Genomic DNA, 233936 nt, shown 5'->3' with positions numbered 1-233936 from the left:
CATAAATAGTATTATTACTAATTTCTTGGCATAGTATTTTTTATCTCTCCTGAGCAAATAGTGAAATACTTTTTGTTGGTGAAATGCATGAAATCACATCTTCTCCTGTACTGTGTATGATAGTCATGATACAAAGCTGCATGTGGTCCTCAAATATGCATCAAATCCCTATTTTGAGGTGAATCCAGTGTAAGAGCAATACATTGGAAGTATATGGGAGGAAAAGGAGGAGGTAGTGGGGTGGTTCACTTAGCATCTATTCGTAACATGAATTTTAAAAATAGATTTGATGAAAGCTCTTTTCTCTTTCAGATACAGTGGTACCTCGGGTTAAGCACTTAATTCGTACTGGTGATCCGTTCTTAACCTGAAACTGTTCTTAACCTGAAGCACCACTTTAGCTAATGGGGCCTCCCGCTGCCGCCGCACTGCTACTGCACAATTTCTGTTCTCATTCTGAAGCAAAGTTCTTAACCTGAGGTACTATTTCTGGGTTAGCAGAGTCTTTAACCTGAAGCGTTTGTAACCCGAGGTACCACTGTACTTAAAAGAGAGAGAGCGAGAGCGAGAGAGAGAGGCATATTTAAGTGTGTGATCAGAAGAGTTCAGATAGAGAAACAGGGCCTTTATTTGAGTTTCTACATTACATTCTTACAGCTTGCTCTTACATGACAATTCTGTTTCAGCAGATTTATCACTGAGATACTTCAGGCACCTTAAGTATGACATCCATTGTACTGGAAATCTTAGAGATGAATCTAGCTGTTGCGCGCATGAACTTCTGATTGTTTTATTTAGCAGCCATTTTCAACAAAGGTGCTGAGACCAATAACAGAAGCTTTAAGTTGGCATAGGAGGCTAAAAAAGAGCCTTAGGGTGTGAATTGAAATGATACACAGAACAAAATATTAATGAAGTTCTGCTAATTGACAAGATTTTCTCCTTATTTGGTGCAGAGAGCACTAACACAACCCCCATTTTGTCACCGCACTATTATCTTCCCTGTTCAGGTCTCCACCGCATCTGAAAATGTTGGCTGGTCACCAATTCAGACAGGCTGCATTTGCAGGTTTTGTTGACACCCTCTATTGCAAAGGTGGCTAATCTTATTTGAGGGTTATTTTTCCTCACAGCCAACCCTACGGCGCATGACGGTGGTTACAATTGATGGGAGATGATGTCCAATCACTTCTGGGGGGCCTTCCCCATCTCATCTTTGGGAGCAGCAAGTTCCTGAAGTCAAAAGGTGGAGGAGGCAGCAAGAATCTTATTGCGCAGGTACCATGGAAACTTTTGCACCCACCAGGTCTCACCTTGTGCAGTGTCCAGGGCCGGATTTAGGTTTGATGAGGCCCTAAGCTACTGAAGGTAATGGGGCCCTTTATATGTCCAGCTGTCCTTTGTCAACAACAAATTGTTGCCATTTTTTGTTTTGAATAAATGCTATATGGTAATTTATGGACCTAATAGGTATCTAAAGCCATTTGCACATAACACAATATGTATTTTGTCAAAGTAATTGATATAGAAATGAGCAAACCAGTGATATTTTATGGAGCAGGCTAGCAGGTGGGGCCCATTACTTACATCATAGGAGCCTACACAACACAAAACACTGTTGCTGTATGTAGTTTTATTTTATTTGTTTTTTATCTTATATCTTGGAAATGTTCATCCAGGGGTTTTTTTCTTTTACATTTTTTGGGGGCCCCATGAGAGTGGGGCCCTAAGCTATAGCTTGTTTAGCTTATATGTAAATCTGGCACTGGCCATGTCCACTTTTGCCTATCTTTGTGTTAGCTCATCTAGTCACTGTTGGCTGTAGCTGATGTTCAGGGAGAGAGCCCTGTCTGTGTTATTTCCAGTCTTTGCTCCTTCGTGTGGGAAAAGCCCAGTCAAAGCAACCAGCAGTGTCTGCACTATTGCAGTCCCTTTCATACTCATATCCAAGACTACCCAGCCACAGCTTGCTCTCCATGGATGCAGAAAGGAGCTTGGTGGTGGCGGCAGGAATCGGCACCTGGGGAAATCCACTTCTCCCCGTTAATTTCAAGCAGCCAGAGTGCTGCAAGAATGACAATAAAACATTTGTTGTCTTCTCTCCTGTTGGTGTGCAACTGCATGGGTGCAGCAAGGAACAAAAATAAAACTAATACAATAATAATATAATAATTCATAATATTATTGCTAATAATTAACCCTGTAGCGGAACGAGTCCCACGGGACTGAATGGGACTTGCTTTGGATGAAACAGGATCATGCCTGCAGGCACTGCTAGACTGTTGCAGACCCATATTGAAATATAGCTGCAATAAATGTCGCAGTGCAACCACCGTTTGAATGCCACTTCTGGCCGATTGCAGAAGAGCAGTGCCTCAGCTGTGATAAAGGGCCCTAGAGTACGAACGGCCAATTATTCTGTTTCATGGATGGCTCACGGTGCTACACACTGAATGGAACAGCCATCCAGCACGTCTCAAAGGAATGACTTCACTTCGGTCACTTTTCGGAATATGTATGCGTGTGCCGGAGAAACTTGTGTTATCACTGCGCTGAACATAATTAAACTGGCAAGGAGGAAGGCAGGAACAATTTCCCAGCATTTTCACACCACCTTAAAGGCTACACTCACACAAAAGGCTGTGATCTTTGGAGCCAGCGGTCTGTGGATAATATACCAGGACCATCTGTTTTACACATGATAGTGTTAAAAAAAACATAGCCTTATACTAAAATAAATAACGAAGCCATGTGTTGTTAAAGCTATCGAGGCAGCAGAGTACAAAGTATAAAAGCCTTTCTAGAAGACTCCTCATTATGCATTTCCCAGTTACTTGAATTTACTGTGTCTCTCCTTTGGAGAAACATTTCCGTGTAATCCATTCAACCAAATTTGTGATCCTCTCTCTCTCTCTCTCTCTCTCTCTCTCTCTCTCTCTCTCTCTGCTTTCGATAGGTTAACTTAATGGGAATGCACACTGCCAGCACATGGAGATTGTAATGTACAACCTGCCTTGGCAACAAAAGTGATTTTCCAACAAATAAAGGGTGCCCAATAAAAACCAGACTTCCAAAAGGATTTAACGTCTAGTTGCTGAAACACAGCCTCATGCAGTATTCTTAGAATGAGTTGCCTTGTGAAAATTTCATAAATAAGGGACAATGTAGCATTTGAAGTATCTCAAGGGGACATTGTGATGTTCTGTAATAAGAGGCATCCCTTAAAGTTATTGGATTCTGGTAAAACTATCTTTTGCCCAGTATTTATCATCTTTACCAGGAGTGTCGTGTGTGTGTGTGTGTAGATAAGTCCCACAAAACACCTGAGGATCCTTGTTCCTACTTGATGACAGTGTTTATGTGCCATCATTTCCTCCTTGCTCCCCATTTAAATATTTCTGTTACATTTAAATCAACAAGGAATCATATAGCACCTGAAACACATTTTATTATGGCAATTCTTTTAGTCTCTTCAGATTCACCATAATAAATTGATTTTACTGCAGCAGGTTAACACGGCTTCTCCTCTGGAATTCGCTCTGATTGTATCCCACCCACCTTCAAGAAATTCCATGGCATTCACAATTGAATTCATGCAGGATTTTCACCAGCCTTGAGAAGTAAGTTAAGCTATCAGATGAGTTGCCAAAGTCAACCATGACTGGCTGGAGGGATTGCTCTGGGTGGTTCACCCACTAACTCAACACTTTCTGGGATAACCAGAGACTGATATTTCTATTTGCTGTCTGTAGTCATGTATAGTCTTGCACGCCACCCCAATCTCTGAGTGGTGTGAGTTTCCAGGTGTGTACTCAGGGTTTGTATTTCCTTCGGAAATGAGGCACATCCTATGGTCTTTATTATATATGGCTTGTTTACATATACATAAAATGTGAGCCTGTGATGGAGGAGTTCACAGTGTCAACCCTAAGAAGGCCTTGATTCTCTCATAGCCACAGCCTTGGATTCCTGCAGAAATCAAGCATGGCTCTCTCTCTCTCTTTGCCTTTCCAGCCTACAGCTTTTTGCATATCATTTTTATTAGTTTTACATTAATACTTTCCATTACAATATCTCCTCATATGATATTATATTATACATTTTGGCTTTTTAGGGCCCTGACTTCCTTCAAACCTTCCTTATGATTTTCTATCTTTCATTTCAAATTTCTGCATTTTCACTATCTAACCATTGCTTTAAAATCAAAAACATTTTTCTTATTCTTAACAGCAGTGGTTTTTGTACCTTTCCTTACAAAGCTTCTTGCAATCCTACCAACGTATTTAATTGAATACAATTGTCTTTCAAATAATCTCCAAATTTAGTCCAGTCCTCGATGAACTTTTGGTCCCACTGTTCTCAGATTCTTCCCAGTTCCGCATACTCAATTGCCATTCTTCCTTTGTCGGTAATTCCTCTTGTTTCCACTTCTCAGCCTACAGCTTTTTGCATCCAGCCTCTAGCTCACATCTCTTCAAAAACTCAACTCTGCCTCTGTCTTTCTAACTTACCTGCAAGTGTCCCTGTATAGGGAAGCTTTTTAAGGTTTAAGTTTTTACTATGCTTTTATATTTTCCCAGTAGTGATATATGGAAGTGAGAGCTGGACCATAAAGAAGGCTGATCGCCGAAGAATTGATGCTTTTGAATTATGGTGCTGGAGGAGACTCTTGAGAGTCCCATGGACTGCAAGAAGATCAAACCTCTCCATTCTGAAGGAAATCAGCCCTGAGTGCTCACTGGAAGGACAGATTGTGAAGCTGAGGCTCCAGTACTTTGGCCACCTCATGAGAAGAGAAGACTCCCTGGAGAAGACCCTGATGTTGGGAAAGATGGAGGGCACAAGGAGAAGGGGGCGACAGAGGACGAGATGGTTGGATAGTGTTTTCGAGGTTACCAGCATGAGTCTGACCAAGCTGCGGGGGGCAGTGGAGGACAGGAGTGCCTGGCGTTCTCTGGTCCATGGGGTCACGAAGAGTCGGACACGACTAAACGACTAAACAACAAATGCTTTTATATGTGATGGAAGCCACCCAGTCAGATGGGTTGGGTACAAATAAATTAATAATAATAATAATAATAATAATAATAATAATAATAATATCCTTAGTGGCTTGTCACCCAGGCTATCACCTCCCCTGGAGGCTAGTCTGGCTCTTTCAGGAGAGGCATTTGGCTTTGTGGAGAATCATGAACATGAATGGTCCCATATAAATAATAACAACAAGATCAGGTTTATTTTACATGAAATAAATGCAGTGCTTTGACACGTTAAGCACGTGAAGTATTTCCACTATGTTGTCATTTGGAGCAATGAAAGCAATGTCTCTGGTTGTGGCTCTCATGTTACTGAGTTCAGCATTCTTTGGGCTGGCCACTTAGTGGCTTAGATTTTTTTTTTTAATTAAAGTGCTGCAAGTCAAGCACTAGAATTAAAAACAAACAGAACCGCACTGGGGTTTGTGGCTCATTTGCATATATACAGAAAACAGGATTAGAAGTGTGCTTTTTGTCAAAAACAAAACAAACAGAGTGCTCTTCACACAGCTAAACCATTGAACAAGTTACTCTGGGGCTGGTGCTTCATTTCAGCTAATAAGCAGAGGACATCATTATTACATGTCCATCTGAAGGTAGCATTTGAAAGATCTAGGGATTATGTTATTGGCCAGAGAAAAGTGATGGGGGGGGGGAGGAAGGAAGATGGAGCTGTATCTGTGGAAACTAGCATAAATAACAAAGAAATGCTGCAGCAGGAGTTACATCTCTCCTATCCATGGCTGCACATTTCTACAAACACTTGAAAGCTCCTCAGCATAATCCTATTGTCTGCCACCGTCATCTTGTATTGCCAGAGAAACAGCTGAAATCATGTTCCAGACATTGGCACAGAACATATGAATCGCAGCTCGGGGAGAATCCCCTGCTCTTGAAAAGACAGTGGTACATTCCTTCAATTGTGAACCTCTACTAAATTGGTTGCTGTGCATTTAATTCTAGTCCCACTGTTCAGTGTTTATAGGTGTTGTACAGCATCTTTCCAGTCGGACAGAATTTTCAGAGGCAGGTGTCTCTGTCTCTCCCCTTCCTTCTTTTTAAAAGGAACTCTTTTCAGCCATTCTTTCGATTAGACAATCGGAGAGACTGCAGGGAGTAGGAGCAAGCTCTCAGCTGCAAAGAATGGATGGTGTCAGTGGCAACAGGACGATGTCTTACAGTCGGTGGAGTTATGACAGGTACTGTGTTTTGCAGCCTTTGACATCACCCCTCCTTACTAGGTAGACAAAATTAGGCAAGACGATTCCTAAACTTACTGTTGCCTTCTCATTAGAAAAGCTTCACAGCCTTTGCCCTATTAAAATCAGTGTTTACTTTTGAGGCGTCAGACTGGCACTTTCCTTCATAACCATTTGGTGTTCGCTTGAACTGACAATGTTATCAACTTGCTGTTTGTTTCCCTCCTTATTCCAAATGACAGCCGGCTTCCCCCCACAAGTCCGCTGTAATGTTGAAGGTGGGAAAGTTCAGAGAAATATGCTCAGTTTCTCGTCTTTTGCAGAAATGGTGTCCCCAGAACTGAGCATAAGGAAAGACCTGTGTGGTTAATTAGTGGCTTAGAAGTGGTGCCATAAAGTTCCATTAGAAATTAGCAGGAGATGTTCTGTAGGTAAATGTGGGGTGATGTGTCAGGTAAAGGGAAAATCGGGGCAGATTTTCTGCTGAGAACTCTGCAAAATGTTCACAAAGCATTTAGATGGAGGGGGGAAAGCTCACTGTGATGCACACCTGCTACATCTTGCAACAAGCAGCTATTTTTCTCCCTCTGTCCTCCTCCCCCTTATTATATTCCCCCAATATAAAATTAGAGAATTAGAATTAGAGAATTGGTGCAATGGCAGCTCTACAAGTAACCAAATGAAAGGTTTAAGTTCCTTTTCTCTAACTGCATCTAGAACATTGGATTCTTATGTTTGTGTTTGTTGTGCTTGTTGTTCCTTAATAACTGTTGACTGATGAATCACAAAAAGGTAATTTCTGAAAAATCTTAAGTACCGCCCACCAGGCCACAGAAATCCTCTTGTGTGTTCAAGCTGCAGTGTGTGCTTCGTAAGGTAAATGATAGTCACACAGCAACAGGAAGAAAACATTGAACTAACATTGTGTGCTGTTAGAAGAGGTGGAGGAGAGTGTATCAGAGCCAACCATCTCAGTCTATGTTTTCCATCATGCCCTGTTCTGTGATGCACTTGGGGCCTTTTGATAGATGGCAGGTGTGTGACAGCTGAAACACACTAAAGGTGACTGAAATAGTTCCTGCCTAGCAATAGAATTTAATTTCACTACTTCATGTCTTCTTGTAATAGGACAGGCTAGTGGGGGAAAGAAAAGAAAAGGATGGATCTTATATGGACAACACTTTTTTCAGCTCCCATGTTTTGGTTCTATAGGATAGGGCCTCCTCTGCTTTGGTTTCCAGGCACATTGTGTGTGTGTGTGTGTGTGTGTGTGTGTGTGTGTGTGTGTTTGACAGGGGTTAAGAAATGTTATGCACGTTCATATATAGCTTCATATATCCTGAATGGCTAATGCTGTTAAGTTGAGAAATGATGCAGAGGTGTCTCTCGCTTATTAAATCTGCCCTCGCACTTCTGTGCTACTTGACAATTGCAAATTAGATGGATTCTTTCTAGTGTTCAAAGTAGCTTTCTGCCAGTGGCTGTAACTATGGAAGTCATAACATGTTGCATCTTGGATGATCTCTTATAGTAAAACGGTTTAACAGAAGATGAATGGCTGCAGGTTCCGTGCTTGGTAAAGCATCACTTGGGCTGGCAATTCATTTTCTCATGGGAGATACTTTAATTTGCTTATATGCAGGGTCACAAGTTAGTTTTCTCCTATTTATTTGTTTACAAAGTCATCAAGCTGGAGAGAATGGTGTATACACCTCAGTATATACCATATGGGGTGGTACAGAGTGGTCTTCAACTAAACAGTTCTGCTAGCTCAAGGACTTGTAGCTATGCAATAGAACTTCACCACCTCCTCCTCTCTCTGCACACCCCCTGCACACCCAGTAAACCTACTCCAGAGCATTGGGGGACCCCCAGATATATTTAGAGATTGCTCAGGCAGAGAATTGGGTAGAGAAATTCCAATGCATAGCTGATTAGCTGGAGACAGCCCACAAGATATAAAATTGATCGTTTATGATCAACAGTACAGTGGTACCTTGGGTTACATATGCTTCAGGTTACAGACTCCGCTAACCCAAAAATAGTAACTCAGGTTAAGAACTTTGCTTCAGTATGAGAACAGAAATTGTGCTCCAGCGGTGCGGTGGCAGCGGGAGGCCCCATTAGCTAAAGTGGTGCTTCAGGTTAAGAACAGTTTCAGGTTAAGAACAGACCTCCGGAACAAATTAAGTACTTAACCCGAGGTACCACTGTATACTGTCTATGTTTGATTTGTGTGCAAGCTTTCCTCCAAACACAACAGTTTCATGCAGATTGTAAATGGTCAACTGAATTAATCTCGTCTAGCCTCTGGTGGCTCTATCAAAAATGTTTTCAAGTGTTAAGAAATAGAGACTATGTACCTTCATGTTCCATGATAATACATAAATGCATGGATTTGTATCTAATGACATGAAACCCTTACTGTTTACTAGGGACAAGTTGATTATGGAGCTTACCACTCCTGGCTTCCCAACCTCTGTCTAGATCAGGGGTGAGCAAACTTTTTCAGCAGGGGGCTGGTCCACTGTCCCTCAGACCTTGTGAGGGGCTGGACTATATTTTGAAAAAAATATATAATAATAATAATAATAATAATAATAATAATAATAATAATAATAATATCTTTATTGTCATTGCCCCCTCTCAGGGACAACGAAAATCACTTGGCTGCTCCATCCACCCAGGTATTCCTATGCCCCACAAATAACCCAGAGGTGCATTTTAAATAAAAGCGCACATTCTACTCATGTAAAAACACACTGATTCCTGGACCATCCACAGGCAGGATTTAGAAGGCAATTGGGCCGGATCCGGCCCCTGGACCTTAGTTTGCTTACCCATGGTCTGGAACATAGAGTAGTACTCAAGTTGCCTGTCTATGATGTGAAGCACGACTGCACAAAACTTTCTCTATTTTTGATACTCTGTTCAAAAGTAGCACATTACGTGAAACCAAATAGATATAGTAATAGTAATAGTAATAATAATAATAATAATAATAATAATAATAATAATAATAATAATTTCCCCAGCTACTCTGGGCAGCTCACAACAGAATATTAAAAATACAATAAAACATCAACCATTAAAAACTTCCCCAAACAGGGCTGCCTTCAGATGTCTTCTAAAAGCCAGAGAGTTGTTTATTCCCTTGACATCTGAGGGGAGGGTGTTCCACAGGGCGGGTGCTACTACCGAGAAGGCCCTCTCCCTGGTTCCCTGTAACCTCACTTCTTGCAGTGAAGGAACTGCCAGAAGGCCCTTGGCGCTGGACCTCAGTGTCTGGGCTCAGCGATGGGTTGGAGACGCTTCTTCAAGTATATTGGGCCGAGGCCATTTAGGGCTTTAAAGGTCAGTACCAACACTTTGAATTGTGCTTGGGGACATACTGGGAGCCTATGTAGGTCTTTCAGGACCAGTGTTATATGGTTTCGGTGGCCATATAACATAATCAGGAGGTGAGGGTGGGGAGGCTAACAGTCTGTGTGCTAGCAGAACTGTTTAGCTGGATACTGCCCACAAGACCCGAGACTGCCAAGGCCAGAAATTCTACAAGTAGCTTTCCCTTTCCCTGGTAGTTGTAAAACTAGAAAAATAAAATAAAAATTTGCCACCTTGTTGTAAAACCTTAATCTGATGCCTGTGAAGGCTGCCTCACTGTCTAATGGTAGGGATCCATTCAAACTGTCTCAACTTTCACATTGATGGTAAACTTGGCTGAGGCACTAACTTGGACAGCAGCAGCTCCTGAGACTGCTTGCCTCTCTCCCAGTTTGCTAGTGACTTGACACATACCTCTTCACTATTTCTAAGCCTGCCATCCCAATTGCTGGCTAATTTTACTTACTCTGTGCTGGTTTATTCTCCAAGACTCTTTCTAGAACTGCTGGAACTTACTTCTCTGCAAATATGCTGCAGGCTGCCACAGAGATAGTTGAAAACTATGTGGGGTAAGGTGCCTTGGAGGTGATTCAAAATCTTCTCCTCATGACGCCCCAAATCTGAAACAGTTCCTGACTGTTAATAGTTTTGTTTATAATGCTGGTATAAAGGAGATAAAATAACTTACCGTATTTTTCGCTCTATAAGACACACCAGACCACAAGACGCACCTAGTTTTTGGAGGAGGAAAACAAGAAAAAAAATATTCTGAATCTCAGAAGCCAGAACAGCAAGAGGGATCGCTGCACAGTGAAAGCAGCAATCTCTCTTGCTGTTCTGGCTTCCGTGATAGCTGCGCAGCCTGCTTTCGCTCCATAAGATGCACACACATTTCCTCTTACTTTTTAGGAGGGAAAAAGTGAGACTTATAGAGCAAAAAATACGGTATTTCTTGTTTGGACGTTGCTTTTCCTATCAATTTTCTCAACCACCCTTTCCGTTTTTATTTGCATCCTATCACATGTGGTATCCTGAATTTTTTTGGTTTTCTATCAGTAGGTCTAAAGTAAGGCACATTGAAATCAGCTGAAAATGGTTAGAAAGAGAATGGCATAAGCAGTAATAGGGCCAGTGTTTGTGCTCTTCAGAGGCTTGGAATCAGCTTTGCTGATCTGAACAGGAATTGTGATATGATCATAGACTTTGTTAAATCTGTGATTTTCCAACTTGAGGATACCTGCAATGTAAATGACAGCTAATTGCTAAATCAATACAACTGATCAGACTAAATCAGAATGCTGTGAACATTTTTTTCCCTTTAAAAAAGATCACATTTCTTCCTCTACCAGCCAGATGAAATGTAACGTTACCAGTGTCAAATTGATGCTGTTGCATTCCTATCACTTTTCTACTGAATAGCATTTTCATTTGCAATAACCAGGGATGCAATTTTCATTCATATCTTATATCAGTTTCCATCAGATGCTTCCTGTATTCAAAATGTAGTGTTTTGAATTTTTTTAACCAATTAAAATTGGATGGTTTTGTAACGTATTCAAATATGCTGGAACTTTTTTAAAAAAACTATCTTTAGTCACTGTAAATTTATATTTATCAAACACTTTTTGGCTGCAGTTTTTAAATTACATTTTTTGAGAGCCGTGTCACTGAAATCTGTAGGTCTACTTTGTGATTGTGTGCAAGAAGTGAACAAGGCAAGGCTTGAATAACTGGTGCAAAAGTGAAAGCAGCTTTGAAATTTACATTCTCAAAGGCAGAGATATGCTGTTAGCTTCATTCAGTCATGGCCTTTAGAATTCAAGTCATAGCTTTTCATTCACCAGCAGTAGTGTTGAAAAGGTGAACCTCGATTATTGCCAGCTCATGACAACAACATTTTGTTGCCAAGGGTACGGAGAGCAAAGGAACCATTCATTATCAGCTTGATTCAAATACAAGTTAATAAACTATGGATCATTGCCCAGGATTGCTAATTCCAGCAACAGTAATACTGTTGACTGTTTACTGACGCAAACTGATTTCACACATGCCACTTAAAGCACATTGGAGTTGCTCTCCTGCTGTTGGAGTGCTTGTAACTCAGTAGCAGAACACATGCTTTGCGTAAAAAAAGATCCCAGTTTAAACCCCTGGCATCTCCAGGTATAGCTAAGAAAGACTTCTGTTTGAAACTGCAGAGAGTCTCTGCCAGTCAGTGCAAACAATACTGAACTGGATGGATGGACAGGCTTGGCAAAAGGCAACTCCTTATGTGTGAAATGTAGGATAACCAGCCTCATATAACCAACATTCTTAAGTCTAATTAATGCATGAAGGGGTTAATACCACAGAGTAAGCTGTCCTGCCAGGCTTATCTATGTCCACTTCCCTTCACCTTGAGAGGAACCAGGTAATCAAACCTTTGTTCTCCTCCAGATTATGTGAGAAGCTCAGCTTCTGAAGATCTGCAGGTATAGGGTGGTATATAAATTCAATAAATAATGAAATGATAATAATAATTATAGAAGAGGTTTGAGGTGGTTGCTCCAGCTTAGCTGCATAGCTCTCACAAGCCACCCTTGAGTTCCTATACCAATAAATTAGGAACTTGACCACTTCGTAGCTAAGCCCAGGTTTTCTGCCTGTGAAACTTTTCTGAAGCTCATGAGCCTGACCTTTGAAGAGTTTGTAAGTAAACCATTTTTCATCTTACCAAATGTGTGATATTTTCCTACACTGGGGGAAGAGGGAAACTTTGGAAAGAAACCTTTTGAACTCACTTTAAAGGGCACATTTTAATGTTTTACAGCCTATATTTCCATGCTTTACTTCCACATAGCATGTTTTGCGATTTTAAATCTCTGCTGGGGTTCTCTTACTTGCCCCAAACTTGGATCTTGGCACCAAGGAATTCTCCTTTATATATTTTATTTCCTGAAGCAACATGAAAGATAGAAAGAGACTTTCTCTTTAGAAAATAAAACAGATAGGTGGATCTCAGTAGTGGTTGGTGCCACGGTCTGGTTTACGGTGATCGAAATCCCGGCTGGGGATGTTGGGACCGGGGGCAAGATGGCGGGGTGGAATTCCAGAAGCCAGGAGTCAGAAAGCCAAGAGTCCAAGGGTCAGGAAGCAAGGAGTCACGGGTCTGAGGATCAAGAAGCAAGGAGTCAAACACAGCAAGACAGGGAACATGTTGCTGTGGCAAAGAGCTGAAGGGAAATGCTGACCTTATATCCCTTCCCAGCTCTTGCCACCAGGTGCTGTGAGTTTCCAATTGGCCTCACCTGTGAGGCCGTGCCTTGCCTCTTCAGAACAAACTTAGGAAGGCCCCACTCCTGCAAAGTCCTATTGGTCACAGGGCCTGCCTCCTGCACACACACCTGACAGTTGGTGACTGGTGGGTCGGAAGGCAGGAAGGCCAACTGCAGATGGAGCCAGAAACAATGACAGACAGTGCCAATTAATTCTAGTTTTGTCTCCCTCCTCCTCCTCCTCCTCCTTCCTGAGTTCTTCAGGGGCAATGCTAAGACTAAGGAGGAGGAGGAAACTGACTGCTAGGACCACCCTCTGGACTGGTTGTAAGAAAGAAGGCATAGAGGTGGGAGGTAACTGAGTTTGGTGAATTAGTGCCCTATTTGGCCCAGTGGACCAGCCTTCATTGCTAGCCAACCTTGTCCACGACGCAGAGAGATAGAATGAAGTGGTGGAGACAACCATCACACCTATATCTCTGTCACTTCCTTGGCCAGTGCAAGGTAGAAGTCAAGGTACAGGCTTTCACTGAATTTTTGAAGGGCTGGATTGGGTCCCACCCTGGAAGCTAAAATGTAAAAAACACCTGCCTCTTAGATCAGACCAGTAGCCCATCTAGTCCAGCATCCTGTCCTTATTATTATTCCTTTTGAATAATAATGACAACAATATATTTTTTAATCTAGGCGTTTCCCCTTGTTGAATTTCCCTTTGCAACGTCTTTTGCAAGTCCTTAACTCCGCCCTTACTAGTCAATAAGACATGTGCAGATTTGTCCCATGCCTAGAAAGCATGGGTCTGAGTGGTTTCACCTATGCCTACCGCATTCGCCCAGAAAACCCACTCTCTAGCACTATATTGGAATAAACGGCAATTCGCTGAATTGCCATTTGTTCCAATTCAGCGCTAACCTGCAGGTTTTTCCAGGAGAAAGCAGTGTAGCCTTGCACCAGAGTCGGAGCACTATGACCAGCTGCCGTAGCCGTAGAAGTTGCCCAGTATCTAATCAAAATCCTGTGGGAAAAGTACAGAAAGTAAGGCTTTGTTTGCTCACCTGAGAGACTGTTTTGCTACTGAATTAAAAAAGGAAAAGGTAACTCTTGGTACCTTCATGCTATTACTGTGTTAGTCCTTCTGTACCTCTCTCCAGATTCCTCTGTGATATTTTATCCTTCCCCAATTTCCTTCCTTCATTTCCTCACTCATTCGTCTGCCGCTCATTTTCACACAAGAGCCATTTGATCAGCAGCATAATGCTAACAAAATGCAAGAGTAATCACCCACAGCATTTCAGGTAAAGCAATGTCTACACCAGAGGATGGGTTTTTGAATATATGATACATCCTTCTGCAGATTAGCTTGTTTTGTTCAGGTTTCTCCTACACAGGGAGATGGCACTGAGCAACGGATTGTGCTGTCCTCTGAATTAAATGTGTGCTGTTCCCAAAGTATATTAACTGGAAGCAGGCCAAGGAAATACAAAATGTACATGACTGCATAGCCATTTCCTGAAACAATATTCCCTTCTGGCAAGGTACAGATGCTGTCATAGCGAGACACAGAAAGTACCTGCTTGATTTCCATTGCTCTTCATTTCCTCTTTAAAATAGTATACATTTTTAAACTGAAGAATGGCTAAGAAACAATTTTTAACCAGAAATGTTTCAGTGAAGTGCTGCTGTGTTTAAATAATTGCAAACTGTTTCTTCTCACCTTTGATTAATGTGACAATTGTAACATCAAAAATAGTTGCAGTTCATCAAACACAAGAGTCAATGAAAACAGTAATGAAGGTTTGTATAATTCCCACCATCTTCTGAAGTATGGAATGTGGACCAATGCGAGAGGGTCTTTTCAGTGGCTACCCCAGGGCTCTGAAACGTGTTTCCCGAAGGCAGGGGTTGTCAACCTTTTTGGACCTGTGTGCATGTTATGATTTTCTGAGAAAGTGCTGTGGGAACCAGTCACAAAATGGCTGTCATGGCATAAAACAACCTGTTCAACAAGTTTATTGTTTTAGCCAAAGCTCATGACAAACTAGTACTAGGCAATAGTATTAATAAAATAACACAGAGCATACATTCATTGTATAAAAATCCATAATATATATAAAAGACTTTGCCAAGATCCTGAGCATTAAAACAGTTTCCATTGTGCATCTCTGACAACTCTGATTCTAATATCATTTTGCCTTTTTTAAATCCAATTTGCCAGCACCCATGATGTAAGAGAGATGTTGACAAAATCAATAACATACATTAAAAAACCCAAACCAACATATAATTCAATAACACGTTAAAGTAACAAAATAAAGAGGATGAATCTTCTTTTTAAGCAGCTTTTCACTTCCAGGTGTGATTTTTTACTCTACTCTCCCTGCTGTTAAGACAGTGCTTCTAATTTATTTCGTCTATTTTCCTTTGATGTCTTAATGATGATGTTTCTTATTTGCTTTTAACAATCTTCTCTACTCGTTTTACTGAGGAATAGATACTGAAGGCTGCAATCCTATAACACTGTGAGTACATCCCATAGAACTCAGATACAGTGGTACCTTGGGTTACAGACGCTTCAGGTTACATACGCTTCAGGTTACACACTCCGCTAACCCATAAATAGTGCTTCAGGTTAAGAACTTTGCTTCAGGATAAGAACAGAAATCGTGCTCCGGTGGCGCGGTGGCAGCCATTAGCTAAAGTGGTGCTTCAGGTTAAGAACAGTTTCAGGCTAAGAACGGACCTCCAGAACGAATTAAGTACTTAACCTGAGGTACCACTGTACTTGAAATGGAATAAAATAAATAACTTGTGACAACCAGATGGGCTGCTGTGCCACAATGGGAGGAGGCAACTAAATGTCAAAGCAACAAACATCACCAGTACTGGGACATAGACTTGGGCTGGGCATGGCTCAGTGGGGAATGTGCCCTTGCAGCATCTACCACTTCAGGTTGCTGCCTCCCTCTGCCTATTGTCGCTGAGCATAGGAAGTGTATTTTGCTGGACAGCTATGTAGCTTCCATGATACATTTCGCCAAGTTGAGATGGGGCTTGAGGACACCCATAACAGAGAGCAATGCTTGCTGCTCTTATGTATAGTTTGTCTCTAAGATGCATTTTGACTGAGATTGCTATCCTTGGCGAATGGGAGCATCGAGACTTTCTAATGAGCTATGTTGATGAAAATAGATGAGAATCTATCTTGTAACAACAATATAACCCTGAAACTTAATCTCCGTTGTTGGAATTGAATGGCTCGAACAGGAATGGTTTTGTAACTCTCCACCTGTCTGATGTGATCAGGAAATCTCACATGGATTCAGGAGTCACATTTTCTGCTTAGTTATCTATGAAAGCATAAAGCACTGATATGTAAGAGCTGTTAGCGTGCTTCTTCCCCAACAGCATGCTACGAAGCTGCGGTATATGAATTGCAACAAGCTGTGTGTGTTGCAACCCAGAGACACTTAAGCATTTTGCATGCCTGATCATTAGCATTATGAGGCAGCGTGGTGGGGTGTGTGGGTAAACAACCCATCCTTAAAGCTACCACAGGAAGGCAGAATATCTGGACTGTGGATTATGCCCAGTGAATCAAACTATTTTCAGGATTCAAAATTTTAAGATGATGATAAGAATATTTTATTTACTTTCACCACAATTTTATTCAAAACTAAAAATAATGAATGAGAAATGAATTTGCAAAGAAAAACACCTCGGTCCCTGGAATCTGAATCTATATCTATTATTGACTACCAGTGTTGGCAAATGCCAAATTATAAAAATGGTTGCTCCTAGCACACCATATTTTTGTCAAACAAGCACATATATTTTTATTGGAGTTATAATGTAAAATGATTGTTTGAATCAACAAACAGTATTAGAACTGGGAATGCGTTTTCACCTCTTTCAGGTTTCCTTTAATTGTCATTTATTTGATGAATTAATTTATTAGCTTGTTATGCATGCTCGGAGCCTCATTCATACTTCATGGTTACAGTGTTGTATCACTGGAACATAATCTGAAATAAGTGAAAATACTATTTAAAATGGTGATTTGATATGTTGCTGAGCTGACGAATGTGATCCCATATTTAAGTACCTCATTGGAAACATATCGAAAGGCAAAGTCTAACTGGCATAATTAGTTCATACAATTCCCATAATGTACATGTTATTTGCTTGAACATAATATTTGCCATGAAAGCTAATGGATATACATTTTCTGCCCACAAATATAATAAACCTTGCCCGACTTTTACAAAAATTATCAGAGCCTGGAAATAGAGATTTGAAATGCTTTTGTGATATTAAAGCAGTTTTATGATTTATATCTACCTGCGCTTATGAAAGACAGATGATAATGTTCATGAAGATACAGATTATGTTTCCATGACTTTTTACAACAAACACATCAGACTGAGCTCTCCAAAGATCAGAGGCTTTCCATAGCATACTTATCACTGTCCCCCAATATACAACTCCCCAATAATTAGAAAACTCTGTACTTGAAAATGGGTAGAAAGAAAATCTCCTGAATCTGGAAAGAGAAAGACTGCTGAACCAATAGCTGAATAAAAGGTTGATAACAGACACCCCCAATGGCGGCCCTGCTATGGCTCCTCTACTTCAGGGGATAAGGTAGGGGATTAAGAGTTCAATTGCCCTTGGGGCAAGTTCCAGATTACCAGCCAGAAACATTTGTGCAAGGCAGCCTGTTATGCCAGTATCTCTCTGCCTCAAGGATATTGCATCGCTCAGAATCCCTGTTGGAACCCCAGTCTCCCCTGTTTTCATTGGAGGCAACAACTGCTAAAGTAGGCTGGGTTCTTTTAAACAAGGAGGCTCCTTTTGTGAATGTTGGAACTAGGCTCAGTCTAAGGATGACTGTTGCTGAAGCAATATTAGAGCTCTCCTCTTAAGGTGTATCCAGCCTGAACCTACAGGGAGCTGTCCAGGGTACCAGCCTTGCATCTATATTACTGAGATCATTGTTCAAAACAGAACACCTTGGGCCATCTTCTCTAAATCTGGCTCGAGTGGAAGTCTGTGTAAGCTAATAGCTCTTGTATATTTATTTCAAGGCTAGTATTAAATGAGAAGGAAGAAAACAAAGAAGAAAACGAGCAGTCCCTTTACAGCCAGTGTGGTGTAGTTGTTAAGAGCGAGGGACTCGTAATCTGGGGAACCTGGTTCGCGTCTCTGCTCCTCCACATGCAGCTGCTGGGTGACCTTGGGCTAGTCACACTTCTTTGAAGTCTCTCAGCCTCACTTGCCTCACAGAGTGTTTGTTGTGGGGGAGGAAGGGAAAGGAGAATGTTAGCTGCTTTGAGACTCCTTAGGGTAGTGATAAAGAGGGATATCAAATCCAAACTCCTCCTCCTCCTCTTCTTCTTCATCATCATCTTCCTAGAGTCTAGGCCCTAGGTGTAGGGATGCGGGTGGTGCTGTGGTCTAAACCACAGAGCCTAGGGCTTGCCAATCAGAAAGTCAGCAGTGCAATCCCTGTGACAGGGTGAGCTCCCATTGCTCGGTCCCTTCTCCTGCCAACCTAGCAGTTCGAAAGCATGTCAAAGTACAAGTAGATAAATAGGTACCACCCCAGCGGAAAGGTAAACGGCATTTCCATGCACTGCTCTGGTTCTCCAGAAGCAGCATAGTCATGCTGGCCACATGACCCGGAAGCTGTCTGCAGACAAACGGCAGCTCCCTTGGCCAGTAAAGCGAGATGAGCGCCGCAACCCCAGAGTCGTTCACGACTGGACTAAACGGTCAGGGGGTCCTGGCTTTAGGGCCTAGATGTATGTATGGAAGCTAAGAGAGGCTTCATCTTTGGTCTCTTTTGTGCCCACACATCTAGAAGGGATCCTGTGACTTGGGTATAATAACTACTCCTCCTCTGATCTAGATCCACACATATTCCTGCATACGTGATCAGCCTAGCAGCCACTAAGCCACAGCAGATGGCCTAGCCTTGGGGTTTGTGTGTGATAGTTTTGCAAGTCCCTGTTCAAAGAACAGCATAGTTTCAGTCATCTTGTAATTGATGCAACGGATGGAGAGAACGAAGAGACTTCTTGAAAGGGATTAGCTTTTTATAAAACAGTAAAGAACAAGTTAGATGTGTATTCCTGCCCTGGAACGTGGGAGCACATGCACTCAAATTACCAAACAAAGTGGAGATATATGCAAACGGCATATGAAATGAGGCATTGCTAAAGACATCGGTTCCTATATAATTCTTTTTTTATTTAACTTCTTTCCAAATTGAAGACTTTGGTCTGTTACAAATATTGATGATAAGGAGATTTCAGCCATTGGAACAAGGCTTTTTGTATAACACAGTACGAATATCTTTGGCAAAACGGTAATTTGATCCCTCTCTCACAATCAAATCCCCATAGATCGTCCTTAACGAGAACCTTGCTTTATTGGCCCTCAGGGTGCAATTATGTAAGCATTATTTCTTGTACCAGCGTTACTAGATTACTCATAGTCCGGAAAACATATCTTAAATTTCAAACCTGTGCTGACCATTGCATTTATCTGCCAACTCTGAAAAATACTCTCAAATCTTGAGTTGAGAGAGACAAAGAGACAGATCTCAGTCTCTAGTAGAACCTTGGTAATCATCAAGAGGATTGAAATGTTGCCTTAACAGAACAGGGGTATTTCTATATATATAAATAAACTCATTAAACAAATGTCCTCTGTCCCAGTAGGCTGATTATACAGCTCCTATTTATTAGCTGAGTGTTGTTGGATTTTTTTTTACAAGCCTGGCTTTGCATCCCCAATGGCCCTTTGCTTGTTTTCTTTTCTTTCCTTTCCATTATGTGTGTATACACAAGCACATATATGGATCCTCTTGATAACTGGAAAGTGCATATATAGGGAAGGGGAAAACCTCCTTGCTTGGAGTTGCCAGCAAAAAACAAAAACAAAACTCACCTGGAAAATATAATAGTTGTTTTTCTTAACCTCATTGTTTCAGATTAGTGAGAACTTCAGTTCAATAGTGTGTGTGTGTGTGTGTGTGTGTGTGTTGTTTTCAGAAAGCTCAAATAAATTGGATGTCGATCACTGATAAATCATTTTGTTTAATATGAAGCACCACGCTCTTCCCATCCCCACTTCCAATATGTCACCATGAGCACCCCAAAGTGTTTGTTTGTATGGATGTACAATCTGTCTTTGGGACGCGGGTGGCGCTGTGGGTTAAACCACAGAGTCTAGGACTTGCCGATCAGAAGGTTGGAGGTTTGAATCCCCACAACGGGGTGAGCTCCCGTTGCTCAGTCCCTGTTCCTGCCAACCTAGCAGTTCGAAAGCACATCAAAGTGCAAGTAGATAAACAGGCGGGAATGTAAACGGCGTTTCCGAGCACTCCTCTGGTTCGCCAGAAGCGCCTTAGTCATGCTGGCCACATGACCCGGAAGCTGTACGGCGGCTCCCTTGGCCAATAAAGCGAGATGAGAGCCGCAACCCTAGAGTCGGCCACGACTGGACCTAATGGTCAGGGGTCCTTTTACCTTTACCTTTACAAGCTGTCTTTATAATGAGGACCAAACTAGATGTGATGGGAATGGGTATGTTTATTTGTATTTCATACATTTGCCCCATTCACATCTCAGCTAGTATTTGCTAGTCAAATTGGAAACAGTTAAATGTTTCCCTGAAAGGAGGCATACTCTGGGGCATGTTCTTGAGTTCATCTACTCAGTTCACATAGGGCATTGGCCAGATTTGATAGGCTACACTGTTGCCTGGATAAACTGAGAGGCTGCTCAAAAGAGCATGGCCACCACTCCCTTGTGACTACTCATTGCGGGAAAAGCTTAGGTAGTGGTATGCAAGCTGTCACTCAAGAAAGCTGATTCACCATTCCTGATCTTGTTGTCAAGGAACTCCCTGATAAGCTTCCAAGCTACCTCGGGGTTACCCTGGAACAACACTTGAGAATTGCTGGTCTGAATCAGGGATTGGGACCTGAATCCAGTGGGCAGACAGGATCTTTTTCTCCCCACCACCATGGACCATGTTGGGCAGGTGGGTGGAGCCACCAACCTGTCAATCACCTGACATCACAGTGACATCAGATGACCTATTTATTGCACAGTGCTGCGCATGCTGGGCACTCTAAATGGTAAGCAATCTTCAGTGTTCCAATAAGCACATGGGTGCAGCCTTCCAGCAATGCTAGAAACAGAATATCCTGTTTTGTGATGTATTGGCCAAAGGAAGTAGTTTGCTGCTGCTCTTTCAAGTCTTAAGCATGAGCACTTAGTTGATATACACCTAAACTGTGGGGCTCTCTCTCTTCCTAGCATTTTTCCCTGCTTGGGGAAATGAAATAGAGGTGTCGGGGGGGGGGGGAATGGAACTTCATTTTCCAAACTAGTATTAACTGGACTGCCTCCAAAGCATGTCACTCTGACTGGAAAGTGCCTTTTGACAGCATATTTGGCAGGCCTCAGATATGAGCAAGTACTATGGGCTTGATGATTAGTTATTTATGAATCATAGATTTGTTACCAAGGCAACAGCCGTTGGCTCCGACTAGGAAATGTTGATCTTATGCCAGAGCCTTCAAGAAGGATTCAAATGGCTCCCATATACCGCTTCTTAAACCGTAATCTTTGCTCAAGCTGCCAGGGTGCTATAGTGAAAGAATAAAGAAGATAATGGGAAGCAATGAGGGATATATATACACACACACACACACACACACACACACACACACCAGTTTATAACTTGCAGATAAGGGTTGTGAGCATTGTGGAACTATTATTGCAAGAAAATGCTACTCCGAATGCCCTCTAGTGTCCTCCAGGAGAAACTGGAAGCTTCTTGTCATTTCAGAGTTGCTGCTTAGAAGGTTTCTCATAGAGTTTTTACAGAACAACAAATAGCCATGTTTTTAGTGCACCATACACAGATGAGATGTGAGCAAAACAAAAGCTGACTGTCAGGCTCTGATTAGTACACAGTCAAGATAATGTTAGCCTCTTTTGTTTTAGCACTGTGAAACGGTATTTAGAAATAAGAAGGCACTCTAAGCAGGTTAGTTGCTCCATGTGACTAGAATAAGCAGCAGCACTTTCTGTCTGCATTTAGCTTCTCAGCACACACACATGGTAAAACCTCTGTCCTAGAAATGGCTGCATGAAAAACCCAGGTTTCTACATAAGTAGAGATGAGGGGAGAAGCATGTGGCCAGTTACCTCAGGGATGGAAGTCTGTGACCCTTCAGATGTTGTTGGACTACAGCTCACATCAGCAATGACCACTGGCCTTGCTGGTTGGGGCTGATGGGGGTTGGAATCCAGTAACATCTGGTAGGGCCACAGGTTCCTCATTCCTGATCTTTCTAACTGGAGAAGCCAGAGAGTGAACATGGGACCTTCTACATAGCGCAAGAGGGGAATGTGGGTAGTTTTAGATGGCTTTTGTCTGAGCTTTTATCCCTTTGTGCTGGTGAGGGTGCTGAATTGACAGCCACACTGTGTCTGTACACCAGCATGGCCCTGATCTTGCCACACACAAACACCAGCCCTATATCTCAAACATCTTTAGCCTTTATATATATCTTGGAAGCCACCCAGAGTGGCTGGGGCAACCCAGCCAGATGAGCAGGTACCAACAACAACAACAACAACTATTATTATTATTATTATTATTATTATTATTATTATTATTATTCAGACTTTGACACAGATATGGTCAACCACATACTAAATCCTTGCACAGATGACAACACAAAGTTTAGGTCCAGTCTTCACAGTCATTCAAAGACTTCAAAAGGTCTGTCTGCATTTTTCAGCTATCACTGTTCAATAGTACATATGCACTTAGTCACATCACTTAGGTGCCAACTCCCTGGGGCCCTGGGTACCCAAGCACCCACAAAATTCCCCATGAAAGGGCCAGGCATCCACAAATTTTGGTGTGAGGGCTATGCACATTGCATGACACCCACAGCCCTGGACACCCATGTTTGTGTGGGGCCAAGTTGGTACTCCTGCCATGTCACATGTAGAGCACAATGAATGGAAGTGGCTGCAGGTTGGGGGTCAGCCTAAGTAAATGGTATTCCTGTGGTGGAAGGCCCTGGAAGGCTTATACAGCAGTGGTGGAAGTCAGAAGTGAGTGACCAAGGGCTGCCATTTTAATTTCACACAATGCCTCAAAAATATGGTACATTAAGGGCATTGTGGTAAATCACCTATGGACTCTTTGAGAGACTTCAGTCTTTCAATGCTGAGAAGCACAAGAGTTTTAAAGGTTTTTGCTTTCTAATTTTTTATTGTTTTTGTTTTCTCTCTCTTCTCTTTCTCCACTTTTTATTTTCTTTCTTTTATCACTTTATTTCTTTATAAATGAAAATCTTTCAATAAAATATCAGTATCTCTCAAAACAACAACAACAACAACAAGAGCTCTAGAAGTTTATTTGCTTTCTACAAATGAATTTTGAGAATCCAAGGAATCCTTTCTTAAACAACTGGATGAATTGACAATTCTCAAAACTTTATGTAAACCAAAATCTAAATACCATGTCAGAACTGCTTGCAACATTCCTGCAATCTAATCCTTGGCCAAAGAGGAAATTGATGTAGGGGGAAGCCATGCCTGACTAATGCTGCAGAAGGAATGCTTTGAATCTAATAGATTGGAAAATTGTTCCTGACCCATCCATCTTTATGTAATGATTACCTGGGCAATGCTGACAAGGTTACTCTCTTCCTGGGTTATCTGTCAAGCAAATACTGGAACTGTAAACTAATAAGAGCCCTGGGCAGCACCAACTTAATGTACCTGACTTTTAAAGTTTGGCAGAAATGAACTATTGTCATGGGCAATTCAAGGGTTTATTTTCCCTTCATGCCTGCCCCCATCTTCTGTATGTGAGATCGCAAACTGGCTGTTGTGCTTCCAGCAATTCACCTCTAACACGGGATTTTACTAAAGATAAAAGAAAATATGACATCTGTGCTAAACTATAGCTTTCCACACAAAAAAACCAAAACAATGCAAGATTGTTTAGGGACTCAACTTGAAAGGAACATGTGGTTATATCAGAGGGGAAACTTATGGCAAGAATGAAAGGAAGAATGAATCTCATAAGGATTTTTAAAAAAACATATTTTTTATTAAAGATTTCTTGGTTAACAAAAGTATGTGCCATGTCTCTTTTTTCAAGTTACATTTTCTACAGATCAGTTTCATTTGTTGCTGTTGAAGCTGCAACAACACCAGCAATTCTGTATGTATTTGACCCCTGTATCTCTCTGCCTTTCTCTCAAGATTTGCTTTTTGTAGGTATCTTGATCTTATTTTGGTGGTTGAAATTGGATATATAGGCTCAACAGTGATCTAGATTTTCCCCATAAACATCATGCAGCTTAAGGGGTCACTCCCTCTGAATGAGCAGGTGCATAAATTGGGGGTACTCTTAGATGCATGTCTGTCATTAGAGATCCAAATGACCTCTGTGACTAGGAGCACAGTCTTGTCTGGTATGCCAGCTACAACCATATTTGGCATGGAATACCTTGGCCACTGTAGTCCATGCCGAGGTAGCCTTGAGACTGGATTGCTGCAATGCAATCTCTGCGAGGCTGCACTTGGACCTAGTTCCAAAGCTCTAGCTGGTAAAGAATGCAGTGGCTGGACTGCTGATGGGGGAGGATGGCTGACAGCATCTCTGCTGCGAAAACATCTGCAATGATAGTCCATAAGTTACCAAGCCACCTTGAAGGTTCTTGAGTTGATATTCAAGACCAGAACAACTTGGGCTGAAAATACTTTAAGGGCTTTGTGCACCCTTAGATCGCATCCCAATCACTGTGGGATCTGAAGGAGTGCTGTTAGTTGTCCCTGTACTACAGAGAACTGACTAGCCTTAACTGGAAGTTGGTCATTTAGTGTCATTGATCTCCTGCTGTGGCATACTCTTCCAACAGAGATTCAGCAGATATCCTCAGTTTTAACTTTGAGGCATCTCTTGGCAATTCTTTCATGCTGATAGTCCTTAGCAGTTGTTTAATTTTTTATTTGTCTGTTGCCTGAATGATTGTCTGCATTTTTATTTTTTATTTTAAATGGTGTTTTATAGTGCACACCGCCTTGATATACGTATTTTATGATAGGGCAGTATAGAAGTGCTTTTATAAATAAACAATATGTAGACTCCAGCCACCGTATTTTAACATTATCCACATTGTTCATTTGACTGAAGCATTTAATTTTAGATCTGTGGTATCCAGGTGAATCTCTAAAGAATAGCTACAATTAGTGCTACAGATTGGTTTTCTCCTGTGGTGAACATTTTAGGGAAATAACTCAGAAAAGACGGAAGACATGGTGGTGACTATGGAAGCAGGAAAAAAAATGGCCTCTCCTCTCACTCCCCACCCCTCTTTGTGGTGGCAGATCTCTAGATCTCTCCCTGCCTGATGACAGAGCTGGCAATAGAGAGAGAGAGAGAGAGAGAGAGAGAGAGAGAGAGAGAGAGAGAGAGAGAGATGATAGATGATAGATGATAGATGATAGATGATAGATAGATAGATAGATATAGATGATATAGATGATATAGATGATATAGATGATATAGATATAGATATAGATATAGATATAGATATAGATATAGATATAGATATAGATATAGATATAGATATATAGATATAGATAGATAGGCAAATCATTTTGGAGTATTCATGAAAGATGCATGTGATATAGATGATATAGATGATATAGATGATATAGATATAGATATAGATATAGATATAGATATAGATATAGATATATAGATATAGATAGATAGGCAAATCATTTTGGAGTATTCATGAAAGATGCATGTTTTACCCATAGTACCACTTCACATTTCAAATCCCCTTTTTATACACAACAGCGGCGCCCTGTGCATGTTTTCTCAGAGTAGGGTTGGAGAAGAATTTTGTTTGGTAATAATCATAATAATAATAAAAAATTATTATTTATACCCCACCCATCTGGCTTGGCTTCCCCAGCCTCTCTGGGTGGCTTCCCAAAAAATTATTAAAATACTGTAATACATCAAACATTTAAAGCTTCTATAAACAGGGCTGCCTTCAGATGTCTTCTAAAAGTCTGGTAGTTGTTGTTCTCTTTGGCATCTGGTTGGAGGGCATTCCACAGGGCGGGTACCACTACCGAGAAGGCCCTCTGCCTGGTTCCCTGTAACTTATGAGGGAACCGCCAGAAGGCCCTCGGTGCTGGACCTCAGTGTCTGGGTAGAACGATGGGGGTGGAGACGCTCCTTCAGATATACTGGACTGAGGCTGTTTAGGGCTTTAAAGGTCAGCACCAACACTTTGAATTGTGCTCGGAAATGTATTGGGAGCCAATGTAGGTCTTTCAAGACTGGTGTTATGTGATCTTGGCGGCCGCTCCCAGTCACCAGTCTAGCTGCCGTGTTCTGGATTAGTTGTAGTTTCCGAGTCTTGATTTATCAGCAGTCACCTAATTTGCATTCCCTGGACTAAAACACAGACCAGAGCATTATTATCCTTTGGATGTTGCACTTCTCTTAATTTTGTGGTACAGTTCATAGCTATTTTAAAATGCACACTTTTGGATAAAATATGTTTAGAAATGGATGCATGGAGATAAAAGATGTATTACTTTGTGATGAAATATGTGTTAGTGTGTGTATCAGATTAATGCAGAAATGGGTCCTAACAGACTTCAGATAAACCTATGTGAAACTGACATATACTGGAAATAGGCTAAACTTCTCCTCTTGTGAGTCAGAAGCATATCCAATGGAATTTGATGGGGTTTGCCCCCAAGAAAGAGTGCCTGAGATTGCAGCCTTAAAGGTAAAGGTAAAGGTACCCCTGCCCGTACGGGCCAGTCTTGACAGACTCTGGGGTTGTGCGCCCATCTCACTTAAGAGGCCAGGGGCCAGCGCTGTCCAGAGACACTTCCGGGTCACGTGGCCAGCGTGACATCGCTGCTCTGGCGAGCCAGAGCCGCACATGGAAACGCCGTTTACCTTCCCGCTGGTAAGCGGTCCCTATTTATCTACTTGCACCCGGAGGTGCTTTCAAACTGCTAGGTTGGCAGGCGCTGGGACCGAGCAGCGGGAGCGCACCCCGCCGCAGGGATTCGAACCGCCGACCTTTCGATCGGCAAGCCCTAGGCGCTGAGGCTTTAACCCATTGCAGCCTTAGTTACTGTATTTCCCCCTCTGCCTATTTCCCCCTCTGCCTAGTTACTGTAATGCTTTGCAAATTTGTGCTAGTTAAGAGCAGTTTCAGACATATCTGCTTGCAAAGCAAACATTGATATTAATCGGATAACATTTCCCTCATTTTCCTCCCTGGCAGCACTCATTAGTCTTCTGCTACTTGACATTGCTTTAGCAAAAACCTTTGTATGCCAAGCCAGCATCATTTGTTGGAGAGAATGAGATGCATCCCAGGATGTAACAAGACACAGCTTACAGTATATAGTGCAACAGAATATTCTATGAGGAAGGGGAAGGGGGAAAAGATAATTCTTATAGTTGTATCACATTTCAATCAGGGCTTTCCGTGTCTGTGTATTTGGAATTCTCAACAGTCTCGTATTACAGAAATAAGAATGCAAAAGTATTGTTATGAGTTTGTGGGTGCTAGACACTTCTAAATTCCTGGAACCAGTAAATGTTAGAACTTAATCAAGACTCGGAGGGTTAAAACTGGGGCCAGATCTGTGTGTATCAAGTCATGTACTAGACACTTCTAGTTCCCTGAAATCAGGAAGTGCCAAAAGCTAATTAAGCCAGGCTAAGCTGCTTGTGTGAAGTGATAGCATGGGTGATGAGCCATTCAGAAAACAATGGATCAAAGGAACTCAGTGTGAGAAAGCGAATAGGTGGGCCCCTCCCTCAACAAATAAAGGTTTAGAGTAGAGAATTGGCAGCAGTGTGAGTGAGAAGTTTGGGTTAAGGTAAAGGTAAAGGTACCCCTGCCCGTACGGGCCAGTCTTGACAGACTCTGGGGTTGTGCGCCCATCTCACTTAAGAGGCCAGGGGCCAGCGCTGTCCGGAGACACTTCCGGGTCACGTGGCCAGTGTGACAAAGCTGCATCTGGCGAGCCAGAGCCGCACACGGAAACGCCGTTTACCTTCCCACTGGTAAGCGGTCCCTATTTATCTACTTGCACCCGGAGGTGCTTTCGAACTGCTAGGTTGGCAGGCGCTGGGACCGAGCAGCGGGAGCGCACCCCGCCGCAGGGATTTGAACCGCCGACCTTTCGATCGGCAAGTCCTAGGCGCTGAGGCTTTAACCCACAGCGCCACCTGCGTCCCATAAGTTTGGGTTAGGAAGGAGTTATGTGACTGGGAGAAGCAAAGTATCAGGCAAAGCACAATGTCTGATGTCTTTCTGAATCCAGGGCTTCAGCTATGGGAGAAGCAAGACCCTCTTCGGGTGAATATGCTGTGAACCCCTCCATTGTTGGTTCAGGTTGTATATATGTGTAAATAAGCCATATATCATCAAGACATCACAGTCTCTGCTGTGCCTCATTTCCAAAAGGAAACATGGGCCCTGGGTAATCCACCTGGAACGCCTGGAATCTCGCATCACTCGGAGATCAGGGTGTCATCCAACAGTATCATAAAATTTTATATGTGGATGGTGTTTTATTATGGTCTCTACTTATAATGCCTAATAAAGGTTTGGTGAAGTAAGTAAGTAAGTAAGTAAGTAAGCAAGCAAGCAAGCAAGCAAGCAAGCAACAGTATCATTAGGCTGCTAATTCAGTCTTGCCCCAGAAAAAAAAAGAATGCTACATTCAGTATTCTTTTTGTGTCTGTGTTGAGCGCTTTATTGTGGAAGAGCAATGAGAACTGATAACTAATAATAATAATAATAATAATTTATTATTTGTACCCCGCCCATCTGGCTGGGTTTCCCCAGCCACTCTGGGCGGCTTCCATAAATTAAACCATAACTAAAACAAAATTATGCACCTACTGATGTGTGCAGTGATGAGAAACCATATGTGGCTCTGTATATTAATGTTCATAACTTGCTTGATTCCAGAATAGGCTTATTGCCTTCACCAAAGTAGAAGACCCAGCCTGCCAGAACTATTGTCTTCCATTCTCTTCATGTGCTTTGTTGATTTCAAATCTATGAAATTCTGTTAAGGAACTTAGGAACCAAGGAAGCCTCTTTACATTGGCTTATCTAGTTGAGCGGCAATGACTCTCTCCAGCCTTTCAGTCAGGAATCCTTCCCAGCCCTGCCTGGAGATGCTGGATGACCTTACTAGTTCAGTCGGGCAAGGAGTTATCTTCCAAGGCTGGTTTTGTTTTGTTTTTGCACCTTGTTTCTAGGTTGAAGGGATCTATGGTTTCGCTCATCTTTTCAATTGACACCCTATAACCATATTTGATTCAAGTGGGCTCATAACTGTAGCTCAGAGGCACAGGGCCTCTGCATTTGGCCACCTTTTGACAGCCCAAGAGTTTTATTCTTATTACAATCCAGTTTTCACAGTGATTCCTGTGACATCAACCCAACAGATAAGGTAGAAAGTCAGAGAGATAGCCAGTGGCATAGCGTGGGGGGTGCAGGGGGGGCCGGCCGCACCAGCTGCAACATCTGGGAGGGGGGCGTGCTCGCACTCGCAGTGCTAAAATCAGTGCTAAAATCAACGGGTTAGGGGGCGCAAATTACTTGCCTTGCCCCGGGTGCTGACAACCCACGCCACGCCACTGGAGATAGCTACCCCCATATGCAATTCTCTGGTTATGTCAACAGTTAAGAACCAAAGTGAAGGCTTATCATGGTACCAGTTTGCCTGAGTTTCTCTAAGGCAGGTTGCCTCACTCCTTGTGGCCCCCAGACAACAGGAAAGCAAGCAACAGCCAATGCCACTTGCTTCTGTCACTGGCCACAAAAAAGATCAAGAAAACCAAGTTAGATAAAATTGCTATAAACTGTTTTGATGATTCAGAGGTTTAATTTGAAATTAGGCTAGATTTAAGCTCAGTGTCTCTGGTATCCTCTTTGTCTTACACCATGGATGTCAGCTGATATCATGGATGTCTGTTCTGTATTATTTTATTAATATGATTGCTACAAATTTGTTATAGCCTTTGGCTAGGACATTAAACTTACTGATTGATTGATTGATTGATTGATTGATTGATTGATTGCCTGATCCTTCAGACTAGAAATGTCAAGAATTGAGCCTGGGTCAATTTGCAGGCAAAATATATGCACCCCTAGTATGCTGTGGGTTCACACTTGCATGCTCCTCTCTGCTGCCAGGCAGTATACATGTGCCATGTTCGTATGGGGTTTTTTGAGTATGTGTGTTAAAGTATAGTTTTATTATTATTATTATTATTTAATTTTTAATGATTTTTAATGCATGCTTAAGAGTCCCATGGTATGCAAGAAACCACTCCTGACCTCTTCTCCCACTGCCCCTTTCAAATTAATCTAAACATACCTGCTTTATTAATTAGAGGAATAACTAGGAAAAGGGATGAAGATATTGGCAGAACCATGCTCATTAATTTTCAGGGTTAAATCTGAGCACTTACCTTGGTTTTATGGATAACTTATCCAAAGGGTAGGGAAACTACCAGAAGCATCTCAGGGAGAACATCTGAATTCAATTAGAACAGACAATTCATCTAGACAATTAGATGAGCTAGCATTTTAAACGTATCTCTGTTGTAATAATGCATTAAAGATCTCTCCCCACAGGTATCTCTTAAATACTAAAGACAGATAAGGAACTGCTTAGTTGCACTATCTTAGAAACAATAACATTCTTTTAGAAGAGCAGGTATACCAACTGCTGTAAAATTAATGAACATTTTAGATTCAGTTCAGAATCCTTTTTCTTCACTCGTTACAGGTTGGTAGATTTATTGCCCTCTAGTGGTACTCATGCATCATATGGAATTGGTTGTGGGGAGATTTGCTGTGTTCTGCTGCTTTATAATGAAGACATTGACTTTGCTGCTTCCAAGTGTTGTAACAGCGGTTTTCATACCTGTTCCCCTTGCTAGTTGAATAAAATGCCACATAGAGAGGTACATATGTTCTGTTCAGTATAAATGTCAGTGAAAAGAATGGCATTTGCTGGGCAGTACTGGAAGAAAGGGGTGCATGGAATGTTAAGGGAGGGGTAGTACCTCTGGTGGGGGACATGTTGTGTTCCTTCTGGGGAAGTTTGTCCACCTTTGCCCCCCATCCAGCCCTCAGTTCTCCCCTGTGGCTCCCAGAAGGTGTCTGCATGTGATAGTGGCCACACCTTGGGAATGGCTTTGTCTGGCCGGCAAAACCAGGTGAGGGTAACTGATGGGTCTTCAACCCTCAGCGAATTAGGGGCTTTCCCTGCATGTGAAGTCAGACTCTGGTGGATTGAGCAGACAAATCAATAGTGGGTCCAAGGTCAAGAAGGCAGTTTCTGCACATGCTGTCAAGGGAAGTGAGGGGCAGATGGGGCTCGTCACCCTGAGAAGGTAGCTCATCTAGGAGAAGGAATAATTTGATCCTAAACCTTGGATCAAAGGCTTCCTTGCAGAATATCTTCAGGAGAAGAAAAGGCTAAGGAGTCAGGCCTACACAAATCCGGAGTGTAGTCCCTGAGACGGTAGGATGGTGCCTTGTTTACCTCCTCCTGGCAACTCCTGCGGCCACGCTGGTGCCAGACGTATTGCTCTGCTTTCTTTGGACCACATCAGTGATGTCAAGGGGAGGGGGCTTGTTGTCTGGGCAGCCCAGGACCTCCATACACACTGCCCAGGTTTGCACTTTGGTCCTGCTTATGCAGCAGTTTGACTTCACCCCCAGAGGCACACTCCATTGCCTCTTGAGGGAGACAGATGCCAACTGGATCAAAGGAATTATCCTGGGGGCTCATGCCTAAGGCTGTGGGCACATTGAAATGATGTGCAAACAGAATTCACTTTCCTTCCCCATCTCCTGCAGTTCCCCTTCAAAACCTGCTCCTCTGGAGTGGATTTGGAAGCCTGCAGGAACTGCAAAAGGTGAAGTCTAGATGTGCAAGCAGAAGTCCATTCCACCCCCCTATGTAGCCCTTAAATCTGTTCTAGGGGTTTCCCAAACCTCTGGAGCAGATCTGGGGAGAGCATAGGGCTGTGGAGCAGATCTGGGGAGAGCATGCAAGCAGTGGCGGAGCTACCTGCTCCAGCATAGGGAGCAGCGAACATCCAGGGGCGTGGCTGGCGCGTGTCCTGGGGGTGTGGCGTGGCGCCTGCAGGAGGCATGGCATGCGTCAGGGGGTGCACAGCAAGCGGCAAGCGGCCCAGGGTGTGCACAGTAAATGCTGAGCGTCCTGGGGGATGGGGGCGGCCACAATGTCACCCCTTCCTGGGATGGCTCCTGGGGTGCACCACCCCCGCACCCCCACCTTTGTCCACCAGTGCATGCAGGGGAAGGAGAGAAGCAAGATTTGGTGAGGGCACAGGGCGTTTTGCAACCTGAGAACTTTCGAGTTCAGTTTAAGAACACAAATAAACATGTTTTTGGTTTTCAGTTACGCAAAGAAAATGTTGGAACTTCAACACATTTTGGCAATCCTCCGATGTAAACCCTATCACTGGTATATATTATCTATATTTCTGCTGCCAATTCAGCCCTTCCAATGGTGCTGTGCAAGCTACTTTTCCCTAGCAGCTTGCTATACTGCCCAATGATGTTGAGACCCAGGAACCATATGGGTGGTCCTCTACTGCCTGATCAAGTTACTTGATATTAGCTACTTGAATATTAAAGTTACTAAGCTAACCTTAAAGAGATTAAATATCAAAGTTACTAAATGAATGGAGTACATTAAATGAAGCATTTCCATATGCTTGCTTGTTTCAGCATGGGAACTGTGTATTTTTAAGACAAAGGATGACCTAAGTGTAATTCAATACTAGGGCAATAATTCTGTTCGTGAACACATGCTAGCACTATAAAACTAGGCCATTGTCTTCCGCACAGATTTTTCTTAACAAGTTACCATGGGAACATCCTGCTGCAACTATGCCGGCCTTGAGTATTTCCATGGAAACTGGAACCATGGTGCCACCGAGTGGAATTGCCATGTCTTTGCAAGAACCTGCAATTATCCTTTGCACTTCTGAGCAGCATGGAAGCAGGGAGATGTAAGATAATTCAGTCGGCAACATTTCTAAGAAACGCTCTGTCAAAGGTTACATCTTCTCCCTCCCTCTCCACAGTTCCAAATAGGAAAATTATTTCTGTTTTGCACTCTTCCATTTAAACTACAAGTACAGAGTTTCCTCTATTCCGTAAAGGAATAGAAAGAAATGTTGTGGATCAGGATTCTCTTCCACTGCAGTATATTCACAGCAAGGATTCAGATGTTGCTAGATTACGACTCTCATCATTCCTGAACAGTTGGCCTGTTTTGTTGGTTAGTTGGTTTCCCAGAGGTTCTTTATAATTGTAGCTTATAAAGAGTGACACCCGCGTCCCTTTAAAGAGTGACACATTATACAGTAAATAAACAAATAAAATACTGCAAGATGAAAAGAATGTTCTAAAAACAAATCTGCAGATTTAAAAAGAAGTGTGAAGCAGCATAAAACCTTGGCGCAGAAATGTGAAGTGGCATAAAAGCTTGGGAAAACACGAAGTCTGTGGCTGGCACTAAAATGGCATCAAGGCTGGTACCAGGTGAATCTTGCTGGGGACGGCACTGCCCAGTTGGGGTGCCACCCTCGAGGAGGCCATTTCCCCTATAGCTCCTGCTGCACCTCAGATGGCGGGGGGTACTCGAAGAAGAGCCTTTGTATAAATTCTTGACGTATGGGTCCTTCAGGTATCACAGACCAATGCAGAAAAGGGTTTAAAGATCAAAATCAGCACTTTGAATTCAGCCCAGAAATGAACTAGGAGCCAGGTTAGTTGGCAAAGCACAGGTATAAGGTGATTATAATGTTTTGAGGTATTTTTCAACCACTTTGAGAGGTTTTTGTTTTTTGTTTGTTTACAATCAAGCATTACATTAATATTATGCTCACACTGCTAGTTTGGGAAGGTGTACACATGTCTTCAGCTTCAACCCATCTCTATCCTGTATCTATCCTGTTGTTTCTTATGAAACTTTTGATATTTTCCCCAAAACCAGCTTCGATCTGAATTGTGTTCTTTTATATTCTGTTGGAAGCTGCCCAGAGCGGCTGGGGCAAGCCAGTCAGATGGGTGGGGTACAAGAAATAATAATAATAATAATAATAATAATAATAATAATAATAATAATGGCATACCTGTGTTTTAAGCCAGTAATGTGTACACAGTCTATACATATCTGTATTTATATCCATATCTCTATATATGGTCAAATTACTCAAGTGTCTGTTATACAGTGTTTTTATTCCACCCTTCCAAAAAGTTTCCAGGAGAGTTTGCATTCATGGAAATTTTCCATTCATGGAAGGAGCAACTGAGATCAAGGCCAATAAAAATACAACCAAATAGTCAAACAAATTACTTGATAATCTGATAACGCTGATAGTCTTTACATGGACTTTTGTTATTCTACATGCCTATTTTATAGCTTTGTCCTTCCTCTTTTAATTTTCATGTTATGATTATTCTCTCTGTTTTATGTATGCAAAATGAAATGATAATACAACACTTTACCAAAAAAAGTACAACAAAAAAAATCATTTAAAAAACACAACAGAATCTGAAGGCATCTGTTGCTCCCTCTGTCTCCCGCTTTCTCTCTCTCTGTTGCAAAACAAAGACTAAATTAAATTACCAAGCAAAGCTCCTCAAAGTAAGAAACGCTCCCTGTTGCTTCCCTGGCCTTCAGGAAAACACCTGACCATGCTCAGAACCAATGTATGATTCTGATAGGTTGATTTTACCACACAGGGCTGTTTCTGAGGCAGTCCTGACTCCTCCTATATCTGCTATGGTGGCTGTGCTGGGCACGCCTTGTAATGATAGATGGAGCAAGAGCTTTCCTACTGGGGCTGACTTTCCAGCAGTGCAGTCAGTCAGATGGTTTTCCCGTTTAGAGACACATGGAAGGGACCTCTTTGCAGTAGCCATACTTTTGGATTTGGATTGGCTGAGTGGTGCAGAGAGCTGATTGGCCAAAGAACAGGTGATTGACAGAAATGCCTCTTTGAGGAGCTATAAAAAGTGTGTGGGACAGGAAAAAGTATTGAGATGGGGATTTAAAAATAAAAATGTTTGATGTTTTCAGTGCACTGGCTTCCACTGGTGGTAGTTTTCCAGAGATTTGTGAGCCTAACTAACTTCCAGTTTTATAAACTTTAGTAAGAAAGAAACCATTTTGATAACTGGCAGCTTTTATCCCTCAAATTATCCTTGGCCTTGCACATTCATGAACTTGTATAAGACTCTTGGTTGTTTTGTTTTTTGGCCTAGATACTGTTCATTACAAAAAAGCAACCTTTGAGCAAATGACTAGGCATGCTAGGGAGGAGGAAAGGGGCAAGAGTATTTGATGTGATATTTTGAGGGAAATGTAATTACTTTGAAACTGTTTCAGAGTCTCAAAGAATACTTCCCATTAGTCACAAGCTGATGATTTCTTTCTTTCCCTGCATTCTGCCAAGTTTATATAGTTCACACCCGCCAAAGCCAAAACAGCGTCAGTGAGAATGGAGTAGTAACTGGAGTCTCTGAAAGATTGGGAAGACCCAGATTCAAATCCCTGCTCAGCCATGAATGTAAGAAGAGCCTGCTGGATCAGACCAAAGGCCCATCTAGTTCAGCATCCTGTTCTCACAGTGGCTAACCAGGTGCCTATGGGAATCCCACAAGCAGATCGGAGGGCAACCTCATTCTTTCCAGAAACTGGTATTGTCGCCAGCACTGGAGGTAGAAAGTAGCCATTGTGGCTAGTGGCCATTATTGCCTTATCCTACACAAAGATCACTGAGTGACCTTGAATCTCTCTCCTCCTCTCTGAGTTATTGCGAGGCTAAAATGAGTGGGTGGGAGACCATGTCTACTGCTGCCTAAGATGATCCTGGTGAAATGAAATTTAATAGATAGAAGCAAATAGATTTATCATGGCAGGCCCATTTGAGTATTCCAGCCCCCTCTTAGCTATTATCATTTTTCTTTACAGCCCAAAGTGACAGAAGGACCAGTGGGAGTAAAGATGCAATAAAAGGAAAACTATAGTGTGATGTCCAGCAAATATATGGCCATATTTTGTGCCGTGTTGCTGCTTACTAATGGGCACAGTGAGGGTCAACCAGTGTTTCCAGAGTCAGCCGAAATAGATGGCTCTTCACTGGCTTTTAATGACCAGGAGATGTTTTAATGGCCAGGAAGTGAATGGGCATAGATGTTTGATGGATTGTGTCCAAGGCACACCCCACATGCTCAGGTGGGGGCTCAAGAGAAACACTTAGGAGCTGGTGCAGTGAGGTCAACAGAGGAGACGGAATGCTTAGTTTTGCAGCTGGCTGGCGAGAAACAGCACTTGCGGGGAGGGGCTCAAAAGATGTGTCGTTGCTTTGAGGAGAAATAACCCTTGTTCAAAGACTCAAGTAGCCTTATTTATTGAGCATCCATCCTGATTTGCTTGCACAAAGCTTAGGTGGGAGTTAGATTGTGTCTGGTCTTTAGTAAGCGTTCATTCTGATTTGCATAACAAAGAGCATCTGCCCCCATTTGCTTGTGGGGACTTCTTGTTAATCATTGATTCATTCCTCAATGCATATTCCTGTCACTTTCCTAACAATCCCACCAAAAGTCAGTTTCTTTCTTCTTATATTTTAAAGAGGATTTGTTGTGCTAGGCCTCTTTAACTGAACAAACCTACATTTCCTGGGATGTGCTTGAAACCCTCCTGGAGGTGTCTTCAACCCATCCCTTGGCGCTTGCCTGCTTCCCCCTTCTGCTCAGCTTGAATATTTGGAGACAGCAACAAAAAAGCCACAGGAGCTTTCCCTTTCCAGAAAAATGGACTCTGGCTCCTGGAACATTCTACCACTTGGGGAAGCATGCTTTTTATATAGAATTTTCTTATGGGAAGAAGCAGAAGTGTTGTGTCTAATGTGCCTCCAGCCGCTGTATCCTTGCCACATTTGCAGAACACGTCTGACTTTGCAATCAGAGAAAAAGCCATTGATGCAAAACTCTTTATCTGTTGTTTTGTCTGGCATTCCAGCACCCCATATGTTTGGCTTCCTCCTCCTAGAGCAACAACGTGTTATTCTATTTCAATTGTAAAAAAACAACCAAAACCTTTGGACAAATGGCTGAAAAATAGACTCAATTCCCCTCTGAATTGAATGTTTAGAAAAAGTGATGTTGGGCATCTGTCTTTAAGATAGCTGCTCCCTCCCAAGCTCACATGCATTCAGACTTTTACCGTTTTCACCTCTACAATTCCCTCTACAATTAAGCTTCAGGGTGGCAGAGGGGGAGAACACTAGCTTTTTTCAAGCTTGATTGCAGGAGGAAAGTTGATTGTCCTGGAGATTGTAGCTACATTCTCCTCATCAGCGCTCCCCGTGAAGATGACTCTCCTCCCTTGTGCCACTTTGGAAAAAAACATGAGTGAATAGAAGGCTTTTTCCAAACCTAATTGCAGCATGGGATTGTGTGGCGTGGTGTGTTTTCGGCAGGGAAATCACAGTGCATGCGGAGAGGAGAGCTCCCTGAAAATGGGTCCCTACACTGCAATTAGTCTTGAAAAAAGACTCCTACTGGCTTCCATAGAAAGCTTTTCAGCCCAGACTAATTGCTGATGGAGGGGGTGCATCTGGCCCACAAGGCTTCTGGCTCAGTCTCAGTCTCCTGTGAGCTTCTGTGATCTCCCAAGAGCTACTCCTGATGGTGAAGGGATCCTCTGGAATAGTATGGGGGCATGAGGGAAATCAGCAGAATTTAGACGGGTGCTACCTTGCCCAGGCAGAAGTGCCATTCTGCCCATGTAAGTCACTTTTGGATCCAGAATCAGACACACATTACTAAAGTTGTAAGGAGCATTATTTGCTCTACCTTGTTGGGCATAGACCAGGCTTCCTCAACCTCGGCCCTCCAGATGTTTTGAGACTACCATTCCCTGACCACAGGTCCTGCTAGCTAGGAATCATGGGAGTTGTAGGCCAAAAACATCTGAAGGGCCGAGGTTGAGGAAGCCTGGCATAGACTAATCCTTGCCGTTGGTGAGACCAGAAACACCAGAGCACTTGTCTGCTCAAGACACATTGAGCACAGAGGAGTCTGAAACCCTGGTCCAGCAGATTTTGATTCCCTTGGAATGAGCAAGTCAAAGGAGCTATACATTGTTTCATGTGATGGTAAGGAGGAAACATCACTGACTGATGACATCATTTCACTGACCTCTGTCCAACCTCCTGGACTTCAGCAATGATTCATTATGGTTAATTAGCCACCAATCAGTTGATAGGCTATATTGTTGGGGCCCATCATATGGCAACATCTGTGACTCTTAAGTTCGGTACTGAAGTGCACAGCTAGGAGTGTAGAAGGTGGAAGGCAGGTACCTGATGAGTCCTGTCCAGAGGAGGGAAGGCAGGACTGGGCAGATGCAGATACCTTTTCCATTGATGCCTCAGTGAAGGCAGCAAGGCAGTTGTGCAGAATGCATAGCTGCTGCTGGTGCCACGTTAGCAGTGGCGTAGCGTGGGTTGTCAGCACCCGGGGCAAGGCAAGTAATTTGCGCCCCCCCCCTCCGCACCGCACCGCACGCCTGGCACCCCCCCCCCTCCACAGTGGGCGGCGACCTGGCGGCTCGGATCGGATTCGCACAGTCAGCACTGCAGTGAGAGAGAGTGAGTGAGCCAGGTAGGGGCAGAGAACTGTGAGTGCGAGTGCCCCCCCGATGTTGCGCCCGGTGTGGCCGGCCCCCCCTGCACCCCCACGCTATGCCACTGCACGTTAGCAATGGGGCTCCATGCGAGTTTACTGCTAGCTCCCCTGAACGAAGAGCAAGGGCAATGGAAAAACAATTTAGTGTATGTGCGTAACCAATTGGACAAGGCAGACCTCTTATACGGGAATTCAATCTGTCCTGTGCTCAGTGTGTCATCTCTGGTGGACAATGAGGCACCAATTTCAGTGTAGACCCAAAACAATTACATGGTAATATAATAATTGCCATTGTCTTGCTATTCAATTAGGAGCGGAAACACTGTGTAGTCCAATTTGAAGAAACATTAATGTAAACATGATGATAACCGGGAAATTCCTATCTATCCTTTTCAATGTCAAAATGCGAGCTTAAAAATTCATGCCGCACACTGAAACTGGCTTATTATTATAGCTTTGTAAAATAAACCCACACATTCCACTGTTCAAAAGCATGGAAAAATAGTACATATTTTTTCCTTAGGAGGAATTTACTTGCTTTGGTTACATTCATTTACTATGTAAGGGTTTAAAAACAGCCAACTCCTTATATATCACTCTGTCACCTTGGAATTTGACTTTTAGAAGTCAGATAGCATTTGTCATTCTATTTTTTTAATTTTTTTTTGCCTTTTTTGTTGAAAAGATAAGATAGAGACTGAGATTGGGCTTGGTTTATCTGACAACTCCGAGGATTAATTTTGGGTTAGGTTTAGAGTGCTATGTGGGATGTGGGATGTGCCTAAAATACACAATCAGTTTTGAAATTGCAGTAAGACTTCTATCACAAGGTTTGCCAACCTTTCTGAGCACAGAGAAACTGTTGCGGGCATCCAGCAACAACACACGTCTGCCCTATAGCCTATAACCATGCATACGATGCCATGAACTATGGGGAAGGGGAAGGGGAGAGGATCTTGGCGAGGCGTATAGCTGGAACTGGGACATACTGGAGCAAGCTGTGGATGGGGAAGGAGAGGTTGGTGTAGGAAGTAGCTGCAGGGTGATAGAGGGATTGGGGGGGGATTCAGTGCACAGGAACCAGAGTAGCAGGACCCATCACCAGAGCCAGAGGGGCCCCTGTCTCCATGAACATGCAGGGCTCTGAGGCATAGGGAACAGTGGGAGTGGCACTCTAGGAGGCTGAGGCAGACAATGGCCCACAGCCCAGCTCCCTATCTGGCCGTGGGGCCCACTAGTTATGTGATTCCTCAGCTGGAGTAGGCTTGGAGCAGGTGAAGGTCACATGCCTCATCAAGCCCAGGTGCTGCAGTCAGCATGCGAAGTATAAAAGGGAAGCAGAGCTGAGGTGCTGTGTTTGCTCAGCTGCCCATGTTGAAGGATGCTCTAGGATTTCTGTGAGACTGTGCTTCAGGTTGGAATTTGGACACGTGGACTGGAGACTTGGCAAACCAACTTGCTGCCAGGTAGGCCAGGGACACGTGCACACTCACATTCTCCATCCCTACCTCTATCCCTCACCTTCTGCCCCAACCTAATTTGGGTGGTGATCTTCCTGGTGAGTGTTGCTGGGTTAACTTTCCCAAGCCTAATTTCAGCAAGGGGAAGAACTTGTGGTCACCAGTGAAGGTCATTGCAGGTACATGTTCCTCATCAGCAACACATTGGTGGGGAGCATCTCAGTCTACTCAGTCAGACCATAACTTGTTTTACATGGTGTTGTAAGATCAGCCTTATCCTCCACGAATTTGTCTAACCCTCTTTTAAAGCAAACTAAATTGGTGGCCATCCTTGCCTCTTGTGGGAGTGAAATATGTGCTGTGTGAAGAAGTGATTTTTTTAGTCTGTCCATAATATTCGCCTTTTTGAGGGAACTCTGGCCGAGAGCCAATTTCTTTCCCATTCCTCTGATGCTATTCAAATGAGAACAAGCACCTTGGGAAGCCAGCAGATGGGCTATAGCTGTGAACCTGCCAGAAAGCAAGCTTTGCCAGGCTAAAGGTTTCGACTTTGCATCCTGCCTTTGAAGATGAAAGCACCGAAGGAACAGTAGGGACAGAACCTAACACCAGGGGGATGCCATCTTTAAGAGCTGCAGCTTCCAAAATTCCACAGTCAATCACAGCTTCATTATTGGGGTCTTCAGTTACCCAGAGCTGAGCTTTTTAAAGACCAGAGCAATAGGAACTGGCACAAATATAGCTGGGACCAGGGCCGGATTTAGGTTTGACTAGGCCCTAAGCTACTGAAGGTGATGGGGCCCTTTATATGTCCAGCTGCCCTTTGTCAACAACAAATTGTCGCTGTTTTTTGTGTTGAATATATGCTATATGGTAATTTATGGACCTAATGGGTATCTAAAGCCATTTGCACATACAGAATGTAGGCACTCTATATATAGAAATGAGCAAACCAGTGATATTTTAGGGAGCAGGTTAGCAGGTGGGGCCCATTACTTACACCATAGGAGACTACACAACACAAAACACTGTTGCTGTGTGCAGATTTTGTTTTATTTGTTTTTTATCTTATATTTTGAAAATTTACATCCAGGTTTTTCCCCTTTAATTTTTTTTGGGGCCCCCAAGAGAGTGGGGCCCTAAGCTATAGCTTGTTTAGCTTATACGTAAATCCGACACTGCCTGGGACCCATGGAAGGACTAGCAATTCAATATGATAGCAGGGTTCCCACCCCAAAAAATACAGCAACAAAAGCAAATGGTTAGACAGAATATCTTGAATTATATTGATGCTTTAGGTCTCAGTGACATCTCATTCCAAATCTTCCATGGTTCTTTGAGCTCATGGGCAAATGAGGTACCTCAATCTGCAGAAGAACATGATGTTTTTGTTTAGAGGGCAGTTGCCATGGAAGTCTCAGCATGTATGTGCTCTGATCAAGCACTTTTTGAAAGCAGAACTTTTATATTCTCTCTAGACCTTGTGGCTTTCATTATTGGAATTTGCTTTTTCTATTATTTTTAGCTGTGTTATTTTAACAACGGTTGTAAGTGTTGCTTCAAGTGTAAGTTGGGGGGGGGGAAATACAAGTTTTAAGTAAAACAAAAGCCCCCAAAGCCTTCCTACTACTACTCTTGTGCAAAGTGGGACTAGGAGGGTCTTCTTCAAACAGACTCCATTCCCCTGGCCTTCACCACCCAATGTCTGTTGGGAACATAGCTGTCAGCTTTTCCCTTTTCTTGCGAGGAATCCTATTCAGAATAAGGGAATTTCCCTTTAAAAAAGGGAAACGTTGACAGCTATGGTTGGGAATATTGCTTTGTGTTAGTGTGTGTTGGGTTTCAGCACTTGATAGCCTCTTAGGAAAGCCTCAAGTGACTGGTCCCAAAGACTTTTGGCACCCTAAAGCAGCTCAGGAAGTGAAAATGTGGCCTGATGCACCTTTGGAGGGATATCTAAGGGTGTGGGAATCACCTATGTTGAGCCTCTACCTGTTCCAATTCCTCCTTTAATATTTATCCATCAGTCATGTAAAGTGACTCCTAGTGGTCACCCTAGGCTGATGAGGCCCGAGTCCTTGATCCCAGCTGGAAGTATGGTTAATAAAGTTGTGGTCTACTCTTTATTCAGCTCTGTCTGTTGGCTTTCCAGTTTCTTTTCTACTCCCACTGTAGTCATGAAACTCCCCACAGCTTCTCCTAGGTAAATGGAGGCTAAGAAGATACGATTTGCAATGGACACATTTTGAGTGGCATGACATGGAACCCTTTCCAAACCCACCAGTTTCCCCTTTCTGCTTGCTCTGAAGTTCTCAGCTGAAGGCAGGCTTCAGTAGCTTTCAGAGAGGAGTGGGGAAAGGGGAGAAATTCAATTCACATTTAAAGGCAAACCTACCTCATCTGCACTTTTTGAAAGGATATGTGAGCTGAAGCACAACCATCTTTCAATATTTGCACTTTTTGTGGACTTCTTGCATGGCTTTGCCTTTCCTATCTCTCTCTGAATCTCTAGGTTTGCAAATAACAAGGTTGTTCACAAAGTTGCCTGGGGAGCACAGAAGAACTCTGGATTTTTATTTTGAAGCACAGCAACAGAGTATTTCTTTAAAATTAAATGATTCATTGCTTCTTAAAAGATCCTACCCTGCTCTGCTTTAACAACAATAAAAAAGCATCCCAATATTTTGGATACCCAGATGTTTCAAGAGCTATTGGAGGGAACAAGCAAGCATTGACAAGGCTGGTGTGAAGCCACAATGTTTGCAAAAATGTACAAGCAAGAATACACAGTACCGAGCCATCTTTAAATGATTTTAAGGTAAGACAGAACAAGAGTCAATCCCCACAAGTAAGAATTATATAGGGAAGCAATCCCCTTTCCTTCCCCCACAAAAAGCCCCTGGTTCTGTTTGTCTGCCATTTTGCAAGCTTAATCCACTCTGGGGGTGCTCCTGTGCTTGTAAATTTAATTTGCTTTGGTCAAAGGGCTGAAAATTATAACTAGGAAATACGAAAGCTTGTTTCATACAAAGACGCTTGGAGCCTGAAACACAGACAGAAGTGGAGAGAGCACAGAGCAACTCAGAAACAGGTTTGAATTTTTAGAAATATGCAAATACAAAAACCAAGATTCTTCCTGCAAGGCATCTTGAGTGTGGTAATGAGCTGTCTTGAGTCAGCTGGTCCCCCCAGACAGCCATTAATCTTCAGGACAGTTCGTTATTGCTTAATTAAAGAAGTCCTTGTAGGAACATACTTAATGTTTTTAAAAGCCAGCGATCTTTCTCCAGCAAGTAGTTTATTTACTAGGCTGACTGCAATGTAAATAGGGATAGCGCAGCTATCCCAGAAGCCAGAACAGCAAGAGGGATCGCTGCTTTCGCTGCACAGCGATCCTTCTTGCTGTTCTGACTTCTGGGATTCAGAATATATATTTTTTGTTTTCCTCCTCCGAAAACTAGGTGCGTCTTGTGGTCTGGTGCAACTTATAGAGCGAAAAATATGGTATTTATATAGCACCCTCTATATATGTGCCACTTAACAATGAAGTATGGCAGGTCCTGACCCCAAGGGCTTATAGTAAGACACAGGGAGACAACAGAGGCAGTACAGGAATGGAGACATAGGTAGTCTAGGGAAGAATACATGCATGTGTTTTGGTTTATGCAATACCTGCATGGTATGGTGTGGGGACTAGGGGAACTGGAAGGGTAAGTGATGTGGGGGCAGCTTTTCATTCCACCTTCCTATTGATCTCAGTGAGACGGGACTAACTGGCTAGGACACAGTTGCAATGGTTCCTGGGGCATTTCGGGGAAACTAAGCTGCCTGCAATGTGGCTTAATCTGGCTGTTTTTAGATTGCCCATTATAGTGCACAGGGGACACAGAACTGCACTTTATGCAGAGTAACTTGGAACCTGGAGCACAGATCAAAGGGCAGAGAGTTCACACAGCAACTTGGATCAGAATACAGGCCGCGAACATTTAGAGCACATCCAACTGACGTGCGGTTGTGTACATGTTCGTCACTGCCGACCTGGAAGTGGCCCCAAAATAGGGCCAAACAGGGCGGGGCAGGTTTGTGCACACTCCGCCAATGTGTCTGGGGGTCAGGAACAGAACCTCTCCCATGCAAAATGGTTGCCGCCTGTCTTAAAATATGCAGAGAGATAAAGGGAGAATTATGAGGCCATGCACATCCCTAGAACACATAATGGTTTTTCCTTTGATTCTTTCACCAGAAGCAGTCTGTCATCTGAATCACCATGTCAATTTCATTCGACAGGGAGTCAAAACGTTACGATGTAATTCATTGTTTTACCTGAAAATATTACAGGGCTCCGGGGACTTGCCCCTCTGGAGGTGATGGGCACATGATTAAAATGGAATGAAAAGGAAGCTTCATTCATTTGGCTTATTAAAGGGGGGGGGAGGCATAATTGGACACATTTAGAAAATGAATAAGTTGCTCTAATATTTGAGAAGTCAAGGCATTTCTGCTTTAGTCTACTGACCGGCTACACTTGATGGACAGTTTCGTGATTCTTCATACCAACAATGTAATAACCTTTCCAACAGATTTCCTTTGTCCAAAACAAAGCCAATGTAATCTGAACAATGAGCGGGGCTGAAAAAAAACTGACTCCTTTTCAGAATTGTATACAGTGGTACCTTGGTTTACGAACTTAATCCGTTCTGGAAATCCGTTCTTAAACCAAAGCATTCTTAAACCAAGGCATGCTTTCCCATACCAGCGGGGGACTCAATTTACACTCAACAGGAAGCGGAACATGTTCAGCTTCCAAGGCAAAGTTCACAAACCAAAACACCTACTTTGCAGCATTTGCAGCATTCTTAATCCAAGTTGTTCATAAACTAAGCTGTTCTTAAACCAAGGTACCACTGTAATCATATAAGCCTTCTGGGTTTCCTTCATTTATAACTTAATTAGACTCCCATCCTTGCACAAGAAGGTAATGTTGGTATTTTGGGGTTCATATTTTTCTCAAGTGGTGGGTTTTACTAAGTTGTGTTCTCCACACATTGATAACCCTTTTTGAGGTGGTTTATTCCATATCAGCCACTTTCCCTCATGAAACATGCGAGGCCTGTGTGGATTTTGCCTCACGCACTATATCACCTAAAAAGCATTGCAGTTGTGTTTCTTTCCACTTCCTTGTTTAATGGAAGGTAGTTGGTGCTGTGTGTAGGAGCTAATGGAATTACATTTCTCAGAAATACCATGTGATCCATTTTTGCTTCATCCCCCCTTGGGCATTTACAATTGCAGCTGCCACCAAGATTGGTATGAATCGTTTCAGTTTATATAGGGTATGTGTCAAGACACACTTTGTTTTACACTTCAGGCTCCAAAGTCAAAAGTTTACTAAAAGTGAAGTCATTTGTAAAAATAATTTCTTAGGATTTCCTAGATTACCGGCATAAATGTCTGCAAGCATAAATGTCTGCTTGAAGTTCATTGATTTCGTCAGAACTGAATGGCTTTCAGATTTAGGTGTCCACAGGGCAGGCCATTGCTCTGGGGTAGAATGCATTCTTTGCTTGCAAATGGTCCATGGTTCAATTTTCAGCATCTCCAGGTAGGGCTGGCAAAGACTTCTCTCTGAAACCTGGACAGCCACTGTCAGAGTAGACAATACTGATGAAGCAGCAGTCTGACTCGGTATACAGCAGCTTGCTACATTACTGTCTGTTTCGAATGATTAACCTACTTGAAAAATTCCCTGACTTCATGCCATCCTGTGTTTTTCTTAATGTCTGTTCATTAGCAAGAATGTTCAAAATAAGAGATGGTATAATAAATCCAAATAGATAAAGGGCATTTCTCACCACCTCTGCCACATTTCAAATGTTATATCTCTCTTAATTGCATTATATAATCTAGTTTCATACCCTCTCTTCTTTTTACAGCACATTATTGGATGCCCCCCCTTTTAGTAGGGCTGATGTTCATGACTTGCTCCTTATGGATTTTTTTCCCCTGTAAAATGCTGACTTGCTAGAACAGTAAGGAAAGATTCTGTCTGATTGCTCGAACATATTGAACAATCTGAATAACAGTGCAATTATAGCTGTTGGGCACAGTTTGAAATGATTTTCTATGAATGATGTGCAAGCATTTGTCAGTTTGCTATTTGTATGAGCCCTTAAAATGCCACAGTCATTAAATTAATTTTCCAAAATGTACAAATATTAAAAGTCATTGGAGCCAAACCAAGACAGTGGCATTCAGGAATGGTTGCTCATACTTTTTCTTTTGGTACAAGTTACAATGAGCATATGGATGCAGAAATCTATGAAATACTAATGCGACATGCTAAGATTAAGTGATACTTTCTCTGTGGTAATTAGTGTGACCTTTACAATAAAAAACATACCTAGGTAGCGAGGTCTCCCTTGATACCATTGATTTCAAGAATGAGCCACACTAGAACCAGGCACAACAATAGCAACATTTTATATACCTGCAGCACTTCTGAATTTGTTTCAGGTTGGTGTCACTGATGGTTAAAGTTGCCACACCAACATGTGGCTCCATTGTTTTGGTGGCTATTATGTACATCATCACTTAGGAACTGCTCATTGTACATAGACCACCCTGATGGAAAGTCTCCACACAGCTCCAGCTGGTGCTGATCCAGAGATTCACTGTCTGATGGGCAATCCACAAGGTGATGAGTTTGCTGCCAGAGTGGGCTCTGCTATGCCCATAAATTTAACATCTCCATCTGCATCTCTTCCTCCAAGAGGGATAATAGATGTCCCATCATGCCCTTGCTAAGGATCTGTCCAGGGACAGCTTCTCCACATCTGGCACAGATGGGAAACTAGTAGGCCTTTCAATGCAGCTCCCACCCACCCCGAGTGGTAAGGGATTATGGGAGTTGTAATCCAGCAACATGTGGGTGACTGCATGTTCTGCACCCCTAACTTAACTGTATCAGAAGCCAGGCACATCCCACTGGGATCTTTCCAGTTCTTAGCCATAGCTTCTACAATGCTGAGTATTACCTGTGCAGACAGCAAGCCTTGCACAATGGTGCTAAAAGCTAAATCCAAGTCACTCTTCTAGAAGACTTTCAGAAGTTCAGTAAGACCCATCATGCAAAGACTCTGTCTGGAGGCTCCCACGGCAGCTGTAACATTAAAATTGACTCTGCATATACCTGTATATTATTTTTATGTACCAAAGGGAAGGCATGAGATACACACAGAGAAGAAATAATTACTTGATACTACCTAGTGAACAAGAAGATCAAACCTATCCATTCTTAAAGAAATCAGCCCTGAGTGCTCACTGGAAGGACAGATCCTGAACCTGAGGCTCCAATATTTCGGCCACCTCATGAGAAGAGAAGATTCCCTGGAAAAGACCCTGATGTTGGGAAAGATTGAGGGCACAAGGAGAAGGGGACGACAGAGGATGAGATAGTTGGACAGTGTTCTCGAAGCTATGAACATGAGTTTGAAAAGACCAAACTGAGGGAGGCAGTGGAAGACATGAGTGCCTGGCGTGCTTTGGTCCATGGGGTCACGAAGAGTCGGACACGACTAAACGACTAAACAACAACCTAGTGAACATGCAGATCCAACCCCAAAGCAGCCCAAGAGATGCCCAAACACATACATGCTCTCCTTAAGGCTTCCAAGTAAAGTTTATTTTACCAAAGTTGAGGAGATGGTGTCTCACAGAGCTCCATATGTGCACTGGGACCATACAATTCAGTACGGTATGCAGTTACAGTGGTGCCTCGCAAGATGAAATTAATCCATTCCGTGAGGCTCTTCGTATAGCGGTTTTTTCGTCTTGCGATGCAAGCCCATTGACAGCTTAGCGGATTAGCGCTATTAGCAGTTTAGCGGCTTTTAGCGGATCAGCTGATAAGCGGTTTATCAGCGGATCAGCTGATAAGCGGCTTAGGGCTTAGGAAAAGGGGGGGGAGGGAAAAACCCCCGCAGAAACTCACAAGACATTTTCGTCTTGCGAAGCAACCCCATAGGGAAATTCGTTTTGCGAAGCGCCTCCAAAACGGAAAACCCTTTCGTCTAGCGGGTTTTCCGTCTTGCGAGAAGTTCGTCTTGCGGGGCACCACTGTATTCAGCACACATTCGGGTCCTACATCTGGACTTTCCATTGGCATCTGTTTGGCCACTGTGAGAACAGGAAGCTGGATTCGATGAGCCTTTGGCCTAATCTAGCAGGGGGTCTTTATATTCATTGATCTCATCTGCAACCACAGACAAACAATTTGCATTTTGAGCCACATCACAAGGTTTTTATATCACTCCCACCCTACCGCCTGCAGATGCTAACACAATTTCAGACTCTATCAAGCCTATGATCTAACATTGTTAATGCAATCAGTGTGCTTGCGAGTAACTTGTTGTCACCTTGTCATAGTGCGAGCGCTCAGTCTGCATTACCATTCCAAAAGCAAAAACATAATCTGGGCTCAGATCACACATCTGATTTTGCTTCCTAATGGCACTCCTTGAATAGCGAACAATTCATAAACAGGTGTGGGTTTTTTAACTGCCATATCTTTATGGCTAAACTCTGCCCCTGTCTTAAATCCTGAAGGCCATGAAGATGATCTCTTATAGGCAGCCACCATATTGTGCATGTTCAATTGATGTGCACATCGTTTTTTGACCCAAATGGGGGTGGAATGAGGTGGGGGCACAACAGGCTTTGTTGCAGTGTGTGTGAGGCATTGCCACAAATTGGGCAGAGATCTTGCATGAGTGATGTTCTATTTTTGGTAAATATGCACCAATGCAAAGGACAAAGAAGAAGCTTTTGTTTTAAAATGGAATGACTCATTGCACCTCACTACACCATGGGGTTCTTACTTTCAAGGGCTTCATGCACAATGTTTAGTCTTCACTCCCACGAGAACTGGTAAGTAAGGGGCGCAGTGACTCAGCAACCAGTAAACATCCTCTTAGTAAGTCTGGGGAAACAGATAAGAATACCAAGATATCAGCCCAAGTGGAATGTGTCTAAAAGAGGGGTCCTTTCTCTGAGAGTCAAGCATTTTGTGTATAATAAAGTGAGCTTGGATTGTAGAACTCTTCAAAGATTTTGAGGGGAAGAATTAAGGCATAACAAAGGCTATGTCCTTATAAATCAAGAATGGAGAGAGTGTTGTTGTTTGTACTCTGGTCCTGCTTGCAGGCTCCCCAAGGGTATCTGGTTGGTCATTGTGAGAATGGGATGCTGGACTAGACAGGCTCTTTTTATGCTCGTAATTAGACTTTGGCACCTACAAATGTACACATGAAGCTCTTATGTCACACGTTACCTTACATACCTGGTGAAGAGAAGTTGCCATCCATGTTCAACTGTGCACAGAGAATTGATGCTCACGATGGACTGTTCATGTATTGATGAGGGATATTGCCAACTTATCCTGCTCTTTCAGCACAGGTTAGGCTGCCATTATGCATTGCCAAAAAAGTGGAGCTGCATAATTAAAAAAGAGGAAAGAAGATGGGGCATTTTGAGATTTACTTAGATAACACTCCCTGATAGCTATACATTGTCTATTGAACTGAAGGGTCATTTGATATTTTAGAGCAAGCCTTCATTGTTTTGTTTTCTCAAATCATAGCACAGTAGAGTTGGAAAAGACCCCAGGGATCATTTAGCGCAAGCCCCTCTAATGCAGGTATCACTGCTAAAGAATTCTTGACAGATGGCAGATGGCCATCCAAGCTCTGTTTGAAAACCTTCAATGAAGTCCATCACCACTGAAGCAGAAAACACAACTTTCATGGATAGTACATAATACAATCCAAAACCCTCACCATTTATTTAGAACTGGTTCCCATCATCTCCTCTCCTCAATTCTATCTTTCTCTTTCTCTCACTTTCAATATGAATGTAGCTAATGACTTTTAGAAATGAAACCACTGCTTTGGGCTTTGTTCTTTCCACCTCTTCTTATTGTAAAAACGTAAGAAACGAAACAACAATTTCCTTTTGTGGTTTCTTCAGAGGACAGGGTGGGTTTCATTGTTCTTTATGGCTCTTGTGAGAGGGAGATTGGCAGACATGTTGAGACATAAAAAGGCATGTCTCCACGCCGCAAGAACTGGAGTGTGCAAGCAGCTTCTTATTCAGCTTCAGCTTCTAATGCCGTGTTCAAACAATTACTGCATTTCAGAGAACACAGCAGTTCCGACAACGGAAAAGTCTGCCAGTGATAGCAGGCAGGCACTGGAGAGAGGAAGCCGATAAACTGCGTCTACAATGCAACATGAAAGCAGATGCAGTCTAATCCATTTTGTTTAAAAACCAGGATGTCTTTGAAAGACAGATGTGAGCAAATGTGCATTGTGCCCAAGCATATGATACCCTCTACTCAGATGCCTATGGTGATTGCAAATGCTTCCAGTGGATGGGCAGAGATTGGTCTCTTCAGTGTACAGTGGTACCTCTGGTTACGTACTTAATTCGTTCCGGAGGTCCGTTCTTAACCTGAAACTGTTCTTAACCTGAAGCAGCACTTTAGCTAATGCGGCCTCCCGCTGCTGCCACACCGCTGGACCGCGATTTCTGTTCTCATCCTGAAGCAAAGTTCTTAACCCAAGGTACTATTTCTGGGTTAGTAGAGTCTGTAACCTGAAGTGTATGTAACCCGAGGTACCACTGTATGTGTGCTTTCCTTCTGTCAATGTTCACTGGCATTTATATGGATCTAAGGCACTATAAACAGGAAGAAGTTAGATTACCACCTTCTTTCCACCAGCAGTTGAAAAGGTAATCTCTAGATCCCACTAAAGCAGTGGTTCCCAAAGTTTTTTCTCTGGGCCGCACTTTCAGAATGAAGATTTGCTTGCGGGAAAATACATTGGAAAATGAAAAGAAACAATAACTAGCAATGCTTGATTTATAACATAGAACACAACTACTTTATACTGTAATATGATCATGGGACATCCAGAAAGCATATAACGATGCAGCTACATAAGAACATGTATCATTCCCAAAATATCATATTGATTGTCCTTGAATCTTCCTGACACACTTGCCCTCCTTTCTGGCCCCACCAGTATAGCACACTACATCCTTTGAGAACCACTGCACTAAAGGGCGATGGGTTAATAGTCCTTAAACTTTATTGCCTTCTTTTCTGGTTTGTTTGCCCCTTGTGGGAAACCACATTTTTTAAAATTGCAGCCACCACAAGCCAAGATATTTGAAAAGTTCCCAGGTTCAAAGTGAGAAGGGGTTCTTCAGCATGTGCAAGAAAACTTCAAAGGAACCTCTTGTTCTGACAGCATTTTCCGTGTGTGTGTGTGTGTGTGTGTGTGTGACTCTCTGAATATGTAAAAGGGACGACTGATGGCACACATGGTCTAGAAAGATAATCGTTTAATGTACATCCAATTACATCACTCTGTAAATGGCCAAAGGGAAATGGGCTGTATCCAACTAAGTTGTCCTGTTCATGCAAGATCCTCTGCTTTGCAAAGGAACTTTCCCCCAATACACCTTGCAAATCTGTTCTGGGTTTCTGAGCACAGATTTTCAGGGAGTATGGGAGCTGGACAGGGAGAGGGAAGAAAAATTCTCTTCCGTAAATTGAAGTTTTTGCATCAATGGGCCAGCTTCATTAGCTATCAGTGGCTGCTAGCCATGATGACTATGTGCCACCTCCACTGCCAGATACAGTATTCCTCTGAATACCAGTTGCTTGGAATCACAGGTGGGCAGTGTGGTTGTGCTCAGCTCCTGCATCTGTTGGGGCACTGTGAGAACAGGATGCTGGACCAGATGGGTCACTGGTCTGATCCAGGTGGACACTTCTCATGTTCAGAGTTATTACGAATACTTTAAGAAGGGCTCTCTTACCTGTATAACAAGGAGCTTCTTACTGAGGGCACAGTAGATTGCCTCACAGAGTGCTGTGTGCAACAGTATCATGCCAGTGCCATGATGGCATACTGTCACTTACTGTGATCTGAAAAATAGAACCATTCAATTGCATTTGACTGTTAGCTCGCTCTCTTAAGGAGGCAGATGGGACATATCCCCTTTGGGAATGTGCTCTGTGGAAGCTCACATTGCTCAGCAAGGAGAAGGCCCTTGGTCCAAGCCTTGGTATCTCCAGGTAGGGCTGGAAAAGACTCCCTCCTGAAAACCCAGAGAGCTATTGCCAATCAGTGGTGACAGTATTTGGCTAGGATTACTGGACCCAAGCAGCTCTCTATGCTCCATATATTTTCTCTTTGTCGCCACAAAACTCTGTGACATATTATTCACAAATTTATGTGATGGAGAGGGAGAGCAACAGCCATATATGTAGTTGAAGGCTGTGCAGGGAACGTAAATTCAGATCTTACTGCTCCTTATATAACACTATTGACAGTGGTGTGTGTGTGTGTGTGTGTGTGTGTGTGTGTGTGTGTGGTTTCAAATGACATGCTGGAGCATTTGATGGATTCATTATATCAAATTCATTATACGTATTATATCCTGTCTTTGGAAGGGGAAAAAATGAACTCTTTTCTAAAGACAATGGCATTTTAAAATGAAAATATGACTTTGTGAACATCTACAGGTGATCACACCACTTTTTTTTTTTTTTGAAGGAAGTATGTATTGACTGGTGCTTAAATAATTTGACAAAGGGATTTAAAAACAACATCTTCCCTCTTCTTTGCTTTAGGATCAGGCCAATTTTGGAAACGATGTCCTGGGATCTTTAAATGACACTAGAACATGTATTTTGTTTCCTTGTTGGAAAAACCTGCTCAAACTACTGATGCCTAGTGCCTGGTTATAGTGGCTGAGGTTGCAATCCTATGCACTTAGCTGGGAGTGAGCACCATTTTTTTTATTATTATTAATTTTTAAAGAAAATTTTCTTTTACAAATTTAAATAACACATTCGTATCCACTATAATACAAAATTCTTTTGGACTTCCCCCCGCTCCCTCCACAATCCTCATAATTTTAAATTTAGTTCACATTTCCTTTATAATTGTATTGCCAGTTAATAAATCTTTACAGCTCTTTTCCCTCTTACAATACCCTTTCTCCTCACAAAGCCTCTTTAAACCCAACTAGCGTTGTCTGTTCATCACAAATATTTTCCAGATAAATCGTAAACTTTCTCCAGTCCTGTGTGAACTTGTGATCTTTCTGGTATCTAATTTTTCCTGTCAGTTTATCTAATTCAGCAAAATCCATCAGTTTCCGTCTCCATTCTTCCAATGTTGGTAATTCTTCTTGTTTCCATTTTTGAGCCATTAAAATTCTTGCCGCAGTCACTGCATATTGAAAAAGTTTATAGTCACTTCTATTAATTTCTCTTCCTGTTATTCCTAACAGAAAGGCTTCTGGTTTCTTCACAAATGTATATTTAAACATCTTTTTCAACTCATTATATATCATTTCCCAGAAGCCTTTTACTTTCTTACACTCCCACCACATATGATAAAATGTCCCTTCCCTTTCCTTACATTTCCAACATTTGTTACATGTCTTATACATTTTTGCTAATTTAACGGGAGTGATATACCATCTGTATACCATTTTCATAATGTTTTCCTTTATCGTCATACATGCAGTGAATTTCATATTTTCCTTCCATACCTTCTCCCAATCTGCTAACTGTATATTATAACCAAAGTCCCTGGCCCAATGTATCATAACCGATTTAACTTCTTCGTCCTTTGTTTGCCATTCCAATAACATTTTGTACATTTTTGACAATACCTTATAATCATTATTTATTATCTCTTTCTGAAATCTAGACTCTCCTTCAATATATTTCCTCTCTTTGCAATCCTTTTTAAACATTTCATTTGTTTGGAAGTAGTGCAACCAATCATATACATATTTTTTGACTTGTTCATATGGCTTCAATTTCCATTTCCCCCCTTCTTTAATTACAATGTCTCCATAAGTCATCCAATCCTCTCTCATGTTTATCTTTTTGACACTCATGACCTCCAGTGGGGATAACCAATGAGGTACATTTGGTTCCAAAATATTTTGGTACCTATCCCATATTTCTATTAGGGCACCTCTAAAGATATGGTTGGCAAAACGTTTATGAGCTTTCTTCTTTCCCAACCATAAGTAGGCGTGCCAACCAAACCTGTTGTCAAACCCTTCCAAATCCAATAACTTATTGTCTTTTAGTGTTATCCAATCCTTTATCCAACAGAGACAAGATGCTTCATAATAAAGTTTCAGGTCCGGCAGGGCGAAGCCACCTCTTTCTTTCGCATCAGTTAGTAACTTAAATTGTATTCGTGGCTTTTTGCCCTGCCAGATATATTTTGAAATCATTCTTTGCCACTCTCTGAAGATCTTTGTCCCCTTAATTATTGGAATCATTTGAAATAAGAACAACATCTTTGGAAGCACGCTCATCTTGATTGAAGAGATTCTGCCCCAAAAAGATAGTTTCATCCTACTCCACACTTCGAGGTCTCTCTTAATAGTGTTCCAAGTTGTCACATAATTGTTTTGAAATAAGTCAATTTTTTTTGGGTTAACCATATTCCTAAATATTTTACCTTCTTTGCCACTTCCATCTCTGTTTCTCTTTGCACTTCTTCTATCACACTTTGGTCCAAATTCTTCACCATAAGTTTAGTTTTCCTCTTATTTAATACAAATCTGGCCACTCTTCCAAATTGATCAATTTCTTTTATAACTTCTTTTAGACTACATGTCGGATCTTCCACCGTAATTACCAGATCATCGGCAAAGGCTTTAACTTTATATTGGTTTTGACCTACTGTTACCCCCTTTATTAGTTCGTTTTACCTAATAGAACTAAGCAGGACCTCCAGAACCGTAATGAATAACAGTGGTGAGAGAGGGCATCCCTGTCTTGTACCTTTCTTTATATTCACATCTTCTGTGATTACATTATTTACTATCAATTTAGCTCTCTGTTCTGAATATATTGCCTTTATACCGTTATAAAAGTCTTCTCCCACTTCCATCATTTCCAAATTTTTCAACATGAATTCCCATGAAACATTATCAAACGCTTTCTCTGCATCCACAAACATTAGAACGGCTTGTCTCTCATTACTGGCAGTCAAATATTCCAAAATATTTATTATATTTCTTACATTGTCCTTCATATGTCTGCCAGGAAGGAAACCTGCCTGATCTTTATGGATATGTTGTTGCAATATCTTCTTAAATCTTGCTGCCAAAATCCCCGAGAAAATCTTGTAATCTGTGTTTAGCAGAGATATCGGTCTATAGTTCTTCACTTGTGTGAGATCAGAGTCTTGTTTTGGTATGAGTGTTATAAAGGCTTCTTTCCATGTTTCTGGTATGTCCTGTTGTTTCAAAATATTATTCATAACTTCTTTAAGTGGTACCGTCAGGGAGTCCCTCATTTCTTTGTAATAAGTTGCTGTAAATCCATCTGGTCCTGGTGCCTTCCCTTTCTTCATCTGTTTTATAATTTCTACTATCTCCTCATTCTCTATTGGGGCATTCAGTCTGTCTTTCATTTCTGTCGGGATCTTTTGCACCCTTTTTCCTTTCAAAAATTTCTCTATCTTCTTTATATTGTTTTTCTCTCGTTTTGCATATAAATGCTTGTAGAAATCCAAAAATCCTTTTCTGATACCTTTTGGGTTCTCTATTTCCTCGCCATCCACAATGATTTTGTTAATTGTACCTTGCTCATTCTTTTTTTTGATTTGCCATGCAAGCCATTTTCCAGGTTTATTTGCGAATTCAAAGTTCCTTTGTCTCAGTCTTTTAATGTTCCATTCGACTTCTTTATTTATGATCATGGCAAACTGTGTCTGCAAGACTTTAATATTTTGTTTTATCTTGATGTTATTTGGCTTTTTGATTAACTTTTGTTCATTGTCCATTATTTGTTTTAGGATTTCCTTCTTCCCTTTCTCTCTGTTCTTATTTTTAATCGCATTCTGTTGGTTGAAGAATCCCCTCATTACCGCCTTGCTTGCATCCCAAACTGTGCTGATCTTTGTGCCTTTGTTCATATTGTCTGCAAAGTAATCCATCAATTTTTTACGGGCATCTTGAATGATTCTTTCATCTTCCAAAAGGTAATCTTTCAATCTCCATCTGAATGTTCTTTCTTCATACATCTTTATCTCCATTTTTATCGGATTGTGATCCGAAATTACTCTGGGTTGGATTTCTATTTGTTGGATTCTAGTAGTTAGTTCATTTGAGATCCAAATTTGATCTATTCTTGACATGGACTGATTCGGTTCCAAATAAAATGTGAACTCTTTTTCTAATGGGTGTCTAAGTCTCCAAATATCAATTAAATTGAGATTTTGCACCAATTCAAAAAAGGTCTTCGGTAGTTTCCCTTCTTTACTGTCACTTTTTTCTCTTAATCTATCCATTTCCGTTGATACAACTCCGTTCATATCTCCCATTATTATAATTTTTTGATCCATATATTCAAACAGCCTTTCTTCCAATTTCTGGGAGTGAGCACCATTAATCTCACTGTGAATTGCTGATGATTCATGATAGCCATTTTGCCTATAATGCCCAAAGTGCTTGAAAGAGCCTGAGAAAAGTATCACTGTACTTTAGGATAACTCCGTAAGTGCTGCTGTGTATTCTGAGTCAGTGCCCATTGCTGAGTTAGCCCAATTTACCTCATCACAAACCGCTGGATGGAAATGCTAAACATTTCCTGTGATGTCTTTTCAAAGTATGGGAGGAGTTCTGGATTGCTAAAGCAATTTAACTGAGAAGTGAACTGCCAGGTTCAAACATCCTTTATTTGCCTTCCCTCAAATCTGAAATTTTCCTCCGTTGTCTCCACTGAAAGGGCTCCCTTTTTATTTCCTTCAGAGTCTCTGATGGGCAGCTGGAGTGATGAACTAGATGGTTACTCTCTGCTAGGAGTGTTGGGGAACTGCATGTGCTATATATCAACAGCTCCTCGGGGTCTATTTGAAGAATTTTCTGTCCAATTTACCACCTGCTAAAACACTGGACTTGTGCCAGGATCTTGAAGTTAATCTAAGTTAGAGACTTCTAGGAAGCTAAGCTGAAAGTTTTTTTATTGTCACTGTGGTGTACCAAAAATCTTCTTTATTTCCCAATCCAAGGGCTCCCTTGAATCATCACAACCATGCAAAGTCCTAACTACACTCATACAAAGGTTCAATATTACTAAAACTGTTTCCCACTGGTTCATTTGTTTAGAACATTTTGTATATCACCTTTCATCAAAATTGTATTTAGACCGGCCTTTTTTTCCTAGCTGGAACTCACTGGACTCAGTTCTGGTGCCTCTCAGGTGCGTGCCATTGCTATTATAAGAGAATGAGGGTGGTGTTCATGATGAGTTCCAGCACCTCTTTTTCTAGAAAATAGCACTGGATCCATACTTGCAATCAGCACTGTAGGAAAGAGCCGGGGGTTGGGGGAGTCAATTTATCTTTATTCATCTTTCTCCTTGCAGCCCAATGTGCCTCCCCCCAAAGCTGCTGGATAAAGTTGGGGTGGGCCCTGGAATAGCATGGCAGGTGGTGCTGGGGTCTGCAGAGGGAGGAGGGACTTGAGGAAAATTGCCTCCATGCCCCCTTCCACCATGAAGAAGCATGAGTCCAGATCCAACCCAATTAATTATTTTTAAAACAATCAAAGCACGTAATAAAAGCATTGATTAAACAGAGCTATGAGCATTGTAGTGCCAATGTGGTGCCTTCCAGATGCCTTGCAGAAGTGGTTGGACAACAACTCCCGCCATCCCTGTCCATTGGTCATGCTCTTTAGGGCTGATGGGAGTTGTAGTCCCAACAACATATGGAGAATGCCACAATGGTACCCTTGTAATAGCTCTCCCCCCCCCCCGAGTCTATAAGAGAGCAGTGTGTCTCCCTAGGAAGGACATTCCATTTGCCAGATGCCGCAGCCAAAAGGGTCCTCTAACTGGTTTTCACTTGAGAGAACAGAGAGAAGAGCCTCAACTGATGATCTGAAAATATGGATAGGATGATATGGGAGAGGAAACTCCTTCAGGTGCCTAGGTCCCCAGCCATGTAGGGCTTCAAAAGTAAATCTTAGCAGACTGAATTGTCTTCAGAAGTGGACAGACTTTTTAAAGACAGGCAATACACGATCTAAATAAGTTGACACAGTCAAAATCCTGGCACATCAGCTGAAGCTTCAAGACCTTCTTCAGAGGCAGCCCCACACAGAACACATTATACTAATCCAGTTAAAAAAGTTACCAGGGCATGGTCTCATAATATGGTCTGAAGGCACATGAAGCCACTACCGTGCTGCAACTAAGCAGGCCTGGATCTGGTCAGCACCTGAAGCCAGAGCTCTGGCAACTCTAACTAGCCCACACATCACAGTCCCCAGGCAAAGAAACAGTGCAATCCTTCTCATTCCCCACCGTGACCAATGCATCTTTCATTTCTTTTTTGTTAGGTACATGGAGCTTTCTTTTTTAAAAAAAGAAGGAATGAAGGTGGGACATAAATTTGAAGCAATTGCAAATGTATAAATAGCAACAAGATGTGGAGAGCTTCCTTCTTTATGTGATAGATCCCAAGCCACTTACATATTTATTTAGATATCAGTGCCATGATTTCATTAAACTAGCTTCTGCAGGAAATGTAAAAGAACGGAAATCTCAGGAAGATGAATGTTGCCAAGCTTTTCCACTGGATTTGATTACTTTGTTTCAGTTAAGTAATTCTAAAAGGCTGCTGAAAGTGTACAATATCCCTATTTTATGTAAACAGATTGTTGTTAGTACTTCAACATGCAATATTTCAAGTGTAATGAGCCAAATCTGCTAAATAGTGGGTTTAACCATGAAACGGGCTGCATTGTTTTCATTCTTCGAAAAGCAAGTGTAGTGAAAGGATCATCATTCACACATTATTTTATAAGGCCAAGATACTGTAGATTTAAGCTGAAATGAAACCTCATTACATTGTGTACTACACAAACATTTCAAGCAATGTACAGTGTGAATCCATTAAGACAACTGCTCATTAAACAAAAAATATAAACAGAAAAGTTAAAGATCTGACTTCTTAATATAACTCTTTTAAGTATTTGAAGGTATACAAAGGATTTGGTTCAATAGCAGCCCTATCCTGCGCATTCTCCCAGAAGTAGGTGCCATTGAGCTCAGTGGAACTTAGAACACCCCTTTAGGATTGTAACCAGACTGTACACTTACTAGATAGTAAACCTCATTGAACTCAGCTGAGCTTGCTTCAGACTAAACAAATGTAAGCTTTCACTATTTATTGGCTAAAGTCTATATTTTGCCTGAAGTCAGAGCTGGCAAGGGGTGGAGCATGCAGAGGTTACTGCCGCAATGTAGCCAAGTACATAACCTAATTGAGCATTTTAAGATCTAATTGATTTTAATATTCTCATGGATGTTTTGGCTGGATTGAAACTGGTATTAACAACATATGTATATATTACTATTCATTTAAAAAACCGATTTGGTTTAGAGCAATAGCACCTAAAACCACATAGGAAGAACCCTATAAAATGTTCTAATCAAAAATCAGCTAATAATGTTAATAATAATGTGCTGCTGAGATAGATAAGGCAATAGAAAGAAATGAAATGAAATGCTAGTGTTTACCTGCCCTGTGGGAGGAGGAAATGAGGAATGGCCTGTAACTTAGAAGAGGGCCATGGATACTTAGTTCATAGTACTGTGACCAGACTAATTGTAACTACCACACAGAACCTGGTGCCCCTGTAAAGACCAGGAGACAGTGCCTGCTTGTCCAAGGGACTCAAGTCATTTACCAGGACCTTGATGGGGCCAAAATAACTCCTCTTTCCTGTAGACCCTTCTTTTCTAGTCTTCTCCCGAACTTTTTTGTAGTGCAGAAAAATCTCCCCCTGTCTTAGTAGTCCTCAAAGAAGGTTCTTAAGAATAAACATAGCTTACAGGCAAGGGAACAAAGAAGGATAGAGGCAAGGCGGGGGCATAGTTAAAATCTTGTGGAAGAAAAAAATAGGCTGGTACTCATGCTCTGCAATGGGGACAATGTGTCTCGGAGCAAAGTGACATGGATCAGCCCACTGGAAACATCCCCCCGAGCTGATCCAGAGTAGCACAGTCCTTCCACCAAGGACTTAACCTTGTCCTTAGCACCCTTTATCAAAGTTATCTTTTCAGAGATGGTCTAGTCTTGTACGTGAGTGACATTTCATGACAAAGACATGAGTCGAGAAGCTCCTGAGACATCCTGACATGATATAATTAACTGCCATGCCACACTTGAGAGCCCAGCCAAAGTGGTGTTTCCCTTTTTGTGTGATGATCTTGTGCTTTGGGAAGTTCAAAGAAGTTGAACCTGCAAGTGATAAATAAATGCAAAAGGAAACCTACACATCCTAATTATTCATAGTTTATTAGCAAAGTGCTCTCACCCAGCTGAAAGGAGCCAGGCTTGTCATTTCCTCCAAATAGCCAAAGAATTCTTAATTAATTTATGTAGGTTGGAGATGACTGCTCTTTGGGAACCATTTCCCTCGAGAGGTTATAGATGTGGTTTTGCATGCAGTTTGGTACTGAATACTGGAATTAGCTATTTCAGGGGGGCATCACCCTGCTTGTGAGGGGCAGGTGCTGGATTGCCATTAACACATGTATTAAGATGCTCTCTCTCTCCACCATCACAAGCCTCAGTCACCATGGTTCAGAGAAAAGCCAAATCACACACATGGTCTTAGGGCAGGTATAACGTTCCAGCTGCACTGAGCAGTAAGGTAAGCGGTGCAAGTTTGGGGACCAATAGCTGTAGGTGAAACTTCATCCTTTGAGGTGTATCCTTACTCAGAAAGAAGCATTTAAAATAGTCTATCAGTATTGGGTGGAATCCAGTTTGTGGCCTTATACTTTTGATTCAGCAGAAGCCTGTTAATGGAAGAGGAGGGAGAGGATTTTTTTTTGCTTATTCTTCCCCTGTGGTCTTTCCCACCTTGTTCTGGAGGGTTCCCCAACACTAAGGTTACCAGATTTTTTTCAGTGAATCCGGGGACACTTTTCAACTTCAATGGATTTTTGTGATTTGTAAATCCGGGGACTGTCCCTGGTAAACGGGGACGTCTGGTAACCTTACCCAACACCCTGGAGCTGATTTAGGAGGGGGTCATTGGGAAATGCAGAGGGGAGGAAGAATTAGCAAAAAAAGGGGGGGAGCCCTTCCTCCCCCTTTTTCCCTAGAGGCAGCATTTGGTGGATCAAAAGTTATTATAGAATTGCAAAAGCACCAACTGGATTCTACCTAAAGATTTGTTTCATTTTGTTAAGAAAAGTGCATCTGTACACCTCATTGTTTGTGGTTATGGAGACCACATGGGGAGGGGGAAGTGAAGATCAGAAAGGCAGCTAACCCCCAAAAACCCCTGGTACATGTAATTGTCTCATTTAACTTGCAGCAGTGGAGACTGAAGGGCTGGCAGTTCCAAAGATAAGATAGGTACACCACCGACCATCCTTTCAGTGCATTATTCAAGTACTGTACAATATTCAATAGCTTTAATACTTGCCTGCACAGGCCATTTCTATCTAATAGAAAACAACAGTCAATGAACACTATACTAATGAGCCACCCCCATTTGTATAATAATAATAATAATAATAATAATAATAATAATAATAATAAGTGATAAGAAACTATGCTACTGTGCAAGCAAAACACGCTATGAGAAGCAGGCTGACAGATGCCCAATTCTTGTGCCTAAAATGAGATTAAATAGAAGACACACCTTAAGTTTTAGTATGAATTCAACATAATGTAGCTTAACAGATGCAGGGCTCCGTGTCTGTGTCATACACACTTTGGAGTATTTTGGATTTGCTTCATGATCTCACTCTGCTTAAATGTGGGACTGAAATGGAAATAGGGGAAATAATTAGTGCGCATGAGATGGGAATTTTAATTAGGTTGCTCATAAAGCCCCAATTAGCAGAGGACAGGTAAGTTGTATGGAAAATGCTCAAAGCCACAGTGATCAGAGGCTCTTGCAAGCCTTGGCAGATTAGTTGTGCACAATGACATTCATGCTAGCTGAAAAATAACAAAGAAAGCAAAAGGCTGCAGTAAGAGGGAATATGAATGAGAAACAAAAAACACTCTGCTTAACACTTTTGATTTTGGAGTATTAACAGATATTTATTGTCTGCCAGGGAGATTGCTGCGTTACAGGACTAGGCTATTTAATTTTTAATTAAAAGGAAATATATGTCAGCCTTTTATATTAAATCCTTTTAAAATTATTCTGACCGAAGAGACTATCTTCTGATGCTTTCTTGTTAGTTAGGTTCAATTGATAGATGGATTTTGTTTTTAACAAGTGCAGGGGTTTGGCGCATGAAGGGGGGGAGGAGGAGGTATTCATTGTATCAATCATGAAATCTGGACAGTTCACTTTTAATGTAGGAAATGCTAGAAGGCTTAGGCAACCAATTAGCATCCTAATTGAAGCAGCCCTTGATAAAAATGGTTTTCAAGAAGGGTTGGGAATTGGACCCTTAGCTATAAAATTGCTTTTGACCCATTTTTCAAAAGAGTGATTTAAAATAAGGCCACCTACCTGTGCGCTTGACCCTTGCCTGTCTTGACTGCTCAAAGTAGCATAAGGTGGTCTGGAACAATTGGTAAGCAGACTGACTGATATCTCACTAGACGAATGCAAAATTCCAGAAAGCCTTAAGGAGGTTGATACTAGACCTTTATTGATGAATCCTTTAGGATAGTGGTTCCCAATTAGTTAAGTACTGCGGACCACCACCCCCTCCCCCGTTTTTCAAAAGCCAAGCCATGGACCCTCAATTTTTGAAAATTTTGATATTTCTATGGTAGTTATTGTTATGTGAATGCTGCACGGAGCCCCTGGGATCCGCAGACCACCAATTCGGAACCACTGCTTTAGGAAACAAACCACACTTCACCTGCTGCTCATTCTTTTTGTATCTTTAAAGGTTATTAGGCTTGGTTGTTCTTTGTTTTTAAGATGAAACCGTTTGTTTTTTTTAAAAAATTATATTACTGTGTGTACGCCAGTTGTGGTACATGCACATGCCCATTTGATTGAATCCCAAAGTAGTCTGTTGCTGCTAAATAAATGTTATTTGTTTAGCTATTTGTTTATTTAAGCGGTGTCTAAAAAAGGAAGGAAGAAAAAGAAACAATGAACACCCCCCCCCAGGCATACTCAAATTGTTTGTTGTGGAAAAATTAACAAGAATGCTAAGCTAGAAAAGCCTGAGTGAGGGGGGAGAAAAGGGTTTTCAACATATTCTAAAAGCCCACAATTGCAAGAGCCTGGCATAATTCAAGATAAAGTACTGGTGCAGCAACATTGAAGGCCCTGTTGCAGGCAAAAATTTGTGGCAGGCTAGAAATATATGAGTTGTGATGTGGATGCTTATGTTTTAGCTGTTGATTTGCTACATCCTTTGTCTTTTCTCTGCTTTTCATGAGATTATTCTGTCCAGGTGTGAATGATTCTCTTATATTTGGAACAAGAGTTTGGTGCTCTAATGTGCTGGACTGCAGTTGAGAAAACGACACAAAAATGTAAAGAACTGCCTGCATAGTTACCAGCGATCCTGTAGGCAGTGAATTACACATACTTCCTGAATTTGTCAATCGTTGTTGTTGATAGTTACTCCAAGCAATGTGAGAATCAAATCAATGACAAATGAACAAATCTGTGGTTCTGTTATCTGAAGTGAGTACTGTACATTGTTGCACAAAGACATTGTTATTGTGGTGCAGGTCAGGGAGAATTAAATACAACCCAACTTTCTGGGGAGAGGCTATGGAAAACCCACAAAGACTATCACCAGGCTAGTATGCGATGAATCTGAAAGAAAATGATACAAGGGCAGACACATTTAAATGTGTCTACATTGACGTTTGTAGTAACACTGTAAGCTCTTAAGACCAAGATGATAAAGCCTGGCCTCTTTCTAAACTTCCAGATTACAGCCCTGCAACTACTATTTCCTTCTGAATGCTAGGCTGTGACAGACAGAAATAAAATTCTGTGTTGCATTGTCTGTCTTAACCTTGCCCTATTCTGAGAATTATTTGAGGTACCGTGGTACCTCGGGCTATATACACTTCAGGTTACATACGCTTCAGGTTGCAGACTCTGCTAACCCAGAAATAGTACCTCGGGTTAAGAACTTTGCTTCAGGATGAGAACAGAAATTGTGCTCCGGCGGCATGGCAGCAGTGGTAGGCCCCATTAGCTAAAGTGGTACTTCAGGTTAAGAACAGTTTCAGGTTAAGGACAGACCCCAGGACGAATTAAGTTCTTAACCCGAGGTACCACTGTATTTAAAATCCGAAGACCATAGGATCCATGATGGTATCAGTGGGATGTGAAAGTGCCTTAAAATTTAACAGATTGCTTGAAGAATTTGTTTGCAAACATGAAATAAAATCTCTCCCTCTCTCTGAACTTTTGGGCCATTTGAATTGGTGCAAGTGTTTGCATTGTTTTAATACTGGGAGAGTGTTTTATGTACAAAAGGAACAGTAGCACGCAGCCAGGATGAGTGGCTTTTTCTGGCAGCAGAGTTTGTTGTTATAGAGGGACAAGAATCAAAGGTGTTCACAGAACAAAGTGCTAGTTGATAGTGGGAGAGAGAAAGAAGACTGGTATACCTCTTACAGGCATTTCTGGTATGGTAACTATTTAAGTCTGCCTTTTAATCCTCATAAGGGACGCAGGTGGCGCTGTGGGTTAAAGCCTCAGCGCCTAGGGCTTGCTGATCGAAAGGTCGGTGGTTCGAATCCCTGCGGCGGGGTGCGCTCCCGCTGCTCGGTCCCAGCGCCTGCCAACCTAGCAGTTCGAAAGCACCTCCAGGTGCAAGTAGATAAATAGGGACCGCTTACCAGCGGGAAGGTAAACGGCGTTTCCGTGTGCGGCTCTGGCTCGCCAGAGCAGCGATGTCACGCTGGCCACGTGACCCGGAAGTGTCTCCGGACAGCGCTGGCCCCTGGCCTCTTAAGTGAGATGGGCACACAACCCCAGAGTCTGTCAAGACTGGCCCATACGGGCAGGGGTACCTTTACCTTTATCTTTTTAATCCTCATTACCATCTTCTCTTCTTACCCTTTTTGTTATATGGCTGCATTTGGATTCACCGCCACTCCATTTGCACAACAGAACTTCCCCTTTGCCTATTACAGTGTTGCGTATTTCTGTGTTTTTATATCACAAACTGCCCTGTGATCCTCAGATAGTAAAAATAGAAATATCCTCAAAATCTGCTCTAGAAGATGAGTCCCACTACATGAACAGAATGCTGCTCACACAGCAATGTCCAGGTTGTAGCTGCTAAACATGCAGCCATGCCTGTTTTTTCTGACGTTAACTGTAAGAACACCCATGCTGGATAAGTGTGAAAGGAATACAGTATTAGAAAAAGGCACAGAAGCACTAGCATTATAAAAAGGAAAATTAACACAATATTTTCTAAGTCTGAATGCGTTCTTAATGGGGTTGCAAATGTTTTCCCTTTGAAGCAATTAACATGGAAATGAGCAATAAACGTCCACTAGATTTCTGAAAGCGGCTTTGACATGTTGTGAAAGCTCAAAACTAATGCAGAGATTAACAGGAAAAGCAGAACAAACTGTCACGTGAAGGCAGCCATAGTTGATTGGGAACAATCCCCAAAGATCTGACTTTTTGAGATAAGGAAAGGGAGGGGAAATGCACCGGAAAGCATGGGAGAACATTCCTTTTGACACACCACCATCTAACCTCCCTACAAACAAATCAGAATGGATACTCATGAAGCAGCCCATGCCTGCTCTTACTCTGAACGAATCTGGATGAATGTTCACGAAGGAAAGGGTCACACCTCAGCGCTACAGCATGCAGAAGGTCCCTGGTGCAACCCACAGCATCTCCAGGTAGAGACAGGAGAGACCATTCCAGACCCTCCAAGTGTCCCTATTATGCAGGGACGATGACCCTGATTTAAAGAAGCCATCCCGATTTCTGATTTGATCCCAGAATGTCCTGCTTTTCCTTGATATGTCCCTGTTTTCATTGGAGAAATGTTAGAGGGTGTGGAGTTATCCGACCCCCGAGCTGTCTGAAGGCAATCCTGTAAAGGGAAGTTTCTTAAATGTTTAATGTTGTATGGTGTTTTTATAAATGTTGGAGACTGCCCAGAGTGGCTGGGGCAGCTCAGTAAGGTGTGTGGGGTATAAAGATGCTCGGGTTGCGAACGTGATCTGTGCGGAAGGCATGTTTGCAACCCCCACAGCATTCACAACCCGCAGCACCGTGTCTGCGCACACGCGGGTTGTGATTCGGCACTTCTGTGCATGTGCAAAGTATGATTTAGCGCTTCTGTGCATGTGTGAGCACCAAAACCTGGAAGTAACCTGTTCCGGTACTTCCGGGTTTGGCATGGTGCGCAACCTGAAAACGTGCAACTTGAAGCGTCTGTAACCCAGGGTATGACTCTAGTAGAATTATCATTAAGGAATGGGACGTCGCTATTTTCATCAGAGAAATGTTGGAGGGTAATGCTGTTCCTGCGTCTGAAACCCTGGAAATCCACTGCCTGCCAGTGTGGACAATCCTGAACTAGATGGACTCGGCAGAAGCCAGCTTCCTACGTCGTCCTGTGGCGCCTCAAAGATGAACGTGTTCTTGGTTGTGGTGTGTTTGTTTATTTACATAGCTGTCAACTTTTCCCTTTTCTTGCGAGGAATCCTATTCGGAATAAGGGAATTACCCTTAAAAAAAGGGAAACGTTGACAGCTATGGTTTATTTATCTACAGAATTTATTTTGGAGGGGCCTTCTTCAGCTCAGGAGAGCATTGTGAATCTGCAAAACGCCACAACTTCTTTATCCCTTGGCCTCCGCCTCGCGCGCGCCCTTTCCAAGCCCCCACCGCCGGCTCCCCCCATCTCTTCTCCGGCCCGCTCTTCCCACCCCCCACCCCCCCCGCTTCTAAGATGCGCGCGCCTACACTGGCCTCGGAACCCTCCTGGCGACAGGGCGCGCGCGGCGCGCAGGACCCCTTCAGGGCTACGCCGACGGCCGAGGCGGGGAACTCCGGAGGCCGGAGGGAGGGCGCTGGCGATTGGCCGGCGCGAGGGCGAAGGAGGGAGGGAGGGAGGGAGGCGTTTTGGAGGCGGCCGGCCCGGCTGCCGCCGCGTCCAGGGAACATGCAATGCAGTGCAGTGTAGCGCAGTGGCCGCGCCTGGGCGCTGCTGGGGCAAGGCGGGCGTCTCTTTTCGGCTCTGTGTACAAACGCGCGGGCTGACCCTGATTGGCTGAAGGAAGGCAACAACGGCCGGGACGCGGGCTCGGAGGTCGCCAGAGTCGCCGCGGCTTCTCCCGCCTCCTGCTCCTCCTCGCCTCCTTCTCGCGTGTGTCTCGTGAGCGACTAGCCGACCAGCCGCTGCTGAAAGGGACTGTGGCTAGGGGCGCCTCCCGCTCCCTCAGCCGCCGCCGCCGCCGCTGCGCGCGACCCTCGCGCGGAAAATGCTGCCTCCGCTCTTCGGAGCCCCGCTTGGATAATTCCTCCCCATGTACTTGACCTCGCCGCCGCCGCCGCCGCCGCCGCTCCTTAGGCCGGGTAAAGGATGCTGCCCTGGCCGGTGGGGGGCTGTGACCAGGGGATCCGCGCCCGCCCGCTCGCCTCCCGGCCCGGCCCTGGGGACTGCTGCCCCTGCCTCGGCTGCTAGCTCCTTCGGCGAGCGATGACTTCGAAGCACCAGGCGGACTGGATCCCTTACAGGTAGGGCGCCAGGGCGGGGGCTCTGCTGGGGCGCCCCCTTCACCAAAGTGGGCAGGAGAGGGGAAGGAGGTCCAGCAGGGGAGCAGCCTCGTCTGCAGCAAAGTTGTTGCCCTTTCAAAGAAAAGAAAAGGAAGGGAAGGAAATTGAGGGGTGCTCTGCCTTGTTTTCACGAACCAGGTTAGCCCACGATCATTTTGGGGAGTGGAGGACGGCAGATCGTCTTGTTTAGGGAGGTTGCTATGAAGGAAGCGCCTCATTGTACGATAACAGGCTTCCTGAATGAATGAAAGTAGCGCACAGCCATTCTGTTTTACAATCTTGGTATTTTGCAGGCATGAGCGCTGTGCTTGTGAAATCTCTTCCTTTGAAAACATGAGATCCAGATAGGCAAAACTATGTCGAAGGCAATTGCTCACCCCCTTCTTGAATTAAGGGGTGTGCTAATAAAACTTCTTTTTAAGACCAAAACAGGAGGTGAGCTGCATTGCTGTCTTTGTATGATAGCAACACTGATTTTTCTTTTTGGTAGTGTTTCAGGTTTATGATAAGTAACTCAAATTCTAGGGTGGGCAAGGGCATTCCTTCCTCTGTTCTTCTGTTGCCCTGGTTGCTCTCAAGTTATTAACAGGAGTGACTTATGTACTGGGGTAGAGTGATATCTCAGACTTATCCATTGAAATCCACTCTTTATGTTTTGTTCTGGTCTTCAAATTTAGCTGGGCGCTTTAAGGACATATTTATAAATTTTAAACTGTTGCAATATTCCCAACAGCTGTGAAAATGTTTTTTATTTTTCGTAACTCTTCAGTATGAAATCTTATTTGTTTTGGTACACGTGGAACACTTATAGCTATAAAGACAGCCTTGACTTTAATGCAAAATCCTTCATCATTTGCCGTGAAATGCAGGTGCCAGCTCCTGTTTTGTACCTGGAGTTCACTTCTGCTCTGTTAATAGTGCCTTCTTGACGAGATTTCACTAGAGGCTCATTCCTACTCTTAAATCACTTCCATGTGCAATTGCATGAAACCTGTATGTACTTTCACAAGTGATTAATGCACAGGTGCCTTTCGTGCCATGTGTATCATTGGCAGTAAGCCACTGCAATTCATGGCTCTCCACAAATTGCACATGGGTTACATGACATTACCTATTATGTGGAAGTGATCTCTGTTCACTGCAGAGTGGAACTAGCTTCCAAGTACAGTGGTACCTGGGGTTACAGACGCTTCAGGTTACAGACGCTTCAGGTTACAGACTCCGCTAACCCAGAAATAGTACCTCGGGTTAAGAACTTTGCTTCAGGATGAGAACAGAAATTGCACGGCGGCGGCAGCGGGAAGCCCCACTAGCTAAAGTAGTACCTCGGGTTAAGAATACTTTCAGGTTAAGAACGAACCTCCAGAACGAATTAAGTTCTTAACCCGAGGTACCACTGTATAGGGCAAAGAACAAGGAACTTAGCTGTCCACGCAGGGCATTTTGTCTTGTATGAAGCAGCCCTTACTGGATGAATAAAAGCACAGATCATGAACCTATTAAATAAGAAGGTGAAGTTGGAGAAGGAATTGGGGAAATTTTGCTGAGAGATAGGCAGCCAGAGTTTTACATGTTTGCTTGATTTTGTTTTTAAAGTCTGTTTTTGCAACTTCGGTGCATAAATTGATTGGGGGAGGGGATAGTGCGGTAATTTCTTGCATAAGGCATCTCAAATATTTCTCCTCCCCTTCCTCTTGCCCTCCTCTTGTCTATCCATTTCCCCTTACAGAATACACACAGCGTGGACTGTGCAGCAGCTTGGCAGTCAGTGTTAGCTGCTCTCCCATATTCTCCTGCTGCCGCTCTTGCTGCCATGGAGAAGAGCAGGGATCGCCATGGCAGCACCAGCTGCTGTTGCCTGTCATTGGCTCCTTGGTTGCCATAAGCTACCAAAGCCTCTTTCTGGGGAAGTTTGTGCGTCAAACTGTGGGGGGCATTGCCTGTCACTCTGGGCTAGATCCCCTGTTTCTCTTGCCTGCTAATGAAGCAGGGAAAGTAACAGGGCTTTAGGGGAGCTATAGACAAGGAGCAGAGTGGCAAGGGCTTGAAGATCTTTGTTTGTGCCGGGAATCCAGTAGTAGTTTGAAGTTGATAAAAGTTGAGAGTACAGTTTTGATGGACACAGGATTATGTTGATAGCTTAGTTTAGAAGGTTAAGTTTATATTTGCTTCATTGCAGCATTGCATTTGATTTCCTGTGAAGTGGGATTTCTAGGTTTGTCTGAACACTTTGGTTATAGGAGGGACATACACCATTTGTAAACCTCTGCAATATTTTTAATGACTTTGTGGCAGGGGTCAGTAAACTTTTTTCAGCAGGGGGCTGGTCCACTGTCCCTCAGACCTTGTTGGGGGCCGGACTATATTTTGAAAAAATAATAATGAACGAATTCCTATGCCCCACAAATAACCCAGAGATGCATTTTAAATAAAAGCACACATTCTACTCATGTAAAAACACACTGATTCCTGGACTGTCCACGGGCCAGATTTAGAAGGTGATTGGGACACATCCGGCCCCCAGGCTTTTGTTTGCCTACCCATGCTTTGTGGCTTATAAATAAAATGATATTTTGTCTCTCTTTTTTGTAATGAAAGAAAATTTGTAATTAGATAACTCCTTGGGCTGTCGATGTTTGTTTTTAAAACACATACTTGCCAGATGCGTCATGTGGCCATAGTTCTTATGTACTGTTCTGCATGTTCTGATACGTTTTCAATTGGACTACTGTAATGCACTATTTGTAGGGCTGTCCATGAAGGCAGTATAGAAACTTCATTTGGTCCAGAATACAATGGTCAGGTTGGTGATTGGTAATAGCTGACAGGAGCATTGTCCCACCAATGCTGCAGAAGTTCCACTGGTTGCCAGTTTATTTTAAGATTAATGTCTGACTTCTGGATCTTATATAGTTCCGTACAGCCTGGGTCAAGGATTCTCCTCTCATGCTCACACTGAGGCCTGATAATCATAGAATCATGGAATTGTAGAGTTGGAAGGGACATCTGGGATTATCTACTCTAAGCACCTGCAGTGCAGGAATATTTCGCCTAACGTACGGCTTGAACCCACGACCCTGAGATTGAGTCTCATGCTCTGCCAACTGATAAATCTTTGCTGCAGGCATCGCCTCCTTCAGAGGCTTGTCTTCCACAATCCATAGTCAGTTCTCTGCTGACTATGAAATGTTTAATGTAAGGCTGCAAATCACTGCTCACTTACCTATGCATAAGTCCCACTGAACTTAATTTTGCTTACCTTTGTGCAATCATATCTATAGGGCTGCACTTCCTAAACAGCTTTTCCTTTCCAAATGTGGGAATGTGGTTTAGACTATGCTCCCTGCTGTTCAGATAATGCTGTTAATTTATTATGTATTTTCCCCCTTGGGTTTTTTAAAATGGCGTTGCCGTTTATTTGTTATTAAAATTGTTTTTTGTTATGGGAACTCATTAGAGTTGAAGAGCAGATTACAAAGTAACAGAGCCTGCAATCCAGTATACACACTTGAAAGTTAGTCCTACTGAACTCAGTGAAGCTTACTTCAAAGTAATAAGCTTTGTATGAGCAGGCTTGTAATATGAAAACACATTTTTTTGCACCGATGGCAGGAAAACATACTGAAAATTAAAATTGTCCTGAGGATAACTTGTGTGCATTTCTCCATTTTTCTTTGCTATACTAGGTCTTGTGTGTTTCGTTTAACTTTTTTTAAATTAAAAAATACACATTAATGATGTGCATGTTTAATTAAAGGCTGAATCATAACTTTTCTGAACATGCTTTGTATTTCAGTAAAACGTTTCTGTTTGCACAGCAACTTAGAGAAAGTATTTCCCCTCAAGTACTGCACAATTTTATGGGAAACCTTACAGCCATTTTAGTGTTTCCTACAGGGAGAGGATGAACTTTAAATGCATGACAGACAAATTGGTTCACAGCATGTAGTAAAAATAAGCAGGGGGTGGCGAAATCAAAGATTGTAACATGCTATTTGTTGTTGCTTTTTGTGAAAAAGGAAATGCATGTTGATCTAACACACAAGACCCAGGGCATGGGCTGAAGGCTCAGGATGGAACAGCCTTGCTGAAGTGAATGAGGTTTGGGTCTAGGAAACTCTCTCTGTATGCCACCTTGAGCTCCTTGGGGGAAAGGCAGGATGTAAACAAACATTCCTGCTAACTGGTAGTTGAAAAGTTGTTACAGAATGTCTAAGAATGCAACACCACCACTGACTCTTGGAAAGCATTTTTGTGTGTATGCAGATCAGGCAGAGAACAAAGAACTCCAATTGCTTTCTCTCTGTCCTTCTAAAGATTTGCCGAAAGATAAGCAGTTGTGGTGGGAATAACAGCTATTCCATCACTCAGGCAACCTATCAACTGATGCCAAGGTTTTGCAGGGGGCTTTGTAATATTGTGCAAGGGAGGCAGTGCTTCATCTTCATTTCCCCGTGAAAAGTAATCCTTTTGTCTTCTCTGCGCTGTGCACATCAAAGAAATGGAGCCTTAAATGAATGTTCTTATTATTTGCTTCTCTTTGATCTCTGTCACTGTCTCTCCCTTTTAAAATGCACATACCTTACAGCATAGTAGCCTGCAGTGACTTAAAACTAACGCAATGGGTTCGTCTGAGTGCTTATTTTATGTTATTATACTCTCAGTCCCGAACTCCCTTCACCAATGAAACGTTGACTTTCTTTTTTCATTCTAGTGGATTAAAGGCTGAATTATAGCGGATGCAAACTGTTTATAGGTTTTGATGATTAAGTGGTATATAAATCCTGTTAAATATATATACATATATTTAAAAACAGTTGATGCCTTTAGATGGCTGTGATGAAAAGAAATGCACAGTCAGGGATGGAGTAGGGTAGTTGAGGTAGGGTAGTTGAGAGCATCTTCTTCCCTCTCTGTGCCTTACCTGAAGTGGCATTTGAAACTGGGTAATTTCAAAAGTGGTCCAAGATTTGCCATTGGGGTCTGCTGCTCAAAGAAAATCAGTTTCCATTCCCAAGCTTTGCAGATGTGCCTAAACGAGGTTCTTTAACTCTAAACCAACATATGTGCTGCAGTAAGTACTGAAAAGTCAGGATGTGTCCATGGAAGCTCTGTCTTCTGAAATACTTCCTCTGTTAAAAGCCTGCACTGATCCATTAGTGTTGTGGGTGGGCAGGTAACCCACCTGGATAACACTCCCTTAATATATATGGTCTGTGGTGAATGAATGGTTTCTCTAAGACAATTCAGTCCCCAAAATAAGTGCTCTGCTCTTAATACTACATTAGAATTCCTGCTTGCACAGCAGGAATTACTTCATTTAACAGCTCTTCAAAGTGTCTGTTGACTGCTTTTTACTGCTTGTGTGATGTATATTGATACTCATAATCTGAAGTCTTCTGAAGCTTAAAACACTAGCACAAGCTCATTGTAGAGGTTGGCATTCTCTGGAGTTTGCATATTAGCTTTGTTTCGACAGCGCATCAAACATGCCTTGAATGAAGCAGCACGGTTGCAGTGCTGACTGTGCAGAACTCCTGCTACAAGAGCACTGAAGAGATAATTCCCTCTGTGGTATCATCATGTCTCAGTAGATCTGGTGCATTTGATTATTTGTTCACATATGGGAAATGGTTTGCACTGTTGAAAATTAGGCTTATATAAAAGTCGTTGCTGGTGGCAGCTAAGAGCAGAAACGTAAAGTGTCATCCTCTGTGTGCGCACAGTATGGGGAACATAACATGATTTCCTCTCTAAATTTTCAGCAAGGCCTATATAATCTGATTAGCAACATTTAGCACGCTTCATAACAGCAGATGGCGGTGTGTAAAGTAACCTACATATGCAATACCCAAACCATATTATGACGTAGGGGAGGAAAATACTGTACATGGATCCTATCTTCAGTGCTCTAGAATAGCTTTACCTGCTTAAGCAGGACATATTTGATGTAAAAAAGAGCAGCATAGCTCAGAAAGGGACTTACAGCAGTTGTTACCTGTTGGTTTGATGTGGCAATGCTACAACTACATCTGAAATAACACAGAACACGTGTGTGTGTGTGATATGGCTGCACTTTTGCTGAGTAAAATAGTGCTCAAAATGTATCTCTGTCTAACCTCCATCCATTCTGACCTTATGGGGGGTGGGAATCAAATCCACCCAAATCCCTATTGGTGTTGGAATCAGAATCATGCTCCTAATTATGAAACTGAGATTAGAAATATGCATACTGAAATTAACAATATACCTATGCAACTTTTAGACTGAATTCAAAGTCTCTGGTTCAGATCTCGCCTCTGCCATCCACTCATTTTTGTGACTTTAGACAAGGCACTCCCTCTAAAATCCAGCATTTCCCTACCCTACCTGGAATATGGGATAATGGGAGATAATAATATATTATTGCCTTATAGGGTTGTGTAATGACATCAACTAGAAACAACATGTATATGAAGCTTTTGGCAGCTGTCAACAGGAAATTTGAAGTGTGTCAATCTGCAGGTGACACCCAGCTCGATCTCTGTTCCATGTAAATGAGAATAGGCAGTAGAGGTGTAAGATGGGCTGGATGTGGGACCAAAAAATGAAGCCGAATCCTGAGAAGACAGGTATTAGTTGTCCCAAGTTCTCACATCTGGGAGGTGGGAACTGCCCTGAATGGGGTTGCAGTTCCCTGGAAGGAGCAGGTTCTCAGTTTAGGGCTACTCCTAGATTCAACACTGTCACTGAAGGCTTGGGTGGCTTCAGGGGCTAGGAATGCCTTTTCTTAGCTATTGCTGGTTCACCAGCTACGGCCCTTTTTAGCAGAGATGACTTGACCACTGCACTCTAGGTTGTTTAAAACTGTTTATAATACTGTGTTTTAATGTTTTAACCCATTCTGGGACCTTAGGACAAAGGATGGGTTATAATTAATAATAGATAATGCAGCAGCAGCAGCAACAACAAAACAACAACAACAACAATAGATATTGCATATGATGTACATGAGTACTTGGAAATGCTATACAAAATTTTTATTTATTAAAACAGTGACTTAGTATGGAAGGTGAAATTGGAGACAGACACTTTCCCCAATGCCTGGCTGTCCCATGTCTCCCCTCAGCATTCTCCATCTTTCCATCTTGTCACCGCCCCCCCCCCCCATATTACTGCAGACATATATCCTCTTACCCAGATTAAAGCCTGCAAGTAAAGCAGAGTGTTTCCCCAACCTGCAGAGAAAGAGGATTGGAGCTGAAAGTCCAAGCTGAAATGTGGGTGCATGTGAGTGTATTGTGCTCACATGTAAGCAAGCACAATATGTGACAGTGTGGAACATGTTTATTGCTACATGGTTCAGAAGCAAAGATCAGTTGCTGAAACTTTACGGAATGTTATCACAAGAAATGTTATTGGATCTTATTGAATCTTGGGTTGTTTTTTTTAAAAAAAACCCCAAAACAAACACCTGGTCTTCCACCCTGTTTCTCCTATCTTTTAAATTTTATTTCCTGCATCATTCTCCACCCCTCCACTGAATTATCTAATGCTAATTATCCTCAAACAGTGACTGATCCAGTTGGCCTATAGCCATATGCCCTACCATAAGGTTACCAGATTTTTTTCCAATGAATCTGGGGACACTTCATTGAAATCAGTCGGAATGATAGGATTTTGTCAGGGGACTGATTTGTAAATCTGGGGACTGTCCCTGGGAAATGGGGATGTCTGTAACCTTACCCTACTGTCTCATGTAGGGCTGTCCAAAACAGCACATCAGCTGCAAGCTTTTAGGACATCAGATGATGTGGTCAGGACTGTGTGCTCAAAGGAAGATGTGTGGGCAAGCAGAGATTGTCTTCATCTACATGTATGTAGAAGGTTAGCTTGCTTCTGAAAAGATGTGGGCCATCTCTTTTGCAATTGCATACTTAGCTAATATTTAACAGATTTGTATTTTTAATCTGGGATTATATGACATGAATATCTTGCTACCTTCTGGAGAGAGTTTTTTTATAATTGTTGTTGTTGTTTTGAATGCTGTTTGTTTGACACACACAGTGTTTCCGACAGACAACCTAACTTTCCTTGTATGCTGTTTATAGCTTCAGATTACAAATAGGGAAGCCACCTATTGATTGATAGACAAATCAATTGAAAACGTCGGTGCTGGTAATTTATTCCACTGAGTGCAATCCTATTTATTAATGTTGACTTGGAATTAAGTTCCACTGTTTTCAACAGGCAAATCTTCCATTATGTGAGTCTATGAGAGTTATTGGAAATCAAATATTTTTGTCCGCATACTTTACTGAAGATAATTATAATTATAATGATGTAGGGAGCACCTGTTGCTCTCCAGATTTTGCTGAACTGCAGTTACCGCCATCTCTGACCATCAGAGATGCTGGCTAGAGATGATGAGAGTCATGGGTAGAACCACATCTAGAGTGCCACAGCTTTCCCCTTCCCTGGATGAAGAGTTCTGAATTCTGAATTCCCCTGCCCCCACAGGTCAGTGCATAAAACAGGAATTACCTCTGGCTTGACCCTCATGAACACTGTTTTGTAGGATCCAGAGAGGTTTGTGTGCTTTTAAGGGTACTGCTGCTGAAACCCCCAAATTTGCGCTGATCAGAAATATTTATTCCTCTCTGCAGTGATACTGTGTCAGAACTTCAAGCTAGAGTGCAAAAAGAGAAAAGCGCCCTGGTGGAAGAGGCTGTTCAACCATCAGCAGCCGTCAGTCGCTGAATGTGCTTTACTGTTTTAGACTGTCAGTTTAGGAGCCTGTGAAAAGCTGCTAATCTGTCTGGCCTGTTGCCCTCACTAAGTTTCCCAGTGGATGGAGATCAGGCTTTTCATCTCTTGTCATTCCAAAGTGAAAATATGACATTGCATAGCTTTAATGCTATTTTAACAATGAAACATATCACAGATGGGTTTCTGGGCTGCAGCTGGTGCCCAACTTGCCTAGCCATAGTTACTCTCCTTTGTGCTTGGGGACGCTGTTGCATAGCACAGTGGACAGCTCAGTGCCTTGTATGATTTCATTCTGTCCCAGAACAGTAAAACTTAGAAAATCATAATAACAACTGTGACTGTTTGCTGTTACATTCTCTCACCTTTGTACAAGCTGACTGTCCTGGGAAGTGAGAGTGTAACAAAGCAGCCACAACAAGGAAAGCAAAAACAGGGAATAAGGCTGATTACAGTGTCTTGTTAAGTTCATGATGTCTGAATTATCATTTCTGGTACATTCGTAAGCCCAGAACACCCCTTCTGCAGAATGAATAACCTCAACTGACACAGACTTTATGATTATGCCATGCCATTACACCATGTGTGTCATGGCAGGAGCATTTGCCTTATTCATGAAGAAGTCTTGGAATGTGCAGCCATGTGTAATGATTTGCGAAACAGCCAAACAATTAGGCCACAGATTTCAATTACAAATAGCAGGAAATCTTATTTTGGCTACACAAACAGTACAATTTGGGAAAATAAACATAGCATTTAGAGACAGCTTCCCACAGTGCCAAGAACAGCATAATTATATCTGGTGGTATTATAAATAATCTGTGGGGTTCTCTTCTCTTCCATCGCCAGCAAAAATGACACTAAATTATAATTTCCATAAATGTACCGAGTGGCTTCAGTGGCTTCATGAGCTGAAGCATCCTTCCAACTTAAGCTTGCTCAAGCCTGTTTGTTAGGTATCTTCAGAGGTTTACCTGGTGAAGAGGTTCTTCTGTATCTTTGCTATGTGCATTACATATAATGCTGCACGTGATGTGCTCTCACCTACAGGGGTCTGAACACTCCAACTGAGACTTCCTTGTGCTGCAGGATGTGCTCAATGAGGCTGCATTAACTGGCTACAGAGGACTTCCAATAGGATGTTGGTTGGGGAGCCCACCTTATTTCCAGTGTTCAAAACTCCCATCGTTCTAAGTGCATTTTGCGACAGGGAATTTCATTAGCATGAGCAGTTTCTGAGCACTGGGTGCAGTAATGCGCCTAAGATTTTGGATTCAAACTGCAGAGTGGAAGGAAAGGAGGACCTTTTTCTGCCTCCCCACTTCTAGCTACTCTTTGAAGACTGGAGAAGAGACCCTCTTAAGGATATTAGGGGGGTGGGCAGGGGAAGGACTAGACCATGTGAAAAATGAACATAATATTTTAGCTGCAGTTCATTCATTTTCAGCTTTGTATTCTTGTTATAAAAAAGTGCACCTAGACATTCCATTGTTGCACCCATAACCTAGATTTAAGGTGCCATTTAGCACCTAGCTTTCATTTCTCAGTTTCTAACACTGCTTATTTCACAGTCCCCCACCAGCAGATGCCAGGATACCTTTCTAAATGCCATGGCCCAACAGTACCAGAAGTTTCCTCTGTTCAAAGTAGAACTTTCCTGGATCATGGATGAAGGCTTTCCCTTGGCTCTGAGGGCTCCAGATTGTACTTGTATGTGGCTCCAGAAGAGACCTCTTCTGGTCACATGCCATGATCCCTGGGATCATCCATGACTCCCAGGTACTTGAGGCATCAAACTGTCAACCCCAGAAGGCTCCTGGTTGGGGTAGAGACTGAGTAGCTGGGGAATGCCATGAGGTCACTGCTAAACTTTCTGTTTTTTCTTCCTTAGCTGACAGGTGGTGCTCACTGATTATATTCATTGTGACTCCATGTCCACTGACTTTAGATACTTCTTTTGATCTGCTTATGTATAACTTCATGTTTATAGGGCAGGCTCGCAGAATTACTTTTGGTGGGCTTTTGCCACAGAACAAATTAGGATGGATTGCAAAGCAAGGTTTTGTTTTACAGAAAACACTTCTCTATTACTATTGCAACTAAAGACCCATTTTCCTTTCTGTTCTTTTAAAATGGGTTGTAGCTCCAACATTGCACAGGAGAGGGGTTTTAGTTCATAGTTTAAACTGCAAGCTTTCCAAAAACATATAGAACATTTTTGTTTGTTCTACTGCACATTGCCTTTTGCCCTGTCCAGGAAATCAGCAGTCCATGCTACTGCAATTTATGTTTCATTTCCTTCTCCCATATGCTAATTGAAAGCATTCCACATGAATGAGCTATCAAGCTAAGAAGAAGTATGCTTAAATGTAGGATGTATATGTAGTTGCTTTCGTTCCCTGTGATGTTTATTTGACTATAATTGTTCTTTCTTTTGCCTATGGGCATTATGACAGATGAGATGGAATGAGGGCCATTGCATTAATAGATTAATAAAATAGGAAGCTGAGCAAAGGGATTTTTGTTGATCCTTTCAGCACCCTAAGAATAGAGACCACAGTAGAGCAATTTCCAGCCATATTCATCTTTGGTAACAAAAACAGCAAAGACTCTTGAGGCACCTTTAATTCTAACAAATTCATTATGATGCTGTAATCATGCGAAGTGGACTGTGGCCTACAAAAGCCTGTGGTATAATGAATTTATTTGACATTAAAGCGCCACAAGATTTTTTGTTCTTACAATAAACTGAAGTATATATTTTAGATCTCGTATAATAGAATTTAGCAATCATACATTTTCATAGGAATGTAAGAAGCTGATTTACATGGCGTGAACTCATGAATTCAGCTAGCTCTGTGTTGTCTGCACTGCTTGGGAGTGACTCTCCAGGGTTTCAGACACCATCCCCCACCCCAAGCCCCACCTAAAGATGCCAAGGATAGCACATAGGGCCTTTACATGCAAATGAGATGTTCTACCACTGAGTGGTGGCTCCTCCCCTATAGAAAATATTATAATGTTTTTCATGTGTTCAGCCTGGTTCTATAAGGGCTAAGTTACTTGCATCATAAACATCAAGGATAAGTATGTGTAACCTGCAAAGATCTAGCTTTTGAAATTACTAGCAAGTACTTTTTATGAATGAGGGATAACTTAGTAGCCTCCCAGGATTGACAGCTGAGGTTGAGAAGCAACCTTGAGGTGGTTTTATCCTTGAGTCATTTGAATGAACTTGAGCTTTACTGAAAACTGGCAAGATTGCAGCCCCTGCCGCCTGTTGTGCACTCTTTGCAAATGGAATTGAATCAGAAGGTGGAGAGCCATGATTTCCTGGTTGGTTTAGTTTAACCCTGTTTTTTATGGTTGCGTTACATGTGTTGAGATATATTGAATGCTGCTATTCATTCTTGACACTGTTATTGATATCCATAATTGTTTTTGCTATAGTATACTTCAAGTTGTATCTATTATGACTCACATTGTGTAAGCTGCTTTTAGGCATAGTCTGGTGGGGAAATAGTATGTGAATGAATGACTCTTGCATCTGTGAGTGCACTTTCCATACTGCTTCTTTAAACACTAATATCTATTCCTGGTGTAATGCATGCTCATTTGAGAAAATATTGTACAGCGGTTTAAATTGTGAACATCCTTCAAATGACATACACCCTAAATATCATTAAGAACAAACAAACCTCACTTGGCCATGTAAATAGGCATGCTGCAGTAGTGAATCCTGCCCCAGAGTAATTAATGAGAAACACTTAGTTTCACTCCAAGAGGATTGTATTCCTCAATATTCAGAAAGTAGTCTGGGAACAATTGAACTTTCTCTATGTAGTAATTTTAAATGTCTGGCTTAATTGTCTGAAACAAAGGCTGTCCATCTCAGTAACCGGGACAACAGAAACTCTAGGCAATTTTGTTCTATTTGTAGATGTTGAGTCTTGGTTACTTTATTAGATTATATTTCCTTAATTAGCTAGCTCCTATAAATCTTCTGAACATAGCAGTGAGAAGAGCTATCAGTGGTTATTAAACTCATTTACTTCTGTTTTCATTCAAGTGAATTTGCAAAATAGTCTGAAATGGAAACAAAATGACAATTGAATAGGAAGGATGAAGTATATGGTATATTATTACATTGTGGAGTTTTGTCCTTTTTCCTGAATTAAATTTGGATATTTCTAAGAATGGAAGAAAGGTATTTACAGTGGTATCTTGGGTTACAGATGCTTCAGGTTACAGATTCTGCTAACCCAGAAATAGTACCTTAGGTTAAGAACTTTGCTTCAGGATGAGAACAGAAATTGCACGGTGGCCGCGGCGGGAGGCCCCATTAGCTAAAGTGGTATGTCAGGTGAAGAACAGTTTCAGGTTAAGACTGGACCTCCAGAATGAATTAAGTTCTTAACCTGAGGTACCACTGTATTGAGTTGTAGATTATTTGGGGAAACTACTAGGAAAAAACCTGTGTTTTTAGACTCATTGGTGCATGTTTACCAGACTTATATGCTTTAATTTTCAATTTGTGACGTACATGCTCAGCAAACTACAGTGGAGAATAAAATGTGGCTTTGTAGTAAGTTTAATGGAATGATGGCATAAAACTAGTTGAAATGCTCTTTGGGCAATCTAATATCTGGTTAACATGTAGTCTCTAGGGCTGTCACTTGATTTAGAAAAGCTTACCCAATTAATCATCTGAGTTTTAGTCAATTAATGTACCGGTAATTAATCAATTAAACCTGCAGAAAGCATGCATTCTGAGAGTGTGTGTAAATATTCATGAGAAATGATAAATGTAATATTATTTCTCTCCAGTGTTTGTTATTCAGAGATGTCGTACACACCTGCTACAGTGCTAACTTTAAAGTTGCCTGCCGCCCAACTTTTTCCTGCTGCCTCCTCTCTTTACTCCAGTTTCAGGTGTTGAAGAATGGAGATCATGGTGGGAATGGCCTTTGCTACTGATGACACCAGTGATGACTGCCACTCCATTTGTAGATGAGGCATCTGGTATGAGACTGGTGGCAAGCCAGCACTTTTTCCGGTGGCATCTGCCACCACAAATTCCACTAGCTGTATTGAACTCACTCAAAACACTATCCGATTCCAACACAGAACCATGCTAAATTTTGCATACTGCATTACCGGGCGGGGATCACCCATGAAGTCCTGTTCCAGCTCAACGGCAGCACTCTCATGGATATTGAAGAACTATTGTCCTCCACTATGCCAGAGACTAGCTTGGTCAAGGATGCTGTTGGGCAACAGAATGATCAATAGGCCAGCAGCACCCTCAATCTCTCTCTCTCTGGCCCAATACAGGTACGAAGTTTTTTAAGCCCACTCCAAGGATTTCTGGTACATGAGACAGTATTTCAATGGACAACACCCTCCTTCATCCTCCAGTCTAGCCTGGTGCTGTACTGACTACCCAGGTGCACACAGCTGAGATAGGTCAGGCCCACCCAGGTCACTCATCCAATTCTTGGATATATTGACACGAGGTAGGGTTCACTCCTTTTTAATATTATTGTCATCCTGAAAGACACACCTCTTCAAAAAAACACAACACCTGTTTACAAAAAATGGCAGGAATTTCTGAACAAAATACATGTTTCGATAAATAACTTCCAGCTGCCCACAAAGCCATGTAGCATCTCTCCTTTGTTACATCTTTGTATAATTTAAATCATTTCTACTGCCTCCGTTGTAAGCAACCAGAGCAATTATTGTTATCTGCAGGAAAAAATAGATTTAGACAGAACAAAGGAAGTCATGGAAATATGGGAGGGGGAAAAATAGATACTTCATAGAACTAATGATGCTGTTGTGATGCACTGCTAACTCAGGAAGTAAGGAAAGGTGCTGTATTGTTGAATGCTGGCTTCTAGCTCAGGATGTCGAGAGTCTCCAAAGAAAGAAAAAGTGGGTTTGTGTGTGTGTGTGTGTGTGTGTGTGTGTGTGTGTGTGTGTTTGGATCAGTCTCCAAAAATGGCTTCTCATATCCTACCTCATATGTTTGTAAAGTTCTCTGTTCTAGTTTTTTATAATTCAAGGTCAACATCTTGAATATTATTTAGAAGATAATAGGAATCCAGAGCAGACACTAGCTGGTGCCTACCCCTATCATCCAGTGCTTAACAATACAATAAATGGCATAATGGGTTTTTGGAATTCATGTGGTGTGTTTTTTCTTCCTGCACAAAACACTGCTGGAATAATGCTGGCAGGCCTAGTCAGTTCAATTACCTGTTTTAGAAAAGCCATATGGTTACTGTGATTATTTTGTATTGTTTTGCAGTATTTTATGCTGTGCATTGCCTTGATATTTATGCAAGTGGGCAGTATAAAAGAATTAAATGCAAATAAATATGACTACAATGGAATTAACACAATTACTTTTTAAAATACAGGTGTGTGATTACAAATGAATGAATATTATGTACTGTATGTACTAATTAGTATTAAAAAGAAAGCAATGGTGCGTTTGTTTTTCAGCAATACCAAAAGGATTTAGTCTGACAGCAGAACCCCAAATATACCCTGATTTAAATGCAATGTGATGTACAAATTGCAAAGTATTAAACTTCATGCAAATCACAATCCTAATTAAGATTTACACAGTGTTAATACTTCTGGTGGCAAGACAGGGCATGGTTTTTAGAACATTCCACTCTACTTATCACTTCCATATTATTATGGAATTCCACAAACATCAGGCCATCCTTCTGACAATTTGAATTCCCCCCAGATTTGTATTGTGTAAAAGAAACTTGGTGAGATGTGGGCAGGTGCTACCTGGGAGCATAGCACAAATTGGAACTGTATTCCAGAATGGGGTTTTAAAATAGAACATAAAAGATTATTATTAGTTCATAAAATGAATGTATTCTTAAAGTAACAATTGACTTGCAGTTTTAGTGAGATAAAGACCAAAGTTAAAATTAAAGGGGATTTTTTGGTCTTGAAGTCGGATTCCCAGTATATTGATACTGAGAAAGAGCGGCAGTGATATGCGAAGAGGAGCATTTGTGTTGAGTCTGAATTCCATTAATGTGGGAGAGAATTTGGAAGGAAAAGCAAATGTATGTTCTAGTTCAGTGTATGTTTCACAATCACTCTGGAACAAATTTAAAACAAAGCTGATTTAAGCTTTGTGTGTTTATTTCTGGAAGGCTCTATGATTAAAACATTGGTTTTCTGTTTGGATGCTTGCAAAACATATATCTGTAACTTCATGTTTAGATACAGATATATGCTCCTGTCAGAGAGGATGGGATGAGAAAGAGTGTTTCAAGTCTGCCTAAAGCCATGCCATCTGTCCTTGAAGACACATTCCTTAAAGTGTTTGGGGGCAGACTGTGGTCACTCAGTGTAAAGGTTATATCATTCTGAACGTGTTCCGAATTACTTATATGTACAGTATTATTGTTTCATATGTCCTGTGATTTAACTCAAGGATTGAAAAGAGATTTCTTTTGCTGAGCCCTGGCAACCACAAATTAGAACCTGCTCTGAAGACTCAAACAAACAGTGGCTGTTCAAAATAATAATGTTTTTGTCCTTTGCAGGAGAAGCCTCTAAAACTTGACACTGTACATCAGAACCAATGTTGAAAATGCCCCAACTGGGAGTAAAATAAATGAATTCACATTACAGTATATGAAAAAAAAAATAGCTTCCTCCATCTCAGCAATGCACAAACTTTATAGACAGAAGATTTGTGAGACTGTCAAAATATAATATCTTAATCTAGCCCTAAACAGGAAAAAAACATGTATTCTGTTTGAAGCTGTATTCTAAAAGCAGGCTTCAACAAACAGAGTACAATCCTATGATGTATCACTCTACAAATGTGTTGTGGCACTGCTCTAGTCCTTATTGTACTTCCATTGAGCTTTGATCATTTAAGTAGGTTTGGGTATGTATAGTTAGCACATTCGTTCTGTCTTTGTTGTTCTCAGGCTTCGCAACATTATCTGAATAAGAATTGGTGTAACCCAAGAAGCACAGCTGCTTCTATGTGATGTTCATTCACATTACCATTCCCTCACTTCCCTTATATCTGGTTTGTGGGTAACCATGAAGGGCTTTGGGCTATGTAAACTTCAGGCACAACTGTGGTGTACCTAGTTTGTGAAAACTTCTCACTCTTTCCCCATTCTGGTGTCAAGGAATCGCTTCACATTCCTGTCCAGATGTTATGGAATCTTCACAATCCAGATGAGGAGAATCCAGCCCAAAGCAGTTTGATCGATACCTTCTGTTTCTAGCTAAATAGGTGACATTCACTGTAGCATCAGTAGGCACCCACACGTTCAACAGGGCTTTTTTTCTTCTCCCTCTACAGCTTTCCACATACCCTTCATTTGCGCTGGGTGATCCTCTGGGGGGAGGCATGCGGGCGGGGGGGGGGGGGGAAGCTGCAAATGGGAAAAGAGGGGAGATGACAATCCTGAAGCCCCAATTTTCAAGCAGATTTCCATTGTACAAGTGAGCAGACATTACTGAATGCCATCTGGTATCCCCATTTGAGTGGGAATCACTTCCAGGTGTGTTTCTTGCAACATAGAGTTTTGGGATACAATATCTTCCCCCTGTTGAAGAGTTCTGCTATCCAAGTGGCAGCTGTGAAATGTGTGTCATTTTAGCTTGTAGAAGAACCTAGAAAATGGTTTTCTGCCTATAGTATTTTTAAAAAACAGGTGTGTTTTTTTAAAAAAAATATTTACAATCCCCCTCATGGCTTTTTGTATTTTTATTTTTGGGTTTCTAATTTTCTTTTTCATTATTATTAAAAGCATTTCTAGACTGCTCTTTATCCATGCAGATACCAGGCTGGTGCACAATAGGCATGGATGAAATTAAACATTCCACAAAGAATGTTTGTAGTACAGTACAAGTATAATAAAGCGGGGGGGGGGGGCAGTTAGTTGCAACTAAAAATAATTAGACCATTCTAAAATGCCAACTTTAAAATGCCTGGGCAAATAGATAAGTTTTGAGCTGACACGGAAATTCTACATGCTTATGGACCAAACTAGAAGTGATGTTTATAACAATTTACTGATGTATTCTCAGAAAGAAAGGAAAAACAGCCACAGGTGTGCATGTTGTTTTAACACTTAGCCCCTATTTCAAACTGGGTGCCTCTTCTCCTGCTATTTGACTTAGTAGGGAAGCTTCCATGAAGGAAAATAAGGCTGCAACCTTAACTTAACTTGGGCTTCTGAGTAGAGATGGTTAGGACTGCACTTAAGCCTATCCATGACTATTACTCATGATGGGTATATATTACCTCCAAGTGCAGAGGCGACCTGCCTCTGAACATTCCAGTTGCTTGGGATCATGAGTAGGAGAGTTCTGTTGTGCTCATGCCTTACTTGCAGGCATCTGGCTAGACCTCTGGTCTGATCCCAAAGGGTTGTTCCTGTGTTCTGAAGAGCTAAAGCCAGGATGGAAGCAATAACTAAACTCATCTATTCTTTTCATATGCATTTATTGCTGTTGCTTTTTATCCTTGAGAGCTATATTGCCAGCTATGCAAATGGAAAGGATCTGTACTGAAGCTGTTCAATATAGACTAGCCTAGGGAAATCATGGAAAACAATACTTTGGCTCATTTGACCCTGGAGAAAGCACTCAAATGTTCTTTCAGGAATAATCCATTTTCACAGATTTGATAATCCTCCACTTCTTGCTGTGTATATTGGATCGGTCATCTAACTCTTGTCCATGAGCCAAGGATTTAGTTCTTTGTTTTTAGTCTGTTGTATTCCACATGCTCTTAGGAATGCTTTCATTTGTTTTTTGGGTGTACTGCATTCACTTTTTCTTGTGTCCATGGCACTCTCTCTAAATCTGTGGTGGAGACTTGGGGAACTTGCAACCCACATTATCAGGTGTTTTCAGCCTTTGCTGTTTTCCCACCTTCTTTTTGCAGCCGTTGAAACCTGGTTTTAGACCAGCTTGGCAGTGAACCCCTCATGTAGTTCTTCTCCTGCAGGTGAGAGTGGGAAGAAAAAATGTATGCCTTTTCTCTAAGCCCGCAAATGTCCTGTACCCTAGCTTGTGCTATTGCTTTTCTACTCAGTAGTTATGTGTCCCTGCAGGAGCGATTTCCCTTGATGGAAAATGCTAATTACAAATCAATAAATTTATGAGGAAAGGGGCTGGAATAATCGTGTGTATCTTTGGGGGTTTGCCATTAATTTTTGTATCTCCTCAGAATTGATAAAGCAAGTTACTTTGATGCAAGGCCCTTGACGTTGAACAAATCTTTCCATTCATTGGCAGCGCTTTCTGTGAGAAAAGCAAAGATGAGCTGGCATGTTGACATTTCGGTCCTGTTTGCTGCACAGCTCTCAGAAAGGAGTGCTGCTAAAGGCCAGAGTTTTTGCTTGTTCAAATGTTAGTACCAGGAATGGTGAAGGAAGAGAGACAGCTGCTCCCCACTCCTGCTTTACAAGTCCAAAATTCTGTATATTAATCCCAGCTGACAAATGCTGAATACATACCAAACAAGACTTTGGTATTTATAGAATGTATATAACAATTCAAGGAACAGGCCCTGCAGTCAGCATTTCAAGCAGCCAACTAATGAGATCGTTGACAGCTCACTCTGATTTTTTTGAAATTGTTCTGTGTGTATGCTTCTTAGGGAAGTGAACCTCTGTGGAATAAATTGCACTGGCATACTGTGCTCAAATGATAGTGCTCTGCTAAACCATAAAGAAGCATGTAATGCCAGCATTATAACAGTGTTTTGTTTTCTACAGATTGTAGTTCAGTTTTGTCATGACTTGGGCTAGTAAACCGTTAAATCTCATGCTGTCCTATTCCAATCCACTGCACTCTCGACAGATTTTCAGCACACGACTTTTTTCTTCTTCATTATATTTAACCCAGGATGTAGTTACCATGTGTGGCTTTGTTAAACTGTAGTTACTCCTTGGTAGTGGTACCCAGGCTTCCTCAACCTTGGCCCTCCAGATGTTTTTGGCCTACAACTCCCATGATCCCTAGCTAGCAGGACCAGGGGTTTGGCCTGTAACACAATCTGAACATGCCGTATGTCAGCTCAGTTATTGTCTCTTCAGGCTGCTAAGAGTATTTCAAAGTAAAGCACCACAATAAAAAAAAAAGACAGAGAGAAACTGTTTTTCATTTCTTACAGCAATTTCAGGCATCTGTCTGAACCTTACTACAGCAGTATGTTGACATTTGAGTGACCTTGTGTTTCTCTCTAGGAGATGGAAGCCCAAGATGAATAGTTGCCCTTCCAAAGTTATTTCTGTCATATTCAGAATAAACACTTCTAAACAGCTCTTGAGGCTTTCCTTCTAGAAAATACTCTGATTAGAGGATCTGTCAAATAAGCAACTACTATTGCCTGCTTGAGTAGCACCCTCAACATACTCTCAGACAAATTTTGCGAACAAAGAGGAAGCTTCAGGGGGACCATGACAGCTGCTAACATTTATAATAATAATAATAATAATAATAATAATAATAATAATAATAATAATAAAAAAAATAAAAATAATAATTTATTATTTATACCCCGCCCATCTGGCTGGGCCTCCCCAGCCACTCTGGGTGGCTTCCAAAAGAATATTAAAATACTATGATACATCAAACATTAAAAGCATCCCTAAACAGGGCTGCCTTCAGATGTCTTCTAAAAGTCTGGTAGTTGTTGTTCTCTTTGACATCTGGTGGGAGGGCATTCCACAGGGAGGGCGCCACTATCGAGAAGGCCCTCTGCCTGGTTCCCTGTAACTTGGCTTCTCGCAGTGAGGGAACCGCCAGAAGGCCCTCGGTGCTGGACCTCAGTGTCCGGGTAGAACGATGGGGGTGGAGACGCTCCTTCAGGTATACTGGACCGAGGCCGTTTAGGGCTTTAAAGGTCAGCACCAACACTTTGAATTGTGCTCAGAAACGTACTGGGAGCCAATGTAGGTCTTTCAAGACCGGTGTTATATGGTCTCGGCGGCCGCTCCCTGTCACCAGTCTGGCTGCTGCGTTCTGGATTAGTTGTAGTTTCCGGGTCACCTTCAAAGGTAGCCCCACGTAGAGTGCATTGCAGTAGTCCAAGCGGGAGATAACCAGAGCATGCACCACTCTGGTGAGGCAGTCCACAGGCAGATAGGGTCTCAGCCTGCGTACCAGATGGAGCTGGTACACAGCTGCCCTGGACATGGATTTAACCTGTGCCTCCATGGACAGCTGTGAGTCCAAAATGACTCCCAGGCTGCGCTCCTGGTCCTTCAGGGGCACAGTTACCCCATTCAGGACCAGGGAGTCCTCCACACCTGCCCGCCTCCTGTCCCCCAGAAACAGTACTTCTGTCTTGTCAGGATTCAATCTCAATCTGTTAGCCGCCATCCATCCATCCATTTCATTTATTTGTTTGTTTATTGTATTTCATTTTCCTTCAAGGAGCTCAAAGCGCTTCCCCCCTTCTCATTTTATCCTCACTAAGCTCTCCAAGGTAGGTTAGGATTAGACGCAGCAACTGGCCTGCGGTTGCCCAGTGAACTTTTTAGTTTGAGTGGAGATGTGAAGTTTGGCCTTCCAGGTCCTAGTCCAACTCTCTGGCGACTACCTCACACTGCCCCCATGCTGCAATGCACCTCAATATCACATCCAGTTCCCCCCACATGATTGTCTTTTTTGACTGTCCACATTTTGCCTCATGATATTTCTGGGTACCACAGCTTCTTCTGCTTCCATGGCAGGTGGCATTTGTGATCATCCTCCAGCCCTACAAATGATGGGGAAGATCAGTGTTGGGCACTTTGTTCCAAAGGAGCCACTGTCCCTGTCAGTGAGGGCACAGCAGAATCTTCCTTTTATAACTGTACGCAGGTCCGCTCTACTTAATGTGACATTGGTTTGGATTGTATAACAGCTCCTTGTTGTCTTAGCTTCTTTTTACTTGCTGCATGAACTCAGCTGCCATGTGGAATGATCTGAAGCAGCCTCCAGATGGTGTCTGTAGTACGTGCCTTGGTCTCAGTTTCATATATCAGTATGAAATTCACCTGTGGGGGGATTTTAAAATAAGCTCAATACACCATCAGTTCCTCATGTTTTCATAAGGCAGTGGCAGCTGCAGGGCTTTGCAAATGAAAAGGCTCTGTGGGAAACTTGATGAAGGATATGCCTTTGTGTCTCATATATTGAAACGCCACCTACATCTTGAAGTACGAAAATGTTTTTTTTAATTAATTTTTTAATTTAAAAAAAAAAACATTTTTGAAGGGTTTGTTGAACCTTCTTAAGAATGTGAAACTTGGAAAAGTTCAGTGGATTTAGCCTGTAACATACTGGTAGTTTAAACATTTACAGTGGTACCTCGGGTTAAGTACTTAATTCGTTCCAGAGGTCTGTTCTTAACCTGAAACTGTTCTTAACCTGAGGTACCACTTTAGCTAATGGGGCCTCCTGCTGCCACTGCGCCGCTGCTGCACAATTTCTGTTCTCATCCTGAAGCAAAGTTCTTAACCCGAGGTACTATTTCTGGGTTAGCGGAGTCTGTAACCTGAAGCATATGTAACCCGAGGTACCACTGTATTGCCATATTTTTTCTTAAGAGGGAATTCCTGACAAAAAATATTTTGACTGAAGCAAAACCAGCAAGTGTTAACTCATTTACAGTGGTACCTCAGGTTAAGTACTTAATTCGTTCCAGAGGTCTGTTCTTAACCTGAAACTGTTCTTAACCTGAGGTACCACTTTAGCTAATGGGCCATCCCGCTGCCACTGCGCCACCGGAGCACAATTTCTGTTCTCATCCTGAAGCAAAGTTCTTAACCTGAGGTAATATTTCTGGGTTAGCGGAGTCTGTAACCTGAAGCGTATGTAACCTGAAGCATATGCAACCCGAGGTCTCACTGTACTGTGAAAAATGTTAGAAAAACAACATATTTTAAATGTGCACCTAAGAGCCCATTAAAGTTTGTTCTTGATCATTGAAGTTGTGCTGTCAATTCCCATTGATGGTAGTGGGTTTGAATTAGGCATTAAAACCTCAAGGAGGCCGACACTCAGGTTGGCCAACTCTCTTCAGGTGTTCTCTGGAGCTCCATTGGAGTAAAAAAGGGGTTAAGAGATGTCAAAATGAGGTGGCTGCAAGCCTCTGCAATATACTTGCTATAGGTAAAAGTCACTGCTCCCTTTCCATTTATGTGCTTAATGGACATCTCAGGTTGGATTTGAATGTATGTACCTTGAATTGGACCATAAAGAAGGCTGATCGCAGAAGAATTGATGCTTTTGAATTATGGTGCTGGAGGAGACTCTTAAGAATCCCATGGACTGCAAGAAGATCAAACATATCCATTCTTAAGGAAATCAGCCCTGAGTGCTCACTGGAAGGACAGATCGTGAAGCTGAGACTCCAGTACCTGATGCTGGGAAAGATGGAGGGCACAAGGAGAAGGGGACGACAGAGGACGAGAGGACAGTGTTCTCGAAGCTATGAACATGAGTTTGAAAAGACCAAACTGAGGGAGGCAGTGGAAGACAGGAGTGCCTGGCGTGCTCTGGTCCATGGGGTCATGAAGAGTCAGACACGACTAAACGACTAAACAACAACAACACCTTGAATTGTATGTGGTATAAATATAACTTGCACTCCCTTTATATACATAAGCTAGAGGCCCTAGGGGCAAATATTCCATATATTAATGCAACCACCTGGTTCCTAGTCAAGTTAGACATCCACAAGGTAGAATGAAAAACAGGTCCTGCATGTTTGATTCTACATGCAATATTGTGATTTTTAGCAGAATTGTGTTGCAGAATTAGTTCAAGGGATCTTATTTGACATTGCATGCAAAGTGTGTATGTGTAATACATTCATTTTCCTCTACTGGAAGCTATTTGTAGCATCCCTAATATAGCTAAGTAATTTGCATTATGAATAAAATGCCTATTCAGTTAGTGGATTCTTATGACAGAGAAGCATGTAGTAGCCGCAGAAGCTTATTGCATAATGTTCACAACTATCTGCAGCTTCCGACTAACCAGCCAACCCCCAGACTGCAGACCTCCCACAGCTGCTTGGGAAACTGGAGAAGCAAGGAGCTGGTAGCAACAAGCATAATTGTGTGGCCAGGCTCTGGACTGCTGCTTCCCCATGTCATTATGGGCACTACACAGTAAGCTTTTCAGTGGGTACCACATGACTCTGCCTGATCTGCTGAAGAGGACAAAACATGCCTTGCCTGAAGGAAATTTTGACTCGTCGCAGATGATGACCTAATTACAAAGCCATCTTAAATGCCAGTTAACTCACCTTTGAAAAAAAGAAATAGAGATAATCAACGGCACTTTGGGTGAAATGGAAAGGTGAAATCTGAGTTTCAGTGTAAGGAGTTTTAGGTTATACTGACTAAAGACTTTTGGGCTATATCAGTTTGTAAATGGACAGAAAGTGGTTCCTTTTCTTCAGTGGTTTCTGGAAGTTTGTAACGGAAACAACAGCATTGCATAATTTCCATCACTTCTGATGTTACAGTATTATACGTGATGTTAGATGTAGCTCCCAATAAAGCAATGTGATACTGTTTAAAATGTGACCTCAACTGTCTTCTTCACCTTTTACAAGCCACCAGTTGTAGATTATTTGCACTGTTCAGTGTGGGAAGAGAGGGGGCGATAGGGATAGAAATGCATCTCACCAATTTTTGTCCCATTCGTGTCAGGCCTATATTTTGCTGGATGACTCCCTGCAGCCTGGATCATTTCTCAATGTATGTACGTTGCAGTGGCAGACTTTCGGTTTAAAATTTTTAGTGACGCTCTGTGTGACACCAAAATCTGGTGCCTCTTGCTTTTCGCCTTTCATTGTTTGTCATTGTTGGGCACCCCCTGTGGTACCCTCTTGGCTCAGCACCTCCTGCGGGCGAGCCAGTCATCTCCCCTAAATCTGCCTCTGGTAGGTTGCCACATTGCTGAGGGAGGATCTGTGTCAGCTCTATTGACCAGACCCTCACTTCAGCGCTGATAAACTCTCTCTTCTCAGAACTAGCTTTGTGGAGGTTTTCTGAAGATAGAAACCTGTATTTTTAAAATGACAAGCATCCCTTCAGTGACTAATTTGACCCACCAGCCTCTGAATCCCAATCTCTGCATCAAGGAGTCCAGGAAAATGAAATCAAGGGGCCATTAGTCACTAGCTCAAGGCGGAATGGCTGCCCCTTTGACAATAATAGTGGGGTACTGGCTTCCCTGCAGAGAGTGACCTACTAAAATAATAGAAATGTACTTAAGGCCCAGTTCTGACCTCATTTTTGCCACTGTTGCTCCTACAGGATACAAACATTAAGTGAGTCCATAATTTTTTACAGGAAATCGTTTGGGAACTGATCAGCTACTTAGCAGTGGAGATTTGCTGTTTGAGAAATGTAGTATATCAGCACTAAATAAGGTTATCTAAGGTGCTGCAGAAGATCTCTTGTGACCAGGATAGCAATAGCATATAAATCTGGTGGTTGTGTAAATATATCAGAGCCCTCTGGCAGGCAGGTTTGAGGTTAATTCAATTCATTACCGGTCATTCTATCCCTTTGCACTCCCAGCTTGTCATATTGAATGTCAGAGAGAAAGAAGTCCCATTAATCATGCAAACACTGTCTGCAGCAAAGCTTTGCATTGCACAACTGTGGGATGTACCAGCCCTTTCAACAAGATAATGGCTCTCTGGGCCAAACCAGACATGAAGTAGGAGAATCGTGAATAAGATCTCACATGTAGTTAACAGCTGATCTGCCATACAGTTATTTACTCTTGTAAAGTTTGTGATTTGATTTTTCACACCATTCTCTGGATTTAGCTTTGAAATGGCTAGATGGGATTCATTCTCTAAGTAGTGTTATTTCTTACATTTTGTTAAGACTTATCTGTTTCAGAAGGCCTGGCTTTAGCTCTGTGCTAGCACTTTTAATATATTGCTGTTTGGCGTATTCTGGAACACCTTTTCTTTGCTTTGAAATTGCATGTTTTTTAAAAAATGGCTCAGTTTGGACATTCTCTCTGTGTGTATGGTGGGATACGTGTGAAAGTTTGCCCCTTGCAACCATGCGTACAGTGCTATCATTCCCTGACTCTGACACCTTTACACTCACATTTTTATTTATTTATTAAAATTTTGCCCTGCCTCCCCCAAGTTGCTCAGGGTGGCAGATTTTTATACAACTTAAAAACAAAAAAAAGCAAAAACATTTTAAAACAGATCAAACACTTACAATTAAAAACATATTTCCATCCAATGATCTCAGTGTTTCCATAAACGGTATTCTTAAGCCACCGAATGTTTAAAAACAAGAATGTTTTTAATTTCCCTCATAAAGTTAATAATGATGGGAGACAAGCACACCTCACTAGAGAGGGCATTCCACACCTGGGGGAGCACCACTGAAAAGGCCCTGTTTTGCTGTGGTTATTACATTAACTTGATCCAAGTGATCCAAAATATTGCAGAGCAAGGGTTTGCATATATAGTCACCAGGATGTCAATAGTGACCATAAATCTCTTTCCGGCAGCAACCCTCCCCTGGTTGCCCACAATGAAATGAGAGATCCTTCATCTTTCCTGAGTATTCCTTACACTCCAGAGGATTTCGAGATGGGGGGGGGGGGTGCAGGCAGTAGGAATAAGCAACAGAGAGAAGCTCTGGTAGACACACACAGAACTTGGTGGTAGGGAGAGGTCATTTGGCTACTATGTGCCAGGCTTTAGAGACACTTGGATTATTGCTGCTTCTGAGTGTCTTTAGGGAAGGGATGGTCAAAATTTGTGATGGCTACAAAGAATGGTTGTGTAATGCCAACAAAAAATTGTGGAACCCTGTTGCAGAGTGTTGGTACAAAATTCCTGTGAACTACTACAGTGGTACCTTGGTTTATGAATTTAATCTATTCTTAAACCGAAATGGTTCTTAAACTGAGGCGTGCTTTCCCTAACGAGGCCTCCCACCACGGGTGCTTTTCTACCATTTGGATTCTGTTCTTAGACTGAGGTAAAGTTCTCAAACCAAGACACTATTTCCGGTTTTGCAGAATTTGTAAACCAAATCATTCTTAAACTGGACTGTTCTCAAACAGAGGCACCACTGTATAGATAACTATAGAACAGCAAGTTTTTCTTCTGTGGTTAGATGAGTAAATTCTGCTTTTATTTATTTATTTATCTTGGCAGCGTTTTAGATGATGAGAGCAGCAATCTCCGACAACAAAAGCTTGACAGACAGGTGAGTTTGTAAAAATTTCATTGCACTTCATTGGTTATTTCATGTTGATAGCTGGAGCTTGCTTAACTGGATTTCTTAAGTATACAGTGGTGCCCCGCAAGACGAACGCCTCGCAAGATGGAAAACCCGCTAGACGAAAGGGTTTTCCGTTTTGGAGGTGCTTCGCAAAACGAATTTCCCTATGGGCTTGCTTCGCAAGACGAAAATGTCTTGCGAGTTCCTGTGGGGTTTCCCCCCTTCCCCCCCCCTTTTCCTAAGCCGTTAAGCTGCTTAACAGCTGATCGCTAAAAGTCGCTAAACCGCTAATAGCGCTAATCCGCTAAGCTGTCAATGGGCTTGCTTCGCAAGACGAAAAAACCGCTATACGAAGAGCCTCACGGAACGGATTAATTTCGTCTTGCGAGGCACCACTGTAAGACAAACTTCCTCTTACTGATATTCACAACTGGTAACTTTTAGGTTTTTTCCATAGCATAAATCAGTGCTGACCAATAAGCCACCGGGCTCTTTAAAACTAGGTGTGTAGTTTTGCTGTGGATATGGACAAATGACTCATAAATATGCACAATCTACCATCATAATATAAACATGGAAACATCTGGAATGAGAGATCCATACAGCTGGAAAATACACTCCCCTTCTGGTTATAAAATCTGCTAAGGAACTGAGAACTGAAATACGGTAATTGTTTAATGCTCAGCGAAGATCACTGTTACCCTGGGCTGCGATGTTGATACTAGCTTTCAAATTTGTCTTTGATACAAAATAATATTTGAAATCTAAATTGGAAAATCAGATATCCCACCCTCTCATTTTGGGCCCAATCAGCATTTTCACATGTTCCATAATCAGGCCACAGTGCTCCATTCTCCAGGTTAGGGGTGTGATGTATGAAATTACTTTCAGCCACCCCTGAACAAGCATGGGTCACTTACATGGTCTGATGCAAGTAGTTATTAGTATGTTTTCCAGAATCATCACTAGCAATTGGCTGCAGCCCGCTTGCTTTGTGCTTCTCAGGGCTGGGGTGTGTGGATTGATCTGATGGATCATGCAATTGTTGCAGAATCTCTGTGCTAGATTAGTTGTAGCATTGGGAAAGACTTTTATGCATTTCACAGTGCAATTCTCCCTGTGCCTATTCAGACATAAATTCCATTGATTCAGTGGCTAGGGAGTTGCAGCACATAGAGCTTAGATCATAATTATAATCACCATAATACAGCAATAATTTTAGTTCCTATACTTTATTGCTTTCCCAATATTTAGTATAAGCGATTTTAAATCTCAAATCTGACTATCAGTAGAGGAGTCAAATATCTCTGCTCTTATCACCGTAGGTATTTTTGCTTTTTTAAGTTTTAAAAGAGGCTCTCCATAAAGAATTGCTTGCGTATCTCCACTGTACATAATAGTAGCAAAATAAATTGTTTGATACAGAATTGTGGTAGGAGGTTGACGTCCAATTTAATATTGTTTGGTTCAAAGCATCTTGCTGAGACACCCAGAAATCAGTCCATAGGCCCACAGGTTCCTATTTAATTTAATGAGGAGCTCTCTCTGTGTGTCACTGTGTGTTTTCCCAGCGAGCATTACTTGAGCAGAAGCAGAAGAAAAAACGTCAGGAGCCACTGATGGTTCAGTCCAATGTGGACAGCCGGACAAGGGCGCGCAGAATGAAACAGTCAGAAGAACAAGCACCATTGGTTGAATCTTACCTCAACAGCAACAGCAGCACCATTTATAATGGTATGTGTCCTAATTTACTGCAAAATGTCGAGGGCAGGGAAAGGATCAAGAGATGCATTCGAGAATATGCTGACAAGAATTTTAGGGAAAAACGTAATATAAACTGGTCTAAACATAGGCATCAGAATTGAATATTTATTCCTTTTTACACGGCGGCTCGGTCTCCCTATAACTCTTACTTCAATAATCCATCAAATAGTATTTTGATTATTATTCTCCCAATGGAAAGGGTTTGGGGGGCGGTTAGCTCTGTCAATCTCTGTCAGAGATTGACAGAGCTACTGAGCCATCTATCTTCCTTCTGAAATTATTCAATCATTCACCATTTGTGGGAGGTGTTCCATTCACAGTTGCAGAATGCACTGCTGTTGTTTTAGCAATGAATTTCTCATGGTTTTAAGCAAAAACTAAAACTACTACTTTTCATAAAATGGAAGAGGACAACTTGTCAACAGAATGTACATTTCCTTTCCATGTTCTGTAGAAAGTTGACTGCACATAAAACTTTCAGGCTTTTTGTCCACTTTCATAATCACTAACTGTCCTCACTCCCCAGTTAAACTTTTAAATATAAAAATAAAAATGCACCATCAGTAGCTGAATGTCTGACTGAATAAATCTTACTTCTTGGTATACGGTTGCTGTCCTCAGCCTTTCAATCTTGGCAAAGAATGGTAAATATACATATTTTAGTAAACATTATGTGCAACACTGTAATATCATGCAGCCCAAATGACCTTATTAATGTGAGCATACAGTTCCTTTGCTCGCAGATTCATTTTATATGCATGCTCAATACATTTTAGTTTATAATTATGCCATCATTTGCTTCAACTGCAGTAAGTCTGAGACAACCCTTCTCCCCTTCCCACCATATGAAAATCTCAATCCCCTTAAGTATGTATTTCATTGCAAAATATTACAGTGAAAATGTTATTTTTTTACAATAGCCTTTTAGAAAATTGCATTGATGTTCACTTTTCCCCTTTAGCATTCCTCAAAAGTGTTTTTGTTTTTTTAAATTCAAAGTTAAAGAAGCATTTGAATTTCATTAGCCGTTTTTAACAGCAATTTAAATGTACACGGTGTCTGAATATTAAATGCATTTGACTTAGTCTCAGCAGCCTTTTCTTCAGTTACATTTATAAATTGGAAACCACACTGTGAATAGAACTTCTGTTTGGATTAATGATTTGCATTTTGTGGCCCAGCACATGTTGGTATGCATGTGCACAGAGGAGAGAAGCAATAGGTTGCATCCAGCACTGCCATCATTGGCATAACCTCTCCATCCTCTTATCTCTCTTACGGTCGCCTGCACATGCCAAAATATGCTCTGTAATGTTGAGGGACCGGATTTTGGCATTTGGGGGGTTGCAGGCAGAGGAGAGGAAGGTGGAATCCTGTTGCGTGTGTGGTAGTCTGATCATGCAGAGTGGGATGCTACCCATTTTTCCTATGGAAAATGTGTTGGCTCAAAATACATTCAGTTCCTGTCTGCTTCTAAAAAAATATCAAAAAATCAAATGTATTTCAGATGAAAAGTTTTGGCTGTACATTGTTTAATTTTGAGCCCCATTTTACTTTGAGCCATAAATGACGTCAGTTTTCCACCAAGTGGCAAGTTTCAAGTTACCAGTTCAGTGGATGTTTGTGCACCTTCTATTAATGAGCATTAGTTAACACTTAAAATGTTTTAAATGTTTTTATTCACACAAGCAGGGGGAATCTAACAGTTTTTGACATGATATATATATATATGAAACAGTGTTTTAATTTACATTTCAAGATATGAGAAAATTTCAGTTTTGTTAACCTATAATCGAAAGCATCGGTTGATACAGAAAATTAAATGTTTTCTATTAAAGAAAACCTACCTTTTTGTTTCAGTTCATCCTCCTTTTCGTGTTAACAAAAGTACAGTTAAAACTTAATAGCTTTCTACTTTTTCAGTAGAACAAAAGGACCTGGGTACAAATCTAACATGAGATAAAATTATTCCAGAAAAGCTTCACATAGGGAGGAAAAACCTAAGGTTACAGGAGAAAGATAAAGAAAAAAAATGTTCTGTCTTTATCAAAGGACACCAGCATAGGAAAATGTCAAGTTAAAACATTGTTAACAACCAGCCAGGTTTTATCAGTACTGTGGGACGATAATGCTTCAACATTGGTTCTTGGTTCTTGGTACCTTGGTTCTCAAACTTAATCGGTTCTGGAAGTCTGTTCCAAAACCAACGCGTTCCAAAACCAAGGTGCACTTTCCCATAGAAAGTAATACAAAATGGATTACTCTGTTCCAGACTTTTAACAACAACCCCTAAAACAGCAATTTAACATGAATTTTACTATCTAACAAGACCGTTGATCCAATAATCAATGTTCTATACTATAAAATAAATAAGACAGTATAGTAGATGATAAAAAGTAAAAAAAAAAAAATTCTAACCTGCACTGATGATAGTCATTGTTTGAATGGGGGGCTTTTATCTATTTCCACAGTCACACAATCAGTCAATCAATCAATCAATCAATCATAAAACAAGCCAGGGTCACAAAAATGAAAAAGCCACACAAACTAAAACCCCAAAAATAGCAAAAACAAAAGCACCTGCAATCAGAAACGGAAGACTCTAATTACGATTGGGGGGCTTTAATTACGATTGGGAAGGCTTTAATTACGATTGGGGGGGGGCTTAAATTTGCTGGGCAAGGGTAAAACGGGATGAAAAAAGCCTTAGTTACTATGTGGGGGACTCAAATTTGCTGCGCGACAGTGAAAATGGAATCTCAAGAGCATGTTCGACTTCCGAGGCAAAGTTTGAAAACCGGAACACCTACTTCCAGGTTTGCAGCGTTCAGGTGCTGGGTTGTTTGGGAACTAAGCTGTTTGAAAACCGAGGTACCACTGTAGTAAGATTCATCTAAAAATCAGGAAAGGAATCAAGTGAATTAAAATAATATTTCACGCTATTTACCAAAAGGAAAAGAAGCTGCTCTTCCTTGTCATTCAAAGCCTATTTAAATCAGCCTCCCAGACTGATGTTTAGCATGGTACATAGGGCTAGGTATTCTATGTGCCAGCAGAAATCTCTTCAGGGTAAAACACAGGCCTCTCCTTTGCACCTTGTGGTTTCACAAAGGCAGAGCTTCAGTTCCATGACAGTCATTTGTAGCAGGTAAGATTTGGAATGTATGAGTTCACACGTGTAGACTTCTCTTCAGAGAAGGCTAATTGGCTAATTTACACTCTGTATAAATGCCATCTGTATTTCATTTCATTTTGTGTTCTGGATGAAGCGTTCTGTACTCTCTTTTGCTTCCACATTGATAGGTGACTAGAAGCCTCATGCCACCATTGCAGCCATGTGTACACTTGATCTTTGGCCACTTCCTCGACAGAGAAGTGCACCCTGGGACAACCCCAGATGCTGCTCTCCTAACATAATGGAGCCGCAAAGCCAGAGGCATGCAGGGTTGGTTGCAGGCATATATTCCTCGTGGTCTTCTCTTTCAGTAGGCTGATGCAGCACAAGAAGTCCTGCACTCTGTGATTTCCAGAGGGCAGGGTTAGAACTAATGGATGGAAATGGCAAGAAAGCAGATTTCGGCTAACTAGCAGGAGAAACTTCCACAGTATGAGCTATCTGGCAATGGATGAGGCTGCCTTGGGAGATAGTGGGCTGTTCTTTACTGGAGACTTTTAAACAGTGGTGGCCACCTGCCAGGGATGCTGTTGTTGTACCCTACATTGCAAATCTTGCGCTGAGTAGAGGGTTGGTTTAGAAGACCACCTAGCTTCCTTCTAAGCTTGACATTCTACTAAGCATGGCTGAAGCATTCCCAAGAATGAATTGCTGAGGTAGCAAAAAGGAATTGAGCACAAGGTGGGATTGCAGTGAGTTTTTGTGTTTGACTCTTATTACAGGGAAATAAACACAAACATGGAGCAGCCACCTACTATGGTTCTTTCCAGGAGCTCAGGAATTCTGCTCAGTTCTGCCCACCTGTCAAATTTGACCTGTGAGGCTGATCCTAATAAGGAGCAAAAAAGGTTCTCCGTCCCTGCCATAGTTTATTGTTCTACTCTTTTAAGTGTCAATTTATTCTGCTGAAATTATAGGGTAGTCTCTGTTTATCTTTTTGAAAATCTCATTTGGCTGCTTTTATAGCAAATAATTCAGTTTTATGTGGATTCAAGACATCAATATTTGCTGGAGGGACATATGGTGGGGCAGCTTCATGACCCTGCCCCACCTCATGTGGTGCTATGGACAGTATGGATCAGTCCTCAAACCTAAAGTCATATGGATTGCTAAGCTCTGCCTCAACAAAATTCGACATGCGTATTAAAACTGAAATTCAGGCTTTGACAAGTGCAGAGAAAGTGCCACCTTTGGAACTAATTCTCAAGCTGCAGCCCACAGTATTTATTTATTTTGCTTCTGGCTATTCCTAGTTAGTTGAGCAAACTGCTGAAATAAGAAGTGCCAGACAGTTTCTGTGTTTCTTTAAAAATGCAGTTTAGGGACACATGCAAATCAACTCATGCTTTAGACACTTTTAATACACATTTTTATAATTTTTGTGAGGCCTCACCAAAACTCCTCAGTGGAGCACTAACAGAGCCTTCTTGTGAGCACACACAGAGTCCCTTTTCAAAAAAATTGGATAGTCCCAAATGCATTTCAACACAGCTGGACATTGTTGGAGGGATGTCCAGACCAGGCATAGGCAAACTCGGCCCTCCAGATGTTTTGGGACTACAGTTACCATCATCCCGTCCACTCGTCCTGTTAGCTAGGGATGATGGGAGTTGTAGTCCAAAAACAGCTGCAGGGCAATTTGCCTATGCCTGGTCCAGACTATGTGTGTGATTCCAAGAAAGAATTGACGATGATGATGATGATGATGATGATGATATCCGGATGTGAAATGGATCAACTATTGAAAGTCATCTTGCAGGAAACACCAGGCAAAACAATAGATGTGCATACACACAAATCTATGTGTTTGAGTGACCTGAAAACCTAATCATTCATTGTTAATAGATGCTGCAATCCACACCAGATCACCAAGCTTATAGGATGCCATGAACCACCAATGGGGAACCCGTGGTCCTCCAGATGTTGCTCGACTCCAACTCTCATCATCTGACCATTGAGCATGCTGGCAGGGCTGATGGAAGCTGGAACCCAGCCATAGCTGATTGACCACAGCTTCTTCATCCCTGCCATAGAGGAAATCCTGATATGACCATCCTTCACCTTCTTCTTTGTCAAGGAGCAGCGGTTCCTGGAACTCTTCCTGTTACCATTACTGGTCATTGTTGCAGCTTTAGAACTTCCCAAATATAATTAAATGGCTTTATATGAATGCCAAGTCTTTTACTCAAGGCTGCTTGCCATTTGAATCTTATATCTTTAAAAGGACCCTCTTTTGGCAGCTTGAACATCTGAGCACTTATCCTAAACTCTAAAAAAGCAGAATGTTAAATCAAAGATGCAACTAGTGTGGAGTTCGTTTTAATGGTGCGCAGAAGCTCCGACTTATGAAAGGAATATTGCAATTTAGGCTGCCATATTATGCACATTTACTTGGAAGTAAAGCCCCATTGAATTCAGTGGGATTTGCTTCCAAGTGTACGTACTTGTAATTGCATTGTTAGTGAGCTCTGGAGTTACATCACATTGCCACTTTTTTCTTTTCTGTACTTTTATGAAGGTGTGTGCATGGAGTGGGGATTGGAGGATCAGAAGGAGCAGCCTGCCAACTTCTGTTTTTTACTTCGTTGTAGAAATATTTGTTTGTATGTGTTTCAAATAAGTAAACTGACAATATGAAACTACAGTGATTGTTTGCTTCACAGGTTCATGCAGGTCTAATGATTACGCCTGCAATTCTTTGCACATTTACTTAGGAACTAGTTCCATTGAACATAGTGAGATTTGCTTATTAGCAGACATACATAGATTGAATTGCAAAGAAGCTGAATGGGTTATGCCAGCACAAAAGCTTCTGTGCTTAATTTTGTTATATTTTGAGTTGATGGTCTCTCATTTTTTTCTGTTTTCCTCTTTGAGAATTTGCAAAACATGTTTAGATAAAGCAGAGGTGAAGTGAGACAAGAAGACCAGATTCTAGCCAGGAAATTTACTTGCTGCTGGGGACTTTTATTTGATGCTTGAAAGGGCAGGCTGGTGCCCCTACATAAAAATAAGTTGACTTGTAGGTAAATGCTGTTGCTTGCAATTTGAAGTGGCAAATTTGATGGAGACAGTGTCCCTTGCAGCATCCCTCCAGATATTATTAGGAACATTGCAGGAATGTTAGTACATTTTTAATAAGGTGCTGTTTCCCCCCAGAAGAAATCTTAGAAATGGAGCCTTAACTGATGATATCACAGGGGACCATGTGCACATGGCACTCTCAGTTCTTCTGATGTCCTTGGACATAGCAGTCAAGGCTGGTTCACCCAGCAAAATGTAACACAGAAAGGGATTGCCCTTTATTTTACTAGCAGCCTAAAGGTAAAGACGGTAATATACTGTATTTTTAAAATATCATTATAAACCTGCACTCTTCTACCCTATACTGTCTTCTTTCTCTGGAACTGACTTGATATATATATAAATACTTTTACAATCTGCCTGCTTGCTTGCTCACTTCTTGTGGCTTCATAGGTTTCTCATTTCTTCTCTCCTCTGTTTTTCTCTTTATGTTTCTTTTTGGTTGGGGTGTCTGGATTCTCTCAAGCAGTACAGGAGCCTGAGCAAGAGGACGTAAAGGTGGTAGCAGAGTCACAAGCTCCAAAGTCAACTAAAAAAGCCAAGGCAGCCACAGGAGGCTGCCAAACTGGCAACATCAGAAAGGAGAAAAAGGGGAAGCACAAAGGTTAGCTGCATGCTGCTGATTATTAAATAAGAATGAGACAAGTCACCATATGTTTATACAATGGCAAGGGGTGAATTTTTTTTGCGTATTTTTCATTAAAGCTACACATTGTCTGAAACCTCTATTATATATAAGTATAAGCATTCAGTAGATGGAGTTTGCATTGTCCAGTTGAGATATCAAGTGCACCCAAGTACTGATATTTCCACTCCTTTAATTGGTGGTGTTAAGTATGGATTTAATGCTTACCACTTTCCCAGAAAGCCTCAGAGCAAGCTACAACATGTATAAACCAAAGTGCAAGATTCCAGTAACAAAGCAATAATATAACAAGTCCCTGGTGAATGCTGCCCACAAAATCCTAGCTTAACCCCAGTGACTCAAATCCAAATTAGAAATGTTTTCAAGACTTTTGAAAAGATACACATATCCACTCTCTCTGCCGAGTCTCCAAAGACGTTTTAAATTTATTAGCTACTTGCCACATATACAGAGTGTAATTATTCATTATGTATTTTTAATAAAAAAAATTATAGCCTCTCTGGGTGGGAAACAATAAAAGCATATGAAAACAGAGTCCGTTCACAATGAGCAAAATTAACAAAATCCATCAGATGCAGCAGATCAGCCCCAAATCACAGCCACACATTAAAAATTATCAAAAACTTAGGCAAACAATTGTATTTTAAGCTAGTGTCTAAATAATAACAAAGTCAGTGCCTGCTGAATTTCAATAGGGCTGTTCCCCTGGCTTGTTCTAATGGCATTTTTTGCCCATTCCATCTAGCATGGAAAGCCTAGATACAGCTGTATCCAAGCACTTGTATTTACTGATTTATCGATTGCATTTTTGGGAACATATTTTCCTATTCCACATAAGAAAGGTCAGTGTTTCCTAGTAGATATTTGGAATCACCTTTGTGGATATGGGGGTGGACTGTCAAGAGGCTTTCAGACTGGGCTGCTTGACTGCATCGCCATTGTACCTATTTCTCCATGTGCAGCATGTTGTGCATGAAGACATGGACGTGAAGCTCCACTCTGCCAGTCATTGTAGCAGGATTCTACATGTGTCTGTGTGTGAATGAAGAGCAAAGGATCTGCTTGTTTTCTGAGCACAGTTGGCGCTTGTGACAAACAGAACAGGACATGTGACAGACTCCACTGATCTGGGTGATGCTCGTGCCCAGCATTCATTGTCACAACCTTGGCAATCCCAAGATCCAAGTTAGATGTGACATTTGTCACACAGGTAACCCATGCACAGTTGATTTTCAAATAACAGCCTGTGTGGGTAGCAAACTGGATCAGACCTGTGGTGTTGGGAAGAGGTGGGCTTCCCCTCTTTGTCTCTGTTAGAATCCCCCAGCCTCCACAAGGTGAATACTTAGGTGTTGGTTAGTCATTCTTATAGGAACCATGGCAAAGTGTTGGCTCCCACACCTCAAAATACCACAGTCCTGATTTAGCTCTCTCACACACCCTGAGTCAGGGGTCAGCAAACTTTTTCAGCAGGGGGCTGGTCCACTGTCCCTCAGACCTTGTGGGGGGCTGGACTATATTTTGAAGAGAGAAAAAACAAAAACAAATTCCTATGCCCCACAAATAACCCAGAGACACATTTTAAATAAAAGTACACATTCCACTCACATAAAAACACTCTGATTCCCCGACCATCCACAGGCCGGATTTAGAAGGCAATTGGGCCAGATCCAGTCCCTGGGCCTTAGTTTGCTTATCCATGCCCTGAGTTAAAGAAAATTCAACAACAGAAGGGCAAAATGAATGACAAATGCTCTCTACTTTGCCCTTTAGTCAGTGTACACCCAAGGGTCCCATACATCTGGCCCTTTTTTCGGCTGTGCTATCCATGCTGCTCTGCTAGGCCTTTGGTCTGGAACTTGTATCTAGAAAGGGCTGTTTGTACACCTCAGTCTTGAAAAATTGTGCATCAGGAATGCAGACTTGCGAAGTGCTGTCTTCCGTAGTGTGCCAGAAGGCAGAGATACCCTGTATAGGCAGTACACCTGCTTTTCCAAAATCTTCCGATTATCTGGAAATCTACCTAGTTTATGCAGAGGAATAAGATTATACTTGGCATGGTTTAGGAAACAAGCACTCACTTGATTTCTGAATTTGAAAAGGCTATTCATTTTAGCTGAAGCGCTGGTGTATTCTCTAACTCTATATACAATCGTCCATACAAAATGCTGATTGAATGATTTTTGTGTATCTCGGTCATGAAAGGCGCCTCTTACAAATCTCTCGGGACAGAGCCAAGTGCTGCAGGTGCTCTCCAGTGTGGCATTTTCTCTCACTGCAGTGGCAGTTCTGGGTCAAAATGGCTGTAGTCCTAATTAATTAAATCTAGACCCAATTAATTAGCTTTTTTAAAAAAATATGTTGTCTGTGAAAGTAGTGTTTACCTCAACTGGACTGGATTTAAGGTTTTGGTTAAAAAATAATATCACGCTTAATGAGGAAGAACTGTGAATGCCTAGTCTGTATTTCTCAAATAAATTTAGAGACAAATGTTTGTGATTTTTGTTTAAAAACAACAAGCCGTGCTTTTAAGGATGAACAGATTAGAAACTATCTGTTGTTTTGAACATATTTGTTTTTATTAAGCTTACATATTAATACAGTGGTGCCTTGCAAGACGAAAATAATCCGTTCCGCGAGTCTCTTCGTCTAGCGTTTTTTTCGTCTTGCGAAGCATCCCTATTAGTGGCTTAGCGGATTAGCGCTATTAGCGGCTTAGCGGTTATTAGCGGCTTAGCGGCTATTAGCGGCTTAGCGGCTTAGAAAAAGGGGGGGGGGAAAGGGAAAAAACTCGCAAGACTCGCAAGACGTTTTCGTCTTGCGAAGCAAGCCCATAGGGAAATTCGTCTTGCGAAGCGCCTCGAAAAACGGAAAACTCTTTCGTCTAGCGGGTTTTTCGTCTTGCGAGGCATTCGTCTTGCGGGGCACCACTGTATTAATGAATGTATATACTGTAACTAACATTTTTGGTAACTAATATTTTAGGACTTTCCCCCCAACTTGCACTCTGTTTTTTGACAGTGAGATTTACAGGCAACGAGATACTTTTTGGGGGGTGGGGGTGGGGGGAGTAGGATGCAAAGGATTAGGATAGAAAGTTTAATATCCAATACATTTTGGACTTGGCTCCTTGGGCATATTCCTCTGCCAACCCTGACCAATGTTCTTCATCAGAGTAGCACCCATCTGCTCAAGAGCATCAAACCACACATCAGGCTAATTATTCATGTTCCTGGTTTTTAAAATGTCACAGTCTAATATCAGAAAAAGGTGGAGAAGAGAAAAACAACAACTATGCAAACATTTTCTAGAGATTTTTCTTCACACATTTTGGGGATAGGACTAGCATTTTAGTTTTATCATATATCAGTTGCGTGTTAGTGTCTCAGTTGCTCCAGTTGATTGGAGGGCTTCTATCAGCATGGAAGTAGGTCTCTATCCTTAATCAAATGAGGTTGCATGTGCATAGGCAAATAACAACAACAACAACAACAACCACCACCAACAACAAATTTTATTTATACCCCGCCCTCCCTGGCCAGAGCCGGGCTCAGGGCAGCTAACACCAATAAAATCACAGTAAATACATAATAGGAGAGAAGGGGGGGGGGACCAATTTAAAATACAGGTTAAAATGCAATTTAAAATGCAGCCTCATTTTAAAATAGCCAATAAATCAAGACCATAAGGGGAGGGAAACATAAGGGTCAGACCAAGTCCAAACCAAAGGCCAGGCAGAACAGCTCTGTCTTGCAGGCCCTGCGGAAAGATGTCAAGTCCCGCAGGGCCCTAGTCTCTTGTGACAGAGCGTTCCACCATGTCGGGGCCAGTGCTGAAAAGGCCTTGGCCCTAGTTGAAACCAATCTAACCTCCTTGAGGCTCAGGACCTCCAAAGTGTTGTTATTTGTGGACTTTAAGGTCCTCAGTGGGGTCCTCAGCATATAAGGAGAGGCGGTCCCATAGGTACGTGGGTCCTATGCCATGTGTCTTGCATCTTTGTGGACCAGCCAGCATCAGGTGCTCTGTGCAGAGAGCTTATGTTGTGCTGTTAGCTCACTTATTTTTCCCCACCACAATCCTTATTATCCCCACCAGTCACCTGATTTGTAGACTTCATTTGTTTTAAAAGGGCTCTTGTTTGTGCAGCTCCAGACGTGCTATAGTGAGTCCTCCCCACCACAGTTAAAATGTCTCACCCCCACAACTGTTAACTAGGATCTAAGAGAATGGGAATATCCCTTCCACGGTTTTGCTTTTGGTATCCATTTACTTATTTATGGCCACAGTTCACTTTGATAACTTACAGATACAGTAAGAATGCATAGTTTGGGAGTTCAGTAACTGGTAGAATTCTAATGGCTGAGAGTTTGCACAAAAATCACAAAATTTATTTTGTATATCATATGCAGTGTATCCCCTATTGGCGGGACCCTGTGGTGTGCTGTTAGAATTCAGCTGTACTCAGAAACAGCATGTTCCTAAAGGGTTTTCATGCATTTAGATGATGTAAGACTCCCATTTCATAGTAAGGCCAATCTCATTGGGCTAAAAGTAGACCAGGTTTTATGAATGATCAGCTAATTCCGAGCTGTAAACTATTGAATTATACATGAGCAGTACTCAAAGTCTCTCTTGTAATAGCTGAATGCAGAACCTTAAATGTAAAAACCGATGGTTTTCTAAGTGGCTTCATGGCTGATGACATTGCATTCAGGACAATGTGATAAAGATGAACACCAGGGAAATATTAGGCATAATGAAGCTGCACTTTCATAAAATGAGAGAGAAATGGTTGCACCTAATTGTTTGTGCAGGCTGATTGCATTCCCTGTGTACTTACAGGCCAATAAAGAGCTATTGCTTTGGTGCAGTGCATAAAAGCTCTCATTAGAATTAAGGATAGGTTATCCAGCCCTCACAATGCACATTAATAGAAACCCTGCTTTCTTCTTCTATTTTTAAGTCTCCATTTCATAGGCAGGAAAATAATAATTGCAATAATTTTCAAGCACAAACATTACCTTGTCTTAGCTATATGATTATAATGCCATCCTTGCTAGATCACTGATTAAATATATGCTTTGGAGTCCTGTAAATTCAGTTAGTTGTGGCCATGGATGTAAGATGACACATTAAAATTGTCCTTTTGACCTCAGAGCAATTTAGCTGTAGTGATTATGATTTCTGAAATTAGTTCTATTTCAAACTCAGTCGTGAGCATGCTACTTTGGAAAGAACAGGGAATTACAAAATCCAGACAACAAGAAAACTTGTTAACTCCTTAAGCAGCTGTAAACTCCTTAAAATGCACACTTGAAATCCCAAGAGTGGTGTTCCAGAATTGTAACTGAGCAGATTTCAATTCCAGTACAGTAGTTTCCCTCTACTATGGCAAATGGACATGTTCTTATTATTTAAAACAACTAAGATGGGGGCAAGCTTTATGGTACCCCAACTTCAAGGGCACATCCAGACCAGAACAAATTCGTTAATTCCCTCTGACATTTATGCCTTACCTCAGAAACATGCAGAAATGAATTAGAATGACTGTTGCCAGGTTGCCTCCTCAAGGGTGCAAGTTCAGCAACAATGAAATCCTCCTACTTTCAGTCAGGGCAACTATCCAAAAGGGATGAGTGCAAAAGATGTCTTGTGCATGAGTAGACAGCTGAATAGTAGGAAAAGACTACTCTTGTACCAGAAGAGCCATCAAGGCAATTTTCCCTACTAACAGAAGTCTAGTCAATAGTTGAGCCAGATACCAAATCCAAGAAGAAACCAACTTTAAAAAAATAATAATCTAGCAATGATCAAACCCAGACAAGACAATAGAAATCCATGATTGAATCTCTTCACAAATATTTTGGTGTGTTTGTGTGAGAGATCCAGATTGGGACCATGGTGTGGGAGAGAGGGTTAGGTCTCCCTGCCACCACCATTTCCCTGATAAAAATGGTTTACCCAGAACTGCTGCTTGCTGTATGTATGCAAAACTTTATTAAAAATAAACCAAGTGACAGAATTAGGAAGGTATGCATGGGGCAAAGGTAAACATATTAGTAATGGGTAAGAGAGACAGACACACACACAGACACACACACACACACACACACAGAGAGAGAGAGAGAGAGAGAGAGAGAGAGAGAGAGAGAGAGAAATAATAATACAGGAGGTGGTGAACATAAATTGAATAGAGATGGGACAGCAGAAGTCTCCTATCCAAACCAGTTGCAGAAAGCCTTAGGTTTCCACCCTGTACAGGTTTACCTGGGAGTAAGTCCCATTAAGCTAAATGAGTCTTACTTCTGAAAAGACATGAATAGGCTTGCTAGACCCAACCAGTTCTATGCATTCTGAAACTTCTCTATTACCATGCAGTAAGATGCCTCTGGAAACATTAGCTTTGTCCTCAGCATCTGATTGTGGCACCTCCAGACTCAGAGGCAGTATACCTCTGAATATCAGAAGCTCAGGGGATTGTGGTTTAACTGGGAAAGTTAGTAACCATAAATCATTCAATCTGCTATAAGGATTTATCTGCCTTCATTAAGAATAAGGTACAAACTTTTGCCCAACTTCAGTTGCTAAAAAGGGACATTGGATGACAGATCAGATGAAGCAAGGCTAACTGTGCTGTGTTCCTTACACAATTGTCGGTAAGAGTTATCTAAAAATAGGCTCTATTCTCAAAGAAATAGGTGGGGTTTTTTAAACGAGCAAGGAATTCAGATCATTATCTGGCTACTTCTCCTGTTCACTTTTCAAATGTGAATCTCTTGAGAGTCGTGGTTTGGATTAAATGAAAGCCTTTACAGTGTCATTTTGGTTAGCTATACTTCAAAATAAGTTGTCTTTTTTAAAAAAAGAGTTGGTGTCTTCTTTTTACTCCTAACCTCCTATCATTCTTCTTAATTTCAAAGCAGGCCAGTGTTTCTTTGATGTATAGCAGTGCCAACTTTCCAGCAGGGTTGGCGATGATGTGAGCTTTTCAGCAGCACTTCAGAATTCTAATGCGCAGATGTGACTCCGCTGTATACACTGGGCCTTTGAATGTAATAAATATCCCAGGGGAAAGAGCTATGAACTACACATCCGATGAGGCCAATTGGCTTTCTTTGTAGGTTTACATACATTATTTCATTTTGACTTCCAACAGGAAAAAGTACCTTCACTAGGGATGGGGAAGATCTGGCCCAGGGCCTGAATCTGGCCCGCCAGACTCTGGGCCTCTGGATTTGGGCACCTATCCAGTGGCGTAGCGTGGGGGGTGCAGGGGGGGCCGGCCGCACCGGGCACAACATCTGGGGGGTAGGGTTAGGGGGCGCAAATCCACGGGTTAGGGGGCGCAAATTACTTGCCTTGCCCCGGGTGCTGACAACCCATGCTACGCCACTGCCCCTATCCCCTGGCTGAGGCCCTCATTGGCCCTGCTCTGCACCCTCTTCAGGTGCCTTTTCCTGGCTGGAATGTGTTTTGGATCTGTAGTCATGTCTCTTGCTTGTTAGGATGGACAGATAATAATAATAATAATAATAATAATAATAATAATAATAATAATAATAATAATAATTTATTATTTGTACCCCACCCATCTGGCTGGGTTTCCCCAGCCACTCTGGGCGGCTTCCAACAAAGATGAAAGATACACTAAAATGTCACATATTAAAAACTTCCCTGAACAGGGCTGCCTTCAGATGTCTTCTGAATGTCAGGTAGATGTTTATCGCTTTGACATCTGATGGGAGGGCGTTCCACAGGGCGGGCGCCACTACCGAGAAGGCCCTCTGCCTGGTTCCCTGTAACTTGGCCTCTCGCAGTGAGGGAACCGCCAGAGGGCCCTCGGAGCTGGACCTCAGTGTCCGGGCAGAACGATGGGGGAGGAGACGCTCCTTCATATATACTGGACCGAGGCCGTTTAGGGCTTTAAAGGTCAGCACCAACACTTTGAATTGTGCTCGGAAACGTACTGGGAGCCAATGTAGGTCTTTCAAGACCGGTGTTATATGGTCTCGGCGGCCGCCCCCAGTCACCAGTCTAGCTGCCGCATTCTGGATTAGTTGTAGTTTCTGGGTCACCTTCAAAGGTAGCCCCACGTGGAGTGCATTGCAGTAGTCCAGATGCAGTTAGAACCCCCTGACTCCTGTAGTTCTGTGAGGAAAGCTACAGTGGCAGCTGGTTACTGTCAGGGCAGAGGACAGAAAGTGAATGGATGAGAGTCAGCTTTCTCTGCTCTTCTTTCCATCCTCCTTCTGAAAACTCATTGGACACTGCACCCATTATCAAGAGGAGAAAAATTGGAGATGATATTATTATTATTATTATTATTATTATTATTATTATTATTATTACCCTTCCTCTGGTTAACAACAAAAAATTACAAAATGAGAACCCAAAATACATAATAAAAACAAGAACAAAAACGCATTTAAAAGACCATCAAATGTTAATCAGCGAAAGGCCTGGTTATAGAGAAATGTTTTTGCCTGGTGCCTAAAGATATATAATGAAGGCACCAGAGGAGCCTATCTGGGGACAACATTCCACAAACGAGGAGCCACTGCAGAAAAGGCCCATTCTCGTGTTGCCACCCTCTGGACCTCTCGTGGGGGAGGCACACACATATCTAGGAGTCATCATGAAATATCTAACACATAGCTATAATTTTTCAGTTCTGCTTATATCTAGATAGATAGACAGACTGATTGAGCACATGATTCCTTTATGAGGACTGAAATGCAGAGGTGTGCTCCTGTTTGTACAAGACATTGCGTGATCCCTTGCATAAGGTCCCAAGATAAGTGCTAGCCCAGGGTGTTGTACAAACCCTTCTGCAGGGCCTTGTTCGGTGCCACACAATTTCTTTGAGTAGCTCACGTACAACACAGAAGAGCGCCATTGGCAGAATTACTCCTATCTGTAGCTCTAATCCACTGTTTTGTATTGCCTTCTGCTGCAAATATTTTGATTTAATCGCTAGTTTGATGATTGTAATCATTTTCTCCCTGCTTTGCCTTATTTTTGAGTAGCATGTGTGAGTTTGCACTGTTGAGCAATAGAAATGTTTGTTTGTGTAGCCATACTGCCTTTCTACAAAACGTATGTATGTATTTATTTTTAAATATTTTACTTAGGCTGCTTTTCTGTGCAAATGCCCACCCAAAGCAATTAAAAACAATAAAAGAACAATTATACTGTATCGAACTGTATCAAAGCTACAGTTCAGCAGCAGCCCCCATGAAAATAAATATAAATGATATATAAATAAGTGATGCTCACTCTAGAATCCCTCTGGATATTAAATTGTAGATAGCGCTCTTCAGATGAAGGCTATGACATTCTGGATGGGAATCAGCATATTGGTGCATAACTAGTATGTTAATGGGTACAGGTGGCACATTTCTGTGTTTGATGGTATGACCCTTTCCCCTCTTAAGTTGGGCACAAACAGAAACAGATGCACACGTGTGTCCCACCCACCCACACCGCATTTTACATTGTATGCATGTCTGTTCTCTCACCGTGCAGAGAAGATGCCTGGCTTAATGAGTGTGCGAAACCATTGCAATTAATTGCTATGCTAAGTCACACCAGTGGCCCATTCTATGCAGTGCTCTGTCTCGGGTGAATATCCAGTGAAAGGAAAGTGCTTAAAGGGAACTGCAAGGAAAATCTGCCTTGTAAAGTATGAATTAGTTCCCATGGCTACCTTTGCTTCATTAGTTACTTGCAGAATTATTGTGGCTATAGTGCACATAATTGTCTCCCTAAAAAGCTTTTCTGCATACATTTTGCAGGCTTATTCTACCAGTGTAAGCATAAGGCACTTTTGTGCCAATTTAATTCTTTGTTGCCAGTTCTTAAGTGCCAATTTCTAGTGTGCAGAAATTCAACATTAACATTTTTTAATTTACTTTAGATAGTATGTGAGAAATAATAAAGTTGCGTGGTCACAGGAAAGTAAAATGCATGATGCAAATTAATGCTAATAGCCAAGGAGGGAATTAGGCAATGTTTGCCCAGTTCTGATTTGCTCCCCCCCCATCCCCATTTGTGATCATCTTTGCAAGAGACATTATTAAAATATTGACATTTTGAAATAGTAGCCAATTCTGCCTAGTGCTCTGCAGTTTCTGTCTCCGGTAGTTAATTTTGAACCACACAGAACAGGAAGCATGTAAACCATTATGCAAAGAAATTGAAATATTACAGCTTATATCAGTTCAAAAATGATTTTTATAGGGCTGGCAAATAAGTAAACACAAGCACAACATTTTGTACATGCAAGCATAAAATCAGAAGCTGAAATGCATATAATTCTATTTTGTTTTGATTTTCTGTCACTATAGCAAGCTTTTTTCTCAAAGGTACCTTTACATTTTGGTTCTGAGTTTGGTTTGGAGGATTGTCGGAACGCAGCCAGTCCTTGTTTCATGTCGTTCCATATTGTGGTCTTTTAAGCAGCTATGTGGGTAGGGCTAGCCTTCCATATCCAGTGGCTGTGCAGGCAGGTGACACACTCAATCCATTCCTCCCCAGCCTACAGCCAAAGCAGCTTCTGTCTTTGCCTACCATGAACCTGGAACCTCCAAATGTCAGGCAGGAAGCAGTGATAATTCCACATGCCTCTTCCTCATGCCAAGAAAAAAAAGCATGGGCAGCCATTTCCTACCACTGCCTGCCTCTTATCCAGGGTCTCCTGCAGCCCACGCAGGATGTGACCAATCTCTATTGGTTACAGTGGTAGTTTTAGGCCACTTGAGGTGCCATTCTAAAGGCAAGTGCTCTGTGAAAGGACTTCCTATAACATTGCTCTTTCAGTACTCTTCTAGATAACAGTTTTCATGCTAACTGATCTAGAGCCAGACCCCTGGAAGCAACAGGAAGCAAGCACTCTTTTGTACGAAAACTACGTTTCTTATTTAAATATACCTAAAGATGGCTGCCAGGTTTGACTTCTTAGGTATGCCGTGGTCAAAGGTTGAAAAACACATGTTGTCTCTGGATAGTGACACTGTTGTTTGACTTTTTCTGCTTGATAGGAATTGATGGTCCGGCCGCTTTTCAAGATGATGTACAGGAAGTAGGGAGCCAAGTTCAAATACTTACTGTTGGAGAGGCTTGCCAAGATGAGGATGATGGTGAGACAATAGCTACCAGTCAACAACAAGGGACACAGGACCTTAGACTGACAATGCAGAAGAAAGGTAAGGAACCATGAAACTTGCTGATGCTGTTGGCTGTTGGTTCTACTCGGTTTGATTACAGATCACCTAATCCAATGGATTCAGGTTACAATAAAAGAGATTTCAAATAAACATCAGGAGATACTTTCTGATGGCAAGAGCTGTTTGACAATGGAATGGACTCCCTTGGAAGGTGGTGGTGTCTCCATCATTCAAGATTGGATGGCCATCTGTCATGGATGCTTTAGTTGAGATTCCTGCATTACATGTGGTTAGACCAAATGACCCTCAGGGTCCTTTCCAACTCCAGAATACTGTGATCTTTTATTTTTATTTTTACTAAAAACCAATTCATAATATGCTCCCCAAAATAGATGCCAGAGTATGGCTAGTTAATACTACTGAGATAAGGACTAACTTGGTTCTCACTGAGTCAAGATTCCAAGGTAACCCATTCCAGTGCGAAACAGCTTTGCTTTAGAAATGGGTATTACATTTCCAGTGTTTTGACCCACCTTTAGACAACAGGTTTAGGAAGGGGAGAAGATTTCCTTACTGTTTTAGAGGACCTTGCGGCTAAGATTAGTTTGAAGAAGCAGAATTCAAGGCCAGGTGGAAAAGCAGCCTAGGCTCTGCCCTTCCTTTCTGAGGCCAAGGCCTAAATGATAGAAGTGTGGGGAGCAGAGTACTAAAAAAAATGAGGTTGGTTGTGGGAAGGTGAGGGTTTACCTACTTTTCAAATAGGCGGGTCTTCAGCTTGTTTTTCAATAAAATAGCATCCTATTTCCCATCCTATTTTCACAGTGTATCATAATTTGCTCCCCCCCCCCCGAAGTCAAATCTGGGTTTATTATAACTCAGATGCGCTGTATTTTTTATTTTATTTTTTAATGAGTTGGTGTTTTCACTTATTACTTCTTGCTATGCGTTTTCTTGGAGCAAGCCAGTAATCCTGTTAAAATTGACACACTTAGGACCTACTGTGATAAGTTTGTAGGAAAGTGTTACATGAAAACACGAGAGCTTAGCTGCCTCACTTCTCAACGTCAGTGGATAGCGCCGTTTCGTACATAGGACTGAGGCTTAGCTGTGTGACTGTCTTCCCTCTCCCGTGGTGGTGGATTATATTATGTCCTAGAAGGATCAAGCAGCGAGTTTTAATGACTAGGGGACTTGGCATATTTCTATTAAGGAGCATGGCTTGCCAGTCTGATATCCAAGTAAGGCCTTTGAAAGCCAACTAGACTCCCTTGTGGATACTGAGAATTTGTGCAACTCTTTCACTGTATTCCTCCACACCCCTGTCAGTTTAATATTATTGAAAAGCTATAAACAACAGAAGGGGATTACTAAAATACTGTGCAGAAAGCTTGCAACTATTTCTTCACTTGCTTTGCTCCGGTTTGAACTTATCAAATTCTTTGGTGGCAGCATCAGTTAATATTTAGCTCACATAACAAATGCTTGTTTGTTCCCTGTGTGGCATCCAGAAAATGTCCCCTCCCCCACAAACTTGCACTTCCTGAAAATATAAAAATGTACAGGAAATACAAGGCCTGCAAAGAATGTCAACTGTTTTGTTTGATACTCTAATCTGAATATGCCACCAGCAGCTTTAGTTACTGGGAAATATTCTGCCATTTAGATTTCAATTTTCCTTGTTGGTGAACAGAGTCAAAAGGACAGTACAACTGTTTCTTACATTATAGCAAGCATTCTGTTTCTGGGATACTGTCAGTACCGGTTATGTCACTGTAACAATATGAAAATTAGCAGCCTACGGTAGTCCTTAAGCAGCATTAACAGCAATGAATTGATAGGCAGAAGCCACATTGCAACCATTCTGCAGTTTAAAGACCTTGTATACTTGGCACATCTTCTGTTCTGAGAGGGTAAAACACAAGTCTTTAAGATAATTTCCCCCAACCTGGTGCCGCCCCCCCGTGTTTTGGACTACATATTTCCTCATATCTGCCTTCTTGACCACTTTGACCTGCCGAACTGGCATTGGTGGTGCCACTTGGAGGCTTTGTACAATCAAGCAGTAAATAAATGTTAATAAATAAATAAGGCGCCCATCAGCTCCACCCAACACAGTCGTGCTGGGAGATGTATTCCAAAACATCTGGAGGGCACCAGGTTGGGGAAGACTGCTCTAACATCTTCCATGGGTGTGACCCTTATCATTTTTTTGTCATGTACTTGCATCTCCATTTACATATGAAATATAGGATGGTGATGCTATGGAGTATGGGCATAAGAATTGTCCTGCCCTGACCCATGGTTTGGATAAATGTTCTGCTTAAATCAGCCTTCTGTCTATTTGTTAATGTGCAGAAAGATGCTGTAAAAGGGAAAGAAGATAGTTTCCTGCTGCAAAGGACTTTAATGGAAAACAAATGAACAGCTTCTCTTGTTATTCTGTATTAATGTTTATTTGTTGCATTACATGTGTTTCAGATTGCTATACGACAAATAAAAATGATAAATAGTAACAATAAAAAGAAAGTTTCCATATTCTGTTGTAAACACCAGAATCCAGTCACCAGAAGTATGCCGTCTCTGAAAATCAGAGAATTATCATAGCAATTGAGATGTATATTCAAACTGAATATTATAAAAGCCTTTTTTAAATCTGTAAATGTGATGGATGTCCTGTAGGCATTTCAAGTAGCATGAATTTTGATGAAGAGGAAGACGAGGAGGATGAAGACAGCTCAAGTTCATCACAGTTGAATAGTAATACACGACCAGGTTCTGCAACAAGCAAGAAATCAAATAAGGTGAGAACTCTGATATGGTGAGGCCAGGTCATGGTTCAAACATTTGTCAAGAGTCATCTAGTGCAATTGCTAGAAACAGTAGTATTCTTCAGACTATAGTGAAAAGATCCCATACTTCCACTGGGCTGTTGGCTCTCCTGCCCAGCCCGTTTATGGAAGCAAACTTAGCGTTTGTCATATGACAAGAGTGATGAGCACAAACAACATAACAAATATTATGCAATATTGTGGTGGGTAAACATTACTTGTGAGACTTGGAGGATATGCTGTAAAGTCACCTGTCCCATATAGACTGCTCCTGATCATAAGCTGTTGTGTGGCAAACAGATCAAACGGTTAGCTATTGCTGACTAATGCCGCACGTTTCCCACTTTCTCCCCTCCCTTAGTAGCAGTGTAGAGTGACTTTCCTAATTACGGCTGAAGGCACAGGGCCAATGAGAAACTGCGTCAGAGCTATTCTGCCTGGCTGGCTGCCCTCATCAAACTTCTGAGTGGCAGTGCAATCCTAACTACATATAGTCAGGAAGAAGTCCTGCTGAGTACATTGAATATTAACATTTCATCAGAGCTTGCTCACAGGTTGATAGGCTCAGGATTGCAGCGTACACTGGCACCTGGGTTACATCAACCATTTGGAAACCCCAGTTTCCCCAATGTTGTCAATTCAGCACATGGTCTTTGATACATGTGATGTTTGTGGTCCCTTCCAACTCTACAATTCTATGGTTCCATGGTTCAGTGAGGACATATTGCCCCGCATTCTGGCTTTTGCCCAGTTCAGGTGCATCCCCTTTTCCAATGCAGACCCTGCAGGGCCACACTTCTGCTTTTGCTTGCCTTTAGAATGATTGGATCCTGCTGTCTTTTTTCTTTTTAAATGACAAAGTAATAATCACAAATAAAAAATAAAATAAAAATGTGCTCCCCACCACTGAGACCATTCCATTGCAACTATCCAACCTCCCAAAATTTCAATACCTCTTGCGATAGTTTGACCCCTTTCCATTTTAACAGTACAAATTCTACAAACACCTTGCATATCTCCTCAAAATCATTTCTCCTGTATATTCCCCATCTTACCTTAATGGCACATGTTAATTTATCATTCCTAGCTATATCCCATACCTCTTTATACCATTCTTCCATTTTACATTCTGCTTGGCCCTTCCATTTCCTAGCTATAATAATTCGTGCAGCTGTCAATAAATTTGTGAGCAAATTTGTGTCTGTCTTTTAAGCACATGGTCGCTTTTCTTCCTCTCCTAGGAGTCAGCCTCCGGGCCTAGCCCTTCGACAAACAACCCAGTCATAGACGTAGATGACCTGGAGGTGTTTGCTGTGAGACCTGCTCCTCAGGGGGTTACTGTCAAATGCCGAATCACAAGGGACAAGAAGGGAATGGACCGTGGAATGTACCCTACTTACTACCTCCACCTGGAAAGGGAAGATGGGAAAAAGGTCATAAAGCAGATCTTGCTGGTTGCTCTTGCTGGTTGCATATAAAACAGCAAAAGAAAACATGCAGAAACAAGCTTGTACAAGTGGGAAAATCCCTATACCCAGAGTTTGGACCATCCATCCCCAACATATGAATTCTTAGCAAAGTTGAGAGTACATTATAACCTGCAAGCAGAGAGAAAAAATAACATAACAATATGCTTTAATCTTGTACATGCTTTCCTGGGAGTAAGTCCTATTTAATTCTGTGGGGTTACTTCTGAGTAGACCTGTATAGGATTGCTCGGTTAAGAGACCAAACTCCCCTATGTTCTCTGCATTATTTATAATTAGGAATAGTATATATGATTATTGAATAACCACTTGAATGTTAACATTTAATTTCTGAGCTTGGACAGGGTTTGTTTGTTCCGTTAAAATGTTTCATTCAAGTATTTCCCCAGTGCTAAGTGTCATAAGACACACTCTTAAACATGGAAATTTATTGCTTTATTAACTGTATACAAACAGAGACGTTTAGATGCTGTGTCTCATTAGGACATTCCTAGTGAGGCAACCCAATCCTGAGCCATATGCAAATAATCAAAAGTAACCAAGGAGTGGAATGGGGAGCTGCCTCTTAAAACATGCTCTTCTTGCATCAGATATGGATGGTAAACATTTTAGGGTAGTTTCACACATTTCTAATTGCCATGTGGTGGCCATTGAGTATCAGTTCCAAGAGTCCATGCAGCTGACTTGACGTCTGAAATCAGCTTCCTATCGTAGATGGTCAAATTGTACAGAAGTACATGAAGTGTAATCCTATACATATTTATTCAGAAGTAAATTACACTGAAATCAATAGGACTTCGTCCCAGAGAAGGGTCCATAAGATGCAGCCGTAGGTCAACTCATTAGACCTCAGGGAAGTGCAACCCTGGTTTGGGATATTTAACATGCCATCCTGCCGGTCCATGTTGAAAGCCAATGCCACATGCTACAATAGCTCCATGGAGCTGGGAGTATGCAGAAATGATTTTCAGAAAGATGTCAGAGTAGCTTGCATTCTCTTTTCTTTCTGAATGTGTTAGCAACACATGGTACCTCGAGTTACAAACGCTTTGGGTTACAATCGCTTCGGGTTACAAACTCTGCTAACCCAGAAGTAGTTACCTCGGTTGCAAACTTTGCCCCAGGATGAGAATGGAAATTGCGTAGTGCCGGCAGCGGGAGGCCCCATTAGCGAAAGCGCGACTCAGGTTAAGAATAGACCTCAAAAATTAATTAAGTCCGTAACCCGAGGTACCACTGTATTGGGAAATGGGTAATGTAATATTTACTCCCACATAGCTTCAGATAGTTGTCTTTTACTTTATACTTTGTCCTTAGAAGTCATTATGCTTGGAGTCGTCAAGTGATTAGTAGTTGGACTCTCTACCCTTCTGACCTGAACTGGCATCTGTTTTCCTTTTACTTGAAGGAAACTGTTCAAGCTCAAATTAAACATTTAACAAAGTATACTAGGTTTAATTATTTAAACCATAAATAATGGATCGAAGAAAGTAGTTTCCTCTGCTGATTTTTTTTACCCCCCCCCTTTTTTTGCTAACTTTCCCTTTGGCCTTCTACATTTTTGCTGATGATACTAAACCCCAAGAAAATTAGAGTCTGTTTTCTTTTTCTGGTGGTTCTATCAGATTCTGCCTGGAGTGTGACGTTTTGTTCCACTTTCAAATTCCTCAGGTATTTTTGTTAGCTGGAAGAAAGCGAAAGAAGAGCAAAACCTCAAATTACCTCATCTCCATTGACCCTACAGACCTGTCACGAGGAGGAGAGAGTTTCATTGGAAAGCTAAGGTAAAGGTTTAGATTTTTGAGGCAGGGACAGGGAACCTTTGGTCTTCCAGATGTTCTTAGACTCCATCAGCTCCAGCCAGCAAAGCCAGTGATAAAAGATGACAGGAGTTGGAGTCCAGTCACATCTGAAGGGCCACAGTCTCACCATCATTGTTTTTGGGCATATTCTAAGATAATCAGATAAACATTTTGGGATTCAGGATACTGGTGGTAACACTGAAAGCAAACCTTGGATATCAGTCCCTGTTTACATTCCTACCTACCACGTGTTCTTTAGCTCTTGATGGAAAGTCGCAATTGACAGCAATTCACAAAAGAATCAAGCTGTTCCTTATTTTTCATAACGGAGTCAAAAGATTTCCTGTTATTTATTTATTTACTGTCCATTCACACACTGCAGTAACTTCAGAATGCCTGTAGAATAACTTGGTTTAATTATCCCCTTACTTAATTTTAACTACTATTTTTATTTATGCAAGCTGAAGTGATTAAAGGGTGGTAAGGAAACTGGCATTCTATCCTCCCAAGAGCATTGGGAAGAAAGGGGCTAATGAGAGATAGAAGTGCCACTGTAGCAGAGTCAGGAGATGGGGAAGAGCCAAAGTAATACCCTCCCAGGAACAGTGTCGCTGCGCATCCTTCCCTTGCTGCGACCCAGTCCATCACTCCCACCTGTGTGCTCGGCTGGCCTCCTCACCCCCTACCTCTTCTCACTGGGCGAGCCACTCCTGGGCATAGTGGAGGAAGTGGTTGACTTGATCCAGGAAGACCTGAGTTCAAACCCCTTTTCAGCTATGAAGCTTGCTAGCAGCAGACACATCTCTCTCAGCCCAATATACCTCACCAGATTATAGTGAGGATAAACAGGGGAAAGCCATGTACGCTACCCAGAGCTCTTTGAAGGAGAGGGGAGATACAGGTATTAATGATAGTGGTGAGTATTAATGCTGCATGATTTGATTCAGGATAGAAGTATGTTTTTATGAAGGCTTCATAATTGGTTCACATGGGATCATATCTCTAGCCTTGATACATTTCTCTGAGATTTTGTGAAATTCATTTCAGAGTCTTATAGTAACAGTAACTCAATCTGGCATGCCTCATTGTATGCAGCCTTCAGAACCTCTGTACTCTCTGGGATTATGATATCCCAGATACACTGGAGAGAGAGAGAGAGATTCTGAGTGCTTAAGGCTCAAATGATGATAATCAATCAGTAGCAGGCAATGAAGGTAATCCATTGTTTTTCCTCTCTAATAGATCAAATCTTATGGGGACTAAGTTTACAGTGTATGATAATGGAGTAAACCCAATGAAAACAACGTTGAGCTTGGAGGCAAGTAATCTGCGCCAGGAGCTAGCTGCTATTTGCTACGTAAGTACCATTCATAAGCAAACGTTTTGCAGTAAGGTAATTAATAATCAAGCATGCAAAGCTGTATCAACCATTCAACGCATTTATGACCCACACCCATACCTAAATCAGGGACACCCATCAGGGGAAGCCAGAGGGCAGTGATGCCTTTTGCCTGGTTGGTGCTGTGCTCAGACTGTCTTCCCAGCGCATCCTCCTCACCGCTATCACACTTGCTGAAAAATAAGAGGATGTCCAATGATTCCTCTGCCGTCTTGTGTAGTTCTTTTAACTGAGGTGGTCAGATGCTTCCCCATCCAGTTCAAATGAGGAACAGTGGCATCATATCCAAGGGAGGTGCAGTGACCAAGTGCCTCTAGGAAACTATGACTACCTTTAGGAGCAGATTTTTCAGTGAGAAATGGGCACTGGCCTTGATGCTCTTAAATTAAGTCTAGGTAAATAAATTGTGCAAGAGTGGGGTTCATTTCTCTAGGTTTATTATTGGACACCTGGGCCTCTTATGCAAAAACAGATCACAGTGTAAAATCAGAGGTGGTGTAAAACCAGAGTAAATGGGACTGGTGGCTGTGTCCATTGATTGATTCTGGCCATAAGACTGAGAATATCTGCATCCATTTGCTAATGATAGTGAATGTTGTTTGCATGAGTCATTCCAACCCCAGCACAGATGTACTCGGGATTTCTTTACCCTCAAATGACCCATTTCTGCTCAAGTCCTAGACTTCCCTGGAGCAAATGTGACTTGCTGAAATGAGCATCTGATATACAAGATGCAAAATGCTCTTAGCTCACAATGATCACATGCTCCTTTGCTGTGCCTGGGTCAAGCAAACTGCTGGTTCCGCTGTGGGTCTGAGTCATCCAGCCTGCTTTGAGTTGCACAAGCAAAGCCAAAGGTTGGCAGTAGATTCACAACCAATTGCCAGACATTACAGGACTGAAGAGAAACCCTAGTCAGCGTTCAATTTATAAAATGAGAGGTGCTTGGCCTGCCTTCAAATCATTTCCAGTGCATTGGAAACCGTCACCCTTAATTCTAAATGAATAGGACCTGGGTGAAAGAAAGACTCTCTCTGCAAATGATCAAAGTTCTTTCATAAGTTATTAGGTTCAGACCTGATATTTAAAATGGACTCTCAAGGCAAAGGCTTGCATCAGATTAAGCCCTATGCCCCCCCCCATTTACATGGTCCAAGGCACTGCACATTTAAGTGAAATCATGCATGTTTGAAACACCATTGAAAAAGTCTGCAAACACTTTGTTCTGCTCCTTTTTGTGACATTTTTGGATCACTTCCAGGTTCTGTGTGATGTGCTTGTGCACGGTTGCACATATATTGAAAGTGCTTAAATTGGGGGGGGGGGGTTTGCTGTACCTTGTGCAAGCTTCTTTGTATTAAGATCAGCAACATGCTGGAAGCAAGAAAAACTGAGAAACTCAGGAACCACTCATCACAAAAGTTTGTTTGTTTAATATATTGTATTTACACATTGCTTTCCCACCATGCTGGGATTCAAGAGGTATTTGAGTAAAGCACTTCAGATGTCTTTTAAGATCATACACTGCATGGTCATTTTGTATATTATAGCCCACATTTGGGAGCATTCTTGGCTACATATCTGTGGAAGAATGTGTGCATGGTTTTGCAGTCCACCTCACAGGATTATGCGCAAAAAAGTTGCATGAGTGGATAATCAATTCCGACAAAAAAAATTCCCATGCCTGTGTGCATAGGAGATGTCCCCAAAATGCCACATTCTATGCAAATTGCTGAATCGGATCAGAAGTGGCCCCAAAAGGCATATTCACTTAAGTCCTAGGTGTGTACATTTCCAATAGCATTTTCAAACACTCGTGACTTTAGAGAAAACCCAGGATCCTGAATAGCTTTTAAAACAAGGCAGTACTACAGAAATGGCACTGCTGCTGATTAATAAATCTACAGCTGCATCTAATGGTCACAGTTAGAACTGCAGCAAAAGAGAGAGATTCCAGCCAAGTCCTTAGAAATATAAGAATTAGTGAGAAATGGTCGGTTGCTGACCTCTTGACCACTTACGTGCAATTTAGTTTGCATAAAACTGTGACATGGACCTCAGTTATCAAGTTGGGCTGCAGTGCTCCAACCGTTTTTGTACTACTGCCGTTGAAATAAGTGTGTGCAACTGAGTACGCAGTTTTTGCAGTTGTGCACTTAACATTACTCAACTGTGATAATGGGTTAGCATTCACCTGCTTGTGTGTGCTGGGTGCCAGTAGAGCACCAGTTGCCAGCAGATGAATGAGAAGTGACAAAATTATGCAAGAGGAGATACCTCTCCATTGCCTCCCTTCCACGGTGAATTAGGAGGGGCATGTGGTCACATTAGGAGAAGCTGATGCCTACGGACTTAGTCCGACTATGCAGTCCTGTTTAAATCTTACATGTGCCATGAGCTTGATTGGTAGTAGGACAAGTGGCTACATATAGCCTCTGAGATCATCTACTGATTTTGCCTGCGACATGATGGTAGAAAAGAAGGAAACCCAAGCTGTACATAGTGGCCAAAGGAAGAATTCCTCTTCCTACTCCTGCTGCAGCCTCCTCTGTCTCACTGGGTGCAAGTTCATCCCTTTGGTCCTCCTTCATGTCCAGGCCCAAGAAACAAAAGTAGTTGGGAGCTGCGAAGGAGCAATCAGGAGGCACCAGGAAGTCTTTCACTCTGGCCAGAAGCATGGGAGCTATGTCACACTCTCTTCACCCACCCCATTCATTCTCACTGTCTCACCACTCTGAGATCACTGTAGCTTAAAGTGATTTACTGCAAGGGCCTTTGTAAGGGTTACTAAGATATGTAGGCCAAGCACTTTCAACACACGGAAGTACTGTATAAAAGTATTTATTTATTTATCATTACCTGCTCTTCACCCTAAGCTCCCTGGGTGGGTCGCAACATTAAAACACAATATTAAAAACAGTTTAGAACAACTTGCAATCATAAAAATAAGGTGGGTCCTGAAAATATACACTGTCAAAAGCCACTTGTTGCGTTCTTGTTAATGATACTTGTTGTTGGGTAGTGCAGAGCTGTAGCCGGTGCTGAAGTGTCTGCACATTTTTAAACTTTAAAGTATGTTTTATGAAGAGCCTACATTTTCCCTTTCCCCGTGAACTTACAAGGTAAAATTGAATATTGGCCAACAGTGGGGTGGCTTTGTAGCAACACCTTTGTAAGCTAATTACTGTTTTATCATCAGTGATATTTGTTTGGAAAGACTGACTTCCAAAGGAAAGATGTGTGGTATTCAAAACGCTTCTCCTATTCATTTCAAAACAGGAAACAAATGTTTTGGGGTTTAAAGGTCCTCGTAAGATGAGTGTCATCATACCAGGGATGAATATGGACCATGAGAGAGTTTCCATCAGGCCACGCAATGTAAGTCACTCTTCTCAGTAAAACTAGCTCACCTGCAATGACTGTGGGCACATTTGTTTAAGCTAAGGGTTTGCCAGCCTCTTCATAATGAGTCTCAAGTGTGTGTGGGAGGGTGTATACTAAGACAAGTTGTTGTTGATGATGATACATTTAAATATCTAAAATAAAAGTAAATGTCACAGGCTGTGGAGGAGGGATACTGGAGATACAAAAAACCTAGCTGCCATAAAGCAGTGATAGAACAGATGCTTTTCATGCCAAAGGTTCCACATTCAATCACTGGCATTTCCAGATTAGGAGAGATCATTGAACAGAGAGAATACTGAGCTCAAAGTTCTGTCTTAGTACGGTGTGCTAGGTTCCTAATCTGAGTTTCACAGATTACTGCAGGTGAGATTTACCCAAGGTGCTGGTCAATAATATTCTCATGGCTGCAGCTGCCTATGCCAATTTCTTCTTCTAAGTTCCATGTGTAGAAGCAGACATGTTTAGCTCATCTCCAGAGGCAACTACATTCAACTAACTTCTACTCATAGTAGACTCACTGAAATTAAGAAGCATGACTAATCTAGGTCCATTAATTTCAGTGAGTCTACAGTTGAGTGGAAGCTAGTTGACAACAACACTCGGTGCAAGGAATTCAAGGAACTTAAGTGTTGTCATGGACTTTTAACCCCGTGAGCATTGCAAAAAGCTGCTTTCACTGTGGTATGGTAAAATTCAGTGCACAGAGCTCTGTGCTCGCTGTCAGGGTTGCCACTCTTCTGCGCACGGTACTGGTGGCTTCTCACATCTGCATACATAAAAGCTGTCATGCTTGCTGAAGTTGTGAGAATGGGTCATTAACAAGGAGCCTGTGAATGATAGGTGAATTTTCTTTTTTAGCAAATACAGTCTGCACAAGATACTAGTGGCTACAGCTCTGCATACAGAGAAGCTGTCATGTTAGCTTAAATCATGTATCTCAGGAGTTTCCCCGATTCATATTTAATATATGAAATCTTTAAATAAAAAAGCCACTTGTCTCCCTGTCATGGTCTTCCATCTCATCACCAATAAAGGAGACACTTGGAGAATAATTTTGGCACCTGACCTTGAAGTGTGGGCAGACAGATATGGGGGCTGCATGTAAAGACTGTTTTTTGAGAGAGTGATGGCATGGGGGTGGGCACATTCTGATGTTGCATAAACCAAAAGTAAAAAGTGGGCTTTTGCTAAAATGATGTCTTTTCCTTGGCTTTCATAGGAGCATGAAACTCTCCTTGCAAGGTGGCAGAATAAAAACACAGAAAGTGTCATTGAGCTGCACAACAAAACTCCAGTCTGGAACGATGACACCCAGTCTTACGTTTTAAATTTCCATGGTCGCGTGACACAGGCCTCAGTGAAAAATTTTCAAATTATTCACGATAATGATCGTAAGTACAGCTGCTATAGCAAAACTGCCTGGAAATGCTGTTTATTTGTCTGAAATCTGATAAACAGAGGGAGAGGGAGAGAGATTCTGTTTTTGATACACTTTGCTCAGTGTCCAGTCCCCTAACCGTTCTGTGGATATAAAGGCTTGACACAGAAGATGAGGAAGTAGAGCAGCCTGGTCTAACCTGGTGCTTTCTAGATGTCTTAGGGTACAGCTCATACCATCCCTCACCATTGGCCACGCTGGCAGGGGTTGACAGGAGGTATAGTCCTAAACATCTCAAGGCTACTAGACTGGGGATGGCTGAACTATTGATAACTAGTTCACAGAATTAACCAACACCGAGCAATTTGACTTCACCATGGAACTTAGTCTGAGCATGTACTAGTTTTTGAGAAAGTTGGAAGGTTTTATGTTGGGGGGGGGTATAGCTTTTGGTAGTGTACACATTCATTTGCTATTGTCACTGTTGCCGCTAGTTAAATAGGTTTTGCAGGTTGCTTTTTTTTTAAATATGGCCACCAAAAGTGATGAAACCTGAAACAGAGGTAGTGGAATGAACATGCGCACCATGGGGATCAAGGCCTTTGCTACACTGTGATGTGCCCCACAGTTTATGGGGAGAGGAGACTTACACCCCTTAACATTTGCCTGGCTGGCAAGGATTAACAGTGAAGGCAGATAGGGCCCCAGCAAAGGGTGTTGGGAAAGGCTACTATAGAGTGAGTTCAGTCAGGGTAGCAGGCTGGGGAGCTGAGGTGGGGGCAGGGGAGAAGGATGCTTTGCCCCGTCTCTTCCTGATTGCTGCAGCTGCCTTCCGCTTCTCTATTCATCTCATCTGCATCTCTGTATCCTTTTTCTGTTTCCTGGCTCTGCCCTTTATGAGGACATCCTTGGTATGAGAGGAAGCGCCAGGCAATTCACAGCTGGCCAGCATCTCAATCATGCCCCTTTCAATTCTCTAAAGGAAACTGTCTCCCAGGCTGAATTCATTGAATCTGGGTGGTGAAAATGATTTTTCATCTTCCCCTGCTTTATATTTTGGACTGCAAGTTAGTGTGACACACACACACACTCACTCACTCAATACACAGAACCTTATATTGATGTCCTTGTACTGTGTTTCTTTACTCCCCACCCCCACCCTCTTTCAGCTGACTATATTGTGATGCAGTTTGGCCGTGTGGCAGAAGATATTTTCACTATGGACTACAACTACCCAATGTGTGCACTTCAAGCCTTTGCTATTGCCCTGTCCAGTTTTGACAGCAAGCTGGCTTGTGAGTGAACTAGCTTACATCCGAGCCTCACTACCGCCAGGACCACATGCCACCAGAAGGAGGAGGAATAAAGAGATGTTCCAGGTTTTCTCTGGTGTCATCACTGGTTTCATGTTTTAATGGGGCAGGTAACATTTGCTTTTTTGAAGGACCAACCCTTTTGCTGGAGAGAAAATATTTTAAAATTCAGGACTTTCAGGAAATATTTTTTTCCCATCTAGTCTCTATTTTTTTCTGGAAGGGGCATCAGATCTGTAAATAGAAATCGTATCTTATGTCCTCAGTTATGTGATGAAGATGTGCCATGAGGTACGGTATCATGGCTTAAAGTGAAAACACCACTGAGAGTGGTGCTTTTTCTTCTTCTTTCCTAAATCCATGATAGCTACCGCAACACAAATCTGGTTTTAGATTTAAGAAGTATTCAGAGGCTGTAAGCATACCTCAAGATCGCATTAAATTCCTTGAGAGCTTCACATCACCCACTTTAGAAACAAGACCACGGGAAAGATGCACTTTAAAAACACACACACCCAGAGATGAAGGTAGCATTTGGTCTCAAGGCCAAGACCAAACTTAATTTGTTATATTGCTTACATGGGAGGGGCCTGATGAATTTTTAGTCATGATGGGAGATGGGCGAGAGAGAAACAGGAAGCACAAATTAATGTTGCACAAGTCACTTGTAAGCGAAGTTGTCATTTTATAGACGTGTTTTAATTTAAACCTTACTTTCAAATACAAAATCATTGTTATTTTTAAAGGAGAGAAACTGCACTCTTGCAAAATTGCCATATGGATGCTAGAAATTATGTTATCTCATAAGAGCAAGTCATATTTGGGGAACTTCCTGCTGTCATCAAGAGCACGCATTCACTTTGCATGTATGATGCCTTGGGTTCAATCTGTGGCACATTCAGTAAACACAGAGTTGTGGGACCTGTGACCCTCCAGGTTTTGCTTGATTTCACCTCCCAAGCATGGCCAATGCTTGGGGATGAGGGGGTTTGTAGTCCAGCAACACTCAGAGGTCTGCAGGTTCCACTTTTCTGATCTTAAGATTCTGAAGAGCTGGGCTGGAAGACTTGAAGAGCTGCTGCTCATCAACATTGTCAATATTGAGCTGGCTAGATTCAGGTCAGCTCCATATGTTCCATATGGCACTCAGTTCCTTGGACGAAGACCTCTTCAGACAACTGCCTCTGTGGCAGCTGTTTAGAAGATAATGCAGCTATTGCAAAATGTTACGATTACAAAATATGTCCTGCCCTTTTGAGGACAAAATCTAGAATTACCATATGCTAAACCTACAGTGACTGATACTGTCCACGTATCTGTTTTCATAGAAAGGACTATTATGTTGCACATTGATGTGAAAATACCACCTACCGAGACTGAGCCAGTTTGCTGTGCAAGTGTATTTTAGGTTACACGCAAAAGTGAACATGAAAATTTGTGGCGGACATGCAAATTTATTTTTTAAAGTGTCCCAGTTTTAAATATATACTATGCTGCCTTTTAATTACTAGATCAAAATGTTTCAGAAGAGTACAGGCTGTTGAATATCCTAATTTCTTGTTGTCAGAGCTGCCTCCAGGTCCCAGCTCACAGAGGACCAACGCTAGGCTGTAGTTATGTACAAAAGTCTTTATTGAGATTCAGTCTCCATTTTAAAGCCGCAGCGTGCAGCTCTACGTCCCGACCTTAGACCGGCGAAGTCCTGTCTGAGTCTCCTCCCCCTCCACACCAGTTTAAGACTCTCGCTTTGGTCCACCTCTTCCTAAATTCCTTTCTCCTCTGGGCCCTCCTGCCCGCTAGGGTCTCATCCTTCCTGGACTCCTCTGACGCTGACCCTGACGATTCTTGCCCCTCCTTCCGGCGGGCTTTAGGACCTGGTTCCCTATCCGGGCTACCTTCTGTGCCGCTCGCCTGTACCTTTGAACTTGGCGCGCGCGCCCAGCCTGCAACTTTCCTCTTAACCGTTAACTCGCTCTCTGATGGAGGCGTGGTCCACCCTGACTCATCTTCTCTCGCTGGTGGTGCATGTGTGGGCTCTGACGCCTGGAACTCCTCCCCCCCACTACGCTCTGGTGGGGAAGCTGGTCCTGATTTGCAACTGCTGCTCTGGGAGTCCCCGCTGGCCCCTTGCTTCTGGGGTGTCCCCCTTGGGTCGCCCCTTGTCCTGCCCATCGGCGCCCCCTTCTGTGAATCTTCCGATTCGCTGGAGAGGCTCATGGAATCTATCGAGCTGCTGTCATATTCTCCTACGCTGCCCTCGGATTGCTCCCCCTCGCTTTCCATCTCCTCTCCTCCCTGCGCTCCCGCTGAGTCCCTGACACTTGTATTTTAAGTTCAGAAAAAGGTACTACAAATTGAGCTGAAAGGATGGTTTGTCACTTTGGTCCAGATTCAGAGGGAGAATGCAGTAAGGCAAAGCATACAGCTTGGGAGAAACCAAGGTGCCATGCGAGTTGTAGGAAGACACTCTTTCTTGGCCATATCAAGAGAAGGCTGGGAATAAACAGCTTCACCACCAGTACCATACAAGGGTTACCGGGATTCACTTTGGATGTATGCCATTGTGTAGTGGGCAAGATATACTTCAAAATCTCCCCTCCATGCCCCAAGATGTGGAGAAACCCTAATATAATGACAGTTCACACAGCATAAGGATTCACCCAACCCAGTGAATTTCCATTTTCTGTGGGATGATAGACGATTATGAGAGTGGTGAAATACTTTCATGTGGCCATGCAATATGCAAGGAAAGAGATTTATGGGATCTCAGATTATGGATTAGCTAAAAACCCACTGCAAAACTCTGCCAATGAACTCTACATAAAATCTGATAGAAGAGCTTTATGGCAGAATCCAAAAGAGCCTTATTCAACATTATTTTTTTTATTATAAATATTTATATGCCATTCTTCACCATATTTAGGATTTCAGGAGCAATTGTTTCATGATGCATATACAATAATAAAACAGTTAAAAATTGCAATGTTAGAATGCCTAGGTGAAGAATAACACATTTACCTGGCGCCAAAGACTGCAACATAGTTGTCAAGCTAGCCTTTTTTTTAAAGAGAGGACATGGCATGAGAGAGGAAAAACTGCTGGGGAAAAAGCCTTTCTTTTGTTTGTTTTTTTATTTACATGTATTTATAAACCACTTAATATTTAGAAAAAATCCAAAGTGGCATACATAATTTTTTAAAAATACAACCTAATTTCAAAAATCCTCATTGACCAGTGAAATAAAATAACTTCTAATGTTGCTTGTTGGCATCAGTTGTTTAAATAGCATACCTTCACTAATCTTAAAGCAAGAGCAGATTGATATTAGAAGAATTAGACTTAGGTTGATTTCTGTGGACCTGTTCTCCGAGAAAGTGTTGCAGCCTCAGAAACGTGACCATCAGCCCACCAGACATTTCTTCCAATTTACCAAATATTTGTATGATAAGAAAATAAGATCCAAGGACGCGGCTGTGATGAGAGTTTGTATCCATCTGGACTGTGTGATTTTAGATATTCAGATAATTATGTTCTGTGTATTTGCCCCCCCGGAGGAGGTAGATTTTTACAAAGAAGGGAGCAAGTGGATTTCCTTGTTCAAGTGTGCATTGGAATTATTGTTGCTTTTTAATGCCTTTATTTCATAGATTCTTTCAGCAAGGCAAAGGGGCCTCAGAGTGGGATTATCAGTAGCAATTCTTTCCAAAGTGGGTAGCTGGGAAGACTTGAGTGAGAGTTTGTTCAAGTTATCAAAATATTCTAAACAGGGAGAATTGTTGCTCTCTTTTCCCACCATCAGTCATTACAGAAAAAGACATGCATTAAGCACCAAAGAGTTTCAGGTTTTAGATTACTAGAGATTTGGATTCAGGGGCACCTTATCAAAGTGCATGCGAGGGAAGCAAGATTCACAGCAGCAAATTAGGCTTTTTAAAGAATTCCCCCGTGGCTGGAAACCAAAACAACTGTGAAGAGTTTACTTACTCTGCCAAACCTTTATTAGGCATTACAATTCTAGGCCATCATAAAACATCCATATATAAAATTTTAAAATATATACCAATAAACAGCCATGCAAAATATATAATAATGAGGATTTTCATTGGGATTTCTTCCTGCTAAATAGTGCCATTCACCACTCGAAGACATACTGTTGACAAAAACTCAGCCACCCTTGCAGTTACGTCCAGGTTGATGTCAGACAGATAGAATCTGATATTTTCATTGTGCCATGATGTTAAACTACCCAAAAAAGGGGATAGCACACATTTTATGTAACTGGTTGTACAATGGACAGTAGAAAAGAATTTGTTCTACCGTGTCGGGAACATTCAAAGAACATCCACAGTGTCTGTCATTTCTGGGGAACTTTCAAGAGCAAGGCCTTAAGTGCAGTAACCAAATAGTCTAATGGAAATAATCATCATAAAGGATAGCGCTTTGGAGAAAAAGGTGTTTCGATTGGCGAAAGAATCTACATCTCTGTGTTTTAAAGCACCCTTGTTCGTTAGGAGGACTTGAATAGGTCAAGTGTTTGGGCAGCTGGGCTGGGCAAGATGGTTTATAAAGTTATGCATTGAATGGGGGGGGGGGAAGTGGATGCCTCCCCACATTACCAGAACTTAGGGGTCAGCCAGTGAAATTGGTCACGAAGCTATTTGTTCATGATTGTGCATGATTAATAAATGGAATGTTCTGCCATAAGGTGAAGCTTTGGGCACCAGCATGGCACTTTCAGAAAGGAGCAGACATTCTTGGGCTATTAAACACCATAGCTAAAAGGGTATCCAGGTTTAGATGCAGAATGTTACTGAATTGGGGGGTTTTTTTGGGGGGGGGGAGGGTACCGGTTACTTAAGTTCTCAAAGGGGGTGAACCGCTTCCAGGGCTCCCTCCTTCCTGGAAGTTTGACTCTGCTCCAAAAAGCGTTGCTCTAATCCCAGGTGTGTGGAGAGTGGCTGTAGTTTCTCAGTGAAGAGGAAAACAACTTGGTATGCACTCAGGTGGAGTACTGAGGCTGACATTTGGCCCTAGCACCTCTCTCAAATGCCAGCCTCAGTGCTCTACCTGAGTGCAAAGCTAAGTTGTTTTCCTCCTCACTGAGAAACTACAGCCACTCTCCACATACCTGGGATTAGAACAACACTTTTTGGAGCAGAGCATACTAAATGGTAACCATGTTCACAAAGAAAATCAGGATTTATTTTTTATATATATATATACAGGGTGAATCTTTTAAAAGAGGCCCTGTGGAGCATGTGTACTCTGTATCCACAGGCCTCTTTTAAAGGACCCACCCTGTATAATACACACACACACACACACACACTTAAGATATAATATATATATATATATATATATATATATATATATATATATATATATCTTTATATATATACACACACACACACAGTGGTGCCCCGCAAGACGAATGCCTCGCAAGACGAAAAACCCGCTAGACGAAAGGGTTTTCCGTTTTTCGAGGCGCTTCGCAAGACGAATTTCCCTATGGGCTTGCTTTGCAAGACGAAAATGTCTTGCGAGTCTTACGAGTTTTTTCTATCCCCCCCCCCTTTTTCTAAGCCGCTAATAGCCGCTAAGCTGCTAAGCCGCTAATAGGGATGCTTCGCAAGACGAAAAAACCGCTAGACGAAGAGACTCGCGGAACGGACTATTTTCGTCTTGCGAGGCACCACTGTATATTGAATGCTGACTGACTGCTTTTCTAACAAAAGCACCTAAGGCCACAACAAAACCCATATTTCATGCATGTAGCTGGTGTACAGCATCATTCAAGACACAAATGCAATCCTCTGAATATGGAGAAAATGCAATATCCTGCCCATATAAGAACATACCTGTTCTCCGCACAGTGTTATTCTTAGAAATGGCATTATTCTAGCAGCAGAGAAATATCAAGGTGATTGTTGTGTAAATGCCAGAGAAATAAAGGATTAGGGTGAGCAAGGCTCTGTCGCTCATGCAGAATGAAAATGAAAGGCAAATAAACTAAAGCCGACTTATAAAACACTCTAGAAAGTATATTCTATTTCTGCCCCACCTATATTGCGCCAAGGGCTGACATTACTAAAAGTTACGCTGCAACTGCTTGCCTATCCAGAGGCTGCCACCCTAATTATACAAGGGAGTAGGCATGGGGTGCCACTCTTGGCATAGTTGGTTTTCTTCTACAAATCTGACTTATAGGCTACTGAGTTGTGTCCGGTTTCAATCACCTCCAAAAGAAAAGAGGCACTAGTTGAAGGCACTTACATAATACAAACCTAACCATGTTTACACAGAAACAGGTCCCTGCATGTTCATTTGACTTGCATTATTCCGACAGAGTAAAAACTGCAGAAGGCCCAACATATTTGATAGTCCATTTGAGAATTAGGTTGCCCTGCACACAGATCCTAGGCACACTTACTGAAAGGTTCATTCCCACTTGGTTCAATGGCCAAATAGGTGTGCACAGCGTTACAAACTAAAGCAGTCATCTTTGTTAGCAAAGGAAAATAGATTCCATAGCTCACTTTTATGCACATCCCTATCCCTGTGGGGACCCAAGCCTTAGGCTGTAGGTGGACTCCTGTGGGGGTAAAGAAATAAAAGTTCACCTCCTTTTCTGCTATAATTCCTTCTCCAACCCCTCCTGGTTTAACTTTTCACATTCTTCTTTGGAAGCAGCATTCTGTGGAATCGGAAGTAAATGCTAAGTGTCTCTTAAGATGATGCTTGCAATCTGCATTTTTAATAATAATAATAATATTTTTTAATTTATACCCTGCCCAGCTGACTGGGTTGCCCCAGACACTCTGGGTGGCTTCCAAAACATATAAAAATATAATAAAACATCAAACATTAATAGTAACAATCTGATTTGATATAAAAAATGTCACAGTGACCTTAAAACAAACAACTTATATCAAATAAAGCAATATTGAATAAGCCATTAAGATCTAATAGTAAACAGTAAAATTAAACAGCAGCAAATAATAATTAAACAGTTTACATTTATCAATTATTACAACAACAACAACAACAATAATAATAATAAATTTTATTTATATCCCGCCCTCCCCAGCCGAAGCCGGGCTCAGGGCGGCTAACAACAATAAAACAGTACAAAAGTACAACACAAACAACACTCTAAAATCATTCATTATAAAATTAATAAAATTAAAAAAGAATTACTAATCTATAATCAATAAAAATAACAGCGAACCACAATGCATAAAAATACCACAAAAGCATATACAGTGGTACCTCGGGTTAAGTACTTAATTCGTTCTGGAGGTCTGTTCTTAACCTGAAACTGTTCTTAACCTGAAGCACCACTTTAGCTAATGGGGCCTCCTGCTGCCACTGCACCGCCAGAGCCTGATTTCTGTTCTTATCCTGAAGCAAAGTTCTTAACCTGAAGCACTATTTCTGGGTTAGAGGAGTCTGTAACCTGAAGCGTATGTAACCTGAAGCGTATGTAACCCGAGGTACCACTGTACTTATATTTTAAATCTTCTGTCCAGTTTATCAAGAGCACCTTTTAAATTTATGGATAACTTGCTAAAAAGAACCACACTTCTGCTCAATTAAGCTTTGCAACAGCAATTCCTCCCTGCAGGAGAGGGTGACCTCTTTGGGTAGTCTGCCCCGAGAAACTAATTTTATCCAATGGATGCCTGCCTGTGTGCTCTATTGGGGGGTGGGATTTCCCAGTGGCTAGAGCTGGCCATCCAGGTGAGGCCCTTGAGTCACTGATGGCAATGAAACAGGCCAAATGATGTCTAGAGCATGAGTGGCACAAGACCTGCTACGCAGTTGAGTGAACACAACTTAGTGCACATAATGATACGTACTATGAGATGGCGCAGGCGGTGAAGGTCTACTTGGCATCCTGGGTCGCATCCTCAAGTAGCCACCTGGTGAAACTCTTCAGAGGGATCTGCTGACATGAGCTTCAGTGACCCAGCAACAAAGTAGCTCGCCTCTCTGCAGCACACAAGGATAGTGTGGCTTTTATTGCAGATATGTAGAGGTTTGTCAGCAGATGGGTATATGGAAAGGGTTTCTAAAAGCAGAAGTTTGAAAACTAACCCTCTTAACATGTTTGTTACCAGAATGCTTTAGACGGAAGCTATGGCTGGTAGAAAACAGGTACCAGTTTGTAGTGCAGGTCTGCCCTATACTGTCCTGGATTTTACACCAGCCTGTTTCATTGCATCCCAAAACAGCAAAACCCATCAGCCCGCCTATTTAATGTGCCTTATTCATGAGACACTTCATGATTTGCTACATTTTGATACCTAGGCAGCTTTAGTGAAAGCATGAATGGGCAAAGAACAAAAAGCTGTGCACATTGACACACAGACAAATCAGTCAAGCCCCCCTGCCCCCAAATTTGGAAGATTGCATGAATGGTTGAATTATCTAGAGAGATTTCCAAACGGTCAAGAAATAACTTTGGTTATGGTTGTTTCGTTTTTGTAAACACACGGCCTTGGAGGAAAAAGCATTTGTTGACCTCCTGGGTTATTTCCCCACCATTTGAAAGCATTGGCTGCCAGCATGAAATGTACATTGGGTTTCTTTTGAAAGCAGCGTTTGAAACTTCTGCGATACCAACGTATAAATAAAAGTGCCACTATTTTAGGTAATGCAGTAATGTGGTGCAGGGAAAAGTCCTGCAAGGCAAGCATTTTAAAAGCTAGAAAGCTCATTGTCAACAGACTCTGGACAAATGTAGCACACTAAGTGGCAGAGTGCATTCTCTGTCCCTAAAACAACTTGCAAAGAGATTTGGGTTACATGGGTGTGCCTTGAGGCTGTACAACAAAATGTAATTTTGGTGATAATTTGGTATGAAATAAAAGAAACACAAATGTTTGGAGGGCTAGGGCCAATTATTTATCCATTGTAATATGCATTATATATACTTAGCCAAATTCAAAACCTTTAACGCTAAGGACTGCTTTGTGATATTGTGAAAGAATAAGGAGGCTGCTATCCTGTTTGCTCAGTTAGGCCCCTCCAACACAAACAGTCCTGTGACAATATCTAAAGATTTATGTTTGCACAGGAAAATGACTTGGTAAGATGTCTTCAGCAACTGATCAGATCACATCATTGATCTCCCACTAACCTTTCTAGTTCTGTCCTTACTTGGGCATTTAGGAGAGACTGGCTGGAAGTTAATCCATGAATAATCTACCTGCAGCACAGGTAGCATCTAAATTAGGACTCATGGGAGAAACATCACATTAACTTTTCTACCAGGGCAAGCTGTAGGTTTGAGAGGGCCTGGAATTCCTCATTTTTGTGTGTGATTACTTGGTGGCACCTGAGGGTATCAGCAGCACTCTGATATGCTGGATCTAGCTGCTATTGGCATTGTGCCCCCCAACCAATGCTTATATGGGGGAATTAAATGGTGACCCACCTGTGTGGTGCTGGTTGGAGCTCTGGACCAGGAAACAAAGAAGGTGGTCCAGGGCAGGCACCAGCAAGTGGGTCCTGCTATGGATCAAGTGTCCTGACAGTTGCCCATTAATGCCAAGGGGGTGGAGCCAGCCCTGAGTTTTACCTCCAGCTAGGAACCCACAATCAAGCCTGGTGACTTGCCAACCTTAAATCTGGTGATATTCTCTGCCTTCTCCAGAGCGTGAACCTGGCCAAAGACTCTCTTGGATTTTGCTCAGAAAGCAGCAAGCTGTATCGCAGCTTATCAAGCTTCTCTGAAGCTCAGCATGGCTGGGGTGAGCCCCTGCAGGACAGGGGTCCGGCCTCTACAGCAAACACTGGCTGTCCCTGTTCAGAGAGAAGGGAAGTGTCAGTGGCAAGCACATTTTTCAACTGGTGACCAAGGCCAGCCAAAATGTGTGGACTCCTGACCCCAGCCTCCCACTAACTTCTTTGTAGAATCATCCAGCCAGCGTTTGGGGGGCGGGTGGTTCTTATAAAGAATATGGCAAAAAGTATTTCAATCTCTTTCCACTTTACTTACTTTGAACTTCCTTCAGCTTAAAAAATGTCACTGACAGCCTCAGTTTCTTGTGAGTAATTCTAACTCTCTCTCAATGCATGGGCCCTATATTTTAGAATGAGATCAACCCTAATGGGGGGGGGGGACACAGTGCAGTTTGCAAAAAACAGATTTTGCCATTCTGGTTTCTGTGAAAGGCTTATTAAAATGTAATTGTAAGGACAAAACAAGGATGTCCCAGGAAGTTGTGTCACTGAAAGTTGTACTTTTACAGTTTTTTAGACAGCCGGATCATTGTTGTCCTTTGGTTCAATGGCCAGCGAAGAATATGTGAGCCTGAATCGTGAAAAAAAACCATAAATGAGAACCAAACTGGAGACAGAATTGTGTGATGTTATTCTGAAGGATCTGTCCTGTAACTAACCAGGTGGTTGTTTGAGTATAATATATAGAGAGAGCCAGGCATACGTATTTGTATGATTAGGCCCAGATGTTCTGTTTCATCAAAGATGCGTTTTGAAACCCAGCTGACTTTTCAATTGTAAAAAAGCAGAAAACTGGAGATGCTAGGTGAACAAGGTTTGCTAGCAGTGTTGTCTCCCATGGCTAACATTTTCTAATTCATCACTGTGCCTTTCTTAAAACAAACCAATGATCATTCTAGTAGAATTTGACAATGTTCCTGTCTCAATTTGTTTTAAATTGTCTTTGGGTTTTAAACAAAATGTGGGTGGGAATGGGCTAAGAGGAATTAGGACCGAACAAATATTTAATTAGTCATATTTTTGCATAATGCTTAGAATGTGTTCTGTCCATTTGCACAAGACTGTCATGTCCTGTTGGAGCAGTCAGGCATTCTTTCGTTCGTTCGTTTCAAACTATATGGAGTTTTAGATAAATCTGAGGGGGAAATGTGCTTTTATGAAGTCAATTTTTAAAGAAACACTTTGGTATTCTGAAGCAAATGTATTTATTTATCAGTATGTGTACAACTAATTTGGTATTTTCACATAATTACATTGTGTCTGTTGTAGAGAGTACAGTACATGTCAATACAGAAAACTTGTGCAGAAAAAAAATTAAACTTGAATTTGTTTCAAAGAGGTGTGCCTTCCCCCCTCAAAAACATGCTTTTTTAAAATACGTAATCCTTACTCATTTACCATGTGGCTCCAAGATTGCTTTCTCTTCTCACTATAATTACATTCCCCTTCCTCCTTCCTGGCCCATGGGACATCTATGCATTGGACAGATATGAAAACTTTCTCAGCTGAATTTCACCATGACTGCATTCCAAGGAGGGATTCGATTGTGAAATTTCTGCAAGAAAGGTGGCTGTTCAAAATCCAGAAAGAAAAGGTGGAACCACATTCTCTGGATCTCCTGGTAGTAACTGCCACCGAAGATGGGGTAGTGCTCTTTCCAGGATGTCCACAGACCACTGAAGATCTAGTCATCAAATGTTCTCTCTGTCTATCTGCTTTCATCCACTCTTTCTTGGTAAGAATGCCACATCAGCCACCCTGGTTTGATGGCTAAGAGGTTGCATCTCACTGGCATACCCATCTCATAACCTGACTCCTCTGGTCAGGATCAGTGCTGCCCTACACAAAACATGTAGAGCACCCCTCCATCCACCTTAGCTGAGGCAGCCTTTGGTAGGAGAATGCTACAGTTCTCAGTAGCAGCAACACACTGATCCCTCCCTTGAAGGGTCTGTAAGCTCTGGTACGTCTCTATGGTGGCAGCTTCTACCAGGAAATCTCGAGGGAAGACTGTTCTACATACCATGAATGGGATTTCTGGATCTTGTAGAAACTGCCACCAGCCCCACCTGGGCTTAATCTGGCTGCCTCTTAACTACCCAGAACAAATTCTACCTATCCTCTGTAAAGTTATTCTGTTCTTCCCTCTACCAGTGAGCCTCCGTTTCAAGCAACGGTTAGTTTACTCATTGTTCTATAGTAATGTAGTTTTAGTAGCTGTCTCCACTTTGGGGCTTGTCATTAAAAAAACTGATTCCCTTCAGGGCAGGTTAGAGCCATGTATGTATTTCCTAGTTATCTGTTTTGAACTTGCAACGTTGCCAATTGGCTGCTGGAAAGGGAGCATAGCCCTCTCTATGGTAGCAGTTTCTATGAAATCCAGAAATTCCATTCATGGTAAGCTGAATGGTCTTTTCACACTCAGCATTAAAATGGGAAACGTAACTGTCTGCCATTCTTTTTGAAAGTCACATTGCTTGTTCCAGAGAACATACACATAACACACACACGAAATATATACTGGAATGTTGTCCCTCATTTTACTCAGATAAACAAATTTAAAAATAAATACGGATGCAAAAGAGAAATATGCTTACAAAATTTCCTCTGGTATTTTCCATTCACTTAGTGCTGCAAACGATTTTCAAAGCAGGTGTCTGTAATGTCCAACATGGGCCATGAAATAGAGCTGAACTGATTATCAACTTCGCTAAAGCAGATCTTTGCTAAAGGCTTGGAGAACTGGAATGACCCAAGTCCCTTATTCCTGGAACAGAAACTTATAATACAGAAGCATTTCTGCTGACCCGGCATATCTGACATTTCAGCCCCTAGTTATTAAAGCAGGACAGTTGCCAAAAGGCAGGCTTTCTAGCAGCAGAAGCCACAAACGTAAGACAACATACACATACAATCTTTCTTGGTGCAGAATAGGTAGGCAGCAATGAAAACCCAACCAAAATTAACCCTCCCTACATCCCTCCCATTTTAAAAGCGCAGCTGTTGACATTCTCCATGTACCCTACAATATAACCACACTTTGAATTAGCCATAATGGCTCTATGGAGTCACCTTCTTGAGAAGTTCCTAGCAATCTACTGGATAGTTACATCTGCATGATGTTCCAATGGACGGTCTGCCTCCTATACATGGGACAGGAGTCATCTAATGAGCTTTCACTTGCACAGCAGGGCCTTCTCCCCTCTCCTTCCCCTGCACTCCTTGAAACTGGCTTCTTGTGAGAATCCCCAGAACAGCTCATGGGGAAGGAGGAAGAGATCGTTCCTTCTTATAAGCTGATGTGCTTGCACAGATGGTTGTAACAGCACAACACGGAATTCCACTCTAAGGCCACAATCCTATACACATTTCTTCGGAGTTGAGTCTCACGCAATTCACTGGCACTTACTCCTGAGCAGACAATACACAGGACTGCACCCGATTGCCTACAATACTAACCACAATTTCCTGGTAGCAAACCCTGGAGCTGAGCAGTGGTCCCTTGCAGGCGAGTAAGGGAGTGGCCTAATCTTGGCAGCAGGGAGCTCACTGGGATGAAGCAGGGTGGTCATGACCAGGCTGGAGCCGATGGCCCCTTAAGTGTGTGGAGCTCCCCAGCCTCATCGCCACCTTATCCTGCCTCATCCCAATGACTGTACTGCCAGCACTGTGCCCCCTTCCAACTTCCTTCAAGCCTCTGCTGCTTCTCAGTAAACCTGCATGGGATTGGGCTGTGAAAAGCCGACATGGGAGAAAGAGACCCTTCTTGTGCCTTTGGCATCTCTTCTAAACCCAAACTCTTGTAAGGAAAAAGAGCCCTAAAAACAACCCCTGTATGCCAACAAGCATATGCACGTCGTCGTCCCCCCCCCCCCCCGTTTTTTAAAAAATGTTATTGATTGACCAGTCATTTTAGTGATTATTTTGTACAACTTATAGTTGTGTTTTATTGTATTCGGATCGTTGTGATATTTAACAATACAGTGCTGTAGAAATACTTGCAAAATAAATAAATAAATAAATAAATAGTGCTTTCATAAATGATTGCAACATCAAAAGAAATTATAAAACCTTTAGTAGAAAAAGAAAAATAGGGAGACTAACTACTCATGTAATTTTAGGCCTCAGAGAAGGAGTGTTATGCCGCTTGGCATCTTCATCTCTTTGCTTTGATCCCTGGAAATCCCTTTCCTTCTGCGATTTCATTGGGCAAGTGAAGCAGGTTTTCTGAAGATGCTGTTAATTCATCTGTCAAACGACGCATATTGGTCATGGGTTTTGCTCTCCTCCAAAAATCATGCCCTTGCGATTTGCTTGCACACTTCAACTGTGAGTGCATTTTGAAAAAGTTGGCCGTGAAGTTCATGTGGAATCATGTGGTATGTAGGCCTTGAGCCACAGGAAGGGCTGCCATCTTGAGCCACAGGCGAGGTGAAATGGATTGCTCATTCCACAAGTGACCTAGAAAAAGAAACCCTGTTCTTTGTTGATACAACAAAAAAGAGATAATTTGGCACACACCCACACACGCTTGCGCCAGGCTGGGGGGAAGGGTTGGATTGGGCAGAAGCATCCCTCCACCCACCTCTATCACTTAAGTAGGCATCCCACCTGTCTCTGCCAACTTGGTTGCAAGCATCACTCCATCAATACAGACATCACCCTTCTGACTGCCAAAGATCTTGGTGGGCAGAAGTGCCACTGGTGGAATCCCCAGCAGCAACAGCCAGTGGAAGGCTCTGCAACGGGGCATTCCAGGGGCAAAGAGGGGCTGGGCCAACCTGGGATCAGTTGGAACCAGAGCTGGCACCATGTTTGTCCGATAGCAGCATCATGCCAGATCAATGCCTCATCACTGTGCCAGCTCCAGGCTGGCACAGCCATCTGCTTGCCTCCCCCACTTTCCACCCTAGCCACAGTTTGTAGCAGAGCTGCGGATGCAGCACTGGGCCCCCATCTCCACTGAGTCTTGCTAGGCAGTGGGTGGTATTAAGATTTGCCCCTAATTTCCCAGAAATCCCTTGTGCTTATCAGCCAAGAAAATCAACTAACACTTGCACTTAAGGAATGGCATTAAGACAACCCTTTCACCTTACGATTTCCTCATTACAAGAGCATGAAGGATTTTGGTCTGCCACAAGAGACCACCCAAGACAGAGGCAAAAAAATAAAATAAAGCGTCAACTACTTTACGTGAATCAAATATAAAAACTGATTATCTGCTATCCTTTTAAGGGTATCTAAAACAGGCTGCCTCAACCTGACGAATGGTTAACATTGGTGAAGGAGTTAGAAGTACAGTGGGAAAAACCCCTACTGGATTACTTTATGCAGGAGGAGAGGCTGAAAGAAGGCACAATGGGACGCTATCTTGATTTAGACGCCTTGGGAGGCTATAGCAAAGAAGGGTCTGGAAACCAAGCCTTCTGGGGAACAATTGAGGGAGTCAGGTATGCTTAGCTTGAATAAGAGGCGAATGAGAGGAGATACGCATGATAGCCATCTTCAAATATCTAAAGGGTTGTCATATGGAAGATGGAGTAAGCTTGTTTTCTCCTGCTCTGGAGGGTAGGACCCGAACCAATGGCTTCAACTAGAAAGGAGATTCCGACTAAGAACTTTCTGGCGGTGAGAGCTGTTCAACAGTAGGATGGACTCTCTCAGCGGACTCTCCTTCTTGGAAGCTCTAAAGCAGAGGTTGGAGGCCATCTGTAATGGTTGCTTTGGTTGAGATTCCTGCATTGCAGGGGGCTGGACTAGATGATCCTCAGGGTCCCTTCCAGTTATGATTCTGTGATTCCAAGGCAGTTGATGCTGAAGTGGCCAGGCTAATGAACTAGTGGGGGGCTACTCATTTCCCATCCAAATAAGCAGCAAATGCAAAAGATATGCAGCAGCTGGGTACGCAACAACGGAGACAAGCCTTTGTCTTGAAAGCAGCAATTTAGCCCAGTTTCTAGAAGGGGAGATAGCCTTCCGTGCTTGATCCTCAGTGTCCCAGCAAGGCTATGCCCTTCGTGTTTCGCTTCCTCAGAATGCCTATCTCGTCTGGACTTCCCTCGTTCTGCTCTTGGGGCGCTGCATTTTCGAGGTCAGAATCTAGCAGCAGCTCTTCCTGGGCTGCGGCATCTTCCATTTCACCGCAGCTCTCGGGGTAGAAGCCCTCGTTCTCCGCTATCACAGCAGGGTCGTCCTCTTCGAAGTGGCAGCAGTAGCACTTCTCAGGGTCGTGGCCAGCGCCACTCTGGTCGCCGAGCGTGGTGTGCTGGCCCTCCGTCTCGTGGGCTGCTGCAGGGTCACTGTTCACTATGGCGAGAGCAGACAAAACGGTTTCACTACATAAACACTCCTCATCGTCCACAAACGCCATTCTCTCTGCTATCTCTTCAGCCGAAGGCTGGCTGGGGTCAGGGTAATCCACAAGGATTGTGTCCTGTCTGCGCTTGACGCAGTCAGAGTTATCATAGACAGGATAGGTCTCCTCTGGATAACCTTAGAACATAAAATAAACTCGTCTTAGATGGAACAATCATGCCAAGCACTTTGTTCATGGTATCACTGGATCTGTTCAGACATACAAACACCTGAATTCCTGTAGGAAGTGACATTGATTTCAGTGGCACTTTCAAATCAGTGTGCTTGATTTGTGGTTGCAGCCAGAAGAGATCATCTAGTCGCTGAAATGTCATCAATTGCTTATGTGTTTTAGAATGAGATCTGTCCTGCATACATACGGGACTGGTCTAGACATACTAATATGGCTCCTTGCTAACCAGGATTAACAAATTGGGATTTAGTTCTTGAATTGCACACTGCCTTCCTAGAGCAAATCCCCTCTCCCCTGCCATTAACTGTGCTTCACCAACACAGGTATTAACAGAATCAATGTCTTTCTGCAGGATCAGTATTGTTCTTTTTATCTCTACCAGTCTGTGCTTTCACCTGTGCAGCCAAAAAATGAAGCACAGACTGGTAGAGATAAAAAGAACAATACTGATCCTGCAGAAAGACATTGGAGTGGCAATAAGATTCTTTTTAAAGATGCCCAACCCAGGGCACGGTAGTCCTCCCTATGTAGATTGGGGAGCTACTCTTAATCTGAAGAACAGCCTCAGATGTTAGCTGAGGATGTGTGAAAATGGCAATTTTGATTTCGTTCAATTTTCATTTTCCCAGTCTTAAATTCAGTTCTCTACAATTCCCCATCATTGTGTGTGTGTGTGTGTGTGTGTGTGTGTGTTTTTAAAAAATCAGCACTTGAGTCTGAAATTATCCTAACATGTACATTTCTTGTATTGAATTTTGCCCGATACACACGTTTTTGCAAAGCAGTTCCCTACAAATATTATGCATTTCTGTATGTTACGTTCACCACTATATGCATTTTTATGTAAGTGGCACCCTACCTAGCATATGCATTTTTGTTCACATTTACTTGTCTAGAGAACTGCATTGCAAAATTCAGAGAAGTGTGGATGTCAAAGGAAGTGATGTTACAGTTTGTGTATTGTTTTGGTAAGGGCAAATCAGGTAGGTTTGCCTTTAAATACAAAAGGAATAAAGTTTCTCCCCCCCATCCCTAGATAATACCAAGGAGCCCTCCTGTCCCTCAGCTTTGTAGCATAGTGCTATAAGCCCTCATGAACAACAAACTACAGCTGGCTAGTCTGAGATGCTTAAGCAATCAATGGATTCTCTCTTGTTAAGCGAGCCAGGTGCTCAGATGCCTTTGAATACTGAATGGCTTCCTGTGATAAGCTTTTCTTTTAAAGGAAAAGCAGAAACAAACAGCAGCACACTCATGCTCCCTTCATATAAATAGAAAGGTCTTCCTTACCCTCCCAGTCCTGCATATACGGAGCCTCTTCAGCTTCTTTCTCTGGGGAGATTCCATCTATGAGTTTGCCTTCTTTCATGACCTTCGTAATTTCTCGGAGCTGCTGAAGTAGCCTTTTCTCTTGATCAGTCGTGACGTTTTGGGGCCGACTATGGAACAGAATGGATACTTTTGAATTATGGTGCTGGAGGAGACTCTTGAGAGTCCCATGGACTCCAAGAAGATCAAACCTCTCCATTCTTAAGGAAATCAGCCCTGAGTGCTCACTGGAAGGACAGATCCTGAAGCTGAGGCTCCAATACTTTGGCCACCTCATGAGAAGAGAAGACTCCCTGGAAAAGACCCTGATGTTGGGAAAGATTGAGGGCACAAGGAGAAGGGGACAACAGAGGACGAGATGGTTGGACAGTGTTCTTGAAGCTACCAGCATGAGTTTGACCAAACTGCGGGAGGCAGTGGAAGACAGGAGTGCCTGGCGTGCTCTGGTCCATGAGGTCACGAAGAATCAGACACGACTAAACAGCAACATGGAACAGGCATTTTAAAAAATACCCGCAACAACAGCTCAAACCTACTATTGCACATGACTGGCAATATCTGAGTGAGTTTTAGAGGAATGGTTCTCTGTCCTAGTGAACAAGCATGAAAAAAGCAATGTTCAAGCCAATTAAGATGTCCCAATGTCAAATGAAAAAGACTGCTATATGGTCCCATACTTAACCTCACCAACTGCCCTGGGGGATCATAAAAGGCCCTATTTTAAAGTAATTCACTCTACAATGGTACCTCTAGATGCAAACGGGATCCGTTCCGGAGCCCCGTTCGCATCTAGAAGCAAACGTAACCAGCAATGGCACGTCTGCGCACACATGCGTCGCTTTTCGCTGCTTCTGCACATGCGTGTGACATCATTTTGAGCGTCTGCCACGGAGCGCAACTTGAACACATTCATCCCGAAGCACATTCAACCCAAGGTATGACTGTATTGGGTTTTTTTATAGAGGACAGCATACAAGGAGATGAAAGACCTAGTTGAAACAGTGTAAATAATATTCTACTTTCTTGCAAATTAATGATTCACACCATTGTTTAGAAAATAAATGAAGTAGCATCAATGATATAGTATCAGTGATTTAAAATGGCATTTTTTCCTGGCTGATTTACATAATTTGTAAATCAATAATTTAAATCAATCCACCTTCAGGCACAGTTGTGGAATGCCAACTAACATCACAGCTTTTGTGGGCAAAATGAAAGGGTACAGATGCAAGGGAGCTGCGGAAGGAAAGGTACCAAGAAAGCAGGTGGCTACATTTCACATGTTGACCTGAAGTAACTGATTTCTTTGGGGAATTACAGGGACAGAACTATCTAAACTGTATAGAAATGTATTTATGTGGCAAGAATGTTACTTGCCCAAAAATGGAGAGAAGCAGAAGTCCCAGCGAAGGAAGAATGGATACAAAAACTTTTGGAATATGCAGAGATGGCAAAACTTACCGGAAGAATAAGAAGTCACGATAACAAATGTTTTAATAAAAGAATGGAAATGGTTTATTGAATATTTACAGATAAAGTGTAAACCTTCAGTTTTATAAGAGTATATATTTAAAGTAGATTAATTAATGAGCAAATTAAGTTAATTTGGATATGCAGAAGATATTAAAAATAAATTTAAGGAACCGCAGAAAGAGGGGGAAGGAAGTCAAGTTTTGAAATATTAAAATGGTTGTAAAATTAGTGAAATGTATAAAACCTGAAAATCATAAATAATTTTCTTAAAAAACTTTCTTTTTTAAAAAAATTATAAACAAATAAACTGGAAAAAAGGAGAAAGGAAGAAAAATGAAGTAACTGATTAAATCTTTGTCTGAATCACCATTTCTCTCTTTTAAAATTTATTTTATTTTATTTATATCCCACCTTTCTTCCACCATGGAACCCAACGCATATATGTGGTTCCGAGTCCTGCTTAGCTTCAGCAAGTTGGGGGCCTTGTGTGCCTCTAAACCATGCCCTAAGACCATCAAAATACCGTTTGGCGATTTGTTTTATTGCTCACAGTAAAATAAATTCTTGCCACTGTGCAATAATAACACAGAGAGCTTTATATATATAATAGATGAACAGTATTAGTGACTAGGAAATAGATGGAAACAGTGACCTTTTGTGTTATTTTCAACTATTTGAGAAAGATCAAGTGGCTCATAATTTTTATCATCATTTTATCCCATGCTGATTAAATATCACAGAAGAGGAAAGCATTCAAATTACTTATATTTTTTCTCCTAAGTTAAGAAAAGGGACCGTCAGACAGCTATGGAGGGGCAGGGGAAGCATGCCTGGTTCTGATCTTACAAATTTGTAAAGATCCAACCTATTGCTTGTGGAAGCCTTTATCTACCTGGTGCCCTCCAGGTATTTTAGACGACTGCTCCTGTCAGCTCACAACCGGCATTCTAACCAAATAAATAAAACGCATGCATCAAAGTGAGCTGGACTCTGCAACCCAATGGTTCTTCTGTATCTGTTGAGAGGTCGCTTCCAGCTGACCGGTTTATGGAGCAATCATCCCAACTGGTTTGCACAAAATTTGCAGGGAGGCGAGACAACATTGGTTCTCTATGGAGCATCCATTCCTATTTGATTGCTTGCGGGTTCTGTGACAATGCAACAAGCAATTGTTACCCCACACTTTCCAATGCATTTTCTCTTCAACCAGGCCTCTGGCTGCTTAATGTTCTATGGCCTTTTTAATGTGATTGCAGGAAGGGGGTTATTGTTCTGTTTTGTTTTATCTATTCATTTTCTGCTATCTCTTTGATTTTATCTTGTGAACCTCCCTGAGTTCTTCGGATGAAGGGCAAATAAATTATTATTATTATTATTATTATTATTATTATTATTATTATTATTTCCTTACAGCAAAATGGGCCTGGAGGGAGAGCAGGTTTGTTGCACAAGAGTGCCCGATCGACTTTAATTGTCTGAAACCTAAATTTGCCAGTATATCACTGAAATCATCAAAAAAATTAGCAGTAGTTTGGAAGCACCCTGAGTTTTCTAGGTCTCATCTTTAAAACAGTAAAAGGAATAGTACCGTGGCAACTTGGTTGAAACAATTACGCATAAGGCCTCTGGTCCTTTTAACCAGTAGGGATTTTCTCTCATTATTTTTTAGAATGAACACGACCCTAAATGAGGTGCATCATTCTCTAGGAAATATATTTCCTTTTCCATTTGTCATAGCTTTTGCGGGTCTCCTCCCTTCTCCACCTACTTTTCTCCAAGTAAACCTACCTAAGCAGGAATTGAACCCCTATTGAATTTCTTCTGCTTTCAGGATAGTGTCTCCTCTGCCAACCCTGACGTTTATCAAACTAACGTGTGCCTTTTGAAAGACTGTCACCTCCAGACAGGCAGAAAAAAAATCAAAGCCACTTTGTCTTTGCTATGGGTACTGGGTTGCCTAATGAGAGAGACTTTACCTCACAAGAATAGCAAGATATTGTGACGAGGCCTTTTCATATCATGTCATTAGAAAGCAGCAAGACTAGCAAAGTAAGATGCCTCTAAATAAAAGGGAAGATACACAGTGTCGTGGCTCTGGCCTAAGGGCGAATCTTACGAAGCTGGATTGTTTAGGAATCTGCAGAACTGCTTTGCCTAGAGAAACATTGCTGGTCTTATCAGAATTATTTTGGCTCCTGAGCAACATTCCTTCAAAAATCTGCTTTGCTTTGAGTGACGTTTAAGGGCCAATGGCAACTCTAATCCCAGACTTTATTACTGTTATGATTTCTCTATCAGTGACTTGGCTCCTAACTAGGGCATCCAACACTGGCAAGAGGCAAACACAGCGCAGCGTGGCTAACAATTTGCCTTCATGTGTTCTGTTCACTGTATGCGACACAGAAGCCATCTGAAATGTTTTACCGGTACCATTTCAATCAGAACTCCAGTTTTAGCTGAATTTTCCAAATAACTTCAGCAACCTTATCTATGAAGAATCAAATAATAGAGGAAACTGTCTGCATGTGTGCTTATGGACCACCGTTCCATTCTAAAAAACAGGAAGATGTCTTATGCTGAATCAGACCAGGAGCATAATGTTTTTATGACCATTGGTCCATCTACCTTCAGTTTTGTCTACACCGATGGCAGCAGGTCTCTCCAGACTTTCACACTGCAATCGTTCACCCAGACACGCTGGGGGCTGAACCTGTGACCTTCTGCAAGCCAAGCAGATGCTCTTCCACTGAGCTACATCCTTCCCCTTGGTCAGTCTCTTGTGTCAGACTGATTGGAGACTTAGCTTTAGGCGGCAATACTAAACACACTTACTTGAAAGCAAGACCTGCTGAATTCAGTGGGACTTATTTTGGGATAAATATGCACCTATGCTTTTGGTTGCCAAGCATAAGGAAAAGAGCCTTGCGATCTGTGCATTGGATGAGCAGGCAGCTGGAAGATAGGCTACAGATTAATATGATCTGTAGTGAAGGGTAGCAAATAGGCCATTCTCATCAGCATGGTAAAGACTGGGAAGAGTGAGTATCTTTAGTTCTGTATTTATAAATATTCTTAATCTAGTAGGTAGTAAGGGTAGTTCAAACAAACAGTACTCAGACAAATAACTTAATTATAGACCATACAAAAGTGTCTATTTATTGCCTGATCTGGGATATTTTTTCTTTTCTTACTTAACCCATCAAGCCACCCTCTTTTTCATTTCCCATCTACTGTGGACAAATGGAATACTGCCGGAAGTTATAAATATTGGCATTCCTTCTGAAATTCCATAATGGAATTTATAGAGGTTAAGAAGGCATCAATCCATTTATGCAGAACATTGTAACAGAGTTGATGTCATCTCTTTACAATCTCTGGGTGACATCCAACTAAATCATATTCAGATTAGGCCCATTGAAATGAATGGACTTGGAGAGCCATTGTTTTAAATGGTTCTACACAGGAGTATCACCCTCTGTGTTTAATGGATTTATGAAGCTACAAAGCTAGTGAAACACCACACCAGAAATCACGTGCATCCATATTTCTTTTAGTTTAATTCAAAATGCTGAATTTAGTTTAACATAGAACTGGAAGAGGAAAGAGTTGAGTAAAAGTACCTCCAAATTATAAGATGTTTAAGAGATGCAGTTTTTTATTTGACAGCATATTTTTATTTGAAATGTTCTAATTTGCTTTACTGGGAACAGAGAAATACAAAAAGAACCCACCCTTTTTAATCTGCCGGAACAAGAGTCACTGCCACATACCTTTCACAGTTGGGTCCCACTCTATTGATTAATTTCTCCATGGCTTCTTCAGTCTCTCTCAGCTTATCTTGAAGTTGGGCAAGCTCATAGTCAGCTGCAAAATAAATGTGGTCCCAAAAGGCATCAGCGGCAGCTCTGACAATTCACTCCATTCAGTCAGCATGTATTTGTTCTGAATGTGCAGCAAACAAAATGGAACTTGTTCCGAGGGAACCATGAGAGGCGACTAAGAGGGCTTTACCGGTAAACAGAACTAATGAAAATAATCTTTTTATTCTTCCCAGGCAGAATGAAAGGAAAAAGAAAATTTCCCTAAGGCTAGGAGAAGCATATATAATGCACCCAATTGCTCATAAGCAGCTACATGCAGAGTGACTGGCTGATTGTAAATGCCTCAAGACAGGAAAGGCTACGACACAGAAAACCACACAGTCTAATGACATAAGGGATGTTCAGAATAAAAGGAAAGCTAACAATTATTTTTGTTGCAAAGAAGGAGATCAAGGCTGCAACTCTATGCATAGTTTATGTGGGGTAAGCTCAATTTAACAACAGTGGGATTTGCTTCTGCATACACACAAAATCCAACTGTGTCAAAAGTAACAAACTCAATGGGTGATATCCAATTTCTCCCCATGGATTTCATCCCACTGATTTCAATGGGTTTACTCAGTGTGACAAACACTGACTATCACTCACTACTACTAGTAGTAATAATAATCACACTGCCTCATCTATCGTGCTGCTAGATTTATTTTCCAAGTGAGAGCCAATTTTGGATGCCATTTCAATTCAGTCTTGGAAATGCTACTTACTGATTTTCCTGTTTGTGTTTCCAGATGACGTCGGAGGACATTTCCGCTCAACTGTTGTGGTTTTCCCCTTAGAAGAAAGCTATTAATTGGAAAGGGTTATTGTTGTGACAGAAGAGACATAGGTGTTTCTAGAAAGACATTAACAATCTCAGCTAAAACATAAAAGGAAACCAAAGTTATGAAAATGAGCTGAGGCAAGCTATGGCTCACTCTACCACCACACTCCCCCTTTGCATGCCAGGTTTGAAAGCTTCCGCTTTCAATTTTAAACCAACCAAAGTTCCCTAGGAAGTCCTAACTTGAGGAATTACGATTTTGTTCAAACTCTAGTTGCTGAATCTATCAGGATCAGAAACCACAGTTTGCTTTTCGTTTATGCTCACTAAGTAGAGGGTTTTTTGGTTGGTTTTCAAAAGAACCACTAACAAGTTTGATCATTACAGGGAAATACAGTTAGTTTCAAAACAGAAGCTCTTGATCTTCTCCGGCATGTGACCATATGAACTAAGTATTCGTTTCACCCCAATACTAGTGGAGAGAAGCAAAAGAGCCCTTAGATTTACCATGACATCTGAACTAGGTCAATGACTCACTGGTTAAGAAACTGTACTGATGCAACTTTAAGGGTGAAGTGGTATTTCTTACCTTAAAAAGAATGTACAATATGTATAAAAGGATCCCAAATCCATATATTGGGATGACTTGACCCACAAGACCTCTTCCACTGCCGCCGCCACCTCCTCCACCTCCACCGCCGCCTCCACCTCCACCCTTGGCCTTTGCAACTGCTTCCGCAAGATGAGACCTTGGGAAATGGGTAGTGGGTGGTCTGGTTTCTGGAGACATCTGGGGATGCATTGTTGGAGGAAACTGACTGGTCTTTCCTGAAAATCAAGGTTAAAAAGATCCATTCTTAAAGGGATGTGTTGTGTTTTAAGTCCTGTTCTATCCTCTGAATATGAATCTTAGGTGGAATCTAGACACATATAAAAAACCGCTATGAAAATGCCTTTAAAAAAATGCTTTGAAACATGTGTCGAATTTGCCATAGCTTGCCATCGCCATCTAGTGTCACATTTGTATAATGCACTTTACAACAGACTTAAAACGTTCTATTTGCAGCTGTATAGAGGAGTCCTTAATAAGGTGTTCATACACCCATATTTTTTCACACGAGATTGCACATATAGCAACGACTGTTTGACATTTCTATCAATAAGTCCCCATCATCAGAAACCATACGGCAATTTTAACATATGGTAATTGACATATTAATTACTGTCAAGAATCCAATTGAATGAGCACTGGATAACAATGTATGTTGAAAGGCACAAAGTGGGAACACCTAAACAACCGGTTTGAGGAACTAATCCAGCTTCTTAGGCCTGCCTCAGAAACCCATCAGTTTTGGTGGCAGCGGCAAAAAGAAAAAGTAGTCACAGTCTGGGGCAGGGACAGGATGGCAGAGCCCAATGTCTTTATGGGGATGCAAACTGTCATTTGATGGGTGGAGGGGGAGCAATAGCCCCTTTCTCAACTGATCTCCACAAATCAACTAAGGAGGGGAGCAGTGTGTGGTGGTGCACTTTGGGCAAACTTCACCACTTGTATGCCGCTCCTGGAGGGTGAATGCGACTTCAAGCTAAAAGAGATTAATAAAAAATGATGGGAGGTTGCTATGGCACCAAAGTTTGCCAAGATGGAACACTGCCAGCTAAGTTGACATGCATACCTTGCCAGAATGAACCACACCAGTTTGTATTCTATTTTATGCAGATTTTGACAGACACTGTAATTCAAAACTGTATGGGGGCTGCAGAAAAGTCACCTGACATTTAAGGCACTACAGTGTATATACTTAATTCCTTAACCACTGATGAACTACAATTTAGGGAAATCTTGGGGTTCCTCAGAAGCTTACTGAGCTTTTATCAAAATCCAGGAATGTCAAACGAGCACGTTAAGACAGCTGACTCACCACTACCAGTGTCCCTCTGCAATGAGTAGCTGCAGGATAGTTTCCACTGTGCTTTAAACCTTACCTTTCAGTTCAACTGGGGATCAGGGAGGTCCTGACAGGCCTGGCTAATGCTCTAGTCCACATTATGTTGCATACACTACAGAATATTTCCCAGATGCCTCTACAAGACATTGGAGTTCCAAGACAGGTTCATATAAGTTCCTTGGTAGATATCTAAGTCTACCCTCCCACCCCACCGCCATTTTCCTGAATACACCTGGCAACAAAACCATGGCCCTACAGAGCCTGGCCTGCCATAGCTCAGGAGTCACTTTTTGCCAGGAGAACCTCCTGATTCTGCCCCATCAGTCATCAGTAAAATTCTGCTCGTTGTGACTTCAAGAAGATTTATGAAAGTACTGCGTGCTCAGTGATTCCATGATTGATCTGTAAAAGTTCTCCCAACTTGGCCTTCCATTTATTTTGTGGCCCTGCATAATTCAACACCAATACTCTGATACACAGGGGAATGTGCAAAGATTTTAATTGCAGTTGTACACAAACGGCTGCTGCATGTGGCTGTACTAGATGGGTTACTAACCCACTATATGAGGAAGGAGCCAGACAAAACCAGCATCTAGACCTGCTCCATCTAGACAATACCCACCCCATTCCCCACCTCCATGCCCACCAGAGAGGTGTCAGAACTGAGTTTCAGCAAGTTCCAGCTAGGGAAAAAATCACTGCATTTACTGTTCCTGTGTCCCCCCCCCCCAAAAAAAAGATAAAGGTAAAGAACCCCTGGTCAGTTAAGTACAGTCAAAGGCAACTATGGGGGTGCAGCGCTCATCTAGCTTTCAGACTGAGGGAGGTGGTGTTTGTCCACAGGCAGCTTTCTGGGTCATGTGGCCAGCATGACTATATTGCTTCTGGCAGAATAGAACACTGACAGAAGTCAGAGTGCACAGAAATACCTCCCCGCCGCATTGATACCTATTTACTTGCACTGGCGTGCTTTTGAACTGCTAGGTTGACAGAAGCTGGGACAGAGCAACAGGAGCTCACCCCTTGTGTAGATTCGAACCGCTGACCTTCCGATCAGCAAGCCCAAGAAGTTCAGTGGTTTAGACCACAGCGCCACCTGCTCCCTTCTCCTGTGCCAATATATCATGCTTGGTCATGAAACAGGATACACATTCTATACTTTTATCCCTAACTGGGATTTACTTTATTATGCTTAGGGAATGCTACATCCATCTACTTTTATACTATCATGTGAGATATTCAGCCTGACAGAAGCTTTGTTTACTTAACTGAAACAAGAATGCTAAAAACATTATCTTCATTGCTTTAGCTCAAGAACCCTTTTGAGTCCACAGCTCCCTTGACCAACTACACTCTTTCCCTGTGGGGAAACATGCTCTGAGCCTCAGAAGCCCAGTTATGTCACCCCTTGCCTGCAGAGTAAGCAGCCCCATACCTCTTTTTGAACACCAGCCCTTGTGGAGTGTTCCCTCAGCCTCCTCTCATCTCCTTGAAAGTCCTCTGGGCAGCCACCGCAGCCACTTTTGGTCCATGAGACACGCTCACCCCACCCCAAAGAAAGGTGCCTCCTCACACCGACCCACAGGGACCTGGGAAAAAGATGCCCCCAGCCTTAGCAGCCTGATGGTGAATGTGCAGCCACCATCTTACTCACCTTGGGAGGTAGCAGTGGCAACAGCAGGAGTTGCTGGGCCTGCATGGTGGAAAGGCTCCCCTTCGGCTCCAGGCACTAAGCTCCCAGGCATACAGCAAGTACGAGAAAGGCCAGCACAACACCTGTCTGCCTGCCCGACCTCCCACTTGTCTGTCCATTCCCAATAGCAAGGGCTGGCTGGGCTCCGTTACCCACTTGCTTGCTTACTCCAAGGCCACCTCAGCTCTGGGCAACCAGCACCCCCTGGCCAGCCCCAGAGGCACCATTCGCCTGTAGAGCTTGTGGCCAGAGTTGTTGCAATAAACAGCCGCACAGGTCTTTGAGGGGCAGAGACACGAGAGGGCATCAAGGGAGGGAAGGAAAGAGGGACAGAGGCCACTGTTGCCCGTGGCACTATTGACCATCATTCCAGACACCCCAGGGTGCCATGGCACACTGGTTGAAAACCCCTGCTTTAGCTGAATAAAAGGAGTGTGTTACAAACAGCATAATTTGTAACAAAAAACCAGCAGTTTAAAAATGAGCATCCGCACCAAACTTCATGGGACATGGCCACGCCGATACTTCCCCCTTTGAATTCCAGAAAGACAGAGAGGCTTGGTTCCTGCCACAGTGAGACTTGCGACTAAGTGGCAACAAATCCAACTCAGTAAATGCTTTGCACTTCCTGCAGCAATTTAAAAGTACTTAATGAATGGTTTAGAGAGCAAGGCTAACATAGCTGAGATGGGGTACTTCTTTTCTGGCAATTTAAACACACCTGAAATGCTACTTCTACCATTCATTGCCTGCAGCTCTATAGTAAAAGTTCAACTTTAAAAGGTGACATGGGTGGTACGTAATGGCGTGAGAATGAATAAGGGAAGGACGGTAAGCTCTTATCACCCCACATGTACAGTTATGCCTTCAGAAGTAAGATCAGCTACACATTAAGGAAGGCAAGAAGTTGCAGAAATACTGCAGTACTAGTGCAGATTCTTTCTGCACATGAGAAATCCTTGGTCATCGTGTACAATCACAGATATCCATTAGGAAAGACACTTTAAAAATAATGCAAATGGTGACCATTTCTGCCACAAAGGCTGGCAGAAATTGAAAAAAAGAAAAGAAATGGCAGAAAGCAGCAAAAAAATGATACAGACAGTTTAAATTATATTTTATTTCATATAAAATATCCAAAGCAATGTAACAAACATCAAAACAATTGGTGGACATGGAATTTTGAAGTTTATAAAAACAAAAACAATGTGATGACTACAAGATGCTGGCAAACTGATGCTTTCAAGGGATGGCTTTAAAACGAACACAATTTAAAATGCATGTCATCTTGGAAGAAAGTTTCTGTGAATTCAATGGTAAAGGCTGGGTAAGGTAAAGTCGTAATCTTAACTTTGCTAGCCACAGCTAAACCTGGAGGTATAAATAACTGCACGTTTCCTAACACTGAATACAATAACCTGAACCTCCTTCAATCAAGATATCAACTAGTCAAAAGGTGAAGTCTTTCTCTCTCACACACACTTTCTTTTTTATTCAGTCCTAGACTCAAGGGGCAGCTTCAGTAATAGCTTCATTGCTCTGCTGGATCAGACCAAAGGCCCATCTAGTCCAGCATCTTGTTCTCACTGTGGCAACCAAATGCCTCTGGAATGCCTTCAAACAGGACATGAGTGCAACAGCACACTCCTTACTTGTGTTCCTTAGCAACTGATACAGTTGCACAATGGAGGCATTGAACAAATGGTCCTCCATTAATTTGTATTAAACCCCTTTCAAAGCCATCCACGTTGGTGACCATCATTACATTTTGTAGCAGCGAATTCCGTGATTTAACCACGCACTGTGTGAAGAAGCACTTCCCTCTGTCTGTTCTGACGGCATTTAACACTTGGAATGCCCATTCACCCAGCTTCTTAAGCACTTTCAGCACATCGGACAGAACTTCCCAACAGCTTAGTTGTGAGAATGAACGAGGACAAGGCAGTTAGAACTGCGATTTACTTTCTTCAGTGAATGGTCCATTTCATCCCAAATAAGACCGATCTAAATTAAATGAGCAAGGATCACCTTCCCGCTACATGTATCCTGAGCTTCCAGCCACCCCGCTTTCCAAAATTCCTGTGCGGAAAGAGCAGGGGAAAGAAAAAAATCACGTGCAAGAAAGAAAAAAAGCACGTGCAAAAAACAGCACGGGTGAACTCTGCAAAAGGGGTTGGGTGCATTTGTGTGTGCATAGGTTTGCAAATCCCCAGCCACCCACCTTTCCTCTAATCTTGCGTAGTAATATCGAGAAAGCGATTTAATGCGTGGGCATTTTGCACAGCAATCCCACCCAATATTACCCCCCCCCATTTGTGTTTCCAGGAGCTGCTACGTGGGGTGGGGGTGCAGATGTGACCCTGACGTGCACATGACTCAGTCCGGCAGCCCTTGCCGCACGAGGTGGCGGAAGGGGTTCGGGGCGGTCGGGGCCTTCGGGACGGCCTCTTACCCTCGGGCGCGGCGACCAGAGTAGGCGGCGCAGCGCTGGGCTCCGGCTGCCTCCAGCCCCGCGAAAGGAAGACCTTGGGCAGCAGCAGCGACACGCACAGCACCAAGCAAGAGGCCAGGGCCACCTTGCGGAACGTCGAGTACGCCATGGCTGGCCACAAGCGCGCGCCCGCCTGCCGCGGCCCGGAGCCGAACGTCGGCGTCCTTTCCCGCACGACGTCACATCCTCGCTCGCTTCCCTAAGCCGTTTGGAATGTTTTCCGGTTTGGGGGGGGGGGGGCAGGAGAAAGAGAAGGGCTGTGGCGGACATGCGCACTTCTCCCGAAGGCGCCGGCGGACGCCAGGCTGCCCACACTTGGAGGGAAGGCGAAGGGCGAAGAAGAGCAGCAGCCTCTGCCGCTTGCTGCCCTGCATATTTTACTTCAGAATTTAAGGGAGGCATGTTTTAATCTGCTTTCACTTTATCCTTGTTGTTAATTTTTTGAATGCTTTGAAATGGTCAGTTCTTCTTGTTGATCTTTTTTTTAAAAAACTGTTTTCCATCTCTTGCGAACTTTTGAGGTTTGCTTTTTGCTTTTTTATTATATTTTTTACAATCAGCCTGGGTAGCTCAGTTGGTAAGAGCTCGGTGCGGATAATACCAAGGTTGCTGCAGCTTCGATCCCTGTATTGGACAGCCAGTGCCGGGTTTACGTATAAGCTAAACAACTATAGCTTGGAGCCCCACTCCCCCCCCAATATTTCACTATTAATATACTTCTTCTTAATTGTATTTCAGTTCAACAATTGCTTTGATAAAAGACATATTTTGTTATGTGCAAATGGCTTTAGATACCTATTAGGTCCATAAATTACCATATAGCATATATTCAACACAAAAAATAGCAACAATTTGTTGCTGGCAAAGGACAGCTGGACATCTAAAGGGCCCCATTACCTTCAGTAGCTTAGGGCTCATCAACCTAAATCTGGCCCTGGGACAGCTGTGTAGCGGTATTCCTGAATGATCCCTTGCAACACTGTAATTCTAAGTGGTACATATATAGATCTTATTAAATGAATGTGTGGGTAGATGACTTGTGTTGCAAGTAGTCCGTGCAGGAGGAGAAAGGTATCAGTAGCTGGTGGCTGTGATTTATTTTATGTATTTATTGAATTTATATACCGCCCCATACTAAGGTTACTAGGTTTTTCCCAATGAATCCTGGGACACTTTTCAATTTCCTACTAAATAGATGGATTTTGTGAGGGGACTGATTTGTAAATCTGGGGACTGTCCCTGAGGAACAGGGACGTCTGGTAACCTTACCCCATACCCAGGGGTCTCAGGGCAGTTCACAGAATAAAATCAAGATATAAAGCCACAAAATGCATAAAAATAAAAACAACAACCTAATAGCCCCCCCCCCCCCATGATGGCTATATTCTGCTTCTACTGTTGGATGCAGTATGCCTTTGTGAATGCAATTTGCTGCAGAGAGCCCTGTAGCACCTATGTCCTACTTGCAGGCTTCTCCTTGACATCTGGTATTCCAATTCCTGTTTATCTCGGTACATATGGAAATCTGTCTAGAAATCAGCTTTGGCCTTTTAACTGACTTTTCCTTGAACTTCTACCTTTAGAAGTCCATTCTAAAATGGTCACCTAGAACTAAAACTCTTATACTCTCAAGGGTGAAGCTAAATATCTTAAGCGTGCTGTCAAAATTAGTTTAGAAATTCTTGCATTTCGTTCTTCTGTGGTTGACCACACTGAGAACAGGACGCATGGCCTAGTCCAGCAGGGCTCTTCCTACGTTTATTAGTTTTAATTGTTTTATTGAATTGCATAGTTTTTAGTTTTTAATTTGCATTGCAAACCACCAGAGAGATAAAGAATATTATGAGAGCGGTATATAAATGTGAGGTAGCAAGGGGAGGAGGTGGCGGCTGCACAAAGCTGCTTCTGCTCACTCTCTTCCTGGGTTGTGTAGCAGAAAGATATACCCCTTTTGAGAAAGAGCACTCCTGACTGCCGCACCACCTATGAAAGAGCTCAGCCACTGGCTGGAGTGAGTGGTAACAGTGCTGAAAAGGGCCATCTCTGCTCTCTTGTCTGTGCTCTCTCTATCTGGATGCCTTAGTGGTTGATATTAGGTCTGCTGTAGCAGGAAGAGGATGTTGGCAAAAAATCCTACAAAGCCTGGGTTTGGCCCTGCCGTGCAGCAGTTACAGAAGTGCTGTCTTTGAAAATAAAAGGTCAGCAGCATTGCTGGTTGGTGAATGAGGCACGGGTATAATTCCACACATAAAAAGAGGAACACATATCCTTTCAAAATCCATGGCTGGGCAACATCTCTGTTGGGGATGGAGACCAACCAGAATATCACAAATGAACACATTTAACATAGCTTGTAGCTTGGCCCTTAATGTTCATATATATGTATTTTGGATAAGACCAGACGTGGGGAAATTTTTGCCCTCCAGAAATTGCTCATCTACAGCTCCCATCAGCCCTAGCAGGTACGATGGGAGTTGTAGTTTAGCAACATTGCCAAATATTCCCAAACCAGGATAAGACAACACATATTAAACTTTGAGATACAGTGGTACCTCGGGTTACAGACGCTTCAGGTTACAGACACTTCAGATTACAGACTCCACTAATCCAGAAGTAGTACCTCGGGTTAAGAACTTTGCTTGAGTGAGGATGAGAACAGAAATCGCGCAGTGGCAGCACGGCGGCAGCTGGAGGCCCCATTAGCTAAAGTGGTACCTCAGGTTAAGAATAGTTTCAGGTTAAGAACGGACCTCCAGAACGAATTAAGTTCTTAACCCGAGGTACCACTGTTCCAATGAGGAGTAAAACTGAAGAACAGCAAGTCACAGGGCCCCCCTCTGGACACATTTTCTTACTATGAATTCAATTCATCAAAACCATTTCTTACCTGAAATTAGATTTTGTTGGTTTTTGGATACCTACACTAACTATGGACTTATACTGTGCCAGAGCAGGAGGGTGAAAATGAACTCACGTCAGGATGACACTCGGGTAAGTAACCCGACTTACTCTGAGGTAAGTAGGGTTAGGACTGTAGCCTAGGTCTGGATCCCACCCTTTCTTCCCAGCCATGAAGACTTGTCCTATATATTCAGCTTGAACCTGTTCTATGAGGTAGGGCCATGACTATGCAAATGTCCTGCTTAGCAAGAATAGTCCCAATTTGCATGTAGTTTCCAGAACCAGACTTAAGAATCATGTGCCAACTCATAAGTGGGATCTTCACATTTTTTAAAAAAATCATTCTCTTGTGTCTGCATTTCTATGGCAGATCCACAGAAAAGCTGTAGGCGTATACCTCATTTCCATCCATCCCACTGCTCTTCCCCATGAAATAAATCTGCAGTGCTTATTTTCTGAGAAATTATAGGAGCCTCCATCTCCTTCTGTAATATATGTCAGTGTATCTCCAGCCACATTCACACATTACTCTCAGTTGTAGGAGAAGTGAGTTGCTACCGCTGCTCCTGAGGTCCATGCACTGAATTCAGGCATCTGAAGAGCAATCCCTTTGTGTGAAGAGTTGCTCAAGCAAGGGAGCTCCTCTTCTGATGTCCATGCCCGACATGCAGATACCAGGGTGAGGCCAACAGAGTTCCTTCTCCAGTGCATGTTCTTTACCTGCGTGGGCTCTAGAGAAGTCTTCTTCTGTTTCTTATGAATGTCTCTAGGCAAGTCTCACTCTCCTCTCTCACTGGCTCTCTCAGCCATGTTCTAGGCCAGCATACACTAACCTGCACACTCCATATGTTGTTGGACTCCAGCTCCGATTGGCCACAGTCGGCATGGCCTTAGGGTATGATGGGAGTTGTAGTCCAGCAGCATCTGGAGCGCCAAAGGTTAGCCATTCCCATTCTAAGCTGTGTTACAATGTCAGCCCATCACCTGGAGATAAACCTTCTAGGTGCCGGCGTGCAGCAGTGTGTATGCAGCCTGAGCCGGTGTATAAACAACAAGAGGATAACCTTCACTCACAAAGCAGCTGCGATTAAGTTGCATTTTATGTTGTTCAGCATAGTTTTTGCTTCCTGGTATAATACATGGTGGCAGGAGACACAATTCACTCAGCTGTGTGGCATGTCCTGACTCTGCAGGGATAGAATCTGTTTTCTGGCCTAGAGGCACTAGGCTGTTGGCCCGGGGAAGCCCAGCCAATAGCGACAGCCTGCTGTGGCCCATAGCATCCCTTCAAGCCAAGCTCTGGAGTACCGGGTTCCTGTTCCATGGAAGGCCTTAAGGCCACGTGGCTTCTAGCCCCGTCTAATTAATGCCCAGCCTGTATGTTATATCTTTACTGCTCCTTTGGCAGTTTTGTTTGCTTGGTTACCACTGAATAAAAAAGGGACCCACCCTTGGATTTGTGGGTCATTTGGGCGCAGAAAGAAAGAAAATAGTCTGCTCCAATTAATTAAACAAACGGATAAAAACTGTCCCTGCTTAAATTGTACTTTGCATATCCATAATCTCTGCACTACATTTTATGTATACTTTACCCTTGGGTAAAAAATAGTGAGGATATAAATGCTTTCTCACATAATCTTGCTAAAGCACATTCCTGCCTATAAATATTCATACTACTGCCAAAACATTTACAAGGTTTCCCCAAAGGTGAAATATGTGTAATGTACTTTGCCTTCTGGGTATAAATATTATCCAATACATTTTGGTTAATATGAATACACTAATTATTCTTGTAACCCTTTTTAAAAGGGTCATCCTCATGATGTGAATTTTTTAAAAAATGTAATTACAGTAATTGGATACTTAATCTAATTAAAATTGGCTTTATCTTTAATGGGAATTTTTCTAAAGACGCAGAATGACAATTGACTTTTTGATAATCACTGTTTTTCTTTCTGCTGGAGAATGCATTTAAGGATACTAGAAACCACAGCCTTCGCACCATCTGCCAGCTACCTTTGGAGCCAAACTTTGGTTTTCTCCATTGCAGGCAAAACATTCCTGCTAATTATGAGATAGGAGTATGCTCACATTTTATGATGCTATTGATTTTCATCGAGACAAAGCTATGCTTGATTAAAAGGGCCCAGGAAGGGCTGACTGGAACATACAGATTTTGTCTATGTGCAACCTCAAGGGGGGGCTTTAACATGTAGCTAAGCTTATTTATTCACTAAAACATTTATATCCCACCCTCTATCAAATATTTTAGGAGGGGAAAACCAATACACTGGTACCTCAGGTTAAGTACTTAATTCGTTCCGGAGGTCCGTACTTAACCTGAAACTGTTCTTAACCTGAAGCACCACTTTAACTAATGGGGCCTCCTGCTGCTGCCACGCCGCCGGAGCACAATTTCTGTTCTCATCCTGAAGCAAAGTACTTAACACGAGATAATATTTCTGGGCTAGCGGAGTCTGTAACCTGAAGCGTATGTAACCTGAGGTACCACTGTAATTAAAACACACACAAAAAGTTCCCCTATCTACAGATCAGAAGTGGATAAACAATAAAACAATAAATAATCTTAAAACACAAGTTATGGTTATTACAAATTAAGAGTGAGCTGAATGATGACCAGAAGCTTGAGTAAATACTTCCGGGTTAGCGCGATCGGCTAATGGCGGATTCCCTCCGAGCTCCGGAGGGAATCGGCTCTGCTGAAGACGGGTCCTACCGCGCCGGCGACGCAGGGACCCTCAGAAACCGCAGGCGCGGAAGCCTGCGGACTTGGTGACTCGGTGGGCACCTTTAAGCGCCCTCCCTGACCCACGAAGAGCCTTTTTAAAGGCTACGGAGAGGGTACGGGGAGCGGCGTGGTGCTGAGAGTAGACCGCTACTTCAGTGGAGCGAAGCCGCGTGCCATGGCCGGACAGCGCTGACTTTTTTCCCAAAATTCGGACTGGAAACAAATAACCCGTGAGTAGAATGGAATTTGGACTTTAAAATCTATATCTTTGAATTCGGTACAACCGGGGGATGTGCTAAAGGGAAGTCCGCACCCCCCTATCTACAAACGATCTAAAGCAAGGATCGGTGGACTAAGGTGGAGAGTACTGTTTTTGGTGTTAGATAAAAAATATTTCCATGAGTTTGACAGAAGAAGTCTTTGTGCTGGAGAGAAAGTGAGGAGTTTTGGAAGCTTTTGTGTAACCCCCCCCCTCCCGAACCCGGGAGCGTCCTGTGTGTGAGCCGGAGGAAAAAGAACAAGGAGTTTGACAGCTGTCAAAGGAGCTGTCAAACGGGCGGCTAAAATTTAAGAACTTTGTTATTTAATAACTTTCTGAACTAAAAGTGTTGCTTTTGAACTGAGGTGGCTGGAAACAACGTAGTCATAAACAACAAAGTAACGGGCTGTTGGAAAAGGACTATCAAGCAACTGTAATCCCCCTAGGGGGAACTAGAGACATTACAATGGCTGCAGAGGGAAAATTACTGGTAGAGATAGAAAGAATGTTTTTTCTCGTGGGAATCCTGCAAGAGCAGAGTACGGCTATGAACAAAGAACTTATGACCTTGAATTCCAAAACAAACGACTCTGCTGAATGCATAAAGGATTTGCCTGATAAGGAATCTGCAGCTGAACCAGAAAAAACTTTTTTGGAACCGGTGGAGAGAAAAGAAGGAATGGAAAAAGTGCAGGAAAATATCAATCAGAAGCCCATATTGTCAGGAAATAAAGAAGTAGATCTTTGGATTACAAATCTGCGAAAGATGAGAAAGATGAAGGAGGAAGTCCTGGGAGCACTTGGAATATTGGAATTCAAAAGAGTAAAGAAATATGATTGGGACTTCCTCCTTGAGTATGGGAGATCAACTGACTTTTTGCAGCAACTGCTCTTAAGTATCTTGGATGGAAGAAAATATGATGTGACTGAGATAGAATTCCTTCGAGACCTGAGGACCAACAAAAAGGGCTACCAACAAAATCGGCAGAGAGAGACTGACAGAGACTTGAAGGCTTCTGATGTGAGGAATCCGGGCTAGGATAATTGCTTGGGAAGGGATGGAAACTGGGGTAGGGAGGGAGGGGAGAACAGAATTTCAAAATTTTATGATTTTTGTATTTGGCCATTATGACATATAATTAACAAAAATACAAAGGGAGAAATTCGTGGAAGGGTAATTAGGTCGACCTTAGGAAAAAAAAAAGATTTAATGTTTAAAAGAGAATTGGATAAATTAAATTTGGATAAGTAAAAAGGATTAAGTTTAAAAATAACAATAATATGTTAAAGATGGGAGATAAGAACTTGCTGAACTAATTTTTGGAATTGGGATGTATGAAGAGGGGGTGGGGGGAAGTCAGGGAAAGGGGGTAATGAAAATAAGAGTTTAAAAATATATATGTTTTGTTTTTGTTTTTGTTTTTGTTTTATAAAATGTGAAAACCTAATAAAAATTTTATATAAAAAAAAAGAAGCTTGAGTAAATAACCAGATTTTAAACTGTCACTGAAACGAAAACAAAGTTCATGCCAGGCAGAATTCATAGAGGAGAGCATTCCACCTGCAGAATTCTGCCATGGAGAGGGTGCTCTCTTGTGTCATCACATCAAATGTAATGCCCAAGGATGGGACTCTAAGGATATTATTGCTTGAGTGCTGTACACAAGTTACATGTTGACTTAATGTAAAAGATGGGACTTGAAATAGCTGATCTCTGGTAGGAATGGTAAAGGATTTTCTTTTACTCTGCAATTTGGTGTGATGTGCCCTGTTGGATCCTGTCGAATTGGAGCAGAATGTAGACCTGTGATTTAGGCCTCAGGCCTACCTGCCTTTCTGAGCACTGGTTCCATTTTCTTACTTATATGGTTGCCTGAGGGTTAGGGTTAGGCACCTTTGCACTCTCCCCACTTGTGAAACCCAACAACTGGTATACAAAAGTCCCCCAACAGTGAAAGGAAAACATAACCATCATTGACAGCCTTATCCTCCATGACAGCCTTATTATTGACAGCCTTATCCTCCATGAATAAAAAGGTAAAGGTAAAGGGACCCCTGACCATTAGGTCCAGTCGTGACCGACTCTGGGGTTGCAGCACTCATCTCGCTTTATTGGCCAAGGGAGCCGGCATTTGTCCGCAGACAGCTTCTGGGTCATGAGGCCAGCATGACTAAGCCGCTTCTGGCGAACCAGAGCAGTGCACGGAAACGCCGCTTACCTTCCCGCCGGAGCGGTACCTATTTATCTACTTGCACTTTGATGTGCTTTCGAACTGCTAGGTTGGCAGGAGCTGGGACCAAACAACGGGAGCTCACTCCGTCACGGGGATTCGAACCGCTGACCTTCTGATTGGCAAGTCCTAGGCTCTGCGGTTTAACTCACAGCGCCACCCACGTCCCGAATCCTCCATGAATAATCCTCTTTTAAAGTCATCCAAGACGATGGCCATTGAAAAATGGTTCTCATTTAGCTCTATATTCCTTTGGTCCCATAAGCATAAGAACAGTGATCAAAGAGCCAGAACCACAGCAAAAGAAATTTACATTGTTATTAAAAATTACTGACGAATTGAGAAAAAATTCTTTAAAATAGTAAAAGCACAATAGAAAATAAACAGAAAATTACATAAAGTGATCACAATATAATAGATGAAACAATTACAGTGGTGATACTGCAAACTCTAAATAGAAGAAATATAAAACTATATTAGCTGCTTATGGTGTACCAAGAAATTATAAATGAAAAATGAAAGTATAGGAAAGCAATTGTCCTGACAGACTCCTTGCTGTCCAGCTAAATTAAAAGCTAAAGCAGAAGAAAGTTTCACAATATTATAAGGCTTTCTAAATCAATCTGGGGAAAGTTATTTATTTATTTATTATTGAATTTATTATTGAATTTATATACCACCCTATACCCGCAGGTCTAAGGGCAGTTCAGAGAATAAAATTAAAATATAAAACCACAAAATACCCAGTCAAAAAACCCAACAACCCAAAGTTACTTAAGATTTTAAAGGAAGTAAATTATACATATGAGATACCGGTATATATTGATCTAGTATTGAGATAAACTTTAGTAGCTTTGGTGCATAATGAGTACATAAATGTTTTTAAATTAGGAAAATATTAATCAGAAGTCCATGTCTATAAGATGTCTTGTGGTGTGGTCTACTGTTTTCCACTGGAAGATTCGTTAGCAGAAGTAACCCATGAGGATTAGGAAAAATCAAAAACAGGATGAAAAGTAAGAACAAAATAAACCCTAAGAAGAAACTAGCCTCTATGTGTCCTGTGCTGGAAATAATACTTTCCTCTTAGCAAACAGACAAGCTTCTCAAATGCATAAAGGACAGATCTGTTCACTATCGCTCAACAGTACCAGGCCAACACATCAGGCATAGGCAAACTCAGCCCTCCAGATGTTTTGAGACTACAATTCCTATCATCCCTGGCCACTGGTCCTGTTAGCTAGGGATGATGGGAGCTGTAGTCCCAAAATGACAGGTGCTGTTGCCATTGGCTGCCCTTGATAAAACACCCCCCCCCCCATTCCAGTCTGTCTTACAGAAGAAAGTTCAGCTAGCAGCAGCATCTTACAGAATGGAAAGGAACCTCCTTCTTTCTAAATGATGTAACCGAAAGCTGAGGCAGAGGAAGAGAAAATGAAAAATATCTCCATTTGCCTTATATTGGTAAGGTAAAAATAACGAGCTGGAAGTATTTCATTATACTTAACAGAAAAAGCTTCTAAGCAAACAGGTGAAATTTATCTATGGTATTTATTTATATGGCCTCCATGATTACTGCCATAACATTTTATTCTCACAGCTATATGAAGTAGGGGGTTTATCTCTTCTGTTTTCTAGAGCAAGAGCAAGGCACAGAGCAACAAAGTGTACCCAGGAAGGATATGGGAAGATCAGCAAAATGAGGGATGTAATGTTGAAGAAGACAAGTCAGACAATAACCAGGGCTCACATACATACCACTAAAGGAAATTTAAGGATTGTATGCTTCATGAGTAACTAAGTTGTTTCGTCCAAGGAAGTCTATAATTTTCTGGAGCTCATGCTTTTTGATAACATTGGCACATTCCTGTTCTGAAACCAGAATCAGGCCTCTGTTCTTCTATTCTTCCGTTTCTGCTGTCGTCAGCCTGTTGTTTTGTCTTTGGGATACTTCTTAATGAGTAGTATTCCTGACGAAATGAATACACACACAACCACTGACACTTACACCATGTTCAGCACCACAAGGGGCCGGGGCAGAACGGGGTGGGCTTACGTGCATCCCGCTGACATGCGTTCTGACTTGAAACATCCCACATAAATCAGGAATTGCCTGTCCTCCTATATGAGAGAGATTTGCCAGAACGTAGCCAGATAAAACCTGTATCTCTGTCCTGCCCCACACCTTAAACTTTGAACATTGCTTACTTTTAATATATGCACGGGAAGTGCTATCTTGTTCTTACCATTTAAAAATATTTTCCAGTCACATTGTATGAATTTGGCCTCCATAATTACAGCGGAACCTCAGTTTCCAAGCATCTCGGAAGCCGAACGTTTCAGAACCCAAACTCCGAAAAACCAGAATTGCTTCAGTTTTCGAATGCACCTCGGAAGTTGAATGGCTTCTGCTGCGTGTTTTCCAATTTTGCTCAATGGAAATTGCAGATAGCCATTTGCACCTCAGTTGTCAAACATTTCGGAAGTCGAACGGTCTTCCGGAACAAATTACGTTCCACAACTGAGGTGCCACTGTGATGTTTGGTCAGAATTTCGTCGTGAGAATATTGATAATAATTAACATGGCATGCTGTGCTTGGTATACACCAATCCATATATTCCCTTTAGTGTATGGAAAGGCAGTTTATCTATACAGCTGCATCTCATCTGTAACTAAGTGAGATACACTGGTGATGCAATTATATAATAATAATAGCAGCAGCAGCAGCAACCAATAGCATTGGTTCTACATAAGCTATTTTTCTGCTTGATGAAGATTTTGTATATGTTAGTATAAGTTAGTCCACTATGATCTTTGCTGGTCCTCAGGTTCCCGCTTCAAATGTATCCAAATTCCAAATATTTCCCTTCCATTGTTTCAGTAGTCCAACAAAAAAACTTTTTAAAGGAAATGTCCATCCTTGAATAACCAGAAGAATCGTAGAAGCAAGGCTTTTGGCTCCCAGAAGGTGGCAGCATTCCTCTAGAAAAACAAGCAGTAATGCTCATTCTTACGATTTCTGTTCTACAGTTATTTGCCAGTGGGTCACTGATAGGTTCAAGGTCCTAATTTATTCATTCATTTATATTTTTAAAAAGGAAAGGCACATATGATCAGATAATCATACTTAGGTGATGGTCAAAAGTAATAATGATAGGACTCATTACAACTTTGAAATGTGCTTGCCTTTTCAGTGGTTTACGTGATGCTTTCATTCATCCAGATGGAAGCTGAGGGACCTTCTTGATCATTCTTTATTCGATTTCCTTCACATACAGCAATCACAAGCATTAACGTTAACTAAACATCTTCCTGTTGGGTATTGAATCGCCTTTGTCACGCCTCTCATGCTTTCCCTGCATTTTCCTGCCTTGTGTCACGACAGAACTATTTACGGTAACCATTAAATTGGAATCGACATTGAACCCCCATCTGGAAGAATGGACTAGCACTTCTGGCACTGCGTGTGAAACTTGATGAAAGTCAGCCAAATGTCCTGAAAAAGTAATAAGGAATGTGGCACTTTACCAGGAGCAGCAATATGCTAAATACGTTGCTAAGTAGACTGCAACATGCTGATGAGGTTGTCTGAAATATTCCATTTGCTTTCAAGAACTGTACAAGCTTAAATCTCTAATGTTTAAGTTGAGCCTGATTTCTGATTAATATGTCACAAAGCTTTTCCACGATTTTGCATACACTGACAGGCAACGTAGCGAAAAAGTAACTGATCAGTGAAATGCAGAGAGGGAGAGGGGGGATCTAGTCTGCTTGGCCCCACCCATTTCTTAGTCTTTATTGCCTTTTTGTTGATGCCACCTATCTGATTTATGCTAACAAAAATAGGGCCGCACTCCCTTCTTTAGGTAAAAGGCTGCTGGAAAGAGTTATTCTGTAGTCCTCATCACCTGGTCACACATAACTTCATCCCGTTTCATTAAAGCCTTCTTATGATGAGCTACAAGTTAACAAAGATTTTATCTCTCCATTGACTCCAAAAACCACTCAGCTAGATTTTAGTGAGCCACAAATGTGCCTTTTACAGTAAGTGAAATGTTATGGGGAGATGGGATAAAAGAAAAAAGTCTGAAGGAGGCTAAGCTGTTATCACTCCTGGCTGTTTGTCATGCTTCTGTCGCAGCAAAGTTGGGAAGTGTGTGAATGCGGTCAGTGGTTTCTGATGGAAAAGAAGCACTGCTACACTGAGGGGTCCTAATTTTACTTTTAGAGAGACAGATGATCCAATAATGTTACTTCAGTGATTGTCAAAAGCAATAACGACAGCACTTATCATAGCTCCCAAGTGTGGCTACTTCTCCACTGACACAACACCTGATGATCCATAACTGTGTTACCATCACCCCAACCCTGGCTGCAGAAAGTAGAGCAAGATACAAGGCAGAGTGATCTATCTATCTATCTATCTATCTATCTATCATCTATCTATCTATCTATCTGGGTTGGACAAAAGCCTTGTGCACGTCAGAAGCCTCGTGCACGTCCATTCCACTTAATACCTGTAAGGTGGTATGGTGTGAAATGGCATATCCAATATTGCTGCTTCCACCAAAAGGATAGTGTGTTGTCCATTATTCTTCTTAGCCATAAAATACTAATGAGTGTCAATTCCTGCTTTTGCTAATGCTATTCATGTCACTTAAGAAACAAAAAACCCTCACACACTCCTCAAAATATGCTGAAGTATAGTGCAGAACTGTGTTTGTGTCTAAAAAGATCTCTGAATTCCAGAGCTGTTTCTTGCCATCTACAACCCTTCTCCCTGAGATTGTACAGTTTGATGTTGTCCTGTTCCAGGCAGCCTGACAGACCATGGGGCAAGGACTAACTGGAATAAGAGCTGTCCAGCAGAAAGTGACAATTTCCAGGTAACAGGTGGTAAGGGATGGTCAGCACCTCGGAAAGCTCCCAGGCAAGACAGATGTTACTCTCACAATAAGGTTTCTGTATTTCTGCCATTAGCTCAGGCATTAAATCTTCCAGGATGAAGCACACATGGTTACTCCTCTGGTTTGCTTTCAGGCAGCCTTGGTCAAGTTGAGAACCATGGGATTCCCATTGACCCACACAAGTATCCAAGGTTTGGGACACAATGAAGCAGAATGCATGGGATTTCACAGCAAAGGCTTAATGTGGAAACTGTTGCATGCCTCAGCTTCTCAGCCTGTGTACTTGTGTAGGATTCAATATCTAAGCTGCAAAGTCATTTTTCCAACATGGGAATTAATCTCTGTAAGAAGTGACATGACTTTTAAGATTGTCCCTCAGGTTGTTTTGAGACATCACTTCCAGTAGTGATGGTTGTGAGAAAGCAGCCCTCCCAACTGAAGTGATCTTCCCTGATCTTTCTGCCAGGGAGCATCTGCACCACCATTGGTCTTTCATTCTGGCAATAACCCTTCCCAGATGTTGATCCTGTAAAGTTCATGTGGACTGAGAGCATCACTCCCCATTGCCCCCCCCCCCCGGTGGGTATTCAGCTCTCTGATTCAGAGAGTGTAAAATCTGGAATCATGTTGCAAATCTGAACTCCATGGAAGACATGTCACAGACTTCTTAATTGAAGATAGAAGTAACTAGACAAAAATAACTGGCAATGCTGTTTACCATTGGTCTTGCAGGTTTCAGTTTGTGTGGTAACAGTGTTCCGTACGCAGAAAACAGGAGCAGCCAGCTAATTAATCAATTCATCAATCTTTTGCACTTAAACATAAGAGAGGGCTGTGCAAGCAATTGAACAAACAAACAAATGAGCAAACAGAAAAGAATTACAATTTAAGATCAAAAAGTCCTGGATCACAAGCTGAGGCTTTTTTTCTTTTTATCCAAAGCTTAGAAACCTTGGGTTTTATCTCAGCATATTCAGACAGCATATAGAAGGGTAGCTGTGGTACTCTGCTATAACAGAGAGTTTTGTGGCACCTTAAACTCTGGCAGAAACATTATGGGTCATGCCATAATAAATTTGTTAATCTTTAAGAAGGCCCAAGAGCCTAACAAATGTATTATGGTTAATGCTAATAATAAATTTGCTAGTCTTTAAGGCGTCACAAGACCCTTGGTTGTTCATGCAGCAGGACACAGTGGCAAGTCTTGATTTTGTGGCTTGTGTGCCCATACTGTATACAGTCTTTGAATTTACACCTTCACTTTCCTATGTACACATGAAAACTGTAATGTATGGAGAAGCTTTTAAAATTTGATCATCCCTTCATCTGCTAATGCGGAGCTGTGGTGAACTAGCTTTACTGTAAAGCAAGTAGAAGCTTCATTATACTAAACTAAAATGATTACATAAAGCAGGGTACAAATTATGAGTGGAGTTTCTAGAATTATAGAGTTGAAGGGAGGTAGGGGGCTTGTAAGCCATATTGCCCAGCCCTTGACCCCAGAGCCATGCAAAGAATCTGAAGCTGCGGCTTCTGCATCACTCATGCGCAGTCAATGCATCTGATCTCAGCAAGTCACACAATGTCCATGTTCATCCTGCAATACCCAAATGATCACATGGGATGGTACAGTCCCTACAAAAGATGGAGAGCAGTGTTTACCTCCATCATTGGGATTTAAAAGTGCTTAATTCTGCCTGGATTGCACCTTTGGAAGTAAAGCCTCAAGGCAGATTTGTCCACAGCAATGTCCATTGGTTCCCGGTTCCCTGCTTATCCATCTTATGAGATCACCTTTAAATAAAGTTTCATGGCTGACACATTTAGATGGGTGACATTATTCAGACGAAACATTTTTATGTATGTATTTCCACTGGAATAAATCCCAAAGCAATCCTCTATAGATGATGCACATCAATGCAATAGAAACTGAGTAAGAGAATAGAAAATGTCCAGCTCCTTCTATAAAGCCTCTGAAATGTTTTGAATTACACGATGGGCTTGTTTGCTTGAGTTCAAATAGCAAATGATTGATAAAACCAATGAACATCTGCAACATCAAGATGCACGAATTAACAGCCTTTTTTAAAAGCACATGAGCCTAATGTAAAACGAAGAATAGCGACGAAATGTGCATGCTACATCATTTATTGTTACTGGGAAATGTTATGTATGTGTTCTATGTGCCCATTTTTCATCAATATATAATTTTTATGGCTTGGAATGTAATAGTTATGTTTTCTGCAATATTTGGGAAATGCTATGTATAAATTGCAAATCTGTATGATTTGTTAGAAAACGATCCCCTTTAGAGAATAAAATTTAAGCCTGTCATAGACTTAACTAACAGTTGCTGTGCCCCACTCCTGCTGGCTCTCCCATGAGGATATTGTCTATATCGTTGATGGAGTGCTAAAATTTCCCATTAACTTCTAAAGCAGCTCAGATTATGACATGAAGCTTACAGGCTTTTTCAGCTGCAATTCTATTCCTGAAATCCTTTAGACCCCTGTCCTCCAACAGCAAAAGTAACATTGCTTCTACCTCAAGTAGTTATTTGGGTGAGGGGGCAGGTGTTTCCCCAAATGACACTGGAAAAGGGTTTGTAGGGTAGGGTGGGGGTTCTGTAGTAGAGAGGCTTTGAGTTGTGCCAGCCATTTGAAACTTACACGGTAACATAACTGGAGGTTGGAGACATGGTCTTAACAGTATGCCGCACAGTGACCCACAGTTCTCACATTTCCTCACCAGTGGTCACCAACCCAGCTATTATCACAAGGGAGCATATCTGCTATGTTTCCTGCATTGGAAATCCCAGGTGCAGGGACCAATTGTCTCCCCACCAGCCCTCCCCACCAGCCATTTCTATTGGGCCCTCATGACTCTCCACAGACCACACATCCTTTCCCCAGGCCAAGTCCACTCTGCCCCCTCTTTGAGTATTCTCACCTGGCTGCAATGTACCCCTGAACTATGAAAATGCCTCTTGCTTCCCTGAAGAGTGGCATCCATTGCTTCAGCTACTTTTGCTTCTTGACCTGCCCATCAGTGCCCTATATGCCCCCCCTTGGGTTGCCCAAGAGGGAATGCAGCCTATGGGCAGAAAAGCAAACAAGCAAATATGCACATGCAACCATCTCCAGCAGTGAAATGGCATAAAATTAGTACAGAAACTGTCTGAAAGCAGCACAGTTCACATAAGAGGCTGTTGGCTCAGTCCAGTGGCCCATCCAGTCCAGCAGCTTCCTGCTGTCACAATGGCTAATCACATGCTCTTGAGAAGGCTACAACCAAGACCTGAGCACAACAACACTACCGTCCCCTCCATGATTCCCAGCAACTGGTATTGCCAAGAACTAAAACCAAACTAGAAGTGTTAACTTACTTCTCCCTTGATTTGTTGCTTCCAGTTTACTAGAGACAAAAGGTGACCTCTTTGACTCAGAAAGGATGCTAAAAGATGGGCACAATCACGTGCCACAGGAAGTTCCATGAACAACAACTAGAATTTGCGCAGTTACAGCTCTTGGTATTGTCTACTATGGTTTGGATCGCACAATTTGCGTAACACATTTTAATCCACCATAGCAAAATTCTATTTTGGAAAGAAAGGAGGAATCTCATTTTGTTTCCCTGTATACCCACAGACCCTCCAAGTGTCCCTATTCTCCAGGGACGTTCTTGATTTAGAGAAGCCATCCCGGTTTCTGATTTGATCCCACAATGTCCCACTTTTCCTTAGAATGTCCCTATTTTCACTGGAGAAATGTTGGACTGTATGGAGTTATCCGACTCCTGAGCCATCTGAAGGCAATCCTGTATAGGGAAGGTTTTTTAAAATGTTTAATGTTTTTTATAAATGTTGGAAACTGCCCAGAGTGGCTGGGGCAACCCAGTAAGATGTGTGGGGTATAAATTGTAGAATTATCATTATGGAATGGGACGTCCCTATTTTCATCGTAGAAATGTTGGAGGTTATGTACCCAAATACTGTAAAACTAAACTTTCAACGACTATTTTACTTTTTGAGTAAAGTTTTAAAATTAAAAATCCACACGCACCACCATTTTAATTATATTGCTTTTGCAGTGAGTAACTGTCATGAAGGCATTGTTTGTAAAATTTCAATCTCTCCCCCACTGCTGCACACTCCACACTTTCTATTTTCACGACATGATTTATTGTTAAGCAACACATTCTCCACCGTAGAAAAAGAAGAGGGAGGAAGGAAAAAAAATAAACACCCAAACTCCAGTGACTGTATTCAAAAAATGTAATGCTTCTTATCACAAATAATTTAAAAAATGCAAGCACCCCAATTTGCAGCTAGGAGGCCCACTTGAGGGATCAGTTAAAATTTACTCCTTTATGCACATGCCAACTCTGACTTCAAAAAGACTTTATTCCCAAGGATAAACAACCCAATATTTGTGTAATATAATTAAGTGAAGGCATCTTTTAAATGTCATACCAGCTTGTGCCATGCTTTAAATTGTTATGCATCAACAGAATTTAACGAGATGGCCAAGGATCCTGCTTCCTGCGTGAATGTGATAAGCCACAAATACTGTATAGCTCTTTAATAGATTGCCAAAATAAAGCATTTTGTATGCAAATTATTCATGGAGTAGCAGAGCTAATACAGTGCCAAAATTACGCCCACTGGTCCCCTGCAATTAGCAGTTAAGTTGAAGTATCTTCAAACTGCAGAATTTCTTTCAGTGTCTCCCAATACTTAAACATCTTTTCATTTATGGAAATGCGAAAATGGAGCTTTCATTTTCTTGTTAAGGTTTTGGGTGCCTGAGCTTTACAGCAGAGAGGTAGCAATTGGCATCTAATCTGAACAATTGCACAGAGGCTCTGTCTGAATTAAACACAACGGACAGGCCTAGTAGCTTGCAAAGAGGTGGGGGACCAAGTTTTTTTTTTTAAAAGTGAGTTTAGATAAGGCTATATGTGTATATAAATCCCCTGCTTTTTGGTGACACAGAATAAAGCAATAGAAACAGCTGGATCTCAAGGTTTTTTAAAAAACCTGTTTTGACCCCCTCTCTCAATTCCATTTTTCATTCCTGTCATTATTTTACTTGTCAAGGAAACATCTATCTGTTGGTAATTGCTTCTGTTTGGGAGGAAGGGTGGGATATAAATTTAATAATTATAATACAGAAATACTGTACATCTATACAGAGGGTTAGGCACTTATTCATCACCAAATAAAGAAGACAAGAAAGACACACACTTACTCTAAAAAGTAAAATGATGCATCTTCTAATTTAAATGTATAGGTGCAAACTTAGATATAATTACTGTGGGTGGTATTTCATGCTAGTCTTAATCAGAGTAGACCCATTGAATTTAACAAAAATGACTAATCTAGACTCATTTATTTCAGTTGGTCTATTCTAAGTAGGGTTTAAGGGAAGACCAGGATAAACATGGAATGAATATATATATATATATAATTTTTAAAATATTTAAAGGTTGCCTTTCATTGCAGAAAATAGGATAGTTTACAAAACAAAAGCAGTACAATACAGGCACCAGAGATCCTGAGTTCAGGAAAGTTCATTGAACAGGCTGGTCTATATGGAAGGAGGCACTCTCTCAGCCTGGTCTTAGACTAGATATAGACATGTCATAGAAGCGATTCAGTTAAACACATTGTAAATTCATACAGGGAAATCGGGTAGGGGAAGACTGGCCTCCACAGTGCCATCTGGTGTCACAGTGTTATATAGCATATGCAATGCATATAAAATACTCTTCTTCTTCTTTTTAACCAATCTAGGTGAGTCCTTAAGGTGTACCGGACTTTATAAACCAGCAACAAAACCTTAAAGTAGGTTTCATAGCAAACAGGCAGATGGTTCAAATTCTTAAGTGTGTGCAAAGGATCTAGGGGTCTTCGTAGACCACAAGCTGAACATGAGTCAACAGTGTGATGCAGCAGCAAAAAAAGCTAATGCTATTCGAGGCCACATCAACAGAAGTATAGTGTCTAGATCAAGGGAAGTAATAGTACCGCTCTGTTCTGCCTTGGTCAGGTCACACCCGGAGTACAATATCTAGTTCTGGGCACCACAATTGAAGAAGGATGTTGATAAACTGGCATGTGCACAGAGGAAGGTGACCAAGATGATCAAGGGTCTGGAAACTAAGTCTTACGAGAAACAGTTGAGGAAATTGGGTATGTTTAGCCTGATAAAGAGAAACTAATAGGATAGCCATCTTTAAATATCTAAAGGGCTGTCACGTGCAGGATGGAGCAAGCTTGTTTTCTCCTGTTCTGGAGGCTAGGACCTGAACCAATGGATTCAGGTTACAGGAAAGGAGATTCCAACTTCAGGAAAAACTTTCTGACAGAGCTGTTCAACAATGGAATGGACTTCCTTGGGAGGTGGTAGACTCTCTTTCCTTGGAGGTCATTAAACAGAGGTTGGATGGCCACCTGTCACGAATGATCTAGTTGAGATTCCTGCATTGCTGGGGGTTGGACTAGATGACCCTCAAGGTGCCTTCCAACTCTACAACTCAATGAGTTATAATATGTTCATTTTAGGATGCTCCACTAAATACTCTCACAACTGCATTTTGCAGTAGCTACAGCTGCTGAATCAACCCTAAAAGCAGCCCCGTGTAGGATGCATTGAAACAATCCAATCTAGAATTCTCTAATGCAGCCTTTTTCAACCTGTGGGTCCCCAGATGTTGTTGGACTACCATCACCCCTAGCTAGCAAGGCCACAGCTCAGGGATGATGGGAGTTGTAGTCCAACAACATCTGGGGACCCACAGGTTGAGAACCGCTGCTCTAATGCATGAGTTACTGTGGCCAAGCCATCTCCATCCACGAAACAGGCATAGCTGGTGCACCAGAAAGGCACTCCTAGTCAGTGAGGCCCTGAACCGCCAAAGACAAAGCTGGATTAAGGAAACACCCCCAAGCTATGAGCCTACTCCTTCAAGAGGACTGCTTGGGGTGCGGTGGTGGTAATGGTAGGGAGCGCTGTTAGTAGGTCCCTATAGGTCAGAAGCACAAGTCATGTCAATGAGGAGCTGTGCCTTCATGATTATGGGCCCAACTCTGTGGCACTCCTTCCCACAAGAAGTTAGACAGCCGCCGTCCCTCCTTGGTTTCAGACACCTTGTCAAAACTGTTGCACCCTGAATGCTTCTCAAATGTTTTACATTTGGAGAGGTTGGGGAGACAGAGATTCTAATTTTTTTGTTGGAAGTTTCAAATTTGGGAAGTTTAATTTATGTTTTAAATTTTGTATATTGTATATTTTATTGTTATAAGGCATTTTGAGACCTCCGTGGTAGAAATTATTTACATTCAACAAGCAAACAAATTTTGCCTGCATCCTCAGGCCACAATAGCTAAAAGTGTCACAGTATGGGTTTTAGGATCCCATTCATTGGGTGAGATATTAAGAAGCTATGAACAACCCAAAAGAGGTCTGCTGAATAGCTATTCCAGAATTGGCCAATAAAAGTTACTTTTGCAAGGTTTTCTCCAGAGTTAGCCTTTTAGAATAATATGATGCACAGTGTCCTCCATCTCTAGAAGTTTGGTTTAAAACCTAAGCTATACAGGGCAGAAACCATTACAAAGCCTGCCATTGTGAAATCCCTGTATATTCTCATAATTTTCCTTGAAGATATTCATGTTTTCTCCTCTGCATTCACAAAGGAGGGGAAAAAAATTCTTCCTGACTTGATCTGCCTTTTTCAAATGCCTGAAATCATCTATGAAACAAAGTTGTTCACAAACTGTTCAGGCATAGGGAAACATATTTTGAAAGTCATAAAAGATGAATGCTTGAAATTACTAAGCATTCTATGCTTTAAAAAATGCTCTCTCTCTGTATGTGTGTGTTATTTGTATCCCTGAGCTAAAATTAGGCCTCATAAAGGGCCTATAGAGGCTGATAGGTGAGTAGTGTAGATCCTGTTCATTTTCGGTAGTGTTAATGCAGACTATATTTTTCATTTACAATCTAATCATCAAAAGAGTATATTACATGTCAAGGGGTTGTGACAGTGATTTAAGGAGTCTATGTCAAACTGCTTGGACCTAAATGGCCTTCCTAAACTAACCTGGAGGATTTACTACCAACTAAACAAAAAATCTAATTCTGATCACAACTATTTTATAAAATTTTGTGGAATGCCATAAACAACTGTGTACACTCCAGTGAACTCCAAAAGTTGTAATAACACTCTCCAAGATTTGTATTAAATTTTTTCACTCCCAACTTTCCTGGTTTGATTTCCTGGCAAGAGGACAATGGCTAGACCCACTGCAGAACCACCAAGGCCATATCTAGATTATTTTTCCTCAAGCGCTAGGGCCATTTCACATGTAACACTTTCCCTATGTGTCTAGCTATCTACATATCTCTCGTGAGCAGTGTGGATGCCCGCCACTGAGGAAAAGTGGTGGCCCAAGCAATGGGAGTAGACAGAATGGCAAGGCAAGGTCTAACAACTTGGAAGGAGATCAAGGTGTAGGTTCAGGACAATGGACAGTGCTCCTATCCTGAGGCCAAACATCAGAGCTATCTCGGCAACTAGCTGCATTTTACAAGATGGCTAGGTAGCCGTTACATGGAGATCCTACCCCTTGAGAGCCGACTTCAAGAGCTGGAGCCTTTTCCCTGCAGCATTGCTTCATTGGAAGCAATTGGGTTTCCAGTTGAGGGATTCTTTTCCTCAGGGATCTCTTGATTCCCAGGAAGTCTGTTAATGAGCTACCAGAGTCTGGCAGCAGAAGTCTCATCTCTGGAGAGGGGAGGCAGGCTGGGTCTGATGCCCACAGACCCACACTGTTCCTCAGAGTTGCAGTTGCCATACAGCTCTGCCTCAGCAGCAACTGCACAGAACACACTGGTACCTCTTGCTTGGGAAAAGCGTCAGACAAATCAGGCAGGATGGGCAATCCTCCGGAAAAACAATCTCTCAAAGGACCTGTTGATGGCATTTTACCATTGTACTGTTGAGAGTATATTAACTTATGGTCTGTGTGTGTGGTTTGGGAGCTGCACGGTCAGGGAAAAAACAGTGCTGTCCAGGGTTGTAAAGACTGCGGAGAGAATAATTGGGTGCACTCTTCCCACCTTGGATCAAATCTATGCTGTCAGGTGTCATAAGAAAGCTGCGGAGATAGCGCAGGATAGTACACACCCAGGAAATGGTATCGTATCGTAAAAGAGGCATTCAGGGCAGAGCAAGAGGGAGATGCCTCCCCTCATTCGCTACCTCCTATCCCACACTCTCAAGCTCCCCCCCCCCCCGCAAAGCACAAGAAGATTAGGTAGGCAAATATGGGGGATTTGGAGTGGTGGAAGCACAGTCTATGGAAGTTTCCAACACCAACTGGGAAATGAAGACAAAACACCAAGCTGAACATTCCAGACCCAGATCTCTCACGTCAGAGCCCTCTCCCATTGACTGGGAGAAGTCCAAAAGTGGCACAGCCTTGCCCAGGTGGGGTAATGTGGCAGAGAGGCAAACATATATGTCCTTGGGACGCTACACTTTCTACCACATTGATCTACATGAGGACAAATTTCACATTTATTTGTTGTTGTTGTTTAGTCGTTTAGTCGTTTCCAACTCTTTGTGACCCCATGGACCAGAGCACACCAGGCATTCCTGTCTTCCACTGCCTCCTGCAGTTTGGTCAAACTCATGCTGGTAGCTTCGAGAACACTGTCCAACCATCTCGTCCTCTGTCGTCCCCTCTCCTTGTGCCCTCCATCTTTCCCAACATCAGGGTCTTTTCCAGGGAGTCTTCTCTTCTCATGAGGTGGCCAAAGTATTGGAGCCTCAGCTTCAGGATCTGTCCTTCCAGTGAGCACTCAGGGCTGATTTCCTTAAGAATGGATGTGTTTGATCTTCTTGCAGTCCATGGGACTCTCAAGAGTCCCCTCCAGCACCATAATTCAAAAGCATCAATTCTTTGACGATCACCCTTCTTTATGGTCCAGCTCTCACTTCCATACACCACTACTGGGAAAACCATAGCTTTAACATTTATTTATTTCCATTTATTAATTGCTTTCTATAAAATCTCTCAAAGTCATTTCACAACAAATTATACAATTTTGTATATAAAAACAATTATAACGACTTTTAAAAGGGAAAAGAAAAGCAGTTTCATATGTGAAATAATTTCATATTTGGCACAGATGCATCAACATTGTGCATTGTGTAAATTTGTATATGACAATGTCCTGCATTTAGTGTTTGCTAATTCTTGGTGGTGGAGGAGGTGGTGGTTGTTTTTTAAGAGTAGGATATTTTCTTTGTATAGGAGGAAGCTTGTAATAAAAACCTTCAATGGGAATAACACGAAAGAAACATAAAACATTGGACATCTAGTGGACATCCAGTTATGGCCTTCTAGTTTGGACACACCTTAAAAGTACCAAAGCAGAATGTTGGCCTGGTACCTCCTGCCTGCAGATGAGTAAAGCCCAACATCATGATGCCCCAGCTCTGTAGTAGACTTACCCACATATAGGAGAAAAGGAAAGAAGTGACTCCTCTGTGAACCTGCTTACCAAACAGTGAAAGGAAGGGTTAGAATTTAGCAGAAAGGTCATAGCTCACTTGTGGACCATCAGCTTTGCATGTGTAAGGTGCCAGGTTCAATTCTGAGCATCTCCAGTTGGACTGGGAGAAATCCCAGTCTGAAACTGGATGGACCAATGGGTCTGACTCAGTACCAGCCAGTTTCCTAGCACTTTGGGTTGCAATCCTACGTGCACATTTGCCCTGTTGAAATGAGCTTGAAAGCAATCCTGCCCGCCTCCCGCAAATATCACAATATACAGAACTCAAGCTGCACCATCTATCATAGCGGCTGTTGTGGATGAACAAATGAAACTTCCAAATTCTGTCCCACACACCTGGGCTGCCATAAGAACTGGATTGGTTCTATTGGTCAGAATCTAGCCCTGGCAGGTTGTCACTGACTTTGTGGAGGGGGAAAAAATAGCAGCCGATGAAAATCAATCTTCTGATGCTCCGTTGCTTTAAATACCAGTAGAGCAAACAAACAGCCCTAAACAATATAGCAGAAACCATATATCAATTACGCTAAATGCTCAAGCATTTTTACTTCACAGCCTGCAACATCCAAATGTAGTATTCTCACCCACTGCAATGAGATGATAATGGTCCTGTATTGTTCTAAGACATCTGGCAGCTAGATAAGAGCTGCCTGGTCTTAGATGATAATGGAAGTGGGCAGACTTAACATTGTGATTTGAAAATTTCTTGGGTCTCAGAAAAATGTTCTATTAAGCCCACTGACCCCAATTGAATATTAATTAGCTAATTAACGGATTTATTGTTCCACGCAATTTCTGGAGAGGCATTTTTTTTTTGGAGTGCCATTATTTTTTAAAAATTATTTTTTGCATTGTGTATAATTGAATCTTTGCAGCTGCCAGCATCTTCTGCATGATTTGGCAAAAAACCAAAAACAGAAAGAAAATGCATGTGTGTGTGTGGAACCCACAAACATTTCCAACCCTTCTGGTAAATGTTTGGGAGGAAGGGAGAGAAAGCAGGGGAGGTAGCTAATTTAACTCTTCAATTAACTTTTTTTTAAAAAAGCTTTATTTTAAAATTAGTATAATCTCTCCTCCCACCCCCACTCAACACTCTGTTATTATGAATGGCTGTTTTGGGGTTTTATTTTAGCCCAAGGTAACTATGGAGAGCATTCATTAACCCTAGTAAAGACAGACAAGTCAATGTTTCTTGTTCATTTTTAAAAATAATTTCATCTTATTATAATATCCCCATCATAACTCACAGTTGTTTTCTATTTGTTAAACAGTGTTTAGTAGTGCCCACATTAAGGGCTATGGATATCTAAGAACCTTGGTAACATTTGTTTCACCAGCAGGCAAGTACTGTTTTGTGATAAGCGGTCACTTTCCTACAGTGTCAGCTGCAGGTCTTGAATAAAACATTCTCCCTGGGCACCCTCTCCCTTAGTGAGTCTACCTTCTCATAGCAGTAGGTCCAGGGGGCTGTTGTCAGTGCCCCCCCTGCTGGAGTGTGAGCCCCTATAAGCTGCCCAACCATGACAACCATTGATGCCAGACCTGGTTTCCTGCATGGGAACCATACAGGAAAACAATAAAGGAGATTCACAATAGACTTAAGGCATGGAAGGAAAAGGCAAAAAAGTCTAGGAGCTAGCATCTTTCTGTAGCAAACTGCTCGTGCACTCAGATCATTAGAGGAAGCCCTTCCCCATGTTTTGTCTCTAGAAGTACAACATATACATCACAAATGTGCCAAAAGAGAGGACCTTTTATGTGTTGGCACTCTGATGGTGGAATGTCCTTCCAAGGTATATACACCTACGTAGTACCCACACTGTGTTGAAGCGATGATTCTTCAACATCAACTTCGATGGACTGGTCATGTTGTACGGATGCCTGATTATCATCTTCCAAAGCAACTACTCTATTCTGAACTTAAAAATGGAAAGTGTAACACTGGTGGTCAACAAAAGAGAATCTGTTCCCTGTCTCACCATATGCAGCTTCTTTCATACAGAGACTCTTAAGACCACTTGCCCACAGCTGGGGATGGGAAGTTACCTTCCTGAAGTGGCCCTCACATTCCATAGCTCAACCACTAGCTCCTACTGAGGAGATATCCTCAGCCACTAACAAGCAATTTCCTTAATGAAGGATACACAGGAATATTGGAGGACGCCATATTAAGTCAGGCCATTGGTCCATCTTGTTCAGTATTGTGGATCTTCAGAGTTTCAGGCAGAGGGCATTCCCAGTCCTAGCTAGAGATGATGGGGTTTGAACTGGAGACCTTTTGCATGCAAAGCAGATGCTTGGTGACAATAAAAATAACAATGTTGGTGCCAGGGGGACTTCTCCGGGGAGACAATTCTACAAACAGGTGCCACAATTTGATAAGACCCTGTCTCTGGTTATGGATTATGCCAGCTCAACAAATGCAGACGACTTGCTTCTCTTGTGAACAGTATATGCTCATTTAGATTTCTCACTTTACATAGCAAAATACACGGGAGTAGTGATCAATATCCCTCCCCAAATTTCTATTAGCTCCCATCCTTCATTTAATAATCCAATAATGGAATTGACCTTCTACTGTAATATAATTGCTAGGATCATTTTATAAAGAAACAATTTAAATAAGTTTTTTCCCCCTCAGGAAAAAAAAAAAGGGAAAGCCTTTCTGTTGAAAACTGGAAAACAAAATGTTTGATTGAGGTCATCTTGACATCCATTAGTGTGATAAATGAAGTGGAATTCAAGGTTTTTCTATTATCAAGCTTCATTTTCATTTGTTCAGTTCCGGATTCCCTCTCTCTCCCATTTTTTAAACAACATTGCCTCAGACTCAAGGCTGATTACAGTAATTATATTTTTTACTCATAATAATACAAATGATTCTGAGAGTTATTCACAATGTTTCAATGTCAGCACTTAGATAAATGCCCATTCTTTCATGGCGATTCCCATTTCCCCCCTCTCTCTTTATGCAGAGGGTTAGTTAGTAGCTACAATAACAGTCTAGCTGTCAGAAAACCTTGGATTTACATGGCCAGGAACTCAACTCACAATTGTTTGGAGCTCTGCATGGCAACCAGGCCAACTGGGATACTAGATAATTTATAACTACTCCCCAATACAAGAAGAACAATTATATTGTGTGCTGTATAAAATGGCCATTATTTAGCTCAATTTTTAAAATTATTTGAACAAAATGCCTATTCTTTCCAGGGCTATTTTCTTCCCAGTTTCTAATTAGATACCCGAGGAATACAGGATGTGTAAATTTCCACAAGAAAATATATTTATGGAATTTTAATTTGCTTCTTGTGTACCTTGGCCATAAAACTTGTGAGCCTCTTCCTCAAATGCTTTTCATCTGAAAGGGAAAACAGCATAGAAATGCAATCACTTTGAAGCAGCACAATGCACCAAAGGTAACTATGATGGTAAACTGTGGCCTATGCTCTTATAATGTGGGGATGTAATACCCTAAAAAACAACAACAACAACAAAAACCCAGCTTAGGATGTGAGTGAACTTGGATTGGGAGATTGGGAATTGAGTCCTGCCATTTTGCTAGCCTTGCTTGCTTTAGTACCCCATGTGTAAAGGTAAAGGTAAAGGTAAAGGGACCCCTGACAGTTAAGTCCAGTCACGGATGACTCTGGGGTTGCGACGCTCATCTCGCTTTATTGGTCAAGGGAGCCGGCGTACAGCTTCCAGGTCATGTGGCCAGCATGACTAAGCCGCTTCTGGCGAACCAGAGCAGCGCACGGAAACGCCGTTTACCTTCCCTATTTCTCTAATTGCACTTTGATGTGCTTTTGAACTGCTAGGTTGGCAGGAGCAGGGACCGAGCAATGGGAGCTCACCCCGTCGCGGGGATTCGAACCACCGACCTTCTGCTTGGCAAGCCCAAGAGGCTTAGTGGTTTAGACCACAGCACTACCTGTATTTCACCCCATGCTTAAAGGGATAATAATAATAATCGTTTAGATAATCAACTGTAAAGCAGTTTTAAATAGCCCTACGTAAATGAGAAATGAATAGGCGGGGTGACCTAGCCTTTCACGGCATGAGGAAGTAGCTGGAAGTAGCTGCCACGTCCACTCCTCACCAAAGCATCCCTTACTTGGGTCATGGCGTGTATAATATCTCTACCCTCTAACATTTCTCTGTTTCAATTGCAGTAGTCTGATGATGTGGCTAAGCTGCTTCATGCCTGACCAGTAGCCATGCAGGCTGAGACTGATGGGAACTGCAGTCCAATAACATTTGCAGGGCACCATATTGCCGATCCCTGAAATAAATATTCCATGGCTTCTTCCTCTTTGCCCTCAGCTATAGATTACGTATCCACCATCCTCAGTAAATCCTCTTGAATTGAACACGAATGAAATAAAACATATGAACTCAAAAAGATCAATGTATGTAAGATTGGTTCAGAGGGTTCATAAACTTAGGAAATGTGTTGTTTCTTAGTGTTAGAGATGGAGCCATAAATCAGAGCAGTGTTTTTGGCAAAGGTAACTAGTCTGCATAATCTATTTATTGCTAATCTCTTCTATTTCATTTGGAATTTATATCGAACTCATCACCATGGCATCCAAATGTCCACAATTATGAAATATTGCATTATCATTTTCTTTCCAAAAAGGGGGGGGGGTGGTGGTTAATCAGAATAAATGGCGAAAATTAATTCAAATAAGTTTTCGTAGAAAACAGCCACTTGAAACAATTCTCCAAACAGAAAGCACACACTCTGTTTATTGGAATTTTAGCCGCAGCCGGTCCCATTCACCCACTGCTTTGTCATAGACCTGCTTTTGAAAATACCTGTCTTTTGCAAACTAATCCTCGAAGTAGTTTAACAGCATGAGAAGCATTTTCTTGTTTTCTTTCTCAGGCTGCTAGCAGCAGCGAGGGCCCCTATCCACGTGGCCACTTGGCACAGAGCGGTGAGAATATCTCTCCACTTTCTAGTGCTGAGCTGCAGCAGCCTAGTAAACAATTCTGCTGGTTTCCAGGCTCAATTCAAAGTGCTGATTCTTACCTCCACAGCAGAGACAGAGAACCTATGGTCCTCAAGATGCTACCGGGCTGCAATTCCCACCATCCCTGGCTACTGACCATGCCAGCTGGTGCTGATGATTGCTGGGAGTCTAACCACAACCACAGTCACCTTCTGTTTTGGCTTTTAAATGGCTGCCGAAAACTTTTCCATGCCACACCTCTTATTCAGGCAACGGAGAAGGTATATTTCTGCAGTTACTTGATCTCTAGTTTTAAACATTTTACATGGTTTTTATTGTATGTTTGGTTGTTGTAAACCACTTTGATAATAGTGTGGTACCTCGGGTTACAGACACTTCAGGTTACAAATGCTTCAGGTTACAGACTCTGCTAACCCAGAAATAGTACCTCGGATTAAGAACTTTGCTTCAGGATGAGGACAGAAATCGTGTGGCAGCAGCAGGAGCCCCCATTAGCTAAAGTGGTACCTCAGGTTAAGAACAGTTTCAGGGTAAGAACGGACCTCCAGAACGAATTAAGTTCTTAACCCAAGGTACCACTGTACAAGTATTTTTGAAAATAAATAAAGACCTGGGGACACCTTACCCTTGCTTTAAAGCATTAAATGGCTTGGGACTCAGGTACCTGAGGGTCTAACCTTCTCCTACCTGTGCCTTCCTGTTCTCTCTGTTCAGCATCAGAGGTCCTAACCTGTAGGTGAACATGGCAAGCAGGGTCTTTTCAGCTGCACTGCCAACTCTGTGAGATGCTCTCTCCAGTGAAGCCCCCGCCCATCCCTCACACAGTGATTGCTGATTGGATACATGTGTCTGACTTGCAGCTGATTAGCCAGCACAAACTGAATATGGACTCCAGAGGTGAGTGAAGAGAGGACTGATAATCAGAACTGATGTTTATATGGGAGAATGGAGAGAGAGAAGGCTCTTGTTCTAGGTTTGTTTACTTTTTGGAGGGCACAGCCCAATCAGCCCCAAACTGAAAAAGCATCCCTACCACTTCTGTTGTCTCAGTCTCAAGGGACTATTTGGTTCTACAAGGAGCTTGGGTGAATGAAATAGCAAGTCACACAACTAGAGAGGCAGTGGTGCACAACTCATCCCAAGTTGGACCAAACGTCACTTGTGCAAGCACTGCTTCATTTGGGCAAACATCTTGAAAGCCTGCAACGCAGCACACAAAGCAATATATAACTGCATGGTTTCCCCTATTTTCAGGATGTCTTCCAGATAAACACAAGGTGAAGCTATTTACTGTTCCAATGGTATTTTTCTTTTGGTAACAAATTTATCCTAAGGCAAAATAGGAAGCTACTGGTGCAATATCTCAGAAATGTTCTCAAAGTCTGTCTCCTAAGAAATTTCAGCTCAGCTCTCATTGGAATAAAGGCCTATTTTTAAAGGTGTGTGAGAGAAGATATTAATTGGTCTTATTCTGGGAAATTGGTAATGCCGCTTAAATATCACGAGAATCACCATTTCTTTTTCTTCTTTTGTATAAGTAGCTTACTGAAAAGACAAAGCCTGTAGTGTCTGAGGATTGGAGAATAAATTTCAGCCTGCATTCTCTTCCTTTTCTATTTGAGAGTGCATGGTTTTTGTTTTGTTTTTTTAAAAACCTCTTTGCCTAAAAAGGACATTTCAGCCTAATATTTATTTATTTTTTTAATTCTTTTTTATTAAGTTTCATTTACAACACAAACAGAAAAAGGGGAAAAAAAACTACACCAACAACGAAAAAACAAAATAAAGAAGAAAAGAGTACATAGAAAAAAGAAAGAACAAAAAAACTAATACATATAACAAATTTGAGTGCATGTTTAAAATACACCGACTGACTTCCTTCCCTGTTGAATTCGGGTTTCTGATATTAAAAACTTCATTTTTTACAGCTGATATTGGATTGTTTGTTCATACATCGTAAGTTTTATAACAGAACTGCTATAGTTGGTAGGTTTTTATAATTACCCTCAATATAGACCATGAATTTATTCCAATCATCCTTTAACTTTGTATTTTTTTGATTTCTAATTCTTTGCGTCATTTTTGCCAACTCAACAAATTCAAATAATTTTGTTTGCCGATCCTTCACCGTTGGTATATTTGTACCTTTCCAATTTTGTGCAATTAGCATTCTGGCCGCTGCTGTCGAATATTGAAACAAGGTTTTGTCTTCTTTCCTAATTTCTTCTCCAATAATACCTAGTAAGAAGGCCTCTGGTTTTTTAGGGAATGTGTATCTAAATATTTTTTTTAACTCATTATATATCAAATTCCAAATTTTTTTTATCTCCTCACACCTCCACCACATATGTATAAAATTGCCTTCTTTTATTTTGCATTTCCAGCAGGCCTTATTTCCGGTCTTATACATCTTGCTTAGTTTTTCTGGTGTAATATACCACCTATAAATCATCTTCTCTAAGTTTTCTCTAATTGCAACACTTGCCGTGAATTTCATTCCCTCATTCCATAATTTTGACCATTTTTCATATTCTATGTTGTGCCCCAGATCTATCGCCCATTTGACCATTACCTCCTTAATTTCCTCATCTTTTGTGTCCCATTCCAGTAAAATATCATACATTTTAGAGAGTAATTTAGTTTTGCTTTCGATTATTTCAATCTGAAATTTGGTTTTCTTTTCATTCATTCCAATTTTTTTGTCTTCTGTCCATATTGCGTTTATCTGATGATATTGTAGCCAGCCTGTTAATTTTCCTTTCAGCTCTTCATACGGTCTTAGTTTCCAGCTGTCTTCAGATCTTATTAAAAGGTCTTCATATGTCAATCTTTGCTCTTCCATATTTATTTTTTTGATTATTAGGATATCTGTTGGGGACAGCCACCAGGGTGTTCTCCATTCTAACAGTTTTCTGTTTTTTCCCCAAACTTCATACAGTGGACCCCTAATGATGTGACTTGAGAACCCTTTGTGGACCTTCTCTTTGTTTGACCACAAGTAGGCATGCCAGCCGAACCTATTGTCGGCCCCTTCCAAATCTAGCAGGTCAGTATTCTCTAGGGTTATCCAATCTTTAACCCAGGCGGCCTCATAGTATAGTTTTAAATTTGGGACTGCGAAGCCCCCTCTTTCCTTTCGGTCCGTGAGTAATTTGAATTTAATCCTCGGCCTTTTCCCCTGCCATATGAATCTTGAAAGAGTTTTCTGCCAATCTTTAAATAATTTGGGCCCTCTGATTATGGGGATATTTTGGAACAGGAACAGCATTTTTGGAAGTACATTCATTCTTATTGCCTCCATCCTACCCATCCACGAGAGTTTGATTCTATTCCACACATCTAAGTCCTTTTTAATTTCTTTCCACGTGGTCGAGTAATTGTCTTGAATTAAGTTTATATTTTTTGGTGTGAGCCAAATTCCTAAATATTTTATTTTTTTAGCCACCTTGATTCCATATTGTTTCTCTAATTTTTCTCTTTCTTCATTCCCCAGGTTCTTTATCATCATTTTTGTCTTTAATTTATTCAATTTAAAGCCGGATAGCTTGCCATATTCCTCTAGTGTCTCCAGCGCTTTGCTAATACTTTCTTGCGGCTCTTCCAAGGTTAAAACCAGGTCGTCTGCGTAGGCTTTTAGTTTGTATTCTTTTATTCCTACTTTAATCCCTTGGATCTCTGGTATCGATCTTATTCTGTTCCCTAAAACTTCCAATACCATAATGAATAAAAGCGGGGAGAGAGGGCATCCCTGCCTTGTTCCTTTTTCGATTTTAAATGTGCTTGTAAGATTATTGTTTATTATCAGTTTGGCAGATTGGGCTGAGTATATTGCCTCTATTCCTTTCAAAAATTCGCCCTCTATCCCTGCCTTCTCCATGGATTTTAGTAGGAACAACCAAGAAACGTTATCGAACGCCTTTTCCGCGTCTATGAAAATCAAGGCCGCAGGTACATCATTGTTAATCTCCAGATATTCGATTATATTTATAATATGTCTTACATTGTCTTTCAAAAACCTGTTTGGGAGGAAACCCGCCTGGTCTTTGTAGATTAGATTTGTTAAACACTTTTTCAGTCTACTTGCCATAATATCAGCGTAAATTTTATAATCGTTATTTAGTAAGGATATCGGCCTATAGTTCTTAATGTTCAGTTTATCCGTATCTGATTTAGGAATTAACGTTATGTGTGCCTCCCTCCAGGATTCAGGTATTCTTCCTCCTCTTAGAATATTGTTCATGGTATCACAAAGCGTTGGTAACAATTGATTTCCCAAGACTTTATAGTATTTAGCAGATAACCCATCCGGTCCCGGTGCCTTTCCTAATTTCATTTTTTTTATCGCATTTTGGATTTCTTCTGTTTTTATAGGTTTATTTAGTTGAGCTCTTTCTTCTTCTGTTATAGTCTTCCCTTTACAGTTCTCAAAATATCTTTCTATTTGAGTTAAATTTTCCTCTCCTTTCTTCTCATAGCTTCTCATAAAATTTGAGAAAAGTTTTTTGTATTCTTTTTGGGTCCTCAATCAATTCTTCCTCTACCTTTATTTTATTTATCACCTTTTGCTTTGGTCTTCTTCTCAGTTGCCAGGCTAGTAATTTTCCCGTTTTGTTTGCTGATTCAAAATATTTTTGCTTCATTAGCCTAATTTTCCATTCAACCTCTTGATTTGTTAACATCGAATATTGTGTTTGTAATATTTTTATTGTTTGTATGCTTTGCTCCTCTTTTGGGTTTTCTATTAGTTTTTTCTCAGACTCCCTTAGCTGTCTGAGAATTTCTTCCTTCTTTTGCTGTCTTGTTTTCTTCTTGTAGTTATTTTGATGAATAAAGAAACCTCTTAGAACCGCCTTACTGGCATCCCAAACCACTTCTATATTTGTTTCTGCATTGAGGTTCAGATCAAAGTAATCTTTTAAAGTAACTTTGGCTTTTTCAATAACCTCGTCATTGTCTAATAAATATTCATTCAGCCTCCATCTGAAGCCCCCCTGCGGTACGCCTTTTATTTCCAATGTTATTGAATTGTGGTCAGAGAGGGTTCTCGGTTGAATTTCACATTTTATAGCTCTTAAGGTAAGTTCCCTCGAGGTCCAGATTTGGTCTATTCTGCCCCAACTTTGGTGTACCTCTGAGAAGAAAGTAAACTGCTTTTCTGTTGGATGCTTGTGTCTCCACATGTCTATTAAATCCATGTTTTCTACCAGGTCCTCAAATGATTTTGGTACTTTCCCTTGGTTTCGTTTTTTCTTTTCTGTTTGTCTATCAATTTCTGGTATCGGCACTGCATTGAAGTCTCCCAGTAAAATCGTCCTGTTGCTTTCTAGTTCTAATAAGACTTTTTCTAATTTCTTAAAAAATTCTGGCTTGTTTGAATTTGGGGCATATATGTTTACCACGTTTATCTTTTCCCCCTGGAAGCTGATTTGTACCCCCAGTATCCTTCCTTCTTCATCCTTGTAGATCAGTTTAGGTTCCCATTTTTCATTGACATATGTTACTACTCCTTTTTTTTTTCTCTGCCGTAGAGTTTATGAATTCTATTCCTAAATTCTTATTTAACAAAACACGTTTGTGCTTTTTGGTTACGTGAGTCTCTTGTATACAGATTACATCCAATTTTTTCTTTTTCAAAAAACTTACAATTTTATTCCTTTTAGTTTTTTCATTCAAACCATTTACATTCCACGTTAAAATATTGAGATTCATTATTCCTTTTGTCTACTGATAAGCCAGTAATTTGCCAATTTAGATTCGGGTGGTTTTACTTTCTGTTTCTCCTTCTTCCTCTTCCACTTCTTCCTCCTCCACTTCTCCCCTCTCCTCCCCCTCCCCCTCCCCCTCCCCCTCCCTCCGCTCCTCTCTCGCCCCTCCTCTCCTCCCCATCTCCACCCTTCCCCCCATGTCTTTCCTCCATCCTCCCAAGATCCTTATCGTATCTACGCAGAAATTTGCTGACTTCCTGGCTTTCAGTAATCTTAAATCTTTTTTCCTTATAAAAGAAGGAAATCCCTTCAGGGAATTCCCATCTGTGTTGTATGCCGTTCTTTTTTAATGTACTTATTAGCTGTTTGTATCCCTCTCTCTTACGTAGAAGTCTGGTAGGTATTTCTTTAAAAATAATAATTGGCCTGCCATCAATTACCAATTTCTTCTGGTAACTTTCTCTTAAGATTATGTTTCTCATCTCTATCGATTTGAAAATCACTAAACAGTCTCCTGGGACCTTTTTCAGTTTGTTTTGTTTAGGTCTTATTTTTATTCTAAAGGCATTTTCTATTGTTTGTGCAACTTCCTCCTCCTTCAGTACTAACCACCTCGCCAATTCTTTAATCATTTTTCCTTTGATATCCTCGTTGGTTTCTTCTCCTACTCCTCTAAATTTTAAATTCAGCTGTTTTTGTTTCATTTCCATCAGTGCTAAGTTGTCCAGAACTTGGTCTTGGCTTCTGCTCAGTTCTCCAAAATTCTCCTTTAATTTCTCAGCCTCCTTTTTCTGATCTTTCATCTCTCTTTGTATTTTTTTGTTTGAGTCTTCTAAGGACTTTGATCGGGTCGTTAGTTCTTTTATCTTATTTGACAGTTCCCCTACCACACCCTCTATCTTCTTGTCAATGGAGTCCTGCATCTCTCCTAATTTTCTCTCCATGTGACTTTCATTCTGTTTAAATTCTTCCTTTATTTTCATCCATAATATATCTAGATCTTTGATTTCCTCTTGTCACGAGGTTTTCCTCTCTGATGGTGTTCCTACTGACTTTTTCCCGTCCTTTCCCGCCATCTCCCCAGTCTCTGTCCTCCCCCTCCCCTCCTGTCCTTAATTTTAAACGAAATTTAATTTCTTATGTCTCTCCCCAAGGGGGCGCACAATCTTAAGTAGTTTTGTTTTCTCAGAAGGAAATGCACTGATCTTCTCTAAGTCAGGTTAAGACACTATTGTCAAGTTCCACTGTCAGGTGTTCCCACCCTTCAGATAATAATCCTAATCTAACCACCTAACTCAAAATAAAACCACCTTATCAGAGTCAGCAATCAGATATCTCCCACCTTACAAATGTTATCTTAATCTGTCCGGCTCTTTTACACTCCCTTTTTATAGATTTTCACGTCTGAAATTTTATCTTCAGGTCTTCATTGATTACTTTGGGTCTCATCTACCACCCATCTAAATTTCGGTAATCAGGCAAGATCACAACTTGCTAACAATATACAAGATATGATGGTACAATATAGTACAGCCAACTTGGGGAGTTATTACACTTAGATATTGAAAAAGCTGTAAAAGGAAAAAAAAAAGGAAGAGGAAAGGAAGTGGGGAGGAAAAAGGGAGGAAAGGAGGGAACAAGGAAAAAGGGGAAACAAAAGAAGAAACGGAATAATAAGAGTAGATAGGAAATTTGTATGTATACTCAAATATCCAAGCTTTGTTATGTTTTCCAGTTAAGACAGTTTATTTCTCCTTCTTTTAGGCAGTTTTCAGCCACTTGTTTGGCTTAATCCGTTTCCGCGGGGGGTAGGCAGTATTTAGAAAGCTATCTGGATAATGTTCCTGCCAAAAATGCCAAGATTAATAAAGGGGAGGGGGGGAACGGAAGAATAGGGAAGGGGGGGGAAGAAAAGAAGAGAAGAAGAGAAGAGAAGAAGAGACGGAAGTTTCCAAAGGGGCGGAGAGTTCCAAGATTTTCAGGATTCCTCTGTAGTGCAAAGGTAGTCCATAGAAAGGGGAAAGATCCAGTTAGGTTCCAGCTTCTTAACTTTGCAGCCTCCCTACTGGAGCATTTCGGTCGGGGGGCTGTGCGAGGAGAGGTATTCAGGAGTTCGGGATGGTCTGTTGTTCCCTCAGCGGGGTCAAATCCAAAAGGTGTTGCAGCCTTCTTCACGCGGGATTATTTCCAAGGATATAAATTAAGTCCTTTATGAACCAGGCAGGGTAGATAATGTCCAGCTGGATTACTGAGAGAGGAGGTAAATACTAGCAAGTCGTATGAACACGGGTCTTACGCGGATTTCCCTCCCGCTGTTTGTGAAGGGTAAAGGAGGGTAAAGTCCACCAAAAAATCGAGAGGGGGAGGTCGGAATTCCCAATTCTTTATCCAGTTTTTAGTAATATAAATTAAAGTCCATCGTCAGAGCTAAGTAGGTGGGAAAACATTTACTTATTCAGCGCCATTACGGTCTGTATACGTTCCGTCTGCTCTGCTCTCCCTCTCCCTCCCTTGTTCTTCTGCTTCTAAATATAGCCTCCGTTGCGTCCTTTCCGCAGGCCCTTTGATTCCTCCTCTTATTCCTTCGTGTTCACCCAATACGATACAAAGTTTCTAAAATTTTCTTTCTTTTAGCTACTTCTCTCTTGTTTCGTTTCCCTTGCCTCGCATAACCGCCAGCGAGGACTTTCACTTCTCCGTTCCTACAGCGGGTGAGTATTAGTTTCTTTGTCTCACTTACGATTTTAGTCCCAGCGCCATCTTAAATCCGAAATATGAGCCAGGGCTCCTTGTCTTAATCTGTTAACATCCAGCGCACCTTAGTTTCTATCCTTCAATTTTCAATCCCAAAATATATCGCTCAGCACCAAGGGCGTCTGTTCTTAAAATTACAGAAATTTGTCGCCTTTTCAGTGAGAGCTAGAGGCATCGCCACACGGGGTCCGCAGGGCTTACCAATTCGCGTTTCTCAGTCCCGTCGCTCCCGAGTCTTCCAAAAAATGAAAAAACCCTGAGGAACTCCGGAACCATTCCAACGCTGCTGGTTTGCGCTTCCCTCAAGGGGGCCCCCCTTGAGGTTTTGGGGTCGCAGTGCCTTTGTGTTGCCCCAAAAGCCCCCCCGTGCAGCTCGAAGAAGCCCTTCAGCAGCTTCTCCGCGCTCCCTTGCTGCTTGCGATCCAAACTGGAAGTCCTCTAATATTTATATATATATAGAATTATATTCATGTTTCCTGTAATTTCAAGATCATCATCATGCTCTTTTCTCTTTTTCAGCATAGGAGTATCATTATTCAAGACAGACCTTTCCTTTTTACAATCTATCTCCTCTCTTCACCATTTCAAGCAATAGATTCATTATTCTTTGCCTGTAATGTTAGAGTAATTTCCATGGCATCAGATTGTAATGATACAAACACTGAGTGGATGGGTAAAAGGGAAATGAGGAACAAAGCTCCTGTTCAAACAGGAATTGTTCAGTAATTAGCATTCATGGGAAGAGAAACGCAGCACATTTCATTTAGGGAGCAAACAGGAAGATTTATTTTATTTTTTATTTTTTTAAAATTAAGGCTGCATCAGATTTGAATTGGCTCAGCCAAAACACTTTTTGGTGCACTTCCCCTGAAATATAGGGGAGGATCTAAGTTGTGCCAGATGGGACTGAGTGTTTTGCTAGGGTCTTATATTTTGAAGCATAAGCTCTTTTTATTGTTTTGTCAAATGCATTTTAATTACGCCGTGTTTTACCCATCATGACTTATAGAATTTTATTAAACCTTTCTGCCAGGTGCCAGCAGGCAGATCATAAAGAGAATTGGGTTCTTCTAGCCACTGAAGTATAAGGCTACTTTGAGGGGTGTCTCATAAATTACGTAGCACGAAACTGTAAAAATGCAATATAGGTCTTCTCACCTGAGGAATGATGCCTTATTTCCTCATTACCTCTGGAGGAGCTGTTAGCTCACTCCGTGTTTTGGGTCAATAGCATTCATAAGGTTGGGGGGAAGGCTAGTCAGAGCCGTTCCGAGGTTACATTGTATGACTTGACAAGGATGCACCTTCCCTGACCTGCAAGGTAGAAACCACCACTATTTGAAAGACATGCACCTAATTAAGCAAGTGAGATCAGCATGCCTAAGTCTACCTTCCATGCAAATGAGTACAACTGTGCTCTAGTACTTGCCTACAACTACAGTGGGATTAGCGCAATAGATTGGAGCCTCACACTGCTGCCAGTAACTGACCCACATTACTCAGATATGTCTGGAGCCATAGGTATGCAAGAATCTAGAAAGACCTCAGGTTTGTTGAGGAGTTTGTAAGAATTTTGTGAAGGCACTTGCCACAAACGATGCTTGAGGGATTCAATTTCTATTAATTCTGGTGTGAATGCACCTGATTGGTATCCCCTGGCCTAATGTATGAATTGGAACATGTTTATTCTTTGAATTTTGAAGTGCTCTGAATTTTGTGGTACAAAATTGTGGTATGGAGATCCGGCCTACCCAGATGACAAGGCCCTACTCTCAGCTTCCCTAATGTGATCCAAAGGAAAGCAGAGCAATATGTTTGGCACCAACTTGGCTGCAGGAGTTGCCAGAAGGAAGCATCCAATGTGTCATCTAACCAACTCCACTCCAGATTTGTGTAGGGTTTACTCCTTAGCCTTTCCTTCTCCTGAAGATATCCCACAAAGCAGGGGAGGTTTAGGACCAGAATTTTTATTCTGCTAGATGGGCTACCTTCCCAGGTTGATGGGCCTCATCTGCCCCTCATTTCCCTCTACAGCATGTGCAGAAACTGTCTTCTTGACCATTGAGCCAACTATTAGTCTCATCCCCTCAATCCAGCAGAACCTGTCTTTGCATGCAGGGAAAGTCCCTGGCTCACTGAGGGTTTGAGACCCATCGACTACCCTCACCTGGTTTAGCTGGCCAGTAGAAGGCATTCCCGGGGTGTGACCGTTGTCACATGCTGACAGCTTCTAGGAGCCACAGGTGAGAAATGAATGCAGGGTGGGGACCAAAGGTGGGCAAACTACCCCAGAATGAGCATGATGTGTCTCCCAGCAGAGGTACTACCGCTCCCCTAACACCTTATACACCTCAGAGGTAGTATATGCCTCAATATCAGATGCTGTATCTATATGACAGAGGAGGGCTGTTGCCTTCACCTCCTGCTTGCAAACCTCCCAGCTGACTACAGTTGGAAAGAGGATGCTGCGTTAGATGGACTGTCAGATCAGCAGGGCTCTTTCTGTCTTCTTACTCTGGGATAGATTGGATCGTACTGCAAACAGGACACGTTATACACACAGCTTGGGGTACCTTGGGTCATTCAGATGCTGTTAGACTCCAGCTCCCATCAGTCCCAGCCTGTACATTAACAGGTCAGGGATAATGGAAGCGAAAGTCCAACATCTGGAGGATCACAGGGTCCCCATTCCAGTTTAAGGATCATTTGGTGGGGTAGAGAATTTGGATAACAAGCTGCTATATCTGACAGAGGTTGCATACTGAGTGCTATTCCGCCGATGGGTTTAGATAAAAGAGTCCCGGCCCTCTCTGTAAAACAGGAATGAAGGAAGATTATTAGTGTGGTTTAACTCTGAACCCCTTCCGCAATCTAGCAGCCTCTCCTGATCAATTGTGTCAATAGGACTGAGGAACATTGTACAAGCAAGGAAGTATTATTAAGAAATATGAAACTGTGTGTACCTTGTCCCCCCGAGCAAAAGAAATATATCTCCTGTAATTGTCTTCTATTCAAGAACCTGGTAATTGTACACTTGTTCACTTTATGTAGGGCTAAGATTTACAGGATAAAGATGGCGGAGGAGCTAGCGTGCAGATTAAAGCAACTGGATACTGCTAGATTTATATTCCATTTGGGATGATAATGAGGTGGTTAATATAGAGATACAAGACAGTAATAAACCACAGACTTTTACGGATCTCTCTGTGAATCTGAATCATTATTTGGTGACCAGGAGATCAATGATATACAAGAGCCCATGCAGTTTCCTCTCTGCTCACCACTCCTAGGTAAAACAGGCTCAGCAATCTCAGAATTTCTTTCTGTCTGTCACAAGAGATTGTGCAGGCAATAAAAGCAATAAATCTACCTCTGACTCCCAGGGAATGCATATATTGAATTGAGCTTTATTAATGGTTCATGGATCAGGTAATCTCACTTCAGAAATATTCCTTTCAAATAGATAACTCTTTCTCTGGCATATAGATTGTGTTAATTTTAAAGAAAGAAATAATAAAAAAGCCATCTCGGTCAACCTCAAAACCTGGGTGTCTGTCTCTCTCTGTGTAAAGATAGATCTCACCTTTTTTTTTTTTTTAGTAGCCTGTTAAAAGTTGGTTAAGACAAATTGCACAGTTTGAAAGCTACAATTAAAGTACGAATTCCAATAATCTTAAAATTGCCATATCAGGAAACATAACAGCTAGCAGGATTATAAACCAAGTGCTACACGACACAAATCAGTTACATCTGGCAGGTGTGTGAATGTGTGTAGCTTTTCTGCACTAAAACACAACAAATGTTGCAGTCAAATACCCCAAATGGAGCTATCAAAATAAGCTGCTGAGATTTGAATAAGCTGCTTAATTTCCCCGAGTTATTTCAGTTTTAAAACTTTTGAATTCATTTCTCAAGGACAAGGAAGGAGGCAGAAGGGGTAAGCAGATACTGGCTGGTGTAGCCCTACTGACTTGTTCGAGTTGGTGCTCTCAGTCCTTTCTGAAATATCAGGTTCCTACGGAGTTGTCTCCTTTTTCTTTTGACACCCAGTGAAACTAATTCCTTTGGAAAGTGTCATTCGATTAGGTATTCCCAGATCCTTAAGCTACAGCCCTTGCTGGCAGCTCCACATCGACAGCCTCACTGCTAGGGAGGAAAGATGGGGAAGGAAAAACTGCCTCTTTACTGTGTTGCCACCAAGGCTGGTACAGCAAAGAGGCTTGGATCAGGCCCCTTGTAATCACCTGACAGCAGCAAGGCTAACTCAACATCCACAAGAACATGGGTAGGCAAACTAAGGCCTGGGGGCCAGATCCGGCCCGATCACCTTCTCAATCTGGCCCACGGACGGTCCGGGAATCAGTGTGTTTTTCAATGAGTAGAATGTATGCTTTTATTTAAAATGCATCTCTGGGTTATTTGTGGGGCACAGGAATTCGTTCATTTTCCCCCTTCAAAATATAGTCTCTCCCCCCCCCAAGGTCTGAGGCACAGTGGACCAGCCCCCTGCTGAAAAAGGTTGCTGACCCCTGCACAAGAACGTAAGAAGGGGCCCGTTGGATCAGGCCAAAGACTCATCTTGTCCAACATTCTGTTCTCACAGTGACCAACCAGATGCCTGTGGGAAACTTGCAAACAGGACCTGAGCACAACAGCCCTTTCCCCTCCTCCTGCTGCTGGCAACTGGCATTCAGAAGCATTTCTGCCTCCCACTGTGAAGGCAGAGCATAGCCATCATGGCTCTCACAAATCACTGCTGGCCGTGATCCCTCCAGGCTCCTCAGATGCCCAACTTGGTGGGATTCCCACTATTGCCAGCAAGGATACTTATTTACCATTTATTTATTTGAACACGTATTCCTCTTCCCCCCCCCCACCATGTAGGTCTCAAAGCTGCTTACAACAATATGCAATATTGAAAACATAAATAAAATCTCCAATATATGAAACATCAGGGACGCGGGTGGCACTGTGGGTTAAACCACAGAGCCTAGGGCTTGCCGATCAGAAGGTCGGCAGTTCGAATCCCTACGATGGGGTGAGCTCCCGTTGCTCGGTCCCTGCTCCTGCCAACCTAGCAGTTCGAAAGCACATCAAAGTGCAAGTAGATAAATAGGTACCGCTCTGGCGGGAAGGTAAACAGCGTTTCCGTGCGCTGCTCTGGTTCGCCAGAAGTGGCTTAGTCATGCTGGCCACATGACCTGGAAGCTGTACGCCGGTTCCCTCGTCCAATAAAGCGAGATGAGCACCGCAACCCCAGAGTTGGTCACGACTGGGCCTAATGGTCAGGGGTCCCTTTACCTTAATATGAAACGTCAATAATACTGCTGGTGATTGCTTCGATCCGCTATTTGCCTGGGTACATTGGGGTTCTCTGACATGGCTTTCCTGCTGGTGCTGATGCAATTCCTGCTGGTGGAACTGGGCAGGGCTGAGCAGAGGGCCACATTTTCTCTATGTAGCAAGGAAGATCAGGGTTTCTGATTAACCTGCACACCGATCTTTTCTTCTTACAGTCGGTTTTGCAGTAAGTAGTCAAACCCCACGGACAAACCCGGATTCTCTAGCCTAGATTCGGTTTCCCCTTTTCAAACTGTGGAATGGCCTGATTCCATAGAGACTGAGATATATGAGGATTTATACGATGATGGGAGCGGGGGAAGGAGATAAAATGTTAAAGGAAATGGTTCAGAAATGCTGAAATAGAAATGAAGGACTGAAATAATCTATCAATACTTTATGCAGAGGTGTGTGTGTGTGTGTGTGTGTGTGTGTGTGTGTATGTATACATATATATACACGGTTTTATTGAGAACTCTTTTCCTGTCCAAGCAAACTGTTTGTGCAGAATCTCTTGAGGAGCTTCATTTTTTTATTTATATATCCATATATATGAGTGCTGGTAATTTGAACTCCTCCAAACAATCACCTGTAAATTATAATGTTCCCAAGCAGCAATATATACCCACAAATCAGTCCCGGGGCACTGAAATTATATGTGAAAAGGTCTATTTATATCACCCCAGGCACGGAAAGAAATTTGCACAGTTTTATAAGAAAGAAAATTTCTTATTAACATGTAGAGCTAATTGGATAATAAAAAGAGAAAAAGCCCTTTAAAAGACCTGGGATGACTGGAGAGTTAATCTATTGAACTCTTGAGCAGAGTGATTTACAAGAGCTGTGATACTTCCGTCTTTTCTGACTGTTCAAGGTGTGGATTTATGAACTGTACAATACTGCACAAAACTCCTAAACCTTTCTTATTACCCTATCTCTTTTTCTCTCCCCCCCCCCCCGCCGGCTCTCTCTCACACACACACCCCTACAAATGCATTACATTCCAGAGGTTTATAGTGAAGTCATTGCTGGAGATGAACCACTACTTAACAACATATTTCTGCTATTACGACAGAGGAAATAAGTTGAGGGTGGCTTTTACTTTACATATTCCCATTCCTTGGCAGGTCACTTTGAAATAAACCCAGAAACAAAAGGTGTTGTTTTTTTTAGAGAAATAACGTTCTTCACTGTGACTGCCAGTTTAACAGCTGAGTGGCTGTATTCTGAACCAGCTGAAGTTTCCAGACAGTTTCCGTCCTCAGTGTAATGCATCGCAACAATTAAGCGCAGATGATATGAAAACGTGGATAAATGAGGCAATATAATCTTCTTCTGGAAGGCGAGCTATCTGTGCAACAAGCCAAAGTAATGAAATACACTTCATGCAACTGGGCCACTAGCCACCAGAAGAGGCGGTTTTAGGGTAGCACAACTGGTGTGGTCACCCTGGACGTCACCCTGCAGGGGGACCAAAACAATGCTGTAGAACAAGGGGGGGGGAGGGATTTTAGTATCGCATAAGGCACGGGACACGGGTGGCGCTGTGGGTTAAACCACAGAGCCTAGGACTTGATGATCAGAAGGTCGGCAGTTCGAATCCTCACAACGGGGTGAGCTCCCGTTGCTCGTTCCCTGCTCCTGCCAATCTAGCAGTTCGAAAGCACGTCAAAGTGCAAGTAGATAAATAGGTACCGCTCCGGCGGGAAGATAAACGGCGTTTCCGTGCACTGCTCTGGTTCGCTAGAAGTGGCTTTGTCATGCTGGCCACATGACCCAGAAGCTGTACGCCGGCTCCCTCGGCCAATAAAGCGAGATGAGCGCCGCAACCCCAGAGTCGGGCACAACTGGACCTAATGGTCAGGGGTCCCTTTACCCTTTACCTTTTTAAGGCACCAGTGAAATTTGAGTGCCCAAAGTGTGCCACTGGTGTTTTAAGAGGGAAAGCTATTCCCATCAAATACAGGCCAAACCCCACATATAAGCTGAGATGGATTCCCAGCCTCCATGTTGTCCCAATTAAACATCAGATTATAAGCCTACTATGCAGCCCATGACTGCCTCCAAACTCTTCAGCAGGGTATTCACAGCTACAGCTAGGTTAGGTTAAAATGTTTAGGGGTACTCTCATTTTCCTACTCATACTGAAATACTACCCCTCAATGAGGCCAAACTTAGATGCACAAAATGTTTAGGGGTATGAGTACCCCTGTGTCCCCCCCAGAAAAAAAGCACTGGGTATCATCTACTTCAAGGGAAGACCTTCAAATATTGAAGGACTACACCTCCCATCATCCCTCCCCAGTAACCAGTGAGATTTGGAGGGCACCATGCTGGCTACCCCAATGAACACATCCCAAACCCCTGAGTGACCATTCCCAGTAGTTTCATTAGATGTTAAATAGCATGAAGGACAAGTATTATAGTAATGGACATGTAGAAAGGGGAGGGGTTATTGTTTTGCTATTTCGTTTCATTTTTTTACAGTGGTACCTCGGGTTAAGTACTTAATTCATTCTGGAGGTCCGTTCTTAACCTGAAACTGTTCTTAACCTGAAGCACCACTTTAGCTAATGGGGCCTCCTGCTGCTGCCGCGCCGCCGGAGCACAATTTCTGTTCTCATCCTGAAGCAAAGTTCTTAACCTGAGGCACTATTTCTGGGTTAGCAGAGTCTGTAACCTGAAGTGTATGTAACCCGAGGTACCACTGTACTTGTTTTTATCCTGCATTTTATTCTGTGAACTGCCCCGGGATCTTATGATGTGGGGGTGGTATATAAATCTAATAAATAAATAAATAAATAAATAAATAAATAAATAAATGCAGTAGACAGCAGTACCTTCTGGAATTTGCTAGTAAGATAGGAGCGAAGCCACTGTAACTCTGTGCTTCCAGATTTTAGGAAGCGTCCTTTGGTTGCACGTGGTCTTTTGCTCCCTCCCCTCATCCCTGCTTGCCTCAGCGATCCTCATATGCTGATGTTGCTCTTGAATGAAGAGAATACTTCGACACCCGTGCTTGTGTAATGGGATCATAAGCCGTACAAATCATTATCGAATCATTCTGCAGTGGCAGCTCCCCTCCCACCATGGGATCTTCTAATGTAATTAATTTACAGGAAGTTTATAGTAACTGAGGGACGCGGGTGGCGCTGTGGGTAAAAGCCTCAGCGCCTAGGGCTTGCCGATCGGAAGGTCGGCGGTTCGAATCCCTGCGGCGGGGTGCGCTCCCGCTGCTCGGTCCCAGCGCCTGCCAACCTAGCAGTTCGAAAGCACCCCCGGGTGCAAGTAGATAAATAGGGACCGCTACTGGCGGGAAGGTAAATGGCGTTTCCGTGTGCGGCTCTGGCTCGCCAGATGCAGCTTTGTCACGCTGGCCACGTGACCCGGAAGTGTCTCCGGACAGCGCTGGCCCCCGGCCTCTTGAGTGAGATGGGCGCACCAACCCCAGAGTCTGTCAAGACTGGCCCGTACGGGCAGGGGTACCTTTACCTTTACCTTTTATAGTAACTGAGGGTCAATGAGCAATTAAGAACTAATGCATAATTGCATGCAGGTTGAAATTCTAAGCCACATGATAAATAGGGAAGTAGGGAAGCTAGCTTTTGTTGGTAGATCCTCCAGACATTTCTCTCATGAAATCGTGACTGCAGCTGCCCATCTTCATACTAGGTCTATACTTGCATTTGTGGTTTCTGGACTCACTTCTCATGATTGCTGCTAGGAATTCTGAAAAGGTGATTTCTTGAAGAGGAAATGTCTGGCAGGTCAGTGGAAAGAGAGTAGTAAAAATCCAAGTCCATGTGTGTCTGTTTTTTTTTTAAAAAAAATAATCTTTATTACTTTTCAAACTTACGGCAGACAAGAAAAAAGAACAAAAGAAAAAACAATACAATAAACAATACAAAACACAACCTTAACACTAAATTAAACAAAACAAAACAACAATTTAAAAAACATATAGCATACCATTTCATTAATCTATCTTTCATTCCCTTATTTCATCGACTTCCTCTCACCTCCCTTTTTGTATTCCACTTCTATTACTTGTTTCAGCAAATCCTTTCCATCTTTCTCTATTTTTATCATTATAAATGTCTTAACATATTTTTAACCTTATTTTCCATTAATACTAAAATACTTATTTATACTTAACTCCTTATAGCATTTCTGCTAAAGCCATAAAGTTTCATTCCAACAATTTTCAAACACTCATTAATTTTACAATATTTCTATGTACAAACTTTAGACTTTCCCAATCTTCTACTACCATCTCTTCTCCCTGGTCTCGGATTCTGCCAATCATTTCCGCCCATTCCATATAGTTCATCAACCTGGAGATCTTCTGTCCGGGGCTCTTAAATCTTTTCCAAGTCCCTTCTGCAATTCTTCTTCATATTCTTTCATGCTGAAAATGCTGAAGAGCAAGTCTCGGGGAGGCCCCAACCCAGCCATGCCCCCATTCCCTCTCGACAGGCCAGCCAACTCTCCACAGCTAGAACCAAGGTCGATACAATATCTCAAATCATGTTTCATGACACCTCCAGATCCAAAGACCCCCACAACTCCAATCACCTCCTGACCCAGATTCAGAACCCAAAGGTCAATAAATCCCTGCATGAAAGAGTCTATCCAACCTTCCTTCTCCAGTGCAGGCAGGGCTCCAATCTTCAAATTCTGACTTTTTCTATATTCATTCATAAAAGGCCTCCACTTATAGTCCTCGATTTGCCTCTGAAAGGCTGGAGCTTCCACTTGTATTACTTTAGGTTCAACAACCACAACTTTTTCCTTCTTCTCCCCAGTTTGTCCTGTCAAAGTAGTTTCCTGTATCAAATCCTGAGCAATTTCTGTATTAATGGTCACTTTTTGTCCCAAATTTATCACTTTTTGTTCCAAGTTCTCAAGTTTGGAATTCATAACATCCGTCTTTTTGTGAAGCTGTTCCAGCAAGTAGCTTATCTTACATAAAACAGTCACTAAAGCTCCTTCTGTCAACATTCTTAAAGTCCAAGGTCAATCTCTTATTCTCACAGCTCTTATCTTGCAGCTGGAAAAAACCCACTCTTGTAACAGTTTCAAAAGCTCCCTCTAGAGGGAAACAGTCTCCACTTGTATCGATCCTTTCATGCTCATTTTAAAATATAAACTTAGTTTCAATTTTCAATTACTTTCCCTCCTTTTTGAACGCAGAAGAGGACAATGGAAACAATATATTTCTCTTATTTAGCCATCTGTCAACATGCTATCCGTTCACAGTCAATGAACTCTCCCAAAACGTTAATTCTGCTGGCAGCCCTTTTCCAGGTTCAGAGCAGTGGTAATTTAATTTTTCACTCTCTCCTGCAGGCTCACTAAGTCCAAAATCTTCCCCCTCTTCTCCTGCTTCCAAGGGGTTTTTTAACAGTTTTAACCGATGGAGATTTTATCCTTTACAAAATACTTTCCAAGGCTTTAACTTGCAACGTCTTTGCTTCAATCTATTTACAAAAGAGGAAGGCGGACTTCCTGTTTAAAACCTTCCCGCTTCGATGCCAAATTAATGAATTTAAAGATCCAATTTTCCGTTCTACTCACGGGTAGTTGTTTAAAGTCAAATTGTCCACAGGAAAAAGTCAGCGCTCTCCGGCAACAGCGATGCGGCTTCACTCCGTGAAAGAAGCAGTCGATTCAAAGCACCGCGCCGCTCACCCCACTTCGCTCCGGATCCCCAAATCAGGGTTTCCCCGCGAGTAAGGGAGGCGCAAAAGGTGCCAGCCGAATCCCCAGTTCACAAGCTTCTCCCGCCTGTGATTTCAACGGGTCTCCGCCTTCGCCGTGGCGGTCAGACCCTAATTTTCACGGAGCAAATTCCTCCCGATCAGAGGAACTCTACCATCGCCTGGAGGCGCCAACCCGGAAGTCCTGGTTTTTGTTTTTTGCCTGTGGATGTTGCTGAATGTTGTAAGGGAATAACACTTTTAAACAAAGCTGCCCCAATGTCAGGGACTGGACGGAGGAGGCGTGGTGGAGGCTGCCTCCCCCTCCTCCTGAACCTCCCACAGAAGAGCAAGACAGTATAGATTTACAACAGTGGTTTGCAGAAGGTCACGGCTCAGAGATAGATGAGGGAGAAAGCTGGGAAATAATGGGAGAAGAGGAGGGGAGGAGAGAAGCAGAGCCAGAGCAGCTGGCTGACATGTTATCACTAGAAAGCATTCCAGACACTCCTTCTCCCAGAACCTGGCGAGCAGTGAAAGTAGGAGAGCATAGTGCTAAGAGGCAATTGGCCTTAAGCAGGTACCGTAACAGAGGTGGTGCTATTGACATTGGGAAGGGAAAGGGGGTGGAGATTACTCTAAACAATGTCATTACTCCAAGAGGCTGCCTTTGTAAGCCTCTCTCTGTGAATACTGAATAAAAGACTTTGGTAAGAGCTTTTCTTGTCCGTCTGTCTCTGGCAGCCTGCCGTGTTGGGATCAGATTCCCTGACGCCTGACACCCTTCCATTTATTTATTTTTGCTACAACCTGTTTTGCCCACAAGAATAGTTTCATCTCCTTGTTGAGATGAGAGATGGTTATATTCCATCATACATGTAAGGTCCCTGTTCAGTGACTCTACATATGTTTTCCATGAAGAAGATCCAAGGTTTATTCCCTGGCGTCTCTGGTAGAGATGAAAAAGGAACCACTCACTCCTATTAGAGATCTTGGAGAGCTACTGCCAGTCAGTGTAGACATTATTGGGCTAGATGGACTCGGTAAATACAGCAGCTTTCTTTGTTGAACATTATAGTTCCATCAGGGTCCAATCAGATGCAAAACGTGCATCACTGACAGGTGTCTCCTATTGTCCTTACAGCAGCCCCCTAAACCTGTAATGAAATGAAAGCTGATTCCGTCATTTTTGCTTCTGAATATCTTTGTAATGAATCTTCACATCATGTACACAGTCATATCCCGGACCCAAGCAATTCTTGTGGCAAAGCTCCAGTTTACTTCCATGTCATACCCGCCAACATTTCTCCAATGAAATAGGGACGTCCCATTCCATAATGATAACTTTACTATTTATACGCCACACGTCTTACTGGGATTACAAAGCCACTCTGGGCAGCTTCCAACATATATAAAAACACAATAAAACATTAAACATAAAAAAACCCCTTCCCTATACAGGATTGCCTTCAGATGGCTCGGGGGTCGGATAACTCCATACAGTCCAACATTTCTCCAGTGAAAGTAGGGATATCCTAAGGAAAAGTGGGACATTCTGGGATCAAATCAGAAACCGGGATGGCTTCTCTAAATCAGGGACGTCCCTAGAAAATAGGGACACTTGGAGGGTCTGCCATGTCCAAAATAAATCCAGATTTGGGACACTAAATTTAAAGCAGATAAAATACAGGCAAAATAACTATGACTTATATATAGCTTAGGCTGCAATCCAGCACTTTCTTAGGTGGGAATGAATCTCATTACAACTCAGTGGGATTTACTTCTGAGTAGGCATGTAAAAGATTGCATGGTTAGACCAGGAAATAAGATGTCTTTGTTTCAAGTTGGTTCTTCCTCTTTTCTTCCTCCAAATGGCTGGGAAAACTTTCTTTGCCCTGGCAACCCAAAGTCTTTCCTATTAAAAGGCAGGAGGCCTTCTTTACAGTTTGAAAGTGTGCTGTTAGACTGCCCTTCAGATTTTCTTCTCTCTCTCTCTCTTTCTTTTTTTATATTGGTGCTGTATTATTAGACGAAACATCAGCTGCTTCAGTTTAATTTCCCTTGACTGTCTGCCCCTTCCACAAATAAATAAATAAATTTCAAGGATCAGCAGGGTCAAGTTTACTGCTGATAACTTTCATTTTTATAAAACCTAGTCAACAAGAACCATAAGGGATCGACGGTTATGTGGAAAATCAAGTCAATGAAGTCGGTTGCCTCCTTGAAATGAGAAGTGAAGGCATGACTGTCAGTTGACTGCTTGTAGGGAAAGACAAAAAAACAAGCCTCCCAATAGACAGGCTTCAATTTTTGCTGCAATCATTTTGTAATCTATTAACCTTCAAGCTCGAGAAAGGCCAAACTCTTTCGGACGAAATTTGCTCACCTGTATTTATTTGCTTTGCAGCCGCACTTACTGTCTGGCAAAACACAGCCCCCACCCCCCACCCCGTCCAACGCTGCCCACATGTAAAAAGAGGCAAGAGTGCAATTAGCCATTGTGTCGATGAGACCATGTTGACTTCAAAGAAGGCCGCATTGTGAAACAGGATAACGAGTGTCTATTATTTAATCCGGTCTCTGCTATTCATTCAGGCACTCTGAAATTTAATTAAGAAAAAGACTGCATGCCCTAGTTCAAAAATAGCATCCCCTCCCACACCCCCCAGGGGACTGAGAGGTAATAAAACACCATTCTGATCCAGCCTCCTTTCTCTCCTTCAAATGCTAGGCCTGGGTGCACGTCGACAGAAGATGATGGAGGCAACAGCCTTCAAGTGGTGGTAGTAGTAGTAGTAGTAGTAGTAGTAGTAGTAAAAAAATTATTTATACTCTGCCCATCTGGCTGGGTATCCCCAGCCACTCTGGGCGGCTCCAAACAGAATTAACAACAACAACAACAACAATGATAAAACAACAAACATTAAAAACTTTCCTAAACAGGGCTGCCTTCAGATGTCTTCTAAAAGTCAGATAGTTGTTTATTTCCTTGACATCTGATGGGAGGGTGTTCCACAGGGCAGGTGCCACTACTGAGAAGGCCCTCTGCCTGGTTCCCTTTAACCCCACTTCTTGCAGTGAGGGAAATGCCAGAAGGCCCTCAGAGCTGGACCTCAGTGTTCAGGCTGAACGATGAGGGTGGAGATGCTCCTTCAGGTATACTGGGTCAAGGCTGTTTAGGGCTTTAAAGGTCAGCACCAACACTTTGAATTGTGCTTGGAAATGTACTGGGAGCCAATGCAGGTCTTTCAGGACCAGTGTTATATGGTCTCGGCGGCCACTTGGTTATTCTCAACTTCCAGAGGATCGTAGGTTCCCCATCCTGGAGCTAGGCACACATTGCCCCTGAATATACCATCCTCCAGAATGACAGCCTGTCCTAACAAGTCATCAAGACATGTCTCCAAACCATTACAGAACTATAGACAAAGCTGCAAAGGAAGGTTTCGGCCGTCTCCAGAAGCAGATCTCCTAATTGGCTAAGAGATGGCAAAAGCTGCAGGGCTCCACATGCAACAAGCAAGGATGGAGAGGGAAAATGTACCACATAAGGTGAGCCTCCTGAATGACGTCCAGCGTCCTGTTCTCAACGTGACTGACATGTATACAAAACCACACTCTTAAACTTTGCAGTAATCAGTCTGGAATACCTCATCTCTGTTCCCATGCAGACTGGCACTGAGTGTGCAAAATGAATAAGTAGAGGAAAGGATTGGGATTGCACCTGCTGGACCTAATCTGATTTTCCCATTTACTCAGGGACCCACATGCAGACACATGAATGGGGTATTCCCTATATGTGATCCACATGTTTCATTTTTTGCAGTGTAGCTTCCATGTATGCTTCAGACCGACAGTATATGCATAAGTCTGTTGAGAGTTGGATTTTGAACATATGGAGTTGGGGATGATATCTGCACAGATTTTCTCTTGAACACTCCATTTCATCTATATACAGGCACTGATATAAGGCAGGGTAGAGAAAAACTACCATCTTACCAAACTGGAAACAGAATAGAATGGTTGAAGGCTATTAACTTATCTGGGTTAACTTACCTTGAAGATAAACTTGGGTCCCATTCAGCCTGATGGAGCCACTGCAGGTTGATTCCTACCCATGCAGCTTGAACATGGATACCCATGATGGTGACATGGGAGGAGTTCATTCTGTGGTGTATTCCCAAAGTAATTGTGGAGGTAATTTCAGATCCTTAACCACAGCGTGGTCTCTCCTGCTGTGTGAGTCTGGGCTTCTGAGATTATTGGTCAGTGCAGAAGAAGCCATGCCAGAGCAGTTGGTGGTACCACACAATTGAAGGTTGTGCGGAAACAGGACTTACAAAACAGAACTCTTTCGAGGATACTTGTGTTGTGTTTGCTGGCTTGGAAACAGCTCTAATCACACCACTTTGTTTTTTATTTTATTTTTATAAACTTGATCTGTGCTTATTAAAATTTCACTTTAACCAGGTATAATTTTTTGCTTCTGAAAGTATATCTTTTCTGCATCCATTGTTTCTGTTGAACATACACAAAGAAGAACAGTTGAACACCATATTGTGCTGAGGAATTTTGCGTATGGGTTTGACATTTGTTAAATAAGCCCCCATAAAGATGCTGAATTAAAAATATATGTACATATTTTTTGGAGTAACATACTAGGGAAATAAAAAGAGTGGCTGTCTGTTTGGAAACTTGTTTTATAATGCAGTCTGAATAACCAGCTGACAAAACAGGTTTTCCCCCTCACTCTGTACAGCCAATGGCTAACAGCCAGCCAACTTTATTGTCCTTGAAATGTCATGATTTTGAGCATGCACAGAATTCTTAACTGCTCAAATTACTGCAAAGCAATCCTTTTTATTATATGGCAACAATGTGATGCTGGGCTCAAAGACTGACTAGTTAAGAAGATTATGTATTTTCGTTTTTCTGTTTTGTTAAAGTGCCAAGTCTTTCATTTTTTGGCATCTTCGAAAGAATAAAATGTCTTGTGAAATATTCTCTCAAAGCGGAAAGTTACCTCAGAGGAGCTCACAAACACAGGGCTTTTCAATACTTTCTCATTTACTCAGAAGTTCAGACCCAGTTCCCTTCAAAAGCTTCCAAATTTTGGTTCTTTGTCTGTACTGATAGCAAAAAAAATGTCCTTCATAGGTGGAAGTTGTATTGCTGTTATGCCATTAATTTCTTTTCTTTCTTTTTTTAATGTGGAGGATATTCACGTTGATGAGACTGAGGGGGACATGGTACAGGCAGGTGGCAGGGAACCTTTTCCACAGAGTGCTGCCAGTGGGACTAAATCCTGATCTCCGGCGTCCGTGCTACTCATATTGCCAGGCTGTTCCTGAAGCATGTAAAACAACCGTGCCAAATTATGGTGCATTGTTGTAAAGAGGAGAAGCAGAAAGAGAAACTCCTGAATAAAAGACAAAGAAAAAGAGAGAGAACACATGGCGGCTCACAAGACGCTTTGTGGAGAAGATGTTTCTTTTCGCCACATTTCATGAATCCTTTCGTGTGAGAGGTTCACTGAAGGCCCTTGAGAGTCCTAGGATGGCTACTCTTCTGATGGAGTGGTATTTTAGACTGCTCTGCTCCTCCTGAACTTTGGTCATGAGGGGGAGTATGTGAAGATTTTTGGTGACATCCAATAGTGTCTATCTGCTGTTGGAATGAACTTCCACCAGCACAATGGGATTTCCTTTCCCTCTTCTCCTGAGTGTAGCTCCTGCCTTTTCCAAATCTGCTCCAGGGGGTTGAGAAAGTACCATTGCTGACACAACATGTGATATCACACCCCACCTTTCAGAAAACAAATACAGTCGTACCTTGGTTGTCGAACTTAATCCATTCTGGGAGTCAGTTCGACTCCTGAAATGGTTCAAAAACCAAGGTGTGGCTTCCGATTGGCTGCAGGAGCTTCCTGCACTCAACTGGAAGCTGTGGAAGTCACATCGGACATCCGGCTTCCGAAAAACGTTCACAAACTGGAACATTCTTGGTTTGTGGCATTCGACAACCAAAATGTCTGAGTACCAAGGCATTTGACAACCAAGGTACAGGTATGACTGTAAACAGCCTAGAGCCCTAGCATGGGCAATCTGACACGACAATCTTTCATTAACAGAGTGAGGTGTTGCCTCAGGCAGTGCGTACATGTGGGGGCAGTTGTGATGGACCCTCCAGTTATTCCCCCTGAGCCTTGTAGCCATTCACCTCTGCTGGAGGATAGAGTTGAAGGGCCACTGCTACCTGGCCTGCATCTACTAATCTAGCCTGCTGCCCCCAGTGGCAGTGCAGGATACTGCTCCACTGCAAATGTTGAATTGCCAGTCTGGTAAGTGTCCATATATGAAGGAATACAGATGGCAAAATATATTGGAATGGCTCTGATCAACAGTGCTGGATCATGACACTGATTTTTGAATTTGTGTATTTAAGTAGGTGTGAGGAGGATGAATGTTAGTATATATTGGAAGAATGGGGAGTAACATGGCGAACGCAATTCGAGGTAAGCAAGTGTAAATGCACATTGGAACAAAATAATAATCCTAATCCTAATTTGACATATGCACTCATGGGCTCTCAACTGGCAGTGACTGACCAGGAATGAGACTTTAGAGTCATAGTGGATATAACTCGATGAAGATGTTGACCCAGTTTGCTGCAGCTGTCAAAAAGGTGAATGCCATGCCAGGGATCATGAGGAAAGGGACTAAAAATAAAACTACCAATATCATAATGCCAGTATACAAATCTATGGTGCAACCGCACATGAAATACAGGGTGCAGTGCTAGTCACATCCCCTTAGAAAGGATATTGTAGAGCTGGAAAGAGTTCAGAAAAGTGAAACCAAAATGATCAAGGAGTTGGAGCAGCTGCCCTATAAGGAAAGGAAAGCCAAAGACTATGCAGAGAATGGTGTGATTGTGCAGCCAGGAATGGATTTGTAGCATTAATACTATGAAGACAAAGCTGTTGACAGCTCTATTAGTTGTTGTGTGATTGGGGCATCATCTCCAGTTACCTGAGATGTGGGTTTAAAACTTGATTAGTTTTTTTTACAATCCATAAATAAATACAGTAGTGGCAGACTAACACTTGTCCTATTATAACCAGATTTCCTTCATTTCTTTTCAACAAGTCTATTATTTAACCAAAAGAATCCCTTCAAATTAGCGTTCGGGGTCTGACATAAATCCACAAGACATTGAAATTTAATTGATGTTAGAGGCGGGTTTTTGTGTTTAAATTTCCTTTGTTTCTCTCATTATTTCTGACAACACTACAACTTCATTTGTCATAAAATTGGTTTGGTTTACACTACTACAGGTACTGAAATGGCTTCCCTCTGTAGCACACATTGTAATGTAATTGTAACACACTACACTGCCTTTGGTAATTTGCCTCATAATATATTTTAACAGATACCTATAATAAAATCGCAGAGGGAATTCATAATTGTAAGATACTGCAAGTGACTCCTTTCCCTACTCTCATTTTAACTTTCACAATGAGATTTTCTTTGGTAATGTTCCATTTAATGCATATTTTTCTGCCTTCCAACTAAATAGGTTTTACAAGGAATGTTTGGACCAGACTCTCAAAGAAGTTCAGCCCCCTGGATTTCCAGTTGGAGCACTTAAGTATGTGCAAAGGTATTTAAGAACAGGAGCTGCTAGTTGATTATGACTTTTGGAAGTCTGACCACCACTCTTGCATACTTAACTTAATTCGGGGGAGCTGGAGTGAAAAGGCCATCACCAGGAAGGTGCCGATGCAGTGTACATTCAAATAAACCTCTGGTATTATGTACACAAGATGGGAAATTAGTAACTTGTGCATTGCTATTTAACAGTGTTCACCTCATTTGCCTGACTCGGCATGTTTCTGAAATATTTTCCAAAAATTTATTGCATTACCTAAGATAGATCATTCAGTGATAGTCGTAATATATAATGTTATATGTCTGCAACAGTGCTGAATGGAAAATGGGTGGTGATGTATGATGCACAATAGGATGGGAAGACAATGAAGGGACTATAAGAATCTGTCTTATACAGGTGTGCATAACCTTTTTTCAGCCTCTGATGGAGAACCTTCCAGGGCCGACATGCCGATGGTGGCTAAAGTGAGTTGTCATTTTTCAGATTTGTCAATAAGTTCTAGGACTCTGTCTCTTGTCACTACCATTGGCAGCAGTTCTCTAAATGCTCTTTCTGTGAAAGTTAGTTCACGCATACATGTATTCTGCTATGAAAACAGTTTCTCTGCAATCTCATTTTCAGCTTTTAGCACACTTTCAAGTCCTTTGTTGTCCCAAAGTTCAGCCACCTCCCTAGCCAGCCTCTTGATTCTAATGTGTTTAAATTATGGTCATTATTGTTGTAATGCTGTCTAGTGAATCCATGCTGGTGGGATTGGGAACTTCCCAGCACACCCAGTCCCTCTTGGTCTTGCTGTAAAATGGATCAAGGGCACTGAATGTTTGCAGGCTACTGCAGTGCTTACAAATTTTCCACAGCAACACTAGCTAGGAGGAAGAACTTCTCAATTATGGACTCTCTAATTATGCTCCGGCATAATGCTACATATAAATATATATAGCTACATACAGGGCTTTTCCCCCACAGCTGGAACTCACTGGAACTCAATTCATGTTACCTGTTCTTACATCTCGAGAACAGTTTTCTATTCCTTGTGAGTGAACTGGAGGAAGCATTTTACAACAGCTTGATGAAATTTGATAGGATCTTCAGGGCCTGATAATACTAACTGGGGGCCATCCCTGGTGTAGAACGTCCTTTCTCTCCCACAACTCTATGATCGGCTACATGGCATAAATGCTCTGATTGTGCATCGCAACCCGCTTTGTCTGCACATACTATGCTGTGTAAAAAGATAAACTGCAGGGAAAAAATTCAATTCCAGTACAAAGCACCTTGGCATGAGGCACGCTGTATCTGTCATATGCTTACTGTGTTGGCCAGGTAAGCTGCCAAGAGACAGATTTTTTTGTATTTCTACATTGGAAGTGGTGGTGGAGGGGAGAGAAGATTAATTGTTTTAGAGAATGTGATTGTCTGCAACCTGCATTACAAAGACCAGATGCAATTGCACTGACCGACCTAGTCCAATTTGATGCAGAAGGCGCAGATGTGTAAATCAGGATCCTTTCCAGATTATATTTCATAAACTGCCACCCTCAGCATTGTCAGCACTAAACAGGATGCTTCTGTTTGTTACAGAGCCATTAGGCACAGTCAATGACACATGGTTTGTGGGAGAACATGTTGGATGGTGTCAGCAGCTCAGGTGTGGGGCAGTTTATTTGGGTCTGTAGAAGATTTTATATTCCCCCCCAACATATTGGAGCCCTCTCATGACACATGCAGTGCAGAGTTTTGTCGGGGAGTTACTGTGTGGTCGAAACACAACTTTCATGGCTAGTCCTGCATCACTTTACAGGGATGAGTAAAAAGATTGGCTTGTGTGCTATTTTCCTTGCTGGGGTATAATGGTGGGAAATAGCTCAAACCAAAGTAAACCCAAACAAATCTATGCTTTGCTCTCTCCCCATATGAACAAGCCATTCCTAATTGCAAGGAACAATCTCAATATTCCTGTACCACATCCTGGTAAATCTTTCTCTCTTTCTTTCTCTCTCCCCACCCCCACTCTAACTTTGCTTTTAAGGGATGCCCTTTCACAATGACATTGAGGAGCATAGCTAGAGGCCTAGTCTGTTAGGTTTCAGCCTGTCCTCAGTTTCTCTGGTAGTTACATGGCAGAAGATACAACTTTTACCTTATTAAAATTTGTACGCCACCCTGTACCTGCAGGTCTCAGGGTTGTTCACAACATAGAATCACAATATAAAAACTCAAAATACATAATAAAAATTAAAACAAGGACAACCCAATAACCCCCCTCCCCAAAACATTTTAAAAGGACATTGGATGTCAAGGGCAGCCCACCTTCCTGGCTGTTATATGCAGTGCTTTTTCCCCCTAAAAAAATGTTTAGGAGTACTCTCACCATTTTATAGTTCAAATCGGGGGCAATAAATACAGTAAATGGACAAAAGTACAAAGAGTCGCAAAATGTTTAGGGGTATGCGTATCCCCACGTCCCCCCCAGAAAAACGCACTGGTTATATGGATGAACACATCATGTAGCAGCTATGAGGAGTGAGAGACTTTGTGCTGGCCACCAGGCAATGGCTTTCTCCCCCTGCTTTGTCCCACCCTCCAGTCCTAAGAGCCCTCATGGGGAGCTGTTTCCAGAGGAAGAATTGTGAGGGTTGTGAGACTGGGGGTGGTTGGTTTCACTCGTGCTGCCCTATCTCCGGCCTAAGGAACCTTCGGAATGGAGCTGCTGCCACAGGCATTATGTTGAGGCTTCAGCCAGACTGTTCTGATGAGTGAACAGGCAGCAGAGGGTGGAGGAGGAGGGAAAGGACCCCTTGAACATCTACCACTTTCTCAGCATCTTGCCAGCTTCCTCAGCAGGGAAGTGCAAAGAAGGGGAAAGAACCTCCCCCACCCTCAGTCAAGTCCAGCTGAGCAATAGCCCCTCCCAGGTCAGGACTTTAAGAAGAGCAGAAGCAGCTGGGAAGGGAGAATAGGAGTTTGGTGGGTTTTTTTTTTTTTTAAAAAAATACTTTTATAAGTTGCATGTCTTTGTTTCTCAGTTTGATCCTTTTACATAGTTTTGTATGTATTGTGGTATTTTATGCAGTTTAGTAATTATTTATTGTGCTTGCTAAGAGTGAATTTCTGTTTAATTATTTTGAGAGTTAATTTTACTGTGCTCTATTGTATTCTAACAGATTATTGAATATTACTTTAATTGGTATAAACAACAACAACAATTTATTTATTTATACCCCGCCCATCTGGCTGGGTTTCCCCAACCACTCTGGGCGGCTCCCAACAAAATGTTAAAAATGCAATAAAACATCAGACATTAAAAACTTCCCTACACAGGGCTGCCTTCAGATGTCTTCTAAAAGTCAGATAGTTGTTTATTTCCCTGACATCTGATGGGAGGGCGTTCCACAGTGGCTACACATTTTAACTTGTCTTTGGCCAGTTAAGAACGTATAAGGGCAGAAAATTATAAAATGTTTTAAAAGACTTTGTAGCTCTGCTCCTTGCATTCTTGGATCCTCTTTCATGGACTAGCCCTTTGCTTCTGTGCACTGGTATCTCCAACGTGCCTCTCTTCCTAAATCAAGTCCTTCCTGGACACCCATTCCATGAGCACTAGAACATATCCTCAGGATGCAGCCATGAGCGCCCAAGGAGAGAAGGCAAAGCTCCCTGAGTCAGCTGCAGCAATAAATCCACATGAATGGTTTGCTGGAAAGCATATGGAATGGCAAAACCGGGCCACACATTTCCTCCGTAATGCCCTTAGTGCAAATGTGCAGATGGTTCATTCAGTGTTTCTGCATGCTTCCCAGAGCCAAATTCCATTCCACTTTGTCTTGGACTGGGCTCTGTCAGGCATGCTAGAGCTGCTTCTTCCCTGAAATTCTTTTCAATTTTTTAAATCATCTTGGTCAATTGCCCCCAGTATGGAACAAAAACATTGTTTTTTAAAAAACTGTTGAATCTGGAAGATCATAATCTTAATAATGATGATGATGTTAATAATTTTTTTAAAAAAATAGAAAGACAATACAGTGGTGCCCCGCAAGACGAACGCCTCGCAAGACGGAAAACCCGCTAGACGAAAGGGTTTTCCATTTTGGAGGCGCTTCGCTAAATGAATTTCTCTATGGGGTTGCTTCGCAAGACGAAAAAATCTTGCGAGTTCCCGCGGGTTTTTTTCGCTCCCCCCTTTCCTAAGCCGCTAAGCTGCTTATCAGCTGTTCCGCTGATAAGCCGCTTAACAGCTGATCGCTAAAAGCCGCTAGACCGCTAATAGCGCTAATCCGCTAAGCTGTCAATGGGCTTGCTTCGCAAGACGAAAAAACCGCTAGACGAAGAGAATCGCGGAACGGATTCTTTTCGTCTTGCGAGGCACCACTGTATACCGTATTTTCCCGTGTATAAGACGATATTTTTTCCTTAGAAACAATAGGCAAAAAATGCGGGTTGTCTTATACAGATAGCAGAGGGGGGGCTTGCAGATGATTTGTGGCTGCAGTGATGCATGCGACTTCTGCTTGCGGGAAGGATGTAGAGTCATTGGTGGTGGTGACCCCCCCCCCAAAAAAAAGCTCAACAAGTCTGGGCAATCTCCCCCCCCCCAATTTTTTTGTTGCGGTCCAAAAAAAATAGGCATTGTCTTATACATAGGGGCGTGTTATACACGGAAAAATATGGTAGGTTAAACTTCACTTATAGAAGAGCATTGCTATATTGAAATGAGTGGTTTACTGACACTCTTATTTTTGTTTCATGCTTTACCAATGAAAATTAAAGGAGGAGGCCAGACTGGAAGAGAGAGAAAGCTTTTGGACAGCAGAGATTGATGCTGGTTTTTATTTAAGCTAAAGAATCTCCCTAAACAAGGAGAGGGGCGGACATAGCAGTGAGATTGGTAACCTTGCTGTTCTGAGTTTTAAGATTGCCATATGATGCCAGTGGTTATTTTGTAGATGAGGGTTTCTTATATACACAGTTAATTCTTGCAGACGATAGAGGAATTATTTAATGATTGGGTTTGTGAACCTAAAAAGTGTTAAGCTTTGTTCCTTTTATTTATGATATAAATCTTTAAAGAATGAGATAGACTCATACATTACTTCATCCAGATCCACAAAAGCTGCACGCAGTGTGCATCCACACTGGCACTGGAAGAAGTGATGCAGGCCGCAATTGAACTACGTGGCATAGACAGGGTTGCAGATTTCCAACTTCATTGTAAAACAAATGAGAAGGTACATTCCTAGGATGCACATGGTATTGCACCCCATTGTATCTGGTTAGGACATAAAGTGCTGTCTTATAAACAGGTCAGAATATTAGTCCATCTGGCCCTGGCAACAACTCTCTAGGAGCAGAGGCCTCTCCCTGCCCCACGTTCCTTTAAACTGAAGATGCTAACTTGGGAGCAACACATGCACTCTACCATGAGCTCACGGCTCCTGTCCCTTTAAGTATCATTCCAACAACATTATAGTTGTGCGTGCACACTTGGAAAACTGTGGACCACAGATCAGATCAGCCCTAACCCATCCCGGAATGTCCCATTGTGGGGTGCCTCTACTGGTTGCAGTCAGTGGGGATGCTGCAGCAGCCCTGTATCCTACCCATTCAATGGGCAGAAGCTGCCAGAGAAAGGCAGAGACCATCAGGGCTGGGCAGAGGGTCCTTCTACCCAATCCATACAAAGACACCAGCCCAGCATTGGGAGTTTTTTGGGATTGCAGCCCAAATCTTGTAAAGTTTGGAGGCTTTTGTACAGCAAAGTAGTATCCCATCCAGCCACCCATCCATTCAAATATATACAATGACATATATGTTGTATAGGTGATGAACTGCATGGGCTGGTCCTATGGCACTGAAGGCTGCAAATGAGAATATTTAGATACATGGTGGGGTTCCTGTGCCAAATGCAGTTTCATAGGATGGTAAAAGAGCTTATCTGTCATAGATCATTTCAAGGCCAAACCTCCCAATGTATGTGAGGTTTATTTTTTATTTTTTTACAGCATGCTTTTAGTAATGTTTTATATGCTGTTTCTTGTGTAATCACATGTAGCGATAGATCAGTTTGTGCTGAATATGGAACTGTCTAAATAAAAAAACACCTTCCGTTTGATTATAAATGTGATGTGCGTCAATTTTACCACCTTTTAAATTCATTGCCACTATAACACCTGAAGCCCATCTGGCTTCCTAGCATGAAGATCACAAATTTTAGATGGGCTTCAGCTATTACACTGAAAAGTAATAGCACCTGCAGGGCTTGGGAAGCTTGCAAACCCCTTTACCAACACAACTTGTTATCTATGTATTCTAATCTCTGAATGAATCTGACAACAATGGTCTAAACTATTTATTGGCAACAGGAAACCCAGATTATCAGTCCTGCTTCAAGAGGTTGTCCTTCCAGACCCCCGCATTAAACCAAGACACACCCGCCCCCCTTAGTCCATTTCTCTTCAATCAGCCAACACACTGGCAGGGGGCTCCCATTCTTCTCCCCCTGAGCCCACTCCCCGAAATCTGTCCTGAATTTCCTTGCAACCCTCCAGAGCAGATCTGGGAATATGTCTTGCATGGGTGGGGGGAATTCCCTTGCACCAGGGCTAATCCTGGCACTAGCGCACAAATTCAGCCCTCTACCTGCAAGGTACTAAGATGGCTCGTGATCCCTAGGCCTGATGGGGCTGCTTTGTGGACAAAGAGGTCATATAGGCAGGGCCAAAGGGGCCTATTTTTGTTCCCATCCTCCGTTTAAATATCGCAACTCTACTAATGTCTGATAATTTCCATCTGCCATCCTATACACAACGGCCTGGGAGTAAGTCCCACAGAGCTCCCATTTTAATTTTTAACTGGGGTTTTATCCTAGTCCCTAGTGCACAAGCCCCTACTGCGTATGACAAAAAGTTCTGTTTTCAATGAAGCATATATTGACATGTGGCACACTCACTTTCAGGATCAATTGCACAACTGGTAATTTCTCCCCCCCCCCCCAAGAATTTCAAATGCCATTCGCAAGCATAGTCTATGCCAGGGGAAGTGAACCTTTGACCCTCCAGATGTTGCTGAACCACAGCTCCCATTAGCCCTAGCAAGCATGACCAATGGCCAGGGAGGATGGGAGTTCCAGTTCAGCAAAATCCAGAGGACCAAAGGTTTCCCACACCTGGTCTATTCAGTATTTCATCAGGGGTGACATGTTCAAATGCCTGTCTTCACTGGCCACTTTGAAAAGCAGACGATGTACCCAGCTGATTACAATCAGCAACGCCAGACTCAAACTCAGGTCTAGACCACCCCAGCACATGTACTTGAATGCCACAGTATTCTCAATACATAAGCAATGCTGCAGCACTGTTCACATCTGGAAAATGTTTCCTTTCCCATTGCTCTGTGAGATCAGGCTCAGGAAAACCCAAAAAATAAACATTGCACCAAAAGTGGCATTCTTCTGAAGCAGGGCTGGGCGAACTTTGGACTTGGCAGATCTATTTTGTTTTTTATTAGAACCTCAACATCTATCAGCTAGAGTCAGGTGCAAAGGACGTGCAGTTAGAATTAAAGAACGGGCTGCTTCAGAGCAGTCTAGGGATTGCTTTTCAGCACCACAGCTAATCTGAGCTCACAGTGCTTTCACAAAGAAGACCACTCCTGGTTAGCTTTCTCCTTTTCGGCAGCCTAATTTAGGTCATCCTTCTTAGCCATGAGTTAGAACATAAGACTGTAAGAAGAGCCTGCTGGATCAAGCCATTGGCTCATCTAGTCCAGCAACCTCAAAGGGCCCAACCAGATGCTTGTGGGAAACCTGCAAGCAGGACCTGAGCAGAGAATGCTCATTCCTCCTGGGGTTTCCAGCAACTGGCAGTCAAGCCATGGAAGCAGAGCAAAGTCATCATGACTAGCAGCCATTGGTAGTCTTGCCCTCCATGAACTTGTCAAACCCTGCCTCTCTCTTTCTCTCCCCGCCCCTCTCTAATATTCATTTAAACAACCTTAAAACATCAACGACTTGTTGAAATTGCAGTGTCCCAAGCACAGCGGAATGATGAGGAGTACGTGCCACATACTCTATATTATTTTATTTACACTTCAAAGCTGGTAGATTACAGAAAAACATCTTGCCTCTGCTGGAGCAGAGAAAGCGTCCTCTCTCCTCTGAAGCACGGAGAGAGAAAAAAAAAACAGTGAAAAACAGGAAACCAGTGTAAGTCACATCCAGTCTCCTTTCCCGTGGGAAAACCCAACAGCACAGACTGTGGAATGTAAACATTGCCTCGTGACAAGCACTTCGCTGCACAGTGAAGAGAGCAGAAACCAACACGACTTCCCTTCTCTTTTCCATGGTTCATTTTGCATAAAATAAATCCCTGCATATTTTACATAAACTAAACCATTCAGCATTCCATTTTTACATCCATCAAAACTTAGTTACACTGTTGAATTTATCTTAATGCTGCCGACGTTTTCAAGTGTATACTATCATCCCCTCCATATATTCTATAAACATTTTCCAATCTTCTTGTTCTCTTATTCTATATGTTAGGTCTGCAAGCTGCACATATTCCATCAGTTTGAGTTGCCATTCTTCTTTCGTTGGGACCTCGCTCGTTTTCCATTTTGGGGCTAACAGTAGCAGTAGCAGCTTAAATAAATAACATTTTTAGGTTATTCAAAAGAAAGGAAAATGTCAAATCCTCTCTTAAAGCCATCCAAGTTGGTGGCCATCACTGCTTCCCAGGGGAGAAAGTTCCATAGTGCTGCATGAAGAAGTGCTTTTTAAAAATCCATCCTGAATCTTCCAAAATTCAGTTTCGCTGGATGTCCAGCCATAATGAAATGCCACTTCATGCTGTCTGGGAGGGAGAATCCATCTACTGCTATTACCCTGCAGATTGGGGGGAAAGGAACTATTTGCTCAAGGAACTTTTTTAGATTAATAAGAGCATCATCATAGACCTAGCGAAAGCAGCTGAAGAAGAAAGCAGGCAAGTGGACTAGAGTCGCCTCCGCTCCCCAAAATGGTGTTTAAATATTTAATGCTTTGCTGTGTGTGCCGATTCTGTTTGGTTTGGACCACCTTATCTAGTTTGCTCTGCTCTGCTGCTGCAGCCTGTTAAAGTGGGTCATCTCCTCATTAACTTTCATCTTTAAATGAAGGTAAAATCTGTTAATTGCTTGAAAAATGGGTTGATGGTATTTGTCTTTAAAATATTTAGTTAGTCTGACTTCCATTTACCTTTAAGAATTAAGGCCCCCAACCTCGTCTGAATTTCAGAACAAGTTATATGCTGAATTTTCACTATCACCTTTGAGGGGGACAATGAGCATTAGCCAAACCTTCTGGTGAACATGTGTTTTGCCAACTCCTGACCTGTAACTGCAATCGCTGTGAGCCAGGGAGAAATCCTGCATTTGCTGCTGCATCTGTTGCTGCATCTGCTCAATGCTATACCCATTGAGCTATTATACCCTGTCAGAAAATGATGGATTGCTTCTCACTGAGGTGAGCCTGGACCACACCACTTAAACTACTGGTGGGGGCATTCTTGATTGCATGCTGCTATATTCCATATAATGTTTCCCCCCAAGACAGAAAACTAGCATGTTCTGGGGAAAGCTAGACTAGAATTGCTCCCGTTCACATATTGTTTTCTATGTGCAATGGTTTATGTTGCAATAGTAAAGGTAAAGGGACCCCTGACCATTAGGTCCAGTCGTGGCCGACTCTGGGGTTGCAGCGCTCATCTCGCTTTGTTGGCCGAGGGAGCCGGCGTACAGCTTCCGGGTCATGTGGCCAGCATGACTAAGCCGCTTCTGGCGAACCAGAGCAGCGCATGGAAACGCCATTTACCTTCCCGCCGGAGCGGTATCTATTTATCTACTTGCACTTTGACGTGCTTTTGAACTGCTAGGTTGGCAGGAGCTGGGACTGAGCAACGGGCGCTCACCCCATTGCGGGGATTCAAACCGCCGACCTTCTGATCAGCAAGTCCTAGGCTCTGTGGTTTAACCCACAGCACCACCAGCATGTTGGAATAGTGGATCATTAACTCATGTGAGCTCCTCCTTGCACTTGAAGGCGATCTGTTCCTTGATATCGAGGTATCACTTTAGTAAGGTTTATTATTTGTGAGGTTTCAGTCAAGATCCCCTCAATAATGCACAACGCACATCCAGTCTGGCCAGTGTGATGCCCTCTGCCGTACTTGAGGGCAGATACCAAAAGATTCCAACTGAGAAACGACTCTGCCCATGTGGAGATGGCAATCTGGAAACAGTGGCTCATGTTCTCCTGTCCTGCCCCCTTTATAAAGATCTGAGGAATGAGATCATACCCCACTCTTACTTACCATCCCAGGCCGCCCATCTGCGTCCACACTGTCCTTTCTTTTATCAGATCAAAATGATCAGACAACAGCAAAAGTTGCTAGGTTTATCGAGGGTGCAATGAGATTAAGGGCCACTATTTGGATGATAATCTTGGTCATTTGATTGCCCTTTTTACCCACTGTTGTCTTTTTAATTGTATATATTGCTTGTTTTATGACGCTATGGCCGTTGGCTAATGCAAATAAAGTTTATCTATCTATCCACAATGCATTAGTTTAGAAGCTCTTTGCTGCTCCTGCTCAGTTCCTGTTTGCACTAGCGCAGCCTCTCTTACAAGGCCCCAGAGCAACCATTTTGTGACTGGTGCCCATAGCAAACCCTGGTTTATTTACAACATATGCAGCCCACCTTTATTTTACTAGAGAAATGAAGATGGTATTCCCAGGGGATCTCCTATATAGGTACTGACTTGATTGAGACTTGCTTACTAGCAAAAAGGTGGCTGATTCATGTGTCCTCATATTATGGCCTGGTTTCATAAGTGGTCTGTAACACACATAAGACTACCCTCCAGGATTTCTATTGCACCTTTAGGATCAGCCTTTTAAGATGAATGGCCTATGTGTTCCAGGTGAAAAGATATTTTTCCTGTACTAAGTGGTATAGAAATTAAATACTGTATTTACTCAAACACACCTTTTTTTGGCCAAATTACGTTGTGAAAATTAGGGTGTGCATTAGATTTGGTGGCACATTAGGTTTGATTGTAAACTTGATAAACACCACTGATATAGCAAATTGTTTTTGGTTTCAAGGTTTTGAAAATTGAGTGCGCATTAGATTCGTGTAAATAAGGCAATCAAATAATCAAATCAAATTGTTCCAATATATTATTTAAAAGATTTGTTAATATTAAAGCCAGAAGTAGGTAACAGATTAACCTGGGACTTCTCCATGCCAATATTCATAGGAGAATATAAACACCCTCAGTACTATCTCCCAAGGTAGATCCAATAGAGTTATGTTCTATATTTGAGAAATGCATGCTACTTACTTTTAAAGGAAATTGGATCCCTGATGAGGCAGTGTTTGCTAACCTGGTGCCCGTCGGCTGTTTTGCAGCAGATATCTCATCAGCTCCAGCTAGCACAGCCATGGTAAGATATACTGACAGAAATCTAACAGATGTTTCAAAGACTTCTTGGGTGTTCATTAAGAAAGACAAAAACTCTGGAGAGGCAGCCTCTTACAGCAAAAACAACCAAGAAACTCATGGCTTATAACATGACGATAATCTAGTCAGAAATTATAGGAGAGCTAGGAAAACAATTCATGTTGAAGAAATAAATGTTGAAAGAAAAGAAAAGCATGTCTGTGGTAAATTAAACTGAGAACAAAGTAAAAGTTATAGATGGAAAAAATTAAAAGTCAGTGGCACTGAAAGGAAAACTTGGCAGTTGTGAAAAATGGAGAAATGACAAATGTCAACTAGCTTCCAAAAAACCCCCAACATTTGATCTGAATGGTTTTACTGTATTTAATGTGACAAAATGTGAGTTGACAGCATTATAGCAGAGTGTGAAGTTGGGTATGAGTTCAAAACCAAAGTCAATGTAGCATTGATAGAGGAATAATGTCGACATACATACCAGAAAAACTATGTCAAGGAGAAGGTAAGAGTTCATTAAGCAGAATCTAATGAAGCTATCTTGGTGGACCTTCTTGGGCCCCATTCATAATTTCACATCGGTGTAATGCCCACAAAATCCATTCAGCACCTCACGGTATCTTCTGGAAACAGTTCTAGGTCAGAGAGGAAATACTGCAATAGGCATGTTAAGACTTAGGGAGAAGTGGAAGATAGACAACATTTTTTAACAGGGCTCATCATTACCGAGCCCACAATAGCACAATAGCTTGCATCTTTCTCAGGCAAGTCAGGCTACTATATCAAGCACTCAGGCGAGCTTCTCTCTCTGTATAGAACACTGAGCCCAGGACTGTGTGATTGATCTGTGGTGAACTGATGGACAGCCCTATATTGAGGGTAGAGGATTGGATTGAATGACATTTTTGTATCTATGATTCCATGGATTGGTTCACACATGAGATGAGCCCATGGACCATTGTATTGTCTTTGTCATGGGCCTGACAGTCGAGTCAAGACTGAGTTTGGATTGCCAGGCCCTGGAGGAGGAGGAGGAGGAGGAGGAAGAAGAAGAAGAAGAAACAAAGAAGGGGCCTAAATGGTGGGAACTGGGGTTGTTGGTGGTAAGGAGATTCCCCATTGTGCTCCAACTTCAGCCATTTTGGAAGCAGGAGAAGGGGTGCCTTCTCCGCCTGACCTTTCAGTTAAATAGAGAGCCCTGGTGGAGGCTGGGGGGAGCCGTGGAACCATATGGAAAGGGATGGGACACCTTTGCCGCTTCTAACTAGTTCTAAACTTTTTGCCTGATTCCTAAACTCCAGAATCATGATTCCTAAACTCTATGTCTGCTGCTGAGCCAGTGCTTTTTTTTTTGCCAGAATAAATCTCTCTTCCTTACTTAAATGTAAGAGCTTCTGTGCTGGGCAAAAGCTGGGACATGTTTCCTTTGAACGCTATTATGCTTGAATTGACATCTGGAGATATCACTATTCTATTGATGAGCCTTTGATGGCTAAAGAACACATGGAGGTTCTTCACCACTCGATGCTTCAGGTTTTAACATGTGGTAGACACAGTGAGGAAGTTGCTATTCAGTTGAACCCAGTGCTTTTTTCTGGGGGTATGCAGGGGTACGCATACCCCTAAACATTTTGTGAATCTTTGTACTTTTGTCCATTTACTGTATCTATTTCCCCCGATTTGAACTGTAAAATGGTGATTTTCTTGAGTCAAAATGAAAATACCCCTAAACATTATTTTTTAAAAAAAACCAATAGTTGCACCCTTCAGAACTCTGAAGGAGCTGCAATGCCATTTTCGTGGGTTTAATACCATATATATTTAAAATGCCTCACACATTTCAGCACTTTTCTTTCCGAAGCATGTTGCAAGCCAAACATATATTAAACTTGATTTACATCTTCAATCAATGACCTTGACACAGATTTCATCTTAAACACTTTCCCATCTGAACTGGCCCGCCACTCCAACAGGGTCAAGATAAGCTCAGTATGTGGACCACTCTGAAAGTCTCCCAAGAAAAGATGTTATTCGGTAGTGGATGAGAACACCAAACAGACATTTGGAACATCCTCTCCCCATTAAAAAGTGACTCAGCAAATTCAGCCTCAGATCTGATCAGGTCAATGCCCATCATGGCTAACAATTAGCCCAGAATTACCAGGACCATTCCCTTTTATAGAGTGGCAGACTGCGGCTTACTGCCGAAGGGACTGAACTGCTGTCAGCATTTTATCTGCTGCCGAGCTTTCGTTTGGAGGACCTCCATCCAATTACATCCCAGCCCTCCTCAGTTGGAGATCTGAGCTAAGCGTAGTGAAGCTGGGAAGGTGTGTGTGTGTAAGTGCCGAGGAGGGGGCAAAGATTTCCTCATTGCGTTCATCAGCATTCCTCTTCCTTTCCCCTCCCTACTCTTACAAGAATTTGCCGGCAAAAAGACAGATACTTACTTTGGCAGTAGATAAATCTCGGAAAACCCTAATGCACATGTTGACGAAGAGCGTGGAAGCAGCATCTAAATGCGTCAGGAATCTGTTGGTATTAGAAATGTCTGCTGTTGTGCCCATATGTCTGCTTATTTCCATACTAAAGACATTTACTGTATACATTTGCCACAAGGGAAAACTGCTGTCTACTCTTTAGCGGTATTACTGGAAGAACAGTATTGTATTTGTATTCGGCGGACTCTCCCATTTCCAGGACATGCACAGATCTTCATTCTGTAGCCCTTATCGCTGAAAGAGTTCTTCAGACTATCTTTCACCACCCAGCCAATTAGTGAACACTTCTCATTATGCTTCCCCCTGTCTGCCATATGTAACTTGCTACAGCCAGCCGTCGTGGCAAAGGGATTCTTCTTCTACCCCCCACCTCCTCCTTTCCCCCCCTTCTTTTCTTTTCTTTTTTTTGGCGTATCGCTCTCAGCAAAGTGAGTGATCGTTAACAGCACAGAGGCTGGATAAAGCTTACAAATGAACGGCTCAGAGTTGAGCTGCAAATGCAGCAGCTTTTTGTAATTCAAATTAAGCTAATAGCACGGTAACAAATTGCTGTTAATATTAGATTAACTTCTTTGGAAAGATATGAATTCGCGAGAGTTAAGATTGCCTGGAGCTGGCCTGGCCAATGAAAGGAATGTAGTCGAGGAAAAAGGTGGTTGTGGCGGCGGCGGCAGCAGCGGCTCTCTGAAATACAGATGTACTGGGAAGCGAAAGAGGTAGAATGGAAATGAAGTCAGCATTGGCAGAACAATCCCCACAGCATTACGGATTCGGTGGGAGAAGACAGCTTTGGTTATTCCAACATGGTGTAAGCCTGAATTAAAACAAGACCAAACACTTTCCAATACAATGATCACAGTTGATCATTGTTCAGCTTTGGGTGCGGACAAACTCTACTTTTACGGGATCTTCTTTTTTGTTTTTACCGGAATCCGGTCAGGCAGGGTCAGTCCTAGAATTCTTGTGGTTTCTAAATTTACAAAACATGAGTGGATGTTCATGATCTATTAACAGCTAAGGATTTACCAGTCCAGAACAGATTTTCAGGGTGCAGGGGAAAGGTGAAAATCCCTGCAAGTAGAAAGGCCATTGTTCAGTGACAGAGTAATGCTTTGCATTCAAAAAATTCCAGGTTCGATAAAATCGCCAGCATCTTTAGGTAGGGCTGAGAAAGACTCCCAACTGAACACCTGACGGTATGTGCCATCTGATTTCCTATTTACCAGATCAATCCGAATTTTGTGGTACCTATGCCTTGATAAGTAACTCCTGTTTTGCCTTTCTAGACCTCTAGAAGTTACATCTCTCTCTCTCTCCCTCTGCCTCTGCATAGTTTGTTTCTAGAACCACATGGCCACGTGAACCAGGCCTCAGAAGTTGAGCAGCATGCACTTTTTCCCCCTTTTTGCTGCATCCAGCAGCATCTATAAATGAACTCAAAAGTAAGATTCATTAAGGTTCAAGCACCAGGGGCAGGGATTAACTTGTTCTCAATGCAGGGTCTGATTCAAAAGCTTAAATGCCTCACAATAGGCCAGTGGTCACTAAACTGATTAAGAGGTGGTTATCTTTATCAGCAAAAAGGCTATCTGCTAATACTAAATGCCATTTACCCGGCTCTGATTCCGTGAATGAATATTTATGCCAAGTGATGAGTACAGCACCATCAAAAGGTTCCTCCCCCCGTTTCTGTTCTTCAGAGCTGCAGCGATTATTCAGTGGCAGGTCTGGTCTTCAATACTTGTTTCTATTAAGCAAATTTGCAGTGTTCACACAAAATTCATGATTGCATTTTTATTCCACTTTTTTTTAAAAAAAGGAAATCATTCCTTTGCACCTAAGAATGTGGGTCACGGCAGGAGGGCCTTATTCAACACACACATATATATTTATGTACACCGTTATAAAGATTCTGTACAATCTCTCCCAGGTTTTATGTGAAATTCTGGCTGTTTTGTTGCAGCTTCTGTGAAAGCCGATCAATAATTCCTTGCGATTTATTTCTTTTTTTACAAATGTTTTTTTTCGCTTGCCAAACTTACATCGTGGAAATAATTCAAAAAGCCATTTGCATGGGCACATGAGCATCGAGCTGTTCTGAATGCAACGAGATGAAAGGCAGGGAAATGCAAACAGGATTTGCATGGGAGTCCATGTGGCGAAGATGCTAAACAAATGAGATTCCCGGAGCCTCAGCGAGCTGTGCTATGGCCCTGAAGTGCAACTAACTTTCTAGCGATTCATGTGTGCATTCCAAATCTCCCTCCTTTATACTAAAGTTTTGGGGAAAACAAAAAGAACAGCAGCTGGCAGATTGACTAGAGAAAAGTGGACCTGTCGCCCTGTGGCTTAGGTTTGGGGCATTTCAATTGTGGGTATCTCTGGCATGGACCTGGCACCAGAGCTGCTTGCACAGCCATTCTCAAGTTAACTCAGCATGGCCTGCATCTGCATTACAGCAGAATGAGCTGTGATGGTTCCAGTTCAGATCTTTACCAGCTAGCGAATTTTTGCATGGTGGAGGAGCAAGTACAGCACCACACACGATACAGATGCCCAGATCACATGACAGTATGATCGACATGATGCTTGCACTATCAGAAAGGCAGGGGACGGAGGGAGAAGGGAAGAGAGATAGCAGGCATATGGCATCTGTAGAACTGAGGTGGCCACTAAACCCTGATGACTATGTTCCACCTCCACTTCTAGAGGCTGAATACCTGCTGCTGGAAACCGTGGGAGGGGCGATTATTTGATGTGCACAGGTCCTGATTGTTTGCTACCCATGGGAATCTGGTTGGCCACTGTGAGAAGAGATGCTGGCTGTATTCCAGTCCAAACTTCTCCCTGACGTGCAACATCTCTGAAGCGAGCCATGTTTTACCCTGGTGGAAGGCAAGCTCTAGGAAACCATTATGACCATAAGAAGAATTACTTGCAAGACTGGTGACTGTTGAGGATACCATTTTGGGCACATGAATAACAGCTTCCACATTCACACATCTAACCTGTCTTAAGAAAGACATTCCCATTAGAAATATGAAAACTGCTTGAAATCACTAGCAACTTCATTTCTCAGATCTTGGATTCCGTGGATGCAAAAAGCACCAAAGGAAGGTGAACCAAGAGGTCAGCTCAAGCTGCTCAAGCTCCTTGAGAGTAAATACCTAAGGTCAGTGTGGTTTATTTTCAGGTAAACTGGAGTGGCTCAAGCTAAATGATTATTGGAAACACCTTTTGATAAACGGGTGATGGTCTGGAACATACAATACAGTCAAACCTCTTCTTACATCCACCTCCACTCGCATCCATTTTGCCCAACGTCCGTGGCAAACCCGGAAGTAACTGGTGGGTTTGCCGTCATTTGTGCATGCGCTGGAGCAGCGATCACCATTCGCGCATGTATAGGAGCGGGCAATTGCCACCCACGCCTGCACACAACAGCACCTCTCCCAGAGACCCATTTCAACTTCTGGATGGGCCTCCGGAACGGATTGTGGTTGTGAGTGTATGTGTGAATGCATTACGTATACCTTGTGTTATATATATCAATGTCAGTGGGATGGTGCCTGGGGAGGGGAAAGTTTGTATTGGTTTTGGGAGGAAAGTTGCCACTTTGCATTGGGACCATGGCATGTGTGTGTGTGCAGACAGGCAAGTTAAATCTTAAATGGTAAATGCAGTCATACATGTATTTCATGTCTCACTGAGGTTGACGCCAAGTTGCAACTGTCCTTTCCCTTAGTTAGTACCTTAAAAACAACAACAGTCATGACACTTCCCCAAACATGTTCGGCAATTCAGCTATCTGAACATGTTCTTCTTGGGGCACCTTACTGAGGCTCACATCTCTTTGTTGCTTTTGGGGAGCATTTTGTTTAATGCTGCCATCCCTCTTTCCTGCTGTTGGACGTCCTTCATCATAGTCTTTTGCGCTGTTTCATCACCTCCCTTTCCACAAGCCCCAGGAATTCCTAGAAAAGGAACTGTAATCTCCCCTTACATGTTTTTGTCCCGTCTCCTCTCTCTGAAGTGCTACCAAGCACAGCAGTCCTGCCACAAGCTTTCTTCTGTGCTTGTCTTCTCAGCCACAGCCAGCACTCCTCCCCTTGCTTCCCATGAAAAACCCTTGTTCTGCAAAAAACCCACCCGTCACCTTTTATATTCCAAGGGCCCAAGTCATTTTGAGCACCTGTTTCTTCTGCTGCCACTGAAAGTTTAGTACTGGGGCGGTGGGACTATTCCTATTGAAAAAGTGGTTACAGTGGAGAGGACCTTTTGTTTGAGAGGTAAGGGTTATCAAAGAGGGCTGCAAAGGTTTTGTGAGGATTGACTAGAAATAGGGGAGGGAGCAGTGGCGTAGCATGGGTTGTCAGCGCCCGGGGCAAGGCAAGTAATTTGCGCCCCCTAACCCGTGGATTTGCGCCCCCTAACCCTAACCCCCAGATGTTGCGCCTGGTACGGCCGGCCCCCCCTGCACCCCCCACTCTACGCCACTGGGAGGGAGTGGTGCTTTAGGACTGGTTCCTCCCCTCTTTTTTTGCTCAGGATTATGCTGAAAGCCAAATTATCTCTGTAACCTGCCTTGTTTCTCTAATGGTGTGATAATGGGTGATGCAAAGGGCTTCTCACAGAGGAGGTAGTGGGGCAACTAACCCACCTTAGATGAAAGAGACCATGGCTTGTTTGAGCAGTCACATTTGCACATCAGGATAAACCATAGTTTCTGGCCTATTGTGGTTTACCATGACTGAGCAGGATGTTGGTGTATGCTGCCTGATTGCTCCCTCTTGACTCTTCCCCTCACACAAGTAAAACATACCATAAACCCGCAGTTAGGGTTGGCTTCTCATTATGTCCAAACCCAGGACTGTGGTTTGTAGCTAACTAACAGGCCACGGTCATTTGCAAGTCTTAAACAATGGTTTGCGGGTGGCTTATGGATTCCAGATTGTGACATGATGGGGGACAAGATGTAATCAGGAAGCCGAGCTGAATCACAGCCTCCTTGCTTGTTTCTCTTGCTCATGCCAGATGAAGAATGAAGTGGGGGCAATAGTATATCATGGTAAACCATTAAAAACCAGAAACCGGTTTATTGTACTGTGATCCTGGTTTGTTCAACAAACCATGGCTTAGTATTACATCTAAACACAGCCAGTGTCCTGCAGTTTGGACACACTGTTATGAGTTGTAACAGCCTATGCCCTATACCTGTTGTTGTTGTTTAAAAAGTTGACTGCCTTTTCCCTGTTTAAAGTTCCCACCCATTTCCCCAGGAATGAGCTAGACAACCCTGAAAGAAGTTTGTGTTCTTTCATGGTGACACTCAGCGTAACCTGGGAGCAGTGGAATCTTGCAAGAAAATCTTCCATCGGAAACGACATAAGAAATGTTGCTTGCAATGACTTCATAATGTGCTTGGTCCTGCTGTAGAGGATATATACCAAGCTGGTCAAAGCACCCAGATGCTGGGCCAGGTGTCCTATTAGAATAATGGCAATAGATATTCAGAGGTGGGGAGAGCCGGTGTAGTTCGCCTCCTCTAATGGAGCAGCACAATTACTGTCCACAGTGGCCATGTGGTAGGAAGAGACGCCCTATGGACACCACTGTTTTCACAGCTTATCTGGATGGGGTCAGGGTAGGGATGAGGCAGGAATTGTGGAGGCAAACCAGTGTGAGTGCTGAATTGGCTGTGCCTGCACACTGGTGCAGCCCTGCCCTTGTGGATGCATGATTCCAGCCTTATCCAAGGAAGCTGCAACATTGCCCAG

The 233936-nt window shown here is 42.2% G+C and overlaps 2 protein-coding genes across 8 annotated transcripts; one reads left to right on the top strand and one right to left on the bottom strand.

Annotated features, from left to right (window-relative positions):
• Positions 1–5981: 5981 nt before the first annotated feature.
• Positions 5982–129237, top strand: TUB (TUB bipartite transcription factor). 5 transcript variants are annotated; one of them, XM_079966523.1, is made up of 12 exons: positions 5983–6235; positions 94997–95048; positions 96635–96797; positions 103556–103690; positions 114772–114936; positions 117577–117698; positions 118967–119158; positions 120884–120996; positions 122257–122371; positions 125693–125791; positions 127038–127209; positions 128366–129237. In XM_079966523.1, the coding sequence occupies exons 1-12, from the start codon at positions 6180–6182 to the stop codon at positions 128497–128499; spliced, it is 1518 nt and encodes a 505-aa protein (XP_079822649.1). In that variant the 5' UTR covers positions 5983–6179; the 3' UTR covers positions 128500–129237. The 5 variants fall into 5 exon arrangements, with proteins under 5 accessions (XP_079822652.1, XP_079822649.1, XP_079822653.1 ...); XM_079966524.1 differs by lacking the exon at positions 5983–6235 and adding an exon at positions 67366–67992; XM_079966525.1 differs by lacking the exon at positions 5983–6235 and adding an exon at positions 92123–92145.
• Positions 129238–134211: 4974 nt separating this feature from the next.
• On the bottom strand, positions 134212–158584 carry RIC3 (RIC3 acetylcholine receptor chaperone). Of its 3 annotated transcripts, none has more exons than XM_079966756.1 (7): positions 158341–158584; positions 152836–153074; positions 152191–152269; positions 151376–151469; positions 146094–146242; positions 139655–144748; positions 134212–135203 (listed from the first exon to the last, which is right to left on the bottom strand). In XM_079966756.1, the coding sequence occupies exons 1-6, from the start codon at positions 158486–158488 to the stop codon at positions 144246–144248; spliced, it is 1212 nt and encodes a 403-aa protein (XP_079822882.1). In that variant the 5' UTR covers positions 158489–158584; the 3' UTR covers positions 134212–135203; positions 139655–144245. The 3 variants fall into 3 exon arrangements, with proteins under 3 accessions (XP_079822882.1, XP_079822883.1, XP_079822884.1); XM_079966757.1 differs by having other exon boundaries at positions 140854–144748; XM_079966758.1 differs by lacking the exon at positions 134212–135203 and having other exon boundaries at positions 142130–144562; positions 158341–158583.
• Positions 158585–233936: the final 75352 nt, after the last annotated feature.

The sequence above is a fragment of the Podarcis cretensis genome, assembly GCF_951804945.1.
Source record: "Podarcis cretensis genome assembly, chromosome: 1".
NCBI classification, from domain to species: domain Eukaryota; kingdom Metazoa; phylum Chordata; class Lepidosauria; order Squamata; family Lacertidae; genus Podarcis; species Podarcis cretensis.
Note: the sequence above shows the minus strand (reverse complement) of the source record. Positions and strands in the feature narration are given on the sequence as shown.

Excerpts from the sequence above, each read along its gene's own strand:
- TUB (XM_079966523.1), top strand. The coding sequence starts at position 6,180 with ATGGATGGTGTCAGTGGCAACAGGACGATGTCTTACAGTCGGTGGAGT. Across the intron at positions 95,049-96,634 it reads AACAAAAGCTTGACAGACAG|CGAGCATTACTTGAGCAGAA; the intron begins GTGAGTTTGTAA and ends GTGTTTTCCCAG. Across the intron at positions 96,798-103,555 it reads CAGCAGCACCATTTATAATG|TACAGGAGCCTGAGCAAGAG; the intron begins GTATGTGTCCTA and ends TCTCTCAAGCAG.
- RIC3 (XM_079966756.1), bottom strand. The coding sequence starts at position 158,488 with ATGGCGTACTCGACGTTCCGCAAGGTGGCCCTGGCCTCTTGCTTGGTG. Across the intron at positions 152,270-152,835 it reads TATTGTACATTCTTTTTAAG|CTTTCTTCTAAGGGGAAAAC; the intron begins GTAAGAAATACC and ends TCCAATTAATAG. Across the intron at positions 146,243-151,375 it reads GTGGGACCCAACTGTGAAAG|TCGGCCCCAAAACGTCACGA; the intron begins GTATGTGGCAGT and ends TCTGTTCCATAG.